Source organism: Emydura macquarii, unplaced genomic scaffold, assembly GCF_026122565.2.
Source record: "Emydura macquarii macquarii isolate MOO-44397 ecotype Brisbane River unplaced genomic scaffold, CSIRO-AGI_Emac_v2 contig_2636, whole genome shotgun sequence".
NCBI classification, from domain to species: Eukaryota; Metazoa; Chordata; order Testudines; family Chelidae; genus Emydura; species Emydura macquarii.
In genome coordinates, this window is record NW_027132773.1 from 22,680,145 (window position 1) to 22,927,213 (window position 247,069).

At 40.0% G+C, this 247,069-nt stretch overlaps 1 protein-coding gene across 1 annotated transcript; it reads left to right on the forward strand.

Moving 5' to 3' along the window:
• Positions 1 to 54,308: 54,308 nt before the first annotated feature.
• PTPRZ1 (protein tyrosine phosphatase receptor type Z1) lies at positions 54,309 to 237,841 on the forward strand. Its single transcript, XM_067563972.1, has 30 exons — positions 54,309 to 54,642; positions 95,726 to 95,791; positions 151,478 to 151,657; positions 153,414 to 153,565; positions 154,695 to 154,790; positions 155,046 to 155,112; positions 160,178 to 160,335; positions 162,545 to 162,695; positions 172,799 to 172,983; positions 174,024 to 174,150; positions 184,540 to 184,583; positions 186,865 to 190,435; positions 197,062 to 197,206; positions 211,216 to 211,307; positions 214,826 to 214,911; positions 217,549 to 217,569; positions 217,735 to 217,831; positions 219,114 to 219,196; positions 219,812 to 219,946; positions 222,108 to 222,242; positions 223,069 to 223,232; positions 226,028 to 226,163; positions 228,145 to 228,291; positions 229,480 to 229,573; positions 229,850 to 229,923; positions 230,795 to 230,923; positions 231,687 to 231,833; positions 234,765 to 234,907; positions 235,732 to 235,867; positions 236,830 to 237,841. The coding sequence occupies exons 1-30, from the start codon at positions 54,585 to 54,587 to the stop codon at positions 236,968 to 236,970; spliced, it is 6,960 nt and encodes a 2,319-aa protein (XP_067420073.1). The 5' UTR covers positions 54,309 to 54,584; the 3' UTR covers positions 236,971 to 237,841.
• Positions 237,842 to 247,069: the final 9,228 nt, after the last annotated feature.

Here is a 247,069-nt window from a genome sequence, read left to right on the forward strand (position 1 = left end):
GCCAAAGGAGAAGGTCCCCAACTAGAAAGAAAGAAAGAAAGAAAGAAAGATAAAAAAGAAAGAAAGAAAGAAAGAAAAGTAAGCGGAAACCAGACTAACAAATCAAAGTGCATACCCACTTCTGGTGGATATTTGTGTCTAAAGTGGGCTGAAACTTTTGTGAATACTGGTCACATTTCACAAGCTGAATAAAAATGAAAGAAAAAAGAACTTTAATTAATGGAATGCCTTTTGATTTGTAGAGCAAAACTGCCAGAGCAGATGTACCAGCAAAGAGGATTAGATTGTCCCTTCTCTGATGCAGTGAAAATTTCTTTTTCCCCCTGTAGTAACCCCCATTGAGGCGAGGCTGTCTTTAGTGTCTAAGTTTCAGGACTGCTAAAGAAACTGTTGTATTTGGGTACAATGGGCAGCTCTCACAAATCCAGACAGAATATGTGAGGAGAGAGCTAATATTCCTTTAAATCCAAGGTTGATTCCACTTTAGTAATTTAAAAGAGGTCCAAATAAAAGAGAATTTCTGAGTCTGAATGCACTCAAAGCCTATCAAATATGTATTAAAGAGAATCCTGAAATAGTCATAAATAATGTTCATCTTTTTGAAAAGCTCAAATGGTATAAGTCAGTTAAAGAAATTTACACTGAATTTTGTTTTACTTATATATTTTAATTTAGTCTGTTCACTCTTTTCTGAAATCTTCATCTGCAGTTGTAGTTCTCCTTAATTAGATTAAAATAATGAATGCACATTTAACTAATTTCAGTTAGAAAAATCAGAAGGATTGACAATTCACATTGCTATTTCAATTGTATAACAATGTTTTAAAAAACTCTAGTGTAACGGAAAATAATGATCCATTGTTATTAGCTGTGAAATAAGGTGTATAGAAATGCTGTCTTTATTACATTGCCTGGGTCAGGTTCATTTTGAATTTTTTCAGTATTGAGAAGAGGCAAAAAAACACAATTAGGACCTGATGTCGCTGAAAACATCTGCGGTCATCTCATTGGTGCTCACTTGGAAGACCACACATTTATACTAGCCTAATTTATCTAGAAGGCTGACCAGCTGCAAAAATAAAATAAAAAGTTCCATTTTCACATCTATGAGCTGTTTCCATGGTAAGCATGTGTGTATGAAGAGAAGAGGGCAAGAGAGTATTTTGCTGACTTCCCTAAATCATTAGATTTGGTTTTAATGGAATGAAAAGAAATGGACCTTCAGGCCTCAGTGGTTACTTCCTCCTTTCCCTGGCTGACCTATGAAATAGAGCCGTCAGCTAAAGCTTCCCTTCCCATGCACTTCCCTTACAAAGAACAATAACTTAGAACCACATTTCTTCCTTGCCTTATAGATAGCAAAAGGCTTATCCTGATGTCAAATTCACTGGTGACATTCCAGAGGGCTTGGCCATATATGATGTTCAAGTTGGTAATGTCACAGTGTTCATCCTGGCTACATTCTGCAGTTGCTTGAGTGGGATTGTTCTTTTCTGAAAAGAAAGATGGCCTCCTGGCTGCACAGCCCAGAAGTTTCTGTGAGCCAGCAACCAGGAAAGTTTTTTGCTTGAATGAGTGCTTGTATCCTAACATTATCCAAAATTGCTGAAACTACCTCAGCACACCATGAATGCACTTCTAGAGATTTTAGATGCCAGTGAAAGTAGAATGAATAGTCCCGTTGTATAAAGCTAGAAGTTCCTCTTAAGAGATACAGTCAAAAGTAAACAATTTTGGGCTTCAGGCATACACAATATCAGAAGTCTGCACAAATAACTTTATCAGAGATGAAGAAGGAGAAGCCTCTTAAATATGGAAATATTACTTTATTCAGTTTTGCTTCTGTACAGATTTTGTCTTTTCTATTGGAGTGCCCCAATGAAAAGATAGGGAATATCTCTGGAAACAGTAGAATCATTCACAAGAATAGACATTTTTAAGTGCACCCACAGCAAGTATTTTGTATCTATCCTGTTTAGGTACCTAATTTAAACTTTTTTAAAATTGCCAGTCTTTGCATCCTTTACTAAGATCCAAAGAAAAGTTACACTAAAAGTGATTAATACCCCAAGAATTTTCTTTTATGTCTAATATTGGCCTTTTTCATTACTAACACATTTTATAAAGCATTGCTGTCAAGCACAGGGGGAATACGCAGTGTCTCACCTTATCGGTCCCTTTGCTATTAGAACAGATTTACTGAGGAGTGAAATCTTGCAAAAGAAATTAGCAGCCTTGTGTTTTGATTTAGGATAAGTAACCGGAATAGAGATTCCATCCATTCCTTTTTGCCAATATAAGAATAATCACTCATGAGCATATGTGAAAGAGGTCTTGGGAAAACTCATCTAATGAGCCAGAGGAAGGGGAAGGGAAGTTTTTAAATTAAGATGGAAATAGATCTGCAAGAAATAAAACACTAGCTGTTGAAGCCAGTGGTTCGTGACAGTGGTTCTCCTCTGTTTCACTGATGGGCTACAGAAAGGACATCAATGTCCTCTCTTGAGGGAACCACAACTAGGTGTCTAGGAGACAATAAACTTATGCTTTTAAGTAGCAGAACAGTGTCATTATGGGGTCAAATTCTACTCCCTCAATTTTGCAACCCTGTTGGGGCTTGGATGAGAACTAGCTGATTGAGATTTAATTCAAAGAAAATGAAGAATGCTAGTGGTTTGGAAAAAAGCACTAGTGTAAGTGAGAGCAGAATTTAGCCCTACAAATGTAAAGCCAAATATACCACTTCTCTCCCAGTGTTATGATGTCCCAATGCATTCCCACAGCTTTCCCATAATGATTTTTTGTTTTAAAAAAATCCGATAGGGCAAAATGCAAACTAATTAATTGGCTTGTTTTTTAAATAGCTTGGTCATAATTTACCTAATGCTGTACTTGGCCTTCCAATCAGTCATCTGCCAGATAGAATTGCTAAGTGTTGTTTGCTGTGATGTCAGGTGGGTTCGTGTTCACAGGATTCTTTTTCACTATTGTATCCTCTCAAGATGAGCTGACATTATACCCCAGCTACTGCTATCACTGTTGGAGGCTGTATATTTGGCATTTATAGCATCAGCATCTTACAGTTTGAAAGGCTGTGTTTACTAGGAGTGTGCAGACTGTTGTCCAGAAGTCAGAGCTCTGCTTTAGTCAGCCATAGATCCAAGTCTTAAAACAGACTCAACATATTCAATGTACTGTGGTTACTCTTAAGAATAATGTTACCCACAGCTGTTATATCATGGTATTATGCAGTGACTGTAGAAGGCAAGCGGCATACACTACCTATTTGGTCGACTTAATATACCCTCTCTACATACACCACACATCATTTGAAAGTTTATTATGTCTACTTTAAGATGAGGTCTGAGGTGAAGCTGTCAAGTGGTGCCATTACCATAGAAACGGGAATAAACAATTACACCAACTACACGTTAAAATGACCACTTTGAAATATTTGCATTCATTTCTGTTAGCTTAATGACTTTATGTATCATTTCAAGACATAAAATTGGATTTCTTTGTGACCTCAAAGCATCACAACAGTCTATTAATAAATTTGTACAGGTATTATTGAAATGTAGTAGCTCTGGTGATATATCTAATCGACATCATTATCATTATCTAGTTCTTCATTATGATCTCTGTTTAAAGTGCATGGGTTATCACAGTCTTCACTGCCTTGTCTTGTGAGGGTCCATCTTACAAGGGTTAGCTTCTTTATGGTTAGTCCTACAGTCTCCCTGCTTCCCCTTGAGTCTTTGATAACAGTTTTCTCTGTTCCCATGTCACTCCAAATTCCATTGAAAGAACCAAGAGTCTGACATACAGCAAATTTCCCAGATTCAAAGGCATTGTGTACTTCTTCAAGGAGATTTAACGTATCAAGAATATAGATTCGTATGGCATAGCTGGATCTGTTTGCAGTAAAGAAGTATGGAAGCATGGCACGCTGTGTGTGTAGGTGAAGCTTCCAATCAGCCTCTTGCACTGCATGGACATTTAGAAGTTAGTATCTGTACAACCTGGAGAAAATGACCCCAGAACTTGAATGTAGGAGACTGAGCATACTTCCATGTCTGAAAGTCCTCCAGTAGTGGTAAAATATGCTGAGTTCCAGCATCATCAAATTCTTTAAATGATGTGTTGTAAGGACTTAGTGTCGTCAGACTCAAACACTTTTGAATGTTAGCCAATATTTGTCAGACAAATGCTGGAACGACGTGAGTACTTTGTCCCTGCTCACACAATTTAACAAATAAATAGTTTCAGAGCACTCGGGGCCTCAAATGTTAGAGTCAAGACACACAGGGCATGGTTGAATTGCTTACCAGCAAGCATTTTATCTGCAATACAAGCTACATACACAACAGAATCAACAAGCAACTAGCAATCCTGCCTCTCCCCAAAATTTCCCAATACGTGCAATAAAACAGCATAGGGTGTGAAAACCACCCAGGCAAATCATATTGGTACCAAGTTCTTTTGGGAGAGTCCATTTCTCTTGCTGAGAAACAGCATACTGCTGCTGATCCATACTTTGAATGGCATGCTGCTATCCTAGAACTGCTGACATTTCCTTACAATTCAGCACTGTTGTAAAGACTGTGACCATGTCAGCTGGCATGGCATCCACAATAGGTGCATATGCAACCGCTGTATATGTGCTCTTCTTTGTTGCAAGCTTATGGTTGAAACCAGTCCAAGATGGAATCAATTGAGTGTGAAAAATATCAGTGTCATTTGGTATTGGTAGGACATTGTGAGGTAGTAGTCTTCAAAGGCACCAGGAGAGATCTTGGACAGCACTCATTTGTAGGTGATAAGAGTTTTTTATCTTCTCAAGTACTTTTTCATGGTGAGTCAGTTCTGGACATAGTCTAGGTTTTTCAAATGCTGTACTCTGCATAAGAGACCCTGACTGCCCAGGGAGAGTAAGGGACTTTTCTTCCCCACACTTCAGAGCTATTTCTTGTCATGCTGGACTATCTTCAGAATGTTCTTGAAATACCACTTTAGCCATTGAATGAAAGGTATTCTTTCTATCTATGGTCTCTACGTTAATTTCTATATTATTGTCTCCTCCATGGAAGAGATTTTCACCACCATGAAATTGTACAATTCCATTTGGAATGAACAACTCCCCTCCCCCGCCCAGAGTCTTACTACTTTTTGTAGCAGTAGTGATGAATTGCCTCAGATCATCATAATTGACACAGAATCCATGAAGGTGTAGTATGTCAAATTGTGAGACCTGAACTGATTATGTAGCTGTGCAACAAGGCTTATGTGCAGTGGTATGATAATTTTGGAATTATTAAATACCATGCATTCCACAACTGAGAGGCACCTTCTTTGAGTGTCTTCTGAAGACTGGTCCTCATTGCTGGCTGAATTTTATGCTTTTTTATTGATCAAGCAAAGGACAAACTCCTGCACCAATTGGGAAACAAAAGTAGCTGACCTCTGTCAACTGCAATAATCTGACTTTAGATAATATTCTGAGGCTTTCATTTTGGCTATTTCAGACTGAACGATTGAAACAGTATTATGCAATACCACTTGTTCATTCAAAAGCTGCTCATCAGGCTCACTCACCAGAAGAACATCCACAAAACATTTGGGTGACTTAAATTCCTGCTTCAGATTACTAGCATCTTGGATAGCATCAGCTAATGTTACTGCACTGCAGAGAACAATGGTAGATTTGCTTTATCCTTGCTGTCATGGAATAAAATTACAGAACCATAGTGTTTTTCTAATCTTGCCTGTCATTTGCTACTGGAATAGCTTGCAGTTTCTACATCTGAGGGAAGTAGGACTTTATATCTTTATAGCAGCTTGGATGAAAGAAGAGCCTTCTTGCTGTACATATGATCATTGCCTATCTCTTCAATTGGAAGAAATAAAATGCTATGTCATAAGGAGACTATATTGTTATAGTGTAACTAGATGGTTTTGCTTTAAGATTTGTTTTACTCATATAGGAAGAAAGGCATATTGAGTGATAAACTGCATCCTTAGCAATCAGATCTTCCACAGATATGCTATGCAACAGATCATCATCTCCTCTTTGAAGTGCTGCCTCCCTTAGGTTGGTTGCTTTCTCAAATGTTTCTGTTTCATGAAGTTTCTCGTCTTGTGTATTTTTCTCAAGCAAACAGTCTAACAGGACCAATTGTTGGAGGATGCACTTGGTCTGGAGTGACTCTAGAAGCAAGTGAACATGATGCTCTATGATCAGATTCAGAATTCGTTTTCTTTCCTGGGTTCAATACAACTCTGACATCTATGAAATTCAACATGGTCATGTATTTCTGAAAGCAACCCCTGTGATAGAATATTGGTGGCACTTCATCCAACTAGAAAATTCATCCAGTAGCTGCCAATACAATTAATCTCCCCTGGCTTCTGCTAGCAGCATCACAGAATTCTGATGGTTTTGCATTCTTTTGATTTTCTTGACAAATAACACATTTTTCAATGTTTGTGGAGACTCTTTCCCTTTGATATAAGTTTTAAGGGACTTGTATCCTCCATGTCTTTGTATACTGTAATAATCTTGTAGAGGTAAAATTCCTACAGTATATAGTCAATATTACCATCACCATTTTTCATTTTGTCCGCATCTACAGTTTTGTGCTAAATTAGATATAAATAAGATCTGCATGTTAGTATCAAAATTGCCATTTTTGCTTAGTGAGCACTTTGAATGAAACTCAGTATGAAGCTGTGTATTGTCATCTCTAACTCAAATATGGACTTGTGCATAAGTGTCATTGAATTAAAAGCTAGTTTCTAGAATACGTCAAAGGTTAGTACTGCACATGTGGCAATTAGAAATTAAAACCTTCTACCCAGCAGACTAGATGCTATACTGTATTTACAAGAGCTTACGATGGAGAAGCATTATATTAGGAATTCACGTACATTTATATCTACACACTATGTAGTACAAACTATGGGCACACAATCTTCTGCTACTGGTGCACAATCTTCCGTATGAGACTGATCTATTCAACACATTTCAATTAAAAATACAGAGAACTGTTATAATCACTTGTAAGATACTTTGACAATTAAGAATATGCAATATGAAAACATTTCTTGTTGGTATAATGCAAAATGTTAATATTCGCCATTTTTGCTATATGCTAAATAGCTTCATCATTTATGAAAAAATTGCATGCACAAAACCAATAAAACCTTTTCATATATTGTTGTTTAATAGCTTTGACCAATTGTAGGAAGGCGCTGTGGCCTCCTCCGGGCTCAGGACCCGAGGAAGGGCCGCAGCCGGACTGTGAAGGGGCCAGCAGGCCAATCTGCCCGGCAACCCAAAAGCCAGGCCGTGATAGGGCCACCGGAACTGCCCAATCAGCCAAAGCGGGGCGGAGCCTCTCAAGGCACCCGCAGTATAAGAGACAGGCCCCAGAGCTCAGTCAGGGGCAGACTGCTGTTGGAGGCAGATATGCTGCCCCGCTGGCTGAGACCTAGGCTGGAGCTGAGACTCCAACCAACCCTGAAGCAAACTGGGCCTAGAGACTGGGTAGGGCTGTCTCGTAGCTGGACCATACAACCGGGCCAGAGAGACTGGGCCGAGACCCCTGAATTGCAGGCCTGGACCAAGGCCCCTGAACCTGGTGCACTCTGGGTGGGGAGCACTCCCTGAGGCCGGAAGGGACCTGGAGGAACTGCTGGCTGCCGAGCCCCCAGAGTCGGGACCAGACTTGGATGATCTGCCTGAGGCTGTACCCTTCCTGGAACCCTGTGACCTAGAGGAACTGCCCCTCGCGGATGAACTCCCTGCATTGCTGCTGCTGGATGAGGAGGGACTGGTGGATCTACCCTGGATGGCGGGCCCCAGTGACCCTGAGGAAGCAGGTACAGGGGGATATGGGGAGGAAGTAGCCCAAGGGCAGCCATAGATGGTGGCTGAGTTGGGGGAAACCTCTGTCGGCATGTTGTGGCAGGAGCCTGCCGGCTCAGTGGCAACACCTTTGCCACTGTTAGGGCCCTGGGCTGGGATGCAGTGGAGATGGATGGGCCTGTGTCCCCCTTTCCCCCCTTTTTCTCCTAGCCACCCTGGGAGAGCCTCATCCTCCCTACTGCTCCCCAAAGCAGAACCAATGCTGGCTCTCCCCGCCTAGAGGCCAGAGCCACTAACTGTTTGCATACTCGCCCCGCCTAGGGGCCAGAGCCACTAACAGTTTGTGTACTTGCCCCGCCTAGGGGCCAGAGCCACTAACTGTTTGCGTACTCGCCCCACCCTGCTGAGGCTGGGGCGATAGACTATGGGAGAGCGGACTTTTCCCCCTACAGGAAGGCGCTGTGGCCTCCTCTGGGGTCAGGACCCGAGGAAGGGCCGCAGCGACTGGGCTGGTTTGAGGAGGCCCGCCGACACCAATAAACACCACATTAAAGTGTTGCAATTATCTTAAACAGTAAAAACTGTAGTCATAGTAATGTTGCAATGTTTCTGGAACTGTGCAAAAAGTGACACTTTCTCATTTTGGGTACTATTGTTTCACCTCTCCTGTAGGCTTATGGAACCACTTGACAGTTCCACATCATATCTCATTTAAACGTACATAAAATTAGCTTTCAAATGACATATGCTTTTTGCTATATTTAGACTGGATATATTAAAGTCCAAAAATACGCCCTTTCTGGAGAATTGCTGCTTGCTCCATAGGGAATGCTGCAACTGAGTTTTTATTATAGGCCTAATTTTGGTCCCACCTCTAAAATCTACAAACAAAGGAACATTGACCTCAAAATTGGTACATCAAGTCTGTGGCTGGGAAAGAATTTTTCTACCAAATTTGATATCAATTAGATAAGAAATTTTTTAATTATGTTACTCCCAGAAAGAAGCCACTTTTAGGAGCTCAAAAATTATTCTAATGCATTTACCACTTTGTAGCAAAAATCAACAATACTGTAACAAAGAGTTCAATTATTGTTGACTGGGCTCATGTAATTTAGTTCTAGCATACAGAATGAAACATAAGACTCTTATTTTTAAAAATGATTAACATTTTAATTAATAACATCAGCATTGAGTGTCAGGAGCTAGTGAGTTAATGCTCCTGAGATAGCACTGGGAAACCAAGAGCCCAATCTGGAAGGTAATTTGTTTCTTCCATAGGTTTCCTTACAGGGACTGGGAGAGAGGAAAGGGAATTCTGTCTAACTTTGCTGCACCCTAGCCAAGGCCTCACCTCTTCCCAATCTCTCCTCCCACCCACACACCTTTGTGCGCACATAAACACATTCCTGTTGACCTCCTGACGTCTGTAAGAAGGCAGATAGGCTCTAGAAGATCTGCATAGGTGGGGAGAGAACTGGAGTGGGCCAATGCAGAATAGAAATAAGTTTCAGAAGGTTCATGGTCCCCCTTTCCACTCTCTCCCAAACCTTTAAAGCCATTTTAGGGGCCACTTCAAACACCCCATGCACCTTAATAGGAATTTTAGTCCCAGACAAGCTAATGTGGCTCATCTGTCTGACAAGCCAATTTTGGCTTATTGGGGAATGAATAGCCTTTTGGGAGGCTGAGAATGCTATTAAGTCTGATGGAAAGCCACCCCACGAAAGCTCAATGATTTGGGAGGCTCCTGGGTGAAATAAGGGTTTGTCTATACTTAGAACGCTACAGCAGCACAGCTGTGCCGCTGTACTGCTTCTGTGCAGACACTACCTACACTGATGGGAGGGGTTCTCCCATTAGCACTGGTGATCCACCTCCCTGAGAGAAGTATTCCGTTGACCCAGTGCTGCCTCTTAGGAGTGTGAATTTTTCATACCCCTGACCAATATAGTTAAACTGACCTAGTTTTCTAGTGTACACCATGCCTAAGCTATGTTACCTCATAAAGCCAGCAGGAAGAAAGGGAAATGCCAGTCCTGTTCCCTCTTGATTTTCTTTTTTTCCCTGCTCACATGTTAAGATTATGAAAAAAATTAAGGACATATTCTAAGACAAAGTAACTTTGTTAGGGTTGCAGCATATATCAGTGATCTGAGTAAATATTACCTTTCAAGAGTTCAGAGTTACCGTTGCAGATCTCAGACTTGGCACTGACTCACATGCATATAGCATGGGTGAGCAGAGTTGGAATTATAAGATATTCTCCTAATGGAGCATAAAGTATTGCACAATTTTTTTTCAATGATGGGCTTTTTTCATTAAGTATCTGTAAATGAGAATAGTCTGTTAATAGAGAGATGATACAATCTGCCATTGTCAACTTCATTGACCATATCAACTGAACAACTCTCCTTGAATATCTAGTCTTGACTGTTGTTTTTAAATGAGTTTAAAGAAGTCCATAGCCATACTGCATACTGTGGATATCTTTATTTAGTAAATGTAATGCTAAAAGGAATGCTGCCTTCATCTGTTTCTTTGCAGCATAACTTATCCATGCATTTATAGGCACAAACCTTATGGTTGGAAAATGGCTTTAAAATGAAAGATGGCTATAAAATTTTTGCTTTTGTTTGTCTGTTTAATTTTAAGAATATCTGCTTTTTACTGCAAAGTGTTGAAGGAGCAACAGAATGCATATTCTGTTAAAATAGTTTCCCAATATCTACAATGACAGAATGTAAACCTAGTATTTTGGGTTTGTGTATGGAAACTGAATTTAGAATACAATACATTGTGAAATAAGTTTATCGGAGTCACATTTCTACAGTAGCATTACAACTACTTGACTTTCACTGACTATCATGAAATTCATGAATCAGCTGTTTTTGTTTAATTATTTGCTTTACTTTGACTCTTTTGCCTGTTCTGTGGCAGTGTTAAGATTGTGCTTATTAGTTCAATGCCTTGTTTATGAAGTACTACCTTAACTCTAAATTCCCTGAATTTCTAATGTTCTATTTATTTTTCATTCTAAAGTTCTTGAAAGGTAATATATATTCAAATCACTCTTCTGTTCTGACAACCTTACCTTTACCTTAATGACATTTTTGGTCTGAGATCTAACATACTACAGTTGTTCCTTGTACTTAAAATAGGAAAATACTGTCATATCTCAGTTATGGTGATATAACTGCTAATGGACTGTTGACTTTGAATGGCAGCCACTGCATCTTCCACTTGTTGTGTCTTACTTCTAGTGATATCCTCTACTCTTGTTGGAATCTGTCTACATAGGCACTATAATATCTCTTCCTCTTTGAACTTCTGCCACCCCACCTCCTTGTTTTCTTCCTATCCACAATGTTCATTAAAGACTTGCTGATATACTTGGTTGACTCCACGTTGTCATTGCAAATACATCTCTTCAGCTCCAAGCCTCAAAGCTTCCAACTCTCTACAAGACATTCAACACTAGAAACAAAGTTTGTGCAAGAATCTCTATTTGCTTCTGTAAAACCTCAAAAGTGACTCATTCTGAAATACACCCAGTTGCCTCTACCACAGCTTTCAAATTAATCATTCTGTTTTTATCTTTCACCTCTGTTTAAGTACAGCCTTAAAGGATTTGAATACATGATCTAAGAAATGTAAAGAAGACACCCGATCCATTAGGCTACTCAATCTTTCTGCTAGGGCCACTTGCCTTGGCAACATGAACATCATCTCAGGGGTTAGCTCGTGATTGAGCCACACTGCTAGCTCTCTTGCTTCCTTATGTTCTTTACTTGCATAAAAGGCCAGTGAGCAGCAAAATAGCCATACCAATGCGTCATCCCACACATGTTATTAGCTGCATGTCCTCCCCAGGATCAACGGCAACTGAAGGGCTGCTTAAAAAGACAGGGAAAAATGCCTTCATACTAAAAGCCTCTCCACTGACCCAATGCTGTCCCCAATTCTTATCATTATCAGTTCTATAAAAACAACTGCATGTCACAAGGATAGAATATCAGGCATTTGTCACTTCCTGAATAGCAACAAGGAAATAGCCATACTTTCTTGTGGTGTTTTGTTCAGTGAAGGCATGTCTCCATGGGAGAAGAAAACAAGCAAAAAGTGCAGTGTGAAGGAGGTGGAGGCTAAGGGGCAAAATTAAACTTCTTCCTGTATGGGTGAAAGCAGCAGCCTAATAACCATGAATAAGCACCGTACTCCATGAGTGGTCCCATTGAAACTAACTGGAGTTCCTCATGCAGTAAAATATGCCTCAATGTAAGTAAGGTTGGTAGAATCATGGTCTCAAAGTAAAGATTATTCACTCCTCTCTCCTCCCCCAGGAAAAAAATGTGACTTGCATTGGGGTTTCAGTCATTGGACGTCCATCTTTGCCAAGTCTCTTTAAAATATGCCCTAAAAGTTCTCTAGGGCTCACAGAATTTGGAACTAGTCATCAAAGCACTTTCATATCTTTGGGCCAGATTCCCAGTTGGTATTAATCATTGTAATTCCACTGGCTGGTGTGAATCAACCTATAGAGACAGCTGAGGACCTGGCCTTGTAAGTGTAGTGTATTATAATTTTTAATGCAAGAACAAGGGAATGAAAAGTTTCACTGCAGGAAAGATAAGAGAAGTGGTTCTAAGTGGGCATCGTTAGAATTCTACATCTGTTTCTGTTAATACATGAAATGTATTTAAGTAACAATATTTATTACATTTATTTTCTGGAACCTGTGCCCTGGAACTTTGTTTTTATTCATTTTCTAATTAAAGCCACTCTAGAAATAATTACATACAAACGTTTGATCTTGCAAACATGAAAATGTTCAGGAAGTGTGATTGGATCAAATGCCTGGTAACAGGCTCATCAGCTCTCAAAACTAACTTACTCTCTCTATAATATCATAAGAAAAAAGCACATAATGTTCACTCACTGTTTAAGTGAAGAAACAAACACATCAGTCTATTCACAAATATCATTCCAACCAAAGCTAAATCCTTCACCTTGCTCTAGTGCTCAAGCTTCTGATGTGCATCTGTTTAAGAAAATCACATTCCATAGAGGACCATGAGGTAGTCTATGGGATCAGCTGCATAGGAATAGATCCTTTGCCTCCATGTTCAGAAAAGTTAGACTTTTCTCCAACATCATAAGTCTCATTTGTGACAGGATTTCAAGCATATTGTTCATCTGAGTCTGAGGGAGGAATTCATTTGAGTCCAAGAGCTATGGTAAGTGAGGTTGATGTCCAGCAGAATCTCTGCTCAGGGGTTATGTCTCTCACTAACAAACAAATATTTGTGCCATAGCTTGTCCTGATTACAAACAGCACAGGTTAGGGTAAATCTGTGACAATATGTGCTTAGTACTAGCCTGATTAACTGCTAAGCAGCACAGTGAACTTTTTTTTTTATTTAGAGATGTTATTTTGTAAACTAATTTTATATCCTATCTCGTCTTTAATGAGAGATACTTAGTAAATTATATAGAGAAGTAGCTACACTGGAGAGAACATGGGCACCCTGAGGCACTCCAATTGTTATGCAACACTATTCATTATTCATGTAATAGCCCTGTTTTCTGTAAACACACTATAAGCAAGGGAGAAAACAAGGGAGATAACGATTGACATTTCATGACTGTGAATTGAACCCTTGTGAGAATGGCCATCCTTACAAAAGATAAATATTTAATGGCTTGTTCCTGCTGTCCTTTGGCAAGGAATTCTCAGCTTTGGGGCTAGTCTACACTACAGCGTTTTGTGGACACAAGTCAGCTTTTGGTGACAAAGCAAAGGTGGTGCACCCACTACAACGCTCCCCCTGCTGACAAAACTCCCCTGCTGTGGAGACAAAATAAAAACACCATGACAGGAGGCATAGAGTTTTTTGTGGCAAAGTTAGAATGACAAAACATCAGTGTAGATGCTGTGTGCCATAACTGGGCTCCAGGCGCTATCCCACAATGCCCACCCTGACCGCCCTGCTCACTGTTTTGAACTCTGCTGCACTGCCCCGAATTCCAGCTAAGCAGGCATGTGCCCCTTGCCTTTCAAAGCCCCAAGAAGTTTTAAAATTGCTCAGCATGGAGAGCTCACACAGCTACGGCCCAGCTGAGTATGCCAGCTCCAGGCAGCAAAGGGGCTCTTGCCTGGACCACAGGGGAGTGGGTGGATCGTTCCCCTGGGTCTGTGGGGAGACAAGTCTATGGGAGAACTCCGAAGGAAGGAATCAGTCCTACTCTTCTATGGCAGGCATTCAGGCAGCACAGACTGCTGCTGAGTGAGGAGGGGGGAAAGATTCCTGATATGCTGCGCAGAGTCAGGGAGAGAGGTGGGGGCTGATGTCGGGGTGTCCCCTTCCCCCACTGGTGTTTAGGTCTTCACTGAGATGGAGTGGGGGCACAGGAGGACACTGACTGTCTGTGCACCAACTTCTGCCTCAGGACTGGTTGCTTCTGGCTGCTGTCTGAACTTAAAGAGCCAGTGTGTGGACACACTCTCACTGTCCCCCAACACACTCTCTCTCTGTCTCACACACACACACTTCCTGTCACACACTCTCCAGCCCCCACCAAACACACACTTCTGTGGACTTCTTGTGTTTGTGTTCAGCAATGTCAGTTTGACTGACAGGGCAGTTGAAAAGCAGCTATCAATCTAGTAGGTTGCCCATGGAACGATGGGTTTCAGAAACATTCATCATGTGATGCTGTGCCTGCCCAATGAGGCATTGCAAACCCTTCTCAAAGCACCTTGCATGCAGTTGCACAGTGGGATAGCTACCCACAGTACACTACTCCCTGTGTCGATGCAAGAGATGGTAGTGTGAATTCACTTCACTGACACGAGGGGCATAGTGAGGACATGCAACAGCAGTTTTATTACAGAGGTGGCTGTATGCCGGCATAACTTGTGTCGACAAAACCCTGTAGTGTAGACAAAGCCCCTAAAGGAGTTTCCCAGCCTACAGACCAGAGGCTTAGCTCCTAAAAAAGCATCAAAATGAGTCCAGAAGTTTTATAGAACATGTGTGTACTTCATTTTCCGGATCCAATTGACAATTTATACCTTTTAAATTCAATTTTCAACATCTTTATCAGGGGTTTCAAGGTAAGATGGTGTCTGCCCCCAGCACAGGAAGTAAGGGCATAAGGAGCTTGAAGGCTGGGAACAAAATCGCTCACCATAGTCTTTGTTATATCTGTACTTTCAGTTCAATGAGCACAAGAGTTTGATTAAATTAGTGACTGTACAGTTGTCCTCGTAGACTCACAGATTTTAAGGCTAGAAGGGATCATCATGATCCTAGTCTGACCTCCTGCACACTGCAGGCCACAGAAGCCTCACCCACCCCCTCTGGCAATAGGTCCATAATCTCTGTCTGAGATACTCTTCTTCTTCTTCTTTTCCTTTATGCCACTCTTCCTACTGAGGGTTGCGGTGGCAGCATGGAGAGTAAGGAGGACCAAACCTCCCTTTCTTCCACAACAGGTTCCATCTCCTCCTGGGGGATTTCCAGGTGTTCCCAAGCCATCTGGGAGATATAATCCCTCCAGTTTGTTCTGGGTCAGCCTCATGTCCTCCTTCCAGTGGGACGTGTCTGGTATAGTTCCAAAGAAAGCCTATAAGGGGGAATTCTTATCAGGTGCCCAAACCACCTCAGCTCCTCTCAGTCTGGAGGAATAGCAGCTCTACTCTGAGGCTCTTCTGAATAGTTATGCTCCTCACCCTATCTCAGAGAGTCAGCCCAGCCACCCTGCGGAGGAACCTCATTTCTGCCATTTGTAGCTGCAATCTCGTCCTTTCAGTCATTACCCGAAATTCCTGACCATAGGTGAGGATAGGGAAGTAGATTGACCTGTAAACCGATAATTTTGTCTGAAAACTTAGTTCCCACTTCACCACCATGGATCAGTACAGCACCCGCATCACTGCCACTGCCATACTAATCTGCCAGTCAATCTCGCGCTCCTGCGTACCATCACTTGTGAACAAGACCCCTACATACTTAATTCTTCCACTAAGAGCAGCTGCTCCCACTTCACCTGAAGAGAACACTGCACTTTCTTCCGGGAAAGAACCATGACCTTTGATTTGGAGGTGATGATTCTTATCCCAGCCGCTTCACACTCGGCAGCGAAGCATTCAAGTGCATATCAGAGATCAGTCTGAAGAAGTAAGAAGGACAACTTCCTCTGAAAACAGCAGAGAGGCCACCTGCAAGTCCCTATATCTTGAACAAACTCAACTTAATGCAAGAATGCAGACACAACTCTCACTCCAGGAATAGACAGACCAGACAGCAGAAGTGGCTACTCATGCTCCTGCAGCACCTCCTATTCCTGTAGCACTTCCCATAGGACATCTTGGGGAACGTGGTCATAAGCCCTCTCCAGGTCTACAAAACAAAGGTAGACTGGGTTAGCAAGCTCCCACGACCCACAAATATCTGTGAGAGAGCAAAGAGCTGGTCCATTGTTCCACATCCAGGATGGAAACCACATTGTTCCTCCTGAATCCCAGGTTCGACTAATGGCTGTAGCCTCTTCTCCAACACCCTGGCATAGGTTTTGCCTGGGAGGCTGAGAAGTGTGATCCCTCTGTGGTTGGAACACACTCTCTGGTCTCCTTTCTTAAAAATTGGGCTGAGTTACTGAAGTCCGCAAATTTTGATGTAAAGACTTCAAGTTACAGAGAATACACCATTTATTCCAGTTCAAACAACAAGCGACTCATGTGCCATGCTGCAGAGGAAGGTGAAAATCTCCCAGGGCCTCTGCCAGTCTGAACTGGATGAAAATTCCTTCTTGATTCCAAATATGGTGATCAGTTAGACCCTGAGCACGTGGGCAAGACCCACTAGCCAGACACCTGGGAAAAAATTCTCTGTAGTAACTCAGATCCTGCTGTCATATTCTGGGGTGCAATCCAGACTAGTGGAGGATTGTGTCACCACCTGCCCCTGGAAGCCTGGGTGCCTCACAATGTTTTGTTGTTGTAGCTCCCAAACTGTGCCACTCGCAAACAGCATGCAAGTCACACCGTAAGTGTCTGTATAGCTGCAGCCCTGGTCCAGCAACTCTGACCCCAGAAGCCTGTCAGCAACACACCAGCCACACTCAGCAGCATTGGTTACTACTTGCAAGGTAAGCCCAACGCACTCCCACTCCTGAATTTTCCCCAAAATGTGTGTTCTGCATTGTCCAGCCTCTCCTGGATAGTTCAGCTATTATAGGTCTGTTGCCCCTGTAAGGGCACAATAGTCGACAGTTTGCTACTTTAACTCGAGTTACCCAAACAGTTTAGTTTAAGCACAACACTAGATTAGTTTTGATTTAAAAATAAAACAAGTTTATTTAACTGCAAAGAGAGTAGATTTTAAGTGAGAACAACTATAAGGCATTGAAATCAGAAATGGTTCCAAGAGAAATAAAGATAAAATGCTTTCTAGTAGTTAAGACTTAACAAACTAGACTTAGTTCAAGGTATAATCCTTACCACATGCTCCCAGCAACATTGCTGACCAAAATCTCAAGAGAGAATCCTCCACACCCCCACAAAGTCAAAGGGCTGGTTCCTTTGTAGCTTTAGGTAAAAGAGAGTGAGAGAGAGAGAAGGAGAGAAAGAAAGAGAGGATATCTGGAGTGTTTTTGCCCCTCACTTTTATAGTCCAGTCACACTTTGAAATGCATTTTCCTGAGGGTTACCCCTAGATAAAATTCCTTCCTACTGTGGGATGGAGACATGGAGTCTCCTGGTGAGAGAGGTTCCATGTTGTTGTTTGCTAAAATGCAGATCAATCCATTCCTGCCCCCTTCATTGCCAAAGAATGGCCACTTGACCATGAATGCCAATCAACTTTGATGACACCTGGCTAGGTGTCAGCTTGTCCTTTTTCTTTGAGAAATAAGTTTACTCCTCCCCAGACTTGTCTGGTAAACACATTTCAGTCGTGATTTCAGTTTGTTCATACTTCTTAATATGCATTTCATACCTACAATAATATTGATGATCAGTGTGTTGTTAGTTTTTAAATGATACCCCACAAGGCATATTTTGCACATAGATCATTATAATAATGTGTAGGGTGTGAACACAGGGTTCAGTTTGGTCACACCTGTCCCATCTACAGCCATTGGAGATACTTTCTAGTAGCTGATATGGATGGGTCATATGCCATTGTAGGCAACCTCATCATACCATCCCCTCCATAAACTTAACAAGCTCATTCTCGAAACGAGTTAGGTTTTTTGCCCCCACTGCTCCTTTTGAAAGGCTGTTCCAGAACTTCACTTCTCTGATGGTTATAAACCTTTGTCTAATTTCAAGCCTAAATTTATTGATAGCCAGTTTATATCCATTTGTTCTTGTGCCAGCATTGGCCCTTAACTTAACCTTTCCGTCCCTGGTGTTTAACACTCTGATATATTTATAGTGAGCAATCATATCTCCCGTCAGTCTTCATTTTGTTAAGATAAACAGGCCAAGCTCCTTAAGTCTCCTCTTGTAAGGTAGGTTCTCCATTCCTCTGATCATCCTAGTAGCCCTTGTGTACAGCTGTTCCAGTTTTGAATTTATCTTTTTAAACTTGGGAGACCAGAACTGCACACAGTATTTCAGATGAGGTCTCACCAGTGCTTTGTACAATGGTAATACCACTTTTCTATCTCTACTGGAAATACCTTGCCTGATGCATCCTAGGATTGTATTAGCCTTTCCCACAGCATTACATTGGCGGCTCATAGCCATCCTGTGATCAACCAAACATCCAGGTCTGCCTCCTCCTCTGTCACTTCCAGGTGGTGAGTTCCCAGTTTATAGCAAAACTCTTGTTGTTAGTCCCTAAGTGCATGACCTTGCATTATTAAATTTCTTTCTATTTGTATTATTCTAGTTTTCAAGGTCATCCAAATCTTCTTGTGTGATATTTCAATCCTCCTCTGTATTGTCAATACCTCCCAATTTTGTGACATCCACAAATTTTAATAGAACACTCCCATTTTTTTGTGCCAAGGTTATTAATGAAAATGTTAAATAAGATTGGTCCCAAGACTTATCCCATGTGGAACTATATCAGATGCTTTAATGAAATTCAGGTAGGTTATATCTACTGCATTTCCTTTGTCTAGAAAATTGGTTACCTTCTCAAAGAAAGAGATCGGGTGGATTTGGCATGAGCTACCTATTGTAAAAACGTGTTGTATTTTATCCCAATTACCATTTACCTTTATATCTTTAATTTCTCTTTTTTCCAAAATTTGTTCTAAGACCTTGTATGCAATTAAGGTCAACCTAACAAGCCTGTAGTTTCCCGCATCACTTTTTTCCCCCTTTCTTAAATATAGGAATCATATTTGAAATTCTCCAGACATAGGGTATGACTCAAAGTTTATGGATTCATTAAAAATCCTTGCTATTGAGCTTTCAATTTCATGTGACTGTTCCTTTAATATTCTTGGATGGAGATTATCCAGGCCCACTGATTTGGTCCCATTAAGGAGTTTGGATGTGGTAATTTCTACTTCCATATCCTCATTATCACTAGCCACCATGCCACTAGCCCCATGTTCCTCATTACCCTCATTCAAAATTTAGACAAAAAATTCATTTAGGTGTTGGGCCATAACTAAATTATCTTTAATCTCCACCACATCCTCAACATTTAATAGTCTTCTTCATTCCTTATTTTCTTTTTATTTATATGGCTAAAGAGCCTTTTACTATTGGTTTTAATTTCCTTTGCAAGGTCCAGCCCTGCTTTGCTTTTGGCAGTTCTCATTTTTCCCCAACACTTTCTGATCTCGAAAAAGTAACTTTTCTTGCTGATCATTCCCTTCTTCCATTCCTTGTAGGCTTTCTGCTTTCTCTTAATAACCTGTTTGAAATGCTCATTGATCCATTTGGTCTGCAACTCTCCCCTGAAAGTTTTTTCCACTTGCTAGGGAGAAAATGATGGTCATTACAGTTCTAAATATTTAAACACATTCAAAATATGGTTTGGGGCCACTGCAGACAAAAGTGGTAAAATGAGAGAAAAACCTAGACAAAGAAGTGGATAGTTAACAGTTTCCTGTACCATGAAATTTTTTTGAGATTTTAAAAAAATATTCCCATCCCAAATTGGACAAAAAGTCAAAATCTCAAATTTTTACAACCCACAATACAAAAATAAATTGAATTAAATAAATTGACCCAAACTGATCTATCAGAATGTTTTACTTCAATTCATTTTTTACTATTTTATTTTATTTTTATTATAATTAGCTTAAATTTACTAACAAAATGTTGCATCAAGTTAGAAAACTGGATTTTTTTTTCATTTAGAAAATGTTGAAATAAAACAGACAATTCTGAAATGTTTTTTAAAAAATTGAGTCAAGAAATTCATCAAAACCAACCCTTTCCCATGAAACATTTGTTTAGATGAATCAGCAGTTTCCAATGAGAAAACATTTGTTGAAAAATTCCCAACCTGCTATACTAGACAAACTTTCATTCCTTTTATTATTTTCTTTGTGCTCAGTTCCCTGCTGATGGTTGTAATACTGAATGAAAAGTTCAATGATTCAGATATAGGTAGACCAGTCCATCTATCCCTTAAATCTAGTTATCTCAAATTTCATACAGGAGGCAAACACGTACCAATGGATTTTGAAAGACCAACATATGACTGTGCTATACTTTAATGGTGAAATGTTATCTTGTTGTATAGGAAGAGAAATAAACACCAGCTGTTGTGTTTCCCCACCTCTGAATAAATCAGTTTTGATATTTCTCTGGAGTATGTTTTTTAAAAGGTATGTTGTTCCATGGCCATCCCTCCCTATCAGTCTTAAAGGGAGGTCATGTCCCCTCATTACCACATATCTATAAGGGCAAGGCTTAATGGGAAATTAGCAGTCTCTGAGGCTCTGGCCCTCTGGGCAGAGCAGAGCAATAAGCAGTCTATAGGGCTCTGGACCTTCTGGCAAGGGTAAATTGTTCTAGTAGTTAATTACCCTTACCATGATATGGTAACCATTGGTAAATAATTGTCTTTTCATAACAGTCACTCTACACATTTTTTAATTATCTACTGATTTCTAGTAAGTCACCAACCTTAAAGTAATACAGATATCAGTAACTCTAATGCTCAGTAAACCCCCTTATTGATTTGGCTGTCCCATCCTAGCAGCTTTGCCCTGTCCTGTCCCTTCGAAGGGACAGGCACTTAAGCCAATTTAGCTCTTTAGCCAAACTTAATAGTCTCTAGGACTGTCATTAAGGGAAATAGTTTCTGGGAAGGAGGAGGGAATTTAGAGGAGACCAACCTGTAAGCAAGGAAGAGAGATGGTTTTGCTGGCCATTAAGGAAAGAGGCTGTAATGTAGTTGCTTCTCTTTCATATCTATATGTATCTCATTCACACAGAAAAACATAATGTCCCCATTTTATTTTGTACGTAATGTTTACGGGGAAAGGCTTCCATGTGGCAGATGACAGATGTTCCCTTTTAGGCAACAATGGGCCCTTAATGGAAAAAATACTGAGAGGGTGCCAGGCGTCTGATCTCAATGGAGCAAATTAATTTTAGAATTGAATGTTTAGTTTCCTTCCAGAATCTTTTATTTATGCTGGTAGTATTAAGCCTTTATCTTGCATTGGTATGATAACTATAAGATAATCGTATCCATTATAAAACAGGGAAATTGAACCTGAATCAGTTAACAAGCACGATTTGTGAAGTTGCCAACAAAATACATGAAAAGGGAGTTTGTAATTGTAGCTTATTCTTTACCTGTCACTCATTTCTATTAATTTCTCATTTTTCATTGCTTTTACACAATGCACAGAATCATTAGTCAGGCTCATGAGTGCCCAAAGAACTGTAATAAAATGCATATAGGAAACATAAGGAGTCCAGTCATTCAGCACTCATTCTTAAGCACAATATGGTAGACAAGGTGTAAGCTGCAGAAAAAATCCTTTCTGCTTCCACACCAGTAGTTGTAATAAAGCTGTTAATTCAGTGATAGGCTATGATTTGCTAACTTTCCAACACCAGCTTAATACTAGCTTCAGTAGGCAGTGTGCCATGTATACTAACTATAGCTCATGGATTTACTATCTTGCTCCAAATAGCTCGTGATGAATAAACGAGGAGAAAGACATGGCTTATATTCCAAGGTATTTATTTGGTCTATGATCTAATAAAGGGAAGGTAGGACAGGGAGCTAATAAAGGGGAGGAAGGATGAATTTCTGCTTAAAACACAAGCCAGAGAATCAGGAGATTTTCTTCCATAAATTGTATGTATGGGCATAGGCAAGACATGATCTATGTTTCCATTTCCCCTCTGTAAAATGGGGATGATACTTCCCTTAGCTTGCAGGGATGTTGTGAAACACGCAGATGCTATGGTGATAAGTGCCATGGAAATTCCTATAAATAAAGTAGCCTGAATTATTAAAATAGCAGATCAGAATTATAAGCATTAATGTTCATAGATCACCAGCTCCTTGCTGATGTCAGCTCATCAGAAGAGATGCTGAATTTCATGTTTTGTTTGCTATAGATGTTAGATTGTGAAGCAACAGTCTTTTCAGATGTGATCCAAAAAGTTTAATGTAGTTATTCTGGGTATGACAGCGATAGCTCCTGCTCTGATGGCTTTGTGTAATTCATGAGAGGTGCAACCCACGATGGAGTAGTTGTGAGTGATCTCTCATTTATTCAGGAATTGGTAATACCACTTTACAGACAATATCACTCTTCCTCTGCAAAGTGGTATACACACATTGGAGTAGATTCAAGCAGGGCTTACTTTGTCAGATAGTAAATGTGTAATTTGCATCTTCTTGCACCAACGTTACTGAATTAGGCCCACTCTCTGATACTATGGGGATGGGATGAGCGATATAAGGACACAGACATATATAGGTATATTATATCTAATTGATCCTCATCCTTGTACAGTAAGTAAGTATGATTATTCTCAGTTCACAGATAGGGAAACAGAGGCACAGATGTTCGATACCTTTCCGAAAGCCATAAAGAGAGTCAGCATCAGACACGGTATTACAATGTAGGATTTCCTTTATATAGGCCATTAGATCAGGCTTCTTTCTTCTGCAGTTTGTAATCCTCTGCCCTTGTCATCCCCTTTCCCATGCTTTTAAAAAACTTTTGGACTTGTGATTCTTGAACAGCTGATGAGATGTATTCATTCTGTGAAAAATCTCTTAAAATTAACATTGTTTGACTTTCATATGTGTGAAGTCCTCCAGTACACCTGCAGTCAGGTCCTGGCTGGATGACTGGGCCACTAGGTGTTTGCTGTTACCTGGCCTCTTAAAAGGCCACAGAATTGGACTGGTGGTGCAGAGTGTAGCTTTGAACTGATCTACAATTACTCTGGTGCTCCAGTCTCAAGGAAGAATGAATGGAACTGAGACCAGAGCTCCTGCCTCAAGCTGGACATTCTACCCACCTACTTCTAGATCTGCAGAGCAGTGAAGAGTCAGTTGTGGCATCCCATCCAGCCAAGCCTGCAGTGGTACCCACCTCCCCGCTTAAGGTCTGTGAGTTGGTGAAAAGTCTCCCATGGAGCCCCCTCCAGATCTGGGCATGAAGAGTCTTCCTCACCCACCACACACCCACTCCAGGTCTGAGGAGGAGTGTGAGGATTCTCCTGGCCATGCTACTCCACTCATTAAAGAAAGTGAGTGAAGGTGGCAGACACCACAGAGAGAAGTGAGATGCATGATTAATGCAGCCATCCCAGAGTCTTGCAAATAAGAACATTATACCACATCATCAGGCATTATATACGTCACACACACACACAGAGTATCAGTTTGGGGGCTGCTCAACCTATTTGCCAAGGCTGTCAGAGTCTGCCAGCCAACATCTTTAGATATTAAAAATACAGTGTACAGACTAGCTGCAATTTTCTCTTTTAAAATAATTTCAAAACAGAATAATATGATTTCATAGGGGCTGATGCTACAGCTGCTCTGCTCATGGAAACCCATTTAAAGTCAATGGGGGTTCTGTGCGTGGAGTAACTACAGGGTTGGGCCTATACAGTATATATGTGTTTCTGACTGCTATTCCTTTTCCTGGTATAAATTTGTTTGTTTTCACAGTTCATTGTTTGCAGCAAGAGACACGTTTTAGTTTCTAATTATATCAAAAGGCTTTCAATCATTCTCCAGAGACCAAATACAAGCAATGGCAGCTGGTCTCATCTCATTCTCAAGAGTCATCCCTTGCTCTGTCTGCTTTCACATTTTTTACAGATTTTCATACTAATACTTTTGCTAAAATGTCTTCCCCTAAAACCCCAAGATTAGCAATTGTCATTCCAGTGAATTTAGGATTTCATATACAAATATACCAGGGACCTGTGATCCACATTTCCCAGGCCACTGGGACTGCACTCCTTAGATGTGCACTTTTTTGAACAATCTTAACCATGTGCTTGTGTATGTAAGTGTAGCTGGGAGGGGTGGCCTCCCTCTGAGATTGACTCAGAGGGAGAGCCAAACCCACCCTGGTGGTTTGAGCCCAGAAGGACACCACCTGACCGGAAGCAGGTGGGCGGGGCCAGGCCTTTAGAACCCAAACAGACACCACCTGACCGGAAGCAGGTGGGTGGGGCCAGGTCTTTAAAACCTAGGCCTGCTAGCTCAGTCAGGGCTTGGCGGCCAAGGGAGAAGGACACCTCTCCCTTGAGGCTCAAGCCTAGGACTGTACCAAAGGCCCACACAGAGGAGAAGCTGCTGGACCTACCCACGGTGTGGGGACCTGCCAATCCGGAGGAGCTGCCTGTCTCCTGGGACTTGGAGGAAGGCCTGCCCAATCTGCCTACTGCCTGGGGTGGATACCAGCTAGCGCCGGAACCTGTCCCTTACTGCCTGTCCTGCCCTGCCCAAGGACCGGGCCACAGACTGCTGCTCAATCTGCTAAGACCTTGAGCATCTGCATGTGCTTCTGCCAGCCTTCCCAGGCCAACAGTCCATAAACTATTGACTTGCCCGGCTAAGGACTAGAGCCTGCTGTCCTTCGGCACTGCCTGCCAAAGGGCCAGGCCTTAGACTGCTGCTTGCCCTACCAAGGGCTCGAGCCTACCTGGGTTTGCCTACCAGCCCTCCTGAGGGCTAGGCAAGAGACTGCTTCCTCGCCCAGTCTGAGGGCTTGAGGCTATTTCCCGCTGCTGGCCCGTCCCTGACAGCGGGATGTACCCTAGATGGATATCATGCCCGTGGGCCGAGAGACTATTCCACAAGCCAAAAGGGGCAACCTGAACCCAGGCTCACCCTACTGAGGGCCGGAGGTGGCCCCTTGATTCAGGCTCCCCAAAGATGTAGGCACTGGGAGGGGTGGCCTCCCTCTGAGATTGACTCAGAGGGAGAGTCCCCGGCGCTGCCCCCTACAGGGAAACATCTACAGTAAGATATGTTATTTCTCCTTTCTATAAAGTAACTGCCTAATTATTTTTTATTCAATACTCACACAAGTACATTCACCTGCAAAACAAAACCCAATAACAACAACAAAAGAAAAACACACCTGTCCAATTTGTTTGACTATGAACATTTAAGAGACATACCTGGTCTGTTAAATATGTGTAATCAGAGATTTCACTCAGTTTAATAAAATCACTAGGAACAATACATCATACTCTGTAATATGGTAACAATCTGTGAACTAGAGAGATCTGATTAACTATACCAGCGGTTCCCAACCTTTTTGAATGTCTGGACTCCTTTTCAACCTCCAAACATTTTGTGGACCACCACATGCTACTAGTTGTAAAATAAATTACAGTAGTAGGTTTTTAGAAGCCATATGAAATTATTTTTATTTGAAATTGAACATTTTCCTTGGTGAGGATGTTATTATTTTTCTTTCACACAGACCCCCTGTAGTAACCTCGTGGACCACCAGGGCTCTGCGGACCACAGGTTGGGAACCACTGAACTATATTATTGTATAATGTCTCTTTAAATAAAAGCTCACTGTTGTAATGATGGTTGTTTCATTTGTGTTATTTACAGGGGAAGGCTCTGCAAACCTGTTAATACTTCCTAAATAAACAGTTTTTAAAAAAACTAAACTGCCTAAAGACTAGATTCTTCAAAACCTTACTTGTGTAATTTTACTCGCAGAGGTATTTCCATTAAATTCACTTTTTCATAGGCATAAATGTTTGTAGGATCAAGCCCTAAGAATGTACAATATGCAATGCAGAAATATAAGCTTCAGCAGCTCATAAATGCTGGTAGCAAATTTACCAGTAGTAAGAAAACTACCTCATCCTAGTCTTCTCGCACAGGAAAAGATGATGGAAAAAGGGACACATCTCAATTTCTATGTTCTGCTATTTGGAATAATCAAGTTTTTTCTTTGGTACACCTTCCACAAGGCTCACATCACACCACGCATTATATTGCCACTCATTGAAGAATAACACCAGATAGCATTTCTGGTACACAAGGTCTCTGAACACAGCCATTTCTCTGCGACACTGGAATTTTGAAGGGAAATGCTACAAAAATGACATGGTTGTGGAATAGTATTTATAGTATATGTAAGGCTAAGATTTTGACACAGGTATTTTTAGTAAAAGTCATGGACAGCACATGGGCAATAAACAATAAATCAAAGCCCTGCCAATTGGGGCTGACAGCCTGAGCCCCACTGCCCGGGACAGAAGCCGAAGCCTGCCATGCAGTGCTGAAGTCACAGAGGTCATGTAAAATCATATGGAATCTGTGACCTCTGTGATCTACTCATAGCCTTAATTATATGCAATATATAATAATCTGGAACACAATATGCAGAATATGGGGAAACCCAAACATTTTCTCTTGCTGTCGAAAAAAAATGCTGTTTTTCGACTCAAATAAAGATGGGAAAAAATGCTTAGATTTTAAAAAGTATTTTGGTGCCACACATATTGGCGACATTGTTAAAGAACAGCCCCCCACCACACACACATAGAGGTTATTCCTGTAATGTTGCCAAGGTCAGTTCCTGAATGGGTGATTTGCCAAGTAAGTGCCAGTTGTGTAATATATACTGTAGCAGGCATGGAAGCAGATTTCACTTTCACACCCGCCTTCTGAATTGGCATTCTTTGCTTCTTTTGTGCCAGTATTAATACTCTTTCCCATTCTGTGCTCTCCCTTTTTACTTGCATGCCCTCACCCTTCACATATAAGCTGAATGTTTCATTGTTTGCTAGAAACTAGAGTTACTGATTATGGATTTCATGGAAGTTGCACAAGAGAGCCAAATTGCAAAATTTCTATGCACTCTATATCCAAAGGAACATTACCAAAAGTACAATGCTTCAACAAGGCCCTTAATATTCTTTTATCCTAGGTCAGTGCACTTGCATATCTTATAAAAAAGAGTAAAAAAATCTTTTTATTCATGAGGTACTTTCCTCCTTTTTCTTCAAACATTTCTGTCTTTTTCTTCTTGTGTCTAATTTTCTCTTCACCCTTTCCCTCCCACTCTTTAATTCATTATTTTCTTTCCCCTTTAGTGTCTCAAATTTCCATGCAGTTTTATGTCAATACTTTCACACTTTCCTGATCTTTGCATATACTTAGACATACATTTCAGCTAAGCCTCTATCCGGTCTTGACACGGGCATGCACAAACTTGTACCTGCATTTTGCAAACATCTGTCTCCATGTTCAAATTGATGTGCTCCTTCTGAATAGGCTAACAATTGTGATCAAAGAAGACTTTTAAAAGAGTGTACACAAGTATTAGTAGATGCTCAGGTTTTTGCAACTGCACAGTTCAAATGCAGATGTTTGTTACTCAAGTCTGGAGTGTTAGAAATACAGGAAGTCTGTGAGGGTAAGACTGTACCGTTCTCCTGTTTAGCTGAACTGAGTAAGGTTTCTGTTATGTTCAAGGCTTACACACAGAGAAGTTAGATAAAAACATAATACTGTTGCTGGAAGGTTGCAACTTAACACTGCTGAATCTCTTAGAAATCAGAATGATAACATACAAGAATCCAAAACCGCAGAGAGACAAAGCTGGCTGCTCACTAAGGCAGAGCCAGAACACATCAACCTCTCTGGATAATTCCATCTGTGAGCAAGTGGTAGGGAGAAGGGGAGATAGGGATGAGCCATGAGCATAACCTTGGCTTCCCTCACCACTACCACTCACCAGCTTGAGTGAAAGTAGAAAGTCAAGCACATGAGCTGCAGCTGTTGAGAGGTACAGCAACCTATTTCCGTCCAGGAGCAAAGGAGTAGTAGGACAATGATTGTGACTTTGAGTCACAGGATATTCCTAGGAGAGCTCTGAAGTGGCGTGGTTACACACCACCCCTTGCTTAGGACTGGGCTTAAAAGCTAAGGTCCCGATTTGTAAAGGTATTTAGGCATTGCTGTGCTTGGTGTCACAACATCTAACTGATTTAGGAACCCAAATCACATTTCTATCCCATAGACCAGGGGTGGCCAAACGTACTGACACCCCGAGGCCCCTTCCTTGCTGGACAGAATCCTCTAGCCCCACCACCTTGCTGCTGGGCAGAAGCTCCAAGGGCCCCATCTCAGTCTGATAGGTGGAGAATGGGGAGGAGGGGCATAGGGGGCTCCGCAAGCCGCATTTTAACTGTGAAAGAACCGCATGAGGATCACGAACTACAATTTGGCCAGTCCTGCCATAGACAGTCAGTAGGGTCCTTGCCCCATGATAGTCTTGCCAGTGGGAATCCCGTCTGGTACCAAAAAAGAAAATAAATATCTATTGAACTAATTATTACAAACCTTCTCTACAGAACATCTCCCCCTCCCTCTCACTTTTCCTCAGCTTCTACTTACTCACAGATGGGATTATTTTTGTCATCTGTGTCAATTTCTGATCATACTTAACTGACCATTTCTAAATGTCAACAAGTTTCTAGATTTATTGTATTTCTTTTAGTGACTCCCTCATTGGATTCTATGGCTTTGGCCTGTTAATAGGCTGGAGAAAGTTTGAGGACGTTAAACTGTCATTGGTCTTGAAATAATAGTTTCTGGCACAGAAAATCAATATCTGCTATTCAAGAAACAACTAATGGAACAAATAATAAGATTACATCTCTACTGAACCACCATCTGCTATTATTTGCAATAACGTAAATACATAAAAATCTTCAAGCAAGCTTCCCAATACTTCTTTCAGGAGAATTTACTTGTATAAAATGTCTTTTAATATTTCATATATATTTGAAAGAAATTTCACCAAATGATGAGAACTTACTCCTACTTGTGGGAAAATTATATTCCATATCGATTTATAATTATCCTTTGTCTAAGATGACTGAGTTAGTTTCTTCCTCAGTAGGTAATTCTACTTTTATTTCTCTCTTTACTGTAAATCAGTTGTTCCTTTAAAAAAATATTGTTTAACTTCTTTCCCAGACTGACCAGATGCTCAAATTATGTTGTTTTCCAGATGTAAGCAGGGTCCAAATGAGCTCTCCCCTGACATCTAATGATGAGCTGGGGAAGAAGACTTCACCATAGACACAACCAATCTGCCTAGGTGCACAGCATGATGGAGCTGCTTTGCCCAAATGATCACTTGGCTGGTGCTGGATTGCAAGTCACTTTATTATTGGATGCAGGGGTAATAAAGTGTTGTTATACTTGTGTGAATTAAGGAAAGCAGAACTGTGGTTGGTATGCCCTGATTGAAGGGTTCACCCTCAACTGAACTGCACTTGCTAAGTAGGGAATAGGGGTGACAAAGTCCAGTGGAGATGGGTGGGGGTGGACAGGTGTTTGTGCTTCATGGTGTGGGCTTTGCCTGAAGCTCTGAGACACCATTTGACCCCCTGTGTAATGACAGAGCTGATATTGAGATTCTTTTGTTGTGGCTCACTAGAGCAGAAATTACTGATAACCAAGTCTAAGCATTAGACCTGCTATGGGACAGTGTCTCTGAAGAAAGAAACTGCTTAGCCTGCATTAGCCATGAGGCTCCTGCACTAACAGTTGAAATCACTGAGGGTTGTGTTTAGTAATGCGACCTGAAGACATCCTAGAGGCTGCAGTAGAGAGGGCAGTGGTGGAGTGAATGATGAAGGAGCAACTAGCAACAGAGTAAATGATGGTGGAGTGGATGGCAGCAGCGGGCAGCAACACAGGGAACATGATGTAGCAGCAACAGCTGAGGCATTCCTCAACATCTTCCTGTCCTCCCTTCCCTCGGGGTGGGAGGTGAAATCATGCAAATGCAACTCTGAGTTGGCGCTGACCAAGGACAACGACTGTGAGTATGGTGTGGTGGACAGAGGGAGGTGTGGTTTGTTAAAGGGACATTTGTTTGTCACACTTTCACACCACAAGGTGAGAGGCTGAGCAAAGGGACACTGCCCGATGTCCTCTGGGGTGGGTGTTTTGCTCATCATCACATGTTTTTGAATCGTGCTTGTGCTGTTTTCCCAATTTAATGCTGGGTTCCTTTCCCCTTTGATTAATTTTTTTTTGTCCATACACAGACTCAGTGCTTGCAAGAGGGGAAGTATTGCCTCTTAGAGGCACTCAGGGGTGGTGTGTAATTTTCCCAGATTACTGGGTGGGGGCTTGAGCCGGTTCTGTGATGTATTGTCAAAAGGAGTCCTTTGATATTGACTCTGGCCATTGTTGCTGCCAGCTCCACTTGACAGAAGGGTTACACAGATATCATACCATCCACATTTAACTATAGACTTCATTTTATCTTATTATTTCCATAACTTAGACTACTCCATGTAATTTTCATACTTCTCTAACCTTGCTAGTGCCTAGTTTCATATAATAGGTAATTAAAAAGAAATAAATAAATAAAAGTAAATTTTAGTAACTCTCCTTTTTGTGATTCTCTTTTAAACCACAGGAGGTAATAAAACCCAAGCCAGAGAGTGTCTGGGAATGAAGAGCTAAGTAAACCAAACAGTTACCCACTGCCATACAATCCTTTGTCTTGCCACACTTGACTTGTCTGGACTCCATTGAAACATACTCTCAACTTTTAAATAAACACTTAAATGCTTTGCACAAATGAGGAACTGCTTATATACCAATTCAGCAAACAAATTGGCCACTGCTTAATGGGGAACTGGGCCTTATTTTTCCATCCTATAAATTAATGTCTGTTTCAGTGACCATTTAAAATAAAAATAAATTAATTTAATACCCAGCTATCAGTCCTACTTTTTTGGACTCCATGCCTTCTTTTTTTGGAGCTGAGGTCAAATACTTTCTGAGAAATTCACAGCTTATCAGTGCTTCCATTCCCCAAACTACATTAATGTGTACATGCAGTCTCTGGACCAGATTCTTAGATGCAACTCTTTGTGCAACTCTTTCAGTGGAATCTGATTGTATAATCTGGCCCTGGGATCTCATCTCATCTCAGTGTAGGAAGATTCTGCAATGATTTAAATTCCATGTACATGCATCACCCTTCTTTCTTGGTATCAGCACACATGGCATGGCCAGGACATAGAAGCCATGGTTCCCTATGCATGCCAATCCCCAGTTGCTCTTTTGGCTTCTTGGAACAGTTAACACCTGGCATATATTACAGAAGTTTTTGACATCTGCTTTCATTTATGATGGAAGACCAGCAAAGCATGCAGCTGGCCCAGGATCAGGATCTAGTAACCTGCACAAAACTTGGAGGGAGAATGTAACAGAGTGATTATCCCCTTAAGGGTAGTAAGGACAAGTGGTCAGCCAACACTTGTTCCATGGTGTGTCTCTTTAAGTTCTGGGATCATGAAAGCAGATGAAAAACTAAGGGAGGCAGAACTAGGTGTTGGGAGACAGGAAGGTAGTCCCAGGGAAAAAGTCAAGGACAAAACCCAGGCTACTGTTGCTGTAAAGGTCTGGGAGCAGGAGCCCTGGAGAGAGCTCTCCCATCCTACCAGCCAAGTGGTGGGAAGAAGGCTGTATATATTCTTAGGACGGAAGAATCCCATGCACTGCTACAGACTGGGGACCGACTGGCGAGGCAGCAGTTCTGCAGAAAAGGACCTGGGGGTTACAGTGGACAAGAAGCTGAATATGAGTCAACAGTCCCCACTAAAGCAAGAATGTGGACAAATTGGAAAAAGTCCAGTGGAGGGCAACTAAAATGATTAGGGGACTGGAGCACAAGGCTTATGAGGAGAGGCTGACGGAATTAGGCTTGTTTAGCCCGCAGAAGAGAAGAATGAGGGGGGATTTGATAGCAGCCTTTTAGCTACTTGAAAGGGGGTTCCAGGGAGGATGGAACTAGGCTCTTCTCAGTGGTAGTAGATGACAGAACTAGGAGCAATGGTCTCAAGTTGCAGTGGAGGAGGTCTAGGTTGGATATTAGGAAAAACTTTTTCACTAGGAGGGTGGTGAAGCACTGGAATGGATTACCTAGGGAGGTGGTGGAATCTCCATCCTTAGAGGTTTTTAAGGTGTGGCTTGACAAAGCCCTGGCTGGGATTGTTTAGTTGTGGTTAGTCTTGCTTTGAGCAGGGGGTTGGACCAGATGACCTCCTGAGGTCCCTTCCAATCCTAATCGTCTATGATTCTCTGATTCTGTCTGTCTCTTCCCTCAGAGCAGTAGAGACTGCTGCAGGAGAAGGGCTGCTATGCATGGAAATCTCTCTCAGTCCATGATGGTAAGGGAAAGAATTACAGAGGGAGCTGGTGGAAGGGCTCATGAAGGAAACAGTTGGGGGAGTTGCTGGTAGCCCAGAAATTCAGGCCCCAAAGAAGGAAGGCTATGCAATGTCCTGAGGCCAAGGGAAGAGATTATAGGCCAAGATTAAGAAACACAGACCCTAAGGAAGGAGGGCTGGGCAACCCCCTGAACCCAAGGGGAGAAACTACAGGCCAGGGAGACTTTATTTCAAATTTATTTTGACTTAATAAAGTAGAACTCCAGCAGAGGAATTTTGTCTTTACCTTTACCTCCCTCAGGTGCTTGGCTGGCTGGTTCTTGCTCACATGCTCAAGGTCTAACTCAGGGGTGTCAAATTCGCTGATGGTGATGGGCCAAATTCTCATAAACCGCACTTCACAGGGGCCATGCAATACCCTCCGCCGAAAAATTCGGGCCCTCTTCCCCTTTTCAGCGGCGTGTATCAGCCCTTTTCGGCGGCGGGATTTCGCAGGGGACCGCGTGGCCAGACTGTGTGCATTGCCATGCCCTCCGCCGAGAAATCTTGCTGCTGCCTCCTTTTCGGAGGCTGGGTTTTGCGGAGGAAGGTATTGCCGCTTTAAGACTCTCTTAAAGTGGCAATGCCCTCCGCCGACAAATCTCTTAAAGTGGCAATGCCATACGCAGAGAAATGTCTTAAAAGTGGCATTTTCGGTGGCAGCATGACTCACTTAAACTGGCCGAACGCGGGCCGGATCAAAAAGGTTTGCACGCCGGATGTTTGACACCCCTGGTCTAACTGATCACTGTATATGGGGTTGGAAAGGAATTTTTGCCCACGTCAAATTATCAGTGGACTTACATATTTTTGCCTTCTTCTGCAGTGTGTGGGTGCAGGTCATTTGCTAGGCTTTTCTGTGTATATCTCACTTAATCATTTCCCTGCCATTGCAGGGGCCCTGAGCATAGCTGCACCTCAGTCCTTCCTATTCTCTGTTTGTATCAAATAGTCTAGTCTTCTGTTGGTTTCATTTACTTTGGTCTCATTTGTGTTGCTGGGTTCAGTGTGTAGGTGCTGGTGGCCTGTGATATGATGGAGGTCAGACTAGACGATCTAGTGGTCCCTTCTGGCCTTCAACTCTATGATTGTGTGGAGTTCTTGACGGGCCCTGTGACAAGAGAAGGAGCAAGTTGCACCTGCCCTGTCTCCTGACAGTCTAACAAGTCAGAAAGGCTGCCTGATGGCCACCCTGCCTGATTGACCGAGGAAGCTAGTAGACCAGTTGTTAACCCCAGCAGCAGCAGTAGCTCACTGGCTGTTCAGTGCACATGTCTGCAGGTTCTCTGTCTCCCTGTGCTCACCTCACTCCAAGCCCTGTTCCTGTCTTGCTCTCCTGATGCTCCAGCTTAGACTATGTCCTGCTCCCAGTCTTATTCCAGTCCTGTCCTAACCTTGTTCCTGCCTTCCATGAATCCATCTAATCCAATTCTGAGCCTTGGCACTAGTTCCTGGTTCTGACTCTGCTTTGACCTTTGGCATTTGGATTATGGCCACTTGGCATGACCACCTATGACCTGGTCCCCTCATATCCCCTTACAGGAAAGGAAACTGAGGCAAGGTGCTGCAGAGCCATGCTTGGCCAGCAGGAAGTGACACAGGGCAGGCATGCCCTTTTACAGAGGAGTACAAGTTGCACAAGGGAAGAGTAACATTTAGAGGAAGCACCAAGAAGTTAGTATGTGTGCACATGTCTTGAATTCTGGCTGCAGTTGCAGCATCTCTGTAAAAAGCTCTCTTAATAAGGAGCTTATTTAGTTTTACAAGACTGGACTCTTGTCATATTATCCATAATACTGTACAGAGAACACTGGGGAGTGCACATGTGAGGTGAGCAACTCCTACGTTTTGTTGCTTGAATTAATTGCACTAGGACTGGATGTGGTATGTCATGAGGTTCAGAAATTTTACTTTACCTGCCATTCAACAGTATGGCCTACTCTTTACAATAGATACAGAAATGGTTACTTTCATTAAATAAGAGCCCTATGAAAGAGAATTATTTAGCTCTGTTTTAGCATCAGAGAATTCATCATAAAATACCCCAGAGAACCATTATAGTTTGACAGGGATCAACTTTTCATCTCTGCTTCATTTCCCTGACTGCACTTCTCACTGCTCTCTTCTCCCTCACTCAAGCCCTAGGCTTTTCCCTCCTCCCTTACTTTTCAGCTTCTCTTACAAGTCTTTCTCTGCTTCTCATTCAGGCCTTGGCCTCTGCATTCAGTTTCTGTTTCTCATTCCCCATTGCCCATTCGTCACCCTGCCTGCTACTTTTTAGGTTCAATACGTCTTACTCTCTGCTTTTATTTCTGCGTGTGATTTGAATAATCACTCCTGCTTTTTTGATCTCATAGGAATCTCAATAGGTCTTGTTACCAGTCCCAAACTCCCTTAGTCAAAAGATGAGGCTTCCCAAAGAGCATATCCACTCTAGAATGGAGGAAAGAGCCCTGTGAAGTTCAGTGACCCCTTCTAAATTAGGGGCCTCATTGTGTGTCCTGGCACTATGCATTTGTCTATTGTATGAGAATGTTAAACTTGTAAGTGAACGTTTTATTTGATGAGCACATTACATTCTGTGTTATACTTAAATATACTTCACTTGGTCTGTTCTGCCATGCTGATTAATTTTGTGCACTCCTTGACTGATGTTTAAGTAATATTGGAATTGCTACACAGAACCATGTGGTAGGCTTTAAAGTAAAGTGTCCTGCGGCATAATGGCTAAATACATGCGTTTAAAATACAAACCAGGAATGCAAGCAAAAGCAGACATTCAATTTATAGCATAGACCAAATTTTCAAAAAGAGGCTCTTAATTTTGTATCTGCAATGTCTGAGTGTAAAACTTCTGCATGCATTAATTAAGCTTCCAATTACTCAGTTTGTGTGGATATTTATTTCACATCTATTGTCCCATTTTGTAATTAGTCAAACCAAAACTCTAGACCCGATCAGTCCTAAATGTTGAGAGGCTCAATATAGATGTTAATGGTGTCATTCAGGGAATAAACAGGACAATATGTTGAAAATTAAACAAAGAAATAGCTTTGTGGCAATATGATAAAAGATGGCTTCCTTCTTCACAATATGTGAAACCAGGCAATAGAAAATGAGCAGACTTTTACTCTGTATTAAGTATCATTGAATCTGCTTCACAAATCCAGAAGATCCAGATCAGAATGTCCTCAAAGTTATATAGGATATAAAATATTCCATTGGCCTAGCTCTTGGTAAAGTCATGATTCATGATGTACAGGGTGGTAATTGCAATTTCAATGTAAGTGGCTTTGTAATTCAGATCAGGAAATGTTCTGGCATTCTCATCTCCCCACCACTGTACTGTCCAATGTCACCACGGTACAGATAAACATTAATAAAATAAATCTAGTGAGGAACCACACAGTTAATTCTGACTGCCATACTGCAAAAAACAGATAATGCTTTTGATCAATAATAGAGAATCCTCTGATGGGTAGTCCTTTGCAGAGCCATCTCTATTTCTGTTGGGGCAGGATGAGGGAATGTTAAGACAATATTGAATATATTTTTGTTGCATCATACTTCCATTTGATACAGATATAGATCACTGGAGAGTACTTTTATAGAGCTGCAAGTCATATTCTATTCTTTTAATATGATCTGATCATGCATCCACAATAGTCGATGGCAAAAATCCCTTGACTGAAAAGGTGCAGGATCTAGCTCTATAAAGTCAGCCTGTTTTTCTTGATCACCTTCCTTTTATTTCTCCACCTGCTCATCTCTTTTTCTCCCTCATGCAGCTGAACTAGTGCTAAATTCTTCTGAGATCATATATCCTAATGCCGGTTATTGGGCGGAGAGGGATTTGGGGGCAATTTTTTGTGTACCACACACACTAATCCCATGTTTTTTCTAGGCCCATATAAGGCAGGTTATCCAGTTATTCAAAGAAACTTTGGTTCTTAATAGGTGAGTAAGATCTGACTCATGGTCCTACTTTCCTGGGTGCTTGACCAGGCAAAACCAGGCCAAACTCTTTTCTCATTTACATTGGTGAATCCTATCAACTTCAGTAGCTATTTCTAAGAAAAATATAAACATATGGGTAGCTTTTTCAACAGCATAGACTTTCATCTGCAGTTTTCCTTCAAAACAATATAGAAATGTCCAAAATATTGAAACTCTAAAGAGTAAAATACACTGTACAATAATCAGTGCAAATACATGTCCTCAAGTCCAAATGTCTTAAAGCATTTTCATCAGAAATGCAAAACATTTTTTTAATGATACAAAAATTGTGCTTGTATTTAATCTGCCTGTGACCACATTGTACATTGAGTTTCAGAATCTGCTCTCATTGACTTCAGTGGAAGCAAGATCAGGCCCATTTGCTTTCCCCACTTCCCTCCCAAGAGTTAAAATGACTTCCATATCTATTTTTTCCATGTGCATTATATTTCACAAATAAGCTATTTTGTGTAAATGCAGATAACACATGTTCACAGCCATTTCTATTCTGCATTTGGTTTCTACTAGTTTGCATAAATTTCTCTTTTAAGGATCCTTACGAAAAGTGACAGTGGGCTGGAAATCTCTCGCACTCCACCCTCCCCAGCCATGAATTCCATCTGTTGTCATGGCACTGAACCTAGTGGTGAATAGCAGCAAGCTTTGCTTTTGATGTTCAGTAGGATCAGTAGGAATGTCTGATGTTACTGTGAAGTACTTATTCGTATGAATAAATCTACCTGTGCTTTATGCAAATAAACTATTGATGCATGTTTAGTTGCTAAAATAATAGCATGCCAGATACATATATAAAGGTCACATTTTGGGAGGGTGGAGGGAGAGAATTCACCTGGACACTTTCCTTTGCTGTTTCTGTGATGACATGTACAGAATGCGTGCAATTCATTTAAATTGTTCAGAGCCAGACCAAGTCTCTGCAGTATTTGATTCGATACAGTTAAAAAACTAAAAATAACATAGTGGCTGAAATTCAGTTGAGAGTCTGTAACAGTTGTCATAGGCTTATGTTTCTCAGAAACATGATTAGGACAACCTTATTTTTAAGGTATTCTAATCAAAACACACCAGAATTAAAAATATAATTCCATGGGCCAAATTCTGAAGTTTTTATTGAGACCTCACTCGGGCAAAATTTACATTGGTCCTAATTTTGAGAAGTGCTGAGTACATGTTAATTACATTACTCATCAATGCTTAGCACATATGGAGTCTCAAAACTCTGAACAAACATCAATTAAACTTCACAATAACCCTTTTAGTAGAGTGGATACTATCTGCCAATAAAGATATATGTAACCATTAAAAGGAAATGAACAAGGACCTGACAGCAGAAGTTAAAGTAGACAACAAATATTTATATACTGGCTTAACTTTTTCTGGTTGCTTCATCTTTCTAATCGGTGCCCCTCAGATTTATACAGTCTTCATTTTATTATAAAGGTCATTATCTTTTTTCCAAAGTTAATTCTTCTCCAGGAAAATCACAGTGCAGTCTCCACACTTCCAAGGAAGAGTGTTGTGACATGCTTAAAACTGGTGTTCTGTTATTCTGCATGGCCCACGTCTTCCAGCAAAGGAATTCTGCAGTCAGTTTTATTGGTATTGAACTGGGATAACCCCATTAATTTTGGTAGCTTTATTTTGGAATTACACTGGTGTAAATGCTTTCTCCTTTCTTTGTCTGCCTCTAGCATTCCATTTTATAGCTGAATTAATGTGTGATTCAATTAATACATCTGTGTTTAGAAATGCAAATGTAGGGCCCACATTTGCTGCTCTTTTGTTCAGGCTGCAAGGGCTGTGGTCCAGGTTTTCCCCTGAAAAGGGAGTGAGGACTCTGAAGCTCATTGGATATGGAATGGATTGGGGAGGAGGATAGCTTGCTGAGGATTGGTGGGGATTTTTTAGTGGGTGTTTTGCTTTTTGGCTGATGAACTAGAGTATTTGGGGCTGATTTGCCACTGTGTTCCTTCAGGTGTAACTCTATTGATTTCAGCTGAGTTACACTGGGGTAAAACTGGAGTAATGTAGTGGTGAGCCAGGACCTCTTATAGAGGTTTTTCAGTGTTTATTTTATTCAAATAATGTAAGTCAAACAACATTCTTCATCTTGGGCAGCCCATCAAAAACTAGGTCATGTTTTTAAAAAAGTTATCATGAGCCAGTCAGATCACTGTCCTTTTGCCCCACCTGGACTCTTCCCCCAGACATTCAGCTCATGCTATTGAATGCATTTTTCCTCTCTAATAAATCTATTGCTGTGTGTGCCTGTATTGCCTAACCCCTTGCAAGCATTACTGAGGTGATGCTAGATGATCATTTGGCTTTAAATTGGCACAACTATGTCTGTCACATTACTCAGTTCATTATAAAACTGCACAGGGTCAGGAAGAGGAATTAGCTGTGCCGCAGATTCAGGAGGCATTCTACCCCAAAGACAGATTAATTTTGGTGGCTCTGACTATTCTTAGTGGTATAGAAACCATGCTGGTACTTCATATCACTCCCCAAAACTCAATTCTAAGGTAGACCTCATGTTCCATTGCAGGACTGTCTGAGTTCAAAGGTTGCTCTGCATGATTGGGGTGTTAGCCTGTAATCTCAGGGCAGCAACTGTGGCCTGGGTCTTCTCTTGCTTACACTAATCTTTCACTGGGTGTATCTCGATTGAATTCAAGGCTGCTTTAATTTCGACCAAGCAGCTTCAATCCATGTTCTAGCAACCAGGGATCAGCAGAGAGTAGTGCCACTTCTACTAAGACTCTTTTCCCCTAGCCTTGGCCCCATTTCTGGTGCTCGGGGTTGTGAAAGGGTGGCATGGGGGGATATGATAGAGGTCTACATAATAATAAATGGTGTGGAGAAAGTGACTAAGGAAGTGCTGTTTACTCCTTCTCATAACACAAGAATCAGGAGTCATCTAATGAAATGAATAGGCAGCAGGTTTAAAACAAACAAAAGTAACTACTTCATCACACAGTGCACAGTCAACCTGTGGAACTCATTGCCAAGGGACATTGTGAAGACCAAAACTATAATGGGATTCAAACAAGAATTTGAAAAGTTCATGGAGGATAGGTCCATCAATGGCTATTAGCCAAGATAGGTAAGCCTCTGACTGCCAGATGCTAGGACTGGACAGATGACTGGGGATGGATCATTTGATAACTATCCTGTTCTGTTCATTCCCTCTGGAGTATCTGGCACTGGATTAGATGGACCATTGGCCTGACCCAGTATGGCCATTCTTATGTTAGGTAGAACTGGCTGCAACAGCTGTACCCCACCATTGATTGCCTGACACTGGGTTGACCCTTAGCTGGGTCAGTAATACAGCTTTGTGGTCTCTTTGTTCCGCAGGAGCAGTGCAAAAAGGCCAGTGCTGAGCCAAAGAGCTGGACCTCACCTGTTGAGTAGGCTGAACCTGATGATGGGGAAAGGAAATTTTCAGTGAGACTATGGAATCCTTCACCTTCTGTACTAAGTATTCAATCCAGAGTTTATAAATGCAGATGTGAATCATGTGCGTTTTATAAAATCAGATAATGCACTTACATTTTGCTTTATAGAATATATCAATCACAAACAATTATTGCACAGATGTACTAAACACTTATTGCACAGATGTATTATCTGAGAACAATCCCAAGAGCTGTTTGTTAAGCAGGAATGAATATGTACCGGAAGCAAGATCCATCAGTGAAAGTACATTCATTTTTCATTGTTTTGGTTCTGTTTCCTTTTGTTACACAGAGTAGTTCCTTCCCCCAGAGTAATTCCATTGGTTTCAGTGGGGCACCTCATAGAATAAGGTGTTACCCAAAGTGTGGGCGGGGAGAGGGGAAAAGAGAAAGGCCTAGATACCAGTTTCTTTCTGACTTTCACTTTCTATGGTAATTACAATCTGAGCCACTCTATATCACACATCATCAAGTAGAAGGCTCTAGCTCCAACGCAGAATGAAAGCAGCAATATTGTTGTCTCTATTGTTGTCACCTTTCCTTTTGCGTTGATATGTGTCAGTCGTGCTGCTAGATGCTGCACATATTCTGATATTATGGCTCTCTGTACTGTTAGATGCAGCTTTGCTAATCAGCATAAAATAATGTAAGGAGTAAATAGCAATTATTATGTGCCACTAAAAAGTTCTTCTAGAACTGTCAGGTTACTAGATCTGCTCTCTACTGGTAATATTTCACCCGGCAACAGTTGTGTAGCTAATGGAGATGTTTTTTTAATTGAATTTACCAAAACAAATGCATTTAGGTCCAGATTGTAGAGCCCGTACATATGTTGGTGATCACTTACATGACTAATTCCATTGACTTCAACTACACGTCAGCATGAGAAAAGATATCACAGTCTGGCCCTGTAGTGAGATGATAGTTGAACGTTTTTGTTTTAAATCTATCAGCCAAAGCATCTCATTGACACACATCCCATTCAGGCTACCAGTCTAAAAACACGCTGATGTACCTGCATTGCTAACCTGTGGCTTTTATCGGCACCTCAGGTGAAATCCCATTTACTTTAGAGATTGTGATCTGTTGAAAAGATTGGACCCCAATTCTGATGCATTTTCTTCAGGATATATTGAAGTAATCATCTGTGCAACTCCGTTTGGGTAAGATTTGACCAGCTGCACTTATTTATTTATTTGTTTGTTAATAATAACATGACTATTACCTCTCTTAACATAGTGCTGAGAAGCCCTTGTCATTGGAGCCATTCCCTGTTGTGCTAGGTGCTGAACACACACAGTACAAAAAGATGGTCCCTGCTTAAGGAGCATATAGTTGAATATGAATGCTGATTTCAAGTACATGAGCAGAAATATTTCACCTTTTTTAACTTATAAAAAACAATACTAGTCTTAGTACTACCTGAATACTTTAGGAAAATTTGCTTTTGGTAAGGTTGCATTGGATATAACTGGGAGTGAGATCTGGCCCTTTCTATAATAATAAACTACTGCTAAAAAGTTTCCTTCACTGAGTCTTACACAGAAATTGGATGGTTTCCTAGTTTAGAGCAGCTTTTAATACTGAAATTCTGCAGTTGTGTTTGTTTATCATGGGGGTCCCAATACTGCCACAGTATCTGAGGCAGAGAAAGAAGTATTGCCTCAAAATCATCTTTCTGCTTACTCTTCTGTTTACATTCTGCTGCTGGAGTTTAAAAATGAATGAAGATAATGGGAAACACATTTTAGGCAAAAATTTGGCCTTAACTGTTAAGTGATCTTGGATCTTAATATGTCAATATAATTCAAAACAATTTTGTCTTTTGAGGAGTTAAGTAATTGTTTTGGAAGGTCACTGAACAATTCCAATTGTTCTTTGATACTTCTGCCTTAGAGGAAAATAAAATAATGGATGCAGTTTTAGATCAAAACCCTTTAAAGCTTCAGTGTCCTGAAGAATATTAAAGGACACTGGAGAAAAGAAACATAAATCACTAATCTAGCGTGCAACGTTTTTTTGATGCAAGTATAATGGGAAGGAGAGAGATGGGGTATTTAACTGTTAGTATTTTCCCCAGACTTCCCCACTTTGTTACTGCTATGTAACTTTCAGTGAAAGGTACACTTTAGTGTACACCTACACACTTCCTTCCAATGTTGCATGGAGATGACTTCTCAGTGGTAACAAAAGTGTATGTGGTCACTTGGAATCCTCAGAACCAGAGGAGAATAGCAACAGTGAGTAGAGCTCTGGCATAATCACCCCACTTAAAATCAAAGCATTGAATAAGATGCTGTGTTCTGAAGGAAAGTACAATTGTATTTAATATGCCCCATAATTAGATCTGAGGAAAAATTTTGGTTGAATAGTAAATTCACCAAAAAATTGCAGTTCTGGGGTGACCAAAATTATTTCTGAAATCAGGGAATACCTTGGGGTTGGAAGAGAGGGGAATTGAAACTGTCAAAATGGTTCATTGAAACATTTCCTAAATGAACCATTTTGACATTTTGTTTAGAAACACCATGAAATGAGTTAATCAACATTTTGTTTCAAAACTAACCATTTTGTTTTGAGATGACATTTCAACATGATGTTCAATGTGCTTCCTCTGACCTGATTTTGTGGGGGAGAGTTTCCATTTCAGCAAGAAACTGAAATTCAGTTTCCATTCAAAATGAACTGGTCTTTTTTTTTATTTTTCAGTTCTACCACCAAACCAAAATATCAGCTCTATATCAGAATGCACATATTACATATTAGGTGAAATCCTGGCCCCATTGAAGCCAGTTGGAGTTTTGCTATGGACTTCATGTTTGTGAATGTGCATGTTGTGAGGGCTGGGGGGAAAGAGGATGGAGGTGTTTGAATCCCACCTCCATTTTTCACCTTACTTTTCAATTCCCTCCTCCTTTAGAAACAATCTACATGATTCTACCGATGGAATTAACATCTTTCTTGGGGTATTTCTTGAAGTGGTACAGCACACAGCACCTTAAATATGCTCTAGCAAGTGATGTATCAAAATCACTCCTTTTTCCTTACATTCTGCTGATACGATGCTGTTGCCCCCTTTCAACCCAAGCAGCTAGTCAAAGGTTGAAGTCCTGAGGATGTTCCAGTTGGAAGTAAAAACAGATGGAGTCTGTATTTTTTCTGATGGAATTATCTGTATTTCCAAGAAATCTACGAAGTCCTGTGTCTCTGATTGCAGACAGAACCAAGAACAAAAGTAGCAGTTTCTTAATTTACAGCCTGCAAGACCCTTCAGACAACACAGACCCAAAAGCTCTTTCTCTAGCTTTTCCAGTGTCAAACTGTGCTTACAGGCTCCTGCTTGCCTGACGTACACACACACATGCACCCATCTCTCTACCCAAAATAATATTCAGCCATTAACTCCTGAGTAAGTTGGTACACACCTTTTGTCTTTGATGGGGGTTTATGCTTACAGTTATGCCCAATGAAGGGTAAGTTCAGACCTATCAACCTCAGCAGGGTTTTAATACAACCAAGTAACAAGGTTTCACCCTGCTCATAGCAATAAAGTATCCTTTTTGCCACTTTGCATTGCTGCTGTGCAATGAACTTCCTTTTTTTTTTTTTTTTTTTTTTGGCCCAAAATAAACTTATAGCCCTTTTCCAGAGCAACATGCAGCATGATTGTGCTATTAAGCACAAATCTTAGTTTGATCATTGCTCCCAGACTAATTATTTTTCAACATATACTCATACAATGCAATATAACTGATCAAACAGAGCAAAATATGCCTTTCTACATCTTTGCAACTAAATAAACAGCTATTTTAAAAAAATGCTTTCTTTAATTTGTTTTCTAAAAGCAGTCTATTAAAACTTTAAAACCAACCAACCAACCAGGGTCCCTTTGGGTACTTGCAATCCAACACATTTCTGCATGTGAGTGCTCACTATACCAGATTCTCCATTGCCTTGTGCCTTGTATAGTCATTTGCATCTGTGCTAAGTGGGATAAAACATTATCCTCCTGATCTAGTAGTGTTCAGCACTCACGAAGCACTGGTACACTTTAAATGACTATATGAAGTACAAAGACACAAGGCCAAAATATTTCAGAGAAATATGTCCTGTATTTACCATATTTAACAAGAAACTTTACAAGTGTTTTTACAGAAACAAGTACAAGTCATTTTATAGTTATTGCACAGTTGTTTTTCCTGACAATTGGATTTAATCCAGTACTATAACAAGATTTGTACTATGAAAATTATTGCTCTCAAGATAATCATGCTTGCCAGCACTTCAATACCATAAAATTGGTAATGAAGTTTAGCTTCATTTTAATTAAACACTGAAGATGTGAAACTGTTCTCTGACATGTGGGAGCACACTGTTGTATATTCTGGCAAATTTAGCTACTCTGACTGGTAGGCAGTTATGCATGCTTCCATATTCAACTACAAGATTTACTCTCTTCAATTTTTTAATTGAAGGCTTTTATTGTGTGATTTAGACATGTGGCAAAGGAGCCTTTTTGGTAAACTCCTTTTCTACCAGTTCTTGTAATGGAATCTGTCTAACCTTTGGACATGGCAAGTTCCTCTGGGCCACTGTCATCTTTAGGTCTGAAAACTAGAGACCTCAGAGTCTGACTTCCCAGCTCACAACCCTTCTAGGTGAGCTCAAGCGTAAAAGCAGTTCATGCTAGCCAATGTGGCAATCATTGGTTACAGAAGTGAGTTGAACTCTTTACAGCTCTGTCTTCATCCTGTTTTTTTTCTTTAATGCTTTTGCCATAATCCAGGATATCTCCAAAACCTGCAAATGAGTTGATTGGAGATTAAAAGGTGAAAACAAAAACAGATGTTATTCCTAAAGTCCACTAAGCGAAAGAACTAGAGAAAAAATTCCCTGGTCAGTAATAGCTATCTTGGAGGAGTCAAATGTTGGAGCCTGGAACCATCTATCAAGTGAGGGAAGAAACAACCCATTTGTTCCAAATTATGAAGGTACACAACATTAATCCATGAACTGTTCACATAAATGTAAACTCTCCTGTGTGGTAATACCTCTTAGCAACTATTTCTGCCTCTCATTAATAACAGTTTTGCTAAATATATGATCTCACACCAAGCTAATGCATAATTGTATACACAACCATATACTAGCTGCAGGTATATGCAACTTGTTGCAAACCTTGAAAATGATACTGCATCTTAAAGGGTCATTCATCTAAATAATTCTCAGAGCTTTACAAACTTTACTAGCTACTGCACAAACTGTATCTATCTAAGGCCTGGTCTACACTTACCTGGCGATTTGGCAGCAGTCGATGGGAGTTACGCAAGCTACGCAGAGAACATTACCTCTACACAAGAGCTTAGAATAGAAAAAGAAGAAAAGTTAACTACTCATAGTGTTACGTGTAGGTCAGTGAAATAGGATACTGGCATGGACACGTTCAGCTTGGTAGAAAGAGTTTTGTTTGTGTCTATAGGGGGCATTAAGAGGATTGGTATAAATTTAGCACTTTCCTGCATTTCTTTTGGATTGGTTTGCCTGCAGAAGTCAGTAATGTTCATGAAAGTCATAACGTTATCATGCTGGGCAGAACTAACTGAAAATTTGCCCATGGGTCAGTTTTCCATCAGAAAATGCAGATTCAGTGGAATGGAAACATCATGAGAAAACTGTTGATTCCATCAAAACTTTCAATGGAAGTCAGGCAGGCTGGCTGGCTCCCTGGCTGCCCACCTCACAGGCTCCACAGATTCTAGCCCCACAGGGGGATGAAGTTCCTAGGCTCTCTAGCCTACTCGCTGCCAGCCTGGTGAGTTGAGCAGACTCTGTGAGCTGAAGAGTTTCCAGGCTGCCCTAGATTTTGAGAAAAAATCCATTTCAATTCCCCATAAATGGAATTCTTTTGAAAATTCTGTTTCATGGAAAACTTCATTCTTCTGACTTATTTAAAATTGTGAATGTAACACCAAGAGGGAACACTTTAATATTCAGAGATTTTTTTTTAGAGAGGAATTCTTGGTGTTGCTAATGTTAAAGGGGCACGGTCAGCTTCTAGCTTATTTATTTTAGTGGTCACTGTACTAAGTACCATCTCCATTAAACAACTCCATGTCTTAAAGTAATTATTTTGAATCTCTCTCTGGGCCAACGGCTGAAAAAGGACAACTCCATTGCTTAAATGATAAGATCTGCCAAAGTTTTCCAGTACAATTTTGTTCAACCATTAATTAAAGATCACCTCTTGTTGGCAACCAATCTTTGCTGGGACTATGGGTCATTGCCTAGGAAAAAGTTGGCGTACTTTTAGATGCTAGAGAAGAATATTTTTGTACCAGATTTGTCCTTTTCCCTATTTGAAAACATTGCAATTCTTTTTTCCCCCCAAATGTAACAGGTTCCCTTTGTATATTTTCCTATCTGTGTATAAGCATCATTGGTGGTACTGGCAGAAATGTGCACAGCTGTGAATATTTTAATAGGGAGCATATCCTGAATACACCTAATGGTAGCTATTTTAAGGGTAGTTACTTAAAACCAGGAGGCCTTCATTGTTTGCATTTTTTTTTTTTTTGTTGCAATAGCTGAATGGTGGATTTCAGGAATAAAAACATTTCAGATCAATGAAATTTCCTTCTGAAATAACTGCAGTTAAATAGTAGGTCAGATTTATGGCCTAGGCTTGTTGAGACATATTACCTAAATCAATCTCACTAGTAGTACATTTTGATTTATATACACTTGCAGAAGAAAACTTTTAAAAAAATCTTTCATTTTGCAACAGTAAACTGCACCTAAAAGTTCAATAGCCTTATCTGAAATCTCCTCTGTGAAAAAGAATAATCAACAGTGTCACCCAAGCATGATTATAATAAATTATTCACATCTATTGTATTTGTAGAATTGTGATCATTGTAATAAGAAGGTGACTGCATTTACAAATGAAAGAGAGAAAAATTTGGCAAATATGTAGTCTGTGCAGGAAATATTTGATTAGATTGCCCCATGTGGCTTGTTGGCTCCATTGTCCACTGTGTAGGGAAGGCGGCACTGTGGTTGTACTCCCTTTTTGTGCTCTTTGAAGTATTATGTGCTCCCAGAGAAGTAGGGAGAGAGTATTCTCTGCACTACAGTGAGTATGAGGGCTTTAACTCTTCCTGGCATTTATCTGGAGAGTGCTACTTTCCCATCCATGAGGCAGACTCTGACCTTTAGTAAGGACTTCAGGATTTGGCCCGTGTTGTTTTGGTCTCTCAAGTAAAATAACACACCCTTCACCACCCCCAGCCATTGATTCATTCAATGTCTGTTACAAACACTGGAAGTTACCCATATCTTTTTCAGTAGGGGAGGTATCTTGTGACTAACATGTGAATAACTATGTCATTAAAATATGGTGGCAGTAATTTACCAATGTCTATATTTAGACTAGCCTGCTGGGTGAACTTGGGCAATTTACTTTGCCTCTCCGTGCTTTAGTTTTCCCATCTGTAAAGCAGAGATAATGAATGATGCTGACCTCCTTTGTAAAGTGCTTTGTGATCTACTGATGAAAAGTACTATGTATGAGCTAGATATTATTATTATAATTCTCCATTTGATAAACAATCAAAGCATAAATGAATATCAATTATAAATATAAAGGTGACATATTTTTCATTTTTTTAGCAGCTGCAGGACATGAAACTAAAAATGAATTCCCCCAAATGCATGTGAATTTGCTGATAGAAATTGTGAGAATTGAGTTATTGTTGGGGTAGTAGCATTTTGTGGTGTGGCATGTTTCTCAGTGATCTGAAAGCCACAGCTTAGCTGGTAAGTCACAATGGAAATGCAATCAGGTGGTATGTCTTTAATGTCACAGATATTCTCGATGTGGCAAAATATTCCAATATAAGTGGAGAATGCTGCAGTTTGGTAAGACATGCTGCAATTCTGTAGGGTGATCTATAAATTGTGATTGGAATAGATATGAAAGAAATTAGGACAAGAATCATACATCATTATATATAGTTCTTGTTCATATATATGAGGCTAAGGGGCTCAGACTCTACAGTTTCAGCCAAAGATTGCTTTTTCCTTAATGTAGTAATTTCTGTGTCTGTTCTGGTCAGTAAAGAATTGGGTAAGAAGCTTGTTCTGGACTGGATATCTGTCAAGAGGCAATTGAAACATGGTTAAAGGTATCAGCTAGATACCATATGGCTATCTGAAATCCTTCCCATAGCCAGATCCAGACACACATCTGCCAAAACAGGGCAGTGTGATGTGTAAGTTGTGCTGCCCTTGGAACTGTGTAATGAGGTGCCAAATGTTTTCTACAGAGACTTAACATATTAAATGTACAGTATCAGAACAGTGTGTCGGTCTCTCTTGGTAGCTCTTCTCAGCACTTGATGACAACTCTCTGTTACCAAGACCTATAATCCTGTCTTCTATCAGAGAGGAAAATTTACAAGACCTATTTTTGGATGTAGTTATCAAAAACCATTCTGTTGGATCTTGTATTTTTTAAAGGAAAAAAAGTCCAGTTTCAGTATTGATTTCTCTCACTAATTTTTGTTTCCCTTTTTATATCACTGAAGACAAATGAATCCAAGCTAAGTTGGGAAGAATTACTAAGTAAACTATAAAAATAATTTGACTTCACAGGGAGTAGAAAAAATAGGGCTCCCATATAATATGAGGCTATCTTTACCCAAGTCAACTGAAGTAACAAAATGAATGTATGACTGTGCATAAAACTCTGGCAACACTGAATCAAAAGTGAGGGAGTTATGAAGTTCATTTATACTTTCAATTTCATACCTTAATTAAAAATGGCAATTAAAAGTTACCAGCTAATGTTGATACCTCTGAAAATACATTACTGTGTTCTAACAAAATATATTTAGACTTAAATGTGGGGCATAGTGAATCTGGATTTGATTATTTTATTATGATACTGGATGATATTCCTATTGATCATAAGTTTAATTATTGGGACATAAAAGCTTTTGCACAGACATATTATATGTTAAATAATATCTGTTCTGTAAATTAGAAGTGAAAAGATTTCTTATTTTATAGCCTGATAGGAAGAGATGCTGAAGAGGAGAGTTCTTCACACAGGAAAGAAATGAGAAGCCTCACATAGCCAAAAAAAGACAACAAAAATCAGAGAGAGTGCTGAAAATGAAAGGGTTCATCGCAAGAGAAGCAAAAGATTAGCACAACACCAAATTTGATTTTATTCTGAAAAATATAAGCACTCAAAACAAACTCAAAGAAAAGCTGAACACGAAAATGACTCACTCTGGAAAAACAGGATTGTCACAGTACAAAGAAAAATACTGTATCAACAGTGAAAAAGGACTCATTTAGACTAAGAACTAACATAACATTGGATAAAAAAGAGAAAGCAGAATGAAAATATTCAATATCAAACCAAGAGGGTAAAAAGGGGAGCAAAATTAGACAAAGAAAATACAACACTGAAAAAGGGAGGGTTTAATATAAGTAAAAAAGGATGCCATGTGGTTGAAATATTAACACAGAACAAAAAGAGGACATATTTCCTCACCAAAAATATACTAATGTAGACAAAAGAGGACAAATAGGGAGAAAAACTCTGACACCAAAGGGGTTCAACACAAACCCTTTTTTTTTCCTGAAAATGAAAGTGATAAAAGACATGTCTTAAAAGAGGAATGCTAATCATAAGCCTAGTCTCTTCATGTTTTTACTGCTTCTATCTTAAGCTGTGGTGGCTTGTATTTTATATAGGACAAGACAGCAACAACTGAAACTGAGGTAATTATAATTATTGTAGCAGTTTGATCGGCAAAGTTCCCTAGCAAATATTTTAGCCAGTTGAGGCTGCCATTATGTGTAGACACAAACGAAAAACTGAGGGCCTACAGCAAAAGCTGGTGCAGAATTGGATCCTCCTTTATTCTGACCTGTCCTAAACATTACAGAAAGTTGCTGTACCCATAACTGTTAAATACTAGGAGCCAGGAGGGGTGTTAAAGAGTAAGGCCTGTGGCCTTTTACACCTGTGCAAAGTGGGTATAAAACACTATCTGGATGGTGGCATTTTATATTTCCTCTTACCCAGTATGTACATTAATCAATTTTTTTTAAAAGCGAGAAGGGACAATTATGATCTTTTCTGACCTTTTATATAACTCAGGCTGTAGAACTTCACGCAGTAATTCCTGGGTCAGTTGCCACAGGCTGACACAAAACAAATAATATGTGGCTGAACTACAGTATATCTCTTAGGAGACTTTACGTTTATTTAAAGACTTCAAGTGATGGAATATTTGCTTCATTCACAGTTAGTTTTTTCCAATGATTAGTTAATCTCACTGATAAAAGTTTGTACCTTATTACCAATTGGAAGTTAAAGCTAGTAAAATTTTAACTGATGGACAAAAGAGCCTTCCAGTACCAGATGTTGTCTCCATGTAGGTACTTATTGTAGGTACTGGGAAATATTTGTATTATTTTTATGAATATTGTACATCACTCTTTGTTTATGATGGGTTACTTGCTATGGATTTAGTTCAAAAGGGGGCTGTTAGGGGAACCAAGCAGAAACGACAACACTATGGCCTACATAAGAAGCATCCTAACAAATGCACAAACACAATATCAAGTAAATAACTGTTACGAGGTGACTTCTCAGCCCCAACCTTGGTTCCATGGCTGTTTTTCCAACCAAAGAGAACTGGGGGCACCAAGACTAATTATGTCTTCCTAGGGGTTGGAGGGGAATGTCAAGCATAGGTAAAACACTATGTGTATAGGCCTCTTTGTTTAAAATTCACTTCTCTGAGTGCTGTGTACCTTTTGGCAAAAAAAACCATAATTTGTTTGAAGAAGCAGTGTCTGTGCCACTATATATTGCTACTGTCCACAGGCTCCCAAAGGGAAACTCCTGCAGGTCCCAAGCCCATTGGGCCTGCTGAGTAGCATGTTTGACACCTGCGGGTGAAACTGGAGACTCTGTTGAAGTGTTGTTGGCTCATGGGATCCCACCCCAAAGAAGGGTGAAGGCACAGGCCTGTCACTTGAAAGAAGTGCATTCAGGGGCCTGGATAAGAGTCTTGGTAGGGGCAGTTTATCCAGGGACAGTGACACTTACATATTGTGATCAAATAATCTCTTACTCTCTTCTGTTTGATAAACTACATGGATTGGGTGCCTTAAATCTCTCATTGTAAGACATATTTTCCAGATTGTTGTATTGTTTTTTAACCCTCTTTAATTTTTCAATATCTCTTTTTAAAGTATACAGTTTTCTAGTAGTGGGTCCTCCAACTGCTGTATATAAGGGCAAAATCACTTCTTTCCTCTTGGTTGATATTTCCCTATTTATATCTCGAAGGATTGTACCATGAGCTTATGGACTGTTGGTCACCTGATCCTTAAGTTCTTTATAGAGATCCTGCTGTCCATGCTGCAGTTCCCCATTCTGTAGGTATAGCCTACATTTTTTGTTCCTAGATCTATGACTTTACTTTTGGCTGAATTAAAATTACTAGACAAAATGTCAGCCAATGAAGAATCTGGTCTGGAGTGTTTGAGTATATGCTCTTTGACCCTACAATGGCCTTTAAGCAGAGGCCTCTGCACAGATTATTCCTTAACATGTTAATGTAAGTGCTTGTGAAGATTTAAAGAATTGTACAAGTGCTTATTATTCCTTCTCTAGATTGTGCAATGGTGTGTGTGGAGTGTGAGGCTGATCTTGGCCACAATACAAATTAACACTGCTTTTGCATCATGTACGTATGCACATCTGGGGGCCATTATACTTGTTGCCTGGCACCTGCCAGAATCTGACCTTTATAAGTAATCTGAAAATCAGCTGACTGAGAATCTTCAACAACATTTTCCCTGAGGAGTATCTTGAAATATCATCATTTGATGAGAAAGCTTAGTATAGACAACTTTATTGTTCATGTGATAAATTGTCTTCTGTTAACCAGACTGTGTGGATGAGCTAATATCTTTTATCGGATCAGCCCACCTTGTGTCTCTAATATTCTGGGACCAATGCCTACAACAATACTGTGTTATCAAGACTGTTATTCAAAGCAAATCCTTCTACTAATGAAGCAGCCTCCATTCCTATGTACATCATGTAACATAATGAAAGACACTGAACTTAGATAATAAGGCAGGTCAGCTGTTTGCCACTTAACACAGTCAATTTCCTACATTTCTAAACATAAATGACAATTCCTTGTATAACTTTTGTTTACTCAGAACTCTCCAATTTGCTTTGTGTCAAGATAGCTTATAACTGCCCAAACAGCCAGGTACTTGAATTGTCAGCAGTCAGATATGTGAAATGAAAAGCTGACACAGGAGTTTTTTTTTTTTTTTTTCTTGAAGTGGACAGAAGAATAGGCTACCAGAACATGGGGAATAACAAGCGCCAACAGAATAGCTTAACTATAAAGCATGAAGTGAAATTACACTTCAGTATCTTCAGCCATTAAAAGTCATGTCACATACATGCTGAGTGAATGGTTTAGCTCAGATGGGAATAGTATTGCAAACACAAATATGTATTAAAAATAATTCAAACTGTTATTACCCTCATTCCTTGGGATTTGTTATAGAGTGGGGTGTCATATGAGCTCTTTAATAATACTAAGGACAGGATTATTACCCCATCTTCTAGCAGAATATGTTCACCATTTTATTACATAATACCATGTTTGTAAACCTAGGCGTCATAGATACAATAGCCTAAGCTGTTTGAACATATATTTTTGTGTGGCTAATTGATGGACATAGGCATTCAAAATCCCAGATTTTTTCTTTCATCCTAAAATCAGTGCTCTTTGTATATACCTACTTAATGACAGGCTTTCAACATATCATGTTTAGTTCTGATTTAATATAAATGCTGGAATCCAGAATGTTACCATTTTTTATACCAGGGTCTCACTCTCTTGCCCCTAATGTCAGTGAAGTGGCTGAATCAGAAGATCATCTATCAGGAAGCCCAGAAAACTGGTCTATGGGAGTCCATCACCCCCTTGCTGAGGAGAAACTGACACATACTTATCAAAACAGCACCAAAATCACGTACTGTGTAGCCTCCTTCAATTTCCTTACCAAACATTGCAACAGATGGTCATTAGAGAATTCATGGTTCATTTTACATGAGAAATAATGTTAATTCTTATATCCTGATCATGTTATCATAGTTCATTATATTCTGCTACCTCCAGTTTCAAATGACTCCAGTACTGTTCTATTCTTCCTGTTGCAAAGCAGGGGAGGGGTCAGGACGCTGGTTTAGGAGATTGGGTTCACTTCTTTGCTCTGCCATTGCCTTCCTGTGCTATCTTGGGCAAGTCACTTAGCTTCTCTGTGCCTCAGTTCCCCAGCTGTAAAATGGAATAATAACACTTCCCTGCTTCAGAGGGGTGACATGAGGATAAACAGCTTAAAGACTGGAAAGCGCTTTGGGATGGGCTGATGAAAAGGCAATAGCATACAGCACTGTTGTGCTTATCTTGCAGCCACTGGGCTTAGCCTCAGTGTTACATGCAACAGGAAATGGCCACAGAATCCCTCCAGTGAGGGTGACAGGCTGCCCTTCATTTGTAAGGAAAGAGGGGCTGGGGCTCAAGCAATGTATTTTTTACTTTCATAGCTATGGGGAAGAGCCTAGAGGTGCTGGGCTCAGCCCTGGCACAAATTAAGCACTGGTGGGAAGGGGAGTGAGAGCTTCTGAAATCGTTCCTGGCCCCAGGTATCTGCAGTTCAGGGGTGGCTCAGGAGCTCCCTTTATGGGCTCGGGGTGTGCACCCCAGTCTAAATCAGCAGGGCTCCCAAGGCTCTGTAGGGGGCATTTTTAGGGTGACACTGCATGGAGCTGACCCTGGCTGGCCCGAGCCTGACATCACCAAGCGAGGCACCCACAGACACCCCACGTGGCTTTGGCGCACTTGGCGTTGAATGAACTTTTCGCTGGCGTGAAGGGGCAAAGTCCGCGCTGCAATCCCGCAAACGTGCAGCAGGACCCCCGCCAGCAGGGGCCAGGGACGCGCTGGCAGCGGCGCGAGGATCCTCACGCGCGGCGCGGCGCCTCGCGCCCATCGCCCTCGCCGAGTCCTCACACGCGCGCTGTGGGAGTGTCCCGTCCCCCTCCCCTCGCAGCTGCTGGCTCTTGCACAGCCGGGCGCGCGCGCCCCTGCCCTCACATGCAGGAGCGCGCGGCGCGGGCTCGCGCCTTCCCTCGCCCTCTCTCAGCCGCACGCACCTCAGGCAGCTCCTCCACCGCCGTCGGGTGAATGGGAGCAGCAGGCTGGAGAGCGCGAGCGAAAGTCCCAGAGATGCACCAAGCCTGGCCCTGCTAGGTTCCCCCGCCAGCCATTGAGCCCCGTTTCTCCCCCACCCCGCCTCCTCCATTGGGAAGCGTTTAAAAGGCGAGGCTGGAGGAGGCTCGCCCCAGCCATTCCTTCCCCCGGTGAGGAGCGCTGCGGCTGCCTGGGGACGGAGAGGGAGCGAGAAGGGGGAAGAGGACGATTTGGAAATGCACATTCTAGGGCGCTTCCTTGCTTGCACCCAGCTCCTCTGCGTCCTCCGAGTGGGTGAGTGAGATTTGCATGCGTTGCTAATAGCGGGGGTTAACAGCAACTTTGCGCCTCTGCGCGCCCTGGCTGTGCTCTGTCTAATGCCGTTCCTGAGCAGAGCCTCCTTTACTTTCGCACCATGGAAACATGCTGCCTGCATCATGGATGGGAATGTTTCTTCTCTCCCCTCCTCACCTTAGCCTCCTGCTGCTGCTGGGCTGCATGGATGCAAGGTGCAGTCATGCCACCACCAGCAGAGATGGATTGGTCTGGCTGGAATCGTTCACAATCCCACCCACGCCCCGGCCTGAAAAGTGGCATTTAACATCGAAAGCACTAGGTAGAGGGCTGTTTGCATTGCCATGAGCCTAGGAACCAAGATCAGGCTCTTCCGAAGGGACTGTGTTCCAGCCATTCACTCCCACAGCCCGGCAGGATGCACTCGCATGAGAATTTTTCACATGTGAAATGAAAGAGAGAAATCTACAATTCAAGGCAACATAGGCAACAGCCATCAACTTGTCTGTATAGTACGTTAGATGTTAGATATTATTTTAGCCAGCTGTCTGTTTAGGCAATTAACATTTGTAAGAGTATCAGTGATGGGTGCCAAATCAGTCTAAAAAGAAGTCAGTTATCCAATAGCTAATTAATTTAGTCATTGTCCTACGGTGAGTGGGACACTGATGGCTTTAAAAGCAAAAATACATTAGTCCATACGTTTCACCCTTACTGTACACAGTATTGGTATTCTGATTTTAGCAGGACCACTTATGTAACCAAATTAATTTTAAACACATTCAGATTCTTGCAGAGTGTATCATGAGAATCGTGCAATTTCCTTTATATCGTTCTAAAAGCAGATATTACAGGAATAGTTAGCTTATATTATTAGAAGTGTTGTCTTAGGTACTTTGTCATATATATATATATATATATATATATATATATATAATTGTTTCTAAATAATTAAATTTTATATTATATATTGTGTTTGTGATGCTATTAGCTCCTGCCAAATTGAACACTGGAAACTATTGGTTGTTAAGTTTCACATACTTATGTGACAATAAGATCTTCAGTCATCGTATCTGTCCACTAAACCAGTTTTATAGTAGAGCTTGCTTGATAATAAAGTAGATATTAACCTACATTTTTCATCCAATAGGTGGTGCTGCTTCTGGCACAGTAAACCTTTATAAACAAAGATCAGTGTCATGTGCTAACGGTGCAATCAATTTCACTGTAGTTGAACTGCTCATACTGTAATGATGACATATGAAGAAACTAATTTGAATTCCCTTTCCAAAAACGTATTGTAAGTGATTTGATTATAAATTTGATGGGTGCAACTGACCTTTAATTAAAAATATTTCAGTGTTATAAAGACATTCTTCACTTTTGATAAGCACTATTCAAATTTTAATGTTGATTCTAAAAAACTTAGTTATTCTAAAATAAAATATGAATGAATAGACCATTACACTTTTCCATTAGTGAAGTATGACAAAGTATGAACTACCAAAATATACTTGTTTTCATAACATCTTTCATATATTCCTAACTTATTTCTTAATATTAGTGAAATTCCAATGCCTATTCTAAAAGTTGAAGTTAAGATCTATTTATATGTATGTGTATATATGTGTATATGTGTTCATGATATTATGACACACTTTACATGATATATATAATCATAATTAAATATCTTACAGAAATGAAACATTATTGGAGTTTACAGTCTTACTTGTAGTTTAATGTGGTCATGCCATATTATAAACAATGGAAAGGCTTAAGTAGAACTTGAACTTTCTAGAGTAATAGAAATTCTCTTTCGTTAAACATTCATTGTAATTTCTTTTGTGTCTCCTTAGAAGTAAGGTGTTTATTTATAATGCAAGTTTCTAACATTCAGTAACTTGCGTGAATATGCTGTACTCCTAAATACAAAAGGTCTGCCGGTACTAGAAACCAAAGTTTTTAATTCACGCATCAGGTGAATACCAGCTGCTACTTCATTTTTCTCTCCTGACAGATTCACCATTGTTTTCAAACCTGACCTGAAGGGGTCACCCTTCCTAGAGGTGATGGATGATTTGGTATCAATGGTAGTTCATTCTGAGAACAGATGAGCCAGACTGCATAGTGTGTTGAATGATGTGATTGTTCTCATGAATGAATACACTGCACAAGTTATTAGATTGATTTTAATCAGATTTCATGTGAATATCTTCTTCCTTCTGCCCACAGCCCAGAATACTTCTCATCTTTCGTTCTTTGCCTGTAAGATTAAAGATTTTTTATATTTTGATATAATTTAGTTTTGCTTTCTCACAATAAAGAACTGAATCGCTGGGTTTAGTGAATTTTATGGGTCCTAGGGTTTTTTTTGCATTGGGCTAGTGGTTACCATTCAATCTGGTATCCAGAACCAGTGTCAGCTTATTTTGTGACTGGAATGTTGCTGAAGAGCATGATAGACTGCATCTTCATCATGAAGTTGTTTCAAGAGTCTATCATCTTATCCTCAGGGAAATACAGAGAACTTTCTTGAAAACTTGCTGTGTTCTACAGATCCAATTCACTAATTTGCTTGTAATTTAAAAAAATATAGTTGAGTTCCCAGTTTGCTGCTTACCCTGTCTTGCAGAGATCACCTCATGTTTCAAGAGAAGTCTACTATGGGGTCCAGTTCTACTTGGGAGTTTTGGCATTTACTTCAATGGGAGCAGTATGAGGCACTTAATCTGTGAAAAATACATAAAGGCCAGTTTGTTCATAGGAGGGGAACTGGGGGAAGAAAACTCAAAGGCAAAAATGTTCCTTTGGGAGTAAGTAGAGGGCAGGAGTTTCATTTGCTGTATGACTGGACAGACTATAATGGCCTGAGTCTGCTCTGACTTACTGACACATTCTATGTAACCCAAATCAATGAGTTGTAAGATTTTTGCAGAACTTGTCCCATTATATCTTATGGAAAAATCATACAGGGGCTTCCCGTATGCAGATTTAACAATAAATAACTGAAGAGAAAAAGATGTTTTAAAAACCAGAAATGCATTTTAACAAATTGCATTATAAAGAGTGATTAATTCTGAGTCAAAGTGACTTAAATATTCAGATGAACTTAACATGCTGCAGGTTGTTTTGTGACTCTATGTCCTCATCTTACTCGTGAAAATTTACAGATGATGTCCCCAAAGTATATAAAAATATCACTTGGAATGTAGCTCATGTATACTTTGCCATTATTAAATTCCATCCTTCACCCAACCCTCCACCTCTCAAAACCCAACAAGTAAATCTTCTAATTGTGTTATTCTACTAAATTCAAGGGGTTTATTTCCAAAGCTGAGTGGCGGAAGTACAGTACAAGCAATTATCTCATTACAAATAAGAAGCTTTGTGAATGCACCTGCTGCGTTGTACTTTGATATGTACCCCTAAAAATGAACAATGAATGGATGTGCAAAAACGAAAGCATTGCATCAAATATGCTTTTATTATCTTTATGGACCCAATCATACTTTACGTGTATATTCACAACCTCATTTGATTTCAGTAGGACTTGGACTATGTAAAGAATACAGGATCAGGCCCTGTTTCCCAGCTTAAATGTCTTATACTGATAATATTTTTTGTTTTTCAAATATTAATTTTGAAATATTTTATAATGGATAATATCACAGAGGACATCTTTTATTATTAACTGTGCTTTACACGATGCACTTTTCCTATTACATGCCCACTATGGATACATTTAACTAATCAGAAAAAAAAAAGTTAAAATATAAACATGAATTTAAAGGGAATTTTCTTTTCTTAACCATCTATTTGTAGCTGCATTATGTTTGATTTTTATATATTTGTGTACAAAAAAAAATACACACTTTGAATGTGAATTTACCTACATGTACAGTATTCTATATTATATTGATTTATTATAGATACAAATATTAGATCTGAAAAGTTATGCAGAAGTTACTGAGCATGTTTTTGATGAAACGTGTGATATATAAGGTAGCTGGCACAGTAATTTTTCCCACTTTTAATGCAATGTAAAAGCCAAGTTTTCAAAGCCCTGCAAGCCAGCACTACTTAAGCTTGCTAAATGTATTTTTGTTACTTAGTTCCTGAAGAAAAACATAATTTATATAAAAATTATGTGGAGATAGTTGAAATATTCTGAATATAATCAGATTATGAATTAGTACATTAACATGCAACTATATGTATTGCCTGTTCTCCAATTAAAGCTATTTTCCTCATTTCCTGCACTCAACATTTAAGTGGTCAATTCCCAGTATGAGTCCTCAAATTACGAACTGAAGGGTGAGCAGATTCTGTTATTTTGCTGACAATTTATCAGTTCCTCATCAAATGGGCACTGCTTCTCCATATTCCCCCCTAGGGATTGGAAGTCTGAGTTAGTTCCGGAACTCATGTCTCTCAGTTAATAGCTTGATTCTTACAGCTTCTTGCACCATTTATGTGGCTTTCCTGTATGAGGCATCCTTTGGCTATTCAATAAGCTTCTTTTCCCATAGAGACAAAAGTCACCTTTTTGAATACATGTCAAGCGTTCCACATTAGAAAAATAAATATCCAGGAAAAGAGGGCTTGCAGTATTAAATAAGCAAATCAACTAAAGGTAAGATAGGCTGGTGTTGTAAATGAAACTTGGCTCCAGCAAGTTCTTGAGGTTCTGTTTATGGCACAGTATTTTGTGGGTAGGTAAAGTAGAGGCTGATTATTGAATACAAATTATCATACAAGTCAGTTCATTTTAGAGGTGTAGGTGGAAGATATTGATCTCATTGCAATTTTAGAGAAAGATAGGATGATTACTTTTCATTTTACCCCATATCTTGTCAAAATGTGATTTTTGTCATATTTTGCCAATTTAATGGGATAAGGCGTGGTTAATATTTATATAGAAGACTTCTAAGGACAACCCAGATACTATATGAAATAGTGTTGGTGATTCTGCATGTTGATGTGACATTTCTCCCAACAGTTCCAATTGGATATTGTATCTTTTTCACTTCCCAGGCTAAACTTTTATTTAGATTTGTTGTGCTATATCAGAAATAGTTATATTTCATCACAGAAGTAGATACATTCATTGTTGTTTGAAGTAATTTCTGATTAGGCCAAATTCAAAAGTCCTTTCTCAGGCAAAACTCATACTGACTTTTAAAAGATTTTTGTCTAAGTAAGGATTTCACAATTTTGAATTAATCAAATCCAGTAGCACTATCTAACTGTTAAATTATTTTCGTTTGAATGACTTACACATTAGTAAATAGTGCATAATAAGCAATTTCCATTTTTCTAGCTTCTGATGGTGACCAGTCATACAAATGATTTCTACGTAAATATCAAGGTTTATTAATGTCAGGTTTACCATGGATCCTTTCAATTTTGCATTACAGAACTACTTACTACTTTGGAAGAATGCTAAAGAACCAGTTATTTCTTTACATTTATGGTTGTCAATCATACTTGAAAAATTCCCTGTGTAATATTGAAATATTATATTAGAGAATCTTAATTTAGGATTAGCATCGAGGGGTTGAATCATTGAACTCATCTGAATTCCAAATTCCCATTTCAGGTTCAAGATGATAAATATAAAGAAATTATTTGTCATTCCTGCAAACTAGGTTGGAGTTAGGAAACAATCCTTTTTAATCAAATGGATGATTCTAATTTCAAGATTCTCTGTGCATTTATATATGTTATTGTGAGGGCATACTAATTGCTGTTGTTCCATATCCAGTCATCATACTTTCAGTATGCATCTTATAGCTTCGTAAAATCTTTACAGATACCTTCAAAACAAAAAAAATCTACAACAAAATTCGGTGTTATTTTTATTTTTGCTACAGCAACTGTGGAATCATGTTGAAATGACAAGTGCTCTGTAGAATAAAGGACCAATCCTGCAAAGCCTTAGTCATATAAGTAAAATTACTCTGGTAAGTAGTCCCACTGAAGTTACTGGGAGTGCTCATCTGCGTAAGGATTACTCATTTGATTAAGGATTTGCAAAATGGGTGCTGGACCCTTAATTCACATATTCTGTGTCCAGGGAATTATGTTTAGTTCTAGATTGCTTGACAACTGAATAAACAGCTACAAATAAGAACAATATCTGTTCTTACTGACTTATATATCTTTTTGCTAAGACTTGTTAAAGATAAAAGCAGTGAAGAGTTGATGAAATATTAGTGTTACAAAGGGTGAAATGAGACAGCTGGAGTGCTATCTTGAAATACTGTTCAGGGTAGTTCTTTGAAATATTGTAAATAAAGGATGCTGTACACAAATAAATTAAATCAAATTTCTTAATGAATAAAGACTTATCTTTCTGCACATACACTAATTGAATTGTGTTCCTTTAATGTGACTGGTTTTCAGCTGATTTAGATGCTATATAGTCCCAATCCAACGCCTACTGAAGCCAATGGAAAGATTTATTGACTTCAATGGGAGTTGAACTGGACTCTCCCTGCACTGCAATTCATTAAAAATCTTTTAGATTAATTGTTTTTAATCAGTCAGAGCCTAGGGAAACAATACCTTGCAATATTCCAATAGAGGCAGCCTGCATTAAAGTACCTGAGAGTTCCTTTTGAAGGCCAGGGCCAGTATGTTTAAGGGAAATTGTAGTCCTTAAAATCATTCCTTAGAGAGGCTTGACTCTGTGCCTATACCACATGCAAAACTACCATTTCAATGGACGTTGCAAGTGAAATGCAATATTAGACTGGATACTAGATTTTATACTAAATAATTAGTCAGTTACTAGGAAAACAGACGATTTTATAGGTTTCTCCTAATATTAATAAAGGCAGTTTGTCTTTTAAAAATGCAAAATACCTTTTTCAGTTCCAGACGCATCCCAAAATTAATCATGTTTCATTAATTTCTAGCCATTTTGAAAACTTCTATTAATTTTCTCCCAGTATCTATTATGTTGTTAGGTGCTTTGTCAATAACATATAAGTATCATGGGTTACCTTGTTATATGTAATTTACTTTGAAGTTTGGACAATAATTGCATGTTCTTCTAATACTATGGAGTTTGTGTTGCACAATAAATCCCAAGGAGCCTGATTCTCTTCTCACTTACCCCAGTTTTGTATCACCTGTTACTTTGTTGACTTCATTGAAGTTATAACCAATTTTACAACAAGTAACTGAAGGGAGAACCAGGCTCCGAATGAGCATTTATAACTGGTTGATCAGACAATTGAATACCGAATAAGTAATAACATATTCTGCATTTCAAGGGGAAAATAATGCTACTCCATTCATGTATCCACAACTACATGTCTGGAACAGCTATCCTTCAATCTGAAGGGGAAACACACGCTGGATCACAGCCACACTAAGTAGGAACTCCACTGCTATTCAATATTGCTAAACCCAAATATTAAAAAATCATGAATCCTGGCCCAAAAACTCATTAGATTGTCTTAAAAATCTTGAAACTTTGAAATATACATTTTGGGTTCTTTTTATTTGCTTTCTGGTCTTTTTGAACCTTTTCGCATCTACTATTTCAAGCAAGGTTTTCTCCACAGCCAGGAGGGCTAGAAACTTACTTTTTAAAACAATGAATTGTGTTTTAACAACTGAATAAATTAATCATGTGACTCCAGGAGCTGGGGCTCTAAATAAAACACTAAATATTACAAGACCTGCAATAACATAATGAGAGTTGGCAACATTAGCTGCTCTTATGCTGTGGGGAGGATTCCTCATTTCCTGCCCCCAGCCACTCTGGAGAACCTTCCCATGTAACCCAAGTTGTTCATGCGGATGTGGACTTGCCCTGGAGGTAGGAAAGAGGCTCTTGCAGATAAAACACTAAACTAGGACTTAGTAGACCATACATGGCTCTACCATATACTTCTACTGTGCGCTTGGATAAGTCATTTGATCTCTCCGTGCCTTAGTATTCCCTTTTGTAAGTTGGGGCAATAACATCTGCTTCAGAGGTATGTTTTGTGGGTAAGTTAATTAATATTTTGAAAATGTTTTGAGATGGAAGGCACGATACATGTGAAAGATATTATGGGGGCAGAGGTAGTGTAGGGGTCCTGTGGGGAAAAAGTTGTGTGTGTTCTTGTAATTAAAGATTTGTCATAATGCAAACATACAAAGGGTTAAAGTGCACAGGCAAAATCAATTCTGGCATTTCCAAACTTTTGAGTGCTTGACTTTAAAGCTTAATGTAGTTTTTATGTGTAATTATAAAATAATGAAAATAGGTTTGACACTGGTTTGGTTCATCTCAGTTTTAGCAAGTAAGAGGCTCTCTCAATTGAGTACAATTGCCTGTGGGGCATGGAAAATGAAGGGCTGCCATTTCTGTTGTGTTGTACGCTCACATTGCCCCCCTTCAATCCATACAAAATGCAACTACTAAAATAATCTCCCTTGCCCCGCCATTTGATCATGTCTCCTCTCTCTTTGCAATCCTCCCATCTGGTATTGCATGAAATGAAAGACTTTTGCTACCACTTTCAAAATTCTACATTGTGCTGCCTCTTCCTGCTTATCTTCACCTGGCAAATTTATTAGTGACCCTCTTCCAGTCTGACAGTGTTTCCCACTTTGTCCACTGGTTTGTCAGCTTTTCACACAATCCCTTACATGCCTTCTTCCAGGCAGCTCACTATAAATGGTGTGACCTCCCTGACCTCATTCATAAAGCCCCTACCCCATCCACATATAAGTCCTTCCTAATGACCCACTTCTGTTGTGTTGCTTATAGTGAATTAAGTGCAGGATGATTCCAGCATCTGCAGATCCTTATCAGGAAATTTTGCAAGATTCCTCATACAGGGTTTTCAGAAACCCTTCCATATGTATTTCCACAGGAGAGGGGTATTCTTCCACACTCTTTCTAACCATTCTCTCTTTATTTCTTTAACACTATTCTCCATGGATTTGGCATTTGGATTTAGCCCACTCTGTATTTCTTTCTTTTTTCTTTTTTTTGTTTCTTATTTTAGTTTTGCTTAATACTGACTTTATCTGTATACAATAATAACTTAAGGATTGGTATCAATCACAATTGATAATAATTTTTGTTACAAACAAAGAGTGGGTAAAAGAAAAATAGGAAATTTACATTTTTTTTCATTCTGTGAGTTTTATTTTCTGCACCATTGTCTTATCATTTTGTATGGAGGTTTACAGTGTTTGGCATCTGTGGATTAGAGGAAGAAAGCACATTTCTGTAGTTAGCAACATAAGCATGTGAACACAGATTAGTCAGTATTATACTCAATAGCATTCATTCAAGTGTAGATAAGAATACATTTAGCCAAGGAATCATTCTCATCCACCATTAGTGACAATTAGACCTGTACAAAAAAGATTTTGGGGGGCTACCCAGCCCGTTAGCCCTGAGCAGTTTTGTGTCTTTTCTGAATTGTGCTGTCAGCTGTGGGATTTGTATTGTGTGAACTGGCAGAGAAAATGTACCTCCATCTAGCAGTATTCTTCACTGTCTACATGGGGAGCTCCAACTTTTTTGTGTGAGGTGATGTGACTGTGATACACAATCTGTTAGAGATTTGTTTGAGTGGTTGAACTGCCAAGCAGAAAACTCATTAGAAATATGCAGCCAGAAAAGATGGATATATACTTCCCCTTGGGAATATATGCACATCTTAAATGATGTGACTAACATTCTCAATTGCTTCAATGTTTACTATAGGGAAAGAGACTCATAATGTGAAAAAATTACTAGGGCAATTTAGTGTACATTAAACTTAGTCTAGTTGTCTTGCTTTATGAAAGGAGATCGGTTCAAATAAATCAGATGAAGATAATAATGCAGTGGTGCATAATGGAAAGTTTCAGGTTACATAGAATTTGAAAGAAATAAACAAAATACAGTAGGACCTGAAAATGTTTTTGTTTGTGGTAAATAAGATGATGTAAGTTAATCAGTTGATTGGAAAATGATCTACAAATGTTATCCTTAGAGGAGATACTATGTGTGGACAAAACTTTAGCTCCTATTATGTCATGAAAAAGCTGTAATTGTTGACATTATTTGTTCAGTGTTTATAGAACAGCATGGGGTTATGCATAAGGTTTTGCTGACAAATCAGTGGGATTTCTGTCATTGATGTTAAGGAGATAGTACTTCAACCACAGGCTCTACCTAGAGGAATTTACAATCTTTGGGCCAGATTATGGCTTTTTCCTCCATAAATGTATAAGGGAGAGAATGGCTAAAAGAAGCATCCCAACTTCTCCCCCACATGCACTAGCTGGAATAAATTCTATGGAAATGTCTGAGGTGGAAGGAAAGTCACAGGGAAGAAAGGTAAAAGTGAATGAGGAAGGCAGAAGTAGCCTCATTCAGGATATACTTTGCTTTGCAGGCCATCTAGCAGCCTGTGAACATAGTAGAAGAAGGAAATAGCCTTACAGAGCACAGGATCTTCAGTCATAGTTGCAGATAGGTAGAATTTATAACCTGCTGGGTTTAATGGGATCCACGTTCCCTTAGCTACATTCATCAATGATCCAAAATCCCAGTGTTATTTTCCACTTGCATGTGTGTGTGTGTGGGGGGGGGGGGGGGGGGGGGGAGAGGAGGAGGGGTTCTACCATTTGCTTGATTACGTGCATTTTTGGTGTATATGAAGTTAGTCCAGTTCCTGTTGAATCCAATAGAAAGGTGTCTGCTGATTGCAATGGAACCTGGCTCAGATTTTCATAGCAACAATTTGGCCCAAGGACTTTAGATATTAATGCAACATTATATTTTATTCTTTACATTTATTAAAAACACAGTATATTTTGTGAATAATATCACTTTTTAGTCAGTTTTGTTGGAGGACTAACTGTAAACTAGAGTTCTAGTTAAAAAGGGAAAGTTAAATGAATACAGATTACCTTGGCTAATAACATTTTCATATAAAATGGTCCTATCCAGGCCAAACAAGCCTTTTGTGGTTGCACCACAAGCATCCCAGGAAATACTGCCTTGGAGCTGCACAACCTGTGGAAGCAACCACATGATGGCAAAATCAGCTTTATGTGGTCGCCCAAGCCTGCCCTTTCTCAGAGCTGGAGATGAAGATTCTGCTCAACAAAAAATACTACAAAGAAGATACAAATGGGCTGTGCAACCAAGAGTGAGTATTCCCCCCAGTAGGCCAACTGGGAGGGTTTTAGAAAGGAGCCTATTATAATGTCACCACTAGTAACAATGAACACCAGGACTGCTTTCCAGACAAGCTCTTTGGAGGAGGGTCCATGTTATTTTATGTACAGTACTTGTATGGTACAATGGGACCATGATCCTAACTAGGTCCTCAGGGTGTTAGAGTAATATAAATAAAAGTAATAATATTTAGGGTGGGAAAGCCCTTTGGTTCCTAGCACAAGGTTATGGGATCTTTTGAACTTAAAATAATAGCTTAGGCCTCGAACCAGTCTTTCCTTGTGAATGGGGTTGTGGAGGGGTAGGGAGAATCATTAAAGAAAATAAGAGAAATTGTCCTCAAACAGCTCTACTTCTCCATGCTGCAGAGCTACTTTGGAGTAGAGTCTCTCATTCTTGGTTGTTTGTAGCCTGGTCTACAGTGCAGAGTTTACTTCTGGATAGGTTGGTATAAAGGATCCCCTGTGGTGGGCGGGGCCGGTGGCTCTCTCTTGCCGTCAGTCTCCGAGGGAGGCCACACCTCCCAGTGCCTGCGCCCTGTGGGGAGTCCAAAAACAAAGGGGACTGTCTCCTGCCCTTAACAGGGCGAGTCCTGGTTTCAGGCCCTGGCCCTTAGTAGGGCAAGCCCGCAGTTAAAGGGCCCGACGCTTGGGCAGGCCAGCAAACAGGAACAGTCTCGAGCCCGGCATAGGGCGAGTAAGCAGTTCTGAAGCCCGGCCCTTGAGCAGGGCAGGCAGGCAATGAGGAAAATAGTCTCTAGCCCTTGGCAGGGCGAGGGAATAGTCCAAGGACTGGCCCTCAGGCAGGGCAGGCCAGCAGTGGGGCAAACCGTCTCTAGCCCCAGTAGGCAAACAAGCTGTCCCAAAGCCCTGGCCTCTAGGCAGGGTGGGGCAGACAGCGGGGAACAGGCTCTGGCCCTCAGCAGGTGATCACCCCTAAGTCAAGGTAGGAAGGGGGGAGGGGGATGCAGGTCCACCCATCTCCACTGCATCCCAGGCCAGGGCCCTGGGAGTGACGGGGTGTGCTGTCACTGGGTCAGCGGGGCTCCGGCCAAAACACGCTGCCTTAGTGCAAGCGCAGGTTCAGCCAGACTGTACTCGGCTACCCTGGGCTACTTCCTCCCACCCTCTCCCTAGAGTACCTGGTCCCTGAAGCCGTACCCCGGTTCCTTGGGGTCCTCTGCCTGAGGGAAGTTACAGAAGCCCTCGGCCTCGTCGCTCAATGGCAGGTCCGGGAACTCTTCGGACTTGTCCGTGAAGGGCAGCTCCCCCGGGTTGCAGGGTCCTGGGGCCTCCTCTGGCTCACCGGGCTCAGGAAGCTCCTCCAGGTTCTCCAGGCCCCAGGCAGTGGGCAGCTCCGGTTAATGATCGAGCACAGGTTCAGGCCCCGGTACCAAGGGCGAGACGTCCTTCTCCCTCAGCCACTTTCCCCTGACTGAGCGGGAAGGCCTGCTTCTTATACTTCCTACCCCGCCTCCCTGCTTCCGGTCAGGTGTTGCTTTACTCCTGAGTTCCGCCCCCCAGAGAGGGTTTGCCTCTCCCTTGCCGTCAATCTCAGAGGGAGGCCACACTTCCTGGCTACAGTTGGGCTGCTGTATGTCTGGCATATGGGCTTTGTGGGAATTGGGCTGCCTTCTAGGAATTGCACATCCCAGAAATCCATGCACATTTCAGTCTTGGCAGATCCCTGTTTCTATGTACTGTATCAGAAATGGAATTGGTCTGGCAGAAAAGTGCATGTGCACCCTTAAAGGTTGCAGTTGTGTAACTGTGTCATTAATCTGCATCCCTGTGTTGGGAACTCTGTGTGAAGTTACACCACCCCAGCCAGAGCTCCAAGATGCATTTTGCTTCAGGCAAGCTCACAGAGCATGCAGCAGCTGCACCGTCCTTAAGGAGGGTAGAACATGTGCTGTTTTTCACAGTGAGCCAGCTCCATTGGATGGAGTGGAGAGAACAGAATCATTTCCCCGCTGAGTCACTCGGCTTCTCTGAAGCACAATACCTCCCAGAGTTTCCATTGATTTAGTACATCTCACACCACCCCCAATGCAGGGCAAAGCCCTAAAGGCTCAACCAAACCCCTTAATTAGGTAGATTGTGCAATGGTTGGCAGATATAAAGCACTAGATAAGTCGTAAGTATTATGATTATGATTATTTTAGATTTACAAAGCATTTCTCAATAATCCTTTGAAATGGGCAGTTATAACTTGTTTGAGATTGAAAAGCTTTCAATCAGTCCAGAACAGGAAATAAATGTTCAACTTGCACTGGTGAGATACATTTACAGAACAACTGCACATTTTAAATATCCAGTGCATGACAAAAGACCAAAACACAGATTTATTATTGCTACTTCCAAAACTAGATGTGCAACCACTTAGGCATTTCTGTGTTGCAGAAACTAGTGGCAAGGTCTTAAGGAATGTGCAGTTACATGTATTTATGATCTGAGGATAGATAAGAGAATATGAAGAATTTGACTTTCGTCTCCTCTTACAGAAATTCTTTAACTCTCATGTACATAAATAAAGGGCTACATTCAAACAGGCTACTGGAAATGGACATAATGGGCACACCTAAGGTAATCAGTTAGTAAGTGTGAAAAATTGGGATGGGATGGCACCTATATAAGACAAAGTACTGTCCCTATAAAATTGAGACATTTGGTCAGCCTAAGCACACCCTTCCTTGCATTAACTTTGTGAGTGAATGCATCAATAGGTTGAAAAAGCAGCAAATGTGCACCCATAGCCTGGCTGAGACCAGAACCGTCTGTTCCTTTCAAGAATAGGAAAATTTTGCGTGGAGACTGTACATTGAGGCCTGAGGTCAGTCAGGCTTGAATGAATACAGAATGTGTTTAAAAATGCATATTGTGCTCCAGATCCCAGTCTGTGCTCTGTTATGCTCCTGCAGGTTGGTGTTGCTGTGACTTTTTCCAAGAGGCAAAATCTTTGAGATCATCTTCTGCTCTGCATGACTAGTGATGGATGAGTTTTGCTGGCTGTAGATTCAGCAAACAGCAGCTGCCAAAATGTATCCCCATACTATTAATTTTTCATAAAATGATCAAAATTAAGGAGAAAGGTACCAGAGGCTCTGTGCTATAAAGCAGTGCAGTATTTGCTTGTAGTCTCTCTATACTTCTTTAAAAGAGTTATTTATGAATATATGTTTAAGTAAAATAAGAATAAAGGCACTACAGAAAAACTTTAATTTTAGTTGCATGGATATCTTTTAGATATTGTTTTGCATGTAATACATGAATACAATATGTTCCCAGGCAAGGAATATTCAGAAACATTTTGTTTACTTTGATAAATTACTTAATAAATGCTTCTTAATTGTGTTTGAATAAGTGAAAAATATTCTTAAATATTGCTCCCTAGGGAAACAAACATTGTGGTAATGTTTCTACATTAAAATAATTTATTAGCAATTTTTTTCTCCATTTCTCTTGTGGACACTTATATTATCTCTCGAGGCAGTGTATGAACATTAGTTGGTTTTGAAACTTCATTTACAGAACAAAATGATCTACAAATGCAGGTATAAATAATCTCTCACTACAGACCTGCAGGATTTTAATTTAAAGAGGAAATGTTGTTATAAATGCCTCTGTACTTTACAGTTACTCCTGTGTTTATGAGAAATATAGCTATTTACATAATAGAAGGGGGTTTTCATTCTATAGACGGAGGCATTCTATAGACCTTAGCTCTAGAGTGGGCTCTAGAAACACCTGAGTTCTCATCCTGGCCACTGCAGCTGTGGGGAAAATCATTTAAACTCTCTGCCTTAGCTGAAAATCTGTAAAATGGGGATACTAATATGTACTGTCCTCAAAGGCATGTTGTGAGAATTAATAAGTTAATGTTTGTATTGTATTTTCAAGAGGAAAATACTATGTTAGTGTTATATAGCATGATGATGGGCAAAATCCTACTGCCAGGAAATTATATAGGCAGGGCCAGATTTCCAATTAGGCATGTGCTTAGGGACACTGGTGTTCTAGAGGCACCCAGCCAATTTGGGGGCACTGCAGAAGTGCAAGAACTCTGTCCCTGCTCCTCCTCCTCTGTCCTGGGGCCCCACCATCCTGCTCCTCTTCCTCCTGGGGCCTGCCCCCTGGCCAGGCCAGATGCCAGAGCCCAGGGGTGAGCATATTCCTCCCACCCACAGCTGGCTGAGCAGTTCACCCCAGCCCCTCTCTCCCCCATTGCCCTCCACCACCATGGAAAACACAAAGGTCAGCTATAGGCAGAGGGGGTGCTGAAGATGCTATGCTTAGGGGTGAGTAAGGTGTAAATCTGGCCCTGGATATAGGTAAACCCATTCATAGTCAGTGGAGATCTACAATGTATGTGCAGGGAATCAGACTTCCATTCAGATGGCATGGAAAATAATTTCTATATTTGCGTTCCCTTTACCTGTGGTCAGTATTTTAACCAATAACTAGAATTATGTTTGGGTCTGAATTTATAGATGGGTATGCAGTTTGATCCAGTGATTAAAGTGTGGGACTGAGAGTCATGAGACCTGAGTATTGGTTCTGACCACCACTGGCATGTTGTGCAATCTTGGTAATGTCACTTATCCCATAATCTGTAAAATGGAGGTAACACATCAACCTTTTTAAAAGCACTTTGCGATGAAACGTACTACATAAATGCAAAGAAGTAGGGTTATTATTACAAGTATTCTTGGCGCTAAGATACCCTGCTTCTGCTGACAAATAGCCCTTACTCCTCTCTTCTTATCATCTGAATGTAGCCATCTTAACTATGACTTAATTTATCTGAGTACATTTATGTTTATGCTAGAAGACTTGGGTCAGACCAGAAGGTCTGAAATTTTATTCCCAGTGGATTATCTCTAACAATGTTTTCTATGAATATTAAATATAACATCTAGGCCAAATATTTTTAACTGCTATATTGTAGATGCCATCAAGTACTATTTACTTTTATCAAGTAATCAGATTCTGAAAGGAAGCAGTAGAGGAACATTTTGTGGCATGTTGCATCCAAGTCAGTGAAGTGAAAAGAATGAGACAAATCTGATGTGCATTTGTGATGTCAACCATGCTACAGCATAGCTGTAGTATGGCAAAGGAAATACTTAAGTTGAATGAGACAGATACACCTGTTTTATGGCTTTCTCCTTTCATTTAATGGCTATGAATGCTGCAGAAGTGTGGTAGACACTTTCAAGGTTTAGAAAACTGTGGTTGTCCCTCACATGAAGCATTCATCCACTGTCACTGTTTGGATCCTCAGAAGGGTCATATTTGTAAGAACTAATAGTTTGATTTTGGTAGTTTTTTCATGCTAAAGCCTTGTAACATTCACTGTTGGAACATATGCAAACAAGGTTACATCTTTCATTAGCTGCCATTTCAGTTCTGTGTGGTCTTGGAACACACGATCCAAAGTTGCATCTAGTTCCTACTTGGTGATCTGGCTTTGAATCATAGAATGATAGAAGATTAGGGTTGGAAGGGACCTCAGGAAGTCATCTAGTTCAGCCCCCCTGGTCAAAGCAGGACCAACCCCGACTAAATCATCCCAGCCGGGGCTTTGTCAAGCCAGGCCTTAAAAGCCTCTAAGAATGGCTTGCTAATGTTTGTTTTGTGACCTCTACATTAGAGATGGGAATCAGAAGATACATTGGTCACCATTCAAGATTCAACATTTTGCCAACAGTTACCACACAATAGTGTCCCCAGAGGTCGGGGGAAAAGTGGACGGAGGGGTGGGGAGGTGGAGGGCGGCCAGAGGGACTGAGGGAAACTGGAACTGAGCGAGAGAGTAAGTGGAGAGGCTGAGATTGTGCAGGACAGAGTCCCTTTGGTTTAAAGCTGGCTGGTTAAGACAGTCTGTGTTTGATGTTATGTTCCTGAGCATCCATTCCTGTATGTTTCTGATCATCGGTTCTGGTCATCTCCTGTCATTATTCATGTTGTCTCAGAGATTTGGAACAGGAGAACCAAAGATCCTTCAGATCCCATGGGTCTGGTCTAATGTGCACCCCTGCAAAAAAGAATCACTGCAGTCGAGTTCATCTCTTCAGGAAGACATGAGGGTCAAAGAATGACTTGGGCATTAGACAGTACCCAGTGAGAGATTTGGGAAAAGGGAACCTTTGAACTAAATAATAATAATAACCTAAAAGATAATAAATAGCCTGTGCATACAAAAATAGATGTAGATATATTTAGAAGGTTATATTTAGTTAAGTACACTTCTTAGTAAGTTATAGTGTATGTGTGTATTTGAATCTTTCTAAATGTTTTAATTATCTGTGTTCTTCATCTCTTTAATATTATTGTAGGCAGGTGGAATCCAGTTCCATTTGTTCCAGTTTAAATAAAATACCTGTTATATTATTTTTGATAACCAGTTGTATTATCTTTGCTACCATTAAATAACCTTTTATCATGGTGTAGCACTCCCGTCGTCCCAGCTCTCACCTGCTGAGTAAATTATACCACCACTGTGACAGATCATTGCTAAATCTTGATCGGTGGTTTAGGGATATGGTGACCCTCGGATGTATTTTGAATGATAACAAAGTAACTACTCTGAAAGATCTATTTACATCTGTATGGGCACTGGCCAGCCTAAAGGTAGCAGAAAAGAGCCATAATGATGGCCCTGGCCATTCTGCAAAGATGGGTGGAGCAAATTTCCTGGCTAGGGAAGCAAACAGGGTGCTGTTGCAGAGAAGAATCACTTACCCCAGATACTAAGGAGCTCCAAGAGACAGTGATACTCTCTGAAGTATGATGCCTCTCACTGCATCTGCTGGGGTTGTACCTGTCTTCAACAACTCTTACGCAATGTATGGCACCATTGATCTCAAATATGTTACAGAAATACATAGTGCAAGTAAAGGTTAAAAGCAGGCCAAGAATACCAGCACTGATATGCACAAAGGTTTTAAATTAGGCTGAATGAAAAGCGCTGAATGAAAACCTACCTTTCTTTCTTTATTTTTTTTCTTAACTAAAGAAACCTTCATTAAAAAACAAACAAAAACACACCTAGTAAAGGGAGATTTTCCAGTATTTTTAAGCCTTCTGATAAATGACGAATTTTATAATGAAATTCTGGACAGTTGGGCAAAGGTAAAGGGACATTAACTGTACTTCTTAGAATCCTTTATAATTGTTTCTAGAAAATTTAAGAAAAATGTGCTGACCGTTGTTGCAAATAAGGGCTACAATTCTGCATTCCTGCAAAACTCCAAACTCCCATGAAGCTAAACAGGAGGAGCTGTAATGAGATTTTCTAACCGAAGTGCCAGTACTCCCTTAAAGTACAAGGAGTTAATAAGGATTTCAGAAATGGACTTTAATTGTAGTTAAAACTCTGCAGCTAAGGAGGAGAGCTCTCATCTGAAAAGAAAGGGTAACTTAAGAAAGGGGCAAATCCTGCTACCATACTCTGACAAAACACGGATTGTCTTTTATGAGAAGCGTTTGAAGCAGGTGCTGTCATTCAGTTTGTAGTTATGTAGCATTCAGCCCCGGGGGAGCCTCATCCAGTCAGCAAATACGGTCAATAAATAATAATAACAGTTAATAACTGAGGGAAAACTTTGACAGTCAGACCATAATGATCATTATAAACTGTTAATTGAACATCAAAAAGTGAAGTCTTGTTCGATTTTAATGTATAAATGTGTCATTTGAAACACACTTGGGATGAAATCTACATTTTTTTAGCATGTTATACTTATTCATTAAAAAACCCATACCAGTGGCCTAACACTGCCCTGTTGTATAGTAAGGGAGACCCACATTTGATTCCAGAACCTGTCTTTAACTATCCAGGTCACCAGGGGCTGGTTTTCAGTGGATGCTATAGAGCGTGATTGGTGCATTACAGATTGAAGGACATTGCTGGTTTCCTAAAGGAGCAGTAGCTAGTCTCTGTTCCCAGTATGTTTTGTAGGATGAATATCTGAAGAGAGGGAAAAATTGTGGAACTCCTTCAGACTGGGGCTGGGAAGACCTCTGATGTGAATGTGAAAGTGAAGAAACTTTGGTGTCAAAAAGAGCATAAGTTTTCAGAGAAGACATATTCAGAAATAGGTTTTGGCTGTATTTCAGCATGATTATAATTGGACACAACATCCGTCAGGTCTTTCAGATGCAATATATATTATAAAAATACTATATTAGGAATCCACCTGGGGCTGTAGTCTTAAAGACATACATGCTCGGCTGGGTTGCAGTCACACTCAAAAATAAAGTTGATGTGTGTTCTACTGGCTGATCACAAAGGAAACTCCCTGTTGTTTTTTTTTCAAGCCAGAATTCCATTATGGTCATGGGAAATACCTTTTTTAAAAAAAAGAAATAAGGTGTGTGAGAGAAAAATATATAATTTCATATGTCATAAAACATTTTTTTAAGAAATTGGCAGAGAAAATATTTTCACATTAATGGTATGCAAACCATGGCCAAGAGAAGCACTCATGCTCAGTTATAAACCGTCACTGTTTGTACCATTTCTGATGCACAACCACTGTCCATTGTACAGCAAATAAAAAATAAGACTGAGGCACCTATAGCAGAGCTATTATCATAATATCTGTTATTTGTTTGTTCAGCATCAGCTAAAGGACTCACAGAAGACAGAATACACTGGGAAAACCAGAGGAGGGAATAAATAATTTGGAGGTGTGTGTATTTATTTACTGAGCACTATTGAAGAAGATTTTAGGAAGGGTTTGAATAAAAAGAGATTATGGCTTGTGATGCTGGATGAAAGTCATTCCACACATTAGGAACAGCACAAGAAAAGACCGGGAGACAGGAGTTGGAAGAAAAAAACATGGCACTAAGGGTAGCATTATTGGCAGAGTGGAGGAGTCTGGACACAGTGATATACAAGTTCTAGGATATAGGGTAGGTTGGAATTCTGAAAGTTCTTGATGGCAAGAATGAAATCTTAAATTTTAATATGGTTTTGAATGGAGAGTTGAATTAAGAATTTGAAGCAATGGGAAGTGCCATGATCCGATCAAAGGGCAAGGAAGACAATGGTAGCAGCCACATTTTCACTAGCATGGAGGGAGTGCACCTGTATTCTGAGACCAGCCTCCTTTATTCCTGGACTAAACAGCATGGAGGGCTGTATAAAGAGACTATTTTCTAGTCAACTTAGGAGAAACAGAAGTTGATCTCAGAATACAGTTCACATTAAGAACACAAGATGCCAAGACCATCCTTATAATGCACCTCTGTGCTTCTTGGCATGGAGTGCCTGCAGGACTGCCTCTCCATGACATTTCGGACATTTGGAATGAGGGTGGTCATCTTTTACCTTCTAACCATAGGTTTTCTGCTGTGCAACTCTCTGCACAGTGCCAACCAAAATTTAACTCATTTTTTCATCTTAAATTGTGATAATTTGCATTTCTGCCTGCTCTGATGAAAGTTACATGTTTGAGAATGACAGAATAAACTCTATAAATTACAGAAAATGGGACTGAAGATGTTATGTGCTAACTTCTAACATTTCATGTGTCAAAGTCTTTGTTTATGACATCAGACATTTGAGGTGTTCTGGAAAATTGCCAGCAGAATTAGCAAGTTCTGTCCTCAAAGTGTAGGTATCTGCAAAAGCACCTGCTTCAACAAGGTCTGCTCCTGAGAACTTAACATCGGTCCATTATACCTTCTATTCAGTAGTTTCACAGTTTCCTTCTATAGCTTCAGTAGTGAATGATAGAAGATGAAAACATCTATCAGATTAATTCTGTAGTCCTCTCACAAATAGAACTACTGTTAAATTTCAGTGATTTGCATATTAAAAATTAAATTAGATAAAGGTTGGTACTAATATAGATAGCTTCTAAAATGAGGAACCTAAAGTGAAGAAGGATATCCTGTGACTAACATATTCCTGCTTTTTTTAATTTATCTCTAGGGAACAGTCCAAAACATGGGCGTAGGACATGGAATATTATACATTACAGTCAGAATCTGCTATTATTTAACAACTGTAAACCAAATAATGATACATGGTAACAATCAAAGAGAAAGTAAAACTGAAACCAAGTGTGATGGGGTGTATAAGCCACACACTGTCCGAGAAGGGGTTAACTAGAGCCTGTGAACTCGATTAGCCCCACCTTGTCACATCTGGACATTGTGTCAGGCTCCAGGAGCAGTTCAAATGAAGGAGTTCAGTGCAGTTGTGGGAGGAGATCCTGGAGAAAGGTGGCATGGAGTTCCTCTGTGTGGGAAGGCCTGCCAGAAGACAGGTGAAGAGAGAACTGTGGGAAAGCTACAGGAGTGGAATTAGCACCTGTGTGGGACCTTGAAAAACATGCAGGACTCTAGGGAGGTAGGCCTGTGCACTGGTCTGTAGAAGGATGGAGGACTGGGGAGAACCTAAAATAGATTAAAAACTCAAGCCTGAGGTGAATGGAAGTTGCATAGTTTGTATTTTTGGCTAGTTTTTGAGTTTTGCTGATGTACTCGGGGTGCAGGGGAGGGGAAGCCCTGTGAGTTGCTGCTCTGGAAAAAGGGTGAGGTTGAAGAGGAGCTCAGGAGTGGAGGAAGATGTGTTGACTACCACAATTTTGACAGACACTATTTGTATAGGACATTGATAATTCAGAAGGGGTGGAACTATAATGTGACATGGCTGGAGGGTCCAGACCACTAAAGTCCAGAGGAGGAGAGTGTGGCAGAGTTGATGAATTGCTGGGTCCTCCCAGGAAGTGGATCTCTGGGATGGTAAAACTATGATGCAAGGCAATAAAACAAACACACCAATCCCCCCACTCCCAACCCACTGTGGAATACACAACAGAGCAGATATCTCTTAATGAATGAATGAGACTGTTAATCCTCACTTTAATAAACTGGTTCACTGCCAGCATGTGAGCTATGAGTCCATTCATCCAACTGAGAATTTGGAAATAATCCAGGTTACCGTAGGTTAAATTAGAATGCAGCCTCTCTGTCTCAGCCTGATTTTGCATTTAATTGACACTAGTTGGGCTGGCTAAAGCAATGAGCATAACATTAGAAAAGGAATATACAATGTGATTTCTCTTAATACAACATTCTAATCCCTCTTTTATTATATACCTTAATAGGAGACTGAATTGCTCTGATAATGGAATTGCTATCTATAAAACAGTTATATCGTACTCTTAGTTTACAAAGCACTTAAACATAAGTAAGACATGTTCCCTCTCTTTGTCTAATTATGAAAAAACTAATAACCATAAGATACAGGGCAGCTGTTGAGGAGAAGGAAGGTGTGGCAATTAATGAAGAGCAGCAGGGATCATAGATTTGAAAGAGAATGCCTTGCTGATGAGGCCAGGAAGACAGGACTCAACACAGGGGGCTGAAGAATGAAGCTGAGAGTGAGAAAAGGCAGCAAAGAGAGAAGAAAAGTGGTAATCCTCAGATGACATGGGGAGTGGGAGTTGAATTGCATGAGATGTGGCTTGGGATAAGGGCATGTGGGTTCTTGAGGGTGAGGATGAAGAATTCATATTTGACATGGTAATAGATAGGAAGCTAGAGGGAAAAGAGAAAGAAGTTACAAATAAGGAAATTGGAGGGAACTAGAAGATATGGAGATAAGAGATATCAGGAGGAGAAGGGATGGGGTCAAGGGTACGGGCTGAAGGTCTGTAGCAGAAAGTAGATGAAAGACGAGTCTTAACAGGAGAGGGAAGAAAGGTCGAATTAGGAATGGAAGGAGAGGGAAGTGAAACGGAGCAGGGAGCTTGATAGATGTTTGTTTTGCTTTTGAAGAAATTGAAGAGGTCTTGGGAAGATGAGGCATCTGGAAAAAAAAGGATTTAAGAAGGAAATGGAAGCTCTGTGGCCCATTCTTTACCTCTTCACTGGATAAGCAGAAGTTTCTTCGCAAGTACTTATCTTCATTCCGATAACAACTTCCACACACCAGTGTAATATATTTGATAGCTGTAATTTTCTTCCCCCAATGTGAAATGCACCCCTTTGCAAAGGGCAAGCACAAAGCCTATGCACAGTCCAAGCCACACTTGGGGGACATAAATGGGACTTAACTGTTGGCTGGACCTAGTGCTGGTCCTCTGCACAGGGGTGAATTTCTCCTTCTTCTGCTAAAAGAAGGGGTTGCCTGTCATCCTGGTTCATCTCATTTGATGCTGTAATCTAATATTTCAAGCAGTAGTTCTAAATTTTCCCATATAACTGGCAAATAATACTTACTGAAACACTGGATTAGTGCTTGGTGAGTGCTACTGCAAGGATAAACTGATGGAGTTTGATGGAGATTGAAAGAGCAACCCTTTATCTAATGCATATATTGCCATTCTCCTGTGCTCCCCAATCTCTCCTGAACTTAATGGGTGAAATCCTGGCCTCACTGACATCAATGGCAAAGCTTCCATTGATTTCAGTGCAGCAAGGATTTCTTCCAATCAGTTGTGGATGTGCAAGGAATTCAGGATCAGGTGTTGTGATTAGAACTGTGGTATGTTAGTTTGGCTTTAAAAAAAGCCTTTTCATAGCTTGTCACAGAAACTAGTAATTAACCCTGAACCCAGTAAATTTCCGGCCTTAAATATCAAAGAGGTAGTATGTTCAGTTTGTAATTATCTTTATGGGTTATAGAAATAGATTCCAAATTAAGAAAAAATTGAGTTCCTTTTATTAAAACCCAGGGAGCTTTGTTAAAAAGGCTTTAAAATATTGGTGGTATAGGATTCTATTAGGAAAGAAACCAACATTTGTTATAACATAACACATACACTGGGAGTATTTTGACATTTCTGAAGCAGTGAGAGATACAAGGGCACTGTCCCAGAGAAGAAGGCTCTTAAACCACCAGTGTCAGGTTGATGCAGAAGGGCAGAGAGGAAGTTAGTGCTAAATGAGCAGAGGGAGAAGAAAGGGGATTAGGGCAGGACATAGTCTGAAAAGTAGGCTGGAGCAGGTCTCACGCAGCTCTCATTTAGAGCCAGATAGTGTACCCTTGCTTGCACTGAGTAGTACCGTACTTCACAAGTAGTCCATCATGTAAAATGCTGTTCACCATAAGGGTAGAACAATAGGGCCTTTAAGGGTTTCTCAGAAGAGACCAAGTTTTCTCCTGATGCAACATTTAATTATATCAAGGGTGTCTCCTCCTTTCAGGGAAAGATTTTCAAAAATACCTATGGGATTTAGGAGTACAATTCCCAGTGGGGGACTTGGATTTGGGAGAATGGACTCCTTTAGGCACCTTTGAAAATCTTCCCTAATAATGTTACTTAAATATAGATTAAATAAATACTGCAGCTGTCATGCACTCTGTATTTAAGGAAAAGTCCTGTTGAATTCAGAATTGACCATATTGACCAACTGGCTAAAACTGAGGTCAGTACGAATCTTGCTTGAATAAAGGTTCCTTGATTGGGCCCAGAATGATTGAGAAATAATGAATACCTTGTATTGAGAGGATGGCTACACCAGTTATAACAAATGGATTTGTCATTCCAAAAGGGGGTTGGGTTAAAAAAACAGAGTAAAACCAAGCTGTGCCAAGGACATCCTCTCAATCAAGCTGTGAGTCCTGGCACAGCTTAGTTTTTGCTCTATTTACATCTTCACCTGTTTTCCTGTTGAAATGACCCTTTGACATCATAAGAAGAACCCTCAATGGTGTGTATAGAAAAAATCATTTTTATTCTGTGCTGAACATTTCTAAACTGGTTTTGGTTTGCTTTCATAATAAATCATGAGTTTAACACAGCTATTGATTGCAAATTAAAGCCATGTTTGAGACAACTGTCTAAAAATAAATGTAAAACTTTATTTCCTCTCCCCACTTTAACTATTTTGAATTTTTCAGCTGTGGACTCAGTTTTTAGAGACAAAAATATATATTGTTTGAAAGTTTTATCCCAAGCCTCTAGCCAGTAAAGGCTTGGATGCCTGGTCTCTCTGCAGACTTATGTAAACGTCCAGAGACCCGGTGTGAATGAAAGGAGTCTGAATCTGTGTCCATGGCAATCTGTTCGATGTGTGGAGAAAGTTACAATGGCATTAAGCCATGAAAAGGATCACTTGTTTTCATGGAAAGCAGTCAAGACATGCTTTGCATTCAGATAGCCAAGTTAATCAGAGCTGGACATCATTTATTAAGGGTTTCTCTTTGAAAGAGCTTAATGCCGGTCACCTGCTACACTCAAAAGATGCCACTTATTATATGAACATAAGCAAACTATACAGTTAAAAGAAAAGTTGGAGAACAAATACATCACAAGACAAAAAATCCCATAATTATTTAAAATCTCCACTGTGAAACTAGAAGCATGACTGTGTCATATAGGCCCAGATTCATTCCCTTGCTTCTGCCAGTGGAAGCTGACTGATGTCAGGCTATGAGATTCTAGTGGCAACAAGTCTGTAGCACAAGGCCCCCAACTCCCATTCCACCACTGAGAAGGGTGAGGATGAGATGGCCAACACATCCAACAAAGTAGCATGAAGGGGTCAAGGCACCCAAAAGCGATGATTCAGAGAATCTTCCATGGAGTATCCACCCATAGGGTTCCTATGAGACCCTGGTGAGAGGGCATATCTGTTCCCCCAGTGGAAGGACGGCCTGCTTTGCCCCAGTGAGAACAGAATGGCTCAAATTGTATCCCCCCTGTGCCTTTCAAGGAAAACTCAAGTCTGTAAGCTCCACTTTGGAGGGTTTTTTGGGGGGGTTATGTTTAATAATTACATTACACCATAGTAAGAGCAAAAAGTACCAACTACATCTGTTTTAATAACCTGGGTTCATTTGGTCAGTCAGCAGGTATTAAACTTGCAATATCAAGAAATTAATACCCAGTGTAGCTTCCTCATAATAACATTTCAGCAACAGTAAAAGATCACTTAACATCATATCTTAATATACTGCCAGATATTTCCAAAGTGTAATATTATACTTGCATTAGGGATATTTACTTATGGTGATGATGATTAAAAATCAGTAGAGCTAATGTAATAGTATAATATGTAATCCATATTAATTAGTTTAGTTTCTAGTTAAAATTTTTTTTCCCCAATCAAGTAGGTATTGCCATCCATTTGCTACAAATTTTAGGGATAAACTAATTTGCTGTGATGCTATGTGAAGCTAAATTAAAAAAGCATGGAAACTATATTTCCTGACCTTCCCTTAAAATGACATTATCCAACAGCTTTCCAATGGGAAGAAACATGTTTTTGTATTTTGGGTTCTGAACTAACGCAGCAAAGGCAGCTGGTATTTGCCCCTAATGGAATTTTGGAAATATTAATTCCAGGATTTATTTCATAAAAGATACTGTGCCTCTGCTTCTGTTCCTCTCATCTGGTGGGTATATTTCGGTGTTAAACTATAGCAGGAGAGATGGTGGTTACCCCAAGATCAAATGAGGCACAAATTGAGAGACTGATTGTTGACATAGAGAAGGCAACAGCAACTTCTCAGCAGGACAGAGCAGGAGCTAATAGATAAAAAACATAATGGCTGGCACTTTAAAAAAAAAAAAAAATTGAAACTGTCTCTGATAGCCACATAGTTTTTTCCCATGTACATTAACAAGAGCAAGAACTTTCCTACAAGTTAATATGACTGAATAGAGACTACTGACACTGTTTAGGAAGATTCACTGCCTTCACAATGTGCACATGTGTGAATAGCCGATCAAGAGTTCCCAAGGCTCAACACAAGCACATGCTGCAGTACCTAAAGGGAGATCCCAAGGAAAAGGCAACATTAATAATTGATGTAATCACTTAAAAATACTCACGTAAAGGAGCTGATTCATTGCTGTGGATGGACTGCAATAGCAGTAGGAAAGGGCACTGGAAATGTGGTATTTTGTAAACTAACACTTTTCAGGATTTGTGAGTAATGCATATATTGATGTCCATTCTTTTGAGAGCCAAACTCTGACGTGGTGTATGCACACACAACTCCCATGGACTTCAGTGGGAGTTATGTGGACAGTACATATCCAAGGGTGGTATTTGGCCCTTGGACGTTACAAATATTGTAACTCATCAACATAGGTCACATCATACTCTATTTTACATGGAAGTTGGAATTAATGCCCCTGTTATTTTATCCCCAATAATGGATATCCCAAGCCACAACTATGGTTTGTTATCTTTTAGTGCTCCACACTGCTATGCGAGACATTACTACAAAATGCGTATGACTGCTCTGTTAATTTTTCAAGATTTTTATCTCCAGCACAGGGAATATGAGAAGGCAGTTTGATGCACCCCTGTGTGTTAATGAAGTTTGGTCCCCACAAATAAACTCTGATCTGTCAATGCATGTAAGCACATACTTAACTTTAAGCAGGTGAGTAGTCCCATTGGCATTAACGGGACCACCCAAGTGCTTAAAGTTAAGCACTTGCTTAAGTGCATTGGAGGATGGTGGGCAAAGTATCTGCCACTTAGTGGAAAGTGATAAGAATTCGACCACTCATACAGATATTGTAAACTATCCAATATTTTAAAAGGCAATGGTTATTTTTAAATTAGTTTCTTTATTTCATCTAGGACAGACTGTTGGTATTTCAAATGTCATAGAGCCTCTAAAATAGGAACATAGGAATTGTCATGAGGTGTCAACCGTGAGGTCCAGTATCCTGTGTCTGATGTTGGCCAGTGCTTGATGTTTCAGAGGAAGGTATAAAAACTCCACAGTAGGCAAATGCAGAGTAAACTGCCCCACACATTAGATCTCATCCCTTTAATATCCCTTTCTAACTTTTTGTTTTCATTAAGCATAATAACCCTGGGTATTCTTGATTTACATATATGATCTGGATTCACCAAAAGGATTTAGGCACCTAATTGCAAATTTAGCCATTTAAATCCCAGGATTAGGCCCTTCTGGAATTCACAAACCTCCACTCAGTGACTCTCAAACTCTGTAGATGCCTAAAATCACTCAGTGTCTGAATTTTTGCAGTAAAAGTTCATTACTGCCTATGTTTCTGCCTCTGAGCACGCACAGTGCAGCCCTCTGCCAGGGGTCCAGGCACCTAAACCCCAAGGTAATGCACAAATCAGAAGGAGTTAAGCGTTCCTCCACCTAAATTGCCTGCAGTGCCCAGTCAGGAAATTGTGTTCGGAGCTTGCCTACTGGATCGAGCACCACAGATTAGCTTACACAAAATGGCAGAGGAGGAGTTGACCACTTTCCTTGTAACATTTAGCCCAGTGGTTGCGTTTCCCACCTGAGTTGTGGGAGACCTCTGTTCAGTCTGCTCTCCTGAAAGGGAGAAGGGATTTGCATTGGGATTTGCTCTAATCACTGGACTGTGGTGTATGATTATATGGGACCACCTCATTCTCTCCTGTTGAAAATGTTCCACTGTGGATAAATAATTTAAAAAGTCATTGGAGCAGAGGACTGGCTGGTCTCCCACTCCTTGGATGAGTTCTGTACCCACCAGGCTACAAAACTATTCTCATGCTTGTGCACTCTCATTTTCTCTCTCTTTTCTCCCCCACTCCCATGACTCTTTCATTATTTATCTAGAGTGAAACAGCTTCAATAGGAGAGACTGAGGGAGGTTCCGCCCCTCCCCTCAAACAGACTATTCTCATATCCCAGTTGTTAGAGCACTCCTAAGAGACAGCAGATCCCAGTTCAAATTCCTTCTCCTCCTTAGGTGGAGGGTGGGGACTCACACTGGAGGGGTCTCCCACATCCCCTGTGAGTACCCTAACCACGGGGCTAAATGTTATGAGGGAGGTTGTCCTCCACCACCCCCAGTATTGCTAAAATGATGTAGGTGCCTAATGGAAAGAGTGTTGCCAGCTGAGAATCTCAAGCAGAGGGAGGTGCCTCCTCACAAGCCCAGACTTAGGTGAGTATCTCCAAGAGAGCGGGGGAGTTTAGCACACCTCCCTCAGCTTGGCACCTCCCATTGGCTCCCTTAGCTGAGGAGCCTCCAAGCATGCTGGCTCTTGTGAATCCCATTCTAAGGTGTCTGTCTCTCCCCATTCACTGTATAGGGACCCAAGGCACCTAACTCAGGCTTTGTGATTCCCAGTGATTTTCTAGATACCCATAAATTAGCAGTGCCACACCTAACTTTCTTTGTGAATCTAGCCCATAAATGTCTAATCCCTTTTTTGATGCTTACTAAGTTTTTAGTTTCAGTGAATTCCTGTGGCAGTGAGTTCCACAATTTAGTGACTCATAGTGTAGAAAAGTATTTCCTTTAATTGGTTTTGAATTTCCCATCTTTTAAATTTAACTGAATGTCCCCTTGTACTTGTGTTTATGAGGAAGTGACAACCTGTCTACTCAGAATTGTTATCTTGGTAGATTCAACAAATCCTTTAGATTCAACTTTATAACCCAACCTCTTCGGCCTAATCTGTCTTGTTTATATAGTTTATAACCCAATATTATAGTAGTCCATTGTTTGTCTGTTTCAATAATGCCTATTATATCTAAGTCTTCATCCATTTCAAGGAATTCTAATTCACCTACATTTGCTTTTAAACTTCTTACATTTGTAGATAGACAATTACAGTTTTTACTTTTGACTAGATGCCTGATTTTATTTAACTCCTTAATCTGACCTCCTGCTGATTTTACAGAATTGACTTCTGTTTTTTTACCCTGTCCCTGTTCTACTCCATGTGTAATTTGCATCCTACCCTTTATTAGATACACAATGTGGTATTTATGATGTATTTAACAAATGTCTGTTTGATTGATGTGCTCCTCAACTGTTGCCATCTTTCCCCCAGCTCTTAATTTAAACAATCCTCCAAAACCTTATTTATTTACAGGCTAGCATTCTGGCTCCATTTTCTTTAAAGTGGAGCCCATCCTCCTTTCGGTGTGTTCCACCTTCCTCAGAATGTTCTTGAGTGTCTAATAAACTTTAACCACTGCTCTTTGTACCATCTTCTCAATCATGCATTGAGTTTTCCTTTGCCTAGCTATACCTCACATGGAACTGGAAATATTTCAGAGAAAGCTACCACTGAGGCCCTGGATTTAAACTTCCTACTTAGTAGCCTAATTTAGCTTCCAGGACCTCTCTTCCACATCTCCCAACCTCACTGATACTAATAAGTATCATGACCACAGAGCATAGGCTCCTCACCAGAAGTCCATCTAGGTGTCTCATGATATCCGTCACCTTCACACTCAGCAGGCAAGTCAACAAACAGTTCTCAGTCACCACATATCCAACTGTTTACATTCCTGATGATCGACTCATTTGAAAATAAAACCTGCTGAAGTAAAGTAGATTGTCTAAGGAGCTCTTATTCAAGAACATAACAGTATTCTTCTCTGGATCAGTTTTAAAGGGAGGCACAAAGTTAATTAAACCTAATTTATTATTTATTTGTGAGGATAATATGAGATTTGACTTTTATAGATCTCTTTTTATTTCATCTCATATATAGTACTGAAGTATGTAATCTGCCACCATGGGAAGGATTTGTTAGCAGGAAAGGTGACAAAATTATTTTTTTGACTGTTGCCAGTGTAGTTGTATGATTTTGATGAATCCCTGTGGTTTAGTGATTAGAAAAATGGCCTACAAGCCAGAAAAACTCTGGTTTTAATCCAAGCTGTTGCACTGCATGAATCTGGGCAACTCGCTTCACTCCTCAGAACCCAGCGGGGATTGGCGGTGCGCAGGAGGAGGTAAGCAGCATGTGCTCTCACCCTCCCCCCCCAGGAAGCTAGGGGGTGGCGCTGTCTTGTGGGAGCTGGGGACACCACCTGCTCTGCGTTGGCGAGGCAAATGTAGGCTTGGCCCCTGGGCTCCGGAGATCCAGGGTATGCCTCTGGAGCCGGGCGGAGGGCCCACACAGTATGCTTTGCCCTGGCCCCAGGTCCTGTACCCTCCTAGGGATGGCCCTGAGTATAGTTAGTATTTTTCTGTTTTGGTGATTGAGTCATTGCAATTGACCATAAACAAATAATGGTTATGCGGTTTCTGGTTTTGTGTTAGTGTTGAGACTATGCCTTGTTCTCTGGTTCTCATTTTTGTTGCAAATATTTAATTTCCTAGCACTAGAAAGTTAAAGCCAAGATCTGTTTGCACTTTGTTAGGGAGCATTGACAGCTGAATGCCACAATATGTGAACTTTCACTTGCATTGAACTAATTTGAAATCAATTAGAGATTAGCTGACGTGAAATTTTCCAGTTTAGTGTTACAGACAAGGCAAGTTCAAGATGACAAGTAAAAAAAATAACCTGCATCTTGTGGCTCAGACAAATAGAGGCTTTTCATTGTGCACACAAGAATTGGTAAAAGGCTTTTTTATTGTGTGATCACATGGTTGGATTATATAGGGGATGGTGACTGCAGAAAGGTGAGATTTCATATTTTCAGTGTTTGATTAAACACTATCTTTGCTGAGGAAAATGATGTAATTTTGGATAGCTTGTTGCCCATTATCCTACAAGGCTGTTATTTCAGCATTTTGGGGCAACTTTTAGAACTAGATTAAAGTTTGCTGACTGAATTCAACAGAGACTTGGAGAGAGAAAATATTAAACAGATTCCATGTAGATTCTGTATTCTGAAATTAGCTGAATTTTGGCTCTCTTCAGGTTTATCTGAAATATGTGCGAATCAGCATTGTTTTTTTAAGTATTTTGCACCATATTCTGGCTGGCTGTGTGGCTTCACACAACCCCTATATAGCTTCCCATGCAGATTTCTCCAAGGATGAGTGCATAGTGATCACATACACATCAGCAAGGTGCACAAATATACATAGATTATAACACAGTTCCTGAGCCCCACCTTGGAATGCTTTTATGCAGCTCTTGTGAATTCAGAGAGGTCATGCGAAGTGCCAGTTTTGTGGGATTTCAGAGAACCAGGATTGGAAAACAGTTATGCCTCACAGTTCCTTTCATAGCTCCCTTTTCTCTCACTGGCTCTCCTGGATAGGCATATATATTTGGCTCTAAAAATGCACCAGATGGTAACAGGAATATAAATAGCAATACACTGAAATGAAGAATAGAAAGTAAGTCCAGTAAAAGAAATATCTTGAGTATATATTTTAGAATTGACATTACTTCGGCATCTGCAGTATTCCCTATACTTTACTAACATATATCATGCGGAAAATCGCAAGTACTGAGGTCCTGGTTGTAGTTATGTAAGGTCAATGAACAGTCTATGTACAGTCAATGTACAACATACCAATTTCTTTACAGTAGTCTATAAATATAATGAAGCTTTGCTATATAGATTTGTGCATTACATTAATTTAATACTGCTGTAAAAAGACCAAACGCTTATTGGGTTGAGGACCAGATGTTGCTGGCCTACATCTCTTTCCAGACACAAAGCTAGGTAATAAGAGCCCTGTTAATATCCATGTGGGCACTAATTGCTTGAAATGATTGAAGACAGGACAATGACCTCATGTGCCCGTGTGTTGGCCAGTGAGCTGGCTGGACATAGAGGGGAGCACACTGCACACTCTCCAGTGGAGCAACCATTCTGGCACGCCATTCATGCTTCCTGCCCCCAGAAGCTTTGATTTAATCAGAATTCCTCCTAGGAATTTCAGAATATCCCATTCGTACCCTCCCTAGTGCACCTCTGTTTACAAAAAGCAGATTCTAGCCATTACTGAAGATAGGAAATGGGAATCTAATGCTTATAAAATCTACTTCCCATATCCTGCTTTACTAAGTATACTGACAGATTAAGAATAGTGCAGGGCAGCCAGTAAATTGCTTGAAGGTATTAGCAAAATATTCATTATGATGAGTGTCATTCCTGAAGATGTTAATTGCTTGTTCTTTTTTCAATAGGTCTGTAAAGGCTAAATGAAACCTCAGGAAATGTGAATGTGCACTCACTCTATAGGCTGGGAAGAATTCCAGAAACCATCTATATGGTTTCTGCCTTAGGCCTAGCCAAACCTAAGGCATGGACTGGCATTGTGATAAGAATATGCAGTGGGATCATCTGGGTAGTTATTAGAATGCATTGGTGAAACTTCCAAGGCATCCTGCTTCTATACTTTGAAAAGATTATTAGTAGGATGCCCAAGAAGGGCCTTATTAGTTAATATTAAGTGTTTTATCTTTTATGACATCTCTTGCCCAAGGTTAATCACATAATGAATTCATATACATTTAAATTTGTTTAATTGGTCAATACACTCTCTTCTAACCATTAGAGCTCAGTGTTAAAATCTTGCTTAGGTCACACAATAAATGGCTTTATTGTAGTTCCCTATAGGAATTACTCTCCTCCTATTTAAAAAAAAGCCCTATATAATATGGCATACTGACAGACCATTTACTGAGTGGATGAGGTATTCAAAAACTTCCTATACTTACCAAACAGATACATTTAAGAAAAAGCACTGATCACAGGGAAATACCATGGTAACCTAAATACAATTGTGTGGCTACTTTTGGTCATTGGTGACTTTTTAATGGTGACCAACATACGTGGCATGCTGTGATAAGCCCTGTGTCATACATTCAGTCTTTCGCTATCAGGAGCCTGAAAAAATTCATCAAATTCAATAACCAATTTTTGGGGAAAAAATGATGCTGCCAAAGATGGCTTTGATAGAAACCGAGAAAAATGATAAATGACAGCCAAAAACCCACTAATAATAGATGTAATGTGTTTGTGGCTTCTTGGGCATAGTAGTGTATATGAACTCATTAACTGTATGAGTCCAGGCTTCTCCTGTACCCTGCGTCTATTTCTAAGGGTTTGTCTACACTAGCACATCTGTCGGTAAAGCTTTTGTTGGTCAGGGTATGAAAAAGACACACCTCTCATCAACATAAGTTTCACCAACAAAAGCACTGGTGTGGCCAGCACTATGTCGGTGGGAGACGCTCTCCTGTCGGCATAAAGTGGCTACATGGGAGACTTTGCAGCAGCACAGCTGCAGCAGTACAGCTGTGCCACTGTAAGGTCTATAGTGTAGACATAGCCTAACTCCGAGGAAATGATTTTTCATGTAGAGCTGGACAGTGTGAATTTCCACTTGCAATAAATTCTTCTAAGACTGTAAAAACTTTAGCATGTCTGTAGTTGGCTGGATGCAAAGGAGAAAGAAGATAGGTTTATTCTAGTCTGTTTTGTGATGGAAGATCAGCCCATCAGTGAAAACACTGCTGAGCAGCACTTAAATAAGAGGGGAAAATACAAGCCTCATCTAGACCCTGAAACCGATCTTGCTCTCCCTGAGATCAGTGAGGGTTTTGCCTATTGGTTTTAACAGTACTGGGCCCCCTGAGGAGTTCTAATGATAACACTGGAAAGACAACGAGAGTTCTGTGGCACTTAAAAGACTTACAAATTTAATATTTTTAGACATAAGCTTTCGAGAGACTTAGCTCTCTTCTTCAGATGCAGTAATACAGAAAATAGGTAACACAGAGGTATCTTATGGGTATCCAGGTGCATTGAGAACAAGATACCTGTGTGTTACCTATTTTCTGTATTACTGCATCTGAAGAAGAGAGCTAAGTCTCTCGAAAGCTTATGTCTAAAAATATTAAATTTGTAAGTCTTTAAAGTGCCACAGAACTCTCGTTGTCTTTGCTGTATACAGACTAACACAGCTACCCCTCTGGAACAATGATAACACTGCTAGTTTTAATGCTTTCGTGTGTGTGTGTTTAAAAGTTATTTTAATTTTATAAAATGCACTTGGTGCAATCTCTAGGCATTAATGTGTATCTACATTAAAACCACACAACGTAAACCCCTATCTTTTAAATAACAACAACAAAAACCTCACAAAGAGTAGTCAGATATCTACATGAAGTGCAAAAGACATTCAGATTCTTAAAACCACCCTTTCCGGCAAACAACTAAAGGCCAGATTCTGCTCACTTAAATATATGCAACCCTATTTATTTGAACATTATTGCAGGGCTGTAAGTTAAGCAGAACTTGCCACTGACTGAATACAAACACCTTGCTATGCAATTAGAAGGTCAATAACTTTGGACTCAGACAAATGGAAACAAATGATTTCATCTTTTGAGATGATGCACAAAACCAGGCAATTTCTAACAGCTTGATTCTGTGATCCTAACTAGTACTAAGTAGCTTTTACTCCTCTGAGTATTCCTGTGGGATTACTTGGATGAAGTCTGCTCATGATAAAAAGTCATAAGACAGCTGGAGCTGCAAGTTTGCATGGCTCGGTAGATGTGATATTAACAATAAGGGATAGCCCTACTAGGAATTAATATTTAAAAAAAGAAAAAACCCAAAACTTTCCAAAGGCCAGTTAGATGTGCCTGCTAATGCCTTAGTTGTAGCATTTACATGATGTTGTGTTTATAATGTTTATAATACATGTGTTAATAAAACTGTAGTACTGAAATGCTTTGTTTATGGAGATAGGGTTACCTAAAAGTTTTCCCAGTGTGAAAATATTCAAATATAAAGGTTAAATGCAATAAACATTTATTTTTTAACTTGTATTTAGTATTTTTCTAGCTATACACTATTTTCTAATTACTGAATTGTAATAGATTGCAGATGCTGTTCTCAGTTTGTCTATGGAACACCAGTGAAGTGAATGAGGATTGCATAGATATAACTAAGGTCAAAATTTGGCCCATGATTTTTAAATAAAATCCATTTCTGTCATAGTCCATCTCCTTTCTACTTATCGTGTAGTGAATTCATAAGATCAAATTTATCTCTAAAATTTATCGGTGCAATTCCATTTATTTGAATGGAGTTGTGCTTGCTTATGCTGAATTTGTTCATAACACTTGATTGGTGCCATCCCATTAGGTTATATGGTAGTATAAACACAAGACTGATTCAACGAAAGAGAGGTTGGGCAGTAAATGAGTGATCTTCTGTAGCAAAGGACTTCTATAGAAAAGGACTGCTCCCGGAAGTTGTTTGTTTATATAAATGTTTTCTTCTTTCAAACTTGCTGCAGTATAAAAATCTTCTATAACATTGGCTTTGTTAGTTTTAGGAGGCACTAATGTACCCTTCTTTTACTTTTTCATACGCAGATGTTCTGGAAAACCTTGTTCAAATGTGCTAGATAATAGTTAGCTGATGTTATATAGCGTATGAGTTAAGTAGAATGAAAGATCCATTTTTTCAGATCCTTTCACTTCATAGCACTGCTCACTAGCAAAATTACAATAGAATAAGTAAGCAAAATGCTTCCTAATACTCCTATGTTTAGTGGTATGTGTTTTTAAATGAGCCCAATCATACTTCTTAAAATAAAAATTTCTTCAAACTCAGTGGTAAATATGCTTTATGAATATAAGATTGTAAAGAGACTTTATTTAATTATTTCAAAGTATGGAATGGAGTCAAGGTGCTCGTAATTCATACCATACTTCTTAGAATGTGATCAGGCACAGAGATCCTACATTCAAGAATGAAGAATATAGAACATATATAGAATATAGAAGAATGAAGAACTTTCTTCATAGTCACCCTGATGACATATTGCTGCCTAAAATGGAGATACATAGAATGACAAAACTTCCAAAAACACCTAAGGGCTAGATGCACAAAGGGATCTAGGCATCACATACTGAGCATTGCAATGCCTAACTTCTAGGCGCCTTGCTGCCCATTGGAATCCTCGGACCCAAGTCAGCTCCATAGGACTTCAATGGAATTGTGCTAATTTACAGTAGCTGAGGATCTGACCCTCAGTGACTGGAGCCTGTATTTTCATGAAATGGTTTATCCAACATCTAAGTGGATACAAACACTCCTAAATACAAGTGTGTGCAGCAAAGACACTCTATATAAATATGAGATCAGATGGCTCTTTTTGAGTGCAGGAATGTTGGGGCTGGATTTATCAAAGGGATAATTAATTGGTAGCTTTCAGGGGGTCTTTCATGTGCCTGAAGGAACCTTGAGAATTCCCATAATTTTCCTTGCTTTATTCATCATAGGTCTGCTCCTGCTCCCATTAAACTCCAGGTAAAGCTCCCACTGACTTTAATGGGTACAGCATCAGTCTGCATACCTCCATCAAAGATGGACTGGCCTTACTTGAGGAGCCCATCTTTATTGCTTTTGTAATCAGATTGTGGGGTTAGAGGAAAGTACTGGGAGACACAAGACTTCGCAGGACCCGGACACATTTACAATTTGAATGAATAATACAAAATGAAATTCTATTCTGTATATGTAGAACATCAATCCTACATTCCTTTATTTTTAGACCACCCCATAAGTGCAGAAATAAGAGGTTATCTAAATATGTCCAGATTCTATAAATAAGCTATTAGATGACAGATTCATATCTAAAAGGAAATTCTCTGCGAGGTCTGTTAAAGACACAGCCAAGAAGCTGCTGCCCATGGGAAAAGGGCGCTAAAGTGGCTTTAACTTACCTTGTGCCCTCCTGATTCTTGTTCCTGGAGTGTTACCCACTATAACTTAGCCTTAAGGGCCTTTATAAGATACAGCAGCCTTCTCACAGTGTCCTATGGGTAGCAGGCCTGCTCAGAATCTCTGCGGTACTACATGTTGTGGTCCTACTATGCCTGCCCTGAGTAAGATCTCCAGCACACCCCCCTACACTGGGGCATGTGAGGAGGGATATCAGAGGCACAACTGAAGACTGTTTCAGTTTCTGTACCAAGGGATATGCCCCTGCCTGGATCTGGGGTTTTTAAAGGCCTTTTATGCCACTATGGTCCTTTACCCAATGTCAGTAATATAAAGGGGCCAGAACAAATGTGAGGGTCACATGCACAGAGGTGTGTTTGTTTTTATTGTCAGAATTATTCATTATTTACTTTTGCATTTTAATTAATAATTCTGGGCTTCAATCTCTCCTTCTTACCCTAAGGTAAATGGAGCTAAACTGGCGGTTTAACTGATAAGGTAAATGGGGGTAAAACTGATGTAAGAGAGAGGAGAATCTGGCTATTTATATATTTTAATTGTGAAAAATAACTACTAGTTCTTGTCACTCAGTCCTGCACTTTTAACCAGAAAACCATCTTCCTCCATTTTCTTCTCCTGACTAAGGACTGGAACATGAAAGAAGGTCAACAACAAATGAGTCAACCTAGTAGTTATCCCTTTTGATCAGTGCAGCCTCTTGCCAGAAATATCCCTTAAATGCCAATGGGAATGTAGTATGCACCACTGAAATCCATTTTTGCAGAAATTAAAGAAAATTAGTTTAACAGCCTCATAAGGAAATTTTGGGCCTGTAGAAGTGTGGGAATAGGGAAGTGACAAGCATTTTGATTATTTTTCACTATCTGACTTTCATAGAAAGGTAGCCATGCAACTGGCTAAAACAGTGATCCTATGACTCAGCTAACTTGCTGTAGGAATAAATCAACAAGCTGTGGAAGCATGTTCTGTAGCTGCATGCAGGCCTGTGTGCATATGAAAACATGAAGTATTTTTGCTTTGTAAAATAAAGTAATAGAGTTCAAGCTATTTTTAGGTGTTGGATGAAATACTCTGGGTCAGTTTAAGAAAAGCCATTCTGCCTTCAATATTTAAAATAAATTTAGGTCCATAATTTTAATTACTAATAATGCAAATTTGACTTAATTTTAAAAGAGGAAACAAAAGACTATTTTCTTCTTCCATTTAGCTAAAATAAATATTTAATTTAGGCACAGCGTTACATTGACACTGATGCCTATTCCCAGGTAGCTAGGAAGAAAGTGGGTATAGATTTGCAATTTTAACACAAAATAAATTGCACAAAGATCTCCTGCCCCCATTTGGTCCATATATTGTCAGGCTGGTCTATATCAAGTGTATACACAACACTTACAAAGTAGTAGTGTATTTTCCCCATAGTAGTATTATACCAGTAGCAGAGAAAAAAACCTGCTACATTAGCGCTCTCTCTCTTTTACACACACACTTTTCTCTAACTCTTCCCCTGACTATGCATTATTTCCACCAACACCTCCTTCCTCAAAACCAGTTCTATATATGCATTTTTTAAAATTTTTTAAATGGAAAGAAAGCAATAGGAAAAAGTTAACATAACTGCAAATGTGGGAAAGCATAGTATTTGTAAATCAGTTTTCTGTGAGCATTTTGTAAAGAGTACAATAGGTGAATAGCAGAGTAAAGAAGGTGCATGAACTTAGAAAGTCATCTGGCATTTATACAGGCTTACCACAAGATTTACTGGGTATAAAAGTGTGTAATGCACAAAAAAGTGAATCCTTCTCCTTTTTTCTTGTTCATTTATGCTATCACTCCTTGTCCATCAAACCTCCATATGGAATTTAAAACTTGGTGATACTCTCTCACGCCCAAACTCTGCTTCATTAGCATATGAATGCCCAACAGATTGTTTGAAGTAACAGTTAGGAGAACAATGGATAAAGGAGGAAATTGGAGACAGCAACTAACACCTGGTAATCAGGGCTTAAACAGCTTTCTTTTACATATTGATTAAAATAAAACAACAAATGCGTATTGACTTGTGTTGCAGAAAAAGTGCTAGTACACATAACACATGACTTGGCTTCACTTTCAGTTATACAAATAGTTCACTTGCCCCTTTGCATTGTAAGGACCTGATCCTGCTATCTTTGTGCACACCAAACTCCTATTGACTACAGTGGATGTTATACATGTATAAGGGCTGCAAGATTTCAGGAGAAATGTCTTAAAGGAGATGGAATTATGTGGATGATAACAGGTATCCTGTTGGAATAAGCAACATGCACCTACTCAAGGGAAACAACTGGAAAAATATTGATACTGTATATGTAAATATTCTTGCCAGGAAGCAACTATAAGTGTAATGTCCTATAATCAACAATATATGATAGCTTACTCCCAGGGATCCTCGTGAAAAAGATATATGGATCTAGCTTAGCTAAATTGCTTGTTTTGTAAAATTTTATCTGTCACAACATGAGCAGAGTTTTTATATGAGCAGAGGTTTTACAGCATCTCATAGCATTTTCCCAAAGAAGACAATCAATACAAGTGCTAGTAACTATGCCTGTATAGTTAATTGTTTCTGCAGTGGGTTACAGTGTGCTTCTTTTGAACAATGTTTAAAGAAGCTAAAGTAGAATTATGACCCTATAATGTGACAGGAATTCTTAAAAACCCTGCAGCCTCCATCTAAACATGCAGGGCCAGTTTCTGCTCTTAGCTAACCCCTGTGCACACCAATAAAGTCATTGGAACTGTATGGCCATAAGTGAGAACATAGTTTGATCTGAGATTATTTAATGGTGGATATTCACCTAAAAAATAAAACTGAATAAATTGAGATATACTTTTAGTAGTAACCAGTTTTTTAATTCAGTGCCAAAATTCCATTGCAGAAAGCTTTGTTCACTATCATCAAATGAAGTCACCAATCCCATGCTGGACAAAGAAAGACTTAGGATGAAATCTTGGTCCCTTGAAGTCAATGACAAAGTCTCATTGACTTCAATGAAGCCAGAGTTGACCTTTTCTGAAGGACCAGTACAGAATGTTTTTTGGAAGTGGGAGGTCTGGTGCCAGTTGCTGTATTTTTAAAAGTGAAAATAGAGATGTGATAAAGAATGGAAAGAAGGAAATGTGGATGGAATGAAGATTGGAAAGAAGAAAAAATTTTCACTAGCCTTGCTACCTTCAAGTATATCAAATGTTGATAAGTGAAAGGTTTTAAACTGATCAAAAATCTACGTTCAAACAAGACTAACAAATTTCTATTTTTTATATATTTGCTTTATATGACATATATATATACACACACTGCAATATTGATGGCAATATCATCCTATTTATCCTATGTTTAGGATTCAGAATCTAAAACAGGTGAATTTAAAAAATGTCTAGGCATTAGAAATGATGATTCACTTGTTTGTGGATTCATCCTTTTTTTTTTTCTTTTTTTTGTAGATTTGGTTTATGGATACTATAGACAGCAGAGAAAATTGATCGAAGAGATTGACTGGTCCTATACAGGTAAGTGCATTATATCATTGAAGAAAATAGTTTGATTTGATATTTCACATTCATTATTGTAACTCCTGCAGTGTGCAATATTTGTATATCATTTTCCCTGTAGCTAAAATTGTACTGTGGACTGAGTTATATATATACAGAGGTGGTTTTATTTTGTTGCAAAATCAGGGGAGTTGGGTCAGCGACAGGGAGATTTGTAGTGTATACACCATCACAGTTTTGATGCAAAAAGCTGACTTTGATCGACGAAAGTCTGTAGTGTAGACCAGGCCTAAGTCTTGATAGTTTCAGGGCTAGTCTACACTTAACTTGCAGCAGCACAGCTGTATTGATACCATTGTAAGAGCGCTAATGTAGCTCTCTTGCTGATGTATAAAACCAACTAAATGAGCGGCGGTAGATATGTCAGTGGGAGAGAGTCTCCTGCCGATATAGCACTGTCCACACAAGCGCCTATGCCGGCAAAACTTATTTTCACACCCCTGAATGACAAAAATTTTGCCAGCATAAGTGCTAGTGTAGACAAGGCCTAAGGAACATGTACTGATTCAGCGGCTGTAGAACAGGCAAGATTGCCTTTGTTTTCATTGTATTTGTTACCTTTTGGAATATATGGCCCTGATTAAGCAAAGTGGTTTAACATGGGACTAACTAAGCACTTGAGTATTCACCCTCTATTGTTAGGTGCTCTCTCTTCACCTGTAGATCACAATTTGTGGATTGTGCAGGGCAGGCACACAGGCCAGGACTGGTTACGTTCTGGTTGAGGGGTAGGGAACTTACCTGTACCTGCTCTATGTCCACTTCTGGAATTCTGTAGGATTCAGCTTTGGAGCAATTGAGTGTCTTTTCTACACCAGCTACCATATTGGCTTAACTGTTCTCAGGATCAGTCACAGAACTCCCATCTATGGGAGTAAAGGGCTTTAGTGCTGCTCATTTACCCACTTGAGTTCAGTATGGACTGAACAACAGGTGAATAAGATTCCAGGGGGGCTGTAGAAGAACTTCAAGATTTGGATCTCAGATTTTGCTATAAAAGACTGTCCTCTTTCAGACATTGAAATGTTAATTTTGTTCTAAAATGTTATTTACATCTTACCCAGAACCCATTTAAAAAAAATGAAAACTAACTTCCTGTAGCTATACATAGCCGCATACTTTTTGCGTAGCTTTAATTTGTTTCAAAAGGCACCAATTTATGGGAGGAATCAGGAATCTGGCAAATTTTAGCTTTTAATATTTTTAGTTAAGAAAAGTTTCTGGAGCCACAGACAACTTTTCAGATCTTACTATATCTAAAAATAGATCTAAACTGATTTTCATCTCTGTCTCTCAGTTTGTAAGACAAAACCTTTCATTCCAAGATGGAACATGACTAACTAGTTTGAGCCTAGAGAGAATTGAAGCACGCAAGTCATAAACCCCTCGACAATGGGTTTACAATGGAAACGCCTACTCAGACATGCTGCACTGTAGTATTCAGGAGTGAAATCAATCAGCACACCATATTCAAAATCCTTCTCTGTCTTTTATAAACACTACTCTGTATAAAAGAGGTAGGTTGAACACAAAGAATGCATATGCTTAGAAGCCAAATCCTGATCCCTGTACAAAGAACTAGTAAAGGGCCTGCGCAGAGAGGATCAATATGGGATTTAGGGAAGGACAAAACCTCCCCCTAGGCCACAGAACACCATCAGAGCTGATTTGCAGCTGCTACAACACCCTTAGGACTGCAGTAATATCTCTAATCCATGGGCACTCCCTCTACCTGATTTTTATTTTTTTTAATTGCTGGATCTCTAGCATACAGTTTGCCAGCCTTACCCCTGAGCAGTTTCTTATGGGACTGGGACCACACTGCACAGCTAAACTGCACATCTTATGTTGCCATGAGTGTGACCCATCCATGCCTAGGGTGGCTGACCTGAAAATGCCAAAGTCAGGGCAAGCTGCAAAAGGAGATTTGCCAGCCAGTTACAAACAGTGCTTCTGATTCCACACACTGGTTATCAAGAGGCTAAACCAAAAAAATTACACAGCCCCATTTACTGCATTTAAGTCTCTGGCTCCCAGTCGCCAACTAGGTCCAATAAAAAGATAAATTATGAAAACATTTTGGTAAAAGGAATAGTTTTAAATAACCACAAAGGGTCAGCCACTTTGCCAGATCAATATAAGTTTGGATCTTACCCAAAATACCATGCTGCCAGCCAATTCTTTAGTAACTAAAACAAAAGATTTATTATGAAAGGAAAGAAACAAATGAGAAGAGGATATGTTAAATGGTCAAAGCAATCAGATACATACAAGTGACACTAAAGTCCATATATATATATATCAGGTTCTTAGCAGAATTGTGGAGTTTGCAGGCTTGTACAGTTCCTCTGGTGTACATCCAGTACCTGGATGGGTCTCAGTCCTTTGTTTCACAGCTTCAGTTGTAGATGAGTTGATCCAGAGGTAGGAGGAAGCAGGAATGAAGACAAATGGGGATGGTGCAGCTGCCTTTGATAGTCTCTGGTCTGCCATGTGGTTTGTTTCAAACACAAGCTCACAGCACATGGGCAGGGAAAGGCCTTGCAGTTCCTCCTCCTTTCCCCCCCCCACCACAGACATGTCTCTACATGTCCTGATGACCTGTCGGTGCTGTCCTGGCTCCTCTCACTGGGCTTATTGTAAAGATAATGGCCCTCAATGAGTCATCAAGGCAGACATCAGCCTACCTGGAGCGTGTAACCCAGTGCGCCTCACAAATTTTTGGGTACAGCTATTACACCTATCCATAACTTACAGTACCAAGAAGCTGTGTAAACAAGGTGCATAACAGGTGCATAAACAAAAATCATATTTAGCATATTACAACCTTTCCAACGGTATCTTACAACCTTTCCAATAGTACCTGACATGGTATCTCGTCCGAATTACTGTAATTTTGCAATATTGATATTAAATATTATAAACAATCACCCCAGTCCAGACAGAATCACATACATCGACACAAAATTGATGCCCAAAAAAAAAAAAAAAGGTGTCCCCAGACACTGCTGAATGCATCACAGAAATTCTCCATTCTTGGTTTTGTATTATTCCAGCTTTTAACATGTCTGAGGGTTTTACAAAAGATCATACACTTGGCACATATTTACAGTTCTTGGCATTAACAAATTAATTACAAGAGTTAACATTGGCATCAAAATCATATTTGGTTAAAATAGGCTTTTTCTATGTAGGGTTTATTATGGAGGTAACACATTGAATTCTTTTTTTTAAAACAAACATTACCATGGGTTTAGTTAGATCAATAGTGGTTTGGATCTGCTCTTGCAGCATAATCCCTGCATGTGTGAGGTGATCTTGCCCGGTGTGTCCTCTGTGCTAACAGCTATGGGTAAATCTCTCCCCCCCTCTCAGGCAGCTAACTTGCATCAACACACACACTAGCTAATTCACTAGTTTTCAAATGGTCAGTCATGACCAATTTCCAGGTTGGACTCTGTTTTAAAGAGATACCAGCCATTTTCATTAGTATGTTAGAAACAGGGTTGTGATGTCCTTTCACTACCAACTGCTTCCACATGGAATCAGAATGTACCTGAGTCCACTAAGACTACAAGACATATCCAAAGTGTCTAAAGGTGAGAGCTTGCCTGTCACCCCCTGTATTCCCAAGAGATCAACTGCATAACTGTCCTGCTCTGAAGATCCAGCTACCCAGTTTTCCCTCTGAACCTGAGGCACAGACTGTTCATTTAAAGCGCAGCATGGAGGCATTCATGCTCAACATTATCTCCCCAATATACTGAACAAACACAGCCGCTTGGCCACAGGGCTGTTCAAACTTTCCAAACATTTTTATTCCATAAGAAACCTCCAAGTTATCCACACTGGATCATTCTGAAGCAAAGCCATACACATTTGAAAAACTCTGGCAGTTAGAAACTGAACCAAGTCTCTCCACACAAACTGTTGCTTGCTACAGGCAGTGATTCATCCTGAGCTAGTTCAATCAATTCACTTCCACACCCTTCAGTTGCAGCAAACGGCTTGAAAAAGCTACCATGAGGTTTTATTCCTTCAGGAGCATTTTTAAGCAAGAATCCATTTTTTACAGAAATTCTGTCCTTGTCTGTGATCAGCTAGGTGTTGCTCTAAAGAAACATCTTCCTGAGCCACATCAGACTCTTTATGGGTTTCAGTTAAGTCCAGAACCAACTATGAGACAACTGACATCCTCAATCAGCATAAATTGAGAGGCACATTCTGTCTGCTCCTCAAACAGCAGATTAGGGATTAGCAGTTTATCTACTGAGGAAGAGTTTTTCTTAACATTCAAACAGTTTGAAATTTCCTCCCCTATGTCCCAGCCCACAAACATTTGGAGATAGAGGTAGCTCCTTCAATGGGCAAGTCATTACCCCATCAGCCATAGGCTTAGGAACATTTCCTTCCTGGGTTTTAGTTGAGTCCAGAACTATCTGATACAACTGACAAATCCTCTATCAGCATAAGATGAGAGGCACTTTGTCTGCTTCACAGACAAAAGACTGGAGACAGTTTCTCCTTCAGCAGATAAACTTATTTTCTGAACAGACAAGCCACTATTTTTCACAATCCCTAGGCTAGAGACACATTCTTCCATGTCACAGTATACCTGGCTAAACACAGAAAGCTCTTTAGAGTCACACAACCCCCAACCCCCCTTCACAAATTTCCCTGTTGATTACAAGTAACACAGAAGATTCACATTTATACTCTCTCTGGGACTGGGTAATGACATTAACCTATTTACATATATTTACCATATTATCAAACACACCAAAATTGTTGAAAACTGGCCCAATTCTTTCCCAATCTTTGCTGTTGAGAGCAGTTGGACTTCCAGAATTATAGTTTCTGCTGTTCTTTTATTACTTAGATTTGTCATTTATGTCTGGAAACTCTTGCCTCAGCTTCCATTTCCAGCCTTCTGTGTTCCTGGACTCTCTCATCAGCTGACTGGACTCTAGTCTCAGTTTCTTTTTCCATCTCAGCTATCTTTGGTTTTCTTGCATTTGAAGTTCTGCCATTCTTCTCACATGCTGAAGATGCAGGCTTTCCGGGATTGCAGTGTGATGGCTTCATATGATTGTGGATCACTCATTGTGACTAACTTTAAACTTTAACACTCTCTGTATCAAATTTTAATATTTGGAATAGTGTGGGGTTCTGATCCAAAACCCAAGTGACCTAGTTCTGTGGATCCTGTCAAGACTACACCAGTGTGACCCATCCGTGCCTAGGGTAGCCCACCTGAAAATACCAAGGTCAGGGTAGGCTGAAAAAGGAGAGCAGATTCTCCCAAACTGGTGGCTAACATTGCAATTAGATTCCCCAGCCAGTTACAAACAGTAGTTCTTCAAGTGCTTGCTCATGTGCATTCCACTATAGGTGTGTGCACACTTCCATGCACAGTTACCTGGAACTTTTTTCCCCTTAGCAGATCCCATAGGGCCAGCTCCAGCGCCCCCTGGAGCCCCTTGCACATGCCACGGTATATGAAGCGCTGCCTACACCCCCTCAGTTCCTTCTTTCCACCCGTGATGGTTGCTGGAACTAGCCTTGCCCTCAGCAAGTACTATTCCCCTTGTTTGGACTTGTTTGATATTCTAAGTTAGTTTTAACAATGAGAGTCCTGTAGCACTTTAAAGACTAACAAATTTAATTTCTGCAGTCATAAGCTTTCGTGGGCTGTAACCCACTTTGTCAGATGTAAGGAATCAAATAGCAGGTATATATATACATACATGTAAATTTGTTAGTCTTTAAAGTGCTACAGGACTCTCGTTGTTTTTGGTGTATACAGACTAACATGGTTACCCCTCTGGAACTAAGTTAGTTTTAGTTAGTTAAGTAGTTGTTAAGTGTTGTTAAGAGTAGTTAGAGATAAGGCAAGTCCCTGCGGGGACTTTGAGCGGCCGAGCTATGCCCCGGTCACCGGGATTCAAGCCGTATGCCTCCTGTGGGAAGGCCTTCCTGCTCAGTGACCTCCATAACCGCTGCCTTAAGTGCTTGGGGGAAGCCCACAGAAAAGAGAAGTGTAAGATCTGCAGGGCTTTTAAACCGAGGATTCAAAAGGACCAAGAGTTCTGGTTGAAAGCCTTGTTGATAGAGGCAGCGCTCCGCCTGGCGTCCGAGCCGGCCCACTCCACCTCGGCACCAAGCGTGACCTCAGTACAGAGTGCACCACTGGCACCAGCCTCAACTCGGCACCGCGCAACATCACCGGCACCGAAGAGGAAGAAGAAGAGGAAGAGCACGGACACTCCCCTGCGCCATCAGTATGGGCAGAGTCGAGTATGGAGTCTGGTGCCTGCATCTCTGGTCAGGGAGCCTCCCCCGACTTCTGGGAGTGGGAGAGTGCCCCTGCTGACGTTGTCGACACCAGAGGCTTTTCAGGTAGCAAGAGCCTTGTTGGCCTTGCCTACGCCACCCTCCCCCCCCCCCGCCGAGGGAGAAGGGGCCGGTATCCCAGGGGAAACACATGTTGGGTCCCCCTGAATGGCAATGGAGATCCCGGGTACAGGGAGGAAGATCTCCCACCGGACAGTCTCCGAGGGTAGAGCAGAGCCGCTCCCTTAGTAGTCACTCCAGGTCGGTGTCGTCGAGCCGACCTGCACCGTCATGGGACGTGGAGTCTCCCTCTCGGTGCCGACGTCGCTCCCCGGCACTGGAGGCAGCGCATGCCAGAAGGTGGCACTGGTTGAGGTCTGCCAGGTGGTGCTTGGACAGCTCCCGTTCCAGATCCCCGGTACCGAGAAGTTTGCCCATACCTAGATGGCGCAGAACCTGGTTGCCGTCAGAGGACCCGCCATCAAGGAGTTTGCCCGCACCGAGGCGGCGCGGAACCTGGTTGCCGGAGGAAGACCCGGCACCACGCAGTGCACAATTCGGAACCGGGTCGCCGGACTCCGGCTCGGCACCAAGGAGTTTGGAGCAGCGCCAACCTCAGTCACCAAAAGTGCCTGCAGGGCTGCACGGCAAGTGGCAGCAGAAATCATTGGTACCGAGACGACGTTCCAGTACCTCCAGCACCTCTAGCACCTCCGTTCGTCAGCACCGCTCATGGTGATGGAGGCAGTCCTCATTGTCCTCCAGGTTGGAGGCATCGAGAGGATGATCCCTGGCACGGAAGGGTGCCCAGGACCGAGGACGTACATGGCACCGCCGGTCAGGGGCCTCTGACTACGAGGATGACTCAGGGTCTCCCAAGGGGACAGTCGTCGGATGAGCTGATGCCCCCACAAAGCGTCACAGCCTGTGGCACAGTCAGCCCCAGGTTGGCCCCAGACACAATGGCCACAACAATGGCCTGACTGGGGCATCCAGGTGAGGCTGGGGTCCCAATCCATTATGTCATCGGGCGTGCAGTCCATGCCTCCAGCACAGGAGAAGGTCCATAGACACCACTTCTCAGACGAGGAGTCAAACCCTATGGAGGGACCCTCACCGGGTGCAACCCTTTGCCAAGAGGGGGCGCACCCGCAGGATGCACCTCGGCAGTCTTCTTCCTCCTCACCTGACGAGGCAGTCTCCCGGGATCACTTGGCGCCACTTGAGGATTTCAGGGCGCACCAGGAGCTGCTCAAGAGGGTGGCCTCAACTTCAGGGCTGCCCCAGCGAGAGTGGCCCTCCCAGTCCACAAAAGGGTCCTTAAGATTGTAAAGGCCCTGTGGCAAACCCCATCCTTGGTCGCCCCTATGTTAAAGGTGTCCAAAAAAAAATATTACATCCCGGCCGAGGGGTTTGAGTATTTGTTCACTCACCCCGCCCCGGGAACTCTGGTAGTAGATGCGGCTAACCGCGTGACAGGCAAGGTCAGCCAGGGTCCACTCCCAAGAACAAGGACAATAAGAAGCTGGACTTGTTTGGGAGAAAGGTTTATTCCACAGCAAGCCTGCAGTTCAGGATTGCCAACCATCAGGCCCCCCTGGGTAGATATAATTTCAACCTGTGGCACTCCCTCTGGCGGGTCGCTGAGGCCCTGCCCCAGGACCAGGCTGCAGACTTTAGCACTATCGTGGAGGAAGGAACCACGGTGGCTAGGGCAGTGCTCCAGACATCCTGTGACGCTGCGGACTTGGCGGGCAGGGCCATAGCTTCCGCCATCTGTATGAGAAGGTGCTCGTGGCTGCAATCCTCGGGCCTGTCCCAGGAGGTGCAGCAGTCGATTCAGGACCTCCCCTTTGATGGGTCTGCTCTATTCTCTGACCAGACCGATGCAAAGTTGCATGGTCTGAAGGACTCCCAGGCCACGCTTCATTCCCTGGGCCTTTACATACCCCAGTTTTCCAGGGGTCAGTCACGGCTCCAGGCGTAGCAACAGCCAAGGCCTCCGCCCAGGTCTTTTCAACCGTATAGGAATAGGGATAGAAATAGGGGGTTTAGAAGAAGGAATCAGCCCCCTAGCTCATCCTCAGCTCCCCAGCAGGGGCCCCTCAGGAGGTCGGGCAACCAGAGGAGGCAATTTTGATGATGAGCCCGAGGGTGGTGCCCTGACTGCTCTCCTGGATCTGCCCCGCCCCTTCCTAAATAGGTTAAGGTCCTTCTATCCCAAATGGGCAAAAAATCACTTCGGACCGTTGGGTTCTTGGGATAGTCTCAGGGTGCTATGCTGTACAGTTTACATCTATCCCCCCGACAACCCTCCCTCTCTGTCCCTCTTCAGGGACCCCTCTCACTAGCAAGTCCTCTTGCTGGAGGTGGAAATGGTCCCTCAAGGCAGAAGGGGGAAGGTTCTATTCAAGGTACTTCCTCATCCCCAAGGCAACGGGGGAGTCTGAGATCCATATTAAACCTGCGACATCTAAACAAATATGTCAAACGACTCAGGTTTCTCATGGTCTTCCTAGACTCCATGATTCCTTCCTGGGATCCAGGAGACTGGTATGCTTCCATTGATCTCAAGGATGCATACTTTCATGTGTCTATCCTCCCCAGCCACAGGCGTTTCCTCCGTTTCATGGTGGCTGGCTCCCACTACCAGTTTACAGCCCTGCCATTTGGCCTATCTTCGGCTCTAAGACAAAAAGGTGTGCAAATTTTTTCTTACCTCGACGATAGGCTGGTCGGGGGCGGGTCCAGATCCCAGGGGCAGGAAAGCATGACCCTCACTTAATCCATGTGCAGCAGGCTGGGACTACTCATAAACTAACAGAAGTCCACACTAACCCCAGTGCAACGAATAGAATTCATTGGGGCTACCCTGAACACTTCCCAGGCCAGAGTCTTCCTGCCTCAGCCACGTTTCGAGGCGATGGTCTCTATCATCTACCAGCTGCACCGATGCCCCATGACAACAGCAAGGCACTGCCTACAGCTGTTAAGCCACATGGCGGCCTGCATGTATGTAGTGAGACTAGCTTGCCTGAGGCTCAGACCGCTTCAGACATGGTTGGCCTCGGTATATGTTCCGAGCAGACACCTATTGGACCAGCTGGTCACAGTTCCTCCGTCCATCTTAGCCTCCCTAAACTGGTGGCAGACTCCCAGGACAGTGATGAAGGGCGTTCCGTTCAGGGAACTGGTGCCGTTGGTCACCCTAATTTCCAACGCCTCGGATGTAGGATGGGGAGCCCACATCAGCACCAACCTAGGCACTCAGGGGCTCTGGTCGGGGGTGGAGAGGTGCCTGCACATCAATGTGAAGGAGCTGAGGGCCATTCGCCTCGCGTGCAAGGTGTTCCTCTGGTTCCTGACAGGCAGAGTGGTGCAGGTGCTGATGGAGAACACCGCAGCCATGTTTTACAAAAACAGGCAGGGGGGAGCGCACTCCTCAGCCCTCTGCAAGGAAGCTTTGTGGGACTTTACCATGAGGCACGATTTCTACTGACTGCCTCTCACCTCCCGGGAGTGAGGAATGACGAGACGGATTGCTTCAGCAGATCGTTTCTACCCCGTCACGACTGGTCATTGCACCCAGAAGTGGTGGCTATGATCTTCCAGAAGTGGGGAGTTCCCCAACTGGACCTATTCGTGTCAGCCTGGAACACGAAGTGTCCGAGGTTCTGCTTGCTCTGGGGTTGCGAGACTGGGCTGATTTCCAACGCGTTCCTCATGGACTGGACGGGGATCTTCATGTATGCGTTTCCGCCCATTCCGCTCCTACCCAAGGTCCTGCTGAAAATAAAGAGGGACAGGGCGAACATTATACTCATCGCTCCGGCCTGGGCGAGACCATACTGGTTCAGCATGCTGCTGGACCTTTCGATCGCCCCACCCTTGGAGCTTCCGAGGTGCCATGACCTCCTATCCCAGGACCACAGTCGCCTGTTGCTCCCGGACCTGGACTCCCTGCACCTCACAGCCTAAAGGCTGTGTAGCTGACAGAGGGAGAGAGAGTCTGCTCGGTGCAGGTCCAGCAAGTCCTGCTTGGTAGCAGGAAGCCTTCCACACAGGTCATGTATCCGGCTAAGTGGATGCGGTTTACCTGTTGGGCGGAGTCCCGGGGTATTCTGCCCAGCCTCTCACCTATACAGGCAATCCTGGAGTACCTGCTCCAGCTAAAGCTCCAGGGTCTGGCGCTGGCCTCCTTGACGGTTCACCTGGAGGCCATTTTGGCCTACCATCAGCCGCTAGAAGGGAGATCGCTGTTCTCCCACCCCATGTCGGTCAGGTTCCTCAAGGGGGTGGAGAGGCTTTATCCGCAGGTTCGTGACCCGGGGCCTCCCTGGGATCTCAACCTGGTCCTCTTGAGACTCACGGGGCCCCCCTTTGAACCCATGGCTTCATGTTCTCTGCTTATCCTTTCATGGAAGATAGCCTTCCTGGTGGCCATTACCTCAGCCAGGAGGGTGTCCGAGATTAGGGCCTTGACCTCGGAGCCCCCCTACACAGTATTCTATAAGGACAAGGTACAGTTGAGGCCACATCTGGCCTTCCTATCCAAGGTGGTTTCCCAATTTCCTTGTAATCAAGATATTTTTCTCCTTGCATCTTTTCCCAAACCGCACGGTTCGGAGGAGGAGAGGAGATGGCACTCACTGGATGTGAGACGAGCCCTGGCCTTCTACATTGAGCATACAAAGCCGTTCCGGAAATCGATGCAGCTCTTCATCACAGTGGCCACCCAGCGCATCTCCTCGTGGATTACATCATGCATCAAGTTCTGCTACAAGCAGGCGAAGGTACCGTTTCCAGGAACCATCACAGCGCACTCAACCAGAGCTCACGACTCATCTACAGCCTTCCTGGAGAGAGTGCCCCTGCAGGACATCTGCAAAGCTGCCACCTGGTCGTCAGTGCATACCTTCATGTCCCACTACACCATCGTCCAGCAGGCGAGAGAGGATGTGGGATTCGGCAGAGTGGTGCTGAGGGCAGCTCACAGGTAACTCCGACCCACCTCCAAAGGTATTGCTTGTTAGTCACCTATAGTGGAATGGACATGAGCAAGCACTCGAAGAAGAAAACAAGGTTACTTACCAGTAACTGGTGTTCTTCGAGATGTGTTGCTCATGTCCATTCCACAACCCACCCCCCGTCCCCGCTGCCGGAGTTGGCAGAAAGAAGGGACTGAGGGCGCGTAGGGCCAGCAGCACCTCATATACCGCAGCATGTGCGTGGGATTCCAGGGGGCACCGGAGCTGGCCCTACAGGATCTGCTAAGGGGAAAAAAGTTCCGGGTAACCTTGCACTGAGGCGTGCACACACCTATAGTGGAATGGACACAAGCAACACATCTCGAAGAACATCAGTTACTGGTAAGTAACCTTGTTTTCCGATTCCCCACACTGGTTATCAAGAAGCTATTCCCTTTACCAAAATGTTCTCATGACCCAAAGGGTCAGCCACATTGCCAGATCAATATAAGTTTGGATCTTACTCATAATATCACGGTGCCAGCCAATCCTTTAGTAACTAAAATTAAAGGTTTATTATAAAAGGAAAGAAACAAGTGAGAAGAGAAATGTTAAATGGTCAAAGCAATCCAATACATACAAGTGACACTAAAGTCCATATATGTATATATATATATATATATATATCAGAGTCTCAGCAGAACTGTGGAGTTTGCAGGCTTGTACAGTTCCTCTGGTGTACATCCAGTACCTGGATGGGTCTCAGTCCTTTGTTTCACAGTTTCAGTTGTAGGAGATGAGAATGATGCAGCTGCCTTTTATGGTCTCGGATCTGCGATGTGGCTTGTGTCAAACACAAGCTCACAGAACATGGGCAGGGAAAGACCTTGCAGTCCCCCTGACCACAGGCATGCCCTGATAACTCATAGGTGCCGTCCTGGCTCCTTGATGAGTCAAGGCTAGCACCAGCTGCCTGGAGGTTTTAACCCAGTAGCACCTCACAAGTTTTTCGGTACACCTATCCATAACTTACAGTACCAAAATGTTACATGCTCACAAACAAGATCATCATATTTATAAAATTACAACTTTTCCAAGGGTAACTGACATGGCATATCTCATCTGAATTATTGTAATTTTACAATACTGATATTAAATAATATTATAAATGGTCGGCCCTAACCCAGACAGCATCACAAGATTTTAAGATTCTCGCAAGCCAGAGGCTTTGTTCCATATCTTTCTCAATCTTTCCTACTCTTACATATTAAAAGGATCTCCTTTTGGATGCATTTATCACCAAAATGTGAATTTGCATATGTACTCATTTCACCAACTCATGATTTTATCACAGCTCTCGTGATATTTGATGTTTTTCTTAAAGCTCCAGCTCTTGGAGTCAAGAGATTATGTGAGAACTTCAGCTTTCATTTTTAAAAAGTAAGTTTCTAGCCCTCAGGGTTGTGGAGAACAGCTAAAAAATGTAGTAACCCGAGTGCACTCTGAAAGCTGAAAAGCCAGAAGGCAAATAAAAAGAACACAACCTTTATTTATTAAATCTCAACATTTTTAAGTGGGTCACATGAATTGTTGAGGCCTGACTCATGATTTTTTAATGCTCAAGGTTGGCAATACTAGGTACTTATGTATGCACATGCCTGTTTGTATATGGAAACTAGGGTGTTGGTGCATAAACCTGCATGCACATGTTTGAAGTGTACTCATTCTCAAATTATCACTCAAATTATGCTTGGATTTGATAGCCTTGAATCCTGAGCATTAAAGAGATTGAGAAATTAGCCTGTGCGGCTGTTGCTCCGTGAGAGCTTTCTGGGCCTTTTGGGCTCTCCAACCATTGAGCCTTATCAGCATAAGGTAGAAGAATTCCCTCTTGCAGTTGCATAATTCACTTTAGGCAGCATGTCTAATGATAGGGGTCTGTAAATCTATTCTGCTAGTAAACAGTAAAATAGAGCCAAATATGTTTGAACAAACTTTACCCTGCCCACAGATGTTAGTTTAGGGTCACCATATTTTAGGTTCTCAGAAAGAACACTGTGGGGGGGACTGGAGGGGAGAAAGAGGAGGGGGAGCTGGATGGGAGGTAGAGTTGGGGATACTGGAGGGGTACCTGTAGCAGGGGTACTCACTGGAGGTGGGGGGCAGTTTCTCTCCCTGTCATGGTGGCAGGGCAGCTGATGAAAACCCAGGATGCAGTGACAGCAATCAGTCAGCACCTCCCTGTGGGACCCCCACCCCAGGGCTGGAAGCTGGGGCCTGGGTGGGCAGGATCCAGCAGCTATGGCTTGCAGGTGAATGGACCAATCAGCTGTTGGATGCAGGGGAGGGACCAAATCAGGGCTCTTTCTGAACTGCAGCTTGTCTACTCTGCAAAACCCCTGGATATTTCCTTTTATTTGAAAAATCCACCCAGACAGAGAAAGGAAGCTCAAAAAAGAGGCTCTGTTGGATAAACCCAGATGTATGGTAGCCCTATAGTTAGTCATATCCCTTACTGTACTTCTGGAAGATGCTCATCTGCTACAGTCATGATGGTAGCATAAGAACCGATCTAGAATAGGACAAATGAAAGAATAATTTGAATCTCTTCCAAACCGCCTGAGTTTTTGAAAATGTAATTTAATAATAAACCACCTTCATATACCATGGAATTGTTCACACATCTTTTAAATTTGGCTCTTAATAAAATGTTATTAACAAAATTGTATTCTGAAGGCATACACGTTTGTTGAATGCACTTCATAATTCTATTAGGACCCAGTTTTCAGCTGTGTACAAAACCGTTCATTTGCATGCATAGATCTATAGATCTGCATATGAAGTAAACTGATTTGAATGCACAAGTGTTGAATTGGAGGTGCAAGAAATGTAAAAGCATTTTGCAGGTGTATCTATAATGCCTGAAGCAGAAAAATGTACCTTAACGGTTATTTTACTAAGTAAATATCTTTATTTCAGTAATATTATAATTGTGCATTAAATTATCAGTTGAAATGACCCTGTACATTGCGGAACATTTCTAACAGTGACATATTAAGAAATAATTAGACTGAATTTTTTCTCTGTAAGATTACATATGGTAAGTAACTACATTTGTTGAAATTGGTTATTTATATATTCTTTGTGTGTAACAGTATTACTAAGGCAGAGCAATCCTCTGTTAATTGAACCCATAAAATAAGCAATATGAGTTTCAGTTATTTTTGTGACGTCCACATCAAAGCCTTTTTATGGATGTTGTGTTTAAATCCATAATTTTAGCTGGAAGAAGTGGCCTACTGCAGCTTTTCTGAGATGTCTGGATGAATGTGGTGTAAGAAGTTTCAAGTCTGTGGCATACCTCAAAAACATGGACTCCTACTACAAAGAATCATTTTTTCTCAAAGTGAAATTTTACTCTGTGTGGTTTTATTGTTTCTATTCATGTTCCCATGTTCAGCAAACAGGATCTGAATTCTCTGATGAGGCCATGTAACAGGGTTTGACTCACCACCTTGGCTCCTCCTGCTGGCTATCTAGGAAATCAGCTCTCAGCCAGGCAGACGTCCCTCTCAGCGGTGTCTCGCCCTCCGTCCTGCCTCCTTTGGACTTTCTTTCTTATGACTTGGCTCTCCGGCTGAGTCACAAATGTGTCCCCCCCCTTTTGCGGGGCTCTGCAGTTCATTCCAACCACTTCCCACCATGGCCATCGCAGTCCTGTCACCACTCCTATGGCAATCGGGGGGGGGGGGGGGGGGGGGGGGGGGAGAGACCCAGGCTCACCCTCTACTCCATGTCCTGGCCCAGGGACCCTGTGTGTGTGGCAGCCTTTCATTGCATCTCCCCCAACTTCTCAGTGGATTTCCCTGGGCCACTTTCCCACAGCTCCAGTACCTTCTCTGCCCTTGCTTCAGCCATTTGCTGAGACCCAGCCACTGCTCTTTTCAGGATGCTGACAGTCCTTCCTCTTCAAGCTCCTGGGAATCACTCTCCTTGTTTTGCTCTGGAGCTCTTTTTATACTGGCATCCTGGGCCCTGATTGGCTGCCACGCAACCCCTTCCTATTGCCTACCTTTTGCGCAGCCTCCCCAGTGAGGGGCAGGAGGCCCACTACAGGCCCCTAGCTTCTATAGGACTCCAGTGCAGTAATATGCTAAAACTGAAAATTGTGCACAAAATTTTCCAGTAAGTAAAAAAGGGATTGAATGTAATATGTAAATAAATAATACAAGCAGTTCAGTATTCCCTGTATTATTGTATGATATTAAATTCAGTTTATGCTGCCTCCCACCATGCAGTATAACACCGCATAACTGCCTTGCAATAGTTGTCTAAAGCTCCACCTTTCACCCTCGCAATTGGGCAAGAGGCAATTCGAAGTTGGAGTGTCCAGGAAGGGGTGGGAATTGTTGAATGGTTTGGCATTCAGAGGGCTGTTGAGGCTTTTGGCACTGCAGAGGATGCATCTCTTTCCCTCCTTCTTTTGAGCTGGGTTGGAGATAATTTTGAACCTTTCTGGAGGGTCTTGAACCGCTAGTTCACCATATCAGCAGTTCTTGACTCCTGATGTCCCGCTGCGCACCCACACCAATATACTCCACAATGTCTGAGAATTAAGGGTAAGCACATTGTTTTCACTGTAATCAGCAGTGAAATGACTAACAATGTTAACATTAACATTGCCATAATTCAACATATCAGCTACAGCTACTGTTTCAGGTTTGTCAGTTTCAGTCTCCAGTAAACATCACTGAGGGAGTTGGCTGAAGTGATTGCAGAGCCATTGGCCATTATCTTTGAAAACTCGTGGCAATTGGGGGAGGTCCTCGATGATTGGAAAAAGGCAAATATAGTGCCCATCTTCAAAAAAGAGAAGGAGGAGGATCTGGTGAACTACAGACCGCTCAGTATCACCTCAGTCCCTGAAAAAATCATGGAGCAGGTCCTCAAGGAATCCACTTTGCAGCACTTGGAAGAGAGGAATGTGATCAGGAACAGTCAGCATGGATTCACCAAGGGCAAGTCATGCATTCTATGATGAGATGACTGGCTCTGTGGATGTGGGGAAAACAGTGGACATGATATATCTTGACTTTAGCAAAACTTTTGATAAGGTCTCTGAGCAAATTAAAGAAGTATGGGTTGGTTGGATGAATGGACTATAAGGTAGATAGAAAGCTGGCTAGGTTATCGGGCTAAAGGGATAGTAATCAATGGCTTAATGTCTAGTTGGCAGCCAGTAACAAGTGGAGTGCCAAAGGAGTCAGTCCCGGAGCCAGTTTTGTTCAACATGTTCATTAATGATCTGGAATATGGAGTGGATTGCACCCTCAGCAAGTTTGCAAATGACATTAAGCTGGGGGGAGTGGTAGATACCCTCGAAGGTAGGGATAGGATACAGAGTGATCTAGGCAAATTGGAGGATTGGGCCAAAAGAAATCTGAGGTTCAACAAGGACAAATTAGGACGGAAGAATCTGATGCACTGCTAAAGACTGGGACCGACTGGCTAGTTAGCAGTTCTGCAGAAAAGGACCTGGGGGTTACAGTGGACAAGCAGCTGGATATGAGTCAACAATGTGCCCTTATTGCCAAGAAGGCTAACGGCATATTGGGCTGCATTAGTAGGATCATTGCCAGCAGATTGAGAGAAGTGATTATTTCCCTCTATTCGGCACTGGTGAGGCCACATTTGGAGTACTGTGTCCAGTTTTGGGCCCCCCACTACAGGAAGCATGTGGACAAATTGGAAAGAATCCAGTGGAGGGCAGTGAAAATTATTATGGGGCTGGAGCACATGACTTGTGAGGAGAGGCTGAGGGAACTAGGCTTGTTTAGTCTGGAGAAGAGAAGAGTGTGTGTGTGTGGGGTACAGGGAGGGTGGGGCGGGAGAATTTGATAGCAGCCTTCAACTACCTGAAGGGGGGTTCCACAGAGGATGGAGCTAGTTAGTTCTTAGTGGCGGTAAATTACAGAACAAGGAGCAATGATCTTAAATTGCAGTGGGGGAGGTCTAGGTTGGATATTAGGAAAAACCTTTTCACTAGTAGAGTGGTGAAGCACTGGAATAGGTTACCTAGGGAGGTGATGGAATCTTCATCCTTAGAGGTATTTATGGCCTGGCTTGATTAAGTGCTGGCTGGCATGATTTAGTTGGGGTTGGTCCTGCTTTGAGCCAGGGATTGGACTAGATGACCAGCTGAGGTCCTTTCCAACCCTAACATTCTATGATCACTGTTCTAGCTCACATTCAGATCATATTAAGTTGTATTTTCTTGCAACTATGAGTGCTGGAAATATAGGTCAAAATGTCTAAACCTGGGTGCCTAAAGTTTGGTCTCTAAATCCATAGCTTAAAAATGACCTCATTTTTCAGAGGTCCTATTAGATTTCCAATTCTATTGTTGCCTACATATGGACTTAGGTGCCCAACTTTAGGTTTTTTACCTTAGATTCTGCTTCATAATTCCTTAGCACTGGGTGAATTCTTTGGCAACCTTAGTGCAGTAGAATTGCCAGAAAAATAAGTCTTTGCTTATAGAGAGGGTTTAGAAAAGAGTCACAAGAATTGTTAAAAGGATTAGAACACATCAGTAGCATACAGAGGGTTTCCAGTGCCCAGGGGCCAAGCCTACATTTACGCCCCTCCATCTCATTCCTCCCCCCACACATAGGGCAGGCGGGTTCCCAACGCCACCCCCCACCTGCCCCAGGCAGGATGGGTCTGCACCTGCGAGTGGGGAGGCAGTGAGAGGTGCGAGAGGGCGCAAATGCCGCCGCCCCCCCACTCCCAGCAGTTACCCGGTGCGCGGTGCCCACCTCTCCTGCTGCAGCCCCGCAGCCTGGTACCCGCTCAGAAGGGGGCGGCTTCACCCCCGGTCTGGGGAGGGGGCTGGGTCAGCCCTTCAGGATGCGCTGAGGGGGGCCCTCAGAGCCTCCTGCGCCCCCTGTCCCCCACCTGTTGTGAAGGGCCGGCCCAGTGTGCTCCCTCCCTCCCCCCCGCATTTACCCGGTGCTCCAGCCCCACAGCCTGGTGCCAACTTGGATGCGGTGCAGGGTCGGCCCTTCATGACGGGTGGAGAGCAGGGGGCGCTGTAGGCTGAAAGGCAGCTGCTCCCGTTTTTGGTCCTGTGCCCCGCCACACGTGTCGTGAAGGGCCTGCCCAGCCCCCACCCCCAAGGCCAGGGAGGGGTGAGGCCACCCCATCTGAGCCGGCGCTGGACTGCGGGGCTGGAGTGGCGGGTAAGTGTGTTCTGGTTCAGCCCTTCATGATGGGCAAGGGGCGCAGGAGGCGCTGCGCCCCTCAGAGCCTCCTGCACCCCCCCGCCCACTGCGCATCACGAAGGGCTGGCCTGGCACCCCTCACCCCTCAGGCCAGCACCCAGGGACCTGGCCTCTCCCACCCCCTTCGTACACCACTGGAACACATGCCTTACAGAGACAGACTCAAGGAGATCAATCTATTTAGCTTAACAAAGAGAAATTTAAGGGGTTACTTGATTACAGTCTATAAGTACCTTCATGGGAAGCAAATATTTGACAACGGTCTTTTCATCTAATAGAGAAAGGTATGACACAATCCAATTGCTGTAAGTTTAAGATAGGCAAATTCAGACTGGAAATAACACATACAATTTTAACAATGAGGGTTATTATTTAACCACTGGAACAGTTTACCAAGAGTTGTAATTAAGTCATATTAAATTGTGGTTAGATTGCAATTTTTAAACACAATTTTTAATAGGATGGTTTCCCCAGTGAAAGCCAACTAATAAAATCCTTCCTTTTTTCCAGGACTAAGTGATAGATGGCAGTGTGCCGACGCACAGGAAACTTAGGTTCAGGAGCAGCCAAAGGCTGATTAAACTAGGAAGCATTATGGAGTGGATGCATTTGGGCTCCTAGGAGAGGGTGAAGGTCATGTCATTTTCTTATTTCTTCCTGCTGGCTAGCTACCATAGCAGTACTGACATCATGTTGTGATCAGACCTGATATTTCTATTGTCCCGCAGAAAATAAATCACTGCAATAGTATCCATTTATTATAATAATAAACGACCTGCTAGATCCGTGCTGTAAGTAACAAAGAAAAACCTATGCTACTGTGCTTTGAAGGGTCCCACCATAATGAAAGTTATAGCATAAGAAATAAAAATAATGTGGATTATTGGATTAGTTGATTTTAAAAATGGCTCAGCAGAGGCTATCTTAATTTTTCCAGTAGTTAGTTTGCTTAGGAGGCTATCCAGATGCTTTTTGCATGATAGCTCACTCCATACATTTGTGTCCCTGTTGACAATGTGGTCACTGATTGCTCCAACTTTTTGTCAGTCAGTTCACAGGCTCATTAATTATAAAACCTATTGCATTATTATTGGTTTGGGAAGGCTGATGATTCAGCAACAGAAATTACAACATGACAAGTTTGCAGTATATCACAGGGTGGGGATTTCCCTGGGTATGCAAACATGCAAACATCATTGGCATGGGGAAAGCACCCTTTAAAATGTCTAGATGGACTATGTCAATGAGAAACAAAGAAAGAGCATTGTTAAAACAAATGAGAAAATGACTATATTTATGGTCAAATGTCCTTAGCGCTTATGTTCCTGTAAAAGCTATGTTTCAAAAGATCCTGTTCACTCAAATGGAAACTGCCTTCTTTGTTACAGTACAATTGGCCTTTGAGTACATAAAAGAAGGTTCACAACAGCAAATTACAGCTTATTTAACTTTGAGACAATCAATAGTTTTTAGCATAAATTGGGTGGAAAACGAAGTACATGATGCAGATATTGTATATAAATTGGACCCTTGTATGGCTGCACATGGCCCTTCAATCTTGGATGCTTGTAGCAGAATAAAACAACAAAGATACAAGGCGTAACTCATGTATGATCCCAGCTCATGTTTGTCCCCAGTTTGATAAAGTTTTATATTTTTCTGCCCTCTAATGATTCACACTTAAGAGTGCAGTGATCTGGTTGCCAAAATTTCCTGCTTGGATGAGGCCTATCCCTTCCCCACTTGTCTCCAATAACTGGTGTATACAAAGGCAGTGGAGAAGTTGGATAATGCTCAGAATCAACACATAATCTCCTAAACTAGATTTTTCATTTTTTAAAAGATGCTTCAAAGTTACAGATGATAGAGAATGCAAGGAGGATGTGCCTGTGTAAAGTATGGTACTATTGGTTTGATGAAAATTTCAGAGGCAGGGATCACAACAGTGCATGTGGTACCTGTTAGACATAGGTAATGTTGAGCTATATGCTTTTTCTAAGCTTACCATGTATGGGACATGAACCAAAGTAAAAGGAACAAGCATACTGGGGTCATCTCACACTAGGCTACAGGCTGCAGTTAAGCATTTTTTGCACTTCAAGAGGATCATAAACCATCCTCCTATATATAACCACTGATCTGTTTCTCACTTGTAAGTATGTTCAAGCCATGCTATACTAGGCAAGATGTGTGCTTGAGGAATACTTGTTTCTGAAATGTGCAGATGTTTAATGTGAGATTAATGTCAACCACAAGCCAAAATAGATTTATGCATAGATGAACATCAGAGCCCTGCAAATTTAGGACTCGATCTGTCACCCTTACTAATGCTCATAGAAATGTCTTACTCCATGAGCAATCCCACTGTGGTAGGGCCCAGTTATGAATCTCTAATGGTGTGGGTATTTACTCATGTGAGTAATCCCATTAGCTTCAGTGAAACTATTCGTATAAATATTCACAGGTTGAGTAGGAGCCACACCATTTACCCCTTCTGTAATTCAGGGGCCGCATGCCTGGTACATCCCCAGTGTAGGTGGGTGGGCAGTAGGCAGGATGGGAGGAGCACAGATGGAGCATAGTATATTTTAGTATTATACACTGGAGAGTTTTGTGAACTTCAGAGGAACACACAGGTATTTTCACTTCTTATGTTTTTCTGTTTTAATTGGATCCAGTTTGAGGCAGACAAACGACTGCTTAGATTGATACGGACAAAAATTGCAATATTATTTGTTACTATTTCTCAGCATTCTTGAAGACTTGCTGCAGCTGACTTGCATATTTCGCGCTTGTGTGGGGTGATGTGCAGCTGTGCATTGCCCCAGGAACAGTGCAGGGAAGGACCTATACCTCTAAAAATCAAAATTCCCTCCATGTTTCCCCCTTCCTACAGTGGGGTCATAATTTGCTGCAGGCCTATACCAGCATCAAATGACACTATCCCAACACAAGCTCATCTATTCTGGCCAGAGAGATGGAGCAACAGGGGGCAAATTTCCAGAAGACCCTCAGAGAGGGAGGGATCAGTCTTTTTATATTTATTTCTTTTTTTCCCTATAAACTACTTCTTCATTTATTGTCTCTCAATGATTTCGGATAAAAAGTCCTCAGTTTACAGTAATTTTTTTTTCAATTGTCAGCCCTGCAGACTCAGCCCGAGAGTCAATCTGGTTTCTTGCCTTCTCATGCATTATTACCAGTGATAATAGAGTCCATAAACCAAATGAGGTCATTATTGACACTTGGATAACCCCATCAGTGTGAGTAGGTTTTCACAGGTATAAGTGAATGGAACTCAGTAAACAATTCTGTTGTTGATGCACAAGAAGGAACAGGAACCAGCTCACTCCCTGGTAGCTGTCTTAGCTTATGAAGGCATAATTCGAGTAAGGGCAGTAAATGCTTATTTTTGACACTAAAATGAGCAGATGTGACTCTGAATATGCACAGGGAGCAGATCTGTTGATTAGGAAGGTTCCATTTTTAACATTGTCACTATTCAGAGTATTCAGAGTAATGTTCCACTTTAAACCCATGAGCCTAAGAACAAATTAAGAATTTAAATTTTGGGGGGGGAGATACTTTGCTGTGCAAGAATATATAAAATGTACACAATCTAGAAAATATTGAGTTTTTCAAACTGTATTGCAATAAAGAGGACAAATATACAATCTGTGACAAAAACGTGAGTCACGTGAATGTGGTCTTTTGGTGCTCAAAAGTCTTTGAAATATCCTCTATAGGAACGATTATCCTCTGGCTTGAGTACCTGCAAGGGGACATGGAATGGAGTAAGACACTTACCTGGATTTTGGGCCCTAACTCACTTGTCCAGATACTCCCCCCCAGAGCAGATGGGCTGCAATGGGGAGAAAAATCTGGTTTGTGGGTGTAGCCTTGGCTTTGCCCCTCAAACTCCTCCCAACTCCTGACCTGCCAGTTCCCTACTTCTTCTCCCATTTGGTCCCCAGACTTCCAGAATGTCCTCTGCTGCCACAGAGCCAGTTTGAGCCTATCTTCCAGGTGGAAGAAGTGCATAGTCCCTCTGCACACTGATCAAACGACACAGTTGGACACAGATTTAGATATTTCTTTCCATATTATTACAGGGGGTAGCCATGTTAGTCTGTATACAGCAAAAACAACGAGAGTTCTGTAGCACTTTAAAGACTAACAAATTTAATTTCTGCAGGCATAAGCTTTCATGGGCTATAACCCACTTCGTCAGATGTAAGGCATAGAAATCAGATTGGGGGTATATATATACATCTAAGGTTAAGGAACAACAATGGGGAAGTTAGGTATAAGCAAAGTCCATTCAGTCAGAGTAGTTGAGGCCTATTCACAACCATTGACTAGGAGGTGAGAATGTGTGAACAGTGACAATTACTTCTTGTAATGAGATAACCATTCCAAGTCCCTATTTAGACTGAGTTTGATTGTGTCAAGTTTGCAGATGAGTTCCAATTCTGCAGTTTATCTTTGAAGTCAGTTTTTGAAGTTTTTTTTGTAGAAGTATAGCAACTTTCAAATCAGCTTTCAAACTTTCAAATACAGTGTCCTGGGAGGTTGAAGTGCTCTCCTACTGGTTTATGGATGTTACCATTTTTTATGTCTGATTTGTGTGCATTTATTCTTCTGCGTACTGACAGTCCAGTTTGGCCAATGTACATGGCAGAGGAGCATTGTTGGCACATGATGGCATATATAACATTAGTAGATGTGCAGGTGAATGAGCTTCTTATGGTGTGGCTGATGTGGTTAGGAGCTGTGATGGTGTCACTAGAGTCGATGTGTGGGCAGAGCTGGCAATGGGGTTTGTTGCAGGGGTATGTTCCTGGGTTAGTGATCTTCTTGTATGGTGTATGGTTGCTGGTGAGTATTTGCTTCAGGTTGGGGGGCTGTCTGTAAGCAAGGATAGGTGTGCCTCTCACAGCTTGAGTGAGTGAGGGCTCATCTGCTAGGATAGGTTGTAGATCATTAATGATGTTTTGGAGAAATTTTAGTTGGGGGTTGTAGGTGATGGCCAGTGGTGTTCTGTTGTTTTCTTTGTTGGAGACCCAACAAAAGGTCTTGTAGTAGGTGACTTCTGGGTACCCATCTGGCTCTGTCAATTTGTTTCTTCACCTCTCCAGGTGGGCATTGTAGTTTTAAGAATGTTTTATGGAGATCCTGTAGGTGTTTGTCTCTGAGGAATCGGAGCAAATCCGGTTGTATCTGAAGAGTTGGCTGTAGACAATGGATCATGTAATGTGTCCAGGGTGGAAGCTGGAGGCATGAAGATATGTATTGTGGTCAGTTGGTTTTCGGTATAGGGTGGTATTAATGTGACCATCCTTTATTTGTATTGTAGTGTCCAGGAAGTGGTTTTCTTGTGTGGACTGGTCCAGGCTGAGATTGATGGTGGGGTGGAAATTATTGAAATCCCAGTGGAATTCTTCAAGGGACTCTTTCCCATAGGTCCACATGATGAAAATGTCATCAATGTAGCGTAGGTAAAGGAGAGGTGCTTGGAGACGAGTGTTGAGGAAGCGTTGTTCTAGGTCAGCCATAAAAATGTTGGCATACTGTGGGGCCGTGCGAATGCCCATAGCTGTGCCACTGACTTGAAGGTATAGATTGGCTCCAAATCTGAAGTAGTTGTAGGTCAGTACAAAGTCACAAAGTTCAGCTACCAGGTGTGACATATCATCATCAGGGAAGATGTTCCTGATGGCTTGTAGTCCATCTTTGTGTGGAATGTTGGTGTAGAGAGCTTCTACATCCATAGTGGCTAGGATGGTGTTTTCTGGAAGATCACCGATGGATTGTAGTTTTCTCAGGAAGTCAGTGGTATCACGAAGATAGCTAGGAGTGCTGGTGGCATAGGGCCTGAGGAGAGAGTCCAAATATCCTGACAGTCCTGCTGTGAGAGTGCCAGTGCCTGAGATGATGGGGCATCCAGGATTCCCAGGTTTGTGGATCTTGGGTAGCAGATAGAACAACCCTGGTCAGAGCTCAGGGGGTATGTCTGTGTAGATTTGTTCCTGTGTTTCTTTAGGGAGTTTCTTAAGTAGATGTTGTAGTTTCTTTTGGTATTTTTCAGTGGGATCGGACAGTAGTGACTTGTAGAAGTTATCTGGTAGCCTTCTGTTCGTAATCAGATCTATTCATGATGACAACGGCACCTCCTTTGTCTGCCTCTTTGATTATAATGTCAGAGTGGTTATTGAGGCTGTAGATGGCGTTGCGTTCATAATATTACAGTTATACTCAAAATAAATCAACTCCATCCTCTCGTCAGGGCACTTCCTTCACAATGCCCACATCTTTCTTTAGGAGAAATTAGGCTGTAGCCACTAAACCAGAACAATTCTATGGAATTCCTTGATCTGACACTCGCAGATCCTAATCCTAGTTCAGTAGACACAAAAATATTGACAGCTCCAGAATGTTGACTGTTCTCAAATGTTTTTATCAGACTCCTCTTTCATCCATCATTACAGGGTCCTCACTTCACCTCACATCTTTCTTTAGGAGAAATTAGGCTGTAGCCGCTAAACCAGAACAATTCTATGGAATTCCTTGATCTGACACTCGCAGATCCTAATCTTAGTTCAGTAGACACAAAAATATTGACAGCTCCAGAATGTTGACTGTTCTCAAATGTTTTTATCAGACTCCTCTTTCATCCATCATTACAGGGTCCTCACTTCAGTACAATGCAGAATGAGCTAGAATACTACTAATGAATTTGCGGACTCAGTGTCAGAGTCCTCTCAAGTGGTCTTTTTCTGACCAAAATGAGATATTTTAAAGAGATATTTAGGCCTTAAGAGTAATGCAGCTAGAGACAGACAGAGGACAAGAGCACTGAAATCTGAAAAGATAGTTGAGGGCCAGGAAGTTTAGGATACTAGGAATTAGTTTTTTAAATATCTGAAATGTCTTATCTTAACAGAGAATTAATCCAGGTCAAGGTTGATCACAGATCAGCAGCCATTTCTTCTCCTGATTTAAAAACAAAAAAATGCCTACCCTATCTGATTTGATTGTCTAAACAGGAACGAAGGGCACAAACTACTGCTAGGGTATTTCAACATCAGATAGATGGGGCAGCTGGAATTGCTCTAGGTATTTCCAAGTTATTTTCTGATGTCTCAAGTTACCATGGATTTAGTAACTATTTTTAAAGTCTCTGGCCACTTTTGCATACATACAGTCAAGACTGATACATGTTTTAAAGCATTGATTGGATGAATCCTCCACCTGTATTTTTTCTTTTGAATTTTTTTAAAGCAGGTATCGATAGTAAGAGCCCTATTTAGTGACAGATACCTCCTCACTTACCTCGGACAGGTATTCAAGAAGGCTAGAGTTGTGTTTGGAATATGTTGTTTGTGAAATGAGCTTTGGAATTCTTATTAGAGTCATTTCTAGGAATTAAATATGAAACATAGGTTCCCAAACTCCTTAATTTGTCACTCCACCTGTCTTCACAATATCCAGAACAGTCTGAAGAAGGGGACCAACACAGCAGAGTGGATGGCATGTAGCATGTTTTAAGAGTGCAATGATTTAAATAGGGAAATCTGATTGCCGTTACCTATAGATTCCTCTTACCTATAAATTTCTGCTATACTGTCAGTACTATAGTGTCCTACTATAACTAATCTTTAACAACACATTTTAACTATCAGTGAGAGATTAGGTTAGTAAAACCTATTATTGTTAGTCAAAATCTGTTATTGGATATGGATGCATGGCCAGCTAAAGAGCAATGTCTGCACTCATCTGAGTGAGAGTAAAAGATGATAATCTGGTTGCAGGATTTGTTCAGCCCATCCGAGGTTCCCTAGGGACCTGTTCAGTTGCCCTGTCCCTCATCCACAATTGAATTATCTGTCCTAAAATTGCATACACTCTGTCTCTATTAGGGACGATTAAGTAGGATGTGTGACAAGTGGTCCAGGACAGGATGGCTGGGGCAAGGAGAGAGTAAGGACAGACACAGAGATGGGATGATTTTCATGAGGAGATGCAAGGACATGTAAAAGGACCAAAATGCAGTATGAAAAAGCAGCAGCTGGGGGACTTCTTGCAAAATCCCCATTCAGGGGCAGCATTAAATGTCTAGGAAGAGTGGTCTGGAGAAAGCCCTTAGTCAGGAGCATGAGGAAAAGGAAATGGGGAGTTGAGACCTGCTGCTGCTGGCCTCTTGTGTGCCTAAGGCAGTGCAGTATACTGGGCATAAAGATCTGACTCCTAACACAGAATGGGAAGTCCAGAGATCTGGGTTATGTTCCCAGCTTTGCCACAGACATGCAGTGTGGTAATGCATTATGCCTCAATTCTGAGACAAAATCTGTAAGATGGAGCTAATAGTACTTCACTTCTACATGAAAGGCAGGGGGATGTGCTGTGGGGATCCATTAGTTGATATTTCTATGATGTGTTGCAAATATACTTGCTCAGTGTTATGATCTGTGCATTAGCGCTTCCTCATCAATTCGGCCCCAGTTTAGAGAAGCACTTAAGCATGTGCTTAAGAGCTCTTCAGATTCAGTGCCTGAGTTTTCTCAGGACACATCTTTCACTGTATCAGCCCTCCCTAGCATTTACATTTGTGACTCTCTAGACATTGTCTGATTTTTTCTCCTGTTGCACAACCACTATTTTTCAAAGTGTCTCTTGCTTTGCTTTCTTTGCATGGATTCTATTTCTCTTTTCCAATATTAAATTATCTCTACCTGGCCTTTTGGTGTCTTCCTGCCTTCTCCTTCTGTCTACATACTAGTTATAAAATAGGTATCACTCTGCTACTTTCTGCCTACTGTATTCTAGGGAGAAACTCTTTCCAATATCAAGCAGCTATTATGCTACTGGAGAAGGAGACAGCTGACTCTGTTTCCTTGACTATCTTTGTGCTCACCCTCTCCCCAACTGCCTTTCCCGAAATGTCACAGACACTCTCCAGCTTTGTTACCATGGTGCATTCTGTTGGAATGTCTAGAAGAGTTCATACAACCCACCAGCAAATCATCAACACATTTTAAAAGGTCACATAATGATGCCAACCATTAACATATTCTATTACAATGTATGTAAAGAACATTACAGTAGATGTTTATTGGAGCTCCTTTCACGTAAGGATCACCCGTCTGATACCTCAGACTCTTCTCTTTCTATCTTTTTCTCTCTCTCATTGGGTGTGTATCTATCACCTATTTGTGAGCTTTTCAAAGCAACTGACCAGTTTATAAATATCAGCACTGCAGTGGAACAGTTAAATCCAACTGGTGCTCGTTTTGTTCATTACCTTTTTCAAGAATGCCAGAAGATTTTATCCATTTCCTCACAAGTGATCTGTCATTTCCAAAAAACCATCTTCTTGATACACATGGTTTGCTGGAGTGAAAATATATAACTGCAGATTTGGGGTAGTTGCCCTCCAGATGTATTAAAATTATAAAAGAGAAATCTCAAATTTGTAGCTAGCCACAGCTAATGTTATGCCCAAATAGTGGAGTTTTAAATAGATTTTTAAATACTTTGTGGAATCCTTTGTAGCAGTGTTATACAGTTTTTTACAATATTTCATTCACTTCATAAACATATTTTCTAACGTAAAAATGAATAAATGCTTTTGTTCCAAACCGTAAGCAGCTTGTAAATTTGCATTACCATTATTTGTGTCAGGTTGTATTGCTCACGTTTTGCGTCATTGCGCAATGAGGTATATTGGGTAACACATTGTGACAGATGAAACAATGAAACAGGCCAAAATATGGACAGCATCTCAGAACTACAGTTTGTTCTGCTCTGTTTCTTTGGAAAACATTTTTTACATAGAAGATTTGAATTATGCTCATAGTTTAACTTCAGTTAAGTCAATAAGATTGTACTATGGTAATTAAGAGCAACTTTAACCTTTTTTTCATTATTGTTACTGGCAGAGTAAACAGCATATTTTGTTTGGGTGTTAGTGCAAACATTTTTGGATAATTAGTGCTTTACTCAGCATAATTCCCAATCTCTCATAGTCTTCTTAGCTGTCGAGTTACACATCTCCTTCATATACTGTTAGCAAAGTTAATCTCTGGTGTAGCTCCATTGACTTTCGGAACATGAGTCAATACATATGAATTGATTCATACAATTCTGTGCAGATTAGACAAAATACTGCTAATGTTCAAAATTTCTTTCCTGTTCAAGCATTATTAAATTCCAGTGATTTTACAGGACTAACATAAAGGCCTGCATGAATATTAAATAGGAAATGAATGCTTGGCAACATTTATTAGTGACTCTATTAATTATTGCATTATTATCCACAAATTCATTTTGCTTTGATACATTTCAATATCATTCCTTTTTGATTGTTCTGTTTAACTGCTATTTTAACTGAAATTTTCCTATTGGAATTTAGCTATGTTTCAAACTTTTGTATAAGGCCTGAACTAAAGTTCATTTGGGTAAATGGAGAGATGTCCCTTGACATCAGTGGGCTTTGGATCAGCCCCGCTGTATAGATACAACCACATTTTTAATAAGCAACACTAGTAATTTACTTAAATGGAGTAGATTTCAAAGGAATTTAAATGTACAGATTTTAGAATTTTTACCTAATGGCAGTAGTCCTGAGAAATGTATTGTGAATATTTATTCTAACTAAAACATGCATAACTGTACTGTAAAAGTTATCAAGGCAGAAATTGGAGATTTTAGCAGATGTGTAGAGGATCAATCCAGTATTCCTGGACAGCAACTACCAGCTGCACTGTGCACTCCTCCCCATTATTTGGTGTGACAGCAAAAAATGGCAGGTACCTTAGCATGTCTCAGCTAAACTGATCATCAGTGAACATTAATGTTGACATTTAATTGTCAGGAGTCTTCATATCTACCCTGGTATGAATGGGACAGTTGATCCTTCTCAGAGCTATTATTTCAAGTTATGACAGCACTGCAGGGAGAGTGGTCTAATTCATCAACCATGATATTGTTTGATGACATAAAATGATGTCTTAGTTGTCTAAGACTTCGGTCTGAATATCCAGACTTCCTATAACCCCAAGGTCAGATCTCAATGGGGTTGTTTTCAGCCCTTCATACTTCCAAGGTGTTCAATACACGTTACTCTATGGAAGTTGTTTGGGAGGTCTTGAAAACCAAGCTTGTATACTTTGTGTGGGTGTTAATGGTCTTCTTCTTACATGGGTATTCATTGGTTACACCACGGCAGTCAAGGCAGTTTAAGATTATATCAAATTTACTTTGTGTTCACGCTTCTCCCATTGGACTGTTGGAACATTGCATTTGCCCAAGAGTGAACGCAAGTTCACCACCTCAATCTGAGGCAAAAGATGTCCACGATGTAGAATTGAAGGGTGTGAGAATTTTCATTCACAAGCTGCTGAGAAGTTCCACTGAACTGGATTTTCAGTAATTGGAGTCTACTGACTTTTTTTTTTTTCTGAAGGCTGCCTTAGGGTCCTCTATTCTGAATCTACATTACTTTCTTAGAGTTTGTGTCAGTGTGGACTACCTCAGCCAGCCATTTTATCATGCCTTCTACTGGCTTCATTCAGCAATGGAGCCACGTTTTGTAGCCTGTACTGCTAACCAACCAGTACTGCCAAACCATCAGAATTCCTGCTGGCATCCACTGTTATTTATCGATGTAAGAGAACGTGGGAAAGCAATTTGCCAAACTTGCCATTTTACTACACTTTCTACGGGCATCTTTAAATAATACAGACCGGCACTATACTCCATATCACCAGAACTAGCAGACCAGAAAATATTTGTCCTTGGTAAATCACTTTCCCTCCCTCTACTATTGTACTATGTGACAATTGTCCACCTGGCTGATGCCTATCTTCCTTCCTTCCCAGAAGTGGCTGCACTCTAATGGGTGTTGAATCTGTGTCCATATATGGATAATGTTAGGATTCTTTTGTCTGATATAGTGATAATACAGCCAGATAATATGAGAGTGAAAATGCCCAAAGATAGCATAATTATAAACAAATCATCCTAGCATGAGCAGAGCTGAAAAAAACTAATATAATTACTATTAAAACATCAAGCTAGCATCAGAATGTCCTTAACACCCTTTTGTGTACATTGTTTAAAAAACACATCATTTTATTTTCACTGGACAGCTCATTATCCCCTAATTTTCACAGTCAGACAGGATTTGGCTACCCTATAGTGAGTATAATATTCTGGCAGCATATTGCAGTTGATATTCTTATTTACTGAAATATAACAAATGTACAAGGACTTGATCGTGTAAAGTACTGAACCCTCTGTTAAAGAGATTGGGAGTTGAGGGCACTTAGTAATTTACAGAACAGAGCTCTTACCTAGTTCTGTACTTTTTTCAAACAAAGGATACAGTGGGAATGGAAAAATCCTCATCATTGATCTTCTGTTCAGAATCTGGGATGCTGTCATCACTAGAAGCATAGGCAGTTGCATTAAGTTGGCTACCTAAATGTTAGTACATGTGTGGGGGTACCTGCACTGTCCAAGGAAGTTACAGGGCATTTTTAATTGCAAACAAATTCTGAATTGTGCTTAAGACTCCATACATCTCTTTGAAAATTTAGGAGTACTGCTCTTCTTATTTCCTTACCATGTGGTGTAATTTTAAGCAGGAGAGCAATGTAACACAAGCATCTTATGAGGGGTATGTAAAATCTGTTCACTGATATTCAGATATATCCTGGCTGGCCTCTCCTTCTGCCTACAATGGTGGTGTTGGTCAGGGAGTCCTTCTGGCTCCTGGAGCTTGCTTCAGGAGTTCCTACTGTTACTTCATCCAGGCCCACTTGGCTTTCACAAGGGGTTGCATGGGACCTAGTGCAGAGTGCCTCTTGATCAGGTGGGGGTCCAACAGGGTGGGGAGGTGGTCTAAGGGGCCACTGTCTGAACCTCCCAACCTCACAATCACAGGGCTACTGTAGCAAAGGAAGCCCAGCATTGTTATTCAATATACCTGTAACCAACCTTCATTTTTTTTTTAATATTCAATTTAGTAGTAACTTCTAAAGCTTTACTTTTTTTATAGGGACATATGAAAAAATCACATAAAATCACACTCTTCAAACCTTTTTCCTACTATTGTTACAACATCTCTATTATAACTGAATGTGATTAGTGGAGGAAAAATCTGATTTTTCAGTTGGTCATTTCAGTTGGTAACCCTTTGTGTGCTGTCATTTTATCTGTGTCCCGTGAATAGTAAGCCAGTTTCCTTTTTGTGTTCATGTGGGTCAGTTGCACAGTAATGCACAGGAGAAAAACATTTAAAAAAACCCCAGGAAATGTGATCATAAAACTTCAAAGAATGGCAGGCTTACTCAGGAGCAGGTGTAATACCTGAAACTATGTTAATCTAATTTTTAAAAACTGACTGGATTTCTATTTGCCAATCTCCTTTTAAATCTTTTTTGGCTATCAATACTATAATTTAAAAATGAAAAACTTCAGTTTAAATACAGTTCATACAGAGACAATGTTCCCAAAAGCCTGTCTCTAAATCCTCTTCAAAGTTTTCATTAAGCAACTTCAGTAAAGGCTGTTTTTGCAGCAAGCAACTCATATAAAAGGCAGTTTGTAGAGATATTAATTAAATATTAATATTGTCATGCCATAGGACATATTGTTTATACCATCACAGATGCAGATTACATTTCAGATCAATGGAGCAATTTTTGTTTTTTCAAGCAAGCCTTTTTTTAAAAAAAAACAAAAAAAAAAAAAAACAATCTGAAACAGCAGTTGATTACAGTTGTCCACAGTGGTTAAATCATGAAAAAGATTAGGAAATATATGTCAGTATCCATTATTCTAATAGGGACTTTGCAAGATTTTTAAACAATGTAAGTAGATGCCAGACTTGCAAAGCAACGACCCCCTTTGAAACAATACCTCCAGCAGAGACCAGAGAACAAAAAATGCTGTTGACTTGTGCATGGCTGTCAAGTCAATACTTCATAAGAATCCAAAATACAAATCACATTTCTTGAGTACAAGTTTTTCTTTTCTTTGGCTCCCTCCTAAGATGCCCTTTAAGTGCTCATTAGACCATCACAGTTGAAAATTTGTAAATTAGTTTTCAGGGTCAGCTATAAAGCATTTCTGTTTTACTGGGTACAAAGAACATGGCTTGTTATTGCTTATGTCAACTTGTTTACAGCATTTTTGTAAAAGAAATATTTTGCTTTTCAAGATCCATTAAAATATAGTAAGCTTATATTTATTAACAACATATTCAATGAATTTCCTTCATATCATAGGATGTGAAACATTACACATTATACGGGAAACCCATCAACCTAAATGACCATTTAACTGGAGCATCTGGAGATCTACAACTGCCAATTTTTTAACAATCAGCAGCATCATTATTAGCAAGGGAATCATAATGGTTTGAGTAGTAACCATATTTATTTTACACAGTGGAGCAGTTTGTCATAATACAAAATTAAATTACATACCTATTTGAAGCCAGGATCATGCATTATATCTTGCTTGCTCTCTACTTGTTACGGTAGTGGTGGTGGTGGGAGGAAGTATATTTTTTTAAAAAGACTAAGTGTTTCTTGAAATTGATTTTAATCAAATTACCTTCAATTATAAAATAAAAAGAATGTTGATAATAGTTTGAGTGAACAAAAAAAAATCGCATTCTGGTGTTCGACTGAATTTTCATCCTCAGCACATGCTGTTGTCCCAAGGAATTGCACTGCTTGCTACGTTCACAGTGGCTGGAGCGGGACAGTATCCAATGATGATAACATTCATCACAGGGGGGTCTAGTGAAAAGAAATCCTCTTCAGGCTTCCTCCACAGGCATTCCCATTGTTTGGGAGGGACAGAGTTTGCCAACCTACAGAGCAACTTGTGTGACTCATCCCCATGCCTGAGAGTGCCATTAGAGAGGCAGAAGACCCAGACTATGGAACCTCTATGGCTCTACAGATGCACTGACTGCAGGTGTTCCTTGTGTGTGCAGCTGCAGTGAAGTTGAGCTACCAGTGACTCCCTCTGGTCATGGCTGCTCCGGGCCATATTGTATTATCTTTTCCTTATAAACTCCACAGGGTAGAGCAGGAGGATGATGTGCTTTGCTTCTGGCCCCAGTCCTGGTCCAGTCATTTCTTCCCTGGCCAACCTACTTCCCATTCTCTCCGTCTGTTTGGACTCCCAGACCAGTAGTCAGACCTCCGCTGGGTGCAGGGATTTTGCAGATTGAGACTAAGGAAGGCCACCCATGCTCAACAGAATTCTCCCTCAGCATAAACTTTCAGGGCAAAATGGTGTAAGTTAGAACAGATCAAACCATTATGAAAAAATGATGAAAAAAATTGTTATGGTCAAATTGAAAATAATTTTAAATTATTTTGGGGGGGAGAGGGGCGGCAGAATCCAACCTGTATTTTTTATTGGAAAAATGTTTTGGTTAAAATATTTTGCCCAACTCTATGTGTCGTACCCAGAGAGGGAGAGGTCAATGGACAATCACCAGCTGAACAGTTCCTTGTGGAGCCATGCTGTGCAGGGATCATAGTAAAGCTGGGAGCTGAGGTGGCCATGTGGATAAGAGGTGGACGACCCTTTCCTTCAGAAGATCCCCTGAGATCTGCAGGTTTAGTAGGCTGCCCCATGCTGTTTCAAACACCTCCTCCTTGCAAGAAGTATTCCAGGGAACTTCTGAATCAAATGTTCCAGATCAACTTTCCTCTACAGGAGAGTATCCTGTATAGGGGAACATGACACCCTGGGTTTTATTCCAAGACAAGATTGCTGTAAAAGAATTTTTGTTGAAGGAAGTCATGTCTGTACTTTGTGCCTGTACTCTATAGAAATTATTCAAAACAGGTCACAATTATATCTGCAAATAAGTATTGCCACATTCTGTCAGATTCATTTAATCTGCTCTTTCTTTCTCCTTGCTTTCCTGCCCTTGACTTCCCACCTTTTTAAAATCTAATGTGCCATTACATGCCTTGAAACCCATATGGATGAATCATGATCTTGTGAAATTCACTTAAAAAGGCTTTTGATCAGCACTTTCGCACTACAATTCCCATGTATGTGTTGTGCAAGTCATTCATGAATAGGATCTTAATACCCTTGTATCTTCATAATTATATTGGAAGATGTATATACTACTTGTGTCTGTGTTTAAAGACAGAATTTTACTCTAGTTAATTATTCTGTTCTTTCATACATTCCCTCTACTTCTCCACACAAATACTAAAATTAAAAGGAACAAAATAAACAAAAAGCAATCACTATGTCCTCTACATCTCTGAATTTCCCATTGTATCCCATCTTCTCTGTCTTTCTTTCTGTCTTTCTTTTAGATTGCAAAGTCGTCCAGAGAAGAAAATGACAAGCACTTTGTTGGTGCTAAACAAATAAACAATGAATAAATATATATTAGAATCAAATTCTGCTGTCACATGTACATATGTAACCCCATGTGACACACTGCACCCCCATGTACACCCTTATGATGTGATTGTGTATCATTCGTGTTCACCTTTATAGAGTAATGAGTATGGTTTAGTGCAAAGCGTGTCATGTAAGATGTTTTTGGAATGCTCATGGCATACTGAACATTATTGTTATAGTAATATGTTTGTTGCAATATCATGTGTATGGTTATGAGGCTTCGCTATGTAATATTCCCAGATATGTGTCTCATGGCTTGAGAAAGATCTAGGCAAAACTCTACAGAGCAGAGAGGCCATTCACAGTTCACTAAGGAATGAATAAAACAAACCAAGCTCTTCCAGGAACAAAAGGACTAGCTGGAGCATCAACAAAGGAACGATGCATGGATACTGTTTGTCAACTGAACCTGAAAGGTGGGACGAGGCCCCGGGGGGGGGGATGAAGGAATATGTTAAAAAGGGGAGACATTTTGATTCTCTGTCTCTTCAACCTCCATCTTCAAACACCAGCAAGCAACTGAAATGCTGACCCAGGGGAGACCCTGGTTGGAGGCGCACCAGCCAGCCTGTGGTGAGAAGCATCTAAGACTATAAGGTTGCTGAAAGTGTTAAGCTTAGTTAAAAAATGCTATTTGCCTTTTATTTACTTTTGATCAAATCTGACCTGCTTTCTTCTGACGTAGAATCACTTAAAATCCTTCTGTACTTAATAAATTTGTTTGTTTGTTTTATCTAAAGCAGAGCATGTGGTTTAAGGTGTGTAGAGACTCCATTTGAAGTGACAAGGCTGGTGCATATCAATTTTGTTGATAAATTGACAAACCAATGAGCTTGCAATGGGCAGCACTGAACATTGTAAGCTGGCAGTTCCTAAGGTTGCCTCTGGGACTGGGGATGTTTGCTGGGGTCATACCATTGCTTAAACCTATGAGTGGCTGGCTAGAGGCACTCACTCACTGAGTTAGGAGCAGCTTGCTTGCTGTAGGCTGTGTGTGGGCTGACCTAGGAGTGGGAGTTCACACAGCAGAGCAAGTGCAAGATGGGCTCCAAGAATGAGCAATACACCAGTCCAGATTGCAGAAGGGTATGTCACACCCCACTGATATTATTATGTAAGCCACACATGTGACTTCCTAGTTAGGGTTCCTTCCATTCTAAAATAGTGTTAAAACAGAGCCTAAAACGGGGCATCCCTAAAAATAAGTGGCCAATCACAGTGAAATTTCCCACAGGATTACAATTGGTGCCCTTCTAATTTTTTGTGTCATTTTTGTTTGGTTTCTCTCCTTACATTTTTAACAGGAAGTTTTGAAATTTGCCCATGGCAATCCTACTTTACATTGATGACCAATATGTCTTAAACATTGTCTATCTACACATACCTTGGCAGAGAAGTGAATCTTAGTTAAATCTGGTGCACTAAGCAGTGTTTGGATATTTTTAAATTATTCTATTTGTGGCTGTTTTTAGCCATTATTTGCAGTATAAGTGAAAATGTGTGTGCTGTGCCCACAAACCACATTTGAAAATCAGGTGCAAATAAGTTTGATTGGGGCCAGGCACATACAAGCCTGATAGATGGTGAGGAGAAAGATGGCTGGGCACTTGCAAACCTACTATATGATTTGACATGAAATCTCCATCAGGAGCTACACTTTTCTGTAGAGCCCTGCAAGTCTGCGGATATCTGTGGACCATGTTTGCAGATCGTGGATTGGATGCGAATGCAAATTTTGTGTCTGTTTAGGGCTCTACTTTTCTATCTTAATTTACCCTATGTCAGAAAAGGATTCATGTGCAGCTGCTATCAGATCACAAATACTCCATCAGCAACTGCCCTCGACCGTCCAAAAACTGTAACCTCCCTCATTCAATCCCCATTCTCAATTAAGCATTAAAAATAAATCATCAGAAATTAATACACGGACTTTATTGTAAAGCAGTTAGGGTTACTGGACATATATACAACAAACCCTGATGCAAACCCACAAAAGCACCACCTTTCTGCACACAATCCTTTGCCTAACTATGATCTCCCAACAAAACCAACTACTACTCCAGTTGTCTACAGCTACTAATGTTAGGGGGAAACAATCTGGTATGCACAGAAGGGCAAAATGGACAGGATTACGGTTCTGGTGCCTGGTCTGGTGGTGAATAGTAGTTGTGATGATAGTAATGGGGTTGCTGGTGAATGGAGAAGTAGAGGGAATGTACTGTTAGGTGGTTCTACTTTTCATCTTGTTGGTCCTGCTTTGAGCAGGTGGTTGGACTAGATGATCTTCATCTGAGGTCCCTTCCAATCCTAATCTATGATTCTCTGATTTTCTTGCTCTTGTGGGTTTGTGTCAGGTATGGTGTGTGTGTGGGGGGGGGGAAGAGGGGTAACCTTAACAGCAAGGTTTTCACATACTAATATTCTATGCGAGACTAGAATCTAAAGCAGTAAATGGTAAGATGGATTTTGTCCAGTCTAATTAATAGATTGTTGAGGGGTTTTAGCTTCATCTATTTTGCCTTTTTTTTCCTGAATAATTTATATTACATCAAACACTGAGTTCTGTGTTTGATAGTCTGGAAATTAAATATGATCAGCTGAAACAGATATTACTCAGTCTGTGTGAAGCTGCATCTCTTGGCACATATACGTTTTACTGTATGGAATTCCGTGATGTAATACAAATAGCAGCCATGTTACCTGAGTATCAAATTTAAAACATTTAATATTTTAATTAGATTTAAAACTGTATTTCTTTTATAGTAGTGAACTCTAAGTATGCCGTAGAAATGTGTTATATTTATCTGATTAATTTAGCAGCGTGTAAGGTGCTTTGCAGACAAGTATAAAGATAAGTTCTATGGCTTGCATATCTGACTTAAATAAGTCTGCCTCTGAAGATCTGATTGCTTTCTATGAAGAGGTGACTGGCTCTGTGGATATGGGGAAAGCGGTGGACGTAATATACCTTGACTTTAGCAAAGTTTTTGATACAGTCTCTCACAGTATTCTTATCAGCAAGTTAAAAAAATATGGGTTGGAAGAATGAACTATAAAATGGATCGAGAACTGGCTAGAGCATAGGGCTCAACGAGTAGTGATCAATGGCTCCATGTCTAGCTGGCAGCCGGTCACAAGTGGAGTGCCCCAGGGGTCTGTCCTGGGGCCGGTTTTGTTCAGCATCTTCATTAATGATCTGGAAGATGGGGTAGATTGCACCCTCAGCAAGTTTGCAGATGACACTAAGATGGGGGGAGTGGTAGATACCTTGGAAGGTAGGGATAGGATACAGAAGGATCTAAACAAACTGGAGGATTGGGCCAAAAGAAATCTGATGAGGTTCAACAAGGACAAGTGCAGAGTCCTGCACTTAGGACGGAAGAATCTGATGCACAGCTACAGACTGGGGGCTGACGAGCTAGGCAGCAGTTCTGCAGAAAAGGACCTGGGGGTAACAGTGGATAAAAAGCTGGATATGAGCCAGCAGTGTGCCCTGGTTGCCAGGAAGGCTAATAGCATATTGGGCTGCATTAGTAGGAGCATTGCCAGCAAATTATGGGAAGTGATTATTCCCCTCTATTCGGCATTGGTGAGGCCGCATTTGGAGTATTGTGTCCAGTTTTGGGCCCCCCACTACAAAAAGGATGTGGAGAAGTTGGAGAGAGTCCAGCGAAGGGCAACAAAAATGATTAGGGGGCTGGAGCACAAGACGTATGAGGAGAGGCTGAGGGAACTAGGCTTGTTTAGCCTGCAGAAGAGAAGAATGAGGGGGGATTTGATAGCAGCCTTTAACTACCTGAAAGGGGGTTCCTGGGAGGATGGAGCTAGGCTGTTCTCAGTGGTGGCAGATGACGGAACAAGGAGCAACGGTCTCAAATTGCAGTTGGGGAGGTCTAGGTTGGACATTAGGAAAACGTTTTTCACTAGGAGGGTGGTGAAGCACTGGAATGGGTTACCTAGGGAGGTGGTGGAATCTCCATCTTTAGAGGTTTTTAAGCTGCGGCTTGACAAAACCCTCACTGGTATTATTTAATTGAGGTTAGTCCTGTTTTGAGCAAGGGGTTGGACTAGATGACCTCCTGAGGTCCCTTCCAACTCTATGATTCTGTGATTGCAGAATTGGGGCCTAAATCAAACTGAGGACTAATATAGTAGAGAAATATTAGTGTAGAGTTAGATTATGATTTGTTCAGGGTTCTAAAAAGAATCACTTTAGAACATCATCTAAATTTTAATAATTTTCCTAGATAAACAATGGTGCTCTTTTAGGGGCCAGTTTCTTTAAGAGGTCTTCATAATGTTTTGTACTCTAATGTAGATGTCCTTGACTTATTTTTAACTCTCTCAAATCCCTATGTTTGTGTATTTCACTTTTCAATAATTTGTCCAGTATGTAGCTGTGAAAGGAAATGTGCATAGACACCTGATAGTATTTCTTTCTTAGCTATTCTGCTTTTTCTATTGCTAGTAAAATAATTGTTTAAGGTTACCATAAGCTTATGACTAAGGGCCTACCGGGCTCTATTTGGTAGCTGATAATAATTTAATTCAAGAAATTCCATCTGTCAATATTTTAGCTATGAGAGTCCAGTAATCAACAGTATAAGCAGAGAATATTCTTGCAGAAAGATTTCTAATAGCATAATTCTGCCACAGGACAATTTTATTATACATGAGTATTACTGAGAACAATTAGCTTTTTAGCATAAATATATATAAGTACTTGCCACCAACAGGAAACAGGAGAAGGGAAGCATAGGTGAAAACCACAGAACTAAAACAAATTGTCAGAGTCTCCAGCTGAAGAAGCCCTTCAGAGGCAGACAGCACAATCCGGGTTTTCTGAATCCAGAGGAAATGGAGCAAGGAAGCATCTCTGTGCAGCATACCCCCTTTAGGACCTCATTGATATCCAATAGGAAATATGCATGTGAGTTAATGCTTCTCCGGAAAGCATTAGCTCTCCTTGTGCACCTTTTGCTTTGTGGAGGAAGGGTTGAGGGTAGTGCACGCAGGGGAGAGAGCTATGTACTCTAGCCCCAGTCCTGATAACTTCCTGTTTAAAACTGGTGAGTGGTACTGTAGAAGCATTCTTTAAATTAGGCCATGAAGTCTGCTATACGAATCTAGTAGTCTTCCCCTTGAAATGACTTAGTGAAAAGAGTCTAAGAATATTGCTGCAGGTCATAAATATTTACTTTTGATCCCTGGGTGACTGTGTGAGGAAAGGAAATAACAGTTGCTACTCCTGATACTCTGCTATCCTATTTCATGTAGAAATAAGGAAAGAAGGGGGAGAAATATTTTTCTTTGGTGGAGTTAAAAAAGAAAAAGGATAATGATGACACAAATCATCTTGGAAGTTGATTGTACGTGTATTAGTCATAGATGGAATAAAAAACTAAGCTACCAAGCCCTTAAAGAGTTTAGTGAATATTAAAAGGAGAATTGATAGGAAGGATTGGAATCTTTGCTATAGAATTTCTGACATTGGAACTCAAAGACCATTCAAAATAAAACTCTGTGTTTCCATAGAGAATTATTATACAGTTGCCAAGGGATGCATTCATTCAGTGCATCACAACTGCAAGTAAGTTACTTTCTTCACCATTCCAAGCTTAAATTCCTTAGGAGGGCAGTAATGAAAACACCATGGGTAAGAATGCCCCTGAGGCAGAATGGGTACCCCAGCTAAGGTGAGTTTATCTATCTGATTGTTTGTTTTTCAGAAATGTATAACTAAGAATAATTTCTCCACATTGGAAATTTCTATGAAAGTTCTTAATTCAGACAGAAGATTTAAAAAAGCCTGGATAAGCCTCTTTTAGAATTGCAATGGGGAAAAAAAGATATTCAAACAAAAATGTTTAAATTAGGAAAAAGTGTGAGTTTGTATAGCAGCTATTACATAATTTACATAATGTTGTTATCATGTCAAGGCAGAGCAAAATCCTACTCAGTGGAACATTCTTAAGGAGTTTTTTGGGAGCCAGGATAGTCTCAAAGAAAGGATAATCACATGATAGTGCTACTAAAATGTGACAAAATTTCAGAAGAAGAATCTAATATACTCCCATTGAAATAGATATTACAATTTTAAAAGAGCCCATAACTTCAATGGAAAAATGGTAACATGGTTCAACTGAACTTACACTGGGTCCAAATAAAAGAATGCCATTTCAATGCAAAAGGCTTGCACAACATTTTTTGGCTTTAATCTCTTTACTTATAACCTCGTTTTGTACTTTTCAAAATGCTAAAGTGAACTACACCCCCCCAAAGGAAATCAAGCAAAAAAAAAAGGGGGGGGGGCGGGGGTGTGGATAAAAATAAAGTTAAGGCATTAATTTTAGCAACATAGGAATTTCACTACTGGGCCAGAACAATTGTATGACTTGTCCATCATACTGTCTCCATCAATGCCAGTGATTTGCTGAATTAGAAGGGGCAAGAAACCCTAAAATGGACATGTCTAGAATCTGCAGTTAGTGGGTTGGATTATGTCCTCAAGCATGCAGATTTAAATTGCTTATACTTTTTTTATCGTACCTAAGATGCTAAATATTACTTATATAAATATGTAAACTTTTTTCAAATTCTATCAGTAACTTGTTGCAGTGAATCCAAAGACTAATTAGGAGTTGTATAAAAAGTTTTCTTTTTTGTCAGTTGCAAACTTTTTGCCTTTTAATTTTATAGAGAAAGATAAGTGAGAATTAAAGTTATTGTTATAATTGCACGAGTTTCAGAATACTATGAAATATGATATGTTTTATGGACAATAGAATTTCTAGAATCTAGTATTTGGGATAAAAATCAGTTTATTTGGGCAAATATTTGTGCGTGTACATACATGTGTGCAAGAATTCCATATGGCTCAATATAATATTGCAAGGCAAAATTCACTGTCTCTATTAGCTGTACCCTTTTCTGTCCTTGTATTCTTACCCAAAAACATGATTACAGCCAAATTTTATTAATTAATCTAGGATTTATTAATAAAGAAAAGAAAGAGAGTTACTATATTATTATACCGATACATACCGATACTTTTATATACATACCAATATAAAGTTATTTTGTCATTTTCACAGCAGAGATGGTGAGATGATGATTTGTAAAAGTCCTTCTAGAATCAGTGTAATAGGTACAGTCCAATAGGCAGTCCTGAGTTTGTTCAAATTCTTCCTTGAGAACTTGCAGGGAATATCCAGAGTCAATCTGGAGACCTCAGTCCTGAAGGCTTAGAACTTTCCCTGACAAAGGTTAAGCAAGATCTGAGATAAAACAGGATCAGGCCTGAAGCTTCCTTTATAGTTCTCTAGCCAGCTATGATAGCCTCTTGACAGCAGACATCACAGCAGACATTCCTTTGATGAAGAGTAATGCACAGCGTTGCTTTGAAGTAAATCCCTATTTCCTATGCATACACCGGTAACTAGCTGCATTCATTAATATAAGGCAATTAACCATTCAGGCAGTTCACAGGTAGTTTCACATTGTGGAGTCACAAGTTTCAAAGAGAAATGAAGACAATAGTATTATTGCACCACCAGTTCCATCTAATTGTTAATATTCCTTTTTGATCTCTGATTCAATAAAATATAATAATGAAACATTACAGACAGGAACAGAAGTTTAGCATCTACAAGCTAATTAGATCACATTGTTAAACTTCTATGAAGATATAGGTAAACAGACAAATACAATTAGTATCTGCTTCTAATTCTCTAACAATATGTTTACATTTCAACTCCTTAGTTTACTTAACATGGCTTTGCTAACTATTTTACAAGGAATGGCCCTGTTTACCTTTTCAATACTTTTCTAATACGTCCTTAAAGGTTGATTTTTCAGGTCACGTAGCCTGCTCTTCATTTAACCCTCATTGGCTCAGTGTCACACAGCTTCTCACCCGAAGAAACACATCTGTTCCCCAAGCACCCAAACTGTATTTCCTCTGCCAGTGTTCCAGTGGTCAACCTGACCAGTCATATGCCCTGTGCCCCTCGCAGCCGTGCTCTTTGCACACAGCCCTTTCTGGTCCAGGTTCCTCTAGCAATGCTTCCTCTGGCCAATCGTCTTTCCACCCCAGCACCGCCTCTTTTCACTTCCTTCTTTTTGAGCCACCTTCCAACTGCCCACTCTGCAGCTCGAGCTGCCCTCTCATTGACTGTCTCTCTCCCCAAGACATCATTCATTTCTACTGGATCACGTACTAGTTCCAGGGCCAGGGTTACTACAATGACTGCTCCATATATTCAGATTCTGTTTGCAAATTCACAGCCTTGGTTATCTGTGTCGTTGTTCCTCATCACTTGTGAAATCCCACTAGTGGTTTGCAATTACACCTTGCTAAGCATCTGTGGGTTAAAGGAAATCATTGCTATAAAATATTAATTCGTAAGAAGTGCGAGTCACTCAGAGATCACCAGAACTTTCAATTTCATGTACATATCTGCAAAATTAAATAAATACAATCAGAGGAGAAAATGTATTTTTTGTCTTTTTCTCTTTTGCACATTTATGTATCAGCTGGTATTTTCACAAAACTCCCGCTTGCTGATTGACTGAAACAATATAGTCTGGGTATAAGTGATAACAATGAATTACCAAAAATACCTGGCAGATATGAGCCATGTACTGCCACATCATCCTTTAGCACGATGTATGTGTAGGCTCGGAGGAAATGAAAGGAGAGTAGTGGCAAAAAATCTTCTTAATTGTTTGACTGACTTTCTCTAATGATCCCACTCCTAATCTAAACAGCTATCCTATTGAGTGCACTGCAGATGGAACTACAGTGATGACCAACTCCTGTATCTCTCTGGAATACAAGTGTTTGATTATATACTTGATCATCATCCAGCAATAGCCAGATTTGGAGGGATGTGAAGGAAGAAGAGGAGGAGAAGCTAACAGTTGTTACATTAGAGAAAGTTATCCACAAGCATTTATTCTCCCACACATTTGGCTCAGTTTTTTCCTCACCCTGACTCTGAATCATTATCAGGCTGACTCCCAGGCAGAAAAATCTCCAGGCCGGCAGTAATATCATAATGCTGATTGCAAAATTGCGTTTTATCCCTACTGTTGTACTTAGGAATTAAATATTTAATCCAGTGTGGGTGGTGTGGAAGGAGAAAGTTGGTTCTTGGTCTTGTTCAGGAGTGTCACTGATTTTTCAGTTTTTGTTCTGCTGAGCTATGTCTCTGTGGCACTAGAAGTAGTAAAGGCAAAGATTACATAGCTTTATTTATCTAGCACTGAGAGTGTCCCTGGGAATTTACAGACAAGTAAGATGACAAGGCTTCTGCCCCGAAGAACTAACAAACATACTGCTCTAAGGTCTTGTCTACACTCTCCCAGTATAATTAAAGCTTTACGTGTCCCCCTAATGAGACACAGGTATAGCAGTATAAAGATGTTTTATTCTGGTCTAGTTATTTTTATATGAGAAGGGAAATAACCTACACCAGTGTAAAGCACCTTTATATTAATATAACTCTGTCTGCGCTAAGAGGAGTATACCAATATTTCACCCTTGACCAATGTATTATTATACTGAAACAAAACCGATGTGTAGAGCAGGCCTAGGTTCATATTACAGAACTTGTAGGGCCTATGTGGTTAACTTTTTTATAACTACAGCTATTTTGTGTAATGTTATTTTAAATATTTTGTTCCAAAGTGGTAGTTTAGGATTTTGACCCTCCAACTCCCTCTCTTAATCTGCAACACCTCATTTCCTAATTCCTGAGAACATACTTTCCCTAGTGACCATCAGACTCCCTACATTTTGTGATGTTATACCAAAGGTTTGGTTTGTGTGTATGTTCTATTCAAAAGCCATGCTTTGGGGGGGGGGGGGGAGGGTTCTGCTTCAGAGACACTGCAGAAAGAATTGCTAGCTAATACAGTGAAAGTACTCCACCCTGTGTGATTTGGAGACAACAAATTGTCTCAATAGAATTTGCCAGACCTACTGACACCTTGAACAGGATTTCACTAAAGGACAGACGATCAGACATACCCTCATATCCTGATGGCAGAGGCTGAGTTTATTAACTTGTCTTGTCTTTGGTTTGATTGTGCCATCCTGTAGATATCATTTACTCAAGGCAACCAATGATCATTGTGCTGTTATAATTATGTCTTTATTTGTACAACACTTATTATCTTGTATCCAGAGGTTGACGTGCATGTGCATACAATATAAATACATTGATACTAAAACATGACAGGGATAAATAAGAAGCTAAAATAAATACTAGACTATATTGTCCAGTTGGCTTGTCCTGATTGTATCACGGATTGGCAGTTGCCAGACATCTAGGGGGATTTATTCATTTGTTTGTTTCATTTTAAATACTGCATCCTGTATTAGCAATGTAAAATACATCAATTTCCCTGCCCCTATATACGTTCTAAATAAATCTGTAGTATAAGTAGGCACAATTCAATAAGATTTATAATTACTGGTTTCAGTAAGAGTTGACCCTGCTTATATGAGGGTTGAACTTGTGTTTTACAATTTCATTAGAGTTTTCCAGAGTAGTCAGACAGTTGATTTTTGATATCACTGTACCTGACAAAGCAGCACTAGTTACTTCTGTTTTTGAACTCTTGACCTAGTTATTGGCAGGCAATTAGCATCTTGGAAAAGACACAGGCAATGAGAAAATTTGCAAGAGGCATAATCTAATTATCAGAGTCCAAAATTAAGCCCCCGTAAAGTCTGCATTCTATTCTTGGCTCTGACCTGACTCCCTCCCTGGTTTTGGACAAGTCACTCAGCTTTTTAATGGCTAGATTTTTTTTAATCTGAAGTGCTGAGGGTAATTTTAAATTGGGGGTACTGAGATTGGCTGTTGGACAGGGGCATTCTTGAGTAGTGGAGGTAGGGAGAAGCAGTGCAGGAAGGCAGAGCTGTGGCAGTGAATGGAGGAGACCTGTTGCCCACTGAAGGAAATGTGAGACAGGTGCCCATAGCTGAGGTGAAAAAGAAGGAATGCAGCCTTAGCAGGAGTAGGGAGACCAAATAGCAAGTGTGAAAAATCGGGACGGGGGTGGGAGGTAATAGGCACCTATATATAAGACAAAGCCCCGAATATCGGGACTGTCCTTATAAAATCGGGACATCTGGTCACCCTGTGCAGACAAAATTAATCATAGAATGGAAGCAGCCTGGGAGCTGGAAGTGCAGTCCAGTAAGAAAAGTGCTGGAGGAATTCCAAATAAGTATGGAACTGGGGAGATGGCCCCAGTGGGCAAAGGAGGTTAAGTAGCAGGATGGTGTTGGATAGATCCCAAGTTCATTGTTTGTATGCAGTGTTGTTGTAGCAATGTCAGTCCCATGATATTAGAGGAACAAGGTGGGCGAGGTAATATCTTTTATTGGACCAGCTTCTTTTGGTGAGAGACAAGCTTGTCAGAACAGAACTGAAAGTGGTCCAACAAAAGACATTACCTCGTCCACTTTGTCTCTCTAAGATCCCAAGTTTGGCATTTCAGAGGATCACATCAACTCTGTGTTTAGGAGAGCAGCCCTGAGAAAATGAAATAATTATCTTTCTGCCCATTTACCCTGCTGTAAAATGGAGATAATAATACTTAGTTACTTACTTCATGGAGGTTACATTGCAAGTACAGTAGCTAATGTTGGTAAAGCACTTGCAAGACGTACAGTGGTATATAAATGTTAAATGTTAGTTTTATTCTTGGTACCACTGGTAGAATTATTCTGCTCTAATAAAATTGTTTAAAATCACTTACTTTAAAAGTAATAAGATCATAAGATTTCAGCTAAGGCAGTTCCAGTATTGATAGTCACATAGAATGTACATCCTTAATCTCCCATATATGTAGAGTATAAATTTCTAAATATAAAGGGGAGAAGACAAGATGGGAAATAAGGGAAAAAACTGGGTAGGAAGGAATTAAAGAAAAGATGGTAAAACCTACATATGCCTTTTCTGTTCTCTTTCATCTATAACTCAACTTTAAAAATAAGTTTTCTAGGATTCCATTGCTTAGATAGTAGTGGGAGAGGTGCTATAGAACTAGTTTCAAGTGTCTCTTCCATGACTTTTGCCACACTCCTGTTCCACTTGTGTTGAGCTGCCTATTCCAGAAGCAATTTTCATGGGACTGACAAGGAATAGAGTCAAAGTGGTTATTTTATATGATATAGTTCCCCCATTCCTAATCCAAAAGACTATGGCTCTTATTCATTGTTTCTCAAACCTTTTGTGCTGGTGATCCCATTTGGACTTATCAAAAAAAATTGTGATCCTCCTACTAGAAAAAATTGCGATTCCCCCATATTCAGCCCCATGCGGCCCAGGGCTTCTGCCTAGTCGGGGGCACAGGGCTTGGGGCTTCAGCCCCCTGCAGGGCATGGGACTCAGGCTGTCAGCCCCAGTTGGGGCTCCAGGCTTCAGCCTTGCTTGAGGCATGGAGCTCCCACCAGGAGCTTCAGGCCCCTGCTGGCCATGGAGCTCTCACTGTGTCTTTGTGCCCTGGTGACCCTATCAAAATGGAGTCATGACCCACTTTGGAGTTGTGACCCACAGTTTGAGAACCGCTGCTCTAATCTTTCAGTGTTTTCAAAGTTTATGCCTGTGAAGTAAAAGTGGCCTCTCCACCTTGACATATTTGCTAAGTATTTCTCCATTAACAGCTGTTGTTAACATTAACACATCTTACATTCCCTCAGGGAATTCTATTCAGGAGAAACATGAACTTAATCAGGTACATACTCTAGTAGTTTTGACCTGTGGCACCTTATTACATGTAGACTTGGGAAAATGAAATTTCCCAAGTTAAAATTCCTCCTTCCTAATGTACTTCTTTCTGACATATCCTGTAATTGTATTATTCCCAGGAAACCAAACCATCCCAGCCTCCTGTTTCTTGCACAAATATGTCCATTCTCAATAATGAGGTCAAACAATAGACAGTACTTGTTTGGTACTTGTTCCTTGTTTCAGAACAACATTGCTTTAGTTTCAGGTTTGATTCTGAAGTTCTCTCTGCATAAATGTTCCTCAAGCAGCACTGGTACATGGTGAGTGAACCACAAGTCGTATACTATCACTGTGTACGTGTGGATAAGTATGCACAGAGATGGTTTACAGCCCTAACTGTATGTTCATGGCAGGACCTCTCCTATAGAGCTGCAGAGGATACCACAGCCTACTTAGTTTCCTAGCTTTCCTTTTGAAATCCTAGGCACATTTTAGCTAGCTCCAGATGTTCCATGCACTATCATCTGATAGATGTTTTTCCTTCTGGTATTTTAACACAAGGCGAAAGTGATTTTGGAGTAGGGATGGTCTGCTGTGCAATAATATATTATGAGCCAAATTTTCAAAAGAACTCCGCAGACAAGAGTAGATTAAAAAGTCAATAGCCACAGCTATCAGTGGAGGGATGGCATCCCTGAGTAGAACTGCGGGGGAATTTTTCTGACAAAATGTTTTTTCGTAACAAAAATACTGATTCATCAAAACCTAAACTTTTCATGGAAACTTACTGGTTTTGACTAAACTTTCCTTGAGAGAGTTTCTCAGGTCCAGGATGGAATTGAGAAAAGGGTGGGGGGCAGTTGGTGGGCCCATGGGTAACCCAGGTTCAAGTCTCTCCTCTGAATCACTGAAAGCAGGGACTTGTACTTGGGTCTTCCACATCCCATATGAGTATCCTGGCCACTAAGCTATCAGCTGCTCTCTTGGTGTGTCTCACTCTGTTTTTTGTGAAAACTTGCAAAAGGTCTCATTGTTCTGCATCAGAACAAAAACATGTATCGGAATCTCAAAATTTTTCATGAAATGGATTTCCTGTATTCCTGCCAGTTCTAAATGAATGGAGAAGGAGTTGAACATGAGAATCAGCTGGGGAGAAGGAGTCATCTCGGAGATTTTTATCCCCCAGAATGAGAACAGCAGAGTATAAGCAACCTTTTTTGTAGTTGTGAGGCTCGCACTCATTCTCATTCATTGTGAAGTTTCAGATGTGTCTCCACAGTTGACAGCTTTGACTAACATTTTCTCCTTTGTGCCTGCCTCGGTTTCACAATGAAGATTATGATTTTCCTCAAGTTTCTTCTCAGCAAAGCAGAGTTTTGCAAAATTATTTTCTTACCTTCAGTTTTCACAATTTTTTCAAAATGACTGGCACGGCTTTGAGCTGTGATTTTACTCCATAGCACTCATATTTAAACAATCTGTTGTTTTGGGGAATATCTGTAATTGTTATGCTGGGGAATGCTGTAATTGTTGGACTATTTTTTGTTTTGGTTTTTTGACCTTCTACAAATCATCTAAACTGTGGTAGTTTCACCAAGTCACTTTCAACACCAACACCAAAACCTATATGTAATAGTGCTATCTCTCAGGCATACAAATATGAATTGGGCCATCAAGCTTGAGCTCCGGTTCTCTTTGCAGCTTGTCTGTGACTTGCCTTATATTTAACTCCTAATGCTATTCGATCAATGATGTAAATTCTCTGTAGTTGTTTATCTGTGCTTCAAGGCCAGGACATGAAATGAGTATATCAGATGTCACTCCTTATTACTGTGTTCAAATAATATTCCTCATATAGTTCATTCTCCTTTGAAGAGCAGTATGCATCAAACTTGTCAATTTTGTGTTCCTCTGGGTCAGTATCAGTTGCTTGTGATTCTGCAGTTGTAAGCAATGATATTGCTCTTTGTTTATCTCGCTTTTCAGTTGTACCAACTGCTGTGACATGGAGAAGAAAAGTCTGTTTGAAAGTTTTCCAATTACTGTTCATACTTCCTACCATGTGCAATGAATGTGAAGGCTTGATTAATTCATCTTAGTTGGAAGTCTTATCTCTTCTTCAGTTGCACCTTTGAAACTGCCTTTCCTTTTATTCCTCCTGGATTTCAGTTAGCATTCGTGGCACCATACAAAGATCAGTAATTTTTTGTCAACTAGAGAGTAACAGTGAGACTCTGTGCTTTTCCTTTATTCATAGCAGGAAGGAGATCATCATGTTACAGTAACTATTTGCAACAGATCACAACATATCATTACAAAGCTATCACAATTCAGTAACTTTCTCCCAAGGCATCAGGGTTCACACACGTAGCAGGATTTTGGTAACTGAAACTGGGTGAGCAGTAGAGCTGGTTGAAAAAAATGTCCCAAATATTTTCCTGAAAATTTGTCCCAGTTTCAGTTTTTTATTGCAAATCATTTTGTCCCCCAGCTCTAGTAGGTGGGCCTGGGCCTTTATTGGGGAGGGGAGAGGGCAGATGGAGGGGGGGAAGAGAGGAAAGATGTGCTTCCTTTCTCTCTCTTGTCTGTCTATTCTCACTCACTCTCACTATCCCAAGCCACTGGGCCCCTTCCCAGCCACACTTCTTCCCTCCCACACATTCTCCAGCCATACTTCTTCCTTGCCTAACCAAGCAGGCAGCCGCCATCCATTTCTGTATCCCCAGCCTTCTGTCCTCTCTTTTGCCAGTCACATTTCCCCCCTTTTCATGACACCACTCTCCATCCTTTACTTCAAGTACCTCTCCCTTACCTTAAGACTGGAGGGTCTAACTGCCTCTTCTGGGCCCTGGTGATGCTGAACTACTTGCAACCAGCTTCCTATTTAAGTGCAGTAACTCAGGGCAGTGTGGAAGATTTAAAATAGTCCTGTGCTTTCTGGGATAATCTTGGATTATTTATTAGTATTGTTACTAATTTAGCATTCAGGATTTGTTATGCTCTGTGCTGTTTATGGCCCCAATAACAAAACAATCCTTGACTCGAAGATCTTACATTCTAGATGACATATAAAGAAGCATTAAACATCCTGGAAAAACTAGAGGAAGGAGTTGTCATAGATCAGTGGTTTTCATTTTTTCATTGGTGGACCGCTAAAAAATTTTGAATGGAGGTTTGGACCCCTTTGGAAATCTTAAACATAGTCTACAGACTTCCAGGGGTCCGTGGACCACAAGTTGAAAACCGCTGCTGTAGATTATGGTTTCTTTTTTAATCTTTTTTTTTAAAAAAAAAATTTAATTGTAGGTTTTATAGATGGTGTGAAGCTTTAGAGGGGATTCAAATGAGGAGAAGCGAGGGGCCTGGTGCACTAGCGCTGGGAGGGAAGAAGATGCAAAGAAGACATGAGTGGGAGAAAGAAACCGTGCGGGCCTCATGTCTGGCATCACTGGGGGAAAGAAGAGAATGAGGGGAATGTGCCGGGCACAATATCCAAAATGTTTGCCAGGGCAAGGTCTTGAACATGAGGACTATACATTAAAAGTCGATAAAGTGAGTAAAGGGACGCCAGTGAAATGATTCAGCGAAACATAGTGACAAAACCCTGATTGATGTGGAGAATGATCATTTTAGCTGTGCTGATTTGGATGGATTGGAGAAGAGTGAAATGGATATTGAGGAGGACAGAAAAGACTAGGAAGAGGGTACAGTACTCAAGGGCAGAGATGACAAGGGTATGGACAACTGATGTTTCTGTGCAATCAGAAACGAAGGATCAGGTTTTTTAAATGTTGTGGAAAAGGAAGATTTAATGACAGTCTGGATACCCATATGAGGAGAAGGAAGGGGGAAGAGTCAACAATGTCACAAAAAATGCAAGCTTTAGAGAATGGAAATATGGTGGAGAGAAAGAAAAGAGAGAAATGTGAGGGATTAGATGAGAAATAAGAAGCACAGCTGAGCCTAAACTGGAAATAGGCTATCCAGGTAAGATGTAGGAGAGAAAGTTACAACTGCAAACTGAACAGGGTGGGGCAGGAAAGGACAGGCTTTGAATGATGGATTTATGAGTTATCAGCATAAGATAGAAACTATGGAAGCTGGTTTAATCTCCCAGGTGTAAGGAGAAGAGGAGGGAGTGAAGGTCAAAAATATGCGGGACTTCTTCAGAGAAGGCAAAAAAGGGAGAATAATCCACCAACGAAGATGCTGTGAAAAGAGTGCTTATGAAGGGATCAGGCCACAAAAGTCAGAGGACAGCCCAATGTTGCAGCCACATGCAGTATCTTTGAGGACCACAGCGTATTAAGGGTATGAATGGTTTATGAATGCAACTCTGGAGGGAGGGGCAGTGGTAGAAGGTTTGCCACAGCTCCACCAGGAACTAAGAACAGTGGGGGGGTGAATAAGGTAAATCATTCAGATTGTAAACACTTCCAGAGAGATACCATCCTTGGGGAGTCTTGCATATACTGGTTCAAACTAGACTTCCCAGAGACCCACAAACAGATAAAGGGCTTTTGGCATAAAAAGGTTGTGTTTAAACTGACTCAGGGCCTTCTTTCTGATCCAGCAAATGGACAGGACCTTCTGTCCAAGGCGGTCCCAACCCTTGCAGAAGGGTGTGAAAGACTGATGAGTGACCTCCAGTAAGCTTTTAGCATGCATATAAAAGCTTCTATTATTTTTATATATGTTTTCTCTGAAATGCTTTTACCTGAAGAATAAATGTGCTTGCTTAGAAAGATGTGTGTGAGAACTTGTAACTGCTGGCAATACACTGTTCGTAGCTCTCTGAGAGAAAGCCAAGCACAGATGCTGGCTTTCAGACAGTCTGGCTTGCTGGGGATATCGTAGTGTAAGTCAGAGAGCTGTGCATCCTTAAAACCCCTAGTCAGGAGAAAGAGATGCAGGTCTCCACCCCAGAAAGCTGACAGCTGGGAGCTGGAAAACTTAAGTGGGTGCCCTTGAGGGACCATTAAGCGGGAATGCAAGTGCTCTTTCCCTAAAATTGTTACAATAGGGCACAAAAGTCAGGGGAGGACAGCATGTTGAGGAAGAGGAGGAGGGAGAAATCAACATTACCAAAGGCAACAGAAAGATCAAGGTAGAGATCCTGAGACTTAGTAGAGCTAGGAAGAGTTGTCTGAGACTCTGGTAAATGCAGTTTAAGCAAAGTGGAAAAGGCAGAAGCTAGATTGGTATGGATCCCAGACTGAGCTAAAGGAGAGAAAATTGATACAGTTGTTGTAAACAATCCACTCAGGGTGCAAGGATGATATTCAGAGACAAGTAGAATGGTCAGGTTTGAGTCTTTTGAAAAAGAGAGATTAGTAGGGCATTTTTGCAGGGGAAAGAGGTTGACCCTAATTAAAAGCATTGTGAATTCTTACTGATGAATTGAGCTAATGTGCATGCATATTTAAATCAGGATACTGGCAACAAGTGATGCAGTATGATCAGTGTCTCGAAGAGGTGATGTCTGGAGTGTTGGAGTTGCGGACAAGGATTTCCACAGAGGGCAACTCAGAAGAGGAAGTGCTACTGGGGGAGGGGAAGCAGTATGCTGGCATGAAGTAGAGGTAGACTGGCCAGTCAGTTTGTCAGTTAAATTGAATCTGGGACAAAATTGGCCTCAGTAATATCAGCCAGGAAACTTGTATTGTTTCTAAAAACTGGAACAATCTTGGTAAAGTGCATAGTCAGTTTATCCTAGTTATAACCGACACGGTATTGTGGAATAGATATTGGACTTGGAGATATTTGACTTGAACTTTCTTGGCTGTAAAATGTAATCACCTTGGACATTTCTACTAATTAGTAATATGGACTAGATGGCCTCTTGAACTCCATTCCAGCCTACATTTCTTTGCTTCTGTGTGCAGATAGTATTTTGAATGCCCTCCAGTCACTGTTCTACCACAAGAAATGCCTATTTACTGTGCTCAGAATCCTTGGAGGGAAGTTTTGAGAGCGGAATGTTAGCTCCATGCCTCATGTTCTGTTTTTTTTTTTACGAAAATTCCACAGGAATGCAAGATATTACCTTACATTAGGAAATCCCATCAAAGCTCACAATTAGTCATTTTAGAGATTGTCCACTATAAGGAATATAATTTGGATAGGCGCACTAAATTTAGACAGGCTGGCATTCTCCAGGGGTCAGGTACTTAATACAAAGCTATCATTCCCGCCTCCAGAAAATTCAGAATTAAGGTTAAAACTCCATCATGAGCTCTGTTTGGTTTGATTGGATATTGCAGCTGACAGTTTCCTCTATCAAAGTCTCAAAGCAGTACCTACATTACTTATGCACAGTTAGATGATGTCAGTACCCTTTTTAACTCAGTTTCCTGAATCATTTAGTTCAAGATCTATCTGTATGTCTATCAGTCTGATTGTAGGGTTTTATATCACTGCTTGTTGTCACGGCTGCAGGATTGCTGCACCTCTGAGCCCTTCTCTGGAAGCTCAGTGCACCACTCTTTCATGTGAGGCTTTGTACCTTTACCTCCCTGGAGTAGAATCACATGTTTCTCCCATTCGTAGACCAGGTGGATGAACCAGCAGTCTGTGGATGAACCAGGCTTACCCTCAGTAGGTCCTACTGGACTTGGTATCTGCAGCTCTTCCCTTTTTGAAACTTTTGGCCACTATTGAATAGTGACCACAAAACAGCCTTCTTAAAACAAAGTATAGTTTAATTTTGACAGCAGAAACAAGGCAAAGTATAAGAGTAGAGGCTTTTAAAACAATAAACAGTCTATCTACATGTTTAAAGGTTGAAATAGGCTTATCTTACTCCAGACCATTGACCTCTGAGGCTCAGTCTGTTCCCCAGCAGTCACTGTCTGCCTTGTCCTTGGGGGCCTGTCTTTTTATCAAGCCAAAGTTCCTTGTTCCAGTATTAATGGGCTTGGATCCCCCTGTGGTTAGAAGCTGGGACACCACCACCCTTTTGCCCAGCTAGAGTGTTGAGCTCAGCTGCGTGTCAGACATAAACTTTCAAAGTGAATAGAGCCTGCATTGTCTCTTAAGTATCAGTAAATGGATGGCTATCTGAAGTAATTTTCCTTGTTCCAGCTTATATCCAGACAACCCCTGCTTGAATTCCCCTTGTATTCATACAGTAACCCCCACTTAAAACAGTCAGATGAACAGAAAGAATATATATAACATGAATCAGTTATTGCAAAGCACCTCCAAATCTGTCATACCCATTACCAAATTATCTGAGCGCCTTCCAGATATTCCAATAGTAATAGCAAGGTCATTAGCGGACTTTGTGGAGTCAGAGTCTCTATCACTTCTCCCTTTTCATGGTAAAAATTCTGCGTGGGGGTGAGGATTTTGTTTTTGATTTTTCAAAATTTTAATTTCCTCTTTTTGTGTATGATTGGCAATGGTTTATTTGGTACAAGAAGGTGGCAGTGTTATAAGTGTCAATCTTATAATGTAAAGGCTCTTTCAAAGAAGAAGGTTTTGCTGTATTTCCTAAAGATGATCACTCTGGATTCACTTGCCTCCTCTGGATGTTTGTTTCATTCCTATTTTATATATTTTAGCATATATTTTGTGTGTGTATATGATCTGCTTTGTCAGCAGTCGATGGTCATTTCACGTTAGTCTTTGTACATGATTTTTAGATGCCCTAAAATGGTGATTCCCTAAGTCTAGTATTTAAGATGTAAGTCATATGTATTGCATGTAAAGATGTAAATGAAGACTAAGAAAGGCAAATTTTCTTCCAGGCCAGTACATTCTATATTTTACCTTTTCCACATACAAAAAATAAGAGTACTAGCTTGCAAGTTAATGTTTACCTATAATGCTTACCTATAATGTTTTGATGTTTAGGAACTTTGAATCAAAAGAACTGGGGGAGGAAATATCCAGCATGCAATGGTGCCAAACAATCGCCTATTAATATTGATGAAGATCTTACCCAAGTAAATGTAAATCTCAAGAAACTTAAATTCCAAGGCTGGGAAAAGAAAACTTCAGAAAATACATTCATTCACAATACTGGCAAAACAGGTAAAACGTCAGATTTCATGTTTTGAGCTAATTGGGGATCATGAAAGTGAAATGTGGTGGGTAGCTGAAGTTTTTTAATGATATTTTTCTTCTTTTTTTTCCTTTGTTTAGCCTTTGCTTTTCTGATTTTAGCAATTAGGAAAAAGCCAGATGGTGATAGCAGCCAAATGTAATGGAAAGCCTAAAATAAAGAAAACAAATGGAAATTATGTGCATGGTTAGAAATAGCCAGAGTAATCACATCATTAGTATCATCCCATAATAAGTAGTTATTGAAGCTAAATAATAATTTAGCATTTGCAATGAAATAATAATTACTCCTAATAATGCCTGTTCTGGAATATGCTGTTAAGATACAAAAATCATTTTTAGCATATCATGAATAATCACCCAATCACCAGTAAGTAGTTCATAAGATTAGTTAATGTTATAGAGCCAAGGTTGCTATTTGAATCTACAGTAGTGATTAAAAGCTGTTTCCCATTTGGAGAGGGGGATAGTTTTTTTGTTTTAGGCACAGGATTTGGAATGAGAACAGTTAGGTTCTATTCTTGGCTCCAGCATATACTTCCTGTTATAATCCTGGACAAATCATGTAATGCCCCTTTGCCTCCATTTTCCTATCTGTAAATTAGGAAACTAGTTCTTCCCTGCCTTATAGGGGTGTTCTGAGGATAAAGTCTTTAACGCTCATAAAAGTGAATTGAGACCCTCCTCCTCTGCAGAAGTTCAAAGTATTTGAAAGGAGCAACATGGCACTCCAGCCAAACCATCTTCCTCTTTCTTCATGGCACTGAGTAAAGGAATTTAGGAAACTGAGAATCCGCTACTGTTATGTGTGGCAAGAAGAGAGAGCAGTACAGATCAACTACTCCGTCCCCCTTGCCAGTGTAGGATTGTTCTCAATATATGTTCACAACATATCTGTGTTCAGCTCTTTGTCCAGTGTATTTACAATTATCTCCAAGGACAGAGCTTTCGCCCACTTCCCTTGGGAGACTATTCCACAACTTTATATATAATCACAGTCAGGAAATTCTTCCTGGTATCTAGTCTATTTATTTTCCTTTCCTTTGGTTACATCTATATAGGAAGGTAAAGCACCTTAACCACTCCCACTCTTCATCCCAGCGTCTCACCCCCGGGTGGATGCTGTCATTCAGGAGTAAAGTGGCCTTAATCTGTTGTCAATTTATCCTTCTCCAAGGAGTGCTTCATATCCTAGTGCAGCCAAGCCTTAAGTGTTATTTCATTATTCCTAGTCATCTCCCTTCTGCCATGCTCAATAAATTCTCTTTCACCATTTCCATTTGCATTATCAATACATCCACTCTCATGAAGGGCTATGTTCTAGGATTGCAGAGGTAGGATGTTAGGGTTTTGTTTTCTTTTCTTAGAAGGAGGGCATGTCAAGTGGGCTAGCTTTCTTGAGCTTTTGTTTAATGTAAGACTATGACAAGTTTCAGATGGATTATAAAACACTGGATTATGAGAGTGTATAAAAATAATTCAGCTCCCCATCTGACTATTTTATGAACCACAGTTTGAAATGAAGTAAAATACACTTCATTTTGTTATTAACAGCTATAAATCTCCCAAATGGTTTTGTTATTTAGCGGAATAATCCGCATTCTGTCAAACTGTTTATATAATGTAAGGAGAGCCACCATATGTTTACCTTTTAGCTAGTAATGTTGATGTATTTGAATTGCAAATGCACAGACATGCTCATTGACCATTCTTTTTTACTCTTTAGTGGAAATTAACCTGACAAATGATTATTATGTCAGCGGAGGTGGCTTAGAAACAGTATTTAAAGCAAGCAAGATAACTTTTCACTGGGGAAAATGCAATATATCATCAGATGGATCTGAACATAGTTTAGAAGGACAAAAATTTCCTCTTGAGGTAATGAATTGTAATAGACTTAATACTGTATAGTCCTGTAAATAATCAAGTTACTTGTTAAAAGATGATAAATTATCATTTGATTATGGTACATTGTGTGTATATAATCCTCCTTCAAATCCAAATGAGTAATATTTAAATTCTATGTTTGCAAATATGAATCAAGGCCTGATCCAAAGCACACAGGGATTTTGCCACTGACTACAATAGCCTCTGAGTCAGGTCCTTACTGTACAGTTGAAGTTAGTTTGCCATTTTGAAAATAAAGCGTGTATTTTCAGAATTCAGAATTACCAAGAAAAGATGAGTGCAAATCTTCATATCAAATTCAGGATCTAGTCCTGCAAACTGAATTTAGGCCAAATTGCCACAGATTATCAAATACCCAAGAGTTACAGTAAACTCCATGGACCTATTCATAGTCTATTATAATAAATTATAGAACAGTATGTATTTCTGAGAGGACAAATCCCCCCAAGAGGAAGGTTCTCTCCTCCTGTCTTCTCCTCCCAGTACCATGGGGAACTATTAGTCAGAAACTTTCACTGTGGGCAGTGTAGTCCGTTCAGTCTTCTTGACTGTACGACCCATTTAGACTTTCCACTCAAGCTCCTATCTTATGTTTTCCATCCTGCCAGGACATCTGGAAGCAAAGCCTCCTCTGAAATCATCCCATGGGAAGAGGGGTGGAGTCACAAACTCTGCCCCAAGGTAGGGACCTAGGTTTCGGTTGGCCATGTGGTGGAAGAGTGAGGGTATGAGGATGTGGAGTTAGTGCAAGCGTACAGCTCCAGCTGACTCTAGGCTGCAGAAGAGATAAGATCAAAGACTTGGTTGTATTACCAATAGGTCTCTACTTTTAGTTTAGGGTAGATATGTGGATGAAATCCTGCCCTCCTGAAGTCAATGGGAGTTTTGCCATTGGCTTCACCAAGTAAGTTTTCAGGCAATGTATGAGAGAAATACAGAAGATGCATTTATCAGACCTGAAGTTTGTTACTGCTTCAAGATTTTTCTGAGTACGAATATCTGAAATAAATAATTGTATTTTGTAAATTCTTTTGAAGATATATTTCTATTCTGTAATGTGTACTGCTGAAAATTGAAGATCTAATCATTATATTTACAGATGCAAATCTATTGCTATGATGCAGATCAATTTACAAATTTTGAGGAGGCAATTAAAGGAAATGGGAAGTTAAGAGCTTTATCAATTTTATTTGAGGTAACCATTTTGTATACCTATAGCATTAACTTTGCTTTGAAATACAGCAAATATCAAATCTGAAGCTAAATGGTTCTGAATAAGCACATTAAAATATGTATATATTTTTCTAATTTATTTTGCACAATAAAAAATTTGGCAAATATATTTGATTACTCTTCTTTACATCCCCTGTTGTCTGTTCAGCTAACTAATAACTTGCATTTTTTACTTCAATCCTGTTTTTTAATAAAGTATACAATTTCTCTTTAACAGTTTGGCCTGGAAGATAATATGGATTATAATGCAATCATCAAAGGAATAGATAGTGTTAGCCGGTTTGGTGAGTTTATCTTTTTGCTTGATTCGTTATTGATTGGGCCAAATTCTGCTTTTGAACATGCAAGCAAGTCTTTTTGAAGCTATTGGGACCCATGAATCTCCCAAAGCTGGATTTGATCACTTTTGTTAAAACCAAAATAAAAAATGTCACAAATTGTTATATTTCCCCCAAAAAATGATTACTTGAAAAAACTGGAAGAGCCTGAGTCACAAAGTGAATACATATAACTTTTCCAAGGACTTTGCTACACTTTCAGTGTTCAGTCAAGAGAAATTTCCAATGTGTTCATTAAGGTTTCTTAATCGTATATATCTGAGTTTTCTGTGCAATTTGTAGGACAAATACAACTATTGTAATAAACAAAGACCTTTCTTATAAGTCTAGTTCACGGAACAGAGAGATTTTATGAATGGAAGTATTCAATAGACTCAGGGGACCATATTCCACTTTCAGTGACACTGGTGTCAATCTGAAATAACTCAGTCAGTTTCCATGAAATTACTTTACATTTACACTGGTGTCATTCAGAGCAGATTTTGACTCAGTGTGTGAATACTATGTTTTTAAAAAAATTGTCTATTCATTTACATCAGGGATCGCAAAGTAGAAGATGTTGCAACAGAAGACCTAGTTTCTGTTACTTACTTTGTCTCACTGTGTCCTCAATTGACGAAAGCGCTTATGCACATGAAAGAGGATTCCTTCCTAAATCAGGGCCAATGACTTTGGATAAGTCATTAAGGCCTGCTTTACACCTAAAACTTCGGTCAAATAGCTACATTGCTCAGCACTGTGAAAAACATCATGCCCTGAGTGCCGTAGTTAAATTCACCTAACCCCTAGTGTAGATGCAGCTAGGTCGATGGAAGGATTCTTACGTGGACCTGACTATCACCCCTCAGAGAAGTAGATTATCTACTTTGAGGGAAAAAATCCTTCTGTCGACATACGAAGCTTATACACTGCACTACCGCAGCACAGCTATTGCACTGTAGCTGTGCTGTAGCAGCGGCTATAGTGTAGTATATCCTCACCCTGCCTGGCTCCTTAGTTTTTTTGTCTGTAAAATGGGGATAACAATACCTACCTTTTGTGAAAAGTCCTCTGAGATTTATGGATTTAAAGTGCAAAGTATTGATTATTTATTATGATTAGTTTTTGTAGGATGTGTGTCATAAACTTTTAAAATATATAGCCCCCAAAATGGAAGCGGATGTCTGTCCCCAAAAGACTAACACAAAACAAGGTGATGGAAGTTTTGTAGCTTACAAGGACAAGGTGAATTGTGTAAATCATCTAGAATTCATTATTACAGCTGGTCAAAACTCAGGATTGCTCATTTCTGAGAAATGTCAGTATTTTGAAATTTGGTTTTATGAGTCAGACCAAAACCACATTTTTCAAAAATTTCTCACAAACCGGAAATCTCACCAAAAAATCATGTAGAAAACATTGGCATATGGTGGTTCTGAAATGAAATATGCTCCCTGGGACAAGTAACTGCTGACTGAAATTAACATTCTTGTCATTTTCAGTCAGCAGCTTCCCATGATCCCAGGATCTGCAGATCCAGGCCCAGGGCCCCCAGAGCTACCAGGCTCCTGATCCAGCTTGGAATCAGCAGCATGGTGAGCCAGCTGCCCCAGGAGTTTGGAAGCCCTGGGAACACCGGCCCATGACAGTCCACATAGCAGAGCTTTCCCGGAACCAAGAACTCTGGAAGCCCATCCCAACTCTTCGAGGCTCCTGGCTCTATGGCAGAGGATCTGGAAGCCTTGAGAATCCCAGCTCAAGCTGTAGGTCTCTGGGCTTCCATGCTCCTTGCTGCAGAGCCAGAAGCCAAGCAGTGGTTAGACGTGGGGCTCCTAGGGCTTCTCTATTCCCTGCTGTGGAGCCAGGATCCTAGGCTGAGGGTATGTCTACACTGCAATAAAAGACCTGCGGTAGTGAGTCTCAGAGCCCGGGTCAACTGACTTGGGCTCACAGGGCTTGCACTTGGGGCTAAAACTAGCTGTTTTAATGTTCGGGCTCAGGCTGGAGCCTGGGTTCTGAAATCCAGCAGGCAGCCCCAGCAGGAATGACAACACTTCTATTTTTAGCTCCGCAGCATAAGCCCTGTTAGGCCAAGCCAGTTCACCTGGACTCTGAGACTCACTGCCACCTTTTCCTTTTCCCCCTACAGTGTAGACGTACCCACTGAGTTTTAGCTAGAGCCTGGACTTCCAGGGCTGCCAGGATCCCAGCTCCATAACAAGGAGCCTGGAAGCCCTGACATGACATGGCTGCCCCAGAGTTGCCCCATGGCCCCCAGTAGGCTGCCCTGTGAGCTCACAGGGAAGTGATTCTGTTGTAAATCTGCCTGCAAATCAATGTAAGTTTGTCACATTTGATGAACTGGCACTTTCTGACAAAAATGTGTTTCATCAGAAAATTTCACCCAGCCCTATTCATTATTTTTAGATGCCATGCTTATATGAGACACCTAAAGGGAAGTTGTAACCGATCAAGGCAAACACCATCCAACAGCTTTGCCAAGAAGCTGCAAAGTTAAGGGCAGCAGGAGTCAAGCTACATGGCACTTTAATGATGAACAGAACATGCTTTATTTGAATAGACCTTAATGAGCTCATAAAATTCAGGCCAAGACTAATTCAGATAATTTATACTGGAGAAAGAAGTACAGTACATCAGTTGTCCTTATGAATTATATCTTACGCTTTGTATATTGAAATTAGAGTTGCTGAGTTCTCAGGCTCTAGAGTTGAAGTATTCTCAGTTTCTTCCCGGGCTTACACTCTGGGAATAGAAAGAAGTTATGTTACTATCTGACATAGGACATTTTCTCTTGAAACTTTGCAAATGTTTCGTTTTATAGTCTAGACTGTGAAATAGAACACAAGTTGTTACTGAAATCAAAAGTTCCACAAGCTACTGAAGAACCTTCTAACAAAAGAAGTTATCTTTACTGGCTTATGAGAAGACTTGCTGAAAAAGTCAAGTTTGATATCCTGATGCTCACAGCTTCATTTTTGTGAAGATAGAATTATTAAACTAGATACACACTAGCTTTTTAGGGTGGCTTCAGTCTGAAGGTGACTAGCAGGTTGACAGAATACTACAGATAGGAGAAAATATTTTGCTCAACCCTGTCAAATATTCCCATCATCAGATGTGGACAAGAATAAGTCATTTTGAAAGAAAAGGTGGCTTATAAGATTTGACTCAGTAAAACAACTGTGATTCTGTGTAATAAAATGGCAAACAATGTATAGCGGAATCTTAAGGTGACACTAAATTGGCATGAGTTACAAATGCCAGTGAGGACAGATACAATACAAAGGGGACATGTATAGGTTAGAAATGCATGTGGGGAAAATAATCAGGAATTGATATTTATTGAGAGAGGGAAGTTTACAAAGCAGTAACCTTCAAATGAATTTAGAGATGATAACAAATAGCAAATAAGATAAATATGAATCAGATTTTATCTAAAATGGCATCTAAAAGGACCAGTGGTATTTTATATACACACAGTCATCATCTCATGGAAGTGGTGATTGTCCAAAAGTTGGCAGTTTCCCCCATTTGAGGAAGTTGGTATAATCTCTGCCAGTTTTTCTAGCTGGTTTTTGCTACCTCACCAGCTTGACCCCAGTCTCCTCTGGATTGCATCTCAGTGAACTCATCCTCATTCAAGCCCCGATCCTGGCAAGATACCGGGTAAGTGGCTGAACTGCACCAGCCATACATTTACACATGAGACTAAATGTGTAAGTGGGGATTTTCCATGCTGAAAGCATCTAAGGGCTTGTCTACACTTACCTTGGAGATTCGACAGCAGTCGACTGGAGTTACGCAAGCTTTGCAAAAAACTTGCGTAACTCCCGTCGACTTCTCTGCTTCTGTTCTGTGTGCCGTCTTCACTGCACTGTGCCGACGGGAACCATGTTCCCGTCGACGCAGCGCTATGCCACTTGAGAAGGTGGTTTTAATACATCGATTTCTGGATCGACTGAACGGGTCTTCACTGACCGCTCAGTCGATCCAGAGAAATTGATCTGACGGCGGCAAATTTGCTGCCGTCAGTGAAGACGTAGCCTAAGTGAACTGGAATGTTTCTCCTCCCTCTTCTGGCATGTATGTGTACGAAGAAGAGTAAGGGCTTGTCTACACTTGAAACACTATAGCAGCTCTTCAGGATCTCCCATTGGTGTAGATAATCAATGTCCCTGACAGGCAGTATCTAGGTTGATGGAAGAATTCTTCTATTGACCTAAGGCTGTCTACACCAGGGATTACGTCAGTTTAGCTACATATCTAAGGGGGGTGTCAATTGTTCACACCTCTGAGGGACGTAGCTATGCTGACGTAAGCTCCCCATCTAGATCATCCCTTACTGTTGCTCACAGGGCAGTGACCTGAAGTGTTACACCATCTTGAAAGAGGTCTTAATCTCCCATTCTTTCTCTTGTAACATTGTTTCTTGAGCTGTCCCATTCGTTTTCTCCATGTTTCACTATTTCCTGCATCTCAGCACAGTTTGCTCCAAGCTAGAGTAATGTAATGCTCAGAGAGTTCCGATGAAGTAATGCTTCTCTGGACTAGATAGCAAATTGTCTGCAGCTTTCATACCTCTCCCCTTCCCCACAGAGGGTGAGATGTACTGTGGTGTATTGAACGATCTTGACTCTGAGTTCAGTAGCGGTCAGAGTCATTCAGCACCTTATGGGAGCCCCGGGTGCAAAGACTAAAAGCATTGTTTCTTTGAAGCCCACTGCAGAGATGAAGATTGGGAGTCCTGAGTTTACAGCTGAACCTCTGCTTTTCATGAAGTAACTCATTAGAACCTCCTGCTGACCCAGAAGAATTACTGTTTTAGGATCTTTGTTTAAACAAGTACAAAGGGCCCAACCTTTCATAGACTGAGCACCCATTGAAATCAGGCTCCAAATGTCCTCAAATACTACTTCGCTTTACTTAAAGGAACTTCCATTTTGCAGCTCTGCTTTTGTTTTATTCAGCTTTCATTTATTATCTTAACCATATGAATATTAATGTTTTGCAGGAAAACAGGCTGCATTAGAGCCATTTGTTTTGCTGAATCTTTTGCCAAACTCAACGGACAAATATTACACTTATAATGGGTCTTTGTCGACTCCTCCTTGTTCAGAGACAGTTGAATGGATTGTGTTTAAAGATACCATTAACATTTCTGAAAATCAGGTAATTCATTTAATCCATGTGAAAGAAATAATTGTTCTTATTTGCAAGGAAAAACAGTTTTCATGTGTGTGGTAAAAGTGCATAGCATTAATTTCTAGCCTAACAACCTAACATTTCTTTTATCTAGCTTTTCACTTGTATATGTTCCAATTAAAATCTATTTGTGTGGTAAAACTTCCCCCGCCACACCGCCCCCCTCCCCGTTTTTTTTCCTGCATGTATGGCTAGATGCTGATTTAAACTATATGCCTGTGCAAAAGTAAACTGCTACTCCAAAGAAAGCAATTAGGAAGCAGTGGAGGAATTGTGACTCAGGGTATGTCTGTGCTGTAATTAAAAAAGCACAGCTGGCCTGTGCCGGCTGACTCTGGCTAGCAGGGTTCAGGCTAAGGGGCTGTTTAATTGCGTGAGCTCGAGGCTGGACTCTAGGACTCTGCGAGGTGGGATGGTCCCAGAGCTAAGGCTGCAGCCCAAGCCCAAACGTCTACACAGCAATTAAACAGCCCCTTAGTCCAAGACCCATGAGCTAAATCAGCTGGAATGGGTCAGCTGCAAGCAGGGCCAACCCTAGACCAAATTGCGCCCTAGACAAGGCACATCTTCAGCACTTCTCCCGCCTCCAACTGGTAAACTTTTTAATATCTTATTTGTTTTATTGCATTTGTAGCCCATTTCACAACTCTGATGCATGGATGAGGTTTCATGTTGCATCAGCGCATCAGCTAAGTTATGCCAGTGATTGTACCCGGAAAGAATAAGCTATGATTTGACATTCTTGTCAAATATTTTGCAACAAAAACACAAGAGTTGATTTTGAGTAAACTAGCCAGTGCCGATTCAGTTTCTCACCATTCTCAAGCACTCTTTCACAGTGTGACTTTGAGAAGGGTCGCTTCTGCTCATTTACTGGAAACGTCATATCCTCGATTTTGCCCAGCCCTTTCAAAATTGTATGATCAATATTGGCAGAGTTTAGGATCGCTGGCCATAAAGCAGGATGTGAAGTATCGATTTGTGGTGTGCAATTTTTTTCACTGCTGTTTCTGCCATCATGTGAGACTGATCCTTCTATATTGTTTCTCTCCTTTTCTGTAAACCAAATGTTTCTTTGTCATTGCTGTCCTTTACACCGTCAGGAAAACTGGATGATTCTCCATCACTTTCCTCACATTTTCATTCCTATCTTCAAGTAAATCTGCGAATTCCTCAGTAATAGGACTTCCATCATTTAGGCTTTCTTCCTCAATTTCTTCTGCACTGGGACGATCGCTACTGCCTAAAGCCCAATCTATGTTGCTCTGTTTCAGATATTTTACCATCAGATTTGCCTCTTGCTGCAAACTAGATTGTAATTGAGCTTTTTGCTACCTATATTGAGCTTCTAAAGGCTTCTTTGGGGGCATCTTTTATTTTCTATGGGGGAAAACAGACAGTGTTAGGGAGAGCAAAAGTCTATGTTCCACAGTCTTAGAAAGTCATCAAACATTAAGTGTTAAGCAGGGCAAAAGAAGTAATAGTATTTCTTTTATATTGTTGAGTAGATAGGGGCTCAATAGATATCTCTGGCTTCTCATTAAATATGTCCTTTATTAGTTGCTACTTATACTTTTCAAGTCTTAAAACCTAAGTACACTTTCAAAATTAAACAATAAAACAGGGTTCACAATATCACAGCTGTGCTACCACTTCACTTCAGTTTGTTCTTACATTTCACTGACTGACTGGCAGTACCCCATCCCTCATACACCTGCATGGGCATGGCTGAAAACATTCTAGGTTTGAGGAAAATATAGTTCTCAGAAAGTTTGGCAGGTTCCATGAGATTCTACAAAGATCAGCACATTCTAGGAGGTTAGTGAAAAATGAATCCTCATACGGAATACCTGGAACATTTTACTTCAAACATTCTATTTTTCCTTTTGTTGCTAATAACAAAACCAGCACCCCAAGCCTGGTGCCCCCCCACCAAGCCCAACACCTCAGGCAGTCGCCTGGGTTGCCTGCCCCTAACTCTAGCCCTGGCTGCAAATGTCTAATTGCAGTGTAGGCTTACCCTCAGAGGTGTGTGTCTGAATCGCAGTGCTTCCTGCGATTACTCCTGAGCTGAGACAGTCTACACATCTCCTTTTTCTCAAAGTTGTGCCTATAATCAGAATCCAGTTAATTTTTATGATTTCTTATGGGAAGTGCGCTGTCTTTTATTTTTCAGTTGGCTGTATTTTGTGAAGTCCTTACAATGCAGCAGTCTGGCTATGTGATGCTGATGGATTACCTGCAAAACAACTTTAGAGAACAACAATACAAATTCTTTGGACAGGTGTTTTCCTCATACACTGGCCAAGAAGAAATTCATGAAGCAGGTATGTATGGAGTAATTACTACTGCAGGCTTCACGGATTACAAGACAGTTTTAAGTACAACTGTTGACCCCAATAACAAGATGTTGTTTTAACTTGAAGAAGAAAAGTGTAATAACACACAGTGTTTTTGTGTATAAGTCTATAACTGTGAGGCTATGTCTAAACTACAGACCTTACAGCGGCACAGCTGTACCACTGCAGCTGCGCCTCTGTAAGGTTTCCCATGTAGCCCGCTCTATGCTGGCAGGAGAGAGCTCTCCCGTGGGCGTAATGAAATCACCCTGAACCAGCGGTGGTAGCTATGTTGGCGGGAGAGCAGTCAAGAGTGATTTTTTCACATCCCTGACCGAAAAACATTTTACTGACAAGAATGCTAGTGTAGACAAAGCCTAAGAGACAAGTTAGTGCTCGTAAAAAATGCTCATTTGAGTACTTGAATGTGCTGTATTTGAGGAGCACTTGTTTTGAACAGGTAGTGGATAAAGATACTAGAAGAACACTCTCATTGTTCTGAAGTGATCTTAAGGAGCTCTGAAATGCTGAAATGTAAAAATTAAAACATGAATGGCTAACTTCAGTAATAAATGGAATTATATGCAGTTCATTTCCTATTGTAGTTAGCAGAAGAAAAATCTTTGGCTTCCCTTCAATTAACACAGGAGAAATTGCAGCATGAGCCTTACTCAAGTGCCCATTTGAAAAGTTAAAATTATATAATAAGGAGATTAGGACCAAATCCTTCCCCTGTTGGAGTCAATACAATCTCTCATTAGGGAGTAGGATTGGGCCTTCCATTTTTTATTATTATTATTATTTATTATTACTAATACATATTGTTTGTTAAACTGAGTGGAATTGTCTTATGGGGGCTAAAAGGCTCCTAGTGATGGGAAATATATTCTCTATTGAATTACATGCTTGGTTCAGAAATGAGTGGTCAGGAATTTCCGTGCAGCCTCACCAATACTGGCAAACTTAACTTGGAGGGATTATTTTGTTTAGGTTGGAAAGCATTTCATTCTCTAAGCCTGCACAGTATTACTTGTAATTTTCATATGTGCAATATTTTTCATTAGGAGTAAATTTAAATACCTAATATCAACGAGGTCGCACTTCAGGGCCCAATACAGAAAGCTTGCAAGAAAATTTAGTCCTTTCTGTCCCCAGCCCTAGCAGAAATGAAAATCTCTTTGTCTAACATATGATCAGTTGTTAATATAAATCTGAAAATAATATTGACAAACACTGAGCTAATTGCATAACATTTCAGCAAATGTACTCCTCTGTTGGTGTCTTATAGGATAAATGTGCCACTGCTGGGCCCTACATCTCAGCCTCCCCTCCTTCCAACATAGAAACTGTGTGGAGCTAAGCAGAGCTTGACCATACCAATCTTCCACTGGCATAGGGTCCATTAAGGACCCTAGTCCAATGGCAAAAATGAGAGCTGTTGCTGGGCATCTCTAAGTGGTGTCTGGGCTGGGACTGGCCCTCAGAATTGGAGTGCTGGAGCCAGCTCCCTGGTTCATCTTGGAACTCTGGAGCAAGATAGAAATGGTCACAGTATTTGAATTTAAATTTAAATTCAAAATCTCAAAGTCAAGCTCAGTCAAACTCTTGGGGCTCACCTGATTCCACATCAAAATTGAAACCAAACCAAACTTCAAAATTCACATGATTTTTGGGTTGTGATCTATTTGTGTCAGTGGCTATCTTTAGTCATGAATTGTAAAGTGCTTAAAAAGAAAGTTCAATAACAGAATAACAGAAGATGCAAGCCCATAAATCGGTCTAGGTTCCCTCAAAACTAGACCCAAAGTCACTCAAACTGTTCATGAATTTCAGAGAAGCTTTACACCAAGCTGGTATAAATTCCTACTTTGTAACCCAACATGAAAACAGATCAGTTTTGTGTGGATTTGGACGGGTTTTTTGCAAATATTTCACACAGCTCTGGATAGGACTTTGTTGCATGAGTGTACGGCAACTTTCTTCTGTTAGCTAAGCCAACAATTCCTCTCTGTTTTGACTTAAAATAATGGTGTATTACATGGAGCCCAGAAACAATGTACTGCAGGATTTTACAGTTTGGGTTGCTGCATTTTGTGGCATGTGGTATGCCGCCTCATCAAGCAAAAGCCATCTCAAACTGACTTTCAAGCAATGACATGCCACGCCGGCTGAAGTGTGCCACATGTCACACAATGTGTCTCACACTTTGCAAATACCTTTTCCGTTCAGTTGTGTTATTATGTACAAGACAGTCTGGAAAAAAATAGTTAACAGTTCCTGCTCATTAATAACATGTATTGAATCATAAATAGATTAATTACGCAGGAAGAACAGTAGCCAGGCCATTCTGGCAGAGCAATTATAACTGTACACTGCTTCAGAATGTGTCACAAATCCACACAGTGCCCTGAGTGCTGGATTTTGTGTTCAAAGCTCAGAATTAAATGGATAAGGTCACACACGTCATTATTTTTTTAGCATCAGCAAAGTGATAAAACCTCTCAGAATTAGACTGTGCCTGTTCCAAAGAACTTAACTAGACAATCAAAAGACAGGGCACACTGGGCAGTCCAAAGAGGGAACAATTTAGAGAGGTTTTTTTTGATTATTTACTATTTATTTCATTATAAACTCGCTTTTTGAGGTATGTTTTCATGAGGTACATGAATGAGGAGAGAATGGTGGCTCACTGGGACAGGGAAGTCATTACACAAAAACAGGGTAACATCAAAAAAGGCACAGAAGGCCTGATCCAGTGCCCAGTCAAGCCAAAGGGAAGTTTTCCATAGATTTCAATGTGTATTAGGTTAGACTCAGAGGTGGATGTGGAAAAGGCACAGACCTAGAGGTGGGTATGGAAAAGCATTGAAGCTGGCATTATTAGCAGAATGTAGAGAGCATAGGAGGCAATAATTGGCTTTATTTCTTGAAATTCCCTGAATGTGGTTTGGGGGAAGTGGTTTGGGGGTGTTTCTCACTGAGGTTAGTAAATTTAAGTCCTCAGACTAGCAGCTGTCTGGAACACCACTGGTTTTGGATATTGGCTTTGCATGTATTGTATGAAGGTGTTTCAGTTATTTTATCTGGTCTTCATAGCTCAGTTCTTCTCCTACACAAACCCTGTTGCTCTGTGAGCCCTGCTATGAAGCAGTCTTTTCTCCCCATTCCCCTTGCCTAATCCTCCCCACATCCTCCAGCTGCTTGGCTACTTCTTTCCAGCAATTCTCCCTGCAGCTGCTCATCTTCCTCTCACTAGCTTTCCCCCACTCAGCTGATAGAATGCTGGATCTCTGCCTCTTGCATGTTCTGGGCTCTGTATCCCCTGCAGTGTTTCCGACCCTCACCCCTAGCAGCTGTTAGGGCTGTTGTCCTGTGCCAGCTGGCAGCTTCTCCTTCTCAATCCTGCACCTCCAGTACTTCCCAATCTGCTTAGGCCTCTTCTTCCTGAATCTAGGTTCTGTGATTCACTGGGGCAAGTCTCCCGGCCCCATCCATCTGGTCTCATTGACCATCTTAGATTGGTTTTGGTTTCCTGTTCTTGGGGAACCTGTTGCTCTCAGGGTTGCTGCTTGTGCAGAATGGAGGGGACCTGCTGATTGACTGAACTGAACTTTCCATTAGATGATTTAAAGTGATTATTTAAACTTTATCATCCTTATCGACAGTGCTCACTTGTAGGAATGCTACAGCTACAACTTGCAGTGAGGGTGACTAAAAAGATGTAACCACTTGATAATACATAGGACTACCAAACCACTTTCAATTTCAGCCTCCCCCTTTCATCATGAAAAGACTCTGAAGTCCCATGGGAAGAGTATGGTGGGCCAGTTGCTTCCCCATACTGCCAGTTCAACAGAGCCCTGAGCACAGTGCTGCTTCCTACCCACTGACAGCATCCCTCATATCTTTGGTTACACTTCAAAAGGCGAACATCTCTGCTTATTTATATTGATTTCCTTATGCCATCTGGTGGGCATGAGCTGTAATAGCAACAGTTGGCATGATTTAATGTAATTGAAGGTGGTTTGAAAAGACAATTTATTGTGATTATTCGCATTTTCTCATATTATATCTAAAGGAATTCACTGTAATGAAGATACTAACGCATCATCAGAGTACATCCAAAATATGGAAATGGGCACAGTGATAGGTTTCAGGATAATGTTTAAGGATCATCAGTGTGTCATGAGGAGAAAGAAAAGATATTCTCATTAATCTTCATTGTTTTATTTGCTCATACAAAAAAGAACTTTTAGAACTTTGCCCCAAGTCTGTTGTAGAGGAGTTTGCTTTTGCAAAACAATATGTAGTTTGAGTGCAAGATGCAAATTACAAAGGTAATTAAAAGTTCAAAGTCAGTTCCTGTCCCTCTATTGCAAACAGCAGTTTTGTCTTCACAAGGTTTGCCCTCATGGAATCTTTGGGGAATTTAGCTGCTGAAATCTAAAAATTCTCAACTGAGCATGTGTGAAATATGATTTTTCAAAAGCTTATAACTTGGCCAAATTTGGATAAATTTTCACACAGATGGCAAAAGGCATATATCGGTTTACAGCTATGGTCCTCAAGCTATTTAGTATTGTGGGCCGCATATGCAGCTCTCTATGTGTTATGTGGGCCGCATCCACACAATATATATACTACCTGTACATCTACAAAAAAATTAGGTTTAGTATTTGTTATCTGACAGCAATGCAATTCAAGTCGATATAGTGCCTTTCATTTCAACACTGGCAAGAGCATTTTAAATTAGCAAAATAAGTCAAAACATCAACTATTAATATTTGGGGGAGGGGGAGGGTGAATAAACCGGTTTCTGTACTATAGTCAGGATTGGTGTAGGCTGTTGATCACTGGGAGATAATTGTGAATCCCTGAGCTCAGTGCTTAAAATGGCCTGGGAAAAGCATGTGTGAGTGGCAGAGGGAGAGGTCTATGATAATCCCAGCTGAAATAAATGTCCATGCACTTTGTAGGGCAGTGCTTACAGTGCACCCTTCAGTGACCCAACTCTGTTTTTAATTCTTTTTTGCCAGGACTATCACCCCTTGCAATTCTGCCCACTTTAAGCCTTGCCTGAGCTGGGCCCACGAAACAGTACTGTGCTGTAGTGCAGGGGGCAGTGTGCCTGGCATGTGTTGCACACATCAACTCTGTGCCCTGGGTGCCTCTCACCTGGAGCTCCTCTGAGTTGGCAGCATCCCCATCTCCTTCCCCTCTCCACTGTCCCCTGCCCCTGTCCTCCTTCGTCCACTCCTCTCGCCCCTTCTCTTCCTCCCAACCTATCCCATCCCCCTTCCCTACTGTCTCTCAGGATAGAGTGGCAGCCCTGAGATTACCACAAGCACAGAACATTAGAGTTTGTGAAAAGAATATTAGATTGGATTCCAGGATACTGGTATCTCCTAGAAGTAGGATTACAAGATGTAGTGGAAAGTGATATCTGAAAAGCTCGCTCTATTAATTTCATTGAAGATTCTTATAGCTATCCCGGGCTAGAATAGAAAATAATATTGTAAATATTAAACCCTGGACTAGGTCACTTTACTCTTCAGTGTAAGGTGACCTGGTCTGTCGTCTTTTAGTTAACCTTTGCAAAATAATTTGTATACTAAATTATTGTGATTTAGTCATGTACAGATTAACCCCATAGGCCTTTTGTGCTAATTTACACTACACACTGGTCCAGTTCACAGGTAATTTAAGTAGTAAAGTGATAACATTTGATTTTCCCATGTAATTTGTATTACATTTGTATTCAATCACCTGTATTTTTGGAAGAATATTGAGGTGTTAGGCACACCTGGCATGAAAAGGTTGATGGATGGGAAACATAAAGGGGCATAAAGCACAACAGAGTTACTCACTAACTAACTTTTATTTCAGAGGGGAAATTTCAGTCCCACAAACATTTTCTAATAAATAAATGTTGAACTTCATATGACTATTTTGTATTTGTTCTTGCTTCTCTTTCTTTTTTCCTTGACTCCTTCAGTTTTCTTCTCTCTCTTTTTCTTTTTCATCTTCCATAGCGCTCTCTCCCTGAGAGTCATATAATGATTACTAGGGACATTAAAAAGAATTTGAATTTATGTAATCTCTTTCTTCTGAGGATCTCAGAATCCTCTGCAAACAGTTGGTTAAGCCTAAGCCACTGTGAGGTAGGTACTATTATAGCCATTTGATCAACTTTTACATAGGAAGATTAAGTGACTTTCTCAAGGCCACATAAAGACTCTGTGGAAGAGTCAGAAATAGTACCCAAGTACTCTGAGTCTTATGTTCTAACCACTACACAACACTGTCACATAATTGGTATATTCTTAACCCTGCCTTCACTTGCCCCTTGTCTTCCTCTCTCCAAAAGATAGAGCTCTGTATTTATGGATTCAAACAAACTTGCATGGAACACTTACATTTACAGGGTTACACTTTAAATTAAATGTATATTGTTAATGTCATAAATAACATGCAATAACTGGTTCTGGAATACAGAGGCAAATTTATTATAATGCATAACAATCAAATCTTAGCAGATGACAGACATTAAAGGGAGGCGGTTATTAGGTGGTTACAGCACAGAATTGGGAGTCAGAAGTACACATTCCTAACTCTCCCACTGACTTGATACTTGACCTTCTTGTAACTTTATTTTTATTGTTTTTATATAAAATATAAACACAATGGAACAAAATATATATAAAATATGCGTAAGATGGAAATAGTATATCAATAACAAAATGTAATGCTCATTATTTTCAAAACCTGGGCGGGGGGGGGGGACGGGGGGGGACGGGGGACGGACACAAAACAAAAACCAACCTGAACCTGTAGAGGTCAGGCAGAGCATCAATTATTAAAGTGACTAAATAAACCAATATAGATAAATAAGTGAGAACATAACCTAGAAGTATCAGGGACTAAAGTACACTAAACTGCAAACGAATGCAATAGTTTCATGTGTGACCAAACATCCTCATGTTTTTTCCAAGTGTTTCTATTAGATAGTCATTTTTTCTATTAATGTAGTAGTAGGGAGTTTACTAAGCCAGCCTGTGTATGAGGGAGAAATTGCAGATTTCCATTGTTTCAAAATAACTCTTTTGCCACTAAAATAGTTACTTACAATCCATTTGATAATGTTAATTGGCAATCCCAACTCATCTAGCACCACTAAATTGCAAAGCTTGGAGAAGGAAAGATAGCATTCACATTCCAGGAGCACATTCTAAGAACATTCATGGCAAAGTTTTAAAAGGTAGATTAAGACATCTAGCCTTATTCTGAAGACACATATATCCCCGTTGATATTGTAGAACCACATCTCTAGGTCATGGTCTGTATTTATACATATTAGATACTGGTTAGTTTTGAATGAATGTATGACACGCCAAGGCTGTCAGGTATACAAAAAGATCTATAATTAAATATCATGTGTCTTCCCAAGTATATTTGTAACAGAAAACAAAAAAAAAATACAGACTTAAAACAAGTCACTATGGACATGTTTAGATCCCTGATTGGTTCAGTTCCATCTACTCGTTGCTTCTGTATATTATCTAATAATAGTCTAAACATCTCCAATGCAATATATTTTAAGTCAAATACTATTCTGTAAATACCATTGGGTATTCTAGAATATGTATGATATATTCCTATCTACAAAAGTTTTTAGATATGCATACAAACACATATGTGTATGCATAAACATATATACAGACTCATCACATGTAAATTTACAAATAGTCTGAAAATCAAATATAAACTAGTACAAAATCTAAAATATGAAAAATACAGCAATATAAAAGATCATATTCATAGTATGTCAAAAGCCCTGCACAAATTGAATATCTATTGCTATTTAAAGTTTGGATTATAGTTTACTTTACATGTTAGGAGTATTGACTGTTCCAAGGACTTGTGGTTACCATAACATGATCCATCAGACACAGAGTTAGTGTCTAGCAAGTTGTGATGATTAGTGCAGATAATATTTCAGTCAGTAGATGGTGCTTAGTATGTTAGTCTTTGAACTGTCTGCCAAGCTCCAGAGGGAGTTTTATGAAATCTTGTGCAATTTCTTAAATCCATAGCGAAGGTGGATGGATACTTGATGGTCCCCTTTCGAATTTGCTGTATGCCATTGAATGCAGCCCTCTTTTTGTTAAGCTCAGCTGAGAAGTCAGGAAGAAGAGAAATTTTATGGCCTTTGTACATAAGGGTTTGAGCTTTTCTGGCAGCATTTATTAATGTTACTTTATCAGCTTGAAGATGATGGGTCTGGGCTTATTAGATTCCTGCCTTCTAGTACCAGGCATTTGATGAACACTTTCAATATCTAATGAGGGTTACTAAGGGTCCAATTTAAATATGTCAGGGAGCAGCTTCTGAAGAAAGCTGATAATATACTTCTCTAAACCCTTGATAGTCCCCAGGAAATGATGGTTGTTTCTTTTAGATCTGTTTTCCAAGTCATCCTGTTTTTCTTCCAGTTTGTCTAGGCTAAGCTTTAAGGAGACAATTTCTTCTTTAATTTCACAGAGTTCTATGACAGTCTTTGTAGCACATTTTTCAAGTGAGCCATTCGGGATTTTACATCATATAAATCTTTAGAGAGGCCATAAATAGTTTTTGAGGTATTCTTTCAGTGCTGTGATATCCTGTGAGGTATTCTTTCAGTGCTGTGATATCTTGACCTTATATTCTGCTGTGGCTTTGTGGAGTCCTTAGATGATTCAGGCTTACGTCTTTTTGTTGCCTCTGAATTTTTGCACTGGAATCCATATTCAACAGTTTGAAGTTTATCCAGAGGACTAATTTAAACATGTATGACAGAAACCTATTGCCTATTTGCTAGGAAAATTGCTAGAGACAAATTGATATGTGGGGATGAGGAGGCCGGGACTAGACATCCATCTTCCTCATGGGTTCCATGTGACCCCCGACACTTGAACTTTGGACAACTGACGATGGCCCAAAACTTCAAAAGTCACCCCAAGTTTTAGATTTCGATACTTAGTCTAAAAATATTAAGGAACCCAAAATTAAAATCTACTTTTGAAAATCTAGAGGTCCAATCTTGGCTTCACTGACGTCAATAGCAAAACATTCCATTTACCTCAATAGAAGTAGGCTTTCACACTACGTATTTTATCAAATTCTGTCCTCAGTTGCCCAATCTGTAAAATGAGCACAGTATTTACCTACCTCAAGAGGTGTGTTGTGAGGATTAATCAATTACTGTTGGCAGATAGAAATTGTTTCATCCTCTGATGAAAACTGCTATGTAAATGGAAGATATATGATATGTAAATGGAAATTTTAAAGGAGCCAGAGCAACACAGAAACACATATTCCACTGAGTCTTATGGGATTTGGACACCTCACTCTGCTAGGCACCTTTGAAGATCTCAGCTGCTATTATTAATATTCTTACTGTTAATTAGAACACATAATAATTTGTAGGAATGTTATTTATTGTAAAAAAAACATATTACAAAACATGTAATAAAATGCAGATATTTATGAAGCAATGCATAGTTCCTCCTACTAAATGGCTTCCATTTTCACAGATTCATGAAAGCATAGAATACTAGTGACATTTTTTCCTGAGAAACATACTTAAGAATCTTTACACTTTCATTTTGTCACCTACTTTTTTTTTTTTTTTTTTTTTTTTTTTTTGGTAATCATGCATCCTTCTGGGTATACTAGTATAAGCAGTTAGTTCTAACACAAATAATAAAAATAATGTTATTATCTAATTATCATGGGACTTGATATGAATCTTTATCAAAATCTGAAATAACTCAATGTGTGATTGCACAATATCAAAATCTCTTAATTCTCTTAGATAATACCATTAAAAAAGAAAAGAAAAAATCCACTTCCACCAATTGAAAAATCACCAAACATGAAGTGACATAAGTAGATCTTTGGTAGTTTACATTTACATGGTTTAGAATTTTAGGAACAGATCAAATTCCCATGGAAATTAAAGGAAAGAGATACACTAACTTCCATGGGAATTGGATCAGATCCACAGTGCTCAGAATCCCTTGTGCTGTTTATAAATATAATTCTGTTTTTAGTTTGCAGCTCGGAACCAGAAAATGTCCAAGCTGATCCAAAGAACTATACCAGCCTTCTTGTTACATGGGAAAGACCTCAAGTTGTTTATGATGCCATGATTGAGAAATTTGCTGTCTTTTATCAGCAACTGGAAGGAGAAGACCAGACTAAGCATGAGTTTCTGACAGATGGGTATCAGGACTTGGTAACTTTAAAACTCTTCAAGTTTCATACAAAAGTGGTGGTGGTGAAGCACTCACAGAGAATTATTCTGAGGGATTAAACTGTGTCAGGGACCTGAGCCAGTGAGAATTAATATTTTAGCTGCTGCTCATAGAAGCTTTGCTTGTATTCTTGGCTATACAGCCACAGAGACAAATTTAAAAAAACCTAACAAACCAACCAGCAGTCAAAACAAAAACAAACAAAAAACTACTTGGGAGAGAGCTACCATCACCTACCTAAAATTGCTGTTCCTAGTTGTCTGTAATACCTCAAAATAAAGATTATGTGGTGTCTAACTCAGATCTTGTTAGTCACAATACACTTTCATCCTGCAGTAAGCGCCTTTGCCCCAATGATCTTTGATGTGTAGGATGTTATACACAGGTAACTTATGAAAAATTCAGCATCTAAACAACAATCCATCTGTGACTACTATAAATATGACTCACTGATTTATAATTTGACAGTGCTTCACCAACACAAACAATTACATTTATCCCCTTTGAAACTGCATAAGCTTCACAAGGAAAACTGAAATCTAAAACTAATATTCAACGTAGAAAAATATAGTCTCTCCGGTTATTCAGCCTCTTGCCAGTAAGACATTTCACAAAATCAATTGATTAAAGTTTTGCCTGTTTTTCTGGCTATAACATGTAAAAATGATATATTAGAATGTTTCACGTGAGAGAATGTTGATATCTTCCATTATTGTTTGCAATGTTGTTGTAGCCATGTTGGTCCCAGGATATTAGAGAGAGAAGGTGGGTAAGGTAATATATTGTATTGGACCAACTTCTGTTGGTGAGAGAGACAAGCCTTGTGAGCTACACAGAGTTCTAAGAGCTCAAAAATCTTGTCTGACTTTCACCCACAGAAGTTGGTCCAATAAATGATATTACCTCACCCACCCTTGTATCTCATATGAGAAAACCTTGTTCTAAGAATAAAATAATCTAACATTTTCAGAAATATGCCAAGGATTCACATTTATGTGATTAAACATGATTTTTCTTTTAGGGAGCTATTCTAAATAATCTGCTGCCCAACACAAGTTACGTTCTTCAGATTGTTGCAGTTTGCACTAATGGTCTATATGGAAAATACAGTGACCAAGTCATTGTTGATATGCCTTTAGATGATCCAGGTAAGTCTCCTTTTGAACACAGTAGTAATTTTTAGCTAAATATCTGTATTCAGAGAAACAGCTTGCTTGCAAACCAGTTAAAAATGCTTAACTATCAAAGCATACTCTCATGGAATTTCAAAATCATTGTCGTTAAACGTAAATGGTTTACTGAGGTGACTTTTATTCTGTCACTCATTTCTGTCATGTGTTCCTTTATATAAGAGCATTGTCATGTTGATTTTTTTAACCATAATTTCCATGATTTCCAATTATATGAATGATTTTGAACAATAAACCTTTGGAATGTAAAGCCATTTGCAAATTGTTTCACTATAGTTCCAGCACCCTTCTGCCTCCTTAAATTAATCTACAGAATAAAAATGTAAAGCAAATAAAATAAAGGAGGTAATATTAATTTAAAATACATATCTCATGTTGATTTTGAAATTTTATTGTGTATGACTACTTGGAGTTTGATTTCAAAGCATACGTGGTGATGGAATTCCCTTGCTTCTTAATGTTGGATTGCGAAACTCAAAAGGGCTAACAATCAAATCTTGGTGATTTCAAAGCCAGATTTAACTCCTCTGTCCATAAGTAAATGATAGGTCATTTTAAACCAAAAGAGAGAGGCTTGTCCTTGTCCTTCAGTCATTCCTTGAAGTCAGTGGAAGATTTAGGGCTTAATCCATTTCCTATGGAAGTCAGTGGGAGACTTCTGTTGACCTCTTGGATTGGACTCTGCATGTCTTGATCATGGGATCAGTCCATAATGGCCTTTAGCATATTCACACACCTCAGTTTTGCTTATCATATGAATCAGATTGTTGTTATTTTTAATTCTGGGTTATAAGGGTGGAATTCTGCCCTCAGTTGCATCTGTGCAACTCCAGTGAAGTCAGTGGAGCTACAGGGGTGTACCTGAAAGCCCAGTTTGGCTCATAATCTTAAGATAACCATGTTTTTTCATTGATGATAGAGAATATAAGTATTTTCATTTTTCTGCTTGTTGCATGTATTGTGTGAAAGTAATGATATATGAACATAAGATAATCTGTTTTTTTATGTTGGGACATTTTCGGTTAAAACACAGATGCTTCCAAAGCACATCTAACCTATCTTTCAAAGACAATATATCTGGAAGAATGTGTTCCTAGGTCTTATTATGCTAATATTTACCAGAGCCTTTATGCTCTGTATTTATCTGCATCTTCGTAACAGAAATGAGGAGAGGTTCTGTCAATGTAATTGACATTTCACTTCAGTTTGTATCCTATCTCTAGCCCCTTGATATTGGATTCCCCTACTTCTCTCCAGCAGAGTTTTCCCAAATTGTGCTTCAAAAATCACATGAAAGGGGATTCCATCTTGAGACATCCATCCATGTCTATACTATATCAGTGAGTGGGTTTGGAGCAACGTGAGCCCCAATTGGGCAAAGAATCCACAAACACAGACCCTCATTCCTGTGTCAAGTCCCATTGGACTTAAGCAAGGCACCTCATTTGCAGATACCTTTAGAGGATCAGGGCCTTGATTCCAGTGTGACTCCATTTGGATTGAAGTCAACAGTTCATGTGCTTTCCACAATTAAACAATGTTTAATTCAATACATAAATGTACGTTGGTGCAACACAAACATTGCAGCTTTAAACACTCAGAAGCTAAGATTCTCATAGTAAACTTGAGCCCTGTCATATGCCTCTGGGGGTCAGTGATAGTTTTGCCATTCACTTCAATGGGGGTAAGAGTGAGTCCCTTACATTGCACATACTTACTCTAAAAATTAATTTCATCCTCCATCATATCTATACAACTCACATGGACATCACTTGGAGTTTTGTGTGCGTATTTGAGGGCAGAAATTGATCCATTGTATATTATGTTTATCAGCGTATGGTCAAGACTTGAGGTTTTTATTCCACTTTATGCAAGGAAAATTCCTGATGATTTCACTTTGAGTAAGAAATGAGTAAAGGAGTAAGGAATTCAGGATCTGGCTCATAAGTAGTAATATAAAAGACATACCTATGTGCAATATGAACAATTAAAGTTATTATAAGAACTTTGATTTTTTCATTTGCTTCCTTTTGAGCTTTTAAAACGGTAATCTTAAAGTTGCATTAAAGTAAATTCCTAGATATACATTTATCATTTCCCCATTTTTTTAAAGAAGAAATCTGAAGAGATTAAAGCAATGTCTATACTTATTGCAGTGTGTACTTCCACAGATGCATATGCCAAAATGATTGAATTATGAAATTCTACAGTGAAAGAGCAGTGTAAAATCCCTCATATGTAGTCAGTATCATTAATACGAAATTACATTATTCCCTAGTCTTGTAAATGGTATTTTACATCCAGACAGAGAGGGAACATGGTAACATGATACAGAAAATGTTCATTCACTTATAAACTCAATTTATTTATTTATTATATCAGTTGCATTTGAATGAACAGTGCTGAAAATATTAATAACAGACATGAGAATGTATTAGTCAGAAAAAGAGATGTGTTCATAGAAACTTGTATGTTCCAAATATAACGCCAGAACTGATTTTGTAATCTGCTTTATAGATTGCAATGATATATGAAATGTGATTCACAATAATAAGATCAAAATATTTCCCAGAACTTCTGTTTGTGAATATATGAAAAAAACATTATCTTTACCTATGAAGAGCTGAAACAAAATTGATTCAAATTCAGTATAAGTAACTTTCATATTCAAGAATTATTCTGAGTATGTCAGCCCAATTAGGATGAAAATCACTTCAGTGTCACCTGAACAAATTCAATGTCATGTTAAATGCTTCAGTAGAGCTTAAGTCAGGGGTGTCAAACTCATTTGCTATGGTGGGCCAGATTTGAATTAAATGTACTTCAAGTAGACCATACATACCATAAATCGAAATACTAGGCAGAACCATTTTTATGTAGTATATTTTATTTGCTAGATATCAACGATATAAAAACTGCAGTAAATTCACTTCTAGAACTACTACTATTTTACGATTAAAAGAATCGATCAATGATTAAGAATTATAGTACTGCATGATGCCCCAAGACCATACTGTCCCTCTCCCGCCTTTTGGAACGCTGTGTTTCGTGCACACAGCGCTCCACGCACTGCCGCCAGAATACACAGATCTCGTGGCAGCGCGTGACGTAGTCTCTGGCATCAGCGCGTTGCCGCGAGATCTCACGGCGTTGTACTCTCTGGCGGCAGCGCGTACTGCCGCCAGGGGCCGGACCAAAAAGGTTGGCGGGCCGAATGCAGCCCGTGGGCCAGATGTTTGACACCTCTGGCTTAAGTGATACAAAAGGCTTTGCATGGGCATTCTGCTTGGGGGTGAATTTCAGCCTTGGAGTACATATTTTTAATATAAGGGCTGTTTTAGTACTTCTGTATTATATATTTTTGATTTACCCAACACCTGCAACCAGTCTTTTGTTCTCGCTTTTCCATTATACTGACCACTTTGTAAGAGAGAGACCTTTTCATAGCCTGCCGCACCTCTTCAAAACATTTCATTCTGTGAACCATCAATAAGGGCTCTGCAGACTACAGGTGGGAGCTAATGTCAATGCTTACAGAGTTAGAGTGACATAAACTGCCATACGTCAATCTAACTATGTAGTGTAGACCAAGCCTTAGACTATTACATAAGAGGAAAGATCTTATCATGGGCCAGTTTCTCTTCTAACCGCAGACACATACTACTGGGTTCTAAGAAATATTCCAATCTGTGGAACCTCCAGAAGGGCTCTGCAATCCACTGGTTTCCGAATGATGATCTAATTTGCATGTGTTTCATTTTTTACATAACGTTCATAGAGTTGTGAAAGTTTTGCAGTAACTTTCTCTATAGCTGATACTATTGGTGCATAAATACTTTTACCAATATAAGAAATTAGACTAAATATATGTTCTCCCCTTGTTCTGTGTGAAGAAGTCAACTGGAGTTTTTCATTTAAAAAAACCCCCAAAACATGATGGGATATGACTCGCAAACTTTGGTCTCCTATGTGGCAGCTCACGTTGGCATCAGTTCTTTGTGAGGGCCTTTATTATGCAATGTCTTTGTAACTTATCTTTATGAGGGATTTATTTCATGAAGAGCACAAAGGGCATCTGAAATGTTTCACTTTAGGAGGGCTTTTGTGATTCTTGTGCTGATGAATGTGGAAAAGATAATAGAAATATAATTTAAATGTAGCAAAAATGGTTTTTATTTGTGTTCTTGCATTGTTACATATTCTGTATTGTAGTGTAGAACAAAGATAATTTATTCTATGTTAATTATTGTTAAATTAAATATAGAACACATTGCTATAAGGGATGTTTTTTGGAGATGAGCTGACTTTAAATGTAGGGAATTTTTAGTTATCACATTTTCCTTTCGTCCTTATTCTATCATTTCTGCAGGAATCATTAAACTCCAGTATTATATAAATTCACTTGAAAACGTTCTAATAAATTTAAGGTTTGAATTTTTCCAACAAAATCTAAACTTTAGAATAACCAATTTGCAGTTAATGAAGAAATCAAACATACCTTGTTTACTAACCTACTACTGAGTTTTATTTCTGTGTTGGGAAATATTACTATATTACTTATATATATTATTGGTTCAAGAACACAGTATTAAGATTAGCAAAACTATAATAACTGAATAAATGTTGCTGACAAATACATTTATTTTGTTACCATCTAATCAAGACAGTTTCCATGAACACATCAGGACAAAATTGTAGTTTCATTCTGGTTGAAACAGAGGCTATTGAAACCTCTTAGTTTTCCTTCTAGTGAATAAAATTTGTAGAGATGTTTTACATCCATTTGTATAATCACTGCATTGTTTTTTCTTCTAGATAAAGGTCAAATGATAATATAGATATTGTTAAAAAACATGAAATCCTAAAGAAAACATTGATTTTCATTATTTGAAGACAAAATTAATCCTGACAGCAAAAAAAATATGTATTTCTCTTTAATGAAAGGCTGTTTTAAAGAGTCTGTTAACCACATAATGTATGTTACGGGGCTACAGTATTAAGAATTTTAAAATCACTATCTAAAAATTTAAACAGAAACGATTGAGAAGCCAGGGAATATCATCATCTTTTTCCCCCTTAGCCTTCTAGCCTTCAGAAAGACACAGGTAAGATAACTTTTCTATATTTTGTTAATATGCCACGAGTTTAATTCAATAGTTGCTACTTATAAAATGCTTTCATGGATAATTGTTCATTCCGTATTTTACATTATATAACTTATCGATAAAAATATTTTAGCTTGTTAGTGTGATGGAACCTTAATTATCCATTGGTCCAGAGAGAGAGAGCAAGAGAGTCTGACTCAATAGCACAGTGTTTAGGACCCTCACACCGGATATGGAAAACCTAGGTTCAAGATTCTGCTCCAATTAATATTTAATTATTTCTGTAAAGTGGAACAGCTCCAACTGGGGAGGTTTAGGGATATCTGCCCCAGAAGAGCCATTTGGCTAGGGCACTCACCTATAATGTAGGTTCAAGTACCTATTTCAAATCAGGTAGAGCAGGGATTTGAACCTGCGTCTCCTACATCAGTGCTCTTAGACACTGGACTAGTCTGGAGTCCCATTTCCCTGAGAATGATCTGAGTGTGGGCTTCTAGGGCATAAGCTGGCTTAGGCATCTAACTCCAGAAGAAAATAAATGGCTGAGAATGTTGAATGGAGGGAGATGCTTATCTCTGGCCCATCAGGGAGGCACCTAAGATCCAATGGAAGTTAGACATCAGTACCTTTGAAGATCTGGGCCTAAGCCTCTACATTTCACTCTTGCTTCCCCTTCAGTTTGCTGGTTTCTGAGGCTCTCCTCCATAGGCATCTAACACTCCCCATTAGGAGCCTGGGCACCCAACTCAGGGCTGAGGATTCCGTGAAGCATCAGGATACTTAGGGGTTAGGCATTGCAATGCTCAGCAGACCAATGTCTATGTACCTTTGTGGATCTGGTCCTAAGTCGCTTTTGAAAATAGGACCTAGTCTCCTTCATCATTTAGATATTTTTGAAAATGTTACCCTGGATCTAATCAGGAGTGGCCACTTAAGATACAGGAGTGCAAAATAGAGAAGTATAACTAGTTTGTGATTTATTTTTGGTTATGGCTCTAATAGTGTTCCCATTAAAGTCAGTGGCCATTGACCTAAATGGGAGCATTGTACGCCCATTATGCTGGAGCATCACCTTTAACTTTAACTTATTAGGCAGGGGAAAAGAAATTGGCAAGTAATAACTAATAAAATATTAATGCAGCCAAAACATTTTGGTTCAGGATGTGCTAGTAATGCAGATGCAGAATAACTGTTTTTCAGAAGGATCCGTTTAATTACAGATGCATAATACCTTTTCCTATATCTGTTCATAAGAACTTGCAACATATCTTTTAATGCCTTCATATGATCCGTTATGGTTTATGATTGCAGGCCAAATCATAATCCATTGAAATCAACTGGAATTTTGCCTTTGACTTCAATGGGATCAGAATTAGGCTGTGAATATGGGTGTAGACTATTAGATCAAGAATTATAATACTAAGACGGTCTCTTACAGATTTTCACAAAGTTGCCTATAAGAAGTCCAAGGACAAAATGCAAATTGTTTAACCAATAATGCAATTTTAAAAGTCCCTTTATAGAATATTTTTCACTGCATCATAGATCGTAATGGCACAGGACCTGACTCCATGATGGAAGGGCTACAAGAAGGAGGTTGCAATAGTAGCAAGGCAGCCACAGCCTTTCCTCCAGGCGATTGCACAGCTCAAACACAGGGCAGCAGTGTCCCCGGAGGAAAAAACAGAAAATACATTATGCACATGTACACAAGTGTGGGGGGATGATAGGTCGGACCAACAATACCCACCATGGGTAACATCATGTCATCTTCCCCACCATCACCATCCCAACATCCACTCCTGGCCACCTGTGGAGCGCACAGATGTATGTCAGTCTGATCCCCTCACACCCACCTTCATGTGTATCTAAGATGTGTTACTTTCTCCAGAGTGGCGTGAATTTTGCTGCTCTTCTCCCCACACACAGAACTCACTACACAAATGAACTAAAGTTTGCACATCTTTTATTCATTTGCACATACTGTGCCAATCCAAATTTGCATGGGGTTATTCTGACTAGTAGTCATATGTACAGGCAATTGTCTAGTCCCACCTGATGTGACACTAAGATACAGCTATCCTTAATGTTTCCCTCAGCAGTGTAGGCAGGTGCATTGATGCTGGCCTACCAAAAAGCAAAACTTTGTAGGGAAGGATTGCAGACCAGACTCCATGAGCAAGCATTTCAAAACAGGTTAAGAGGAAGCAGAAAGCCTACAGGGAATGGAAAATGGGAGAGGTCAGCAAGGAAAGCTACCTCTTGGAGGTCAGGAAGTGCAGGGAAAAAGTGACGACTGCCAAAACCCAAGCAGAGTAAGACCTTGCAAAGGAAATTAAAACCAATAAAGCTTCTATAGCCATATAAATAAAAAAAAACCAAGGAAAGAAGAAGTGGGACCACTAAGCATTGAGGATGGGGTGGAGAGTAAAGATAATCTAGGCACGGCCCAACACCTAAATGAATACTTTACCTCAGTTTTTAATAAGGGTAACAAGAAGCTTAGGGGGTAGTTGCAGGGTGGCTAATGGAAATAAGGATATGGAAGTAGAAATTACCACATCCAAGATGGAAGTCCAAATGGGACCAAATTGAGAGGCCTGGACAATCTCCATCCACAGGAATATTAAAAGAATAGGCATGTGAATTTGCAAACTCAATGGCAAGGATTTATAATGAATCCATAAACACAGGAGTCATACTCTATAACTGGAGAATTGCTAATATAGTTCCTATTTTTAAGAAAGGAGAAAAAATGATACGGGAAATTACAGGCCTGTTAGTTTGACATGAACTGTATGAAAAGTCTCAGAAAGAGAAAGTAGTTAAGGACATAAAGGTAAACAGTAATTGGGATAAAATTCAACATGATTTTACAAAAGGTAGATTGTGCCAGTCCAACCTGATCTCTATCTTTGAGAAGATAATAACGTTTTTAGATAAAGGAAATGCAGTAGATCTAAGCTATCTGGATTTCAGTAAGCATTTGATACAGTGCCACATGAGAAAATATTAGTTAAGTTACAGAAAACAGGGATTAGTAGAAGAATTGAAAGGTGGATAAAGAACTGATTAAAGGGGAGACTACAGTGGATCAGACTGAAAAGTGAACTGTCAGGCTGGAGGGAGGTTACTAGTGGAGTTCCTCAGGGATCAGTCTTGGGACCTATTTTATTTAACATTTTCATTCATGAGCTTGGCACAAAAAGTGGGAGTGTACTAATAAAATCTGAGGATGACACAAAGTTGAGAGGTATTGCCAATACGGAGGAGGACTGGAATATCATACAAGAAGTTCTGGAGGAGCTTGAAAAATTAAATAATAGAAATGGGATGAAATGTGTAAGTGCAAAAATCATACACTTAGGGACTAACAACAAGAATGTTTGCTATAAACTAGGGATTTATCAATTGAAAGCAACAGAGGCGGAAAAAGATCTGGGTGTATTGGTTGATCACAGTATGACTATGAGTCACCAATTTGATGCGGCCAGGAAAAAGGCTAATGCAATCCTAGGATGCATCAGGTGAGGTTGGGAAGTGTTATTGACATTATACAAGGCACTGGTAAAACCTCATCTGGAATGCTGTGTGCAGTTCTGGTCTCCCATGTTTACAAATGATTAATTCAAACTGGAACAGGTGCAGAGAAGAGCTGTTAGGATGATCAGAGGAATGGAATACCTACCATATGAGAGGACACTCCAGGAGCTTGCTGGTTTAACCCAACCAATCAAAGGCTGAGGGGAGATATGATTGCTCTCTATAAAAATTTCAGAGGGACAAACACCAGGGAGGTAGAGCAGTTATTTAAGTTAACCGCCAATGTTGACACAAGAACAAATGGATATAAATTGGCCATCAACAAGTTTAAACTTGAAATTAGACAAAGGTTTCTAACTGTCAGAGGGCAGTAGTGGGGGCAAAAAACCTAACTGCCTTCAAGAATGAGCTTGATAAATTTATGGGAGGGATGGTATGATGAGATTGCCTACAGTGGCATGTGGCCCATCTGTGACTGCTACTAGTAAAAATCTCCAGGAGCAGGAGATGGGGAGGGCTCCAAGTTACTACAGAGAATTCTCTCTCAAGTGTCTGGTTGGCAGGTCACACCAACATGCTCAGGGTTCAACTGATCTCCATATTTGGGTTCGGAAAGGAATTTTTCCCCAAGGCAGATTGACAGAGACTATGTGTGGTTTTCGCTTTCCTCTGAAGCATAGGGCACAGATCATTGGCAGATTTAAACTAGAGTAAATGGTGAAGTCTGTGTAACTTTAAATCTTTAAATCATGGTTTGAGGACTTCAGTAACTAAACCAGAGGTTATGGGTCTGTTATAAGAGGAGGCGAGTGATGTTCTGCACCCTGCAATGTGCAGGAGGTGAGACTAGATGATCACAGTGTTCCCATCTGGCCTTAAGATCTAGGAGTCTAAATAAAAAGTAACGTGTGCATAATTCCAGTGGCACAAAGGGTATGTCTACACTGCAACTGGGAACATGCCTCCCAAGCCCGTGCAGCAAGACTAACACCAGCTCACTAAGATAGCAGTGTGAATATTGTTGTAGTGGCAGCAGCTCGGGCTAACTACCTAAATTCTGGCCAAGCATGGACTCGGGTGGCCAGCCTGAGCTGCCACCAGTGCTCCAACATCTACACTGCTATTTTTAATGCATTAGCTTGAGCAGAGCTAGCACAAGTCTTTCTACCTAGGCTGGGAGGCTCACTCCCAGCTTCAGTGTAGACATACTCCAAGGGGCTGAAGCATTCTTCAGCTAGTACTGCTGGTTCTTTTCCCCTTCTGCCTGTCCCCCCAGCCGCAAGCCCAGCTGTTCACTCTCATCACCATCTGGCCAGGATGCTGTTCCTCTGTGCACAGCCAACATGCAGCTTCATCTACACCCCTCAGCCAGTCAGAAATGTTGCAGCTAAATGCCAACCATTTGAGTCCCATTGTTTCCCTCACTGCTGTTCCTCCATGCAGCTACTTGGTAGCTTCTGCAGATAGCACCCCCAAAATCATCTCAGACCTTGACCTAATGGATTTCTTGGTTAATACAGCCCCAGTTAGAAAATGGTTATAACATTGTGATAACCTGTAATTGTAATAAGCTAAAATAACATCTTTTGGTCTATCATTTCTAAAATAACCATGAAAATTTTATCATTGTGTCTTGCAAAATCAGTCAATCTGTGAGGTTAAAACACTGGATAATATAATGCATATTTTTGTTTCATAGAAATTGACCTTTTTCCTGAACTGAGTGAAACTGAAGATTACGAGGTATTGTAAAGTGCAGTCATTTCATACATGCATTTATTTTCACACACGCATTTCAGAATAATATATAACACTCCACATAAATGGAGGTGATCAACTGTGATAATTTGCAGAGCTGAATTTAGCATGTACTTTTAACCATATTACCTACACTTTGTCCACTATTGTATATCCCCCTGGGAATTATTCTACATTCCAGACCCCCAGCTTCAAAAAAGTACAATTAAAAAAAAATCCACCTGTTGAAGAAATATTTCTTCTTCATCCCCAAAATATGGAATTGCCTCTCCTCCCCCAGTTACACTTGCCTCAGGCAAGATTCAGCTTTGAGCTAGTGATAGGTTTTCTGTACATAAAAATGTCATGACTTTGAAGTCCAATGCCTGGCTTCTCTGTAATGCTACAAATGGCAGTTTTGTATTATTGAGAATGAGAGCACGCCTCAGCTTCCAGAAGGAAGGATTTGCACGTTGGTGAGAATAATGTGCCTATATTAAGAAACAGTGAAACAGATGTTTTGAATGATCTCTTGATACTAACACATATTTTATAGAGGCTATTGGCCACATTACAAAAATTATTTTACAATCTATTAAAATTGTACTGGGACTCTTTCATATTCCTCTGCTTGTATTTTTAGCATTCCAGAAGGAGCCCAACTCTCGTGTAATCCTGGATGGGCCTGAGGGCCAGATTTACGAAAGTAAATGGGAGTTAAGTGCTTAGGCACTTTTGTACTTCCCACTAGATGCCTATCTGCAGCTTTGGGTGCCTAACTGCCTTTGTAAATCTGGCCCCAAAATACCGGCTCCACTCAAGTCAATGGCAAGAATTTCATTCATTTCAATAAGGTGCTAATTCCACCCCTGGAACATAAGTTATGACATTTTGTTGTATTAACCATATTTTATAATAATTTAACCCTATTTTATTCAATTTTAAATGTTTTCATAACTCCCTCTGATCCAGCACAGTTGTATTTTTGGCAGTTAAACTACCTGGCATACAAGCAGAGGAATATGGAAGAGTCCCAGTGCAATTTTTAATAGACTGTAAAATAATTTTTGTAATATGACCAATAGCCTCTATAAAATATGTATTAGTATCAAGTGATTATTCAGAACATCTGTTTTACTGTTTCTTAATACATGCTTATTCTCACCAAGGTGCAAATCCTAGTCAGTTAAATAGATAGAGAGATACCGATATCTATCTACCGATTCATCCAAACTATCAAATCTGTCTAATTACCCATCTATTTAATCTATTTATTTATATTTATTTAAACTCTTTATCTAAGAATTTATATTGCACCATTCAACATGGTATCTGAATGTTAGTTAATTTCAATTGGGATTTTGTCTGATTTAGGATTGAATAAAGACTGCAGCAGTTGACCTTGAGAAAATAGATTTTTAGAACTAAATGCAGAGCCCTAGCACACATTTCTGCAGCAGTACCTTAAATTGTGTTCACTAAACAGTTAGTAAGATACCTGCAACAGGAATTTCAGAATGTGATATTACCTATGGAGTGGCTTTGGAGTGTCCCTAAAATCCTAACATCTTGTTTGAAGTAGCTATGAAGACTAAATGATTTGAAGGCAGAATATAAATTTTGTAAAATATCTTCTGTTATATTGGTTGACCCTTGAAATTATCATGGATGAAAGATGACCAACGGGGAGGCCAAAGACTCGATACATGGACCAGATATCAACAGACCTTAGAAAGACCAATTTGCACAACAGCCAAGCTTTCTTTTGAAAGAAGGCTATAAAAGTCACCAACTCCAGATAGGGAAGTGGCAAGAAAGAAGAAGATCTTCTGTTATGTTGAAATGACACTTGAACTGATATCAAAGTATATTAATGTAAACCTTTGAAACACGATCAAAGAGAAAACCTTCCATGGTCAATGGTTGCTTTTTATTATTACAGTAAAATGATAGAGTAAAGCTAACAAAAGAAAGTGAGAGGTTTTTATCTCTCTCAAACACTCACAAGTACCAGTAACACAATGTTTAAAAAGGTAGAGGGATCTGTGGTTCTTTTGTCAGTATTACAAATTCATGGTTTCAAGAAATAAATTATGAGATTAATGTTTTTGTAACTAAAACCATTTCATTATTAAGTTCTGTAACCATTTCAAAGGTTATCTGCCATTTTGTCTGTTATAACTTATGGACACAGGCAAATGTACTGAAGTATGTGTCTTGAGTTTTCCTGTTTTATCCATAAACGTTCTTAGTAGACTTTGACTATGTTGTTTTCTTTCCAAAGGAGGAAGTTGAAGAGAAGAAGGCAAAGGTGGATGAAGAAATTGTAGTGATTCCTAGCACTGATAGTGCTGTAAACCAAATAAAGAAAAAAGAATTCCAGGTGACTACATCTAGCTATAGTCAAGAGAAAATGGGGACAAAATTCAATGAAGCTAAAACAAACAGATACTTAACAAGAGAGGAAGGATCACATGGAAAGAATGATGTTTTCAACGCTATTTTTTACCCTACTTCCCAACCTGTTGTTGAAACATCAGATGGGGAAGAAGATGCTTCTTTGGAATCTCAAACTACTATTGGAATCCCCCATCAAGTCACTGATTCCACCAAAGGTATTGACGAAGAATACATTTACATTGCTTCTGGCGCTGGACCAACAAGCATATCTGCTACCGGTGGTAGTGAGGAAGATATTTTATTGTCAACTTTTAAGCCTTATCAAGATGCAGACTACTCTTGGGGTTCCATTCCTACCACCTCTGCTATGCAATTTGTCACTGAGCAAGCATCCCAGGAAGACATCCTTCTTTCAGGAAGCCCAGAAATAAGCAAACATGATGTTCATTCACAAGGTTATGTAAAAAATGTTTCAGAAGATGTAATGCCCTCAGGAGCTGAAGAATCTGCAGAGAGTACTGCTTATGTTGATGGAAAGTTATGGTTTCATAATGCTACAGATTTGGCACCTAGATCTGATGTCCCATTGGATAGTGAGCTATTATTTCAGACTAGTAATACTGATGCTTATGTTGAGGGATCAAAGCCAGCTACAATGCCCTATTCCAGTGGTCCAGTGATGTCACAAGTTACTTCAGATGCGGATATAGAATTGCCACATTATTCTAATTTTGCTTTCTCTCCAACTGAATTATCACCTCATTCTATCTCTTCAAGCTCTGGAGAACATGGCTCTGCTTCTGTTGCCAGTGAGGTACTCTCTCAGACAACTCAACCAGTATATAATGGTGAGATACCTCTTCAACCTTCCTACAGTAGTGAAGTGTTTCCTCTAGTCACCCCTTTATTGTTTGACACTCAGATGCTCAACACTATCCCTGCTACATCAGGTAGTGATGTGACCTTGCATGCTACACCTGTATTTCCCAGTGTTGATGTGTCATTTGAATCCACCCTGTCTTCCTATGGTGATGTACCTTTGCTTACATTTTCCTCTGCTTCCTTCAGTAGTAAAATGTTTCACCATCTGTATACAGTTTCTCAAATGTTTCCACAAGTCACTCCAGCTGTTACAAGTGATAAGGTGTCCCTGCATGCTTCCTTGACATTGGCTGAGGGTGATGCATTAATACAGCCAAGCCTTGCTCAATATTCTGATGTGGTGTCACATCAGACTACTCATGCTGCTTCAGAGACATTGATATTTGGTCATAATAGAACTCACATGTTTTCTCAAGTTGAACCATCCAGCAGTGATTTAAATATGCATGCACTATCTACAATGTCTGAACTTACTTATGCTGTTTCTAGTAATGTGGGCTCCCTTCAAACGTTTACTGTTTCTTATGACTCTGCAGAATTTGTGCATGATTCTGTTGGCGTATTTCATCAGGGTCCCTTATTTAGCGGCTATAACAATGTACTGGTGCGTAAGCCTTCTTCTATAATATCACAAGCTGATACTTTGCTGCTGCCTACACGCTCTCTATCTAGTGATATGGATTGGTCTGAATCGTACTCTGGTAGTGAGTCCCTTTTGCCTGATACAGATGCTTTGACCATACCTAAAGTTTCTTCATCTGATTCTGTAGGTGAATTTACATATGCAACATCTGAGTTAAGTGATGTTAATAAGACACTTCACAAAAGTGATATAATACATGGAGATGAGAGAGAACTGCAAATTTCTTCTTTCAGTGAAGTGGCTTCCCATGCTGAAAGTACAGTGATACCTGAACTTCCTACATCTGTTTCTAACAATGATGTAATTATGCAGACTACGTATTTGCAAGAAACCCCACTTCCTGTTTCTAGCACAAAGGGAATCCTTCCAGTCTCTCTTGCTTTTCCCTCTACTAAGATTTATGATTATGATATTAGTACACTTTCAGAAAATTACCTTTCCGTTCAGTCTTTGCATGTTACATCTCCAGCCTTTGATGACACTTTGCTTAAACCTATGCTTAGTGCAATCTCAGATCAAGCTGTATCTGTCCCTGCTTCTGGCAAAATATTGTCTCCTTCAACACAGCAGTACTTTTATGAGACCTCAGCTACATCAAATAATGAAGCATTACTACAAACCGCCTTTCAATCTTCTGATGATGGCACTCTGGTTAAAACAGCTGCAACTGTGCTGAGTGATCCAATATTGGTTGAACGCTCCAGGGTTTATAAAGATAGTTCTACATTTGACCAAATATTCTATCAGATGGCACCAGATTCTGCTACAAATAAAACAATGTTGCATTCTACATCTGCACCTTCAGTTGCTGACATGTTCTCACACACCTCTAGTAAGCCCACAACATCACTTCAAGGTTTAACTGGTTCTTATGGAAGTGAGGAATATGTTTTATCCAATTCGTTTAACAATGAAGATAATCACCAGGTTGCTCCTTCATTGTATAGTAGTGACGTTTCATTTTGGTCAACCAATTTAGAACATACAAATGCCATTCCCCCCAAAGTAGTGAACGCAGTGGCTACTCCTGCCCTAACAATTGACCTATTACCAAATAGTATTTCTCCTCTAAACAGCCATATTTTTTCAAGTGTTTCTCAAAGAAATGAGGTTCCCATTTTTTTCTCAAGTTCTACTATTGGTGATATTTCTGTTCATGTGCCTGCAATTGTTTCTGATTCTCATGAATCTGTTCATCATGCCCTTCCTTTACCAAATGTGTATATTTCTGTTATGGCTGTTTCTCCCAGCAGTGAGGTCCGTATAACCCTAACCAGGTTGCTGGTTCCCTCTCAAACATCTTCTGGGTTGTCCCTCAGTACCAATTCTGATACTAATTTGTGGCCTCCTGTAATTGATGATGATTATGATGAATATGATGACGGTTTACCTGTAAGCAATTGTATCACATGTACTTCCCATAAAGAAACTCAGGAAAAGGTAGTAGATGAACAGAATATACAGGTAAACAATATAAAGAATCAGAGTAACCTAATTATAAATTCACATTCTGAGAAATCTGAAGAAAAGAAAATTACAACAGCTGCATCAGACAGTCAGATAAGCCATGGCATGGACAGACATAATTATCCGTCAGTACCAACATTGGCAGCACTGATACCTAAGAAGCACAACGATCCAACAATATTGGAAAACCATATTCAAACTCTTAGTATTCCATTGCATAACACATCAGAGTCTAAATCTTGGGCTGTTTTTACAAGTGATGAAGAAAGTGGTTCTGGTCAAGGTACCTCAGATAGCCTTAATGATAATGAGACTTCAACAGATTTCAGTTTTCCTGACCTTAACGAGAAAGACACTGAGGGGCCAATTGAAGCAGGTAGCTCAGAATTAACTCCTGGATCATCACAGTCATCAGCACCATCTATAACTAGTGGTCACTCATCAGTTTTCAACATTTCTGAGGCAGGTTAGTTCTGGGTCAATCTAATGCATAACATGTTTAGCTGTGACATTTTTTCTGCCACTGAAAATGAAAAAAAAATCTTAGCATAAATATATGTGAGACCAGTGAGAATTACCACATATATTTCAGTGACAGAAGAACTTAATAGGGCAGTCGGTTTGATTAAGGAAACCCTGTGGATCAGGGAAGATAAGCGTTGAAGCAACTCTTGTAAATGCAATTTCTGATTACTCACAACTACAATTGAAATACCTGCGGTATTAAGGTCCAAATGCTGCCCTTGGGTCTGTTTGTACAGTCAATGGGAATTATGCATGTAGGGAAGAATTTGTTCCTAAAGTGTGACTTTTTGCTCTTTAAGATTTATTTGGGACTAAGGCCATTTGCCCAGGGGTAAATATAACTCTTGCAGAGGAAAGCTCACTGAAAGATTCTAAGGTTCTGTATGAAAGAGTCCTACAATTATGCTTTTATTATGGCAATATTTTTTCATAACATATTATTTTGTATTCTTCAAGATGAACTTAACAAGGTAAAAGATGTTTCAACCTAATGCTGACTAGTTTTAGTTTGTAAAAATTTTGTTTTCATTTTTGTTGCTTCTCTCATTTTCAAATTTCAGTAACTTACAGAAATTTCATCCTAGATCTGCTCATTTCTAAAACCACTAAGGGCTATATTCTGCTGTGCTTGCCTTGCTCTTTGTTCAGTTCTACTGAAGTCAATTGTGGAGTAACATTCTAAGCATGAGTATGGGTAGCAGAATTGGATCATGTATTTATAAGATCTTGACAAAATTTAAAGCAAAGGCTTTAAAAAGTTATGTTGTGGAAAACTTGCAGTGATCAAACAATTAACTTGTATTGCCTATTTGTCATATTTTTTTAAATCTAAGTGTAAAATCAGAACCATCAATATCTGTACTTATTTGAAATATTCAAGGTTAATTTGATAATGTAGGAAATACGTTAAAAATTCAACTTCCATCACATGTTTATCATCTCTCTAGAGGGCAGTGTCATCCAACTAAATACTCCACTTTTGATATCCAGCCAAGGAATGGTATATGTATACTAAGGTATGCAAAAATCTTAGGTCCAATCCTGCATATACACAATCAGATAACTTTGTTAGTAAGTTTGTGCATAAAAGCAGTCCCGGGCAGTCTGCATAGCCCAGGATGTTGTAATATGGATAATTATGAGTCCATTTGGTCAACCGGAGTTTTACCTGAGCAAGCAACTGAGTCAGTAAATGGTTTAATTGTTTTGATGTTCCCTAAGGGAAATTATGTAGAACACACACAAAATAAATGTTTCCTTGAAGGCCCGGTACAAAGAAAAAGAGTATAATTTTGAAGCACATTTTATACCACATATGACATGGAGGTTATCATAAATTATTTATAGTTTGCTGTAATTAAACTTAAAATGCCTCACTTTCAATTAACTATGAAGAGCTCTGATACTTAACAGTACTTCAAAAAGATTGTATAACATGTGGCTTGACTAATAATGCATATTTACAATTTAGTTTCTAATCATCACTCTCATTAAAGAACTTGCCTATGCATTAGTTTCTGCCAACAAATTATGTTCTCCTATATTGTCTTTTAATAAAATAGCAATTAAATTGGAGCATTTCTAACATAAGGTCTCATGCTAATCAGAAATAGCTGCCTAGTTACATCTTAATTTCAATTTAAAAATAATAACGACAAAAGAACCTTGTGATATATGAACAGTTGTGTTAAATGTAAATCTCAAGTATTACAGTTTGTTTAATTTTAAAAAAATTGTTAACTCATACTTTGTTTAATAGTAAATCACATTATTATTATTAATTGGTGGTGGTGGTGGTAGTATGAGATGCATTAATAAGATCTGCATCACTGAAAAATTGCTTCAACAGTTAGCAATCATCTCGACAAGCTTTCCTATAGAACCATTTATTTGAGGGGAATTTCAAGATATTCATATTTTAAAATGGCTATAATAGGTTTACCATGCTCATGAATTTTTAACAGGATTGCAATACTAAAGAGAAAAAGATGATGCAGGATTTATGGCAAACCACCTCACAAATCTGAAGGCTTATCCAAAATTAAGGAGGAACTAGTTTTAGGTGAAAACAAAATTCCACAGACCTGATCCAAAGTCCAGTGAATCCAATGGGCTCACAGGTCTTGACCCTACACCACTGAAATCAGTAGGAGTTATGCCACTTACTGCATTGGGATCTGAATCAGGAAAATAGTGAATGTAAACATTAAGAGAGCTCTTTTATTCTCCTATTAATGACTGCAGAGAATTATGCATCTGTCTTACACCACACATACATTGTAATTATTAATGCTAATGAGTGTTGTTCTTGTAGAGGAGAATGCCTGACATTTTTGTTTTAAATGTTTTTGTTTTTTTTTAAATATCCCAGTATGGAATTAGTCTGAATTTAAATACTGCCCAGGCCCAAGAAGATGATTTTACAAAATGCACTGTTATATGGGGCTCAGATGTGATATTTTGGATTCTTTAATTACCTCTATTAGCAGATGAGGTTTCTAACAACTCATAAGCACAGGCAGAACTGAGCTTTGAGAAACTAATATGTGCTGGTATTTTTAGAATAGCATCAGTTACATTGAATATAAAAATAAATGTCTTAATTATAAGAAATAATCTATTGATTTAAACACAGTTACAGAGCCCAAACTCTGGCCTGGCTAGAGAAGAGGCAAATAGAACTATAAGGTTTGGCCACTCTTCATGACTGTAGAGCTATATTCATACATATTCTGAGGCAGGATCCAAATTAAGAATTTTCTGCATAGCGCCTATGTGGCCACCAAACCTGTTCCACCTGTAGCCCTGTATCATTGGAGGCCCTCATATCCGAGCTGGGAGAGGAGCAAATTCTGTCCTGGTTGCCAATTACCCATGGAATGGAGATAGGCCTGGAGCAAAATGTCCTCCCAAAAAGGAGCTGAAGCTGTTACCCAGGGAGATGTGAGGGTCTCAGTGGTGCCAAGAACATTCTTCTGTGGAAATCGGGGGAAGGAGGAGCTGCAGACAGGTCCCCTGCCATCCCATATAGCCACAAGTAATGCTTATTTTTGGCCAGGGTTTTCTGCTGTTCATTCTGCAGTAGCGTCACAAAACCTTTGCAAACACAATTTGGAGAGGAGAACGGGACCTAATGTACAATGGTACCCTGTGCATCAGCAGCTGAGAGTTCCTTGTGCACCAAACTAAGCTTTGTCTCAGAATCAGCCAGCCCAGCACAGAGCCGACTAAAATATGACATTTACTCCCATTTTACCATTAAGCAGAATTTGGCTCCTAGTGAAATCAGTGATAAATGGTAATGATCAAATAATAATATAGTTTACTTTCATAAGTTCTTATTTCATACTAATCTATTCAAACTACTGTGTAAAGAGCCAGCTGCATATTTATACTGACATTTATCTTAGCTTACCTCAGACTACACTGTCCCTAAAGTTCTTTTGCCCAATTTCTTTTGATTGGGTGGGAAGGGATACGAATGGGCCAACATCTGCCACAGACTCTGAATGCTAAGTACAAGAAGCCACTAAAATGAGCACCATACAGTATAAATGTTTTTCTTTTTATGGTGCAGTGAGGGAGGATCTCTCTATTATAAAATACCACATGAACACTTCTCGTTCTGTGCTGGTGGTTTCAAATGTGAAATGTCAGTTTATATTTTAGCTGTTCATCATAGTTATACACAGCTAAAATATAAATTACATATATATGAGGAACTGATATATATTAATATTGGGGGGGAGTGCACTTTGTATGATACTATCGCTTTAGTGGACTTTGTAGGATTTAGCATTTGGAATGACTGAGATGGTGGCAAAGAGCTACCTTATAGGACTGAGGGGACGTATTCTTTTCACTCCTCATTGAAGGAAATTCTAATTTAAATCACTAAAGTATGGTGCATTTTTAAGCTGCCTTGTTATTAAAAATGTAAGACCATGTTCTCCCTGGGGAGTATATCCAGAGTTGGATAAGTGCACTTTGCTCAAAGGGCCACATCCTGATCTCTCATGCACACACATAGTTCCCATTAAAATCAATAGGAAATGCCTGAGTGGATCTCATGTCTTATTCACCAGAAATTTGGGCCCTGATTTTTAGAAACAGCTTCCAATACTGAGAGTGCAATTCTGCACCTGCAGTTAATTGTGACCACAACTGATAAGCTTTTGCACTTTTGACAAACTGATTTACGGGAACAGTCAGTTACTTAGATATTTAAATACTATAAATTAGTAAAACTGTGCAGTGTAAAACGGGACTAAATTGAAGCCTTTCTATAAATCAGGCCTTTGAGCACAAAAAATACTGAAACTGATAGTAGTCTGCTACTTGCCTTACTATTAAAATATTTTAAACGCTTTGCTAATGATGATACTTTTCAGAGGACAATTCATTCAGTGTTTGACCTTTGCAGATTCAATTTGACATTCTGTAGGGCTGGGGACAAAATGGAAATTCCATTCTGCAAAAAAAATTCAGATTTCAAAATTTTGTTTTATCCCAAATTAGGACAAAAGAACCAAAATTTTGGAACTGTTGCTAAATGAAATTCCAAAAGAATTCCATTTTGTCTCAACTGAAGTGATTCATTTAGCACATGTTTGCAAAATCCATGTGTTATTTGTATTTCATCTTTTTTAAATGGGTGCTGTTTTTGTAATGTTAGGAGAGAGATTCCATCCATCTTGATTTCAGTGAGACTACTTGAGGAGTAAGAATTAGAAAACATGATTTATACTAATAGACTCAAGGAGCTCCATCTATTTAGGTTAACAAATTTGATTAGACTCTCTAAGTATGTACATGGGAAACAAATATTGAATAATGGGCTCTTCAATCTAGCAGAGAAAGGTATAACACAATCCAATGGCTGTAAGTTGAAGCTAGACAAAGAGGGCATAAATTTTTAATGGCGAGAGAATTAACTATTGGAACAATTTTCCAAGGTATTTGGTGAATTCTCCATCATTGGCAATTTTTAAATCAAGATTGGGTGTTTTTTCTAAAAACTATGCTCTAAGAATTATATTGAGGGAATTTTATGGCCTGTGTTATATAGGAAGTCAGACTAGATGATCACACTGGTCCCTTCTGGCCTTGGGACCTATGAACAATTTTGAAATGTTTCAAATTTGATTTTTTAATTTTTTTTCAATATATTTTTAAAATAAAATAAATTTTTAATCAAAAAGTTGTTTGGAAATGAAAAATCAGAATTTTCTGTTCCAACAATATTTTTTTACAAGTTTAAACAAATGTTTGTCAAAATCATCACGATTTTGTGAGAAGTTTCAGATTTGGTGAAACACCATTTTTCAGTGGAAAACACATTGACAGTTTTCCAAGCAACTCTAATATTGTGCATTTCAGAAAGTAGGGCTTGCTCCTGACGTCCTTACTAGGACAAAAATCCCATTAACCCTTCATCTGAGGGCAGTTTTATTCAAGTAGAACTGTAGAATTGCTCCCTTAGACCCCAAACCTGCAGTTGAGTCCACACAGGGAGAGGGAGATTCCTGTTCCCATGTAGAGGCTCATTGACAGGGTTCTGCACGGGTGCAGGGGTCTGCCCACATGCTGCTCTGTGAAATATTTGGGCCCTAATTCCAACAATGGTGAAATACCTTTTTGTTTGCAGTGATAATATTGTAAAGATCATAAACATTGATATAGTTGAACTACACTCACTAGAAAAATTGCCATTTGGGGCAAAACCCACAACTCGAACTATTGTGAGAAGTCCCATTAACATCAGGTTTAAGGGTAGTCCTGAGAAAGGGTTGCAGGTCCAGTCCTTTTACTATGTTTTTTTATTTTAATAAAATAGTAAAAATATATTTTAAAATCCGAATGTATACTTGGACCTGAGCATTTCAGGCATCCAGTAATACAAGGCTAATAGAAACATGTGAGATCTATAAAATGTATCTATTTACATACAGTGAGTCGATTCTCTGTAAAGAGCCAGGTAAGGAGTGAAATTTTGGCTCAATGGAATTGACTTCAGTGGAAGCAGGATTTTCCCCCTGAATCTCAAGGCCAAATTACAGAACTGTCAGAATATTAAAATATTGCAATTTCAGTTGCAATATAGCAGTCATGGAGCTATTTGCTATATTAAGAACATTGTCCATTAATACTTATTAATCAAAAGAACTGTGTTTTGTATTACATAAGTAAAAATATAATATTAACGCTATCTTTCTACACTTCAATATTGTATATTCAGATTCTTCAAAGTATTGAGTGTCTGCTAATTGAAATTTAAGAATGAAAATTTTTCTTCTTACAATTATATTTTAACAACAACAATCTGCATTTTTATAAAGAAGTTCTACACTGCTGGGATGCTGCCTTGCATAAACTCTAATACTTTGCTCTACTTTCTATCTGCTTATTTTCTTTAAACTGGTTTGCAAATATGTATGTTTTCTGCAGTACACAGTAAAAATTAAAAAGGTAAGTGACGTTACCTAGGGCTCTTATAAACATGTTCAGTTCTGCTGTGCTTTTTGTCAAAATTTAAATATGGATTATTTCAATTTTCTCTGACTGCAGAGGCAAGTAATAGTAGCCATGAGTCTCGTATTGGTCTAGCTGAGAGTCTGGAATCAGAGAAGAAGACAGTTATACCACTTGTGGTCGTATCAGCTCTGACTTTTATCTGTCTAGTGATTCTTGTGGGTATTCTCATATACTGGAGGTAAGTTATTTATTTTTGCAGTTCTACAAAACTCAGATTTTGTCCTGATTAGAAAAATGTAATTGGCATTACTGAGCAGATTTGCAAGAGATAAAACTGGATCCTGACTCTCTAACAGCTATTAATATTATTATTTATTTGTATTGCAGTAGTACCTATTTTTGGTAAGCTATAAAAAATTCAGTTACACATCAAAAGATTTTGACAAACCAAATGATTGGTGTGATTGTTCGTTTACTTTTAGGATTTAAATGATACAGGAAAAACAAAATTAAGCATCACAGCTTCCTTTTCCACATGTAACAGAAATGTATCTGTAATGGGGTGATTTACAAATGTAGAACCAGATCCTGCAGTTCTTGACAGAAATGAGAATTTTGCAAAGGACTGCAAGATTAGGCCCTTAACTCCTATTAAAATGCAATGCAGCTAAGTGTATAGTAATATATTTCTGTATCAATCCAAACTTTATTTTTTTACACGGCTATTTTTTGCATTTTTAAAAATTATTTATGGAGCACTATCAGTATGGAAGGAGATGTAGAAAGCAGAGGAAGTTATAGTTCTTCCATGCAAGCACAGATCCTAAATTAGGCCAACATTACAACAGGTGACTAGGGATGGAACCGTTTCTCTCTCTCTCACACACACATACTCACACACACACTCACACACACACACACAGAAAGAGAGAAAAAACATGGAGGGCTATGATAACAGTCATAGCTAGGGGATATCCTGGGCCAGAGGTAGTGTTAGCCCATTAGAGTTCCTAAACAGGAATATTTTGGGGTCCCTCTTACCCCTCACCTACCCCCTAAAAATATTAATTGCATTATTTTCTCAAACCAAAAAAATGCCAGCATAACACATAGAAATACACTTGTTTAAAATGTCTATGCTAAATAAGATGAATGATATTTTGGGGATAATACTAAATCATGGCCCTCTTGACCTGCTTAGGGTCCTAAGCTATTGCTTAGTCTACTTATGTCTAGCTCCACCATTTTGCAGCATGGCTCCATTGGATGCAAGGTTTTCTGGGGCCAAAATAAGTGAGAAGACAGAGGCCTCCAGGAGGATAGCCTTGCCCTCCTATGGATCCCCCAAAATCCATGCAGAATGCTGGTGGTCCTCTAGGTCCAGAGATGGGCTCAATGGCCTATTCCCTGGGAAGAAGGGAGCCCAATGGAACAATTAGGAAGGAATTCCCTTTCAGGGATTTCCTCCTCCAAAGCCTCCTGATATACTGTGGTTCTGAGCTATCTGGTCCCAGGTTATTATTTAGATTGTGATAGTGCTGAAAGATCTCAGTTAGGAATGAGGTCCTGTCATGGACTCAGGATTAATGGTATGCCCCTAGCTTTTGAACAGTCATTTGGAGGAATCTATTCCATGTGCCAGACCCCTAAGGGGTCTCATTCTTCCTTCAGGGTAGGCCATGCGGCCTCATCACCATCTGAGACTGAACCTCTGGGGCTTCAGCACTCTGCTCAGTGTGTCCAACTGAAATAGACTCCTGGTTAGAGATTTGTGCACTCTTCAGGAACTAATGCACCTCACCCAGTATTTGCAGTGACACTCAAGCAATGTTTTCAAAACAGTAAGGTTTATTAGTCACCTGGAGCATAGTGTTGAAAATCTTTAGGTTAGCATAGAGCATTGGTTCTCAACCAGGAGTACATGTACCCCTTGGGGTGCGCAGAGCTCTTCTAGTGAGTATCTCAACTCATCTAGATATTTGCCTAGTTTTACAACAGGCTGCATTAAAAACACTAATGAAGTCAGTACAAACTAAAATTTCATACAGACGATGACTTGTATATATTGCTGTATATACTATACACTGAAATGTAAGTACAATATTTATATTCCAGTTGATTTATTTTATAATTATATGGTAAAAATGAGAAAGTAAGCAATTTTTCAGTAATAGTCTGATTTTGTAAGCAAGTAGTTTTTAACTGAGGTGACACTTGGAGGGACTCAAGACAAATCAGACTGCTGAAAGGGGTACAGTAGTCTGGAAAGGTTGAGAGCTGCTGGCGTAGAGAAATAAAAGTTAATGCCTTGTCCATTCTGGTCAGCCCAAGGCAATTCACCAAGCTGTTGTGAACTCCATTTTCAGACTCTGTCTCTCTCTCTCTCTGATTTCCTTGCTTAAGTCAGTTCCCAGGTGAGAGCTTAAACTTCTTCCAGCGCCCACACTTATTCCCCCACCTTACACCTCTCAGTCCTTTATTCTTGAGCTGGGATTTCTGCTCAGCTTCCCTGCTGATAGCTTCAATCTGTGAGTCATTGGAGCTTGTGTTGTCTCTCTGGACACCTTGTTGGTCTGGGTCAGTATCAGCCAAGTCCTCAACGACTCTGTTCATTCCACCCAGACAGGTCTGTGTGCTGCCTCCCTATGTCTCATTGCTGCCCTGAGAGCAAACTTAATCCTTTTTCCCCCACTGGGTAGCAATGCAAAGTATAGGGAAAACTGAGGCACATATCAAATTCATAAAAATATTACAGAAAATTCCCACTTTGTCACAGGTCCTATTGCGCTAGGTTCCATGCAAACATATAAGAAGACGTGAGTAGAGCTGGTAAAAAAAATGTAAACAATTTTTTTTAAAATTCGCCAAAAAGTATTTGAAATTTTGAATTTTTAAAAAAATTTAAGCCATTCTCTAAGCTGGTCAGAAAACAGCAAAAAAAAAACCAAAAAAAAAACCCACACCTTTAAAAACTTTTAACATTAAAAAAAAAATTGAACATTTTTTTACCAGCTTTACACCAAGGTCCAGAAGTGAGCAAGTAGAGATATTGGTCTGTTCTGGATCAGTACGGGCCATTGTGCCAAGAGTTGGGGTCAATCCATCACCAGGAGAAGGAAGTCACTATTTGCACCACCACCCTTCCCTGGATGGTTTTACTGGCAGAGGTTAATTCTTAATTCCAGTGGAAGCTCGTTGTTGACCTGCCAATGTATCTCCTCGTCCTCCTAGCCACAAGCTCTCCCTGGCCAGTACTAGCCATTCTGGTTCTCTAGCAGAGGAGGAGCTACGGGCACGGTGCATCATTCCAAACCCCTGCTCCAGGTGGATTTTCTACCACCAAAGAACCTTCTCTGTCAGAGTAGCCCAGGACTGAATTTGTCCATTGTGTCTTTTGGAGGGTGGCTCGGCTTTTTCTTTAAATGTACATCTCGTATTATCATTGATATGCACCTGGGAAAAGGAAGTCTAAAGAGAGGGACTGTAGTGGATTGAAGATAGATGTTAGAGGTTCACGAGAGAAGAAGGGAGTTCCATGTCTGATATATTATCTGTATTACAGTCTTTTAAAATAATGTTGTGAATCCATGGGAATTTAAACCATTGGGGCCAAATGCAGAAGTGATGTAAATAATGAGTGTAAGTTGCACGTGTATAAATCTGCACAAATGAGTGCAATTGGCTGTAGTTTACAAACCAAAGACATGGATAAGTGGGGTTGTAACAGTAGTCAACAGGGAATGTAAGGTAAAGCATAGGGGACCTTCTGCATTTTACACCTTTGTACATTCTCTTGTTGGTTCTTTTCCTATAGCCATCCTATTCCACCTATTATGCATGTGAGTTACACCTAGTTTCACTCATGTGCATATCACTATTTAAGCCACCTCTAAAATGTCCTGATAAATATATAAAGTTATAGAGCTATATTTTAATAGATTGTCATGTCAAAATAACACTCAAAAAAGAAGCTGCATGACAAGTGTAAAACGAATACAGAAATAAATTACTATTATCTATCTCTCTTAGATATGTACATGGACCCCATCATTATAGTATCTCAGCATCTCACAGTCTTTAATAGATTGAGCCTCACAACAATACAGTGAGTTAGGGAAATGCTATTATTTCTATTTTACAGATAGGGAACTGAGGCTTAGATAGCCTAAGTGACTTGCCTGAGATCCTACAGAAAGTCTGTAGTGGGGTAGGCAATTGAACCCAAGTTTCCCAAGACCCGAGCTACCATGGTAACTAGTGGCCCAGCCTTTGATACTATTAGAGCTGAATGTATGAAAAATTATGTTTTTAAAAGATTTCATCTTCATAGTGAGTCTTGGAAAGGAAGCAGTTAATGTCCAGAAGAAGTGCACAACTCATTTCCTAGATTACTTTTAGTCAGTTGATTATGAATTCCACCTCAGGGATTTATGGTTAACCCTTCTTCATTTTATTGACAGGCTTCTCTTTAGTTTCACATTGTCCAACATGAATGTTCATATTCATCTTCCAAAAGGTTTTATCTTTACAGCTAAATGGTATTTGAAATCTTTCCTGTTTACAAAAGAAAACAACTCAGTACATCTTAAGACTCGGATTTCATGGCATAGTTTTAGTAATCCTACACATTATGTGCTTGTTCCCGTCAAATGACATTGTGTTCATTTGGTATTCTTTCTCGGAGAATGCACAGTTGTGAAACCCAGTCTTTCAAAATATAACAAGGATCCTGTCGGCAGTAATATCTTCTAGATGTTGAATTTAATCCTTTCTGTATTTCCCATGTATTACAAAATAAAATATGGAGCTCTTTTTTTGTTAATCTTCAAGAGAAAATGTTGTGGACTTGTGCTAAAGCCAGTCACATTTTTCTATGCTTTTTTAAAAGAATGAAATCTAGATATCCTGTATTGTAGTTACGACTTTGTGGTCTGATTTTCGAAGATGCTGAGCACCTACAGCTCTTTTTAAAGTCAATGGAAAAACAGGTTATTAACTTTATATGGCAATTTTATTTTTGTTTGTACTTGCAAAATGTTGTATAGGAATAAATAAGAGATACTAATAGAGCAATTCTCATATTTAGCTTTAGTTGGTTTTAAGCTGATAGTTGAGATGAGCCTTTTTTTATTTTATTTTTTGTGGGCCAAATTCACACTAATTGCTCACCAAATGTTTAGACTTGCAAGAAACGTATCTCTATATGCTGTGGTGAGGGAGGCCTATTCGGCCCTGCTGGTCTTGCGCTCTCTTCGGCTACACTGGTGGTGTGACTGGGTGGGGGCGGGGGAAGGGGCGGTCCCTCTACCCTGGGCCCCTGCAAGGAGTAGCCTCAAACTGCTTAGTTCATGAAAGCTACTACCTTCCCTGGGTTGCTTGTCTGTGGCCCCTCTGCTTGCGGTCCACTTCCTGGAATCGGGGAGGAGGGATTTTTCCCCTTCGTCACCTTGAGTCTCTCTGTCCAGTTGTCTAAGCAGCTGGGTCCTCCTTCATGCCTTTGGGCATATGTCTATTGGCCCTGCCTGGACGGGCTTCTCCTTAACTCCTGTACCTTGTATTGTGGCAGCAACAGTACTAGCTCCAAACTCTGTAGCAACTCTGCTCTGCTCCTTCACACTGCTTCGCTCCTTCACACAACTCCCTTTCAGCTGCCCCTGTCTGCCTGAAATGGAGGCCTTTAACTGCTGTGGCAAGCTCCTTAATTGGCTTCAGGTGACCCAATTAACTTGGAGTAACCCTGGCTGAATTACCCAGGGAACAAGGATTTGTTAAGCCTAGGGCTGATATATATGCCTTCCAGCACCCTGCTATAGCTGTCAGGTCTGGCCCTGCCACAATGTTTATGGACAACAGTGTTCACAAAAATGAGGGTGGTACAGCCACAGCTGCTCAATGCAATGAAGAAATAATAATACTATGTAATTATATCCATCAACCTCTGCTTAGCATAGTTCTTTGGTTTGAAGATGAGTCCAAAAAACCATCCCTGGCAAAGCTGACAAATAATCGTTTTTCAGGTTCATGGAAAAAACGCAGAAATTATTTTGCTCTCTCCTCAAATGTAAAAACAAACAGCAGTTGCTGCCAGCAGAAAACTAACATTGCAGTTTAACTCTGTTCTTGGTACCAAATTGTTGAACTTCCACCTGGGGAAATTTACGACTACAAGAAGGCAGAATTTCACTCTTTTCATGGTGAAATGTTCCCTTGCCTCGCAGAAATGGCCACTTTTAACTCTGATGTTTTCTGAATATTTTTATTCAGATTCCACACATGAAATTAAAATACGTAACTTTGCCCCTCTCTGGTTTGGTGGTTCCAAGGCCTCTTATAACTCAGGCAATGAGTTTTCAGACAATATAATTGTCTTTTCTCTTCTACATTCTACAGTTACAGTGAAGTAGGCAAAGACATCCTTTTATTTATTTCACAGCCTGGTCCCCTTGGATACAATGTTTTGTACAACCTTTTGTAGGATTTTCCATCCAAAAATAGAATATACATAACCAAAGAAAACAGAGAGAAGATTCAGTCCTCATAATAGAGCTTCATTGGGAATGCTTGAATCTCCTGATTCTGTTGATTTCATGTCTGATGCTCTGGGCCCAGATATCATTATTGATGACATTCTGCTTTGGTGAATGGAACTTGTATATTAGAGTTATCGGGAGAAAAAAAATCCCATTTCTGAAAAATGAGTTTCCTATGCTGGCAATTGGTGGATTGGAAATTGCTAAAAGAAATATGTACACTTGTAGGATCTGAATTAATAGATTTCAACAATAGATGTGAGTATGATCTAGTGGGAGAATACTATGGTGGTGGGAATAATTCAGAGAAGAAGGTCAGATTATCTGTGGAGAAGGGCTTACATTAGGGCAATAAGAGGGACATGGAAGATATCAAGATGGATAATAAAAGCCAGGGGGAGCCTCTGCATTCAGAGGTTCTTGCTCACCAAGTAAATGTGAATCTCAGTAAAAAAAAATAGTGCTAATAATGATATAATAAAGTGAAGCAAATTGTTAACTATTTGCATGTTCATTGAAATCTGCATCTGTAGAGATGCTGAGACTCATCAAGCTACCAATTAGTTTCCAAAGAGTTGTAGGAGATTCATGTTTTATAGGTTTCCAACCCAGTGGTGTACAACACCCAGAATATTCACTCAGAATATTTTCTAGCTCCTTATCCATAGATTCCAAGGCCAGAAGAGACCACTGTGATCATCTTGTCTGACCTCCTGTATAGCACAGGCCAAAAAATTTCCCCAACATAATTTCTAGAGCATATCTTTTAGAAAAACTTCCAACCTTGATTTAAAAGTTGACCGTGATGGAGAATCCACCATGACCCTTGGTAACTTGTTCCAATGGTTAGTTATCCTAACTATTAAACATTTATACCTATTTCTCATCTCAATTTGTCTATCTTTAACTTCCATCCATTGAATCATGTTATACCATTCTCTGCTAGACTGAAGGAGCCCATTATCAAATATTTGTTCACCACGTAGATACTTACAGACTGTAATCAAGTCACCCCCTTAACCTTTTCTTTGTTAAACTAAATAGATCGAGCTTCTTGAATCCATCACTATAAGGCATGTTTTCTAAACCTTCAAACATTCTTGTAATCTCTTTTCTGAACTCCCTCCAATTTATCTACACTCTTCTTGAATTGTGGACCCCAGAACTGGACACGGTATTCCAGCAGCAGTTGCACCAGTGCTAAATACAGAGATAAAATAACTTATCTGCCTCAACGCAAATTCCCCTGTTTATGCATCCCAGGATTGAATTCACCCTTTTGACCACAGCATTGCACTGGCATTCATGTTCAGCTGATTATCTACCATGATGCCAAATTTTTTCTGAGTCACTTCTTCCCAATATAGAGTCCCGCATCCTGTAAGTATGGCTTCCATTCTTGGTTCCTAGATATATACATTTACATATTGTTTGTTTGTGCCTCAGTGACCTGTCCTCTTCATTATTTATCACTCCCCCAGTTTTTGTGTCATCTGAAGACTTTATCAGTGATGATTTTATTTTGTTTTCCAAGTCATTGATAAAAATGTTAAATAGCGTAGGACCAAGAACCAATCCTTGGAGGACTCCACTGGAAACACACTGCTTGATGATGATTCCGCATTTGCCATCACATTTTGAGATCTGTTAGTTAGCCAACTTTAATCCATTTAATGTGTGCCAAGTTAAGTTCATATCTTTCTAGTTTTTTAATCAAAATATCTTGTAGTACCAAGTCAAATGCTTTACAAAAGTCTGAGTATGTTACATGAGCACTATTATCTTTAACAGCCAAACTTGTAATCTCATCAGAAAAAGACATCAAGTTAGTTTGAGAGGATCTATTTTCCATAAACCCATGTTGATTGGCATCAATTATATTACCCCGCATTATTTCTTCATTAATCAACTCCTGTATCAGCTACTCCATTATCTTATACATCCTGTATCTCTGATAGTTAGCAAGTAGAAGTTCTTTATTATCCTAACCAAGATTGGAACCCAGTCCTTGAGACCTGTATTTAATTTTTTGAAACAGAGAGAAGAACCCTCCACTGAGGATATTTCAGCTTGCAAGCTCAGATGCCCATAGAAATAGTTTAACCTTGCAAGGGTTACCCTGACTCATTCAGGAAATAGCAATCACACCATATGGTTTAAATGAGTAAAAACAACTAACCAACACCTCTCAAATTTCAAATATATGGTATAAAATAGCAAGTTAGAGTAAATAAATGTTGCAAAGTAAATAAATAAAAAATTCAAACATAATGTGGAATGATGAATAATTCTGACTGTATGTCTTCACTGACGGCAGCAAATTCACCACCGTCAGATCGATTCTTCGGGATCAATTGAGCGGAAGTGGAGACTTGCTCAATTGATCTGGAAGCTGACCGAATAAATCCACCCCTGGAAAAAGAATAACACTGTGTCGACAGGAAGGCATTTCCCATTGGCACAATGTAGTGGGTACACCAAAGCGCTATTTAGAATTTAGGAAGTCGACTTTTTTCACGGTAAATGTAGACCAGGCCTGAGAAAATCACAAACTAGTGACAGATATTCTGTAATCAGAAAAAGAGATGAAATTTTTAGACTAAAAGGCTAGATTGTGCCTTTAGGCACAAGCCTGGACAAGAGTTGGGCATGGAACCTCTGGAGTCTTGCCTGAGACACCATTCTGAAGCACAGTTTCTTCCCTGATGCCCACTTGTTCTGGTGTCAGAGTTGCAATTTGCAGTAGGCCTATACCTGCAGCAAATTACAACACCATTCTTGCCAGCTGAGCTGCACTGACCACTGCACTGACCACTGACTGTTGAGTGTTAGAGCCAAGACTCTGCCCCCTCCCTGCCTTCAGGGAAAGGGAGGGAATAACAGGCACACGCAACACCTACTTATTCCTCCATGCCCAGAGCCTGGTTACATAGTTTACACAGGAATGAAAGGGTGAGTGGAGGGGTTGTTAGCCCCTGTTTTGATAATCCAGGTCACAGTCTTGCTCTAAATTGTTCACTCAGCTTTCATTTCCTTCATGGCAGTTTAATGTGCTGCTGCTTGTCTTACACTACTGCTATTGGCTCTTTGATTACTGCAACATCTTTAATACTGTCTCAGGTTTTAAGTAAGTGTTCTAAGAAGTGCAAAATCTAAGTTATGAATTACACAGTTTTAGGTTTGAGATTGAAATACTGTGGCAAAAAGGTGTAAATTAAATAATGAGGTTAACAGTGATTGATGGGACTTTTGTCTGCGAGTTTAAAACAGTCATCACTTTTTTCATTAAAGATGAGTGATAATTAGCAAGAGACATGGCTATCAACACTTAGCTTAATCATGAAGGCTTTCATTGCTCCTGCAGAGCAGATGGAATACCTATTATGAATCTTGTTCTAGATTAAGTAATAGGCTTTGAATTTTTTCTCCCAGATGTTTTAGGGTATAATTTACTTGAGGCTACAAGGGATAATTAACACACAGTATGTTACTAGAATGCTTTAAAGCACTCTTTAGATGTGAAAATCATTACACAAATCTTTTTCAATTTAAACTTTTTCATGCAGAAATGTGACAAAACACTGTAATGTAACTATATATTCTTAATGGAACAAGATCTTTTGGAACCTTGCGTCAAGCTTTTTATATTTTCCCTTTGTTATTTTTATTGTATTCATGTATTTTAAATGAGCACACCATGTTAAAATGCACAGAGCATCGGGCCAGGATTTTTTAAAGCAATTAGTGATTTTGGTGCTTTTTTGGGTACCCTACTTGAGACACCTTGAATAAGCTTGATTTGCAGCAGGTGCTGAGCACCACTTGGGCCTCAGCGCATATGGACTGCCTCTCTCACCCTGATAAACAGATGGAGTTGCAGTCAATGGTGCCAGATCTTCCTCAATATATTAGAGCAGGGATGGCTGCAAGGGTGTTCTCCAGCAGGCTTTGGAACTCCCTCTTGATTCTGGTTCAAAATAACCCAGATTAGTTGATGGTCAGGTCATGCTGCAGTGCTCATATTTTTTATCTGGCCTCTGAAGGAAGATAGTGGATTGAGTTATAGGCTATTGTGGGGGTGTTAGTTGTTGCAGGGTCGATTGAAGAGAGAGATTGAGCCGGGTGGAGTGATAAGAAGCGTTTATTCGGTTACAGCGTCTAGTTCACTCGTTCCCTTCGCCTCACGACCAATGAAGTGAGCCCCGAGTTCACTACTTTACAACTTTTTATCTAAAATAATATGTAAATACTCACACTTCTACAACGCCCCATCAAATCCTTATTAGGTGATATAAATGGTTAGAAAATGAATATTAATGGCTATGGGAGGCATATAATTATACCTACCCCTATTTGTTATTTACCACATGCTGTCTGGGAAAGAAGAGATAACACCCTTCTTACCACATTCTTTGTCCAGGTGGTGAGGGGAGGAATGGTCAGGGGGGTACATAGCCTGCCCGTGTTACGACCCTGTTATCATGGTGCCTATTGGGTAGGTTTGCCCTGTTCCAGACACTGCTAGAAAGTTGCTCTGATATGCTCTCTCCTTCCCTAACTTCAAAGCTAGAAAGTTGCTGTGGTTTGCACATGATTATTGCTTGTGTAGTACATGGCCTTTTTAGCCCAAGTCAAGAGTCCCACGGAGGACATTTCGTGTCCAAAGCCTGGGCCCAACTCCCAGCCCCCCAGGAATGTGGCCCAGTGCTGACATCCTTTGTCCCCATGCCCACATTAGTATTTGATTAAGAGCTGCTTCTTCGTAGAAGGTATTGTCAGTTGTTGGCTGTGTGTGTGTTCTCCCTGTGTGCATGCCGTCCCAGGTCTGTGCAAATAGCTGATAGAGCAAACCGTGACTGGATTACCCAATACGACCAGAGATCCATTTCAGTAATGAAGGCACCAGGCCAGGTTTATTGCCGAGAAAGCACTGTAAAAAGTTCCCTATAAGTGCAACAAGTACACTTAATACATTTATGACCGTGACAATGAATTGGCTCAGTAAACAGCGGGACTTTCCGTTCCACACTCGGCCAGACAAAGATCCTTCCTCTGAGACCCTCTTTTATACACTGATGCAAACAAGTTGCGTGTTGCCCTTCTGATGTGTGAAGTTGCCACCCTCCGACATGGTAAAATACCACCCTTTACCTTGTACAGGATGGTTCGATCAAAACATCTCTTTCCATCACATTGTCATCCTGACCTTGTCTAAGAGGGGTCAGTGTGTCCTCGTTATCTTTGGGGAGTGAGCTCATACCATTCCTGGTATTGGGATGTTCAGGTACCACTTCTCTAGAATGTGCTTGTGCCTAGCACTTCTTTGGAATGTGTGTGTTTGCCAGTTTCTGTAATTTTGAGTCACTGGCAGGGTGCTTAGAGCACATGTACGGGTGCTTTTTATTTTTCTAAATCAAAATAAACCAAATACACAATGGATAATCCCTGCTGAAGACTCCTGTAGATGGCCAAAAACCCTCCAAGGATCTTGCAAATATTCCTTAAGGGAAAATTCCTTCTGGTCCCAAATTTGCTTGTCATGCGAAATCTCCTTTCAGTAGCCTCAACCTCCTTTTATACTCCAAGATTTTGTTGTTCATGTAACTATCCTTTTATAACTCTGGAATACTATTAGAAAGGAATCCGCCAGTAGTTTTAGGGATGGAAATTCCAAATCCTGATTACGATCTGAAGGGATAAAAAAATAATTCCAGGAATGTCTACATATTTCCCAAATGCTTAGTTGAAACAGTTTTTATCCAAGTCTCTGTGATCCACATTTATATGTTTCTAGAGAACGCTAACATCCCCATAGCCTCTTCTTCCTATACTAAATAGTCTATTGTTCTTCAGCATAGATAAGGTGCTGCATAACTTTGTTCACCAGGAGTCCTCAGCTCTGCATTTAGGCCATTTTCAGAATGGAGCAAGGAAACTGTTCTAGGAATAGAGAGCAGCATGAAAAAAAGAATAGAGAATAAATTTTATCAGAGGTGGGCAAAGTGTAGAGCAGCGGGGGCAATGGGTGCATCTGCATGAATCAGAATAAATATATTCACTAGCTTGGGGATGGGGTGGATTGAAGGCCAAAATGTAAGTGGGGACCACAGTATGGACAGTCATGAAGATGAGATCAAGAAGTTTGAAATTACTGGAGAATGGGAAAATAATGGAGGAATTTGGGAACTGAAACAAAAGGGAGGGTTACATAAGCAGAGGCAGGAAAAGTAGATTATTAACTGCAGTATCATGAATAGATGAGAGAGGAGAGCGATGACAAAGGTGGAGAATGGAGAAAAAGTAGCTTTTTTCTCTAACAGTGGACTCATAACCCACATCAGAATCTATTGCCCTCACTCCAGTTCCTTTGCCCACTGCTTCACCTTAAATCCACACCTATGTAAACCAAAGTTCTCTCTTCTAAAAAAATGTGTTTCTTACTGGGTCACAGAAGACTGAGTGACTGAGTCCTGGAAAGTGGCAAATCCCTATTTTAAAATACAAAAGCTGGATGTAGCTCTTTTTTATTATAACATCACACAGATGAATTATAAGGTGCATTTTCTCTGTGCAATGCTATTAATTCAGAGAAACTATTTATGGAAGTAGAATTTAGAATAATAATAACCTCACAAAATGGCAAAAGACCATACAGCCATTTTAGCCAATGGCTTTCAGTGAATGGAAATTTCATAAATATAAAATGAGATTAATATTTTCCCTGAAACAGGTATCTCTTTTTAAAGTTAACCACTTGTGAATAATGTTTAAAATAGATTAAATGACCCACAGCAAAGAATGTTATTAGCAAGTTTAATTATCTGGTGAGTTTTTTAATTAAGGAGGGTGTGCAGGGCTTAAAGCAGCAGTTGGTTATTTACTCTTTTGTATAGCTTGTTTTATGCTCTTAGCAGATGCTACTCTTATTATCTTCACAGCTGGGGTATGGAAATAGACACAAGTAACATTGTGGGCAGTAGTTAAGGTTGGTTCTATTAGTATTCATCTTTAAACCTCTCTGCAACAGAGCTAGCATCTGTTGGAATTATAAACTCCCCTACTTTCAGCTATCTGCATCATGATGACTTCCTTGGTTAAGATGTGCTCAGTGTGATGGCTACATTAAGAAGCAACTTTATTTCCCCAATCATAATAGCACTGTGAGCCTCTGTTTTGTCTTCTACACAGCATATTGCCTTTTACTGATTTCAATACTTGCGGTCTCTAAAAGAAAGTGGTTTTACGTGAGAGTCCAGCTTTGGAGTAGTACAGTACCTAGAATATGAAAGAAGGAGTAGAATCATGTGGATCTGAATGAGTGAATAGGGCAATGGAATTTCATTTCACTTGAAAATACTGTACGGCATCTACAGTGATTCCAGGTGCAGATTCACATTCTCTTGGCTTTCACTATGGCTGATGTCTGCTCTATCTTCTGCCTCTGGTACAGGTAAAAGTAGCATAAACTATGATCTTTTGGACTAATGTGCAGCTCTGTGGTGTCGTAAATCATAGGCATAATGTTATTTATCACTGCAATATTGTGGCACTTATAGTGAATATTTATATTGTAGCAGATGCGTTTCAATATTCCTTAGAAGAGGTTCTCAGATGTTTGGGGTTTTTTTTATATTGACTTCATACTGTCAATATTCCAAGAAGACATCTCAGAAAACATGTTATATTTGCTATATTAACGCATGATTTTTTTCTTTAGGAAATGCTTCCAGACTGCTCATTTTTATTTTGAAGATAACACATCACCTAGAGTGATTTCCACTCCCTCAGCACCAGTCTTCCCAGTTTTAGGTAATTTGTTTTGAAATATTTTGTGAATTATTGCTTGTTGAAAAAACGTGGTGAATATTAAAGTGTACTGTCATTAAACAGGATGATATGGCAAACAGCTTTGGGGTCAATAACTGTTCCTCATGCACAGTCCAATAGCATTAAACTATGGATCGATTCACCACTCAGGAGTGTAAGAGTTTGAGATTTGCACTCCCTTGTATTCATGGGGACAGCTGCATCTGAGAGAGAGAGTCACCCACAGGGGGTCAGATAATACTAGTGTCACTAGGCTCTCCTGAACATTCTGCAGAAATAAAGCACATTTAACTTACAGCCAGGGCTCTTTAAGACCCCCTCTGACAGAGGCTGCATGGGAGATGTGCTGAATAAAGCTTTCCACAAAAATCTGTGACCCATATTCAGTATCTCACTCCACAGGTAGTGCCACTGAAAACAATGTCATTACTTGTGGAGTAAGACACTGCTTAGTATAAGTAAGGGGGACAAATATGCCCCGTATGGGAAACTAACAAATGCATTTTATTTATTAAATCACAAGCATTTCATTCTTGTTTATAACTGAAAAGTAGACATTTTCAAAATGTTCCCTCTAAATCCAGTGACAATTATGAATGTGAGGAACATAATACTTTAAATGGTTAATCACAAAATTAATAAGTATATCTCATGAAATTCAAATAATTCTCTATAGTGATTTTAGAATGAATGAATGTCATGCTGAAGTTCCATTTTTGTTTGTTTTGTTTATTTACTTTGGGTTAGCCATTGTCATGTTTTGTTAGTGTAGTTCATTATAGATTGTTTCTGTTCCAAATCAGTAACTGTATTGCAGTGTCATTTGTTTTTACCATCTATACTTATCAGTTCAGCATAGAAAATATCATGTTCCACTATCATGAGGGAAAATTGCATCTACAGTTGTTCTTGTGTAATTCATGTATATGTTTTGGTGTTGGGGATTTGATTTACTAAAAATGGTAATGAATGTTAATTTAAAACAGGTAATATGCAGAAATTTTTGTGGAAAACTTCCAAACATAGAAATAATTCTGACCTAGCTTGTTGTGTAACAGGTTGTAAGTTAGCAAGTTCCGGATTTCCTAATGCACTTGTTTTTTAAAAGCATTGTATTTTTAGAACTATTGACACATTATATAAGGCTGCTCAATAAACAATATGTGAGAGACTCATAGCAGTATAATGTTGGTAAAGTGGTTTGAGATGGAAAAGCACTATGCAACTGCTAAATATTATTTTTATTATAACTGTGAATGTGAACACACACCATATATTTCTATTACATATTCTGTATTCCTTCTGTGCATTCCATTGGCATCTAGGGGAGTTCCACATGCCAGAGATCTACAGAATGTGACCTGGAGATCTGTAGCATGAATCAAAGAGGCATTGACCTATCAGGCAACTCTGGATTGTTGGGGTGGGACCTGGGGATGAGTCCAATCATTTGGACAGTGCCCATGGCAGCTGCCAACTAATGATAAGACCTACTCCTGGAGCCAGAACTGTCTGGGGGCAATTCAGCACTGCCCATAATAAACAAGTGAAAGCAACTGCCTTTCTCCTTTACTGTCCATGGCCTCAAGGTTCGCCTCTCCTTCCCAGCTATTGTGCATCTATATCTAAAGCAGCCCTGAAGGAAAGTTGCCACAGAAACAGTAGGAATTGAGTTGTTTGTTTTCCAGCCTGCTTTGTTTTAAGATAAAGAGGTTGCAGCACTCCAGGAATTCTGCAAATATTTATTTACACACAATAGATAGGAGGCCTGGTTGGCATTTGCCAGTCTTGTTGCCACTTCAGATGTACCCCTCTTCCCTCCCTGTGGTCATGGTTATAAAATGGCAACATTTTTAGAAGCACTTTTAAGGTTTGATCCTATACTCAATGTAGTCAATGGGAGTTTTGCTACTGAATTCATTTAATGCACAATCAGATCCTATATGAGGGAAACTTTAACATTTTGTGTGTGTGTGTGTATTAGTGCTTGTTTCTGTGTTCATTAGAAAGCATACTTCATGCCATAATCCTTCTCCTAGGTGTGAAGGTGGTATTACACATTTGTGCTGTTTTTCTTAGGCTTGACTGCCTAATTCAGTTTTAGTATTCATGTCCATTCATGTAAGAGAAAGAACAGATGGATCTCAATACAAATCAACAAATTCTTGGTAACTCAAGCCTAAAAATATTAGGTGTCCTAAATGATGAACATCTGTTGTTGTAAATAGCTGTTCCTTATGCAATGTAATTGATGTTTCCTTGTCGTATAAAACAGTTATGAAATTGCATATTGTGAAATAGTAGTATGTTTAATCCATGAAATGCTTTCCAGGGGAAAAAAAGATCTCTTCCCTTTAAAGCCAAAACTAGTTAAAATAATGTGGCCCTTTAACAATTAATTAACAGAACAGATGATTTTATTTACAAAGCATATTTCTTTGGGGACCAACAGATTAAAAATCCCAAGGTTTGTCATACAATCCTTAATGAATATTCTGCACATAAATGTTTTTCTGTATATACGTAAGGTAGAAGAGAGATGCTCTCAAATAAAAACATCAACCTGAAAATTCTGTCATATTTATGTGTAAAGCAGTTCACAAGAATGTAAATATTTTATTTGTGGCATCCAGAAAGTTTTCTCTTATGTGTGTAATTCCCATTAATGGTAATGAGAGTTACCACTGAGAAAAAATTCTTGGTTAAGAATTGCACTATAAGTCCTGATTCTGAGAGTTTACAGATGCTCAATGCTTCTCGGGATGAGGCACAAAATTATTGCCAGTAATTACAACCACAGAAACAAATAAGGAAAATTTGCTTGCAAGAATGACTCATCCAGGAATGAAAGAGATAGAGTAGAAGTAGAGCTGATACACATGCCTTAATAACACAATATTGTTGGCATTATGCTGGCTTCATTTCCTAGTCTTGGACCCATACAGCTGGCTCCACACGCCCTGTATAACACCACTCAACTCAAAGAATTCTGACTCCCGAACTTAATCATTCCTTCTCTGTGCTCTGCCAACATTACGAAAGAACTCTACTCCTACTACTTCACTTCGAACCTGCTTCAGCAAATCGCTGAAACTCTCAAATCTCTTTCACTTCAGTGAGAGTTGAGGGTACTCTTCAGTTTATTGGCTCAGCATCTTGCAGGATCAGCCTCTTTATTATGGAGGTATCATGGGAATGCAGACATGAGGAGAAGAGAGACTCTTCAAAAGTGGAAGAAGAGCTGGATGGGCAACTTGTATGCCTTATTTCACAATAGGCTTTTGCAAAACTTGTAGACGGCACCAGTATTGTGCATCATTTAAATAGTGTTAGAGACGTATTATGATTTTAAGAGGAAGACAAGTACCAAAAGCTCCTATACATGCTACATGTTTTATTTTGGGGTTTTGTATAGTTTGCCTAAATATAAAGCTAAATGTATCACTCTGACTTATTATTATCCTTCACAAATGTATTTTTTGTCTTTTTCCACCCCTAAGATGATGTTGGAGCAATTCCAATAAAGCATTTTCCAAAACATGTTGCAGACTTACATGCAAGTAATGGTTTTACTGAAGAATTTGAGGTATGGCTCCAAGTCTTCTTTTTAAAGAAAGGCTACAAATAATGTCAGATTAAAATTCATTTGAAAACAAAGAATTAGGCATTCTTTAATGTTAGATGGGATTCTTATTCCGGGACCAATCCTGTAAATACTTAGGACGTGAGCACCTTGAACAAGTGAACTACTCATTTGTGTAAAGCTAAGAATATATGTAAGTGTTGACAAATTAATAACAGGTATATTTGCTTAGACTTATGTCTAGCAAGTGAATTCATGTACAGTCTTGATATGGATAGTGAGAACTTTCAGGTTAATTACATAGCACATATAATTCATTATGTGTTTCAGAAAATTGAAAAAATTAACTTCATCACATAATTTGTTAATTTTACTCTGTGTAACTAATGAATTTCAGTGCATGATAAAATACTCATATATATTTCATGAACAAGCTTTTCCATTATCTAATTAAATAATTTGTAAAATTGAAATAGCCAATCCCACTTCTGTCATCAAAGGTCTATTGTTAAAAATCTTATATGTATTCCCAAACAAAAAATGTTGCGGAGGCACAATTAAGGTTGTAAGTAGATCATTTGTATTTATTATATAATATTATTAGAATGTTATAGTAGTATCAAAAATATTTGAAAATGTGGATATTCATTTTTAAACACCCTTTGCTTTGTTGTGTTTTCCCTGCCCATTCACAATGTATAGATGAAAAACTCTCCAACGCTCACCTAGCCTCCCCCATAAACATTTCCTTCATGGGCCACAAGACAACATTCAACACATATGGCCTATAGATAGGCTTGGCAGAATTCAATTTTTATTTTGTTATACAATATTGTACTGCACTTGCTTTTTGTTGTTGTTGTTGTTTTCTCTGCTGCTGTCTGATTGGGTATTTCCGGTTCCAAATGAGGTGTGTGGTTGACCGGTAACTTAATAATTCTGGTGTTCATAACACTGAGGTTCTACCGTAATTTCAGTGGACACTATCAATGTTTATATTTAAACTTTTTTTATTTTTATCAATTTATATTTTCAAAGTTACACAGAATTGTGGGTTTTAAGTATTTTTTTCCCATTTTTATCTACCTAAATTTTCATAGCTGTGGAAAGTTTTGGGGGAGACAGACAAAAATTATTTAATAACAGCACGTATTTAGACTGAAAGAGTTAAAGCCCTGTAACAATTAAAACATAACTTGTCCACATCTCATGTCAAAATATACCAAGTGAATAGCCTTAAAGCAAACTCTAATAAATTCTCAAGCAGCATTTTTCTTATTTTGCCTATGTGTAAATTTCAGTTATCATCAATGGAAATATTTTTTGATGTTTTGTGTGTGTACAGTGACATCTAAGTTTATTGATATTGACCAATAAATATCTAATCCTTCCCAGCCTACCTATAGACCAGGTCATTCTACAGTTCTCCCACCACTGCACCATACATCAGTATCTTACCATAAATAGGAAGATCATGTACAAACCAGTCCCTTGACCATTCCCTGTCTCCATTTCCCACTGTCATCTAGAGACCACAATATAGAGAATTTTGTTCAGAATATACAGTTCAAAACCAGCATTTTTACACATAGTGTAGTTGTAGATAGGAATGGGAACCCAATCTACCTGTCTGTCCTTCCGGGTTTGTAAACAGCCCCAGAATATGTGCCCTGACTTTCTCTTTGCTCCTGGAGAATTTACAACATATGCAAGACTCTAAATTAAAGTTATTATTTTTGCAGAGCTGTCAGAAGTTAGCTTTTTCAGTTTTTAATTACTATTATTATAAAGTAATTCCTATTTAAAACCTAATTCACCAGGTATTTAGGCTTTAACTATGACTGGTAACCGCTTCTCTTATTTTTATCTTTTAAAAAGCCTACAAGGAAAATATTTTGGCCTTAAAATGAGTCTCAGACCATTGCAGGAAACAAGACTGTAATATTTTTAAACCAATGGAATTTATTTCCTGTTTAACAATGTGCCCCTTATAGAACACTGAGTTTCCTATTTAAGTGAAGCATTTCATAAAATAAAAACTTGAATTAAATACTGAGAATACTATTATGACTTTTAAAGACCCTGCTCATGTTACCCTTACTCATTCAAGTAGTCCTTACACATGTATTTCATTCAATGAGATAACTTGTATGAGTAAGGGTTGTAGTTTAGGGCCTGAAACTGGCAGAAGATAGTCACAAGATGTAAAAGATGCCCAAGCCTGCCCCCATGGAAATCAGTTGAGGTTTTGCAATTGACTTCAATAAGAGCAAGAGCTGGTCTGTAAAACTTAACCCAGTTCATGGACCAGTAAGTAACTAAGGCCTTTGTCCTGTCAGTGAGACTACTCATGCATAAGTATTTGCAAGTCCAAAGCCTAACACTGAGGCAAAGTCACTGAGACACATACAGATGTCAGTCTTTGTTATGAAAGTTATTTCAAGTTCAGAATTGCTTATTTCTTTTACTTGTATGCATTATGTCAAAAATGTTTAACTTTGTTCTTTATTATAAACACATGTATTGCATGACCATAATTGTTTTCCATTGTAATTGTAATATGTATAAGCACTTCTATCCATTTGTTGTGTGCTGTGGAATTTGATTTCTTTACTTTTTTTGCATTCATTCCCTCATTAGACACTGAAAGAGTTTTACCAGGTAAGGAATTATTTCACTGCATTTTTTTTAAGCAAAGAACTAGTTGTAAGATATCATAGATAGTTTGGTATACAGTTGTGGTTTTTCATGTTGATTTATTACATTTTAAGATATTGCTTGTAAGTTAATATTCATTAAAGTAGCACATGCCCATTTTCTTTTCAGGAAATCCAGAGCTGTACTGTAGATCTCGGTATTACATCAGACAGCTCTAATCACCCAGACAACAAGAATAAGAATCGATATATAAATATTGTTGCTTGTAAGTAAACACATTTGGTTGTGTATTTTAGAGGTCAATATAGAGAAATGTGCCCTTACGTATTATCACAGGCGGGAAAATCACTCTGGTCTGAAAATTATTGGTCCTGTTCAGCTGAAGTATTCTCTGAGTTACAGAGCTGACTTTCATATCTTTTTCAGTTATTCCTCTGAAATTCTGCTGCCCGACTGAGCTTTTTTTAGCAAAATCTGTGAAGGCTTTATGTGACAAAACAAAAAGAAATCGCAGACTTCATTACAATGCCATTATAAAGCCAAAGAAGCTATGTTTTGATTACAAAAGTTAATCCATCTTTGAGCTGGAATAATGATGATTTATCCTCTTTAGCAATCTGTAGAATCCCAAGATCTATAGTTGCTGCACATACAGAAATATGGATTTATCTGTTTTTTAGGTTGTATGTGTCCGGTCACTGGATATAAATCAGTTTCATTAGCTGGAACACAGGTTCCAATTGCCATGCCCCTCTCCATCACCCTAGTCATTTCTTAGCTAAGGTATATATTTAGCTCTTTTAAACTTTCTTTAATGTCAGTCCTTTCAGCCTCCTGATCATTTTTGTGACTATATTTCTGAATGGTCTCTGGTCTAAGTATTTTTATGGTAACAAGTCACTCAGAATTAAATACAATGTTCCAGGTGTAGTGACAACAGAGCTGTATAGCTAATGGGACCGATTCAGCCTATTTGGCAAAAGGAAGTGTAAATTTCACCCCAGGCTCACTTCATCTCATTGAGGATTCACCTTAACGGAGGGAGGGTTAGCAAGGTTTGCTTTCCCATTCTCCTCATTTCTACCCAATGCTTCATAGGAGCACTACCCAGATGATTTTGGTTATTATTTCCTGAGCGCTGCTCAGATACTATGGTCATGTGTGGCACTATAAGAACCCATATAGATGGGCCTCTGAGGGGATATGCTACATTCTCTGACCATCTAGCCATACATCTTTTCATTGGCCTCAAAGGAAGTTGCACATGTGCATCTGAGAGGGTGATCCACATTCTCCCTTCTCTAGAAGATATGTGTTTCCAATTATTTCCCAAGCCAAGTCCTCAGATGTATTAGTTTTATTTCTGCAGCTGAAATTTTGAATCTGATTCATATTTTAAGCACAGAATACTTGTATATGGTTATTGATGTACTTCCCATATAAATATTCTGAAATCCTATTAACTTTTCTCACTGTTAAAAGTTTCTTAAAGAAAAAGAACCATGCTTGCTAGACTGCTGTGTTTATTTTGACTTGTTTTATTGCAGATGATCATAGTAGGGTTAAGCTTGCACAACTTGCAGAAAAAGATGGAAGACTGACTGATTACATCAATGCCAACTATGTTGATGTAAGTATATTTATCTATCTATTAATCTTGCCAGGTATTTCTAATATAGCTAAGGCACAGAACAGCTGACGATTTTGTATACTGTGTATAGTATGTGGTACAGCAGTACAGAATGAGTATTATAGTTCTGAATTTCTATATTTTTATATATTTGTAGTCGATTCTTAATTCTTTTCTCTGGGATAATCTCATGAGATATGTATGCCGTTCGAATAAGAGTCTTAGGGAGATATCATTTTTTCTGTTTTTTTAGTTACCTCATTCTTTAAACATGTTATATATGAATGATACTGTTTTATTTCTTACCCTAATATCATAACAGATGTTTTCAAATCATTAACATGTCAATGTTCTGCCAGAACATAGGGTATTTTAATACACAGTAAGGTATTATTCCCTTTGCTGAAATATTACACATTAATATAATAATTCCATTCACATTGTATCTGGTACCTCAGGTTTTATGTGTATAAAATTGTTACAAATAAAAAAAATACCTAAAATTGTGTGAGGATTTTTATGGTATCCATTTATAAAATGTCATGTACTCTACCCAACCGTCTTTTTCAAACAAACTGTAAATTAACAAGGGTCATTTGTTATATTTTAATTTAGGGCTACAACAAGCCAAAAGCTTACATTGCTGCTCAAGGGCCATTAAAATCAACAGCAGAAGATTTCTGGAGAATGATTTGGGAGCACAATGTGGAAGTCATTGTGATGATAACTAATCTTGTTGAGAAAGGAAGGGTATGAATATCTTTCTTTATATTATCTACATCAAATGTTTCCTACATATACAGCCTACGTACATTGCAATTAGACTCCTATGAAATATTCTATACAAAGCAGAAGTCACAAGAACACATATATATATCTTTCAAAACATAGTATAAAAGAAAATAGTATAGAATGTTAATGCAAAATAGAAGTTATAAAGCTGCATCCCAGAACTTGTGTAAACGTACTTGGAAGTAATAAACATAGTTTTATGGCTAACAAGGTGTCATCTTCTTTGACACTTGAGGTCTGCCGTTGATTGACAGAAAGAAAACATTTCCTAGGGATTTCCTTAATTAACACGGACATTTCATTTAATTAGAAAAGCAACAAAAAACATAAGTATGTGAACTATTATAAAGTCTTCAAACATCATGTGTATGAAAGTAATTATAAATATCTCTTAAAATTCAGTACAGGCAAAAGCAAGTTTATAATAAACTAAATTTATAAGAATAACTTTATTAACAACAATTTTGGCATCAATATTTAGGTCTACCCTCTCCAGGCCCTACAGCTATCCTGAAGGTGAGGTGTAGACAACATAAAATCATTACTGACAAGGTTTGCATCTGATACAAAAATTGGGGGACTGGTAAATAATACAGAGGACAGGTCACTTATATAAAGCAATCTGGATTACTTGGTAAACTGGGTACAAGCAAATAACATACATTTTAATATGGCTAGATGTAAATGTATACATCTAGGAACCAAGAATGTAGGCCATACTTACAAGACTCTATCCTGGGAAGCAGTGACTCTGAAAAAAATGTGGGGATCATGGTGAATAATCAGCTGAACATGAGCTCCCAATGTGACACTGTGGCCAAAAAGGATAATGCAATCCTGAGATGCATAAACAGGGAAATATTGAGTAGGAATAAAGAAGTTATTTTATCTCTGAATTTGGCACTGCTACGACTGCTGCTGGAATACTGTGTCCAGTTCTGGTGCCCATAATTCAAGGAGGATATTGATAAATTGAAGAGGGTTCAGAGAAGAGCCACGAGAATGATTAAAGGATTACAAAACATGCCTTATAGACTCAAGGAGCTCAATTTATTTAGCTTAACAAAGAGAATGCTAAGAGATGACTTGATTACAGCCTCTAAGTATCTACATGGGGAACAAATATTTAATAATGGGCACTTCAATGTAGCGTAGGAAGGTATAACATGATCCAATGGCTGGAAGTTGAAGCTGGACAAATTCAGAATGGAAATAAGATAGGAATAAGGAATAAAGAAATAACAGTAGGAGTAATTAACCATTGGAACAATTTGCCAAAGGTTGTGGTGGATTCTCCTTCACTGGCAATTTTTAAATCAAGATTGGATATTTGTCTAAAAGATCTGATTCTGGAATTATTTTGGGGAAATTCTATGACCTGTGCTATACATGAGTCAGACTAGAAGATCACAGTGGTCCCTTCTGGCCTTGGACTTGATGTAGAGGGCCACATGCTGAGCAGAGCCTGCTTCCCTGGAAAAGGAGGTTATATTCAGTGACAGTGACACTGAATTTACCACTGGTGAGACAACTATTAATTTCCCCTAGTGCACAACTATGGTGGAGAAACCACTAGCAGAGATGGCACAACAACAGTGATGCTGCTAGGAGGTACCTTGCAGTCCATGCAGAGGGATTTAGCCTCTCTGGCATTTGCTCAGGGTCCTGACCTATTCTGTAATTGTAGACTCCATTTCTCCAAGAGACGGCTATCCCCACACAACTGAGGGAAAAACTGTATGAGAGGCACCACAAATATCTGTCCCTTTCTGCAGCTTCTTCTATGTCAGGAGGTGATCTGGGACCATGAATTTTTTGTAATTAATACTTAACAGGCTGTTTGGTCAATAATTATCCTTAAGGGTTCTTTTTTACAACATTCTTGCTTCTGAAGAGAATGAAAGAAATGCAAAGCCCAACTTTGAGATTCAAAATAAACACAAAGATAGTTTCCTCCACTGATAAGGGGATAGCAAAGATGCCCAGACACGCAATAAGGGACAAATTCTACTTTTGCTGTATGTCCATGCTGATCCCATTCACTTCTGTGGATTATAGTGCCCTTAAATTTGCTCATTTTAACTCTGTAGTTTGACACTATGTTCTCTCTTTATGACAGAGAAAGTGTGACCAGTACTGGCCTGCTGATGGTAGCGAAGAATATGGAAATTTTTTGGTCACTCAGAAGAGTGTTCATGTACTTGCCTATTACACTGTGAGGAATTTTACTATTAGAAACACCAAGGTCAAAAAGGTTGGTGACATCCCAAAAGCATGTCCTGGATACAGGGATGTTTTATGATTTTCAGAACTTCTAAAAATGTCAACTGTTTTTGATACTAACTTAGGGCTGAATCATGCAGATCTTATCCAGGCAAAACTTCCATTGACGTCAAAGCAAGTTTTACCTCTCTAGATATGGCAGTGATAGCCTCACAGCTGTATAGTCACTATCTCATGCCCGAGTTAGACTAATTAATGGAAATTGCTATTGAGGCCACAGTAATACCGCCTGTAGGGGAAGGGCTATGGTGGTACCAGTCTGTTGCTGTGGATATCACTTAGACTAGTGAGCAGGAGGGATTCTCAGAATAGAAAAGGCTAACCAAAAAGAAGTAGGCTGATTTAAATAATTTTGTTCAGCCATACTTGCTCTATCTCTAGGGCTAGATGATTCAATTTAAAAGGCAGAGCTGTTCTGGGGAGAGGAAGGATTTACACTTATCGGAACAGCACAGTGGAAATACAGGCTTGATTCTACTCTCGCTTAAATCAGGAATAACTCTAATGAAGGCAAAGGGATCAAAGCCTGGCCCCACGGAAGTCAAAAGCATATTGACTCAATAAAGTCAGTGGAAACACCCCTCGTGTTCCTAATAAGGAAAGCACAATTTGGCTATTTTAGTACATATAACTGTATGATTCTGCTACTAGTATTGTGTGCTGGTGTGCTTTACCCTGCATAGTGACTATGTTAATTCAATTGCAAAATAGAATATTAAGTATATAAAAAAAACAGTGGGACAATGGCCTTTTGTTGATTTGGCCTAATTACATGTATAACTATTTTCTTCTTTCAGGGCTCCCAGAAAGGAAGGTCTAGTGGACGTGTAGTTACTCAGTACCATTATACCCAGTGGCCCGATATGGGTGTTCCAGAATACACTCTCCCCGTCCTCACATTTGTGCGAAAGGCATCATATGCTAAGCGCCATGCCGTGGGGCCTGTTGTGGTTCATTGCAGGTGTGGTTTTTACTGCAGTAAAGTTCACTCTGATTTTTATCTTACTGCTCTTTTGCACAAAAAATAACTTTTCAGTGGTATTTTAGGCAGAGTTTCACATTCATATTTAATAATGACTGGTGAAAGAACATTACATTCTTTATCTAATAGCTGTAGCTTTTGTAAGACTGAATAATCAACTGGCTGTGCCAGTCCAATGAATCACCTAGTGACTGTAAACAATGTGATGCTGCTCTGTGCTATATTTATTTTTTTGCAAATTGCTTTCCTTTTTAATTTATTTTGCACGTATATATTGCTGTTTGGGTAGCTAAGGCCTTTCCTGATACATATAATGCAGTAATTGCTTCACTTCTTCAAAAACATGTATTATAATTTTTTCAGCTCACATGGTCTTTGGTGCAGAGATATATTGTAGTTCTAAAAGGAGACCATGCAAAAAAAGAAGATAGAATATACTACCCACTGAACTACAGATCTGCTGTTTGTATCATTACTCTGGGCTCTGTCAATGATTTTTTAATAGAGGAGAGTTCCGGGGAAACAATTTGAGCTCTGCAAGTTTTAGGCAGGTGTGCTGGTAGTGCTCACTCAGACTGAAGCAGCTAAGGGAAAGTTGCTTTAAAATGGTTTACAGGACCTGGGATTACTTCACAGTACCCGTGAAGGACCAGGTTATTGGAAAATAGATAAGCAGATTTTGGTTTTCCACTATAGTACCTCATCTTTGATGAAACATTTGAAAAAAGAACCTCCTCATGAATTCTGTCCTTCTGGAGCTGAGACTGATGAAGCCAACAGGTAAAGTTGCCATAGAAATGCTGTAAACTGAAGATACTTTGTTTTGGGGTGATCTAATTTTACTGAAACATTTGTATGTACTGGAAAAAACTGACCACGTTTTCTTTGTTATGTTGATATCTCACCACTGATTGTTCTTTGGAAATCCAAAATTGGAGCTTTCCAGAAATACCAACACTGAGATATATTCCGAGGAGTTGCAGAGAAATCAGCAATATGATAGCCTTCAATAATTTGTTAACATTGTTAGTTCTTTCACCCCTCTCCATTGGGTCATGTATACATTTCAGGGTTCTATTTGCAAATAGTTTTATAAATCTCTTGTTTGTTTGTTTCTGAGTTGTATGGAGGTTAGAAGAAGCCTCATGCTATGAGACTAATTCTCTTTTTACCTTTCCAGGTTACACTGGGGAGGAAATATTCTTATTTTTATGATATTTTACTTAATGATTTTCTCATTTCAGTGTTTTTGTTATTTCATGTTTGTCATTTCTAAGCAGGGTATATGGTGCCTGGTAATCTGTATTTGTATTTGAAAGTGTCTAACAGTGTGCTGCTAACCTGGACATATTCAGTTTTACATTACTGTGTTGATGCCCAGTTCTGCACTTTTACATACAAACAATTCCAGTTGACATAAATGGAATTGTGAATATATAGCAAAGAGCAGAATTTTGAAATTCTAACTCAAATTATTACTGGGAAACCTAAACTAACTGTTTATGTATCGAGGTTTTTACACTGCATCCATCACTGTGGGATCTAAAACAGGGTTAAATAACTGGATTGTGTTTTGTAATCCAGAGATAAAAAATATAGGTTGTTTCAAAGGGGCCTCTTTTTTAGTTCTCATGAAGTTTTGGTTAAGGTTATAAGTATAAGGGACAAATTGTGCCCTTGATATAGACAAGATAAATTGAATGGGATCTGTGCACATGTATGCTGCATTAGGGCAAAATATGAGACTGTGGCTGTAATCATGAGACTAACCTGAGTCCTAAAATACTTGAGCACCAATGACCTTCTTACCAAATCAATAGGATTTTTACAAACTATTGATCAGCTGACCATTGACTGAACTAGGTTGACTCCCTTTCTTCCTCTTGTTTAGTTAGGAAGGCCTCACTCTTTGCTTGCCCTTCTGAGCTATGTCTGAAGAGCAGTAAAATTTCCATTTGCTCATGTACTTGCAACAGTTCTGATGCTTCCTAGGATCTTCCTCAGTGCAATATCTCCTTTGAAAGATCCTAGGCAGCGTCTGAATTTGTAAGGTTTGGTAAATATTGCCTTTCCTCTGAAGTGTCATGTGTATCAACAGAGAGCATTCTGGGCACATCAAAGCTCAGAAGTGCTAGTACATGTCGCACCTTCTGTGAAATACTTTGATACCTGCTGCAAAGGATACCTGGAGGATCAGAGGCCTGAAGCTGCCAACCAACAGGAAATCACAAGTTTTGTTTAAACTTGGATGTAGGGAGAATCGATGAAGGAAATGAGAAATAAGTCATCTTCTTTAAAAAAATATGAATAGAGAGGAAGGGGAGGGATTCCTATTCATTACCTTCCTTAGGTTAAGGGCTTGTCTTCACTGCGCCACTCCGTTGAAGTAAGGTATGCTAGTTACGTTACATAAGTAACCTAACTGAAATCTACATACCTTACATCGACTAGCCACATTGTCTTCACTACGCCATGTCAAAAGGAGACACATAGCTTACGCTTCTTGTTTTGCTGGATTACTGGAGTTGAAGGGAGAGCACTCTCCTATCTACTGAGCATGTCTTCAACCAGACCTGCTAAATCAATGCCTCTGTGGTGCCAGTTTAGTGCCGGAGTGAAGACAAGCCCTAAGAGTGTAACTGAATATGTTACATGTAATGTAGGTATGTAAGAGCTTGGATTGAAAAACTGATATCTAAGGAGCAATAATTCTCCCCATGTGAGTTCTTTAATCCTGCTTCATACTCAGGTGCATTTCTTTGTTTGTTTCACAGTGCTGGAGTTGGAAGAACAGGCACATACATAGTATTAGACAGCATGCTGCAGCAAATTCAGCACGAAGGGACAGTCAACGTATTTGGATTCTTAAAACACATACGTACACAAAGGAACTACTTGGTGCAGACTGAGGTAAGAAGAGAATGTGCATTAATGTCAGTAAATTAAAGTCAGCTTCTGTGAGTCAGTTGGCTGGGTTTCTCCTCCTCATTTGCTCTGATAGGCAGGGTGGTGACCAATCGCCATCCAGGATTTTCCTACTTGCTTGGTCTCCTTCCTTTGCTTTTACAGTTTGTTCCTGTGTTCCTTAAGCAATGATCTCTGCAGCTGTGGCTGGTAACATTTGTCTCTTAACCAGAGAAGACTAAAGAAGGGAAAAAATCCACTTCAACTGTGCCTCTTGCAGTAGCACTTTTTGGTGGGGGCTTTAGGCATTTTTGCCTGAGGTCATTTATAGAATCCTCGATAGTTCCTGTGAGCAGAAAATATGATACACCTAAAAAGGCTATTGTACCAGTAATGCACTTAGGCTTGGTCTACACTTACCCGGCGATTTGGCGGCAATCGACGGGAGTTACGCAAGCTACGCAGAGAAGCTTGTGTAACTCCCGTAGACTGCTGTGCTTCTCTTCTGCGCGCTGTCTTCACTGCACTGCTCCGAATGCAGTTCCCAACAACACAGCATTACGCCACTTGAGGGGGTGGATTAGGAGCGTCGACTTCTGGATCGACTGAGCGGGTCTTCACTGACCGCTCATTCAATCCAGATAAGTCGATCTGACGGCAGCGAAAGATGTACCCAGAGAAAGATAGGCAGAATGGTGTTATATCAAAGAGAAACAACGAGTATAAATAGGAAGGGCATAGGGAAGTCTATTTCAGACCTCAAGAGTTGAAGTCACATGCTGTTGTGGTTAGATACCATGGTGATAGATGCCTTAGAAATACCTTACTAGAGAAGAAAGTAGCCAAAAATGAGAGGACCAAGTGTTAAAATGGTTTGAGAGAGGGAACACATTATAGCCATAGGAATTGGGCGAGTGAGCCTTATTGTGATAACAAAGAAGAGAGCTGAGTAGAGTTGAGTAAGAGGCTGGTTGGAAAATTCTGTCCAAAGCTATCATTCCACAATATTCTCTTTTACTATGGGACACAATATTAATAGTCTTCGTCATATGCAAAATATCATTCCCCATTCCAAATGAATCTTACTCAAAGCACAGAAATTTTATGTTCCCCCAGTGCCAGAAGCTTTATCTCCTGGTCAGGTAATATTTCCGTCTCTTGGACCACACCTTCCCTGACCAGAGAGATCTGAGCACTAATTTCTCTCCACCCTATTCATTCATTGCCATTCACCTTGGTGACGTTAATAAATTTCATATCTACCACCATGGGGTCACACCTCACAAAATTCCAAAGAGGACCTGCCAGTATCTCTTGGGGTTCTCTGTTAAGGACAGTTGTATTCATATTTTGCACAAAGGTTATTATAATACTGTGTAGGGTGTGAATACAGGGGATGCATTAAGTCACAATGTGATTGTATTAGATTTTGGGTTTTAATATTATGTTTCAGTATAAAGAGACACAGTCTGTTCTGGTCACATCTAACAGGCCTCTCCCTTCAGGAGCCCATGCAGTGTATATACGTTATATTTTTGGAAACCCAGGCTTTGCTGCTGCCATTCAAACAATTAAAAAGATGCATGACTTCCTGCTTGGCTCTAACTACCCTAATCACCATTAGCCAACAAATATCACAGTTAACACCGTTATTCCTACTCTAATTACTGTGTGGCAAAAGCTGATCTGGTATTTTTAGTGGTGACCAGTTAATGGAGTGTCATTGGCACAGCCAGTTAGTCAGTGGGCATTTCTTGCTCCCAGACCCCAGCAGAAGAGGTTTTTGGCTCATCTTTAGCTGGCATTCTCTTCAGTTATATAATTAAATAAAATTTCAACAGATTAGATCATAGCAGTAAGATGGGAAGAATTCATAATCATATAGAAAGGATGCTGTGAGCCAACAGTGGCAGTTTAGCCAAAGAAGTTGTTCCTGGGAGCAGTCTGACAATTGTTAGAGCTAAGATGTCTGTTGCTGTTTTACTAGGAGCAATACATCTTTATTCATGATGCATTGGTTGAAGCCATACTCAGTAAAGAAACAGAAGTTCCTGACAGTCACATCCATGCCTATGTTAATGTCCTCTTAATACCTGGAGTAACAGGAAAGACGAAGCTTGAGAAACAATTCAAGGTGAGCTTTCTTGGATATCAAAATGAAAAGTGTCAGGACAGTGTCATTTTTGTACTCCGACCCATCACAGAAAGCAATGGGCTTGAAAAGTCTGAGACTAGAGGAAGTCACTGTTTGTCCCACAGCTTTCCATTAGTTTGCTATATTCATAACTACTTGGACTAGATCCAGAGCAGCACAACAAATACATACAGTGTGTCGGGTAAAAAGACCTAATCATGACCTCTTCCTCAAACAAGCCATGTTTTCGGGGGGAAAAAGGACTGGAAACAGTCTGAAAGGTGGATAATGGGCCAGATTTACTGAAGTGTCCCTGCTAGAGGGTCCCCAGTGGTGGAAAGACTGCCTGGAAGGCGTTGTAGTGGCACAAGGTGCCTGTAATCTGCTTTGCAGGATAGGCAGCACAGCCCCAAAAGTACGCAGCAATGACTGGGGAGGAGGCATGGCATGGAGAAGGCAGGGGATGTACTGATTCAACACAGCCCTGCTACAGCTGCTGCCTTCGTGGCACCGGCTGTAATGCTTGTGGCTGGCACAGGTAGGTGCAGTTTGCTAGTAGGGGTGAACCTGGCCATTAAGTGAGAAATCAGCCTCTCCAAATGAATTTTAATTCAGGAAAACAAATCCCTCCTTCATGCTTGCTGGGTTGTGTGGTACAACTGACTTTGTGCTCTAATTTACTTGAGAATATTACACTTGCACAGTACCAGCATTTCACCGATATTAACTACTGAGTAATGATAAACCAGACTCATAATAGTAATTCATAGTTTGTCACTCTCCTGGCTAGGATGTTCTTGTAGTGCTGCACTGTCACTCCCGGGGGAAAGTAGAACCTCATATTGCTCAGCAATGACGCTTTCAGAGAAATTAATTGGTGGACTGAGAAGGGATTCCCCTAACAGTCCTGCATCACAGGAAATACATGACATGCTGGATTCCAGGTGTAAATTGGAGGAAGTGTTGAAGACTCAAATTCTAACAAACCAAATAATATCAGAGAGGGTCTTTCCTTCACTCTTCCTTTTCCTTGGAAACCAAAATTATTAGAGCATTAATGTTAAAAATGTGAATGACTTGATCTAACTAAGACATTACTGTAAGCTGGTTTTAATACAACTAACTATACAGTTCATCTCTGTTTTCTTCATTGTACAGTAACATGATGCTTTTATCTCATTGTTTCAGCTACTGAGTCAATCTAATATACAGCAGTGTGATTATTCTACTGCACTGAAACAATGTAACAGAGAAAAGAACAGAACTTCATCAATCATTCCTGGTAAGCTTGTTCAAATCAATTGTTTCTGATGACAATGGTTATACATAGATTAAGTGTAAAATTATATCTTCCCTTAAGATCTGAAGGGTACATGATTCCTGTAATATAATTTTAGTGAAGGAATGTTTCACATTAAGTGGCCACAAGTAAGGAAAAGATAGAAAGGCAGCTGAGTGATGTTTTATCCTGTTTGATAGCTCTTTATTTTATTATCATTATTTAATATGTGAGCCAGAGAGTACAACATATAGACTAGTTCACAACTTTCTTTTACAGTGGAAAGATCTAGAGTGGGTATCTCATCACTGTCTGGTGAAGGTACAGACTACATCAATGCTTCCTATATTATGGTAAGTCAAATGATTTGTTCTCCTGAAAAATACTCTACACTGCTATATATATTTTTAGAGGTGACAGATAGCTACATATTAGTGGAACGGTCTTGATTTTGAAGGGACTCCCTGCTGTTTCTTTCATTTTCATACTTTCCATTCTTCCCTGGTAGATGCGGCACTGGAATTGTTTTTAAGGCCACTCAAACACATTACAGTTTGTCTAACCATACAGAAAAAAACACACAAAACTTTTTAAAACTACGATTTAGCACAAATTATGGGGGAGCTTCAGCGGTTAATTAAAGCTACCTTAAGAGTTAATCATTCTGGTACAAAGTGTCCATATGTTGGAGGAGGCCGTGTCCTTGCTTTCTCCCTGACCATTTCAGGGAGGTTCTAGCAGGGACAAGTCTATGAATGCTTTAGTGCCTGTTCAGGGGACACAAAGTGTCACCTCCCACTTTCTGCTTTGCCCCCCTCGTCATTTTTAACTCTGGATTTCTTTGTAACCCCTTTGCTATTGTCTCCCTCACACCATGGCTATCTCCTGGGAGTGGAATGTTCAGGGCCAGGAATCAGCTGTGCTGGCCGCCTATTCCTCCCCTTATCCTGACTCACTGTGCTGCACTGAGAACAGTGAGCGGGGTAGAGAAGCGGAGAAAGCCTTGGCTGTGTGTTCAAAAGCTCGGAGGGCCTCCGCCAGCTGGTAGGAGGACTTGACAGGGAAACCTTGATCACTGCCTTCAGTCCTGCTTATGCATGGCATTTTACAAGGCATAAGTCACGTGAAACACAGGCCAACAAAGCTGTTTTTTCGACTTCTGTCTTTGTATAGTAAAAAGTTTCCTTTAAATATATATATGGTTGAATATCGTTTGTTTTACAGGGGTATTATCAAAGTAACGAATTCATTATTACCCAGCATCCGCTGCTACATACCATCAAGGATTTCTGGAGAATGATATGGGACCATAATGCTCAGCTGATAGTCATGCTTCCTGATAGTCAGAATATGGTAAGATTCATGACTAATTGTTATAGTTTGATCCGATGTAGGCTATAATAGTATCCTAATTTAAAATCATACAGATCAGCGCAATATTTGGATATGGAGTCTGAGATTCTACCAATTACAATGTTTAACAGAATATGATAGTACTGATCTGAAATGTATAGGAAATCAACATATGTAATTCACTGTGGGACAAATCCTGAGACAAACTCCAACAGAAGTCAATAGTAGTTTATCTGAATAAAAATTGAGAGAGACACTGATGTTGGAACTGTATATATATTTTAAGAATGAGCTCATGCACTCTTCACTGACTAGTGGCATATGCTATAGGAATATCTCAGGATTTTTTATTTTTATATTTTGGGCAAGATCTGAGGAAGGGGAAGGGCACAGGGTATGAGTGCAAATTTTGGAGGAAGATCATGCAAATGCTTGAAAGATACTGTGGTCTGAGAAATAGCTGTGAACAGGAAAACAGGTCTCACTTTCTCTGCAAACATTTCAAAAACATTATTCTTTTCATAAATGGGAAACTTTTAAGTTAGACTTAGTGATCAGGGTGACTTCTGAAAACTGTGACTTGTGCCTAAAATACAGTCAAGAACAGACATTTTTAATCCTGTCAGATTTAAATTCCTAAATTCAACTTTAAGACTGTCTATGTCACTTATATACATTTTGCATTATTTCTCTACCAAAGCAGTTACATTGGATTAAGAAAATTACTTAACATTTATGGGTTTTTTGTTTTTGTTTTTTTAAGGCTGAGGATGAATTTGTCTACTGGCCAAACAAAGATGAGCCTATAAATTGTGAGAGCTTTAAAGTTACTATGATTGCTGAAGAACACAAGTGTCTGTCTAATGAGGAAAATCTTGTAATCCAAGACTTTATTCTAGAAGCTACACAGGTAACATCATTAAAGTGGTAAACTCATGGGATTGATTTGTTCAAGGTAACCAAGTTACATTTAAATATTTTAATGTTTTTAAAAAAAGAACATGTTAGGTCAATAGGGTTGCCAACCCTCTAGGATTGTCCTGGAGTCTCCAGGAATTAAAGATTAATCTTTAATTAAAGATTATGTCATGTGATGAAACCTCCAGGAATACGTCCAACCAAAATTGGCAACCCTAGCCAGGATGCACAGAGGGATTCAGGCATTGCACCCCTGAGTGTCACAGCACCTAACTTTTAGGTGCTTAGAAAACATTGGACTAAAATTGTGACCCAGAAAGCCTTAATTAGGTACATGTACAACAAATGGGGAGAGGTAGGCACTTTAGAATGTGATCCACAGAAGCCAACACACTAGGTGGGGAAAGGCCTAAATTAGCCAATGGAAGATGCCAATGAGAGGAGTGTATCCTGGTCCTTGTGCCTCACACAAAGAGAGGTGCTGAAGTCCGGGGTGAAGAAAGGCTCAACTGATATTTAATTATTCAATTGGAACAACTTCAGTAGGAGAGATTAAGGGAGACCCACATCAGAATTATCCATAGAGCAGTGACTAGGTCACTCACCTAACTGTTACTTAATCCTTATTCAAATCCCTTCTCATCAGGTCTTGATCTGGTGCTTTCCCACATCCTAGCCAAGTTCCCTAACCACTGGGCTAAAGGACATATAAGGGAGCCCCCATACCCAACTGTTTTGTGCAGTGCTAGCTGGCCTCTGAGCACACCTGCCAGGCTGGGCCCTGCAGGCAAGATAGGTGTGTGAATGTGTATCTTCCTCCAGTTTGTGGATTACCTTGGGTCTTAGGTGGGAGATAAGTGTTCAGATGCCCAGAGCAAGTGCTGATCTACACTGGGAATTTACATCAGCACAACTATTTCTCACGGGGGTGTGAAAAATCCACATCCTTGGGAGACGTAGCTATGCCAACCTAACTCGCAATGTAAACACCTCTGCCTTGACGGAAGAATTCTTCTGTCACCCTAGCTACCACCTCTCGGGGAGATGGATTGTCTGCAGCAGTGGGAGACCCCACCCCCCCCCATTGCTGTAGCATTTTAGCTGTAGACATACCTTAAGGCAGCTGTGCTCATGCCCAGAGACAAACTTTTACTGCAACTTTTAGTGCGACAACATAGATGCCGCACAGTACCAGATCTACAATGGCGCCAGTGGTGCCGGGCTCACACTCAGAAGGAGCCCGGACCATGGCCCCGCCCCCTGCTCTGTCCCTGCTCTGCCTTTTCCCTCAAGGCCCCACCCCTGCACCACCTCTCCCTGCTCCTGCCTCTTCCCCCAAGCCCCACCCTCTCTGCCGCCTCCCAACCACGTCAGTCGTCCTTAGGGCCGGAAAAAGTGATGGGGCCATGGCACCCTAACTCCACCTGTTACTGCACCCCTGTTGCCAGGTGTCCAGTCAGCACTGACTGCCCCTGACACTAAAAGCCTTTACACCAGGTGGGTGGGAAGAGCAGCTGCAGCTCAGCTGGAGCGAAAGAGAACTGGCTTCCAAGGACCTGGCTCCGGTGGCGAGAGATAGGTACCAGCTGCGCGGTGCCCGCAGCACTTGCCTCGCTCCAGAGACCGACCCCCTCCCTTGCCCTGCTGTGCTTGATCCTGGCCCCTGCCTGACTCCAGGGACCAACGCCCTGCCTCCCCACTGTGCTCTTACCCCTGGCCCTTGCCTAGCTTCGGGAACTGACCCCCCGCTCCACTGTGCTCTTGTCCTCGGCCTCTGCCTTCCATGCCCCTCGCCCCCGACAGAAATAAGGAATAGTGATAGATGAATGCAAAAATAACAAAACAAAAAACCCACCCTCTTCAGAGTGAGAAAACCATTAGACAGGACTTTTCTATTGTTGTTACTGGAAGTTGTGCATTTTATCCTCTGTGCCGATATTTTAATTCTAATCCTTCTCTGGTGTAAATACAATATATAGCTTTGTTTTATAATTTTACTATTATGTAGCATTCATTAGCATGTCCAGAAGTCTTTGATTTTTTTGGCTGCCAAAGAAATTAAACAATACTCTTATCTACCAGACATTATTTAATAAGAAATGCAATTAAGGTCTGGTTTTTAAAAGTGCCAAAAGTGGTCAAAAATTATGAAGAACCAACCCAGACTCATTTATGGGTAAAAGTTTCATGCATGTTTACTGGAAGTGGATAGTTGGTCCTTGTGATTAAGTTTCCTTGATGATCAGAAAGGAAATATATGGCCATATAAAGGCAAAGCATACAGTGACTTCGTTCACTTTGCTTAAATCACTGGGGGACGGGGGAGGAACGTGGAAAGGATCGAACGGGGAAAGGGGAAGAGGAAGAGCAATGAGTGGCGGAGCCTCCGGGGAAGAGGCAGGGCAGAGGTGGGACCCCAGGGAGGAAGAGGGGGGCCTTGTTTTAATCATACAAATGCCCTATTAATTTTAATAGAAACAATATAGAAATTCTAGGGTTAAATGTAGTTTATTTCCAAATTAACCCCAGGAATTTAAGGGGTTAGTCCTGAAAGATACTGCGCATGGAAGTTTAATCCATTGACATCAGCCTACTCACACGCTTAATTTTGTAAGTGTTTTGGTGGAGCAAGAAATCAATACCTTGCAAGATTGAGCTTTTAGGGTTTAATTTAAGATTTGATATACTTGTCTTGAAGAAACAAGTCACATTTTTGCTAAGTTATTTGTGGAGCATTTGTTAGCTCATAAGAAACTACAGTTTCCTAGTGTAACAGAGAAACGAAAGAAAATTGTAGACATTATTTTATGTGTGTTAGGCATTGACAATGTGCACAACTCTCCACAAGACACAGTACAAGGACAGTCTATTTTTAAAGAGCTAAATTTATGCAAAACTATTAATCATGACGTTTTCCTTTTAGGACGACTATGTACTTGAAGTGAGGCATTTTCAGTGTCCAAAATGGCCAAATCCTGATAGCCCTATTAGTAAAACATTTGAACTTATAAGTATCATAAAAGAAGAAACTTCCAACAGAGATGGACCCATGATAGTGCATGATGAGTAAGTATTGTAACTTTCACTTTGCTTTGGATACTGCATACATGGGTATTAGCCCACCACATCCATGTTTATTTCTCACAAAGAGCCTGAGCCATTGAAATCAGGCCCCAAGCCTATATATAAAGCAAGTAACAAAAGCAGCAGAACCATCCTGTTATTTCAGAATCAAGAATGTTCTCTTTTGGGGTCTTTGTTTTTTGATAGTCTGAAAGATGAACCAGTTTCCATCCAAAGGAGATTAAATAATTTTGTGTCATTCTTTGGTGAGAAATAAATACGCTATTTAGATACTGGTCTTTAGAAATCACTGTGGGTGAGATCCTCATCCCTGCTCTGGCCCCTATACCATGGAAAAAAGGGTTGGAGCAGCCCAAAAGAGCCCTGATTCTAGCTGTGGGAGGATTCTCTCGATCCAGGCATCTAGGGACAGCCATAAAGCTGGCTCCTGAGTACCCCTACACAAGCCCTAGGGTAGGGGCTGTCACAAGGATAGAAGGGGTGGGAGCAAGAAGGTGTGTTGGGGGGGTGTTGAGCCTAGCACACAGTGCTGCAGAGATTCCTGGTTGTGTTGGCTGCCATAACTTAGACGGGTCACAGGGGTGCCAAAATTACACTGGGAGCCTGAGGGCAGCTCAGGATCTGAAGGATGCCAAAGAGATATAAAGCCATCAAAGCAGCCGCCCTCCCTGTGTGCTCTGCCTCCTGGAGGTGCAGCATAGAATGTTCCCCCATGCACTTAGAGGGCTTCTGCATTTTCTCCAGCGGAGGGAATATGACCCAGTTCATACAAATATTTCTTTTGTATGTTTTTTAACTTTCAAAAGGCATGGGGGAGTGACGGCAGGTACCTTTTGTGCACTAACAACACTCATGCATCAGCTGGAAAACGAAAGTTCCATGGACGTTTATCAGGTAGCTAAGATGATAAATTTGATGAGGCCAGGAGTCTTCACAGACATTGTAAGTAAATAAGCAAAGTGTGTATATTTTTTCAATGTGTGTAATAGCTTTGGCAAAATTAAGGTCTTAGAACAGCAGAACCACATTTGTGTGTGTGTTAATCTCTTCATGGGTTAAAGCAGAACTGTGTTCCAAATTAAAGTGCTTCTTATGAATAACTAAATATATTAAGTCTACTTGATAGAATATTATTTAATAATTGTCAGTCAGAAAGTGCAGCACTTCCTATACTATTACAAAACCTGCACTATAATCTGCAAATTATGGTTTGAATTCACCAAGGAATATATGCACACTCCCAGACATTCCAAGTAGACACTTGAGCGATCACCCGAATGTTTCCAGCATGATTAGGATCAATATTTAGTAAAAGTGTGCTACTACTGCCACTTAGCCCCTGATCTTTGTTGATCTACAAGTGATCACTTAAGATCAATTTCCCTGGGGTTTCAGAAAGAGCAAAACAGAATACAGTATTAGATTAAAAATCTCCAGTGAAGGCAATGTAGGAACAGCTCAAAATTCACTGTAAGATGGCAATTATGTGCTAAATTCTGCTGTCACTTACACCAATGCAAACATAGAGTAGGTTCAGTGCTATTACCCCAGAATTACACTGGTGTGACAAAGGGAACATTTCACATTTTGTGGTGCTGAAGTCTCTGGGAGCATGGATTTTACCCCATATATTTTAAAATAATGCACAAGAAAATATTTTGCCTTGGAGCACGTGCACAACACCTATTGATACTGAGTTACACACTGTACACAGATGGGGGCTATTTGTCATAGAATTAACACATCAGCTAACGAGTTACATACAGTAGATTGCAGGGGGGGCTGTATAGCAACAAATTGACTCATCATAAGCTGCCAAATTATTTTTGTGTAAAAGTATTACAAGATAATCTAGCATTATTATTTAGAGCACCATAATGAACATATCCTCTTTTCTTCTTTAGGAGCAGTACCAGTTTCTGTACAAAGCTATCCTCAGTCTTGTCAGCACAAGGCAAGAAGAAAATCCTTCTGCATCTATGGACAGTAATGGCACAGCTTTACCTGATGGAAATGCAGCTGAAAGTTTAGAATCTTTAGTTTAACTGACACACACATACACACCCCAGTCATCGCTGGAATTTAGCATTATTGTTTTCATTTTTAAATTATGCAGGGGGAAATCTGTCCAGTTATTATATGGTCTGTCCCTGCCCCTTGTTTAAATAAACAGTTATTTTTGTGGCATAAGACCTTAATTCCGAACTTACATCATTAACAATGTGTGCCTTTTTTTGAAAGATTTCTTGTAATACATATGTTACGTCTGGACTAATGATTGAATCTTACTGTGTTTCTAAGAATGAAATTGTGGTATGTTTTTCAGTATTAGTTTTCAATTTGTCTGGCTTTACTATTAACTTAAAATTTATCATATTTATAGGTGTTAGGGGTTCTCAACTACAAATAAACATGTAATGTTTTAGTATCCAATTTACTTGCTGTATTAATAGCAATCCATACATTTGCTAGAAATGTAACTTTTAATATAGTGGAATGTAAATAAAATACTGTTCTCTAGAATATTCAACATTTTAAGACTGCAGTAGATACTTAGACTAGTAATCTGACACTTACTGTAAATACTTCTATAGTGATTCCATGGACCAAATTTATATTTATAATTGTAGATTTTTATATTTTACTACAGGGTCAGTTTTCTAGTTCTGTGTAATTGCATTGTTATAATGAAGTAGTTCAGTATCTGTTTTTATTTTAACAAAGTCTTCTGATATACTGTTGTGCATCTTAGGTGATTTAACCTTCATATATGTGCATGTAATTTTAACTTTTTGTGGAAAATATAAATTCAGTTGTTTTGAAAGGAGACATTTTTATGAGAATAACATATGTACTTGGCATTGTTTTAATTGTTTTTACCTAAGGCATTGCAAAAATAAATATAAATATTCCAGTCTATGCCTCACACAGTAAATGATCTGCATCAACAATACTGAAAACATTTTACTCATCAAGAACAATGTTACTGGCTCAAGGCCAAGTTAGAAAAACTTATTATCTATGTGAAACTCACAAGTGCTAAGTTCCACCCTGCCTCCACCGTTCTGGATTTGCTCCAGTTGGTTGTGATTGTGCTCTCAGCGCTTTGCTGCCTTCTGCTGTGAGGTGGGGACTAGCCCCTGGCAGAAGCAGCACAAGAAGTAGTGGTTTCTAAGTAGGAGTTAGGAGTCTCAGCTTCACCCCCTCAACCTTCCACAAAACTTTGAATTTATAACCTTAGAAATAGAGGCCATATATTGAAATCAAGCCCACTATGTCCATGAGAGTAGAGAAGGCTAAAGCAGTGCTAATTTTAGTGAGGCTAGTGTAACAATAACCAGCTCACTGTGGAACAGTTGGTTTTAGTTTTTTAGGGGGCATATTGGGATATGATATGAGCCTGGACAGGAATTTTGTGGCAATGAGAGTGGAACCGATTTTATCCCAGACGGAAACTAGAGACAGATTAAGGTCAACCCGTTTGGGCTTGTAGCACTGTAAGAGGTCTTTGTATACCTGAGGGAAATAGAAAGGAGCATAACCTCCAGCAGGTCACGTGTAAACGCATAATTAGGCAGGTCAAAAAAGAATTTGAAGAGCCACTAACAAAAGACTCAAAAACTAACAGCAAATTTTTTTTAAGTATATCAGAAGCAGGAACCCTGCCAAACAATCAGTGGGGCTGCTGGACGATCAAGATGCTAAAGGAGCACTCCAGGAAGATAATGCCATCGTGGAGAAGCTAAATTAATTCTTTGCATCAGTTTTCACTGTAGAGAATGTGAATGAGATGCCCACATTCTTTTTAGGTGACAAATCAGGAACGCTCCCAGATTGAGGTGTCAACAGAGGAAGTTTTGGAACAAATTGATAAATTAAACAGTAATAGGTCACCAGGATCAGATGATATTCACCCAAGTTCTGAAAGAACTCAAATATGACATTGCAGAACTACTAAGGCTATGTACATACCGACAGCAGCAAATTCGCTGCCGTCAGATCGATCTTTTTGGATCGATCGACCGGTCAGTAAAGACCCGCTCAATCGATCAGGAAGTCGATGCACTAAAATCACCCCCTCAGTGGCATAACACTGTGTCAAGGGGGCACAGCACAGTGAAGATGCCATGCACTACCGCCAAATTCTCAGGTAAGTGTAAACCTGGCCTAAGTGTATGTAACCTATTACTTAAATCAGGACCAGATGACTGGAGGATAACTAATGTGACGCCAATTTTTTAAAAAATCTCCAGAAGTGATCCTGGCAATTACAGGCCAGTAAGCCAAACTTCAGAACTACGCAAATTGGTTGAAACTATAGTAAAGAATAGAATGATCAGACACACAAATGAATATGCTATGTTGGGGAAGAACCCATACAGCTTTTGTAAAGGAAAATCATGCCTATTATAATTCTTTGAGGGGAACAACAAATGTGGACGAGTGATCCAGTGAGTATAGTGTACTTGGACTTTCAGAAAGCCTTTGACAACGTCTCTCACCAAAGACTCTTAAGAAAAGTAAGCAGTCATGGGGTAAGAAGGAAGGTCCTCTCATGGATCAGTAACTGGTTAAAAGATAAGAAGCAAAGGTAGGAATAAATGGTCAGTTTTCAGAATGGAGAGAGGTGAATAGTGATGCCCTCAGGGATCTGTACTGGGACCAGTACTGTTCAACAGTCATAAACGATCTAAAGAAAAGGAGTAAATAGTGAAGTGGCAAAATTGGCAGATGATAAAAAATTATTCAAGATAGTTAAGTGTAAGGCTGACTGCGAAGAGTTATAAAGGGCTCCCACAAAACTGGGTGACTGGGCAACAAAATGGCAGTTGAAATTCAATGTTGATAAATGCAACCTAAGGCACATTGGAAAACATCCAACTATAGATACAATGATCAGATCTAAATTAGCCATTATCACTCAAGAAAGCGATCGTGGCCTTTATTGTGGCTAGTTCTCTAAAAACATCTGCTCAATATGCAGCAGCAGTCAAAAAAGCTAACTATATTAGGAAAAGAATAGATAATAAGACAGAAAATAGCATAATGACACTATATAAATCCATGAGACGCCCACACCTTAAATACAGCATGCAGTTTTGGTCGCCGCCATCTCAAAAAAAAAAAAAAAGGGGGGGGGGATTTGATAGAGGGCTATGAAATCATGACTGGTGGTGAGAAAGGGAATAAGGCAATGTTATTTATTCCTTCACATACACAAGCACCAGTGGGTTACCCAGTGAAATTAATAGACAGCAGGTTTAAAACAAACAAAAGGAAATACTTCTACACACACTGCACGGTCAACCTGTGGCATTCGTTGCTAGGCCATGTTGTGACAGCCAAAACTATAACAGGGTTCAAAAAAAGATAAGGTCATGGAGGACAGGTCCATCAATAGCTATTAGCCAAGATGGTCTGGACTGCAACCCCACATTCTGGGTGTCCCTAGCCTCAGACTGCCAGAAGCGAACAATAGGGGGTGGATCACTTGATAATTGCCATCTTCTGTTCATTCCCTCTGAAGCACCTGCCACTGACCACTGTTGAAAGACAGGATGCTGGGCTAGATGGACCATTGGGCTAATCCAGTATGGCTATTTTTATGTGCTTACCTGAGGAGTGCCTGACAATAAATAGGCATTAAAGGGGCTCTCTGGGCTCCAGACTGCAGCACTATGAAGGCTAGAGGGACTGAGAGCTGCAACAGTGCTTGTTTGTATAACTTCACAAGGGGACCATTTATAACATTTTGTCTTCAGCTTCTCTGATTTATTGGCTACAGTCCTGGAGCCTTAACATTACCTCTGTCTTCCAGCAACAGGGAGTCTCTCATTTTACAGGAACTCATTTTGAAACAGTTGTACATCAAAGCACGCTATAGAACTTTGAGCGCACAGTAGCAGTGTCACATGGCCAGTTAGAGCACAGCAACGTAGCGTTACATCCCGAATGGCTGCACGTAACTGACCATGTAGCTATACCCTAAGTAGAAGGGATTTGCCTAAAAAATTAGGCAAATTCATTGTATCTCCTGCATATTTTGTGTACCATGTAGATGAAATCTCAAGTATGAGTGGACTGACCTGAATCAGTCAAAACAAGACAATGCATAATTTGTCTGCCAAAATTGTGCCAATGTATTTATTCTGTTAAATCCCATTTTCCACTTGACCTCCTCTGCGTCTATAGTTATGCAGCCCCCTGCCTCCCTAATTCAAAGGGTCAACAAATTGCACAATTCACTCATATGGAAATAAAGGCGCCTCTCTTTGTGAATCAGGTTGCTCGCTGCTAAAGTTATTCTCGTTCTCTTACTTATATTTGTAAATTGTTAATTCTAGGTTAGGTAGGAAATAGAGCGTTGCACGGGCACATTGTGTTTGAACAGATGAATGATCTTAGTCATGCTGACGGCCTGAGAACGTTTGGATTTGGTTTTTTTTAAACCTATGTTTGTACAGATACGCTTTAGTTTATGCATCTGTCTCGTCATTTGATGAATAAGCAGAGTTCCATGTACACTGTACCTGCTCACTCCCACAAAAATACAACATTGTAAAACTCCATAAATTGCATCTTTACAACATTCAGCTGAGCTATATTTTAAAGATGTAGTATGTTCCTTATTTAACTGAAGACAGCTTCCTCTGTGGGGCCTGGGCAACTGATTTGTGTGTCTTGCAATGCACTCAAGTGCTTGAAATCTTCAACTCTGCATAAATAGTTCAACAGGGCAGCTATGGAATTTAAGGCTCTCTTCTTGCAACACAGAACATAAACAGACAAAATATTTTTTCTTTTCTTAATCCCGTGGGATACAAGTGCCAGGGAGGTTAATTTTGATCTTATGGCTGCTTCCCTAGCCCCGTTCCCTAATCCTCTTACTTCGTATGTCTTCACCTCATCATAATATCGGCACACAGTATGATTCAAAGCAACAGTACAAGTAAACCTAAAGCTTTCTGTCTGCTTCGTCTGCAGCTTTTGTGCTAGGAAAGCTGGCCCATAGTTCAACACAATGTCATCATTTTTTTTCCCGTGACACCTTTGATTAGTATTTTTACCCCACTCCTTTCAATTGAAAATAGTTAGCAAACCTGAATGGTCCTATTTTGAAAATTCACCCCATTAACTCAGCATTTCTTTCAAACTACAAAACTGTTTTAGAGACATTTTAAAATGATAATCCAAGGAATCAAGTGTTGTTCCAAGATTTCTTCCACTGAGGTCTGCAACCACAGTCATCATTTTAGTACGCCTGACAACTTATTTAAAACATAAGTCCTTAGGATAATCTCTTTAGCAACACATATTGGGTTTGATCTTGAAAAAAATTAAGAATCGTAAGAAATCTTCCATAAGCTTCAACCTGAGATGGATTACTGATTTTTAATAAATGTGTGTCAGTTCCCAAATAGAGCTGGCAAGTAAGTCTCAGACAAAGGCCATTGTTAATTAATTTTTTCTTCTAATCCATGCCACAGCCTCAAAAGACATATAGCCTGTCTTTGTAAACTGGGTCAAGTTTGGAAAAGATGCTGGGGGGGCGGGGGCTACATGGCAAGTCCTCAACTAAGGCTTAACAATGTCAATTTAAGGCTTTTAATAAAAAAAAAAAAAAAAAAGCTGGGGCTCATGACGTGATTATAACTGCCTTCCTAAGACGACCCACAAATGGACCAAATATGCACCAGCACACTCCTAAACCCTGAAAATACAGCATTTGTTATTTTGAAGGCATATTTAAGGAAAAGCTTTGCAGACGACATGCACATCTCACATGCAACTGCTCGAATAACAGTCGCCAGGAGCAAGGGCTCTTAATGGCACTGCAGATTAAATTATCGCTGGTGCAGGTAGTGACACTGCTACCATCAGCTGCCTGCCCATCTAAGACCCACTTTTCAGTTGCTTATAATTTGGCCAAACTGTAGCAGTTTAGGCAGACTTTTTCACCTAGGGTGCCTCTCACTCAGGCTGAACGTTTTTGGAACATTTCTGCTAAACCAGTCCAGCTGTTTCTGTGAATAAGATGACTGCCGAGGGCGGAGGCTGAGAGAGAGAAGGGCGCATTGCTCGTGTTTGAAGAAACGCTTACTCATTTTGTTAAGGCACTCTAGCATTGGCTCAAAGGCTCGCTATTTGGCAGAGGAGGCGTTATCTTCATGTTAGGTATGTGCTCGTAGCCAGCCACCCGCAATTTCACCCAAATTTGGCCACACTGTAAGCGCTGAACACACACACATGCTAGGACTAGACTTGTTAGAGTGTGCCAGCTAAATGCTCTGACGCTCTCGAACAGGCCTGTCCCTGTGACTGCCTTTCCCAGCTGAGGGCTGAGGTGGTCCCAGGCACAGGAACTGAAAGCAGGAGCCAAGGCGGATAAAGGCAGGGGGAAAGGGGTGGCGTTTTGATAGAGGGAGGAGTTGGGACAGTGGCTGGGAGCAGAGGTGGCAAAGGGAGGCTCCAGGCAGTAGAGGGGATGGATTCATAAAGTCAGAGGGGAAGAGGGACCAGAGCCAGGGGCTGGGAGGGTGTAGATAGAGAACGGGAAAGGAGCAGCGATGAGGTTAATAGGTGCAAGAAGGAGAGGGTGGGCGGCAGGAGCCACGGCAGGGGTGAAAAAAGTGTGAGATAATGTAATTAAAGACGGAAGCATAATGTCTATGTACAGTGGGGAAGAGGCAACCTTAACACTAGCACCCCCTAATGTTTGAGTGCTTCACTTTGCAACCTTATTGTTCTTTTACGATAGGAATGCGGAGGGATATTTAGATGGAGTATATCTGTTTTTCCATTGGGATTCCTTTTGTTGATGTTCAGTAATCATGGCCCCATTTCATTTACACTCATTGTGCCATGCTGGTAACATTCTAGCAGCCTCATCTTCATAGAAGTAAGTAGCTTTCGTTGGAAAACATTTGAACTTGGAAAAAGACAAAGACAACCATTAAAAAAAAAAAAAATCCAGGCATGCAGTTAGCGTCATGCTCCCTGCACCAAAATTCTATCACCTGAACTCTGCCGCTTTGATCCCCTGACTAAGGGATTCCTGAGGCACATTAGAGTGTCATAGGCTTCTGTGAGATGGTTCCAGATCCATACTGGTCTGAGGGTTAAGAACAGTGAAATTAAAGGAGAAAGGGAAATTCAGTGGAAGTCCCTCAGGAAGATGGCATTACCTTAGCCCTCAGCAAGGGCTGGTCTATACACAGGTTTTGTGCTTTTTTTTAAAAACCAAAATAGATTATACTAGTACACACCCTATTGTGGGGGCAGTTATATCATAGGACGGTCCCCTATAGCAATATACCTTATTCCCTTCCTTTATGAAAGTAAGCTATCCCAGTATAACTGCATCCACAGCGCAGGAAGAAGTTGTACTAATTTAACTGCAGCAGTGTAGTTAAAGCAGTACGATATGTGTGTGTGGATAAGCCAGCCGATTGTCCAGAGCAGTCTACCTCCCCTCCGCTAGTACTCCTCCAGTTCAATGGTGCACCAAGGGTCCATGGAAATGTAAAGCTAAGAGGGCAGATCTAGAGTTGAAAATGAGGGGTGGTGGGAGGTGTAGAAAATGGTGTTAAGGAGAGGTGGGTGGGCCAGATGCCCAGTTTCTGACTGGAAAATCCAGTCAAAAAGGGGACTTCACAATGTCCAGGCAGATCTACTGAAGGAAGGCAAGCACTGGGTCATCACCCAAACCAACCCCTACTCAAGCCACCTCCTACCTGCATCCGGTGGCTGCAGCTCTCAGCCCCGACTCTGCAGGCAAGTCCCTCCCAACCTAGGGAGGGGGAGAAGAAGGAGCAGCAAGCAAGTGGGGTGGGGTACAGTTACAGTTGTGGGGATGTGGACTGGACAGTACAACCTTAACTGTGCATTTTCTGGGTTTCTAACATTTGTGTTGACTGAATATTTATGCATCTCAATAAGGGCCCTGATGATGCACACTGCTGCATACAGGCAGATCCCTGTACCCATGCAGATCCCAACCGAAGCTTGCCGGATTGGATCCTCCAAGGGAAATCCTGGCTCCAACAAAGTAAATGGGAGTTGTGCCAGGAGAATTTCACACTGGAGTCTAGATCAGACAACAGCTTCTAGGCACCCAAATCCATTAGAGGGCATTCTTTTCTACAGCCACATCCATGATATATGCTGTGATTTATGCAAAACCAGAAAGGAGGCAGCCAGTATAAACTCAGCTTCAAAAAGACATTTATTGTTTACAGAAGACATCACAGCAGAAACCGTGTACTTCTATAAGCTTCACACGTAGAAACTCATGTTGTATACAAAATAACCCAACATCAGAAGTTCCCACATTTAAAAACAAGATTTTTAAAACAAACCATTACAAAGACAAAAACCAACTTCTTTTGCAGAATTGTTTTCTTTAAGCACCATGCATGCTGATACAGTTTTCAGCACTCCCCAGTTATTACTTTAAAGAGAAGTCTGCAGTCTTCATAAAGAAAGCTTCAGAGGCTTTTTGGTTTCAAAAAAGGTCTAGGAGAACAGACACAGCTCCGGCACTGGGCAATAGCAACACATTATCTCCCATCCCTTCAAAGGGTGCAGAAGTAGTTCTTGAAGGAAACACCAGAGTGGTTCCTCCTCTCCTGCTCTGAAATCAGTATTTAAAAGAATTAAAATCAAACCCCATTTTCTCAGTGCACTTGCCTTCTGTCGTGGGGGAAAATAAATTCAATCCAGGCACAGCTCAGTGGGTGGGTGAGTGGGGTTCTAGACAGTGTTCTTGGATGAAATCCTGGTCCTACTGAAGCCAATGGAAGTTTTTCCATTGACTTCACTGAGGTCAGGATTTCACTCTTATCCTGATCAAATGGACATGGTAACCAGACGGACAGAATCAAGAGTTGGGAACATGAAGCAGTTTAGTGTGCCACTACTAAATCCTTCCCTAGACACCTCTCTATTTAGCCCTTGGACTTTTTTCTACCATCCCTTACTTTCAGCTTTCTCCCTCTACTTCCTAACATCCTCAGCTTTGTGGCAACTACCATTTCCTTAAATAAATATTGCACCTAGAACATCTAACTCCTGTAAAAATAGATTAGAGATAAAAATAAACATGAACTTCATCTATGATTGCAGTTGATCACTACTTCCAGAAAAGAAAATTACATCTGGAAGTCTGACCTCTCAGGGCTGTGACACAGTAAACTAGGGGAAAGGGTGAAGTGGGGAGGAACCGAGAAGGAAAAAAGCAGGCAGACTTCCACAATCAATGGTCAGTATTACAGGAGGGAAGAACAGCTTTGTAGACCAGACACTGAGTTCAGTGGGAGTCCTAATTGATGAACGGATTGGATGAATGTTTTCAAAATGTGTTCTATGACGAGGCAGAGAGGAAGGAGAAGATGCTCTCAGACCGGTGTAAAAACATTAGTACATCCTGGATTTATACCTCTCTGCCTATAATATTTTAAGGTCTTGCACATCGCAGTCTATTTCCTTTACACGTGTAATTACATTCAGCTAGGCCAAGTTAAGTGGAAATAATAATTCAAAGCAAACAAACTTAACAGCTTCTCCCAATGACATTTTAACTGCACTATATTTATATCCTAAATGCCCTTGCTAACCCCAAGCGTAGAGTACTTTTATATGCTATTGCATGCCCTTCAACTGAAAAAAAGCAATACATGCTACAGTTATTAATCCAATGTGTAACAAATTTCCATTCAGTAACTAGAAACATGGATTTGGTGTGGGGGTTTTAAGCACTCTCAATTAACTTGTACAGTTTTTTCTGATTTCCAAGAACCACAAATTCAGCAGATATGAAAATGGAGCTTTTATATTTAAAGTCTGCAAAGACTGCCATTTCGAGATTTCACACGATTTAATGCACTAGCAAACTAGAGTTTCTGAAACTATCATTTCTTTCATATTACTCTGAGATGTACAAAAATATAATTATTCATTTACTTTACAACATGATCAATATTTTCTTGGTAGCAAGATGCAAATTCAGTATTTAGTTCTGCTTCTGGTAATTACTTTGATATACATTTGGTAACAACTTAAACCAAGACACTGTTTAAAGATAATTACTGGTTGGAACTCATTAACTGGACTTATTTCTGTCATATTTATATGCCCATAAGAGAA

Excerpts from the sequence above, each read along its gene's own strand:
- PTPRZ1 (XM_067563972.1), top strand. The coding sequence starts at position 54,585 with ATGCACATTCTAGGGCGCTTCCTTGCTTGCACCCAGCTCCTCTGCGTC. Across the intron at positions 174,151-184,539 it reads TATGCCTTTAGATGATCCAG|AAATTGACCTTTTTCCTGAA; the intron begins GTAAGTCTCCTT and ends TTTGTTTCATAG. Across the intron at positions 217,832-219,113 it reads ATATATAAATATTGTTGCTT|ATGATCATAGTAGGGTTAAG; the intron begins GTAAGTAAACAC and ends GTTTTATTGCAG.